Source organism: Sparus aurata, chromosome 19 (assembly GCF_900880675.1).
Source record: "Sparus aurata chromosome 19, fSpaAur1.1, whole genome shotgun sequence".
Lineage (NCBI taxonomy): Eukaryota > Metazoa > Chordata > Actinopteri > Spariformes > Sparidae > Sparus > Sparus aurata.
In genome coordinates, this window is record NC_044205.1 from 25,064,794 (window position 1) to 25,353,151 (window position 288,358).

Sequence of the window (288,358 nt, forward strand, 5' to 3'; positions counted from 1 at the left end):
TTTTTATTGCAAAATCTAAGCTCAAAAGATCCACTTCACAGCTTTTGGAGCCTTCTTTTGTTTTTTGTTTTCTGTCTTCAGGATGGAAAAGAGACTTGAGCTTCAGCCAGGCCACATATAATGGAGTCTCACCGGGATGTTCCTGGTGGTCCCTGCCCGGTCACCCGGTCAGCTGGTCTCCTTGGGGGGCACTGTGCCCCCTGGACATGCTGCACTCTCCTGTAATTTTTATGCGGTAAGTGGTGGTTCAGAGGTAAAACCGAGATATTGATTTGTAGAGTGTGTCCCCTGTACACTCCTACAGTAAGGCTCCCGTCAGCCTCCGCATGCGTGCAGGTCAGTAAAAGAGGCCGAATTTTGTGTGTTGAAGTTTGGAGAACGTGTCACCTCCGAATTAGGATGAAGCAACTCCAAGACTCCAGTGTTGGGGACGCTAATACCAAAGTATAACATGGCACACCAATACTTCACACTGGAAGAAAGCGGATGGCAGAGCTAACCCTATGGAGTAAGGAAGAAAGAGAGTAGTTCAAAGTACAACCCCTGCCTCTCCCAACTTAAGTTATTGCACAAAGGGCTATACGTACAATTACAGTTATATACACAATGACATAAAATACTCCACTATTCTTAATTCTAGACAATGAGTTCCTCAGGGTGCAGGGGCTGCATTTATAAACTTGTACTCTCCTCCTCTCTCAGATGTAAATAGCGCTGCATCATCATCATGTCAAATTCTGACACGACTGAGGCGTAAATGTTCACAGCTCGTATTCTAAAGTCGTATTCACGTTTGAATTTAGTCGCGTTCGCCAAATTCTTTCCTCAGTCAAATCAGACACACCAAATCACTGAGTGGAATTATGGATTCCTTCAGTTTGGAATATTGTTGGAAACATGTTTTGACATTTTAATCCAGTGTGTTGCATATTCTAACTTCGATTATACCATGGTCTGGGGGAATAGACGATTCTGATTGGCTGCAGGGTGGCCATTAACCCCTGATATATGGCCACCTACTAAGTAGTTCCAGTCAAATTGACTGTTCACCGCTGTAAATGAATGCGCTAGCTGGCGTATCAAATCTTAATATTTTATTTCCAGCACTGAGTGCAGTCTGACTGTCAGTCCTTCAGTGTCTTATCCTCTGAACACCACAGGGTGGCGACTGTAACACACAAGCTGCAGAAAGTTCACTTCCCCTCTAAACTTACTGCTACGCGAATACGCTGTTCAGCTCTCTGCTTCAGCCTGCGGCCACAGTAACGTTACACACGGCCGGTCATTTGTTCGTGAACATCCTGCTATTGATTTGGGGACAATGACATGACTGGTTAGTTTGCTAGCTAACACGATTAGCTAGCATACTGTCAAATTATATTTACTGTTTGTCAACCGTATGCAATGTTATTGACTTTGAATCTTGCTAGCATAGCGTTAGCTTTCTGGCTCATGGCTGAGCGGACTAGAATATCTCCCGTTGCCAAGTCGTATCTATGATCCGTCCTATTTACTGGAGGAGTGAACAACGCTTCCGTTGCATAAGAATCTGACCGGAGATTAATGACTGTTCCAGGTTCAAACCCTCAGGCGTTACCAGGGAAACTAAGTTATGGCTTGTGAAAAACTTTATGTTTTGATTGTAAAACGCATGAAAATGTAAATTAATAGTCCGAATTTCTTTTCTTTGGCAAGTGACCATGGTATAAGCAGGATAATGCCCTTCGAGGTGTCCATAAACAGAAGTTAATGGACTTCGCGGAGGCAACCGTCCGACGCGCAGCGGAGGACGGTTGCCTCCGCGTCGTCCATTAACTTCTGTTTATGGACACCTCGTCGGGCATTATCCCTTACATAAATCAAATGAGCGCCAACTACTTTCTAACTCAAACGGACTCGAGGTTCTGCAGGTGGTGTGGGAGAGGTTGTTTTAATCTGGCCCCGGTCGTGGTTGAAAGCTCCTAAAAGATAAAGTTATGTAACTTAGAGCGGAGACTTTTCACTACATGCCATCCCCAAAGGTTCGCGCTTATATTTCCATTTTGCAGCAAACCTCACTCTGTTTTAATGAATGTGGAGCCAGCCATCCAAACGCTCAGTATTCACACGGGGCCCTGGAAGTTAAAATGGTCACACTGACGCAGTTTTACTTTTGGAGAGAATATCAAAGACAATCTGGAGACTCTGGACCACCATCAATTGGCCGTGTGCAGCATTTGTCCCTTTTCTTTTTCTCGTTGTTATTGTTTCGGTTGCTAACGCTGCTATCACTGAGGGAATGCAATGCAGTGGGAATGGTAATAAAGTGTTGTGTAGCAGGGTTCCGTTTATTTGTTTATTCCTTCGCCAGCATCATATTAAATAAACTTCCCTTGGAGACTCGCCTAGTCAGCTGGGACATGATTGTGCTACGAGGCAGCCGCGGCGCCGGCGCCACATATTAGCTTTTGAGTAACTGGGACAAGATACCACGCCGCTGTATGATTTCAATATGTCATCCGCACATGTGGGACGCCGGCATTTCCCCCGAGTCTTGGGAATTGGAGTGCGGAGGAACCAATTGTGTTCCTCGCGCAACACGCGTCATAATGAAAATGATCTTCCCTGTCCTCCACAGGGAAATCTCCCAGCACTAGAAAAATACTACGGATTCATTGTATGTGTGTGTGTGTGGGTGTGTGTTTGTACAGTTTTGACAATTTTTTCCTTTCATTGTAAGTTTTTCTCCCCCCCCCAAAATTCTAAGAAATGAACGCTTGAAGTCGATGTGAAAGCACTGTTCGCGTGTTGTTCCTGTGACAGATGCCTCGGGCAAACGCAGAGAAAGCCTCGTGAAAGATTCCTCACAACTCAGCCTTGTAAACAATTTCTCAAAAGCTCAAACCGCAAATATCATTCCCGTTTCTACCCGTCTGATGTTCCTCCTTAATCTCTGCATACGTCACACTTCTCACCTTGTGAGGTTCTCGCTCATCTTTTTGAAGGCGGCGGGCGGAGACGGGCCGCGCGAGTGCTGTTGGATGCAGTGTTGCCACAGGAGCGGCGAGGATCCCCGGAGGCTCCTGTCTTTTCATCTCCGGATCAAGGATAATAAGGGATAATCACGAGACCCCCACGTGATCATACATAAACATGAGAGTGCTAACAGTGATGAACACGGGTCCCTTTGCATTACCTATGGCATGTCGCCTCTCCCAGCAGGTTGCCTGAGATCGCGCTGTGTGTCCCCCGCTACACTTCTCAACTCTACAAATAACGTCAGCGAGGTGCAAACATTGCTTCGGGGGGAAACTGTCACCCAAAGGAATTCTTACATTCTGCCGCTATGGATGTTGTCCTTTTATTAAATACTGTATTGTCGGCCCAGCCGGCGTTGCATGGAGCCTCCTGCCTAGAAACCAAGCAGCAGCGATGGGAGCCGTGCCTCGATTCTATACGGTCAAAGTGAGCTGGTTTTTGAGCTTCTATACGTACAATTAATGTGCTTTATAGTTTTCTCCTGACAGGAAATGACATCATATGTGCTCCTATTGGAAGTTGATTTAATTTTCACAATCCTAAGAAATGTATTTCACTTTTCCTGCAGTCAGAAGTGGCTCCTCTGGCATTGCTGTGCAGCTTTTAATTGTGGGACAAAGGCGTTTTTTTTTCCCCCCCAGCAGACATTTTTGACATGTAGGAAGGAAAGCTCGGGTCTAATTGATGGTTGCGTACTATTTTAGGTTTTGCAGTTCCAGTGCCCCACTGTTGTTCCTTCCTCCTCGCTGACATGTCTTACTGGGTCACTTAAAATGGAGCAGGAGCTCATTAATTTGCTCACTTACACCTTTGGTTTGCCTGCAATGTGAAATACACTTGCAACAGTAACAGTCAAATCAAGCTCCGTCGCGTGTATGTTTTTAACAGATCGCTATGTTCAAGCCACCATTGTGTACCTGTGTACTAAAGCAGACACTGTATGTATGTGTGAGGACATCCTGTCCCCTGCTAGCCTTACAAAGAGCGTGAAAAGATGATCATTTCAGTGGAGGCTGTTTGTGCTCGTGTCGTACAGGTGGTTACTTTAAACCCAGTTTGAAATCATCCTCAAAGATGTACAGGGTTTTTATTAAAACTTCATATATCAGTCAATTAGACTGAGTCCCAGTGTCCACACTCGCACGACTCAGAGTCTAAGTAGTGCTCCTGGCGAGTCTGTGAAGGTTTCAGGGCTGTCCCACTGTCAAATTGTTGGCGAGGACTCTCTCGTGGACATTTTGAGCCCTTTATGGCCACTTTCTGTAAGTGTGCTGCGGGAGGTACAGTTCATAGCCTTGTAACGTTAAAGACAGAGTTACCAGGGGAGGCAGGAAACATTTTATTTTATTTTTTTTAAAACCCATAAAAACCATAGTAATCCAGATGACTGTCCTTCTATCAGAGTTTACATTTAAATCAAGTGATTCAGTTTATTAAAAACAGCAAATTACAAAAAGGTTTGTAACGTTATGGAACATTTCTCCCTGAAAAGTCTGACTGAATATATTTGTATTTGTTTGCATGTCTAAACAAATACAATATACTGTTTTTGTTTTTTTTTACGTTTGGATTATTATAAATCTTAAAGCAATTAAAATAAAAGTGCCAAACCCAGAAGGTCATTTGAGATGTCCCAAAGCGCAGACGCGTATTCTTATTTAGATCATTTCAGTCTTTTACAGCAACTCTCACTCAAACACTTTTGGACTGGGAAGCATTTGACTAAACTGCCCGACTGTATATTAACTATTTAAAACTCAACCTCCACCAGCTACAACAGAAAATAAACAGCTTCTTTTTTCTCATTTTTGCATCAAGAATCACGATTGAAAAGAGTGAATAGTAATAATAATAATTCACCTTTAAATAAGTTTTTGAGTGCAACACCACTGTCGTAAATACAGATCCCAGGTCAGTAACAGTTTGTCAGATGTAATGTAGAAATACCAATCATTGCGTCAACCGTCTCTTGAAGTGAACGTGTTAAGCTGTGATCCTACGCTCTTCCTGAACTGAAGGATCTGAGTATTTTTTGCCACAGTTGCATAAATGTGCCAATACGTTAGAAATACACCTGTTGTGCCAAGAGACACATTGTTGTTGCTCTTATATTTAATGCTGTTTGCGATTATTTTCAATAAATATTTAACTGCTCTCAGTAACCTTGCTGATCGTTCGCGCCCCTCTCTGGCCACATTTCCTTTATTTCATTTTTTTTATGTATTTGCGATATCTGGCCTTCTCACAGCCAGATATCCCATAATGGTCTTTCCGAGGGGATTTGCTACTGCTAGCAGAAAATGAATGGCCGCCGGTGGCTCCATCGAGCTCCAAACATTGCGTTTCCGCCCTTAATGACAGTCTGCAGGGCTCGAGGGCCTGCTGGTTTATAATGGAGCTGACTGATTTGCACCAGGTGAAGGTCGTTTACTGTTAACTAGCTGTCGGGATGGAAAAAGGCAGCGCGAGGAGCAGCACCGAAAACCACTCTGCTGCTTGCCGTTTGACACCTTCCAACAATTAAAAAAAAAGCCTTTTCTGTTTGGATGTGAGAAAGCTCACATCTCAATAAATCTTCACACAAAAAAAAGGGACTCTAGATAAATCTTATTTAAAAAAACAAGGAATTATTTTCACGTTCTTTTACAAAGCCAGGTTGTTTCAAGGAGGACACATTAGTTTTGCTAAAAGAGAAACTGTTCCATTCACATACAGCATTATGCTTTTATTGTTTATAATTATCTTCACAAGCAGTGGCCTCCTTTTCTTTAACAAGCGTCGGTTTGAGGAAACTCGACGGTTTTGTCTCCTATGAAGGTAGCCAAAGAGGTTTATATATTCTGTCTCTCATTCAGCTCAATGTCACAAACACTCATCGGCGTCTCCCCGAAGACCTCATTATCCTCTTAATTTCCAATTATTTCAAAGACAAATGAGTACACCTGGCATCCGAGCAAACCTGTCAATGTTGAGCGCGGGAGGCTGTGCCATCCTCGCTCCTCTCAGCGGAGACAAATGGGCTAACGATCAAACCTTTTTACTTCTTAGCTTTACTTTTTCATATTCCAACTAGGCTGGAATTCAAGAAGGACTTTCTTCTCCTAACAGCAGCTTTCCTTTCATTCACATTGATGAGAAGGGCTTCATGCTATGTGCTGCGTCCTGACATGCTGCTGCACTGCAGCTCATTTGCGGATGACATTGAAGGAGGATTTTCTCCGTGTACGCGTGCAGATATCCCTGTGGCTCAGCTGTCTGGGGCTGCTGTATAATGTTCAGCGCCGACCGGGATCTTCTCTATTCATTATCACCCTTCAAACCTGAGTTCAACCGATGCAGTTTTGTAGCAGACTTACTTGGGGAAAAAGGATCAATAAAATGTGATTCGACCTTGCATTTGGCCTGAATGACATCTCTTTCACAGAAGGTTAAAATATGCACAGAGATTTGCTGCAGCTTTGTTTCAACTTTCTTTATCGAGACAATTTCTGCCATATTGCTTAAGACCCTGCTGGGAAAACCAGCATAGACCAGCACCAAAACACAACATGTTGTGTTTTGGTGCTGGTCTATGCAACAAAACACAACATGTTGTGTTTTGGTGCTGGTCTATGCTGGTTTTCCCAGCAGGGGATACAAAATACATACAGGGGATTTTTTTTTTGCTTCTTTAATAAACATGAAAGTCCTGCACTGCTATAGAAACAGCACAGTCCAAGCACGACGAAGCTAAACGTCTACAGGGGGTTAAATGAATAAAAAATATTGTTGCATGGTTCCATTATTGTGTGAAAGATTGTGGTAAGGTCTCCAAACTGTAAGTCGGTTTAAATAGTTTTGACTTAATTGTAATTTTATTGGATGCTACAGTAAATTAGAGGTAAATAATCCTACAAATATCATGTTTGTAGGCATTTCTAACCAGCAAGCTATGAGTTCAAAATGTCTGTTGGTAGGTCAGCTGACCGTCCTCTCCCCCCTGTTAGAAACACAGCTGCCTCTCTCTGAGCACCTGGTTCCCTCACATCTGGACTTCGTTTGAAGATCATCAGTGGAGCGTCAATCAACCTCCAGAACATCAGTGTTCTTGATAGAACCTTGATACGGCTCTGTCCAACTAGAATCTTTGTCCCTGCTTGGGTTTTGTCTTGGTAATGTGGTAACTGTTTTGTGGTTAGTTAGGGACCCAAGTGTACACAAGCTGAGTCTTTATTTTTCTGTTGGTGTGGGTTTTAGTTTATTCCATTTATTTATCTGCTTTGCTCCGCTGGTCCTCTGGTCAATATCAAACTCGGTCCAATGACTAAGTCCTTGGAACTTGGAAAATCTGCTTTTAGTCTCTGTGCTCCAAGTGCCCGGACCTCGTTACGGAGCAAAAATGAACACTTTGATACCATTTGGTGAATAAAAATCCAAGATGCCTGTCTTAACTGAGCTGTTCTTGTATTTTCTATGACCTCTGTTTACACTGATATTTATTGGTATTATTATTGTATCTCTACAAATTGTGCATCTTACATCATTTTGACTTAACATCGTAAATAAGAGCCTGAACTTTGGGGCTAATAAAGTGTCCACTCATGCCGAATTCTAGTCAAAGTTGGAGGTCAGAATTTGGTTTAAAATATCCATCTTCCGACCTCCAAGTGTTCCCAGTGCACAGTGCTAATAAACACTTGGATGACTGTAACCAAATAAGTTATATCAAGGAGATAAAGGCCTTTATACATTTTATTCTTCACGGCACTTTTATACTTGGAAATGTTTTAGCAGTCCCATTGTGTAGTTCTTGCCTTCTTTTATATCCTCTGGCTGATTGCAGTAGATTCAGATCACCTGTTGCACGGTTCAGAGTCTGGCTTCTAATTAACGAGTGAAAACATTCCCCTCCTCGCCAATCAGTCATCGTCACTTCGATTTTGTCCTCGACTCGCTGCAGACCTCATCCACACGTATTGTCAGCCAGAAACTCAGGCCCTGTTGAGATCTTTTTGCTGTTGTTGCTCTTTATAGTCGAGGGAAATCGTGTGCTTTCCGCAATCGAATCGAGTGACCATGATAAGTCACTTTCGTCATGGCTGTGTTTTTCTGTGCAAGAGCGTTGCTTGACTTTCAATAGCCTGACTGAAACTGAGCCCTTCGTTATCTATGCCCCTCCAGGCACCTTCAGGGTGGAGGTGATAAAATAAGTAATATTTCTGATCTATTATTGATTATATCTCTTGCTGTTTCAGTAAAGATCATAATCCATACTCGGTACATAATTCTGACGATAGGACGTTAATATCAGCATACATTCTTTCAGTTTAGCTGAGTTTCAGTACCTTAAGATGCAAGATGGCGAGTTCCTGGAAAGACTGCCATGACCTAAATACTTCTAAATCTTGCAACTTGTCTTTGGTAACCTACACTTAACACGTAATGCTCGTGAGATCCGATGTCTGTCACTCCTTAGATGAAGCTCGGATTTGCCTGGTTGGGATATTCATATTTAATTAAGTGTTCTTTAAAAATGTGATCGCCTGCGGGGTGAAGGAGGATGAAGCCCATCAGGCGAAGGGGGTAAAAATATTTGATCATGCCTGAACACAAATTAGTAATTCATTCCTTCGAATGAATAATTCCTGGCTGAACGCCAGGCTTCAAAACATCTCTCAGAAACCTGGGAGTGATGTCACGGATTACCTGCTGCGTGAATAATCATTTCCATCATTTTCTGCGTACATCATTAATTCAGTATGTCAAATTAAAGTTTTACCTGGCGAAGCTTTTAAGGAATTGTACGGAGTGGGATAGAAATGCTAATGGGTATGAAGTGAGAACCGGCTATCCCATATGATTAATTGAATAAAGCCGCTGAACAGTGATCGGATCTGGACACACTCGCGCTGTGCTGATGGTGCACCCACTGACGTTAAACCCACAAGAGGCCGACGTTATCGAGTTAAAAACACGCCTCATTGAAAAACAAGTGCAGTAAAGCGTGATTCTACCCACTGAGCACTGAGAATAACGGTCTAATACATTAGCGGTTTAATGTGTTATGTGTGTGTGTCTGTGTGTGTGTGTATATATGGCTTGTTTCACACTTCATTATTGAAATAGTTGTGACTTCCAGCTGTAAGAACAGTGGGGGAGGACCAGATCACCTCGACAAATTATTAATGTTTATAATGCATCCGCAGTAATCATTTGTTAAGTTCATGGGGATGTTGCCAGTGGGGAAGGTATCACCACGCTCTTATTAGTGAAGAGCTTTGAAAATTGCTTGCAGCTGCCATCACTCATGAATTAGCAGTGTTCACATCCAAGAACTCAAAGTAGCTCGAGAACAATATTTGTACTTTAACCAGTGGTTCCCACTTCAGAGCAGGGGGTCTAATTAGATTTTAAAATGCCCAAATTCACATATTAATGGAGCTAAATGTGATAAATGGTAGACTTAATCTGTAATATTTCATTATATGGGAGTATAAATTAATACTGTGCATGTGTTTTGAGAAGAGAAACACAGCCAGGACCAAAAGTCTGAGTCTACACAACCCAATCGCCAGAATAAATGTAGAAGTCATAGGCTGGGAACCATATTGACATCTCTAAAATATGTGTCATATCACGTTCAGATGAGATGTTTATGACCTGCATTTCATATCAAGAGATGGAGGGGGTGGTGGCAAGCCAGTGACCACTGTTCAAGTCTGTTTCACAATGCTTAAGTGTGACACCACTCGATATCTTAACCCACACGGAGAAATAATTGTTTGCAACGAACATTTTCGCAAACCCCTAATATGTTTCAACTTTATGTTTCTTTACATTCAGATTCTATAATCTTGTGACAACACAGTGCTTATGCTCAGGTTAGATTTAGGCACAAAAAACACTTGGTTAGGGTTAGGAAAAGATCATGGTTTGGCTTCAAATGGTGGTGTTCCAACCTCCTGACAAATTTTCTTTTTTTTTGTCTCCCCAAACAAAGCTGGTGATGTCAAAAATATTCCCCATATATACTGCCTCATGCTTATGGTCTCATGTGGTTCATCGTCAACAATATCAACTGGTGTCACACTTGCAGATGCTGAAGCGCTGTATGGATCATTTCCAGCTGTGTACGTGGCGAGAAACACCCTTGAAGGATAGTCGGGATGAAACACTGTGTTTAAGGAGACCGTGTTGACGTCTCCAGCCGTGTCTGTGGTGACCAAGCACCATAAGCAAAACATTGTGACAACATAAAACTGAAATCAACCCCAAAGAAGTTGCAAAATATCTGTGGTTTGCAGAAACATACACTGTGAACATTTATTGTTGCGATTGGGTTGTGGTGGACTTAATCTTAATGTTTCCTTATGGACTATAAATTCAATCTGTCCCTGTGTTATGAGAGTACAAACACAGCAGGGACCAAAAGTCTAAGTCTACAACAGTAAATGCATCCAAGAACCACACAAATGAACACAGGCTCTCATACTCTAGGTAATAAAAAGACATTCAAAAAAATGAATTGGCAAACTAAATCCTCAACAGGAAAGCACGTTCCAAACTCCTTTGTCAATGACAAACACCTCAAAACTTAATTGCTGAGAACCAACAGAAGATCCTTTCTTTCGTTTTGCAGATGAATTTCAGTTTGAACTTCAGATTTCAGGTGGAGCGCTTGTATAAGGAGACATCCACATCGGGGACTAATTAGCGCATTAAAGCCAAATGTTTGGTGGAAAGATGCAGGTATCCAAATGTGTTTTCCTCTTCAGTAGTTGCACATAATAAGCCTTCAATCCAAGGAGAATTTTCCTTTTATTGTGCAGTGGACTTTTATCCCCATGAGGTTGAGGTTGAGGTGAGTTGTGTGAAAGAAGATTCATTCTCCAGCAAGACCACAACCATTAAACTCTGAAGAAAAGTAAGGTTTATAGACTTGGTCCTTGCTTTTTGGACATAGGAACAAGTCAAACCAACATGAAATATTAACAGTGCTCAGGTGGGAAGTTAAAAAGACCTCCACCACAGTGACCTGGGTTCAATCCCCAGCTATGGTGCTTTAAACCTCAGGCTCCATTAAAGCAGACAACCGGTGATTTGTGGTGTGAGGATCCTTGTCGAAGCTTTATAAAATCTCCCTGGTTCGTGGAAACATGTAGAAACATTTTAGTATTTCATACCCTAATGGTGAAATTTACTCATCCCCAGGTAAGAACACTCAAAGCGATAGTTTGGATTTCCTGAAGACACACTCAGTTTGGAGGATGTATTGATAGGTACGGCAGCAAAATGTATTCAGCTGCCTAAAAGAAGAAACGGCCAACCAAAGAAAAAATAAAGAGGAGAAGAAAAATCCATCAGTTTAAGTGTACGCTATAATTAGAATATTTTCACTGTTGTACCTCATCGGGCAGCTTTTTCCAACAGGGAACTGAAGCCATTAGATCGCTTTCTTCAAAAACACCAGACTGCTTTGACAAGAACTGTAATTTTACCTTGCAGAACTCAGACGTTGCTGGAGTACTGCTGCTGTCTCAATTTGGTTTGTTTGTGTTATTGTGTGAGTAAAGTGATGTTAACTCCCTGTTTTTTTATAAACCAATACTTCCATTTACCATTTTTCAGGCATCAACGAAACACATGGCCTATTTTGGTGAGAGATGCTGTCAAATCAATGTAAACATAAAGATTTTGGTAAGATTAATGCTGTCTTTAAGGCAACATGCATCTACTTAAGCTAAACGTTCTCCAACCTTGGCAAACAAAGTCGCTCTTATTGTGAGACTTTGAATCTGATTCCTTTACATAATGGAGAAAAGAGGAGAAAGGAGTCGGAGGACAACATTTCTGGCAGGTTTTATAATCAGGCAGCAGTTAAACATTCACACAAAAGCACACCCATACTGTCACGGTCCTGGTTTCAGTTTCATTTTAGTGTTTCATGTGTTTTTCTGGGTCTGTGTGATGTCTCCCCTCTAGTGTTCTTGTGTTCCTCCGGTCTTCTTTCCCTCCACACCTGCACTGCACCTGCTTCATTAGCCCAGCCATGTTCCCAGTGTTCTTTAAAGCCTCAGCTCCCACACTGTTCCTGGTGTTTTCCCAGTCATTAACCCCCACCTGTGTTTCTCTGTCTCACTCCACCTGCGCCTCATCCTCTTCAAGTTCAGTGTTTAGTTCAGTCTTTGTTGAGTCACCTGTTGTGTTTCCCTGATGTTCCTTTGTGTTTTGCGTGGTCCTTGTGTGCCTTGATCCCGAAATAAACATCATCCATCGCACTTCCTGTCAGCCATCTCCTGGCTAGCTGGCTACATTTTTACAGTCAGTATATTGCCCATTTGGGTCAAATAAACACAAACAGCAAAAGCATGTCGTGGGACAGATCTGAATGAATAACACAAGGCGATGTTTGTTTCTTTTTTTTAGCCCCATTGCGCCTTACTTTGGAACTCCTGACTTAAAGCAACTCCAACTTTCTGCAGAAAGATGTTGATTGTTGAGTCTCTTTACTATATCCACTTATCCTCTGTAGGGTTGCGGGGCACTGGAGTCGATCCAAGCTAACATTGAGGTCGAGGTGCACCAGTCTGATGAAAATATTTTCAAATACCAAATTGAGTCTTTGGCGATATGGAATGAAACCAAACAATCAACTACCTTTCTCCAGAATTACTTCAAAAGTTACATAGTGTTGCGTGAAGCGATGTGGAAATCCCATCTGGTTATCTTTAATACTAGTAAAAATGGTGGAAACTAAGCCAGGCCACCTGTCAATAAATACAGAACGGATAAAAGAATTCCAGCCTTTCATTTAACTTGCAATTAACCAAATGCAATTAACTAAGTCCGGCTACCACACACTGACCCGAATCAGACAGAATATTCAGTTCATCCCATGTGCATTAAGCAGCACATGAATCTGTCTCATATTCATGAAGAAGTTCAATTTCATGATGTAGCTTTATATTAGTCACACGCTGGTGAAGAAACTCTGCAGAAGCCTGTCCCCGCTCCGCTCCTGCATAACTTTTCAAGGCTATGTAGGTCAGCTGTCTCACTGATGGTGCTGTTTTTGAAGCGAGATCTTTTAAAATGCTTCATTGTTTATTCTCTCATGTCATTGGGAATGATGTTAGCAGCGGTGAAGTGTTAGGGAGACAAATGCTAATCAACACATATCCAGCCTTATTTCCCCTAATTCCCTGAAAGCATTGAATGCGTGTAAAGACAGCAACAATCACAATTATGTAATTGTATTTGCTAAATGGGCTCATTTTCAGAGCCTGAATTCACAGGCATGCGGTTCCACCATTATGGCATTTCAACCGTCAGCCATCGGTGGAAGAAGATGTGACACTGATGAGTCCGTTTTGCATCTCAAAGTTGAAGTTCCAACTTTTACAAAGTGCTTCTTTTAAACAGCAAACAAACCTCCGCAGCTCCCGCAACTTTTTCGGGTAAAACAACTTTAATGATCGCGAGCTTGAATTTGAAAGGATTTTAGTCTCTTTGATCTTTTATTTCCAATTCACCTTCACATACTCCAGAGTCATGAACATTTATAATATGCAAAGCCCTCCTCCATTAAATCATACTGTGTGTGAGAGCTTCAAACCTTCTTAGAAGCCTCTGACCTCAAACGGTAGGAAAAGTAGCACCGGCTGGCTCCGCTGGCCCTGAGGTCTTAGCTTACACAACCATCTGAAAAATAAAAAATAAATAAAAAAATTGAGTTTTTAATACACCCCCTCACACACACACACGCGCACACACACACACACACACACACACACACACACACACACACACACACACACACACACACACACACGCCTCACCTCTCAGGCAGTTCGATAGAAACATAAATGCACATCCATCCCTGACCTGATATGCAAAGTGCAATTAAAGCTGATTTGGTATGCAAAAAAAGTATGTAAACAAAGTCTACTGTGTGATGCATGGCTGCTCTTCCAAGAGATATGAGGGTGTTAAGGGGTGAAGGAGGCAGTAAAACATCACGAGAACCATCGCCGCTTGCAATAGGACCAGTATTTCCTTAGATAATCCATTCTGCTTCTTTTGACAAAAGATAAAACCCCAGGAGCCATTTCCCCAACATATATACTCATACGGCTCATGAGATATTACCCTCACCCTTATCTGGGAAACATATGGCCAGAGCGTTGATAGATTGTGGCTCTGAAAGGAAGAAATCTTTATTCAGGGAGTGACGGTTTAATCCATGTAAACCTCGCTCGGTGTCTAACACTTATCTTACCGTTCATTTTCAGTACAAAAGCGTAATTTGGCACTCCGCCGGAAACTTTACACCACTTTTTAATTAATTCAAAAAACTGACTTCATTTCTCAGCGAAAAAGCTTATTCTGTAAGTGTCATGTATGCTTAATTACCTAACAAGTAACTAATTGCTTTGAGATTAGTTTTTCCAGTCATGGATGAAAAATCCGCCCCTCTTTATTTAAGGCGCTTTATTCTCCGCAAGATTTATCTCCTACACAAATTGCACGTCTATGGCTGCGATAAGAGCGAGGCGTGGACAATAGAACGGCACCGCAGCCGCATCTGTCATGTTGATTTCGTGTCATTAGTGTGACACTGAGATGCTCCAGTGGAATGCGCAGACCACAGCGCAGATTGGGGGTCGAATCCAGTGCCTCCAAATCGAATCATTACACACAGTAACACTGGATAATCGTGCAACTAAATCATTAAGAGGAGGCAAATGGTTTCCTGCTCGAGGGTTGTTTATTGACTTGAACATCATCAGCTGTGTCTAAAGTCAGTTTGTTGCGGGGCTTTAAAATTATGAGCTAAAATATTAAAAAATCTCGGTTGGATAAATGTGGCTAAATTGGTCAGAAACACACCAAATTACCCCTAAATTTCTGTTTAAACACTCTCGCTTAAATCTGTACATGTTGTAAGTGGGCATGGGATAAATGGGCCGACATAATGTTGACTCATAACATTATCATCAATTCATTAACATATGCTAAAGGACTTCACTAAAAGAGACAGGAATCTCTTTATCTTGCATTTTCTCAGGCACACATCTCTTTTTATTGGTCATCCTTTTTCGTGACAGAGCTGGATACAATTGGTAAGTTGTGCCTTCAGCAAGAGGATTTGGGAATGACTAGAAAGATGCACTATAGGACTGTAATTCTGTGCTTAAGCCTTCCTGGTCATCCCAATTTATGATTACCCCAATAATGGAAAATCGCCACAATCACTGATCCTGATTCTTTAAATTAGAATTCATCCTTAAATCTTGTATCGTCCCTTCCCTTATTGTAATGAATATATACACACTGCATATGCTAAAATGAATAATAATATGAAACATTGGTCTAAAATCTGAATAATTAGAGAGAAGTCCATAAAAAGTCTGCCAAACTGATGATTAAGCCTTCAAATGACTTGTTTTGTCCACTTAACAGTCCAAAACCGACATATTCAAATATTGATATGAAATTAACCAGAGCAACCAAGCAGCAAATCCTCCCATGTGTGAAGCTTGAACCAGAAAATATCTGGTGGTATTCTTCCTTGATAGAAAAAAAAAACCCTCAAATGATTAAGTTATGATCCAATATGTCAATTTTCACTCAGCTAATCTAAAAAACAGTAAATAATTTCTGCATGAGGAGAATTTAAAAGGGTGCTCACATGCTTCGGCATGGAGACTGATTTGAAAAAGAATTGTAAAAAAAGATGTGTGCAGCAGAGAACACAAATTCCCGCCTTTTCTGTCCTCTCAAAATGTCCAACCAGGTTTATGTCTGGTCTTCGGCTAAGTCGTTCCTAACAGTGATGCCAGTCGCACCTTTTGGGCTTAAGCCTTCTCGTCGCTAAGACCAGGTATAAATCTTACGCCCTGCAGACATTAAATCGGACACTATATTCTTACACAGAGAGAGAAATTACCTATCCCAAGATTCCCCAAACTCCACAACTCACAAAAGCAAGTCTGTTTTATTATGCAGGACTGCTTGGCTGTTTGCTTGTGGAGACTATACATTGCTCTGGTGATATTCCCGTCTCAGTGTCTATGAAATGGCCACTTCTTTTTTCTTTGTTTGCATTGTTTATTGTTGCAGCAAATTAGAAATGATCACTTACAAACCAGCTTGTTGACAATGTGTCGCTCACCTTTCCAGTAGATGTGAAACAGCCCGGAGAAGAAAACGGAAAACGGATAACACATCAGGGGAGTGTTTAAAACCTGGGCCTGTTTCAAAAAGGATCCAGAACAGACAGAGAAGACACGGCAGGAAAAACCGAACAACATTGTCATTCCTTACGTAACAACCTTAACCCTGAGGACAAAACACCCAGGCACAAGCAGAGCGAGTGGTGTACGCAGTTCAATGCTGCCAGGATTGCACAGATTTGTCCACTGGGGAAGCAAAACAAGCACAAACACAGGAGAACCAGCACCTCAGGTCGAGACTCAGCAGTCCACTCACATCTGAAGAAGTGACTCTCCTTTGAGGAAACAATGTACACATCGTGGCCAGAGAGGACCGGTGGTTTGAAAGAGGTGTTAAAGAAGCTATCAAACTCACACAAGTCCAGTTGCCTCCATATAGCACGTAATTACACACAGGGGGTTTACTTTGGTCTTGAGAAGCGAGGCTAGAAAAACATCATGGTTGACTGTTACTTCTGTAACTTCCAATACAAACTGACCTGGGTTACCTAAGTAACTGACGTTGCCTTAAGGACGTGACATATCGTATCACTGTGACATGACATTAGTAGGTTAATATAACGGGTCTCCTGTACTAAAGTCCTTTCCTCGTTTGACCCCTACACCATTCCTGGCCCCTCCTGTATGGAGTTGTCGCTCTTTATACAGAAACACCTACTTCAGCTGCTAGAGGTCACCGCCTAATAACGAACGTAAATATGGGTTGAAATGATGTGCTTGATTTTTCAACCTCTATGGCTGTTTTTCAGAGGAGGAGCAGCTCTCACATAACCTTCACTTGGATGCGCACACACTAAGATCTAGAGTGGTAAAGACTAAGCTTAAGTGTAGTTAGTATTGGCTGGGGATTCGTTTTTCTCAGACTTGACAAAGCTTCTCCAGAGGCACAGAAGAATTCATATGACCGTTTTTCATTGGTTGATTAGTACCTATAACTAATGCGCCGAATACAATGTCTAAAATAGGTGGACCGACCCGTTTTGATGCTTATTTTGTATTTAAGACCACTTTGTGAATGAGCTTTTAGTCACCTGCTTTGACTTGTTTTAACATTTGGAGCTTTCTCCTGCTGTATGGAGGCATATATCCATCCAGAGCTATGGTTCCTCTTCTCCAAAACTACCGTAAACATTTCCAGTTTTCACTTGTTTACACACATGGGCCTCCAGAGCTGCTACTACTGTATTTGTTACCTGAGGAAAGAAAATTTGACACTTTCGGAGCCTGGGAGACATCAGAAAGTTGCAGCTTTGTGGGCTATGTTTCCCTTGACAACCACACTCGTAGAATGATTTTGAAAAGAACCAGGGGGAAAAAATGATGGCTGAAAGGAAGGATAATAGATTTTGTTTGACTGACTGCTGCTGCATTCATCTATAATCAAACACAATTCATGCACATTTAAAAAATGCAAATAAACGATGCCTCAACGAGAAACTTGAGCAGAGAAATGGCTTCTAGTGGGAACTTCTACGCTTGCCTTTGGCAAAATGACCTTTGCTCCAGGCCAGGCCTGGGGCTACGCACAAATGTTGGAAGACTTGCTGTGCTTGTCTCCTTGTTTCAATCCAGTTGTAAAAAAAAGAAAAAAAACAACAGTCACTCTGTGAGCGGAGGGAGATAATGGGCGAGAAAACGAGTCGAAAGAAAGAGAAAGCGGATTGTTATGGAGAGAAGAGTTTCGTTCTTCTTAAGACCATCGTCAGCCAACACTGACAGGACAGAAGAGTCAGGGCTGGGTAAAGATCACCAATCAGCATTTGCAAAAACACTGTTCACAAGTGATACAATTTCTGTAAATTGATGTTATGGTCCAAGTGCTTTTTTGTTTCCGTCAGAAACAATTCGACAGAGCTGAAGAGTTTTGTTGCAAAATGAGATTTTTCACAATTTGTGGCAGCTATTGAACTCTCCAGACATGACCCCCGCTTTAAAAATAGGCTACTTGATGGCACAAAATGAAAGCAATCGCAGCTTTTGGAGGTGAGCTGTGTACTTTGACTCCCCGCTGAGAAAATGACACCACTTTGAAGTGTGGTTTTCTTGTCTCTAACATGGCTAACGTAATAAATGTGAGATGATTCTTTGTTCCCTGATAGATGTGAGGAAGGCTGAAGTTCCTCTGCTTTAATGTCATCTAAAGTATCCTAAAAATGTCACTGTATTGTACTTTGAATGGGACATCTCAGACGAGAAATTCTTTATAGAGAAGCCAAGACTTCACTATTACACACACTGCAAATCGTGCAAATGTGACAGCCAATGTTCTTTCTCATGTTTGATTTAAGACAGATCACTCAACGAAATTTTAAAAAGCCATAGTCAATATTTTATATTAACAATGGATCACATTAAAAGGGTCACTCATAGTGATTATACCACGGAAAATCACCCGACTCCGCAGTTTCGATCACCTCTACAGAGCGGTTATAGCATCTTTCAGCTAATTATGTTAGTTTAACGTCTCATTTCGGTCTCATCGCTCTCATTATCGGAACCAGTTAGAGTGAATAAGCTCTAAACTCCAAATGCTTGATACTTTCTCCTCACCATATGGCAGACAAAGTGTGTGTACACATAGTGGAGCATTTAGCAGCCGAAGAGCCAACCGTTTCCCCCAGGAGTCGGTGGATACCAGACCAGAGCTGAAAGGATAGCGAATATTGGACTTGCATATGCCCACATGATTGATAATGTCGCTCCATAGCTCCTGGATGTGTGGATGCTAACATGTTTGTGGTATCAGTAAGTCATGGTATTTAAGTGTTATGTTCACTGCTCGTTTGAATTTCCCCATTATCTCTTCCCATTGTACATATTAAAGTGTGTTTACAGCTCTTGCAGTAAAGTATAAATCCTTTTGTGGCTCCACAGGAAGCTGAATGTAATCTGTAGAAGTGCTTCCAATGATGAAGCCAAGTTGCATTGGGGGTAATATCAGGTTTTGAAAAGTTGGCATTTGTTTTCATAACTGGATGCCTACATTACCCACAATGCACCTTAGCATCTAAGTGAAATCACTGGAGGCCCTTTTTTCAGATTACAACAGCTTCCCAAGGAGGCTTTAAACTACTTTTGTTCACAAAGGCAGTAGTACTCCCCAAGACCCCAGAACACACTTGAAAATTGGTGTAGTTACCCTTTAACCAGCGCACACTGCTAAGAGGGAATAACCTACAGGTGATGTGACTTGTGTTAGGTATTGTATATGGATGCATACCGTCTTCCCCTTATTCATGACCCAAATTAACACAATACACGAAATGCTAATTTTGATTTATACTGTTTTTACATTTTTTATACAAGAAATCAATGGTCTGAATCGCTCTGTACTGTACTAACAAGAAAGCAATACAAAAGTGCTGCAGGATGGCAATCAAAACATTTCATAACATTGCAGCTTGTAATCTGACATCAGTTGCAGTCTTTAGCATATGCAAAAAAGTAAAAATATGCGATTTGGACACAGGTAGTTAGCTGTCACCCGTCTGTGCCGCGTAATTACCAATCCCAAAACCTGCCCTACCACTATGAACTCACACAGCTCTGGTAATATCTGTTTTTCCTGCGATTCTGATTCAGCGTTTTATGAGCTGTGATGTTACACACCGGCTCTTGCAAGCCAGAGTGGTTGCGGGCGTGGGCCGGTGACCTCGAGAAGAGCAGCAGCAGAAGACCCCCTACTGAGGCCGAAGAGGTCGGTGTGTTTACCTGCAAACAACAACTCAAAAAAAAAAAAAGATGGACTGTGTGAGTTAAAGGTTCCAGTCAGTCACATAGAATGCAACCAACAAAGTCAGCCAATCACAGGTGGAGTAGGGCGATCCTTGCAAGAACTGCGGCAGGGTCTATGACAACGCGTCTGTGCTCTCTCAGCGGCACAGTGGATGTGACATATCTCGGCACATACTGAACATTTTTTCTGGCCTGCTAAATAATAAGGTAGTGTGTGTATTAGAACGCTGCGACTAACTGTAGTGGACATCAGCACGCTTAAAAACCAGGCAAGATTAGTTTGCATGCTCTTGTAAGTATACCAACTTTAAGAGTGTGCTTACGTCTCCAGTGTCAACACTTAATGAAAAGCCTGTTCACATAAGCATGTTGGATTTAATTTCGGACACAGCATCGAGGTTCCTCTGCACCATCTCGAGAGTACATACCCCAAACTAATCAGTGAACCGATGCAGAGTCTGGCTCTTATAGAGGGGCTCGCAGACACCTAATTAATTGGAACGCTGACCATGAGCCGATGCTGGGGGAAACTTTAAGATCCCAGGGTTTCTGCTCCTGTGGCTCTAGAAATCATGTGGGGGAGCAAAATGTCAGTCACATTCATTGTTCGTTTTTTGGATTATACCATACTACATGTGCCCTCATTGTTAAAAATGTGCTAGTAGTGATAAAACCGGTTATCTTGCCTCTCTGCAGTTAACATCAAAGAAGCTTAGAAAAATTTACATATATTCCAATGTATGACTTCGTTGAGTCTTGCACAGAAAATGGCAAACATGAAATAAATGACACAAAACGTACTGTAAGCTCATTTGACTGGAGGTGTCACTATTGTGCACATGGCTGGCTCAGCATCATCCTCTGCGTGGTGAATCGAGAACACCTTCGGTAAAGCCTCCCACCACGATAATCTTAACCGCAAGCCGCATTGTATATCCATTCTCGGAGGAAGAAGACACGTACAATTCTTTCACATATCCACTCATATGGATTTCAGGACTTTATTGAGCAATAAAAAATATACACCAAGGAAAATATCATTTTCCTTTTTCCCCATATTGTTGTTCTTCCATCTCAAAATCTGATTTAATACTTCCAGATGCACGACCCATGATCCAAAGCGACAAAATGAAAAAGAAAAAGGAAAAAGTGAAAAAAAAAAAAAAGAGCAGACTTTTTAGTTCGACAGCAGAAGTTGAAAACCACTGGAACAGTTTAAAAGCATCTCTGTTTGTTCATACTGTTCACTGAAAATTTGAAAAACGGATTTCAAACAGATTTTGGTTTGAACGGGAGTGAAATCACAGACTAGGTCGTCACATCTGAATCTGCCTCTCCGTAGAGTTCTGCCAGTTTCTGGAACTCGGGCCCCCAGTCGTCCAGGTAGTTATAATCCTGCTCTGATTGCGTGCCGGGAGAGTCTAAAGGGCTGACGGTTCCTGTAGGGGAGCCCTGGCCCTCGTAAGCGTAGGTCTGGAGGGAGTCGTAAGGCGGCACGCTGGTGTCCATGTCGGCCTCTACCAGTCTCTGCTTGATGAACTCGTGCACATCCACCTCGTCCAGCTCCACCGACGGGCTCCTGCGGCTGCGGGGCAGGACGCAGTGTTGCCTCGCCTCCGGGCGAACGTCCCGGCGGAACTTGAGCTCTTCGGCGGCGGCTGGGTTGCGAAGGGCGATGATGTCAAAGGCCTCGGTGTCTTCCTCGCCTCCGCCCTCGTCGTCGTAGGTGACCACATTCTCTCGGATGTCCTCTTCGGAGATGATGAGGGGCTCTTTCTTGCTCCGCCTCAGAGTGATGAAGAGAACCACGATGGCTGCAAGACAGAAACAGAACACTGTGTCAACGCTTGGATTTTAAAAAGAAAGTAAAATGTCCCTCGACAGAGAGAGCAATAAATCTACAGTTCTGGAAATGACTTCCTACAATAACTGACATATTTAATAGTTGTAGACAAAAGTCAGACAGGAAGAAAATTGCTTTTCTCAACAATTAAAATGACAAACAGCTCAGCAGAGCCGCATCATATAATGGAACAGCTGAATATGGTTACCAGGCCCAGTCCTGTTTTTGTTTTTTATGCTAATGCCGATCCCTGTGTGTGCCCGTGTTTGTTAATTCATAGCTCATGACAGACAAACATGTTGTGGTTCGTAAACACCCAACCAAATGAACACAAGCAAATTTTATGTGCATATTTATCTGATTTTCTTTTCACGACAATAAAAACTGGCCAAGCGGTGAAGAGTTGTAAATCAATAATGGCGCTCTAGTCAACATTAGCGGCGGCTGTGGTGGCACTTTGAATGCAAGCTGTTGAGATAATGACAATATACACATTATAATCATCATTGGAGCAGATTCAACAGAGAGGCATTACATTATCTAAATATAAGGTGAGCACTCGCAAATATACGGAGTTAAGTCCAATGTTCTCGTCTTTAAGCTTTGGTGAGGCCGGCAAAATATAAGGAATAAGCCAGTTGCGCCACATTAAAGAGGAAGCTGTAAAATTTCTCTGCAGATAAGTAGCTTACAGTGTGACATATCTTTGCTCGCTATTAATGAAGTCATGAAGCCAAGTAATATTTGATGACGTGCTACAGCTCGGAACTTGTTCCTGCAGCTAATGAGAGTTCTTCTTTGGGTTAATGATGACCTCTCCGCAAGATGTTAACAGTAATGTCTATTTGATAAAATGGCGTCAGCAAGGGAAGTACATTCCTACAGCAATGCCATATCTGAAAGGAGTTCATTATGGTACATTATCAGAGCCGAGCGAGCGAGATCAGCGTTCCTGCAGAGGCATCTTTGCTTCACAATTAAATTGCACTGCATGTGTGCAGGAGTAAAAACATAAATGTTTACAGGGATAAAAAGGGAAATTCAGCTGCTGAAAACCCCTTTTTCATAAAGTAGATATGGATGTTTTATTCACATCTGGCATTATACATCAGACTGTTGCAAGATATATTTGTTTAAACAGCAACCCCAGTGTGTTTAATCAGCCTTTTGGGATTAGAAGAGGGAAGGTGTTGGCGGTAGATTAATAGGAGGAAGAGGTTTCAGCTTTCATACCGTCTAGGATGCAATGATGCATTTGGCTAATCTGCAGTCTTTACTCAAGCAATACATTTTCTATGTATACGTATCGTGGTGTTTACAGCATTCTGTAGAAGGAATGTATAAAGCACTTTCAAAGGGAAGATTTAAGACTCAGAGTAGACTTAGACGCCAAAAGGTTTGTTGACAACAAGCTCGAGCTGTTGTAGTTCAACACTGGAGCCTTTCTTTTTTTCAATTCTCCTGGGCAGGCAAGAATAATCCCACGCAGACTGTGGCAGTAATAAAAAAAAAACTGATCAATGCTGACCCGTCCCAGAGTTCTCATAACTGAGAACCTGAACTAAATGCAACAATTGAAATTGTCTTTTAATGCGACGTCTGGCAAAAGATACATCAGTATCTGCTGCTGTACCACCGGACTACAGAGCAGCCTCTTTCCTCAGGCAGAGAGATTACTCAATTCATCCTCCACACTCAACCACAAATAAGACTTTTTATGGTTTATCATTAATTCATTTTTTAATCTAATTTTACAGCATCAAGGGACTACACATAACTTATCTTTGCACATCACTAGTTAGAGCCACACACCCTGAAAATATAGGAAATTGCAACACCAGTTTTCAGGATTTAACTGTATCATCTTGTTGCATTTTTAATGCAGGGCCATTTTCAACGGGAATGCCAGAATGCAAGGCCTTGAAATCTGGTAATGAGCTTCTGCACTGTGTGTGAACAGGTGATAAATGTGTGTAATAATAAATGTGTGGCATTACGTAACATAACGGTTACATTTCCTGATGAATTTGTGTGCTATTACGTCAAACCAGGCAGCAAAGTGAGTCAGGTGGGTCTGAGACCCCCAGGGAACGCCCGCTTAATCCGACCCCAGGTACGAACCGATTATTAGAGCAGACTGTTAGAAGTATCTAATAGCTGCCAGCTATGCTTGGAGCATCAAATATTAAAATGATTTATCGTAGTCTGGATTCCTACAGCTATTTCTATGTATTTCTTGCTTTACCCTTTTAATTGCAGGACCTAGAATCTAGTCTAATCAATTACTAAAACTCAGTCTAGTAACTGAGCAATGTGTGGCCATGAGGCATTTTTTCATAAACCCTGATTGAGTTGCACTTGGATAATCTGAAACTAAAACGTATAATGAAAAACTTTTCCATTATGGACTAAAAAAGATCTGCTCGACCGTACCCTCGGACGACTTATGACTAAAGTAATTATTCACAGATTCATCTGCATATATTTCATTGTTCAGTGCAGTTTCCTGGTGGTGTTTTTAATGAAATGTCCCCCAACCTGCATGTGATTAATCTATGGGGAAAAAAAAAAAACAAAACAACAAATTCACTACACTCCACCTGGTGCAGAGGCACCCCAAGTGGGGTTACAGAGGGTGAGAAATGCAATTTGCGTGGGACAGTGCTTATCGCTGAACTTGTTTCAAGCAACCAATTACACAATGCAAGGATGTGAGAGTGTGTGAGGTGCGCTGGGTCAATCACACTGTGCACAACTCGGAAATAAAGATTTTTCTCTTTTTCATTTACTTGACCCTGCATACTTTTGAGCTGGTACATTTTTGGCCATTTTCCTTTTCTATCACACGTTTAAAAACCTTGCTGTAGTTTAGAGGTAAACAGCCTGGGTATAATGAGAAATAAAAATGTTACCCAGACACTCAGTTAATGCACCTTTCCATCATTTACCAGCATGCTCTGCGCTTTCCACAGTTCATGATCTACTTGTATTTGTAGTATATTCCTATCCACTGCACTGTACACACTATATCGTAATACACTCTTTACATTAATGCTTCCTCAATGGTCCATTCAGGTCATTTCATACGCCTAACCAAGGCCAGTTGAGGAAGAACTGTTGCTCTGCACACCACTTATGGTACCAGGGAGCATTACTCCAGTCCGCAGATATGTATTTGCAATAGTAGAGGCCATTGCAAAAGTCTCATTATGCTGCATTCACCCTGGTTATGGAAGATTACACTGGGAGGCTAGAGAGCTGCATTGTGTTTTAAAATAATGTGTCTAATCCCAACAAGAGGCCATTCCATGTTCCAAGGCTAAAGAGCAAAACTTTTACAACATAAGCAAAAACCAACTGGTAAGCTTTGGGGCTTAAAAATGAAGCCAACGAAGAAGTACCAAAAGTTGCAGTTCCTTTAAAGGCCACTTGAGGCTGGATCCAAAATCAAGTGAATCCCCATAAGACTCAATGTTTAAATGCCCTTCTCTACACCAGAAATAAACAGTTTTGTACTAGTTTGTGAATAACACACTTGTGTATATGTATGTTAGGCCTTGAAGTCATGTATAATTAAGGGCATGGCCACTTTGAGTGACAGCTGGTCGCAAGCTGTCTGCAAGGCTAATTTCGAGACACTGAACTTGACATAAGCCATCTTTGTGGACTTGGCGCCTTTAGGAGAATTTTCCATGCAATTATGGAGACAGATATATGGCTTGCTGTACTGACAGACCGGAGGGGAGGGACAGAAGCCTGCCTTTCTGATTAATGGGCGATGCTGTTGACTGGCCGACAGCGGCTGGAGCTGGCAAGCTCTGGAGGAGACAGCTGTGGACAGAGTCCGGAGCTTCTGGAGGACCGAGAGAGTCAGTGGTAAGAAGATGAAACATAATTATAAGATAGCACTTGATCAATAATCAAACGGTGCCCTTCACCTACATTCTGAACTTTGAACCATCAGTTTGAAAACAGCATTTTGCATTTGAGAAAATAGTCCTTGACCCAATCAGACTAATGTGGGTGCAGTTTTCCTACTTGAAGGAACTGCAAAGGATTATTATCATATCAAATAAGATCCTCGAATTAACAGAAATGATCTATTTTACCATGGCATTACCATAAGCATTAAGTATTTGTTCTGCATTGAGTTAATTCCACATTAAGAAGGTTATGGTTGTGTTTTTAATCCAATTCCTCTTTTCTACCCAATTAGTTCTATAATACTGTACTGTTTCACTTGAAATCAAATTACTACAATCCAAACAATGATCCACTTATGAATATTTGATGTTATTTAAGTCACGTGTAAAGGCCATTATCAACTGTGTCGGCTCAGAGATTGTTTGTAGCCCTCTCTGCTTTGCTGCAGGCTTAATTAGAGTGGCTTATTAGAGGGCACAGAGATAAAACAAGGACATTAATCGGACAGATGGAAAACAATCGGACCCAAACAAATCACACTGACAAGCAAAGACGAAAAGGAATTGAAGGAGTGAGCCACATCTATTTAAGTGATATTCAGTGGACATTAATGCGCCAGCTCCACAGCTTTTATCCGTCAATCAACTTTAGTCTACATCTCTAAAACCAGCCTGCCATTCTCTCACTACACCTTCTGTAAAAACACATCTCACTTACCTTTCTTCTTGTGTCTCGTGTGTTCATGCAATACATGCTATTTCTTTCAGTCCTGAGCAGTTTGCTCATTCGTGCCATCTAAAGGCAAACTATAGGTGTTATGGCTGCAAGGACAGTCTCACCTTAAATCTATTTTACCTTTATTTTGAGTTCTGTGCAGGCATTTAGGGAGTGAGTACACAACTGTAGGATTGAGAATTGCAAGAACCTTCCAGTGTGCCTGAGTGTCTTTTCAAAAATGTAACCAAATACCATATTATTCCAAACATTTAATCCACCAGCTGTGGTCTTGTTGTTCTTATTGTTTGTATACATCTAACAATAAAGTAAAGAATCTTTGTCTTCCTGTCTGTATCTTATTTGCATATCTTAAGAATTTTTCATCCAATCTACTTCATTCTTGGCAAATTTGTTGCTCAGGACCCACAAAAAGCTGAATTTGGTGGCTTTTGAAGAAGATACATGTTCAATATGAATACATTTTGAATAAACAGCGGGGCCATGGCTCTACAGACGAAGCTGAGCTCATATGGGATCCCATGATCTCATGGGGAAGTAGACATAAACAGAAATCGTGGTGGAGTCTGGATGAGTGGGGATTGCTTGGCAGTGCTGTTAGCTGCTCTGACATGCCTCTCTCTGTTTGGTTGCTGTGGCCCTGTTCATAAAGTTCCAATGTAATGATTCACACTTTAAATCATAAATGTCAAACATGTTTGATATCATCGGGTCTGAGTCTATGAGCAGCTCAGGAGGCTTAAGACAGGATCTGTAAACCCCTCACAATACCAGATAATCTGTGCCGAATGGCATATTTTGTCTAGTTTACATGAAATCTGCAAAACCTGAACACCTTAGACAAAAAAAGTTGAAAGTACTTGTTGAAAGATGGCCTGATTTCACCCCTTCCTGCTAGCATAAGTGAATCAGGAAAAATCAAATTAGCCACCGCTTTCCTTGACCTGAGATGCACCATCTCTGAAATCTGCCAGCATCACCTAAATAATATTGAGATCCAATCTTGAATAGAGCAGAGTCAAGATAATGAAAACCCTCATTAATACCAGGTAAGAATGCAAAGCCTGGGCCATCATACAGATAATTCATCCAGATAGAGATCACACGTTATACCAGGTTTAAATGGGGCCAAGTGTTGAGGTTCAAGAGACTTAACGTACAAAGGAACAATTAGCATAAGGCCTGCATGATATGTGCCAAAAAGCTACAGCAGTTACTTAGCATGCATCTTATACCACCATTCCTCCAGGACACACACAATTAGCTGTTTCTTAACTGTACCTGTCATTAAACCCAGACATGGTGAACTACGAGAGATGGTGCAGGCAGGGCAAACGAGTGACCGTTAATGGAGCGGAATCTGATTTATTTTGACTGCGACCCACTGACAAACTCTGAAATCTCTTGGGGTGATGGCTTTCCAGACCTCTGCATAGTAGCTGAGCTGCTGTACGTGTGAGACACTCGGCTTGTAACCGGAAAGTGTGAAGCCCAAAATGCACCAACGGTTAAAAAAAAAAAGAAAAAGAAAAAGAAAAAAGCAGGTGCGATGAGGTCCCGTCTCTCCCCGTTTCTCTTTCTCCCCTCCGTCCTAACTACCGTCTTCGTTGTGCTGGTGATTAGTGATTCAACGTGTGTCTCTCACTCAAGCGTTTGCTCTAGACAGCGGTGATGGCCTTTTGTCCGCCTCAGCCAGAGGGTTTGGCATAGAGGAGGAAGAAAGCTAGTATGAATATGCATAACCTTCACGCACTAATGTCCACAGACAATCACTGAAGAGGGGAGGGGAGAGCTGCAACGGTGAGGCAGTGTTATTAGACAGTTTTGTCTAATCATGTCCGACTGCAGTTTTGTTTTGCAGAGGAGGAAATTGCTCTGCGACATTTCTCACACCCCTAGTTTGGTTGAATTTGGTTCATTTAGTTCAGTGTTTCAGACGTTTTCCACCTCCAACAATTGCGTTCCAAATATTTGTTCTTATCTTACCCTCAAAGCTGATTGTCCACATTCCAAATCCAAAGTGAAAAGATCTTATAGTTTGCACATAATCATTTGCAGTCACTGGAAAGACGTGTTGCTATAGTGACAAGGCACACACCACTCTTTTGGGTGGTGCAATGAGCTGGTAACATGGATGCAGCCCTGTTTATTTCCACTGTATTTCCGAATGGGTTTGGCATTCATGGTGCAGAACGCATCCGTCACACATCTATGTTGGCTGTCACCGCATTCCTTCATGCTTATCCTTCGCTGTTCTGGTCGCAACATGCAATGTCAAACATGTGCCGGGCAGAGAGGGATGGGGAAGGAGATTCAGTCGCATGGTGAGAGAGCACATTTGAATTGAATTTCAAATCAGCAACAAATGTGATTTAGGTGTAATCTGATATTTCTTACTCGAGCTGCCAGTCTGTACACGAACACGGTTCATTCCTAGATGTCTTTCAGTTGTACACACCTCCTCTCTGAATCACATTGACCCTGCAATCTCCATTTGCCTCTTCTTTGTCCTCACCATCTCCTTTCAAGACACCTCTCCTCCAGCCTCCTCTGCGAGTCCTCCTTCTCCTCTGTCCTTCGCAATCCTTTTCATCTTCGTCCACCCATGCCCTCCGCAACTCTTTCTACCCTCATTCCGAATTCTACCTGTGTCCTTGCATGTCTATTCGTCCCTCTGTCCTCCTCTGCCCTTGTCAAACCCTTTCAAACCCTTCCCTGCTCCTCTATGGTTCATCTCCTCCATCCATGCCCTCAGGATGTTGCCCCCGGGCAGCTCCCCCCTGCTGAAGTCCCCACCAGGGCTGTCCCAACTTACCCAGCAAGATGACGATGCACAGCAGGATGGCAATCAGAGCCCCCGTGCTGAGACCAGCCGAGGAGAGGAATGCTTCGCCTTGGCACATCCGGACCCTGCCGTGGCGTTGGCATGGGCACACCCGCAGAGTCAAGGTGCTGGTGCCACTAAGCGACGGCTCCCCGCCGTCCCACACCACGATGGGCAGCTCGTACAGCTCCTGGGTCAGGTGGTTGAAGCGCCGCCGCCTGGCAATGATGCTGGCAGTGCTGTCTGTAATGAAAAAAGATGAAGGGAAATTAGCCCCCTTGGCTAAAAAGACTAATTGATGGTTTCCTCTTTCTTCTCAATTATGTTGCTCTTTCAGCGAAACCTGCAATTACCTATTTATACAGACACACATTTAGATTAAGGGTAGGGATCATTGGCCAAACAGAAATCCTGTCCACATTTACCATGGCAAATTGGATGTTTTTGCTTTTGAAGTATCTCAAGCTGGTATGATTTTTACTGCGTCTTACAGTCACCTCCCTGTGTTCCAAGGCTGATTTATTTCTAAAGGTGTTTACTATTTTTAATGCGCTGCAAAAGAGCAGCTCACCTTGGCCTCTGCGATAAACACTGTTAATGGAACTTGTCAGAGAACTAAACAGAAATGAAAAGGAAAACAGAAAAGGCAAACGAGAAAGAAATCAAGAGGACGATTTTACTGAAAAAAGAGGAGGAAGAAAATAAAGGCATGCATGCGATACACACGAAACAAAAGGCGGATTGAAAAGAAGCTCATTGTGTAACTTGTAGTCCCTCTCAGGTGGGCCTGGATTCATGATCTGAGGCACAACCACAACGATGGCAGCGATGAAACGACTCTAATTGGAATATTCCCTATGAAAGATGTTCTGATTTTTTCAAAATGAGCGTGCATCGGCCGCTGCAGGGTTCCTCATTCCAATGTGTTCGCCATAAAGATGAGATATGTACAGTATAACATGCACAGCAGGCTTCTTGCCAAAGTTCTCTACATCGCTGCAGCCAACTGAAGCAGCCCTGTTTGCTCCAGCCAAGTTTATTTTTACATCAGTGGATTGTGGAACTGCTGGCAGATTATATAAATTAAGAGCAATATATTATACAGAGCATGCAGTCCAACATGGAAGCACACACAGCTCCTGCATGGACAGCAAAAGGGATAGCATCGCTGATAGGACTGTCATTAGCCATCTGGTCGCATTTATGGTCCAGTTGCACACCAAATCCCAAACTGAGTCACTATGCTGCATTGAATTGGATAATGGGCTGTCTTATCCATACTGGTTTGGCATCACCAGCACAAAATTAGTGCCAGCAAAGTGGTAGAAACTTTCTGTAAGGTCGTCTAAAAACTCTACATCTGCCTTTATAGACATGGGAATGGTTGACGACATCCATAAATTCAATGTATTTGTACACCAATAGGACGTAACTTTGTTTGTATACCACAATTCAAGAGCAGTGATGTCTCAGAGTGCTTTGATCATACATGTAGACAGAAAACAATAACAGAAGGAGAAAGAAAAAATGTTGAATCATTCATTTATTCATAAAAGCATGAAACCTGGCAAATTTGTATAGTTTAAGGCCCTCAACATTTTCAGATATGGAGCCATTGCAAAGACGCCTCATGACGGCCATTTGGCTTTACGCCATTAATTCACATCCTTATTACATTCACTATTAAATGTTGAACAGAACCAGTTATGATGTTGTATATGGTGTAATTGTAATCGAGTAGAAATCATCTTTTCTGTGTTATTATTTTTGGTTCAGGAAATGTGATGCAAAATACATGATTTGGTTGACGCAGCAAGTAAAGTAAGCCAGTGCAACTGCACTGAGTTTCATGCTTTTATGAAGAAGTGAATGATCTTTTCACATTTCAACCCGACAACAAGTCTAAACAAATGGGTCTCGACCTGCTTTTTACAGAAGTTCGCAGTGTACACCGATCTAAAGTGAAATGGGAGAGTTCCAGAGGTCAGAAGCCACAACCTCAAAAGCACAATCTACTTTAGTACTAAGCCGAGATAGAAGAACTACTGTAGCAGCAAGCCCTGATCGCAGGACCTTGAAGACCTGCTGGTGACAACATGGTGCTGGCACTGCAGTAGATCTCTGATGTGATCTAAAAGTGATTGCAAGAACTTTAAATTGGATTCTGTATTTGATGGGGAGCCAGTGGGGAGCAATAAAAATCATGTGTCACATCAGACCTTTTTTAACAGCTTGAAATAAGAACATTTAAAATTGAGGAAAATGTTAGTATTGGCCAGTTAATTATGCTGGTTCATATAAGCTTTACAGGGTCGTTTGTTGTGGTTAGATGGCAAAATTGGGCTTACTTGTTAGCAGGGATGGGCACGAGTAATTGTCATTCAATGTATATAGTAATCAAATTTTTTATATACTCATTGGTGCAGTGGTTGCCTCTGGGTTGGAGACGTGGCTGTGGCAGGGCCTTTCTATGCTGAGTCTGCATGTTTTCCCATTGTCTGCATGGGTTCTCTCCAGGTGCTCCAGCGTCCTCCCACAGTTCAGAGACATGCAAGTTAGGTAGATTTGTCATTGTACAGTGCCCATATATATATATGCTAGTGAATGGTCTGCATATGTCAGCACTGTAATTAAGTGGTCAAGTGTCCAGGGTGTACCTCCCCCCCCTCCGCTCGGCCAATGTCAGTTGGGCTGGGCTCCAGCCAACTGCCACCCTGTAAAGGATAAGCGGTTACAGATAATGGATGCATGGATTTTTTTAAATGACCCCTCTGTACCTTAAAAGTTTAAATCTTTTAGATGCAAGTGCTGTCTCGAATATCTGCACAGGAAAGAGTAGATTGGCCAGCTCGTCATGAAAACGCTGACTGGAGATATGAACCATGTTAAGCCTCATAGAAGGTGGCTACCGTGAGCTAGCTGTGTTTGCTGAGCCGGAGAACAAGCTACCGGTGTGGCCGACAGCAACTAGTAGAGTGGAGGGGATGTTTGTGAAAAATGCAGTGAAATTTAGGGGCTGATCTGTGGAGTGCCAACAAGGCGCCACTGACGGTGTCTAAGATGTCTCAAGTGCTCGATGAAAATTTAATGCGACTACTTGAAAATGGAAATTACTTAAAAATGCCCATCCCTAGTTGTTAGCCAAACTTATGTGCATAATTTTACCTAAAACCCTTCGAGCTGCTCAAAAATGCTCGAAAAACTATATGTACGTTAAATTCTGTACGGAGGCAGCTCAAGCAAGTCCGGTTGCGTCTGAATAGCACCGTGCAATTAAGCAGTGGCTGTTTTTTGGGGGGAAGATTCTCAGTCATCCAGGCCACGGTTTATCCGTTTCCTCGTGCAACAGAACATGCTAAGCTCATTTCCCATTCGTCAGGGATGTTAAACACCACCGTCCAAAAGCTAAGGAGCTTACACCGACATGTAGGCCATCGCATGGCCACTTCACATGAAGGGCTGCTCTCTGGGTTCACCGTTAAGAATCTAAGACGCAACGCTTTCCGGTATCTTCGGACTGTGACGGTGAGGGGTGAGTTATCTCTGCAGTTCAGCTATTGGAGCGCATGGACCACAAAGAGCACTCACTGAACATTCGCGAAAAATTAAAGCACAACAGCCCTTTAAAAAGTTTTCTCATGAGATATAAAACACAGCTACAGCATCCCTGTTCATTCAGAGAACATGGCTGGATGAATCACGTACCTGGGTGACTAACTTGGGCCTCACACGGCTGACTAACTAGGAACTTGCGGATGACACGCCGCTGATATATACAGTACATCCGCATGGTATTTTAAGGCTTGAAAATGCTGAATCGTGCACAGGGCAACCTTTCCCTTTCCACCCAGCGAAAAAAAAAACACCTCTGCCGCGCTGTACTATCGTGCTGCTGCTCTGAGACCTCGCCTCCCACTCCAATCTCTGCTCCATCTATGAATAATTATAATGATCGACAGTTGGAATGACAACACGTACTTCAAGCTTTATTAAGTCAGACTCGCAGTATCACCGTATCAGCAAGCAGATGGGTGGGGGGTTTGAGAGAGTGCAGCGTGAGAGATGCAAATAACAAGGAAGAGAGATGGGGAGTTGGAAGATGAGAGGAGAGGGGGAGGCGGGGGGGTGAATGGAGGAGGTGTGAGAGTGTGTGTGTGTGTGCGTGCGTGCGTGTGTGTGTGTGTGTGTCTGCGTGCCAATGAGAGAGCAGAGAGAGAGGACGAAGGCTGAGGCAGAAAGGGTACAAACAAGCCGGGTGTGTACGTGGTGTTCGCTGTCACAGCCTTTACACTTTGACAACGAGAACCGCGGCGGCGCAGGTCCTCGTTCAGGCCGCAGCGAGGAAGAGCACATCAATTATGTCATGCTAATTTCACATTAAACCGCCTCCCGTCGCAGGTGGGCGGAGGGAGAGCTGCGCGCCTGCTGATTAACGCCGCAGTGAGACGTACCGTCTGCAGCCACGAGGCAGCACGAGTTAGCACAGTTGTGACACATCTCTACCCGCAGAGCGAGGCGGGTGACCACGCAGGAAACAAAAGGGAAATGCACTTTGAAGAGCACTTTGCGCTTCCCTGAAAATAATCCTGAACGTTTTGATCTGTGTTGTTTTGCAGACCCCTAGCAATCACTTTTTCCATTTTTTTTCTTTCTTTTTTTTTTTCTTTCCTGGAGTCTAGTATTCTATTACATAAAAAATGCACACAGGCTTTAATATGCATGCGAATGAGGCTTTACACAACCCTGTGGAATTCTCGCCCTGCACTGGGCTCGTTAAGTACAAGCCACTAACTGGAAAATGGCCTCATTTTTTTTTTTTTACTTTTACAAAAACATTAGCATGCTAGGTAATGTATCACTTACATAACTTTTGTATCACTTATGCATTTCTGTCTCTCCAACTATAGACATGAATTCAAGTGATATTTCGCAATGCAGACGTTGAAAATGCAGAAATTCTGGCAGTAACTTGATTTTAATGATTGCAAACATTGTATGACTCCTTTGTTTGTACACAGGTACAGTTTAAATGGCAAAATCAGTACAAATAAAGCAGATTTGAATTATCTGTAGAGAGCTGCATGGAAGACCACGACATCCCTAAATTTACAGAATCAGGAATGCACACACTCAAATCTAAAATTTGACCATATAGTGAATGCAAATATCTGTTTCTTACAGCCGGCCCACTGCAAAGTATATTAAGTTCAAGCAGACCAACAATAGACACGCGACGCAACCACATCTCTACAGACTTCACACTTGCCTACACATGCACTTAGCTGGATTCCTTGTGAACTTTGGTGGGTGTGTGTAGGTGCCGGTGATGGGATTCAGCACGAAACCTTCTCTCCAGTTGCCACTTGGTGGAACACAAATTGTAGTGGCACCACTTTGTGGGCAGAATATATATTGGGTCACGTTTTAAAGGTAGGTATAACGTTGCAAAGGTTACAGAGGCTGCAAATGTTAAGAAAATGTATGTTTTGCGTAGGAGTCCATGCCATTGTTCTTCCTGCTCACAGAGGTAACAAAGCATTTTTGTTGCAAAAGGTTAATTCGTATGGGATTATTTTATCATTCTACAAGGCTCTGCACTGGCTGGGCTGTATCGGTCAACCCATCATCATCAGCAATACTTCTCCGAGGTCCCACGAGTGAGGTTTTGCTACATCAAGTACTGATCAAATAAAGATCCCTGGTTGGAAACATTTCTTAGTAATACTCTCTAAAAACAACCTATTTTATTGTGACTGTTCAGTAGCCAGTTATTTCAAAGGCACATGCTTGTTAGAAAGTTTGCCAGTTGACTGTATATTAGGATATTCCACTCAGTACTAATATATACTTTACGAAAAGATTTCATTCTCCCTCCATTCTTTCATTTTCTCACAATGGATATTTAATTTGACTCCTCACATCAGAGGTTGAGGATATCAGCAAGTGTAATGAAAGAAAAACAACCAATATCCGCACATCTGCATAACCAAGATGAGTTCATTCTAATCAAAGAAAACTGTATGATCACAATGAGCGTGGTGGAAATCAAGATCACTTTGCTGTTTGGAGCCCTCGAAGCTGGTTGATAAGAACTTTTTTTTATTGCATTAAATGAACTGTAGAGTGCGGTTTCTCACCTCTAATGTGAAGGTCCAACAACTCAAGTTTCCTCGTGTGATAGCACCTCAACAGATTAAAAGTGTAATGGCATATTCGTGCATGTTTAATTATTAAGAAATTAAAAATATCTCAGCCCATGTGAAAGATTGATAAGGGGTTTAAAGGAAAATAAATATTTCTACTTGGATTCTGAAGCTGGACACTTTGTATTCCAGTCAGGCATTGTACTTCTCCGCAATCTGAAGAATAAACTGCTTTGAATAGACACAGATAATTTGGTTTGTCTGTGTCTCAGTGTTTGGTTGCTACAACCTGTAAGTGGTTATTTATTTAAACATATTGATGGCTGAGAATAACCACCACAACAATCTACATCCCTATATCCTGAAACATCGTTACACACCACTTTATATTTGATAGAACAATTCTGACAGGATTATTTGAAATGGGTTGAACAATTTTGACAGTTTTCCTACTATACAGCAGCAGTATAACATTAACTTGGAATCCATAGTGCCCCAAACGAGTGGTTTACAAGCTGTGATGAATCATTTGCAAGTATACAGTGCAGCCCGAGCTAGAAGGATTGGCATCTGCTCACCTGAGAAGGCTTTCTGAGTGGAAACTGCTCTGCCAAGATGTAACTGCAATAAGAATGTATTTTGTTGAACGAGATTGTAGTTATCTAATACGGAGGGTTTGATTTCAGACTTGTTTTGATTCAGCAAGCCTCTATCAACTAAGCAGCACAGGGCAGTTAAAGATAACGTAAGACATCTAGCTGTTATTAAACCCAACTGCCAGAATATATGTTAGCAAAGTATGTTTCTGTCAAACCAACTATACGTTTCTCTCTTTAAATTTAAAATCTCTCTCCTGGTAAAATGTCGTGGTTGTAGTCTTGTTCCATCCTATAAATACCACTTGGTTAGGGTTAGGAAAACATCATATTTTGGCTTAAACTAACCGTCTTCATCCACACAAATCCCGAAATCTCGAAAAAAAAAAAAAAAAACACGTTCAGAAAATTGTCCTGAGGTCTCCTAAAAAGAAATCCAGTGGTGTGACACTTACTGAAGTTACTAAAGTACACCTATATCCCCTCCACAAACATGTGAAGTGAAGGTATTATGTTTTTGTGGAAATGTCAATATATACGTAACACACACATTTGAGCTGTTGTTTGTAGAGACATCGACCGGCCACACTTTAGCCTAGCCTAGCAACTAGGCTGCAGCTTTGAATATCTCACACTTAAATCATTTTGAGTAGAAATACCAGGGCTTCCATGCCGAAAAAACAAACAGCACATCAAGAGACAAACGTTACAATCTCCTTTTTAAAGGAGGCCTCTACGTTCAATAAGGATTAGTCTGATGCAGTAAGGCTTAGTTTAACAACACATGCCTGGCAGTGACAAGAGATAGCAGCTAATGATGTGGCTGCTTGTAAAAAAAAACAAAAAAACAATATGCTTTTGCCAAATGCATTGGTTTCAGCACATATATACTTTCGCAGCATGGTGTGCTTTTCTTTCCCATACGGTTGTGTTTTTCTGTATTTGCGTTAATTATGGGTTGGCCTGTAAGCCTCTGCAGTAACAATCAAAAAGGACTGTGGAATACTATCATTATGTTCCTCTGGTACGCAGGAACAAATTGGTTCAGGGCTCCGATGTGGCACAGGTGGCTGCCAGGGCCTTGCTGCACACATATAAAGCTTCTGCAAAACAGCATTGGGTTTATTTAATTCAAACAATGTCCTTCATCTCTCTTAAATCATAAACATAAATAAATTAGGGGGAAAACACGCCTCGCTTGAGCACAGCTGAGCTAATCAAAATGCCCCGATGTGAGATTGTGACTGACAATTTTTTAGCCGCTTGTTTCGCGCGGGTTTTGTCAAAACCCGCGCGAAACAAGCAGCTCTGCCTTCCGTGCACAAATCATGCTGTTTCAGCAGATAATGATGTTTGGGAATCCAGAAGTATAACAGCCATTGCGAGGGGAGTGTGAATGACATAAAATCTAATTAAACGCCACACATATATCAATGGCTTGACAGCGCTTCTTTCAACACAGCTGATTAACTGTAATATTGTAAGGTCTTCTGTGTGCACCCTGGAAGTAGATGTCTTCAGAAATCAATTGATCTGTTTAAGTATGTGGGTTATTTAGAGATCATAGCCTCCGTTTAATTGCCTTTTTAGAGGCAAATGTCATCACAATGTGACAGATGAGGAGATCAAAGAGGCATTCAATTTCCAGTCATTGCAAAGTAGGCATAGTCAAGTTGAATGTATTTAAAGGGCTTTTAACAGAACAGGTTTGTCGCAAAGTGCTTTCCTGGAGCAGCTGAGTAGGAGCACCCCCCCCTTGTTTCACAGCTTTAATGGTGCCTAATACACTGTAGGAGTTTGACCTGCATTTATTGCGGCACATTCAGCACTTCAACTGTGCAAACACATCCGCGTGACACCTCCGTGTTTGAGGATCCCTGCCTTCATCTCCGCAAACGAGGAATCGCGAATCGAGCGAGGAGAAGGCCTTGATCTGCAAAAAAACTAAGGCTGACTCTGTGTTTTCTTTTAAGCTTAAGAATCAACACTCAACCGCCACGCTGATCTGATTTACTAAAACAGAGCTGGAGCCGTTCCAGGGTCTCCGTACGAAAAGCGCCGATTGTAACGAGATAATGGCTTTTAACAAATCTGATGCGGTTGCGAGAACGGAAAATAGCTTCCCGAAAAAGCCATTATGCTTTAGTTAATGGGTCCTTTTTGAAAGTCATTATTGTTAAATCACCTGAAATGAATGAGAAAGAACAATCAGTTGAAGGTATCATTAGTTATTTAACTAAAAAAGTAGTCATTAAGTACATCAGAGTGCCCTGCTTTTGCAAAAAAAAAACAAAAAACTGCGCACAGTTACAAAAAAACAAGTTCATGCGAATCCGTTGTGGGCAAACTGTAACTGAGGAGGAAAGGAGGTCATGAGAGAGTTAGTCGTGTGAGTGACTGAGAGGGATTTTCGTCAGTTGCACAACAACAGAGGGAGGTATTAGGCTCTGGCAGCGAGCAGCCACCAACTGTTGGTCTGCTACAACAGCAGCGAAAGAAGTTGCTTGGAGTGTGAAGAGCTTACTTTAATTATCAGACACAGGACTCGACAGTATGGCGCATTGTGCCCCTCTCTCTCTCTCTCTCACCCGGATCTTGTGTACACAGCAAATAACTTCTAATACACAGCGGCAGTAGGACGCTATATGACTCTGACACCTCTTCTGAGTGGAAGTGCAAATGCAGGCTCGGAGTGACTGGAGATGACTGAGGCGGCGTGAACTCCGAGTGCAGCGGCTTAACATTAAGAGGGAGGTTGGTGTCGTGGAAATGCAGATGAGCCAGGAGCAACGGAGAGAAATAATAATTGATGTGAATCATTCTGCGTGGACGAGGAATTATCATACAAATGAGTAAGCAAGCAAATTATGCTGCAGAACAGATCAGAAGCGGGTTGCGAGAAGGTCTTGATGCTAAACACTATGCTATTATGGTTTGTCATTCGAGTTTTTACCTAACCCCAACTCTGACGGCACTGTCCTTCATTGATAAACAGTTGAATATAATTGTTTGTCCAATAGTGGGAAGTCTAAAGCACAGTTCTTGAAACAAGGACCACTTTTCTTGTCTCAAAGCTAGCTTATGTTCACCCTTGATCAAGGCATTTAGCTGCTCCAGTGGAGCTACTCTGTGGTCAACAGAACAGTAGAAGGCTTCATTGTGCTGCTGGCTTCCTTTCATTTGGTTAACTAACCGGCCAGGTTGTTGCCCCAAATCAGAACAGGCTCTTGGACAGATTTTCTCGTTAAAGAAAGGAAACTGTGCGAGTAAAATACAAGTGTCTCTGTATGTTAGAGTGCACACTTGGATCCCACTTCTGTGCCTTCTCCACAACCGATAGTATAAATTGTAAGTATTTCAGGATCTGTTGGGGACAGTTCCACCTGAGGGGAATATTTTCTATCTTAGGTCTTGCAAGACATCCCTCCATTCTTTCAAGTTGTCCCTGGCAAATGATTGAAGTATGAGTAATTGTCTATTTCCATGTCATGACACATAATCGTCCTATCCCACATGGGATTACAGAAAAAACAAGATTCTGTGGGGCACCATCACTCAAACAGCATGAACCGAGAAAACTGCTATCAGTACTTGGAAAGAAGGGTTTCCTTGCTGAGTGGTTTGGGAATATTTTGCTGCAGATTGCTCAGTCGTGATAAATATCACAACTTTTCAGAGAACCACTTTGCAGGAGTGGGCATGTTTTCCCGAGTTGGGTATGGATTGGAAATCTAGTCTTCCAGCAGTTTAATTTGCACTATACATTTCAAGTAGATCCCTCATCTGACCCCAATGTGTCCTGGAAGGCCCCAACCGGAGCTTTTACACACAACAAAAGAGCTGTCAAGATCATACGGTCTGTAATTTAGTTGGTCAAACTCGTACAGCTGAAACCTCAGCCCTTAACCTCTTTATGCCTTTGCATAAGCTGTGATTCCACCCAAGTTCTCAGAACCTTTAGTCCCAGAAACCAATGGGTTTCTCAAGCCCGTCAAGGCATGTCAATCTGGTCTGCCTGCTGGCATAAGAAGCACGATGACCGTTTTTCAAGTCATTTTAGTGCATATCTCATGCTCAAAAGGACCTAGACCTTGCTGTCAGACAGCACTACTCCCCTGGTACCACACCTGAGGGACTTTTTGGGGGGTGAAATAGTGTCCACGAAACTAAATTTAGATCCTTGCTTTTGTGGGAGAAACACAATGAGTTCCTTCGAAGGTTCACTAGTCCCTGGGGAAAGTTACTGCAGTGCAGAAGCAGCTATACTAGTATTTGTGGCTGTGGAGGACATCATTTACATATTACTGTTAACAACTATATGATGCCTCACATTATGGCAGGCATCCAAACGTAAAAGAATGACTACATCACTGCGGCCAGCCTCACTGTGATTCCCTAACACAGCAAATCAGCAAGAGATGTTTTGCAGGCATCATTGAGGTGTACCTCTGTTTCTCTAGGGTATTTCTGGGTAATTCACAACGTGACAGGGATGGTACATATATTATCAAGGGTCTTTTCACAACATACGCAACATAGTCACGTCTCTAAAGTGATGCCAAAGTGTCACTCCTCAAACAGTTGGGATAAAAAAGGGTGTCAGCGTGGCTCCAGGGTTTATTTGTGGGAGTGACGCCTTTTAATTTCTGTTAAGGCAAACATTATCTATCAACCTATGAGGCCCTCAGTACTCGACAGTACTTGATTTGAGAAAGGAAAAACTCCAAATGATCAAGCATTGAACTTCAGTCGAAATTCTGTCCTCTCCCCTAACAAATACCATCACAATTCCACTTGGCTCACATGCGCCAAACCGAAGGACGAGTTTCGAATGAAACCATTATACCACATTTGCACTTTCACACGTGTCTTTTTCGAGTAGTCTTGCAGTCGATCCCTGCCTGGTTTGATTCATCTGCCCCTCAGAGACATCCCTCACCTGCTGCCCGCCTCCACTTCCAAGTGCCACAGCGAAACTTGCCTCTGCATCCTAATATAGTGGAAGAAGGCGAGGGGGGGGGGAAGCTCGCGGTGAGAAGCAACTGGACCGAGGGCTAAGCAGACTTATCTCCTATTATCGCATCGATTTTTTTGATCTCTCCGGCGCTCCCCTTCCTCTCTGTTTTCCTGCCTCTCTGCGGCTCAGAGATTCATCCGGAGTGCTGTGAACTCCTCCTCTCAGCGGGCAACTTTGGGATCTTCTGGCTGAGAGCTTTTAAAAAGCCCTGTGATTGCAGACCAAGGTAAGGCTAGGTATTCGCCTGAGACTGTGGTGGTTGCCGTGGCAACGCCCACTGTTGTTGGCACAAAACGAGGCACGCATGAGGGGAAAGCGAGTGGGTAATCTGTTCGACAACACAATGTGCAAACATGCCAAACCTCTATGACTCTTATGTTTCCTGAGGGCTCAACTCGGAGTGGATCTCGGTGGTATTCGGATCTTCTCGCACAAACAACACTTATTTCTACAGCACCTCAAAGGCGTGAGGAAAATCAGTTCAGCTTATTGGATCTTGGAATGTGAGCGGCGGGGATGGAGCCCTGCCCTGAAGGCAGAGTGCAAAACTCATAAGAAATGCAAATAAACATATCGATCGCCTCGATTACCTTCATTGTCTCTCAGGGTGAAGTTGGGATTAACGGGTAGCTGGCTCGGCAAAGCAAAGGAAAAGCGCTGTCCATTGGCAAAGTCATCCTTATCCACTGCTGTGACAGTCTGGATCACCTGTCGTACAGAGGAAACAGGGTAAATGACTCTCCAGAGACAACACCTGCAACATTTAATTAGCCGTTGTATTCAGAATCACTTTTCACTCTAATTGAATGCAGGACGAGGAGCTGGTTTAGTTTCTGATGCATGTCTTGTGATTTGTTCGTCATAATTGGTCAGAGCCAGAGTTCCTCTGACCTACAGCTGACTGGTCTTGTAACACTTTTCTCCTCTACCTGTGAACGCTGCCCCGAAAAAAGAGCGGCTGGTCGTGATGCGAGGATTTCATAACATTTGGCTCGGCCGAGGCGGGGGGGGCTGGCATCTAACAATGACAGGGGTGCTCTGAGGGCAACTTCACTGCCACTTGTGTCGTCTTGTTACCCTTAATTGGTGAGAGACCCAGTGAGAGCAGGGAGAGAGCCGCTGTTGAGAGAGAAACGACCTGATAGCTGCTGTCACCACAGGGAGTTCTTATCTTCACTGTGAGATTTGGGGGTGTTGTTGAGCTCATGTTGTACTTGCGCAAGCTTCTTTCTTTAACAGTGCGGTATTAGGTCGTACTTTGTGTGTGCTTGAGTTTACTTATGTGGATGTCATGGTTGACAGGATGGCCCTGGTGGGAGCTTTTTGGCTGTGGAGTGCAGGATTATCTTTCTTCTGAGTGTTAATGGCTCCAAAGTTGTAATGATTTCCCATTAATGTGAAAAAAACCCACAGCTAACTGCCACTTGATTACTCTTAAAGGATGCTCTAAGGATAGTGGGAGCTTTGCAAAGCAGAGGGGGAAGCAGTACAATTGGCTGTTAGCTTGAAAATCTCGGCCGAGTTCAGAGTGGGTGCAACATTGTTCAGTTTTGGGTTTAAAAGAGCAGATTTTCAGGTTAATAATTTCATGTTGTGCTAAATCCATTCTTGGGTGCCAAATTAGCTGCTAGATATAAATAATGTGTGACATGTGGATGCAGTGTGATGTCACTAAGTCACAGAAGGCCGGACTACTGGCGAGGCATTTCAGGAGCAGTATTTGTCGAGGAGGGAAAAGTTTCTGTTGGTGTGCACGTTGAACTTTCTATCATTCAAGACCTTTTACATGTAACAGAACAAAAAAAACAAAAAAACTGAAAGAGCATAATAGGTCTCCTTTAATGAGTCAGATATGTCTCTGCTCTTGTTTAAGCACCTTTTAGTACTTCAATTTCTTCATTAATCTGTGAGTTTGTCTAAATTTGGCTATCAGCGACATCTTTCAGTGCAACCTTCTCAGACTAATAGACGCATTAAGACACTGACAATTTCAAGTCGCTGAGCCGTACAGAGCTGTGATTGTTGAGCTGACAACAGTCTCACTCTCCCTGTTAGCACATCTAGGTGTTTTAGAAATATCACACTCCAATCGAAGAATCCGACCCAAGATCACCTCATTTCTTTTTTAACTGGCAGACACCTTTCAGCACCTTCTGTTCTCACACCATTCACAAATCTTGAACCTTGATTTCCATCTTATGGCATTGAAAATTGATTCAAAGTGTGAATGTTGTGAAACAGCATTGTGCAGCTGCCAGTAATACAAAAAAAAGGTTCCAAATTCACCAACACACTGCAAACCCAGCAGCTCCTTTATAAATGGAGACCCATTATGCTTTTCCACTTTATCCTTTCCTTTAGTGTCTTATTTTGGTTTCTGTGCATGTAAAAGCTCTTGAAAGTTAAAAAAGCCCAAAGTCAGTGCCAATGGGAGCTCCTCTCTCCCACAGAAAAACACTGTTCGTGAAGTGCCTCGTCTGTAGCCCCGCCTTAATTCCACGTCACACATTTGCATAATTGAGGCCTATATTTACCTCAGAAGTGATGCTAACTAGACGCTTGAAACATGACAGAGCCCAATTGGAGACTGGCTCAGGCCTGTGTGTGCTGACCAATCAGAGCAGACATGGTATTGGTGACCACTACTACTACAATTTTCAGATTCAGAAAAATGTTCCGTGTGAATCATATAAAAGTCGAAACTCTAAAGCTGTAATGAGCAGCTCTACCCTTTTACATATGTTGTCTCGAACAATACATTATTCTTTCCACTTCATCCCCTCAGCCAAGAACCCTGAGGCCATAAAGCAACCTTAATTTAAATTTAATGCAAACTTTAATTCAAACTTTTCTTCCACTCACTTGAAACTATTAAAAATGTATTTAGTTGTGTCTGCCCAGCCTTTACTCCATCATCCTCTACTGAAGCACTCTTTCAGCCATTTCCATGCTGCTGATTGCCCTATATCTCAAAAACCTTCTTAATTCGAATGAATCAAAGGCTACTGAGAGCAAATTGGAATGAGCTTCGATTTAGAGCTGTCATGGTTTGCTGCTAAGATACTCATTTTGAATGAGGGATGATTAAGCAGCCCTCTCTCTGGTGCCTTCAGAGTCTCGTTTTGCTCAGCTCTCAGTAAGCAGCCCAAACTGCTGAGGGAAACAATAGCTGAGTGCAGAACGAACTGTGTGTGTGTGTGTAGTCAGGGGGGCGACTGAGGTTAAAGCACAGCGCCCGTCACTTCCCTTTCCCGAGGTGTGTCTGTGATGCCAAAGATTTGCATGTGTGAGGAGACGGAGGGAGATAAAAACGTTACAGAGATAGTAGTCGCAGACTTTTCTAGGTGAATCCTAGACGCTCACCTGTCCCGGCCTTGAGCTCTCGCACACAATGACTTCCTCGTCCGTGGCTATTTCTGGCGGATTGTCGTTCACGTCCAGCACCTGGACGGTAACAGGAACATGACTGAGGAGGCTGGGGTTGTCTGGAGCAGAGAGAGAGAGAGAGAGAGAGAGAGAGAGAACGAGCAACAGAGGAGATGAAAGTCAAATGTAAGCCTTAATAACAAAGTAGAGCGTCAACAGTGTAATTTCAAACTGGGACACACTGTGCTCTTCTTGTTAGACCACTTATGGGGTTTGTCTTATAAAAGCACTGAGGGATGCAATGCTGCAGAAAGCAATTCTGCATATGAAGTCAAATCCGATCATCTTTGTGCAGCATTTACTTTCCCCAGCTGGTGTGCTCGGCTATGATGCATTATTTCCCTCCTTGTGCTGCATGAGCAACTCATAAAGAATGCAGATCATATGCTCATATTCTCATTTTAATAACACGAAATGGTCTTAGTGGCAGCCCAGAATGAAATATGCATGAAAAAAATAAATAAATATTCAACACTCCCATTTTGTCCTGTTGATTTAAGATTTCATATTTATTGCAGTGTATGCCATCTGCAACCATACAGTATTATAGTGCCATTAGAACAGCAGTGTCAAGCTCAAGTGCTCCTAGAAGTGAAATGGGACAGTAATGTGATGCCTCAGCACTAATGTGGCCTGTTTGAAGAAACAACAATACTAGGCAAAGACGATGCTGACTAATGACTAATTTGTTAATTTACGCAAATTGTACAAATATTACCCAATGGATTTCTGTTTGACATTTGAAGGTTGAACATATCACCACCTAATAACACTTGCAATGGTAAAGGTGTTTCCAGTTTGAGTTCTCAACTTGGAATGGCACAAGTAAACTTATTATTTATTGTATATATTCGTTTCATTAATAACAACACAATAGCCAAAGTAAAGGTGGGCAAAGTTTGTTTTTGCAAAAACACGGATGAGTTTAATTCAGATGTTTCTTTGTGCTGCAACTTTACATTTCTTCAGGTTCTGTTTTCAATTTTTTTTTTTCAATGTTTTGGCTTAAAATACCTATTTTGGTGCAGATGGCCTGACTTCCTGTCGAAAATGTGTTTTTTGTTCCCAGAAGACTCCTTAAAAATATCCATCAGTTTCACATTCACAAATAATAAGAGCACTGTGGTCCGTCATCAAACTTATCCAATGGTTTTGCACCTATAATACCAAAATATAGACTTGACCTGTGTTCAGTTTCACAGCAGCACTGACTCTTGTCTCTCCATCCAGGGGCGGTTCTTGGGGGGGGGGCAACAGGAGCCAGTGCCCCCGTAACTCTGTGGCCCCCCTGACAGGGAGTCTGCATTAATAATACAATGACAGATTTCTTGCAATGATTTTGTTCTGAAGGGAAGGGCAGAAATAAAGTGTCTCAGCAGTTTACTACCCAATCAAAATTGCTGAAATTGTAAACACTGCTTTGTCTGAATGAGGGATTTATCCTTTTTTCCGGATTGTATGTGCCCCCTAACAAAAAAGCCGGCCCCAACCTGGCCCCCCTATTAAAACTGGTCTTGAACCGCCACTGTCTCCATCACTTCCCCCTCTAAGCACCAACATGAAAGTCAGGTGAAAACATATAATGTGAACATATAATTTGTGAACGAATGTGTACAAATTGTAACGTTTCTGTGGTTTGCAGAAACTGCTAACATTTCAACCTGGCCACTCCCCTGTCAATAATAATCATCAGGTTTGTATCACTCAAGATTTTTCTCTCTGGTCATCCATCCTTCCCCTCCGACTGTCGCCTCCCAGGTTGAGAATCAGTCGACTACAGCAGGGCATTTAACCCTCAACCCGTGGAGCACCTCAGCCTCAAACAAATAGGACTAGTTTTACTGCGTAGCTCCCAGATGTTTTACAGTATGTCTGTGTAAAGGTCGCATGCTCACTCAGCAAAACCTTCCTTGAATAGAAAAACAACTCGCGCAGGTGCAGCAGTCCTTCTTTTAAATTAATGCATCAACATTTTTATTCATTTCATCTTGTGCATAAAAGGTCTGACAGTGCATCTATTGTATCAGAAAGCAGAGCTCTGTGCTTTAAGCCATCGCGGGCCAAGTTTATTCAAAAACATATTGAAGTTCATCCACTCACTCACTATGGTCTATCTAGTCCTGGTGGCCATTAGAAGGCGGGGTAATGTTTCTGCAGGATGGTTTGTAACTGTGATACTGCATGTCCTTGCTAATTCAGAGTGGTAAAAGCGTATCACCCTGGCTTTCGAAAGTGTCTTGGCACGTATCCTTGAATACTACGGGGAGGTGAAGAGATAAGGAAACATTAGCATGCAGCACCTCTGTCGCTTGGCGAGAGATTTGCCTAATTGTGATTACAAATTAGCCAACTTACCTGATAGCAATTCTTAAAGTTAGCCGGCGCTGATTGAATTAATTTTCAGTGTAGGGAAAGGACATTGAAACAATTGGGACTAATTTGATTTTGTAGGTAATTATCAGAAAAAAATACACTCTGAATACATTCTAATCAGTATGCAAATGATCCGCTTCGTCCTTATTTTCTCCGGACTGTAATTGTTAATTTTCATTGTTAACTCACCTGGTACTGTGCTGCGTTTAAACACCCTCAGTGATTATACTATTACCGTTAACTATGCTAGAACATCCCGCTGCGCTGATAACAGGACATGTCGAGGAATATAATAATCATGTTACTGTTACTGATCCGAATGGTCCAATACAAAAAAATGATTTTCCTCGTTCAAAGCTTTATTTCTACCATTTCATGTTGGGTGTTTGTGTGGTATAACTGAAAATAAATGAGGTGTTTCACCCAAAATATTGAATAAAACTGATTGTTGTAAATACTTGAGTCTTACTGACATTTAGTCAATGTAATAAGCAGGTTATAAGATATAGTCAGGAGGGGGCTGTATAGAGGTAATTTGTTAATAACATAAATAACATAATTAAAGGTCCATTTTGTAAGATAGTTTTTATTTACGTCTCATTCCCTACGCGGCAGCCACCCAAAAGTGTCAGCTCTTGACGAGATGGGACTATTAAAGTTTGTGGCTCCAAATACAAAACAAATGATTTTCCCTGTCGAAAGCTTTTTTTTTTTTTTTTACCATTTAAAGCGAGATATTTTCATGGCGTGACCGAAATTAAATGAACTACTTCACTCTCAAAATGGAATAATATAATGCAGTGACAACGACTTGAGTCTTTCCGAGACTTGCATTAAGGAGAATATGAGCATGGAAATAGAAGGAGTGGGCTGTGTGACAGTTTGTTCACTGGGAACCCTTAAATAAATGGTCAGGGCACTGACACTGAACTGGTTAGCTGGACAGCTGCAGGCAACAGCCACTGATAGTAGTTTTTTTTTTTTTTTTTTTAACCATAATAGCCCTTACCTCTCTTCATTCTTTCCAGATATGCAATTGGTGGAATTGGCTAAGACTGACAAGTCAGAGTCCCGGTGCTCCTGCTCAAGTGTCTTTCCTTGAGACACTCAAGTGAATATCCGAATAAAATCTGTTCAGTGCCTGCAAACTGCTGCTGATTCCACTCTGTAGGTAAAGGCAGAGCATGCGGTGCAGATTCATATAGTCATTCCTTTTAATGGAACCTTTCTTCTGTTGGTATTGATTCTGCCTCCAATTTTACACACTATGAACCTGAACCTGGACTGCTCTCTGACGATACGATGCCCTCAGGGTGTCTTGTTATCTTGTGGGAAAGGGGGAAAAAAGGGCTTAACCTTCGGGTAGAACTATAGCACCTACTTTTTTATTCTTTTATCTCTTTAAATCACGCTGTTGTGGCACCAAACTCACCAATGATTTGAATGCAGTCCTGATAACGATTTATAATGTCTCCTATTAGCTGGGGGCTAAACAAGATGAGAGTGGAAAAGAATGAGCAATCTCTTTTAAGTGCCAACTGCATAACACTATCTCATGTGTTTACTACGGTCCCTGAAGGTGTCAAACATGGGAGAAACACACCGTGGTTATTTAAATATTTATATGTCCAACAGCGAGGAGAAAGGTGTGTTCAGTATGTGCGGATATAAATGGAAAAAAACATGTGGATAATCCCAACATGAAGCGCTTGTAAACCTAATGATGTCGCAGCTCTACAACTACATCAAAAGTGCTATTTCATAATGAGCACTGAGTCAGAACTAGAACATCTTCAAGTTCCCAGGCTGTCTTTGCACTTTCCAAGATGTAAAAATTGAGAATCCGTTGGAAGTAGGAACGGTGCCAACGTGGCAAGAAATTCAGCACCCGAGAAAAACCTACATCTGCTCCCTCACATAGGAGCAAACATACCGCAGCAGGTGCGGCACATTTACTCGCCCACTTGTAAACATTCAGTTTATGGAAAGCAACCTGGGTACCTACCAACCTCCGAGGCCATCACAGTGATGTTGTGCCAGGGCATGTCTTCCCTGTCGAGAGGCTGCGTCGTCCGTATGACTCCACTGGCTTCGTCGATTCTGAAGTACCTCACGCCTTCCTCTTTGCTGTCCAGGTAATACCTACAGGAAAGGGAATTATGAATGTATGCATTTTAAAAAAACAAACGCAGCAGTGGTGCAGCCGATACTGGCTTCACGGCGCCGTTAGCTGGCGGTGCCCAGTAAGCATGACGTTTCTTTATTTAGGGGTTAAATGATTTGAAGGCTTTCAGGTTGAAACTGGTCTAAATGTGACAGAAAAATGCACTTTATGTCTGTTTTCAAAGCATTTCACTTCATTTTTCTTCTCTGTCAGAACCGCTTCACCTTGAATTACAATATTCATATTAAAGCTCGGCGTCAGTTCAATCAGGAAGACTATGTTTGTGTTACTCATCATTCACATTTCACATCGTATCCAGCTGACTATGGGTGTTTACTTTAGATTATGCCACGATCTTCTTAAGCCCATCATACAGTTGCTGCCAAGCTTTAAATCTGTTCTCCTCTCTGCTGCTCTCAGCCATCATTTTGGTGGTGGATCGTCGCAAACCCTCCTTCGCCCCATTAACCTTCAGAGCCCCAGGTCTGAGCTCGCCAGAAGCCCGCTTCTCTCCGCAGTCCATCCAGATCTCAGTCATACTCTTTATCCGATCGCCACCATCAGAGTCTAGACTGCATCATGGAGGTAATCCTATACCATGCACAGTTTCATTACCCCTTTCAAATACGATGATGACCGGGTCCAATCGCCAAAAACTATTCACTCTCACATCTTCATTGTGCAAGTGTCAATAAATACCAAGTCACTCCTGATTAATATTGGCCAAAAACGCCAGGGTGGAGAGGAACATGAGTCCCAAACCATGGAAGAAATACACATCCGTTGATAAATGAGGGCCCGGGAATTTAGTGTTGCACTTCCAAAACTCACAAAAGAAAGATTAAAAAAGGAGCGGTTAAAATCGAAGCAACAGCGGCCGAGTTACGCATCGTCTTCAAGCTCCAAACATACTCCTCTCTACGTTCCCCACATGCGACTAATAGCATCCTTTTGCAGGTCGCTCCCTGCTTGGTGAAGCCAATGTCTTTAGTTTGTAATGGATGATTTCTGTTCGCAGTTAGCAGTATCTACACCCAAAGTATATGATCTCAAACTTTGGAAAGCTCCCTTTAGAGCCACAGCAGACATTATACAACTGTTTTCACAGACTGAGCATTACGGCTCATTATGAGTAAATTGACCTTTGAGTAAAATCAGTGCCCCTTTAAGCCAAATAGTACTGCTTAGATAAATGCCGCAGAATACTACGCAGGCACTTTTTTAGCCTTGGCCTTAGCCCGACAATCCTACAAAAAGCCCTGGGAAATGCACATTCTTCGGCTTTTGTATATTTCATATTTGGTAACACAACGTATCTAGCCAGAGAAACAAACCCTTACATTAAGATAAGAGTTTCAGTCAACCACAGCCCTGAAGTGAAATGAATAAAGTGCAACATAAGCCAAAGGGGATGTTCTCATTGCTTCTGCGATTTTCAAAGACCGGTTGCACCTCTAAAGCACACGAGCAGAAAAAAATCCCCAGTGCTTGTAAAATGGACTTTGGGTCTTGAGAGAACGTTCTGAAAATACATATTTCTAAGTCAAGAGCAATTATCGTCAAAATTTAATAATGACAAAAGGCGATGTTCTGCTGCCAGTGTTTACACTGTTGTAATGGCTTTCTAGCAGTGCTGTTATCAAACCAGAAGCGGAGCAGTCCGCGGAATACAAAGCAGTATTGGGCTCAGCTGCTCCCTCTCTCGAGTTCAAGCGCGAAATGAGCATTGACTGTGTATTCCCTAATTTATCTCTTAATGACCTATTTACACCTTTAATCCAGCATTCATTCTCCTGAGTCATATGGCCTAACTCGCCAATTTCCAACCGGCATGAGAGATGGAAATGGTGTGGGGAATTTAGTGCCAGGGTTGCATTTATTTGAAATAATGAACTTTCTTTTTTTTTTTTTTTTATTGAGCTTGGATTGCTGTGTATCCTCCGTAGAAATGTTGTCATGGTTTATTAAATGCTCAGGCTCATGAGAGCATGAAGGGTTTTTAGTGAAAGCTTTTCAGTGAGAGTTTAGGTGCTAAGCATTCACTTTGTCAAAGAATAATCCAGTGGAAAAAACACTTCCATTCTGTTAATTACTGGCGCTGCTGTTAAATCCTGTTTATTTTGTTGTTTGATGTTTTATTTTCTTATTTTCCTGCGGATAACAGCCAAAAGTACTAGATGTTACGTCAAACGATGAAAACTTTCTAGAACACATAGATGGCAAAACGAGCTTGTCTTTTCACCAGTCCACCCCATGAATCATATAAAAAGAACTGCTGCATGTGTATTTTTATATGTACGGTATTATTTACCTTCCCTAGCATTTTGGTCCTCATATAAAAAAATTAAAACTAAATTTAGTAGTTGTGGGAACATCTGAAAAGTGTTTGTTCATTGCTACAAAAGCCCCGGAGTGCACTGAACATCAACAAGATCAAAAGTCTAGACTACTGCAGCCCAGCGAGGCGGTAATGCTCATTACACAACACAAAAAAAAACAACTACATTTTTGGATGGATAAACAACTGAAAGGAAACTTTGCTTATTCTTAAAGCAAAGGAGGCAACATTTTAAAGTCGGCATGATGCGGTCACAGATATATTTCCATTACTCTACTCTAAACTGCATTTTCAGCCTTGGCTTGTTCTCATTAGTCAAAAAGTATATACGTTTATAGTAAAAAAAAAAAAAATATATATGCATAATTTGATAAAAGGGTGATCACAAGCTTTCCAAATTTCACCATGCAGCCGCGTATCGAACAAGCTGATCAGGCAACATCTGTCTGGAGGAAGGTGCAAGAAATACATTCACGTTCGTACAATGCAAAGACAGCATGCATGTTTACCAATGTGTAGCCTGTAGAAGCATCTTTAAAGGGCCCAGACACACCACACAAAGACTAAAGAAGCAGCGATGAAGGCTGACTGTTGTGTCGCCTACTGTCATCTGTCACCAGCCAAAAAGATGCACTTGAACACATCGCGAAGACTGCAGCTGACGGTCAACTAGCGGTTACATTCTACCCCTGTGTGAGAGGAAGTAACTCTGCATACCACTGGGTAGTGGTAGTCTATATTCATCATACAACAGGGAAAACTGCAAGATACATAAAACTTACAGGAATATGTACACTTGCAGTGTCAGCTCTGCAAGGCCGAGGAACAAGAACGGGAAAGGTGAAGGTGAAAACTAAGATGAAACTGCATGCAATAGATAAAATCATGAATACTACAATGACTTAAGCCTCCCGTGCACTGATTTGCTCAGCTGAACAGCCAATCAGAGTCATTGCTCCTACTGACTGGCTCCGTCTGGTGCCAGCGGTGTGGGGGAACATCACAACAAATAAGTGCCACATATGCTCACAGATGGCCCGATGGACAAGCGTGTGTCTGTCTAAATCTGAAGCTGTACCTCTCTGAAGCTGCATGTTAACATGCTTTCGTTAGCATGGCTAAGTTGATATTTCAAAATATAACTGATAATGTTAGCTAAATGTTCGTAATTCAGTCATTAAGTATTACACATTTCCTGTTATGAGCTGCAGTGTTGGCTGACTGATGCATCATCTCCAAAGAAATTAGGATTTACATGAATATTTTTGCGCAAATATGAACTTTTGCTTCAAACAACCAATCTGCCTTTAAGGTAGAATATCATTTTTACATGTACATTTCTACAGTAGTGAAAACTGTGGTATAATCCGACGTCTTGTTTGGTAACATTTCACAGTATTTGATTTCTATTTTTTTTTTTTTTTTTACATCACTTCTGTCATCAGTTTATTTGATATTACAGCTATTTACACTTGAAGGGAAGCTGAACAAAGGGCTGACTTGAATCCATCAAAGTTTTCACGACTGCTCCCGCTGATTATGTTAATGTGTAGGAGCAACCTGAGGTAATGAGCCACAGACTAAGACTTTGTTTGGAAATGTAGATGTCAATTTCAGACCAGCATTTGATATGTCACATCAATAACATGTTTATTTCATCGCACGCCTGGGCAGCCTTATGATGATCAAAGAGAGCCAAATACTGATCCCTGCTGCATTCTGCATCCCAATGCAAACACGGGGAGCAGCGGCCTGCTGTTTCTCTTTTTTCTGGGTTCAAGTGGATGTCATCGGAATACCTCCCGCTGCCTTCTACTTTACGTGGTGAGCGCTGGGACCGATGTACTGTAGGAATGGACGGCGACGAGGTATCCCGCCAGGAGTGCAAAGAAGCTCTTTCATATGCAGATTACCTTCCTGTTTACTACAAATCTTTCGCAAAGTATCAAGATTCTGACATGAATCAAAGAATCATTTCTGCCGAGTGTCTTCCTCCCCATTTGAAATTGCACATCATTCATCAAAAGCTGCAGCGCTCGCCGCTCCAGAATGGGGCGGACAGTCGCGTGGCCATAAGTCTCGGCTTAATGTTGTTTCGAAAACCCCCTGGGCTCTGCAGACCATGCTGAGCCTTTAAACTATGATCCCGTAACATATACTACCAACTGAGATTGCTTCTTATTGATATATCAGCAATACTTCATCTCAAGAGGAGTTCCATATTTACAGGTACTCCATCATTTACGGCAAGGCTACGGAGGGAATTCAAATTAAACCATGCGGCGCCGAGTTGCTTGAGTGTAATGTCATGAAACGAGGCACCTGTGCACAGCGAAAAACTTAGGATTAGTCCACTGCCTGAGGGCGATATCAATCTCTTTTCAGCAGAACACAAGCATATGTTTAGAGTGCATGCAAATGTGCTAAGCAGTTGTATCGCCTCGGGTTAATTCACAGGCTTGCAGACAAAATATCAATATCAAAATACGATGATGCCAAGAAATGAGAAAGATTCACTATGCATGTTGATTTCTAGAGGAGACGGGAAAGGGGGACGTATAGTATCAGAAACAAACAAGAGGCTAACACATGCATGATATATTTTAATCTGTTTATGCCCTATATTGGTCTGAGACAAGTTTAAAACCACCTGAAAAACTACTCGGTGTCAAGACGTGGCTTCAAATGCTCGTCTATAAAAAGTACAATTATATGGGGCAGGGAGCTGAAATGCAAATTGGAGTTGTAGTTAGACAAACATTTCTTGGAGGCAGGCGTAATCTTGTTAGTTGACTTAAAACCTCAATGGGCAAATCCAAAGCCCCTCAGTCGGATCTCGCTGGTAAACCCGAATGCCAAAGAAGAAACTCAGGCAGCCATTCCCGATGAGCCGTGACCAGTGTTGCAAAAATGGTCTTTCTTTACCAACCAGGCTAATCCGGACAGACTTAGTGGCCAGCCTTGTTAGAAATTTTTAAGAAAGACCATCTGGCAAAGACTGGGATTTTCTCTAAAATCGAAAGTTTTGGCAACCAATTAGTTAGAAAAGTCCCAGAGTTACATTGGCTGCCTGTCACATATAAAAGAGTGCTCAGCCTCAAAATAAGCCTCATAATATTAGCAACCTCCTCTCTCACCCTTTGCTTTTGCAGCGGGCTTGTCTGATAATTCTTAACAAGATAAACTGCATCTACCTTCAGTTCTAGCCAGTGATGCACAACTAATGAGACAGTATACCCACAGAGCCGCTCTGCCTCTGGATATCTCTAATCATTCCTGCAGATTGTATGTGCGCTGTGCACGTGTCTTACCTGACAGGACTGTTCCTGCTGTCAGGATCTCGAGCCGTCACGCCGCCCACCTCCGTGCCACTCGGCGCGTTCTCATACACGTCCATGATAAAATGCTCCAAAGAGAAGACGGGCGCTTCGTCCACATCCCCGACGGTGATTTTAAGGGTGGCGGTGTCTTTGAAAGAACCAAGATAGGAGTAACGAGGATCCACATGTGTGTTCACCCCCTCGATGTGGAGGGTGTAGGTCTTCTTTCTCTCGTAGTTGAGAGGCTGTTGGGAAAAGAACCATAGGGAAGTGTGATTAGCACACTCACAGTACAAAGTGGCTACATTATATCTGGATGGAACCAGTGACGAGAAGTGAATGCTAATTTAAGGCTTAGTTAAATACATTGCAATGCAAGTTTTGCAGTAAGACACGTTTTAGTTTTTTTTTTTTTCTGTTTGAGGTAAGACTTTCTTTTCCATATGATTTCTTAAACTCCATGTAGACAATCAGAATCCCCTGGAGTTTTAACTAAATTTAAATTCAACAGCACTAAAAAAGACACTGTTAGTGTCTTCGACCTATATTTCCCATTTCCCAACTAAATGTGACATTCCAAAGGATGTGTCTTCATGCATGTTTTTTTTAAAAACAAAAAAACAAAAAACATCTTATCCATTCATCCAACCCTCCACTCAACCATCCATCCATCAATTCATAAACAATATCTTCCTATCCATTCATCCATCCCTCCGTTCATCCATAGAATATATTTATACATATCTCTGTCACAAGATTTTGACGATTACATTTTAGGAATAGTTGCATGAAATATGTGTCTTTGAATAACAGCGTTGGTTATTCCCTAATCTAATAATTGGCAGTATTTGGTTGGGTAGTAATAGCTAGATTTACTTCCATCTACTGTAACAAACTTGTTCAGATGGCAGAATTGTTTATGATTAAGTGTCTTTGTAATGTACGTCTTTTAGGCTGCATCTCCTTACCTTTTTAAGGCTGATGATTCCCTCTCTCGTGTCCCTGTCCGTGGATATGGAGAACATGTTGGCCCCCTCAGAGTTAATGATGCTGTACCTGATGTCTGCATTGACGCCAAGGTCCTCATCATTAGCTTTGATCTTCCCAACCGCTTTCCCTACTTGAGCTGATTCAGGGACATACAGCTGGTAATTTTCTGCGGATGAAAATTTAGAGAAGGCACGAAAAGAAAGTGTTTTAAACACAGGCCGATCTGCACCACATCATTGTCTGAGAGGGCTTAGCTAAGCACTTTGAGTCTGTCACCATTTGTTCCTGGGGGAATGTCATTAAAAACACTCTGCAGTGCTTCAATTGACATTAAATGCTAAAGTGTGGTTGATAGCACTGCAATGGAGCAGATCAAACTCTGAGGCAGATGATTATTCAGAAAATGTTGATGGTTTGGAAATGGTTTGTCACTGCAGCACAAAATGAAAAACCCAGCCTTGGGGGATTGCGCTTGATGAGGCACTTTCAAAGACAAAGAGTCACAACTTTGTCATTACTTAAACTTATCATTTAAATGGGAAAAATATCCGACTGCAAAACAGAAGCTTTTGATGAATGCCGGTCTCATTTTTGCTAATTATGGAAAAATTTAACCGCAATATTAGATGACTGAGTCACACAATAATGAAGAAAAAATACATCATAGTGAGGAATGCTGAGTAGGTCTATGAGGGGAAGCCTCAATAATTAAAATAAAATGATGCTTTGCTCTTCAGAGATTGATGTATTGCTAATCAATGCATGCATGAAAAAATCATAATGAAAAAGGATTTTCTCTGCAAACACTGAAATGTTGATGCTCCCTCTTTCCATTCAAGCATCAAAAACAGCACACAGTGCAGAGGATAATCTGCCTGTCTCTTATGGTAAAACCTATTAGCACTTTTGTTCCACAATGTGAATGATTTTAAAGAACAGCACCTTCCTGTTTCAGTTATCTTTCCACTTCTGAAAGGAAAATACAGTATGGAGCTCTTTTTAATAATGCATTTCAGGTAATTTAATGTGCCTCAGGCGTCTCTGGTGGAGGTCTTCTGCTCAAGGCCAAGAATGACTGAGAACAGCTGATTATATCCCCAGCCACAGCTTGGCCATTTCATGTAATAGAAGATAATGTATTCCGGTTAGTCGTAGTAACACATTAACATTACCATTGGTTATTTTGCTAAATCGTCCTTCTGGCTAGTTAACATGCAAAGAAGCCAAAGGGAACAATTTTATCAAGGCAAAGACAAAGACAACGTAGTGTCCCCTGGTTTACTCAACACAGTGCACCTCATTCCAACTAGAACATCTATTTGACTAGTTAGAATGATTTTGACACTGTTTCTTGTTGCATAAGAACAGAATATATTCATTAAGTGTTATGACATTTACATCATTAATATCCAGCCTGTGCTCACCCCCAACTTGTTTTTAAGTTATGTTACGTCGGAAGTTATTTCACATAAATGACGCGACTTCCCTGACGTAATGTGAGTTACATCAATTACGCAACTTAAGATGCATATATTGCGTAGAGTACAAAAGTTACAAGACTAAACATAATTATTTCAATCCAAAGTATGATCTCTTCCTAAACCTAACCGAGTAGTTTTGTTGCCTAAACCTAACCGAACCGCACCCATGACAATGCTGATAACAGTCTAAAAAGTCATAACATGTAATTAGATGTGAACTCTTTGTCAGCAGGCTTTATTTTGAAAGTCTAACCGGACTTAGTATATGATGTTTTAATGATTACTTGACTGCAGAGCCCTTTATGTGCAAAACTGATATGAGAGGGTTAGCGGAACATCACAGTTTGAAGTTCATGGCCACTGAGCAAGCTGCCATATTTAATGAGTTGGGAGTGAGAACAGGTTGTAATATTGTAATGTTCAACAACTTCCTCACTATGAATTTGAAGGACAGTATCGAAGGAGAAGTCTATAAAGCATGTGTTAAGTCTTATTCTCAGTGACCTTATTCTATGAATACTAGGCTATCAACTTAATGACAAATAAAGAGTCATTATGCGTGTTAATAAGCAACTACTTAATGAAACATGTGTTTACCAGTGATCTTGACAATGTACTTTGTTAGCTAGACTGTAAAGTTGTGTACATACTTTGTGGAAACTTGGGCGGGTTGTCGTTGATGTCCGTCAGAGTGATGTTGATGGTGGTGGAGCCAGAGAGGCCTCCGACCTGGCCTGCCATGTCTTTGGCTTGGATAACAACCGTGTAGTGTTCTCTGGCTTCCCGGTCCATGTTGGCTAAGGCAGTCCTGATGATTCCTGCACGGTCGGAGGAAAAAACAAACCATTATGAGGCAAAATGTTGGGAGGTACTGACACGTTCCCACATGGCTGCAGACATTTTTTGAAAGGAATAATGGTCATGTCATGGGTTAGAGCGACTATTACAGTAAAAAAACATATATTGGTTGTTGTCAAGATGTTACTGCCCTTTTCCTAATATTTTTCCCACCAAAACTTCTTGAAGTTATGGACTGCACATAAAGCACCGCATCACAGCCCCCCCTTAAAGACTAAACACCATAAAACTGTGCTTCTTTCATCTTTGATTCTCCTGGTCCCTCATTGCCAAGGTTAGCCTTTCCTCACTTTTCATTATATTCAAAATGACTATGCAACCTTGGATCGCGGCAGAATGCAACTTTCTATGGCACCCACTCAATCACATTTATTACTACAATAACACGGCAAACACAGCCATGAACTTTCACAATGCTAACTCTGTGATATATGACTGCACCTCTACCCACTACAGGGAAACCGTACACAGGTAATAACGCAGTAACAAGCCTAAAAACACAGGCAGAGTATTCGCCTCCCGTGTTGCTGTGCGATAGGTGATTTACTGAATGCAATAGCTGGGTGTCTTGCGCATATGTCTGTGTGTGTTTTGTCTGTGTGTTGAGTCTTAATGTGTCTGTTCCTCCATATTAGTTTTGTGTGTGTGCGTCTATATCTGCGCTGGAGGGTTAATGCGCCATCTTAGCTCCCGAAACCACATCACCACATGGAGCCGGATTTAATATGTTCTACCCGTTACATCTGTGCTCGTTGTAAATCTTGGTTTTTTCCTCAGAGCCATGACCCTCCGGCAACAATTGTACTTATGTTCTTGTGAACTTGTGAACCCGCCAATAATACACAACGGTTGACCAGGAGCAGAGAGACCTGCGAGAAAATGGGATGCTGTTGCTCATGATGGTAAATGGACTTTGCTGCTGTTGCTTCATGGCGTGAGTGAAAATCACAACGGGAGGTGATGTTGGATAAGATGGAGAATGAAACAAGGCATCGCTAATATCACTGACGCCTGGTGAAACGGCACGAGTTTCTAAAGTGGTTTATGTTTACAGCAAAAAGTGTTAAATGGTGCATAAATAATCACATTATAATATCATTTAAGCTATCTTTTTTTTTTCTTCATAAGTTAAAAATGCCAAATTCAGTTTGTGGTACCTTCCTTCTCAACTCCCAGTGCTGATTAAATTCCACTCTGGGAGGCAAAATGAATGCAATAAACTTCAATTACACTTTTTTTGAGGTGAGTGTGAGGACAGCAGTGAGTCAGAGAATATTTTAACTGAACCTAACCAAGTTGTTCTGGTGCCTTTATTTTAAAAATGTCACCAAACGTAGCATCTTTGCTATTGTTAACTTGACCATGGAAAAGACCGTACCTGTAGCGGCTAGATGCTAAACATAGTGGAGCATTTAGCAGCTCAATATCCAGATTTGTCTCTCAGAAATTGGTGGAGACCATAAAATAAAGTCCCTTTTGGACCTACATTCACCAGGTACGCAGAAACATGACTAATGCTGCCCTGTATCTGCTAGATCTTGATAACAAGATCGCCAAATGCATGTTGATGAAGGTTCAATCCAGGTCATGAAATATGAATAATAAACACCACATTGCTATTGTTGTTTTGACAATAAAATCATCTGTATGTAGGAAAATAACTAAACACCTGAATCATGGACAGTAGGACGACTGACTGAGTGAATTATCATTTATTGCAAATATTCTGTTAGCTCTAGGTTTCTAACTCAAACCCAGACAGTTTGAATTTCACAAAAAAAAAGTACTGGAATGAATTATTCCAGTTTCATGATTTCCTAATTTCACAAAAGTGGCAGCTATAGCTGTGTTATACAATAGGTCATTTTCCTCTTTCTTTCTTCTCGACTCTATAGACAGAAACTAATCCACTCGCCTCAGGCAGAATAATCATTAAAAGTGGGTCAAGGAGCAGGGCAGCCAACAGTATTAAGATCCAGGGGATCTTAGGTTACACATCATCTGTCACACTGAGTAGTAGCTGAGGTCCTATAGACTGCCAGCGAAGCCTGGCTCATCAGCAGTGAATCAACAAAAAGGGAAATTATATTTTATTAATCGCACAATGGACCAGGATGGAATGGTAATATAGAACTATCGTAGGCAACAGACATAAAAGAAGAGCGATATGAGCTGGAGGTGTCACAGAAGGAGTCGGTGTTCTGCTGAAAATTGCATTGGAGAGCCGAGTTCAAGTCAGATGATTTTGTAATCCCCACAATGTAACCTTTAAAAATATAAACTTGACAGGGTGATGAAATTTATATGAATGAGCTTTGAATAGAGTTCTCTACTGCAGCATCCGCTGTGGTATGAGCAAACCTTAACCTATTGATTTCCCCAGTTCAAATTTCTCCAGTGGCTAATGCTTCTGGACTTTTTCCATAAAAAAGGACAGAATCAGTCGACTGGTTAAAAAAAAGAGTGTTTCAATGTGAAATGTCACACGGCACACTGTGTGTCCTCAGGTGCCCCTATAGAGCTACATAGAAACACAACCTGTTGGATATAGTGAGATAAAGCCAAACTAGATTTAGACACTTTTTCTTGTACTTTAAAGCATATTGCGGGGGTGCAGTCTTTCTTTGTACCGACTCTGATGGTATCTAATACTCGTGTGGTGTCATTTTGTGTGTATTAGTTCTGCCTGTACATGAACAACCGTTAAGTGGGGCACCAGCAAGACAGACAAGATGTGTTGCAGGGCTTTATTCCAAGGATATCAAAGCAAATACGTTTACTTTGACTGCCAGGTAGATTCCTCTCTGACACAATATAAAAAAAAAAAAAAAAGACTTTATAACAGCTGCAGTCGCATTTTATTCCCAATGTCTTGTTTTTTTTTTCCCATTTAAATGTGTGTTACTAGAATTTGTTTGTGATTTAAAATAACGGTGGTTCATATATCATATAATTTTTAATTAAATGGGAGTCAGCTGACCTTTTTGTTGGCGAGTTATACGTTGGTACATCCTTCTTATCGAACGCTAAGCAGACAGTGACAGACTGTGCTGTATTGCCGTTTGAACTCTGAGTCAACAGGAGAGATTAACGTGCTGCTCTCTCTATTGGAAAATGCCAAAACTATGAGCTAAACGCGCATCAATATTAAACACCGGTGTTTATTTTTTTGTGACTCCCGGCATTTTCTGTGATCTCAATGATCAGAGCAAAAATGAAACAGTAAGGGTAATTTTTTCATAATACACGAAATACGGGTTTTAAATTGCACATTTAAATAACACAACTTTGATCGTGAGTATTTTGAAGCCTTATAGGTCATGTATGTGGAATTTAGTAGAATCTAGCGATGAGGTGGCAGATTGCAGCAAACTGTACACCCTTGGCTTCATGTTGCCTGCTAAAAACATGACCAATGTGAAAACCCCTCTCTTGAGCAAATGTTTCGTTTGTCCATTCTGGGCTACTGTAGACGTCACTTTAAATCAGCGGACACTGTGTAAAAGTCCGTTGGCGAGCTTTGTGGAAACGTTTATTTGTGGTTTGTGGCAACCATGGGACATTGGCAGTCAGGTTTTTGGTGAACATGTTTTTCTGACCCTAACCAAGATGTTATTTTGCCTAAACCCAACCAGAGCATAAGCACAACTTTGTAACAAGAAAAAAATAAACATTGAAAATTGAACCTACAGAAACTTAAGGTTGGTAAGGATAAATAAATGAAAGGTTTTAACTCATCTGTGGCTTTGCAGAACCTTACCTTGCCAACATTTATTCTGGCTATTGGCTTGACATTAATGAAGACATAAGAATGACTATTTTATTCCATTTCTGCCAATAGATCCTCCTAAATATTCACTCTGGACCTTTTAAACTCAAAGATTTTAATTTTACCCCGCAAAACTGAAGCATAAAGAATAGAAAAGCTTGATCAGACTCATGGTGGAAGCCTGTCAGAAACCTATAATGTCCGTCCTTTGTCTTCCCATTACCTCTACATATTAGACAAAACATTTTCTAGCACCACATGTGTTCTTTTCAAATGCCAGATCTCAGCATGGTTCTGCTGCTTTTCTTGGATTCAAAACTAATCAAAGCGCTTGCAGCCACTTTCTTGTAATGATGCAGGCTTTGTCTTGTGTTATTAACTGGAGTTTTAGCATTACTTAACCTGGGGTCCTTGAGACACACAGACTCTGGCAAATGGCCACACTTTCCATTAAAACAACACCAAGACAGACGAGCTGACCTTTCAAGTCTCTTATTACCCCTTTACTCATGAAGGCACATAGCTCCTGAGCAATATTTCACAGCGCCGGGTTTAAGAACTTTAAGCACAACTATGAGGTTTTTTGTCTCGGCTTTGGGAATTCCACAGTCGTCAACAAAAGTGAAGACGACCTGCTGTCAATCATTTGTCGACAAACAAACACACGAGACGCCCCTGACAATTCAGGAATGACGAAAACACTAAACAAGAAAAGAGATCTGTGCCCACCTACGAATGATGTAGCTAAATTACAAGCATACTCACTGAACTGCATTAAATCTTGAACAGAATTCTTTAACAATAAAGAAAAGGCCACAGAGGTATTCTCTGGAAAGTGCAAGTACCTGAGAGGTATGTCAGCGCTTTGACATGAAGATCGCACCCCTGAACTCCCTCTCCTGACCACTTCTGAACCACAATACCTCAGATAGTCTCCCCTAAATCTCTATGGAGCTCGTCGGTTAATTTAGAAAATAATTGAGAGAGAGCTGACTTCGTTGAACCCGGGCCCATTTGACACAGTGAGGTGGTTAGCCTTTTCCTCAACCTCCCCAGTCTATTAGAGTTGATACCATCACACTATCCACCTCTTTGTCTGGCTAGAAAACTTCTAAAGGAGGACAATCTCCTGGGTGAACAAAAAGGATTATAGGAGATTACTAAAGCGCTCTTCAATCTCCAGCTTCAGGAATCTTGGTTTTTGGTCCATCCAATACGATGTTATCCCCGTGTGTCTGCACTCTTAAAGCATTTCTGGATAAGAAAAAAAGGTAGATAACACCGACAAAGGCAGAAATATAAATCACAGAAATCATAAAAGTAGACCTTTTCTTGTGACTTTACAGGGACTTTTCTGTTTTTTTTTATATCCTATGATATCTGATTGAGAATAATTGGACTGCTACAACATGACTGATTGACAGTGACAGCTTTTTCCTTGATCTAACCAGTGGTTAGACTTAATCCATGAACCGCAAAAAAAAAAAAACGTCTTGATCTGTGTCAGCTCCTTCAATAAACTCGAACACTCCCAAATCCCAGATCAGCAGAGAAATTAGCCTATTTAGAATGCAAAAGGGACTTAGTGGCTCTGCAGTGTGGTGTGTCTTTGCGTCTGTGTGTGAGCGAGTACAGATGCGAGGCAGGGTTGGAGGGGCATTCGACTATGAGACTCAAGAGGAACAACCTTGATGTCTCTGCGGGTAAGTGACAGATGCACAGTAGTGATGGGAAAGACAGGAGTTACGACCCGACTATAAAAAGGATAAATGCAGCCGCCGTCTAAGAAGTCCTTTTGCTGAGATATAGAAAGCTCTTAATAAAAGTGCTGCCTTGCACTTTTGAAATTTGCAAACCATGTAATCAAGTAAAGCCATTTCAGCGAAAGCACAGTTAGCACATCATTTAGCAAAAAGAACTAGTACGGTGAAGTGGCAAGCCAATATTGTAATATCACTCTGGTAAAAAGCGGCAGAGAGTTTTACCTGCGCGAACCTGTCAAATGTAGAACCAGGCAACATTTCTAACTTTTATCCTGTAATTTCCATTCAGTGAGCCGAGGAAGGTAATGTCTGCCTAATACGCTGCTGTCCTTGCGTAGCCGCTCTTGTTATAGACACACAATCCCCAGACAAGTCACAACATGCGCAGCAGGTAGGGGGCTCAGGGTCCTGACACCTTGCCAGGATTCAAAGCTGTTGTTTAAAACTGACCGCAGCAATGCACTTGTTCAGTTCCATACAAGGTTAGCAGAGGAGATTGATACATGCACAATCTGATATTGCTGCGTATGTGTTGTTCCTGGGACAATCACTGCAACTGACTGATCATGTATTTGTAATGTCATCGCTAATTAACTAAAAATAGCCCTGTGGGTGATGGTGCCCTTTTAAACAGATGTTTGATATTGTGACAGGCTTTATTTGACCAAAACCATGTTCTCAACCTAACCAAGTATTTTTGTTGCCTAAACCTAACCGGGTATATTCATTATCTAAACCTAACCAAATGTGTGTGTTGCCTAATCCGAACCAAGTGTTTTTATTGCCTAAACCTTACCATTTATTCTTATTGTCTAAACCTGACCAAATATTTGTGTTGCCTACACCTAACTAAGGAGTTTTATTGCCTGAACCTTACCAAACAGCAACAGAAAACTGAAAAGAAATGGAAAATAAGTTAAGTTAGTAGATGGATAGTAAGTAAACAGTGTGACAGAGTATCTGCCTGGGATCTGAACTTCGCTCTCCTGAATAAAAGTGGTATACTTAATCAATTCATCCATGATGGCTTGCTCTAGATGCAGACCTTGTTGCTTTTTAATGATGATGATGATGATCATGGTGGAACATTAATTACGATGTTCCAGAAACAAAACCCAACTCGAGCCGCAAAGCTATGACATCTCTGGGTGATTGTTCAGTTGCAATTATGGTCCTGGAGCACCAATAATTATGAAGCAGCCACCTCGCTCAGTTAGAAACAAGGGGTAAAGAGGAAGCTGTCCAAAGGTAACAAAATATTGTTTGTAGAAAAACAAACTCCTTCAAGTCACTGCTTCAGGCCAAGAAAGTTTTTTGTACTAGACACACAAAACAAGACGAGGTAAGGAGCTGCTGAAGGGCTGAGAAACAGATTGTGTTCTTCATCTTTGGGCAGAGTCAGGGTAGCTGTTTCGAATCATTATGTTCGGTTAAACTCATCCCCTGCTGACCCTCACACTATATTTAGCCCTGTTTCCTAGTCATGAATACAGCTGCCTCCATATGCAGTATGTCTGGATAGGCAGGAGTCTGCAGGTTTTCGCTCCAGCCACATCCTGCACCAACAACATTTCACTTTCTGAAGGTGTGACAATCAGTGGCGTTCCTTGCTGTAATGTGCAGTTAGAACGGAAACCTACAGCGTCTCTTTACTTCACTGACCAACAAGTGGATAATCTATACCGTCCTCTAAATTACATTTCAATGTGCTATATATAATTCTAGTGACGCCATCCGATTTTGATTATGCGCAAATCTGCACAGGGTTTGAACAAATACGTTTAGAATTTTGTGTGGTATTTCTGATCGTAATAGTCTTTAGAATGTGGCGTACACGTGAACTAACTGATTTAAAAGATTGAAGCCATTCAACCAAACAATCATCAGTTCTCATTTGTACACTCTGGTGAACGCTGGCTGCTGGAGTGTTGGTTTCTTGGCGAATAGCCATCATATCACCCCCTAGTACACAGCTACTTCATCTTATTTGGACAATTCTTCCATAACCAGCGGCTATGATTATGAGTTTTGCTCTGAGCTAACTTTTTTTCATGAATTCATTACTTTTTCATGAATGATAATAAATAAGACTAACCATCCTCACCATCACATTTGGTTCTCTTAATAAGTAATTCCAGCTCATTTTTAGCACCATTAAGATGTCAGATCATAAATATAAAAAAATATTGGTCCATTGGACTGGTTATGATGGAAATGTAAATCTCTTTCACCTTCATATAATCTGTACGGACTCAATGGATTGTTGGAATTACACCTCATATTGCTCGGATGAGCAACAATCTTATTACGTACCAAAACGTAAATCACTCATGAGTTCTTACAGACAACTGTGTCATTATGTGTCCAACTTTAGAGACATTTTTCATGAAAAAGAATTGCGAGGCCATACAAAACATTTTGGAATATCAGATTAGCATCACGCAGTGCAGAGCAGCCACATTTGTTTTCTTCTGCCCACATATTTCCCCTCAGGTCTTCCATCATTATCTTTTGCATCAGTTATATTTCTGTCTTTACAAACTCTGTCTCATGCTCGTCTGTTTCTCCACTGAAGTAAATCTAATCCTAAATTCCCCATCCCTCCCTTATTTCTGCATGCCGCATGACACCACCATAGATGCGTCGATTACAGTTTAACATCCATGATTGAATCTTATTTACAGTGGCTTTAATCCTTAATAACTCATTAACATGTCAATCTTACAGTGTGTATAGTTTTATTTACTATTAAGGGAGGGTAACTGTGTCTTGGCCATTTGCAAACAGCATGATAACAGTAATTCACCTTTTTCAAAAAGAGGATCTATTTTCTGGGCATCACAGTGAGTCAAGGGGATCTTTGTTAAAAAAAAATAAAAATAAATAACTTTCAGGAGCTGAAACACAAGCTAATGATTGCTTTGCAAAAGCAGCCTGTTACACAAGCCCTTTAACCGGTTCAAAGGATGAAAACTGCTCTACGCTTTGACAGTGGTCAATTTAACACAATATCCAAACAGTGATTCCAGTCACTTGTGGGTTTGAGATGATCAAACCACAAAGTCAGAGCGGTAGAAACAGGTAAAACTGTTCACTTTGTTCCTTGCTGAGGATTTGGGTCAAGTCTGAGACGGTCCTTTGGGGATTCCTTCAGCACCATATGTGCAGGCCAAATGCTATCATTACCCTCTGTCCTTAGCCGATCTTCCCTTCTACCTCATGGGTCTTGTAAAATCTGTCACTGCTGCATCAGGCCACCGGATCAAGGTCAAATGGGGAGAGGTGCATTCCTCCATTTGTGTGTGCGTGCGCTTGCATGTGTGTGTTCTCTTAATCTCGCTAATAATACATGAACGGTGTCTCTAAGCGTGGTGGGAGCCAGGTACATGTGGATATGAGGAGGTGTAGGCAAGGTAATGCACTGTCAGACAGATGCAGGAACAGCTCCAGCTCCCCAGTGTGGTGCTCGACTGTGGCAGCATGCCAACACAGCCTCTTTAAGACTCGGGCTTAGCATTTTAAAGATCACATGCAAGTGCAACTCCCTCTATGTGCACATTTTCCACTGACCGCTGGAGTTCCTTGTCCTAATTTGAGGGAGGAGGGTGGTTTGCCAGCGGCGAAAACAACTGCCGACTTGTATAAATTAATATGTGTGGGCGGAATAGTGCTGTGCAGAGTGCAGCTGGCTAGGCCTTCGATCACATCCCTACTCCCGTGCACGTCCCATGCTGAATTACAATGCAGACAAGATGCCGAGTCAGCTCGCGCGAAACAAGCCATCTGATGTATCCAAAAAGGCTCTCTGCGTATAGAGAAGGAAAATCACTGTAATAATCACTTTTCTACAATCAAAACATGATCCCAAATAGATAACAATAGACTACAATAATGTGTAGCTGATAGAACAAAATACGTGGTGTTGTGTGAGAAGGGAGAGCCCGGCTTTCCTTCAAAAACTGGCGTTTGCTCCTGCCTCGCCACATCGCTGTGAAATTGCTCCATCAATCCCCACTGCCTTTCCCTCGAGGTAAAGTCAAAATATTCAGCAATTCATTTGTGTTGCTCATTCAGCAAAGAATTCATGTTTTACATGGGCGGTACGGTCTCAAAGGGGCCAATAGTTGTTCCAGACAGCAATGAATCAATTCATACAAGTGGATTGTTGTTCATGTTAACCGACAGCAGCAGCAGCAGCAGCAGCAGCAGCAGCAGCAGAGGCAAGCATGCAAAAACTGAAGACACACACGTGCACGTACACGCTCCTTTGTAAGACAAAGAGAGTTCAGAAATAAACAGACGCACACACACTCACAAGAACACGTTTTTTTCCACATTGCATAAAAGTTATATGTCTTGCACTTTGGAAGGTTTATTAACATTTAATAGATTCCAGACTCCGTTCCCTCAGACAAAAGATGGATCCTGAAAGGATGGCTTTTTATCTCCTTTCAAAAGGTAGGAAACAATGGCTTTCTGAAGGCATCTCTACATTTGTCTCCTTTGACCCAGTAGGAGTTAGTTATAGGCCACAAAGAGAGGACTGCGTGCTCAACAATACAGCAGCCGTATGAGTAGTCCATAACTCTGCTGTGGCTGCTTTAGCTTTTATGATGTCAGACGTGCTGCAATAACAGAACAGGATGTTCACTGCAAGAAGCGTATGGCGCACAGATTTCACAGCGTGATATACACATCACTTTAGAACACTTTAGGAGATCAACAAAAGAGATTATAAGAAAGTTATTACCTCCTTTTATAGTTTTTAGTTACTTGTAAGAGCTTGCTTTGCCTCAGCAATTTTTCCCCCCCCCCAAGCACGCAGTCATACCACACCTGTTTTGGGGTCGACGGAGAAATATGGCTGTCCTTGAAGAATACTGTAGACTATTCTGGCACTGTTTCCGTAGGTGGGATCGTCAGCATCCGTCGCCGTGACTTGCAACACAGACGTGCCTACAAAAAAAAACAACACAGCTGAATTATTTCCTGATAGTGACTCTGTTAAAAAGGTATACAGATGTCTATGCAAGTATATAAATGTGATTTAGTTTTCCTGTTTAATGCAACCTTAAATTTTTACTACTGTCTCTCAGAGACAAATATCGATATTTTGTGAGCCCGACCGACAATCTTTGGAGCTGATGTCGATACTGATTTACGGAGTAACAACTTCTAATTTCGGACAACAATCCTTAAAATGTAGTTATCAAACAATTACGTGAGAAAAATATGTCATAAAGACACTACTAGAGCCTGGCAGCAGTAGAAACATCTGATACTGATATATTAACAGAATATAAACATTAACATATATTTTTGAAACGAAAATATACAGTAAAAGGTTCAGTCGTCGTCGAGGACGGAGAGAGGTTCGGTTTGTGAGCATGTTACTCCATGGGCTCAGGAACACTTTGTGTAAAACCTTTGTCGGTAAAAACAGTTTGTGTAAAACGTTCATCAAAACAGAAGTGAAGTGTCCCGACTTCTTGTGAATCAGGGCTGTAAATGACATTGTTGCAAATGTATATGTACAACTATACGTTTCTTACGTAGGTCAAGCTAAAGTTGCTGTTGCTGTACATTTGTGTAGGTGAGTGGGGCAGAATTACCTCTCAGTAAAATGCAATCCAGCACAAAACCATCACTAACTATGGCCTCAGTGCTACAACATATAACTTACCATCTCAAAAACAGAATCACTCAAATCTGAACATTTTTAGGCACCGTGAAAGCAGACTTGTGGCCTCTGTGCTGGATTGCATAATCCTGTGCAGGTGTACCTAATAAAGTGATGACTGAATGCATATAAGTTGCTTATATTCATGAACAATCCCACACATGTGGTTATCAAAAATACATAACTTTATTGCCCAAAATGGCTACTTAAGTACCACTTTTACCAATATCAGTAAACGTCACAGGAAATATAATAATTATGAATCGGCCCAAGTATCTTTTTCTCTAGTACAAATTTGAGGTACATGTATACTTTACTTGAGTATTTCCATATCCCGCTACATCTCGCAGGCAAATACTCTACTTCTTACATCAATATATTCGTCTGACAGATTTAGTCACAGGTTACTTTTCAGACAGGTGTTGGTCCTTCAATTGTTGGGAAGATGTTCCTACTCAAACGCTACAACGAACATTTTAAAAACCCCCTTTGGATTATCTATAAAATGCATCATCACAAACTTTGTAGAAACGTGGTTCTCAGAAGCTACAAACACATCAAGAACATGGCGTATCCATGTATCCAGTAAAAGACAACCTGCACATTAAAAGCAGTTATATCATGGACTCGAAACTACCATACACATTAGTAAATCCTCCTTGGAATACTTCTTCCACTTCACTGGATGTAATTACGTGATGCTGGTTATGTGTCGAAAATAATCTCCTAGCAACCATGTCTGGTGAATTTAGATCCAAGGAGAAGCCGCTGCCTGCAAACTCAAATGTGTGAGCGCAAGGCTAGAAAAGAGAGAGAGATACTTAAAAATGCTGCAAACAACTTCAAGAAGAAAGATGTGTCGTAGCGTCAAGAGAAACGGCTAAATAACATACGTTCTAGCGAAATCCTCACACGATGTTCCACCACACCAAAACAGGTGTCGTGGTTTGCTTACTGGTAAACAGGCGGCATTATGTAAGCACAAATGGATGATAATTAACCGTCTATAAAATGTAATCAAGAGTAATCATATATAATCACTTGTTCACAGGCACTGTTGCACACCGGCTGACTGCAGTGTGTGCGTACGTTATTATACACAAAGGTCAATTCCTTCTTCAGCTGTTAAACCTTGTAAAACCTGCAAATGGAAAATATGAGTACAAGCCCCGGTCTTGGTTTTCATGCAATTTTCATCGCAGAAGATGACAAAAACAAAGACAAGTAATTGGAAAACTTAGCGGGATGGCTCATTATTTGCACCGTTATTTAAAAAGTCTGTGTAAAAAGCCATTGTGGTTCAATTTAACACTTGAAGCGTTGCTCAAACAGCATTACAGGCTTCATTAACCCATTATAATTGCATGATGAGTGCATTGTAATTGCATTTTGGTGCTTATACGATGCATTAGAATATGTAAGAGTCGCTGTATGATTGTGTTATGAGACACATGAGCTATATGATCCATCATAAGAGCCTCTAGACCTTTTGACATTTGCTGTTTTATTTAAAACCAAATTAAACACTTGGAACTCGCTCCATCACGTCACACCTGATATGACTTTATTTTTTTTCTTGGAAAACCTGGAGGAGTCGAAGTGAAATGCCACCTGTAATGAGCCACGCACTCCACAGTGTGCTCGGGCACTCTGAATCTCTGTCAACCTTGCTGCCAAAATTGCACTGGGAATTATTGGGACTTAATCAATTGTGGGATTGCTCTGGAAGCTGAGCTGGTTCTAAATCATCTGTCTAGCAAAACTTATTAGTTAGTACATAATTTAATTGATGAACCTGGAATTGTTCTGTGTTAATGGCGTGAGAAAATAAAATCTTCATCTGTGACCTTGTATGAATAATATTTCTGTGAGGAATATTGTGAAGAATATAGTGTATTGTGACTGATAATACGCTCTCTATGCACGCCTAAACAACTGTTCAGCTCAGGAAGCTTCAACAAATGTTCAGATAAGGTGATGAACACTAAATCAAAACAGTTCAATGCTACTTAAAAAAGGGTCAACATTCAAGTGTCAGTATGTATGTGCTGGCTGAATAGTAACTTTAAGAATCAGTAAAACCTTGCCGGGAATCTCGTCTCACGTGTTTGAAGGTCACAGTAACATTATTCATGTTAAAGGCAACCTGGAGAAAAAAAGACTTCAGAATACAACCACCATACAAGGTTTTCACGAAGGAAGCACATACCTGACAAGACTTTGGTTGTCTGTTATAAAAGGAGCGACTGAAAGCATTAACAAAAATCATTTCGATAATTCCAATTGATGAATTGTTATTTTTCACCCTTTAACACAGGTTTTACCCCGAAATACAATATAATACAATACATTATACAATGAATACAATAGGGACAATCTTTATTCCATCCGTTGGGACACTAGCCAATCCTTTTGGACATATTCTCAATTTAAAAACAGCCCAAAGATAATACATACTGTATAATCAATGTTTTACCTCATCAAAGTAATTGATTTTTGCAAATATACCGTTTCTCTGAATTTCACACCAGCAACATGTTTCAAACAAGTTGGGACAGAAGCAACAGAAAGACTGGGAAAGTCATGTCATGCTCAAAAATCACCTGTCTGTAACAGGTCAATTGGTAGCAGGTGAAAGTATCATGACTGGGTATGAAAGGGGCATCGCTAAAAGGTTCAGTCGTCGTCGAGGACGGAGAGAGGTTCGGTTTGTGAGCATGTTACTCCATGGGCTCAGGAACACTTTGTGTAAAACCTTTGTCGGTAAAAACAGTTTGTGTAAAACGTTCATCAAAACAGAAGTGAAGTGTCCCGATTTCTTGTGAATCAGGGCTGTATATGACATTGTTGCAAATGTATATATTCAATTATACGTTTCTTACGTAGGTCAAGCTAAAGTTGCTGTTGTAAATTTTTGTAGGTAAATGGGGGAAGAATTACCTCAGTAAAATGCAATCCAGCACAAAACCATCATTAACTACGGCATCAGTGCTACAACATATAACTTACCATCTTAATAACAGAACCACTATAATTTGAACATTTTTAGGCACCGCGAAAGCAGACTTGTGGCCTCTGTGCTGGATTGCATAAGCCTGTGCAGGTGTACCTAATAAAGTGATGGCTGAATGCATATAAGTTGCTTATATTCATGAAGCTTCCCAGTGTATTCTGACTCCATGAGAGTAAGAGACTCCATGAGAGAGCATCCCGTGGTAGGAACAGCAGGTGAAAAACGGTAATTTAGAAACACACTAGGCTTGAAAATGGCTTCTGATTTTCCCTTCAAAAAGGTTTTTTTTTTTTTTGCAATCTGGTTCAACATATACAGATCACCTGTTCCATTATAAACCCAGTCACATACTGTGTCCCATTTTTACATCCACTTTCATCACCTCCTTTAGGTTTCAATCCATCCATCTCTCCTGACCTCCCTGGACTTGCGGCTGCAACCGCTGCACATAATTCACTTTTTAAAGATCAAGGGTTGAGCTCTGACACTGCATTACAACCACCAACCATAACATTTGCTTCATTCCCACTTTCACTTGGAAAAACATCTCCTTGACGTGCACTGTAATGAAGCTACAATTAGTTATCAAGGATGTTGGTTGAGAGTTGACGGGTTGGAATAATTACATCGTAATGGGATAAAGGATGTCAATACGTGGCAGAGTGCTGATTTTCAGAGGGGCTCGCCAGCGGATATGGGAACCTATTGGAGATTTGAAGGCAAAATAAAATGTGCAACTACATTTCATAAAACATGGGTAGTAAACATAATTGATCCGTGTTTTAGGATGGATTGGAGCATCCGCTGGGAACATTCGATAAAGGCTTATGGGGGAAATAAATCACAAGTACGCCTTGGGTCCTTTGAATGCAACCCCGAGTCTCTATTTTGTTTTGTTTATCGAGAGTCCACATTTAACCATGTGCACTCTTCTGCTACATTAGTCCCAACAACACTCATTAAATCATAACTATTCATCTAAACAAGCTGCCTCTGCCACCGAGTTCTGAAAACAACTATTAAACCTTTTCCCATAAGTGAAATGATTGACAGGAAAGCAGAGCTATCATCTCCAGCGTGTCCATTTAGAGATAACTCAACTGGGAGACATACAGTGGTGGGAAATTGATACTCCTTTCATCTGGCACTCTGAAACATATTATTGTACCATTGAAAGGGAGGTGGGAAACGATAACGCTGGACTACCTGGCACGTGCCCAGCTAATCAATTCAGACAGGAAAAAAGAGCATCACAACCAATTAGCTGCCACACACTCCCAGACAGCCCCCTTCCTGCACTTGGGAGCTGCAGTATTGACAAATGCTGGGGGATTAACGCTGTGGAGTGTGAGGACAGTTGATTGTTACAGCCGATTTGACGGCGCAGACGCCGAACCGATGAGGAATTACTTTAATGGACATCAGCAAAAGACGGGGCGGGAGAAAAAAAGAAAAAAGGCTAATTATTTTCCCCTTCACAGTCCTTGATTTCCTCCCTTGGGTCATCAATGGTGATTGATTATGTTTTGTGTAACTGATGATGAAGTTTGCAGCGAACACTGGAACTTTAAAATGACTAGTCTTGTTAAAAACTACATGAAAGCAGACAAGTGCTGCACATGTATTTCCATTTGCCTACTATGCACTCATTCTGAGATAAAGATTACAGCAACCAATTCAATGATCAAAGATCACTAAATGCAGGATTTAAAAGGTGCAGTATATAAAAACTGCCCATCTGTCAAATTCATACACATAGGAGTTCTGTAGCCCACAGTGGCTGCCATTAGCTAGTTAGCTCAGTTAGCTCATTTAACATTACAGCTAGCGACTCATTGATTATTCATAAGCACGGATGACAGATCTCCACTTTCTGTTCCACACAAAACTGAAGCCCAAGTATCCAGAATACAGATACCGACATCTTGCGCTGGTGACGTCATTTGGAGCTACAGTCAGCACAACAGATATTCAGGATTGGAGCCACTGTCCCGCCCATATACCAGCCCAACTTAAAGGGATATTCCGGTGTAAATTTAATCCATGGTCTAACACACCGTGAAACTGTGTTAGACTCCCTCTCGAGAGATCAAGTTAGCAGACTGCTAGCTAACGTAGTTTTAGCATCCTCAGAAACGACAGCACGACAACAATACAATGCAGTAAATGGGTCCAAATATAAAACCGTCATCAAAAAGCCACAAATAATGCTCAGAACAGCACCAAACTTCAGCAACATTAGAAACAGGGTTTCAGCACATATTTCGAGGCATCAAACATTTGATATCGTTGCCGTATTTGTCCGAAAATATAAATGAAACTCACCACCCGAGAAGCCTTCCTTGTTGTGGGGAAGCCCTGTGAGTCGATTACTGAGTGCAGTAGAGTCCTGCAGCTCAATGATGATGATCATCATTACTGCGGGACTCTACTGCACTCAGTAATCGACTGCAATGTGCAATGTGATGTTGTCGTGTGGTCGTTTCTGAGGATGCTAAAACTACGTTAGCTAGCGGTCTGCAAACTTTTATCTCTCGAGAGGGAGTCTAACACAGTTTCATGGTGTGTTAGACCATGGATTAAACTTACACAAGAATATCCCTTTAACTGCGAGCAGGGTTCAACCTGTCATGTTAAACGTAGCTTAATAGAAAAAAAAAAAACTACACTTGAACATATACCAGCATGATTGCACTGAGTTAAAATGACAGAAGCCATCTTTTGAGAAAAATGATTTGCCATGTACTCAAGATATTTCAGTTTGTGGAAAGGGGAAACGGGGAATACTGGCAGGGAGAGCTGCTGGAATGGGCACCAAAAACCGGCTCAGCTGCCTATTAGCAAACATGGCCGGACAGGGACCGAACACAGCCTCAGAGACCAACAGAGGCCAGCTTGAAGACAGAATATAGAACAGTGGTGATGCTGCACCTCGTAGCTCTGTTCTGAGGGGCGTTGGGCATTCGAAAACAAGGTGGTGGGGGTAAATACTGGAAAATGGATTGGGCCTTCACCTGAAATAAAATATTCAGTGCCTGTCAATACATTATTCTTCTACATACAAAGCATTTGGACGTACAGCGTGGCCCTCTCAGATGAGATTAAGATATGTGCTTGACATATCCGACTTGGAAACAAATATACTGACTCGCAAAGTTGTATGTGTGTCAGGCACGTCTGGTCGTGAATATTCATGAACGCAACCAGGGAGATATTGACTGTTTATAAAGAGGGCGCCTACAGGTCTATCGGGGTTTGCATATTTAATCGGTTTTGCACATTTCCATCGTCTCGCTGCAAGAAACCGATGAAGCCGTTCATTTTCTCTTTGAGATATATATATATTTTTTCCTAATAAGTCTTTCTGCTTCTTTTCAGCAACTGAAGGGATTATTTTAGACGGGCAGATATAAATGCTATCTTCTCAACAAACTGCCGGCACCACAAACTCCCCATCATATAGTTTATTTGAGGCAAAATCTCCCTGACAGCAGTTTGGCCACCACTTGGACAGCCTACATATGTTCTGAAGGAGTGCTGTGAAATATTTGAGCATCATACTTCTGAGCTATTGTGCTGTGAGGCGGAATTCACTGGGCTGAGCAAAAGGGGTGGCTTTTGTTCCGCGGAGCTAAAAACAGAACAGTACAATAAAGAAATAAAAAATAGATGTTTGCCACATGATGCCGGGCATACGAGGAGCAGCTGTCTCAGAGGAGGTGGATAGAGGCTTTTCTTTCCTCTATGATGTGGAGGACTCCACAGTCTCGATGGCGGGGATTGCTGCGGAGGCATTATTGAGTGCTTTATAAAGACCTGCCCACCCGGGAAACCATCACAGCAACCAGAAAACAAAGATGAAAAAGAGGACTGGGCTGGCTTACAGAAGATCAAACATTCTGCAGAACCTTATCACATAGGGGACAAACCAGAATGCTGCGCGGGGTAGCAACATGTTTGATCACAGTTCTTCATGCTAACACCTCTTCTTAAGCCATCTTGAAGCGGGACATGTGTATGAATATATTCAAGCATACACAAGATGTAAAGCCAAAAGGGCTCGCTGTAGTATTTGTCGGGATAAAAGGGATTTTAAACACGCAGAATATTTAAAAAAAAGAAACTACATAACGCTCCAGTTCAGACAGTTTTCTCATCCTTCAAATTAATGGCGCACTGCCGCTGACAGTGGAGTGTAATTATTTAAAAAGGTCCGGTTTATTTTGTAGCACTACTCACCCACTTCAGACATCTCAGGCACCGTCGCTACAAAGGGTCCATCTGGAAATTTGGGCGCATTGTCATTGATGTCTTGTACTTTGATGATGAATTCCGACTTTGGTTCCAGCGCCTCCTCTGTGTGGCGGTCCAAGGCTTGTGCATGCAGAACATAATGCGTTTTCTTTTCCCGGTCCAGGCTCTTAGTGGCATGAATATCTCCTGTCACCTCGTCGATGATAAATATAGTCCCAGCGCCTTCCCCGTCCAGAATGTACCTGACGGATCCATCGCCTTTATCTGAGTTCGAGTGAAGCTGCGGGGAGAAGGCAGACAGAAGGTGTGTGAATACAGGGAATAGCGCGTTGCCAAAATGACTTGCTTTTGATTTACACCTTCAAAACGTGATTCATGGGCTTTAAAATGTACTTTGGCCGAGGTGCACTGATGTAGAATGGCTGCAGGAGAAATACCTGCAGAGGGACTTCAACCAACCTGATCATCAGTGCCCAAACGATCGGCTGACTAATCTTTAAGTCAACTGACACATTTAATTATAAAAACAATACCACACAATATCTAATTCAAGCTTCTCAAATGTGACGGCTTTCCAGATTTCTCAGGTTTATATCATCTCGCATGTCTCCAGACTAACGTTTCGCTCTGGGTGCTCTAACTTTTTCCTCCCTTTTCTAACTTTTTTCATCTCTCTTTTCTAACTTTTTCATTTCTTTGGTTGCGCACCACTGCAACCAAAGAAAGTCTTAAGTCGAACTTGACAGATTTTTGGAGGGATGCGTGACGAAAAAATAGTTTCGCTTAATAGCACCCTGGAATCCTGTTCTAAATGAATTAATCTTGAGTTTCTGGACCGAATGTCAGCTCGGGATCTTGGATACTGTGTTGACCATTTTTCAAGACGTTTTGATATATCCGAAACAACCAATGAATGAATCTACAGCATTATGATGATACTATAAATACTTACAGCACCAGTCGATATGAATACATGGATTTGTGTTTCATAAGAATGAATTACACAACCCATGTACTGCACTTTGATATAGCCCATTTAAAAACACATAGCAGCGAGCTTTGCAGCATTACTGCAGTGCTGAGCGGTCCTGGGCCCATGTCCCAGATCTAACGCAGACATTACATTATTCAATATTCTTCTCTCAGGCATGCGTCTACCCGGGCATTGCCGAAGAAATGCATCTTTGGAGATTAAAGTTTTGGGGGATATCCTCACAAGACTATTAAAGATGGAAGAGCGCTGCCTCTTACTCACCAGGAGAGAGAGGAATAAGAGAAAAACGAGCCACTTGTTCAGTCATAATTGACACCATGAGGATTAAGACTTTCATGCCAATTGCTCAGCTGGGTTGCAGTTTAAGACTTTATAAATATATTTTACAATGCCGCTGTATTTTCAAACCGGGGCGCAACAGTAACATCATGATTTAAACAACTTCATTCTCCGCCCATGAATAAAACATGTTAAGAAACATGGACTTTTTTAGCCTCCTTTGTCCACAGGGAACCGTCACAACGTAACAGAACAATCCATTTTTACTGTGCACGGAAAACGTTTTACATACTGGTGGCATTGGTGGTATGTTCGCATTTCGCATTTGTAGATGCACATCAGTGAACTGTGAAAATAACCCTTGGATTCCCTAGCACACGTCTGCTCGGCCTAAAACAAGATTCATGCGATGCTTTGGAGAACATAGGATAGACATACTCGCGAATAAATAATTCATGCTGTGTTTGTGAGGAGATTATATGTTACTCCTTCTCTTATTATTATTATTATATATGCATTGCCTGGATAAGCGTAGTTGTTATAAATACCTTTTTGTTTTTTTGTTTTCAGGGTAACAAACTGTAGAGTTGGTGACAGAATCTTTTGAATTTTCTGTCAAAATCCAAAGAGCACTATTTGTCAGACGTAAAATAGTCCTGTTAGGAAGCACTTTGACGTGTGAGTTTTGCACAACAAAATCAGACGACTATCAGACCCCCCTCCCCCAAGAGACCAAATCCTCCGCGCCTGAACAACAAAGACAAACTGAAAACAGTTACAAAATAGAAATAACATATTTCAACTTGAGAAGTTTAAAAAAAAAAAAAAAAAAAAAAAAAATCATCGCAAAGAAATTAGCAGGAGCAGTCACAAGTCGAGGCTAATCAACGGGAAATTCACTCCGTACCATGAGTATGTCACAACATCTGTCCCAACCTGACTTGAAATATTCGACTGAAATGCGATAATTATGTCACACAAGAGGATGTTAAAACCTCTTTACAAGTTAGCTCACTCTTCAGCAAGTGTGGGTGTTTTTTAAATATTTTTAAATGTTCAAACTTAGATGTCACAACATATGTCTCAGCGAGGTGTATCATCTCATTTCAATTTGTTATTTGTGAATAGCTGTACTGTTGATAGATCTGATGAGGGATGGGTGATAAAGACTAAATATACTTTTTGGATTTTATGTTCCAGTCAGTGTTACATTGCTTGATAATCTACCAAACCTAACATCACAAAAAAAAGAAGGCATTTATAACCAGTCATATGGCTTCCCAAAGTAGACACAGCGGTTCGGTTTCGTTATGCACCACTGCTGTAAAAGTCAGACGGTTGGATGGGAGGAGACGAGCACCGCCGGAGGGAACTTTTTCGTTTCGGCGGGGGAAAACAACAGCTCAACAGTCCACAACAACCTTAAATGTAAGGAGCTGCTGTGGATAGATGATGCAATAAGACATCAGTGGTGTGGAGACACATTGGCAGCCAAAAGCCTCCGGGGCTCCCTGCAGTCCAGCGCAACACAGATGATGATGTCTGTTGTTTACCAAAGCAAAAACATACGTACCAGCAAATACGGAAAAGACCACGAATTAGGTTTATCACTTGAAGCACCAGCAATTAGACCCATCCACCCGAATGCACGACAAGGCTCTCAGAGGAACACAGCGGCAACAAATGGTGACGTCACTGTGCCGCACCTGCTGTTGCTTTTTAATGGCTTTTTAATAGTAGAAATTTGATCTGACCCAAGGTGGAAGCTTCCCGGCTGTAAACGTTTCAGAGTTTAGACGAACACGATTTAAGATTTTTACTCACATAAATACATTCTCTGTTTGCGGCTCATGTAAACCTTGGTCAGCTGAAGGGTCTTGATCTACTCCTACGACTGAATGTTAAGGTTCAGGGAATTATGAAGCTCAACAGAGCAGTGCATAGTCACATCAACTTATGTCATATTATGTATATCATAATGAGTTGTCTGGCGCATCGCCCAGCCCGACATCTGCTTTATGTGTAAGGATTTATATAACGTTCTCCTGCCAAGCCTACAGAAATAACTGGCCGACCAACTGCCATTATTTTTTTCTGCTGTAAACACGTTTGACTGGTGCATTCCCAGAATTGGGACACCGCTTCAGTGTCTTGGAGTACTGTCGAGAGCTGACAACAAGACGGTCTACTTTCACAGTGACCCAAAATTAGAAACAATCAATCATCACGCCGCTCAATTTTATTTTCGAGCATTACAGCAACGCTGCACCCATTATTGACCAAACAGCACAACACGCCGCTGTCTTCTGTTACATAATTAATTACTACAGTGTTTCAGCTCTGCTAATCCTCCACCGGGCGTCCATCAGACATCTCTGCTGGGAGAATTCGACAAGACTGAACAGCCTGAACACCTATAGTGAGCATTATGTGGAAAAAAACCTCTCAGACCCTGAAGCTGAATTCTGGCTGAACCCAGGTGCATTTTCCAATTACTTAACAGGTACAAACAAACACAGATTCATGAATATCTAAAGGGCAGAAGACTTCACTGATCCAAGCATAAAACACACAAACATTTCCAGAGGTGAGCTATTTAACAAGTCGAGCGGCGGAAGTCCTCAGGCCACATCTAATCTAAACCTGGCCCGGCAAATAAATTAGTAATTAGAAAGACGCCGTTGATTGCAGCCCGGCTCTTGATGAGAGCCGACCGTCCTTTCCGTGGTAAATATCAAGCCTGTAATTAGATAAGGAGTCAAAGATCCTGTTGAATCAGGTAGTTAATCAGTTGCTAGATTGTACTAATATGAAACACAACCTTCAAAGCAAGAAATCAGAACATGTTTACACATCTATGGCCTTGTGGATAGGACCAATTACTCTGTTGACACCGTTTGGCGCATTTCTGCAGTCGCTGAATTTTTAATGCAGTCAAAGACATTTAGAACTGGCTGATAATCAATTCCTACACGCAAATTCGATCATTTAAATGCAGAGTACCAGAGTTATTACTTAAAGAAAGACCACTTCCATAACTAATACGAGGATATATCCACTTCTGTCCAGCCGCACTCTACAACTCCAGCTCATAAATGAAATTACGCCTCCAGTCAGAGTGCTAATTTAGCCATTGACTTCCCTTGCAGGAGCCAATAAATCATGCTCGGCAAAGTGCGGACCAGTGATGCATATGGCGCCCACTGCCTTCCAAAATCTATGGGTGATAAAAGTGTCAACAGGTTGCGGGCCATTACACAAACATCACGGGCCGGAAGCACAGAAGTGTCGGGCCAGCTGAGAGTGAAACAGCGTGAGGACACATTCAAATCAGAAAAGAGTGACTGGTAGCTAAAGACCCATGCTTGGAGTATTATCACAGGTCCTGATTGGTTCTGAAATCCCCCCCGTCTTCCATAACACCTTGTCATGGTCCATCGTGTGCTCATTATAAATAATCCGACTTCCTGTGCGATACCGTATTACCTTTTCGACCATCATTACGTTTCTAAACCCTCTAGACTCCAGTGAGGATCAGAAGATTCAAGGTCCAGACCTCTCCACATATCCCCCAGAAAACAAAAGAAGGGGAGAAATCATTGATTAATCTGCTAATAACGCTAGGAAAAGCAAAAGTAGATGTATATATCTGAGTATCAAAATGGCCGCAAAAGGGAATATGAAGTGAAAATTGAATGCAGCGATATGAAGGTCGAAAATGGGCTTCTGGCGGTATAAGTCTTGTTGACTATCAGTATTCATGATCTCCTGGCTTGTGACATTCCTACCATCAGTTTGTAAGGCTGTAAGTACCGAACAATGCTCAATGAGTACGTATTTCTAAAGTGGGCTGAAAAGGCTTTTGAAGCAAAGAAAATATATATTTTTTTCTTGTGAAAGAAGGTTGTCTTGAAGGTTGTTTCATAAATCCGTACTTGCAAAGATAGTGTGATGAAGGGCTGGATGACTTTATACCTTTTATGATGAGGATTTCTTTGTTTCAGTGGCAAAGGGGAGGAAGGAATGAGAGCAGAAGCGAAATAGACAACATGCTGCTGGTATCTGCATCGACCAACATTGTTGTTTGGACATCAGTATCACCTTTGGCCCAATGTTTTACAACTGGTGCTTCTTACACCTTCATAAACTTATGAGAGACAATCAGCTGAGGAAGTGAATCATTTCCACCTTTGTAGAGTCATCTAGTTAGTTTCATCACTCTCCCCATTGATTTAACATTTATTTGGCTTGTGTTGTGCCCCAAAAAGCTTGGTTGCTGTGCCTAAGTTTAATAATGTTAGAGAAAACCCTCCATACAACCACATCAACTGGATTTATATGATGTTAAATGTGAGGATGTTTTAGCCCCAGGTTTATCTACCAGGCTACACACAGCCCCCCCCCCCCAACCATCTGACCACCATCTGGCGAAGATGTACCTTGGAAAAAGATCTGCAAACAAAGTGATCTCTCTCACATGTTTTCCCAATGATGAAAAAAATTTCAATATTTTGATTTGAAGTGTTGTACTGTTAACAACTGGACTTGTTTCAGTGCTCGTGAAGCACGAAGTTGGGCAGTGAACAGTGACAAAGAATTTGTCTTCAAAATAAGAGCTTTACATTGCACCCCATTGGAGTTTAGAACTGGGTTCTTAGCGGGGGGCTTTTAAAAAGTAGCGACCGTTCGTAGCTTCCCGCAACAACAAGGGGACGCAACCAAACAGCTACAGAGACCGAGGAGACGCTAGCATCTCCCGGATCTCAGCGGCTGTCCAGTTGCTCATCTTGACGTCCGCAGATGAAGTGATGGACTGACTGCTGTGATCAGCTGTTTCCTGGTTTTAAAACTCCCCGGCTGTGTGTCGCACAACAGCGGACGTCATCGACACCTCCGCCCACCTCACGCAGTGGCCGGCACATTGACGCCTCAGATTTAGATAGCAGGCGAGGCGGAAATAAGTGTACCTTCCGAGGCGGCAAATTGGCGGACCAAAACAGACCCCCAGTTTGCCGCCCTCTGTCTAAATCCGCGGACCGAGCCGCCAAAAGGACGGCCGAATTGGCGGCTCGCTAGAGGGGAGGCGCAGGCTTTTAAACTCAAGTGTATTAAAACAAATTCAGACAACCCGAAGCCTTTAAGACCAGTTTAAGACATTATACCACAACCAATATTGGTAGATCTCATACTGATATACCTCCTCCTGCTGTAGGTAAACTGCACTCATCTTTCTCAGGTTTACTAACCCTCTGTGACTGCTTGATGGTATCTGAGAGACGAGAAGAGGCACATAAATTCACTTGGGGTGTCCAATTTTCTCTGGATGAGGAGCTCCATCACTAGTGTTCAGGGGACAGTTTAGATTTCATATATTTCTTAGTCAAAGCCGATTGTACAAAACTGGGCTCGGGGCACATTTCCGTCACAGGATTTCAAATACAGGGCTCCGTTTCTCTGCAGAGGGTGCTGCCACTGCATTTCGGCTTCAGGGACGGGATATTTTATTTATAGTTCATTTTGATCACACAGAAAATTTCATGACTACCCGCCTTAATGTAATTAGTGTCAGTTTTGTTTAACGGCAGAGCAAGGCCCGCTATGAGCTTAACATACATCAGCAGTACATGTGGCAATATGAAAGAGGAAGGGGAACGTGGCGATGTCCAGCTCGCGCGATAAATAATGAATGGAAAGGAATGGAAACCTCCCGTACACGGTGATCAGTCAAGCCCGGGGAGATGTCATGCGAGAGGTGAAACGATGACCTCTGCAACCTTGGTTTGTGGACATGTCTCCACAAAGACTTAGAGGAATCCTTTTCCTCCACAGGGCATCAAAACAAGGGATTGCGGTTTATCTCTCCGTCTCTATGGGCGACTTTATTAAAGACTAGTGGAATAGACGACTGGCATGTGGCTGGCGGCTGGCAGCTGGCAATGCATTTCTGAGGAGTTTAAAGAGATCAGCGGAGTCTGGGGCTCCGAAGTCGCGGGCGAAAAACACTCCAATCTCAAGGACTTATAATTTCATCATATGCCCAGAGGAGCGACCTGAGAGATAGTGTATCTTCGCTTTCCTTTCGACAACAAGCTGCGGGTTTTTTTTCTCGCTGTTCGGGCTGTGTGTGCTCATTGTCAAAAGTAGCCTTAAACGGTTTGTGTTCACAAGCTAATTGGTGCTCACAGCCAAACAATCTAGCTTCGGCTCTGTCGTACAACTTGTCAGGTGTCTAAGTCAATTACAAGGCGAGAGAAGATTTGAGGCGGAAAGAAAAATCCTCCAACCCGACAGATATTTGCCACCGCGGCATTATTTCAGAGACATTAAAATATGTTTTTTTTACTCGTTCTGGTAATGAAGGATAATATTAATGTTAATGGGTCACAAATGTGATCAAACTGGGGCTGTAACTTGCGAGTATTCAGTCACTCATTCAGTCTGTCGGAGCCACGCATTCTGAGTTCGACGGAGCGCAGAGTGAAAAATTGCACAGATGAATGAACGGGGAGGCTTTTAAAAGGAAAATGTACTTACACCTGTTTGGCCAACACCGTCAAAATGCTAAAGTCATTTAAGTGGTTTCTGATTGGCAGGTTGATCATTAACTAATCTTGCTGCTGTTGAAAGCTGACAGCTGACATCAAATGTACCAGCCTTCTTAAAAATCACTATAACTGTGATGTATTTTTAACAGTTTTACCTTATATTATTAAAAAATCATCATGGATACATATTAATACAAGTTTTTACATGTATATATATATTTCAGTATATGACATATCTTTTCCTGTGTTGGTTTATTTGTATGTTATCCCGCTTTTGGAGAGCTGAACTGCACTTTGGGATGACTGGATTGATTGGACATCTGATTAGAATGACGCTGGCTGCAGAAATCCAGATTATTTATTCATTGAAAAGAAAACCGCAGTGAGAACAAATATAAATTGGCTGGAGATTCACAACGTCTGCCATTTTATAAATTTGATTTATCATATCCCCCGGTAAGAGGTCAGGAAGTAGCCAAAAATCAGCATCAGAACATCTCTTTTGATTTTAAAAGCATGTTTGTTTGTGTTTTGCTTTTTGCCAATCAACTAATCATTTCAATTCTAATGTCGGCAATCAATTGCATTATCCAGCAGCCATTAAGTCCACCGACAGAGCTTGTAATCACTCAACAAACAACAATAATACAACAGAATATCTTATCTCTACAACAGAGTTCCCATACCTTCCTCAGACGTCACATTCAAGGACTTTCCAGGCTTAATTACCATGTAGGCATAGTTTTAGACACGGATCAAGGTTAATTACTGTTACAACACTGAGAATTCTTATAACGAGAACACGAACGAGCAGGCTATGCAGACGCTCACAGACAACAATTAAAAAGAGAGGGAGTCTTGATTGCTCCGTGTTACGGTGATGGCAGACACCACAGGAGACACACACACAAACAGTAAAATGTTAACCAACATTTAGCTAAAAAAACACATCAAAAGAACTTTTCAGAATCTGTATTCTTGCACAAGGTAAAAAAAAAAACACTTTTAATGACCCAAATCTATTTATGACTTTTTTCCAAAACTTTCAAGGGCTTGATATTCGCCCTCATTTTTCAAGGATGTTAAAAAAAAACTCATGGGAACTCTTCTTTGAATGAATGAGCTAAAAAAAAATCTGCTGATAGCAAACCAGTCTCACGTCTGAGCGTATAATAGACCTGCCGATCCCCCGTGAGGTCGCATGTATGGCGATGCAGTGCCAGCAGGGGGCGGTAATGAGCAGAACGACAGATAAATCCAATTCAAAGAACCAGACAGTCCATTTTCTCAGGATGACTGGAATAGACCTTCACCAAGGTGACCCGGTTCAAGTCCTGGTTGAGGCAAATACATCCAGGAAGTAGTCATTTTAAGCAAATAGTTTTGGGGCCTAAACCAAACCGAGGCACTTTTCTTTCATTTTCAAAATGTAACCTGACATAGCATGCTTGTCTTCAACTGTTGGACTGTGTTGGTTCTCATGAAAAGGCGCGGCCGAACAGACCGGAACGCGATGAACCGGCGGATCTGTCACACGGTTTGGTGTGAAGCATTTCAAATCTTCTGAAATCACACATAACCATCAATAAACTCGTTCACCCGTAGCGGACGAGAGAGAAGATCCAACCTCTCCAATTGTTGACCAGTAGGACAATATGCACCATCACAGCATCCAGTCTTGGTTTAGAAATAACCGGCATGCCAATTATTCCATTCCTGCCAAATCTTCCCGCGGAACAAAATGTAGAGCTGACTGACCACATGGTGCTGTGATAATCAGCCAAAATACTAAGTGGCTGCGGTTCAAACAGACATTATTCATGTCTATCTTCAGAGTCAAGAAAATGATTTAATCTCTTAAGATTCTGGCAATCATTAATGGAACATTGAAACTATCAGCTGCTTGAAAAGTGGGAGTACATGACATGTAGCGCAATCTGCACAATCACAGGCGGCGAGGGAGGATACTTTCTATTCAGCGCCATCCTGATACATGATTAGTTGCTACGCAGCTTGACCTTCATCTGTTTGACTCCCGTACTTCTTTCCTCATCTGTACTTGCTTCGTCCTCTTCATTGTACAGATCCCGATAATGTATGTGCCTGGTCGGATTGCATTATTGCCAGATGCCCTCTGTAATGGCTCGGTCGTTTTTTTTTTTCTGTTTGTTTTTTTTTTTTACAGATCCACATAATGTATGTACCCAGCTAGCCTTCATCGGCTCTGTGCCTGCATTAAAGGATGTTGCTTTGCTGCCGTTATGTCCACTCATTATGGACCGTGCAGAAAGAGAATAAGAAGGCCAGAGGAATATCTCTCTGCTGCGGGGCGGAAAAAATGAATAAGTACGGCAATAAAGCACTGCATGTGACGATCTGGAATCAGATTTTATGCCAGGCACGGCGCACGAGATATGTCAAAATAACAGCCACGCAGGCCACATTTGGGCTGATTGATCCAACGCTGATTTATAATAGATTTCTCTGCGAGTTCGACTTTCAGTGAGACATCAAGTTTATGACTCAGCTAAACGGGCCTGCGGGCTACACCAGGGCACAGCACATTTGTAGAGATGCACCGGAGCTACAAATAGCTGCACATGCTTTACTGCCGAGCTCAACGTTTTTGTTTACCCGCGTGTTCTTCGCTGGGATTTCAACAACTCTCGCAATAAAAACCTGCGCTGGACGATGCGTCGGGCCGCAGAAACGGTCATTAAAAAACCGCGTCGCTTCGGTGGCGGACGCTCAAATGGAAGCTGAAGGTGGGAGTCGGGGTTTTTTTGGAGTGTTTGTTCCATCAACAGTGTGCCCGCTGAGGGGAGCAGGGGGGGAGGAAGGAGGAGAAGGAGGAACGAGCAGGTTACGCGCACTAGCTGATGATCAGTGCCTTGGCTTCATATTTGCAATTAGTGAAGGGGGGCGGGTGGGTTCGTGTTTGATTAAATCTCAGCTCTTTTACTTCACTCAAGAGGACTTAATCACTTTCTATGTGGGCGTGCTTGATTGTCTGATTATCACCACGTTTTTGGCCACGCACCCTCCCAATCAACTCCTCCGAGCGGCCCCTTCTCTTCTCGATTGATTCGTAACAGTCACAGCAAACCCTGATGATGGAGCGCCGTCCTAATGACCATACATCAAGAGACGGCGATGAGGGGCGTGCTGGAGACGTGCCGTCGATGCACATCGCAGAGATCCGCCCCAATAGTTGTCCTCTATTTTGACATCTGCGGGGTGGGGAAGGGGGGGAGGAGGAGAATGAATCGCTGTCTTCCCAGCAGGATGGTTGACTTCTTGATGTACAGTAATGAGATTATTAGAGTCCCGGAAGCAACCCTGACACTCATTTAATGGCTCTGCCTCTAACTGCTGCTAAAATTTCACATTGGAACAAGACAGAAATGAAACCGTCAGCAGATCAGCTTTAGAAAACATGTTTCTGCCTTGTGCTCTGGCATTGAGCGAAAGGCAAATGGTTTTAGTCTCAAGTGTCTAAATGGTGCTAATATGTTTGAACGTTTGAGCCAGAGGACAGGGGAATGCACTCTGGAAATTACGCATGCCTGCGCAGACAGCTTGAAGTGTTATTTTCCGCCGCATCGATGGAAGTTTAACTGTTATTCACGTGGTTTGGCATCCTTTTATCCTCCTTTGTTTGGCGAACGTGCGACTGTATCAAGGACTCAGCAGATCAAACACATTTCTATCCCTGACAAGATCAAGATGAGCGTTTGCAAACAAAGACTGCCTAAAACCCAGGTGAAGAAAAAAAAAAAAAAAAAAATCAATGGCACTGTGCGACAGATATGCATACACGACATTTACAGAATGTACATGCTGGTGTTAAATCGATTGTTCTTTTTTTTCAGTTTTGGTTATCATTAAATGTGCAAACCTGCAGCAATCAATACTTTTGTAATAGCGATGGATTATATGACTCTGCGTATCGTGGAAGGTGTCACTCGTGGTGACAAACCCGCAGAGATGGAGCAGCAGGCAGATGCTTTCAGTGCAACAGATCAGATACAAACCTGCTGCACACTGCACACAAAGAAGGCAACAAAGAGGAGCGTTTAGCAGAAGGGAGTCACTTGCGGTTGAAAAGCGGCGAGGACGTACGTAAGGGCTCAGTGAAGGGACAATTTTCATGGTCTGCAAGTGTGATTTTAGCCAATGCAACAGGGGGTCAGTATGAAGTCAGAGGAGAAGTATCCTAAAAGGGGGATATCTATGGCTACTATAGTAGCTTAATAGCTAAATTACATGTATTCTAGCAAAGCAACTACCAAAGAACTAGCCTGTTAGTTAGCTTGCGCGCACTGGCTAGCTGGCGAAGTAACCAGCCGGATATCTAGCCCGCTAGCTGCCAGCTGCAAGGCTAGCGAACCAGCGAGCTAGCTGGCTAACTCAATAAACATGACCAAAAGCCCGCGGGCATTATGGACGTTTCACTTATTCATTTGGCAAATGGTTCAAACCAAACAGATGAACTGCATCCGTGTGTGCTTCCATGATAATGACAATATAAAGATACTACTTTAATACGTAATGCAAGACGGACAATGTGAAACCTTCAACTTGATCTGTCGGGTTGCCGCTCGGTGCTTCGTGGTGGATGGCGGGAGAAGTCGACGGGATGATGTGTTGGGTTGATGGATTTTAACCATAGACTGTATATAACCCAACTGTATTTAACCCATTGCATGGGTTGTACAAAAATAACCCAAATAATAACCCAAACCCATATAACGACTCAAAGTGGGTTACACATTTCATAACCCAGCAGTTGGTTCGATGAAATAACCCAGCATTTTTAAGTGTATAGTGGCGATAATGTGAAAATATTCAGCATATAAGGCACAATAATGGTGACCTACCAAGTAACAGTCATCCATATGCATCACTTCAACACCATGTCAACCAAACAATGCCAATATTACAGCAAATTTTGAAAGCACAGGTGCATGTCTGTCAGTCAGTTTTATTTCTTAGTTAGTATTTCTTGGTGCAAGTTCATTTTAGTAACATTTTAACACATGATGCTTTTAAACCAGTGGTGGGGACACATGTCCCAAATGCTAAATGACACGTATGGTTTAGCACCTACAGTTATAGCCACAATAAGTATGTATCAAATATTGGTCAGGCATCTTGTTCATGTGTCCCCGATTGGCCATAAACAATCAATGGAGGATGCTTTAAGTCACTATTCAAACAAAGCTGTCTGATATTTTGCTGTTTGTAGCTTCTAAAATGTGAAAATTCACTGTTTAGTCTCGGTTTTCTATCACTGTGAATAGAAAGTCTTTGGTTTTACAACGATGGTTGGACCAACAAATTCAGCCTAAAGACATCATGTTTAGCTCTGGTAAATGTCAAAGAGCTTTTTTTTTTTTTTACTATTTTGTAATATATTTGCATGAATTAAAACATGAATTAAAAGATACTCAACAAAGTCAAACGTTTGCTAATTCCGGCTGCTCTTCTTTGTCGTTCGTGACGGTGAATGAAGCGTCTTCAGGTGCTGGTCTGTCGGCTGGATTAAAAGAAGCACTTTGAAGACGTCACTTTGGACTCCGATGAATGTTTTTCTCGCAGAATTCGTGGAATATTTTTAACTGAACCATTAATTGATTATTCATGAACATAATCGGCAGATTAATCACAAATGAAATAACCGTCTGCTGCAACCCGGTAATGGAATGTTTGAATGTGTAGCGCGACCACACGTACAAATATAGATGCACTTCTCCACGTGTGCGTGTCTCGGTGTCAGAAGTCAGATGTCTCCTGCTAAGTACTATTTCTGCTGTTTCTCAGGATGTTTCTCTTTCCAACAAATGCACGGTAATAACGCAACACATGCTATTAAATTTCCCTCGTTTTTCACGAGACGCTCGACTGCATCAACACTGAAAACGTTCCACTTTGCATGCAATTGTTTCCTGAATATCAAAGTGTGGATGAAAAGCAATTTAATAGGAAAAAAAAAAAAAAAAACCTCCACTCCACTCTTCCTCCTTCCCACTGTTGAGCTATTACTGTACATACAACAAGACAGTTGCCTGATTCTGTCACAGCACGATCCATTTTTAGATGTATGAATAAAACATTTAGCCACCTTTCTCAGAGGTTGCTCTGCAAATGAACACAGGAGAAGACAAGGGGTATTCCACCCAGCCTAGGTTGAAGCTCCCATTCAGTCAAATCTGTATCATTTGCTGCATATTTTAGCAGCGCCCAATCATAGCTCGATATGAGGATTTCCGGCTGAGGATCTACTGTATTTCTCTCTTTATCAAACAGCCGCAGCTGTTCGGCAGCTCCTCCAACAAAGTTGCGGGAGGCAGTTCATCGCGGTTCATACTCATTCAGGGTTTGGGGGATTTGCATCGCCTTCTAAAAATTACCATCCCGTCTGTAACCTGCCCGACGACTTCAAAGCGCCACGCTGAGCTGATTGACATGAAGACATTCACACCTCCCATCGGGAGAGCGGGTTGTCTCCTGTCTCGCATCTGGACAAGCCCTGTCCCCCCGCCGAGCATTTGCGTCTCACTCATGCACAAAGCTGTCATTTCCCAAATGCATCAGCCCCTCAGAAAGGTGTCACTGGGGATTATGGCATACCTCAAGGGGATTAAAAATGTTCTTGACAGACTGGCCGCTTCACTTATTCCCAGAAGTCGGTCTAGTCACCGTGCTGTCCTTTATGCGAGAGCATCGGTAAAATGTACACATAACATTTTCCCCGGCTCCCGAGGCCACGTCGTTCATTGTGTCCCGGTTGATGTTTGACATTGCGGATGTTTTTCGGCACACTTCTGCTTCTTTTACACTGACCGTGCAGTCATTTTAAAAAAAAATCATTTCGGCGTGCACTATCCCGCACATCTTATCACGGAACGTCTGTTTCAGAACTTCACGGTTTTTTTTGATGATGGCAATTATCGACAAGGAAAGTGTTGGCAATTCCCCGCGGTGGAGCTGCTCATTTGCTGCTCGCTAATGTCCAGAGTTTTTAATCAAGCAAAGGGAGGAGGGGGGAAGAAAAACAATACAGAGCAGTACGTGCTGAGTGCATTAATCCTCCTCCTCCTCCTCCACTCCTGTCTTCTTCTAATTAAGGGTCATTCTGTCTCCTGGCCACATTAGGACAGTGCACATGAGTCCCAGCCCACATAATTAAATGTTTTTTTTTTGTGCGAACCATCTGGAGACCTCATCTCTTTAAACATGCATGTCAAATTGATTCCTTAATAATGTTTATGTTTCTTCTCAGCGCCTTATTATCATCCAGGATTAGCTGTTTGCGTTTGTTTTGCTTTCATCAGCGGCACCCGCCACACACACACGCACACACACACACACACACACACACACACAGAGAACAACAACACCCTTAAGGTAGGAGTAGAACTAGCACATCAGCTAACCAGCCAGCGAACCGAGCAATCGTGAACTTCAAAGCAGTGGACGAATTTAATCCGAGAGCAACTTCGTTCGTGCAGCCCGTGCATCGACCGCCTGACGCTCTGAATGCTGCAAATATCGTCGCTACTGTCTAACACTGAGGACACAGTGGCTTTGGATTGTGTTTGTCGGCGCTGTGGGATTTTATGGTTCATCCAGGCGTCAAAGAATATTAGCAAAAACATGTTTCACCAATAAATAACCTTTCTTTCCCGCTTTGTCGGCTTCGCAAGGACACCGTGATTAAATCCCCAGGTTTATATTTCAATAAGGAGCCGCTCGAGGTGGAAAGTGATATTTGCTGTTGTTTATTTTCACTTTCCCCACTCAACCCTCCCTGTTTTGTTTTGTTTTCCATGCATGTCATCCCTCCTTTTCTTTCCTTTTCCCCCCCCTCAAATGGCGCTGTTGTTGAAATACGGACATGTGTGCAGTCAGAGGAGCGTTCCTGCCTTCCCCATTCTCTGTCTCTCGGAGTGCGGTTGAGGGGATTAGTCTGTGTCTGAGTGCCTAGAATAATGATCACTGCAGCGGAGAAACACATTTCAGGAGATAAGGGCAGGCAATCTGCAAGCAGAGGACTTAACCAGCTCCCTGTGGCTTATTGTGGAGCTAAGAGAAAAGTCGCCATGCAACAACCCGGGCGACGCCGCGCCCTCTGCACGAGCAGGAAGGAGAGCCGCCGCTATCTCCTCCACTGCGAGGTAAATCCATCAGTTCGAAATGACACTGAAATTACATTCATAAAAATTTCTAACTACGAGGCACCCCGGCTTATAAGCGTCCCTGTCGCACCACTGTCCAATTTCTAACCGCGGCGGTTCATTTCCCACCAAGAGATCAGATCTGGGTTCATTTCCCACAGAGAGACCAAATCTAATACTTCACTTCAAAGATGGCTCGACGTAGAGGGCCATTCTCACTTTCCTTACCGGATCCACTCTTGCATAGCCGGCTTCCCAGAGCGACGGGCGCGCTGAGAGGCGCTCCTTAATTACAGAGAATAAAACATTTTTTTTTTTTGGAAATCATCACGAGAGGAATTTCGGTCAGGCGACGTAATGACAGGAGGGGATGAAAAACGATGCACACCCTCTCAAACGAGACCCACGAAATTTCCACTTCAGACGATAATAAAAGAGCGCACAATGCCGACGCGGCAGTCTACCTCGACAGAACAGCTTGTTCCTGCTCTAACCCATTTCTCAATAAACAAGAGGGGAGAGAAAAAAAAAAAATGCCAAGTAAGCTGTTGAAAAGCAAGTTCCCTGTGATCAAAAGATTATTATTTCTTTTTTTTTTTTTTTCACGGTTTAATGAAAACCTACCTTCCCCACATACTGCGCTTCTGTTCCAAAGTGTTCTTCTAAAACAAAGAACTGGTTCCAGATCCAGCCACGCTTGGGCCTGTGGTGCACCTCAGTCTCCCCGTTGGCCAGTTTGGTCTGGTTCCTGGAGGGCACTTTGGCGGGGACGTGGTGGCTCGCCCCGTAGCACCTCTGGATGAAGCAGAGGCAGACCAGAAAGGGACAGAGACAGGAGGCGGTGGATATCCTCATGGTGGCGTGCGCGTTTGTAAAGTTATCCCCGTCTTCCAAGGTGGTGAGGTCCTCCCACCGCCGTCGCCGCCGCCGCAGCAGCCGCCGCCGCCACTAGCCACCGCTGCAGGCTCGTGCGAAAAAAAAGACGGGATTTAAATCCAAACTGCGGAAATAAAGGTCCCGGTAGATCCTCTAAGGTTCATGGCTTCCAAAAGCCGACGGTTTCACAAAAGAAAAAGAAGAGCGGGAAACATTTACATTATGGAATTTCCCAGGCTTGTGAGATGGCGTGCAAACAGACGTGAACTTCTGGGGTAGTTCTACGAAGAGCAGAGGTTAATCCCGGAAGCCATTCTGGATTTCCTGGGAGAGAGAGAGAGGAGGGGAGACAGAAAACACAGAGTTGGAGATTAACTTGATGGATATTAGAAGCTAAATGTCCACTAATTCCCTCCAATTAAATTGCAACTCACAAATCCTCACAGATGAGGACGTGCACTTCAAACTGGCCGACCGTGATAAAGCACAAAGCAGCGGCGAGAAAACCTCGTTTCAGTATTCCAGTCGTTTTTTTTTTTTTATCGTCGTGCGGATGATATAAACAAGTTCGGACTCGAGGAGTAACAGTGCTATTAAAAGGTTGTCCGCGTCTCTGAGGTCAGGGAGCTGCTCGGTGACTGATAGCGCCCTGTGAGGTCAGAGTCATGTATCAGAGCCGAGCAGCGGCAGCCCTGCGACTCAAAGGATGAGTTGGCTTTATTGAAAAATATCCTCGAAAAAAGGTTTGATTTGGATGTTTTAACAGGAGCGGGGGCACACTCAGAAGGCTTAGTGTGTGCCTCAGCGCGGTGAATAATAAGTGTGGCAGGAAGAAATACATTTACTATGATAAGGACAGACATCAAGCCACTCAGACGTGAGGCGGAGGGTGATTTTTAGAAGGCAGTGGAATGGAAAACGCAGACGGGAACTGTTTTTCTAAATCAAAATTATATATCGAAGATGGCACTGAAGTAGTGAAAAATAACCGCAAGCATTGTTGGATTCCTGTGTCTCTGAGCATCCAGGGGTAGCGCCGTGGCAGTCGTGTGGTCTTGAAAGAGGATATGTGAGGAATCGCCTAGTCTCCGACTGTTTCTTCAAGTTCAGTGTGTTATTTAGTTGCTGCTGAAGCGTGAAATCGCTCCTCGCCGCTTGCATTTCTTTCTTTTTTGACGAAATCCGTCATTTTGACCTTGCTTCTCTGAGATGCCCTTCGGTGTGATGGCACGACTAAAGAAAATAATGATTCTGTAATCTCACCGCGGTTGCCGCGCAGGGAGACATGAATGAGGCCTTTCTCAAACGGGGTACATCGAGTTCGAACTCGTGCCAGAAGAACAGGAGGACGCAGGATGCTCAGTTTGCAAATGAGACAAAAATGTTCTTGCTGACTTTCCCACCTCTGCCATACCCTGCTGATTAGACATAACGTCAATGGCACACCTGCTTTGTGTGAGGTTCGAACTATTCAGTGCTTTCAGGTATACCTATTTGTATCTATGTATATTTGAAATTAAACACATTTAGCAGACATTGCACTGGACAATCTACTTTTCAGATCTGCATTGTTGGGGACCACCATGGCCACCAAGGCAACAGATGTAAGACTGCTGGGGATGAACATGGACACTAGAGCAACAGATAAAAGATTGTTGGGAATGACCAACAGAGGTAAGACCGTTGCGGGTAACTATGGACACTAAGGCAACAGATATAAGATGTTGGGGATGACCATGGACACCAGGGTTGCGGAGGTAATACTGTTAAGTATGACCATGGACTCTAGGGCTATAGAGGTCAGGCTGTTGGGGATTGCCATAGACAAAAGGGCTGCAACTGACCATTATTGATTAATCTGTCAAAAAACTGGGAAAAACAATGCTTATTGCAAGTTCCCATAGCCTAACCATGGTCTTCAAATTGCTTATTTTGTCCAACCAACAGTCCAAAACCCAAAGTATCTTCAGCCACCGTCATAAATGACAAAGAAAAGCTGGAACCAGCACATGTTTGATATTTTTGCTTGAAAAGGACTTAAACCATTAAATGATTGTCACAATAGTTGACGACTTATTTTCTTTTGATCACTGACAAACCATTGATGGAGACTGAGTGACTTTTCATATCTTAAAAATGTCAAAGGCGACACTTTTCAAATGGGCTTAATTAACTAAAGTTTTGGACTTAGCGACTGTTGTGGAATGGAAATTCTAACAGTTTTGCTCATATTTTCTGGCACCACTTTTCGGTTATTCAGCGTTCACAAAAGCTCCAAAAGCATCCTTTAAAAGAGGATTTGGATCATTCTTGGCTAAATCCACACTTCAAACTGTGAGTCAAATAGTCAGGCTTTTGACTGACATTTCGCGAGTCCACAAAAACACGCTTAACATGTTAAGAATGCACAAAGAGACAATCCCGTGGTGTTTTGGTATGACAGCGGGTGGGGGGCTGCATAATGCTATCTCGCAAATAAACAGGTTGTTCCCGTGGAGGCTGTGCGCGCTTCTTAGTCACACCGAGTTGTCACCAAAAAACAGCAAACTGCCGCTCCATTTATATGAAAAACAGCCCCCATGCATCAACAGAGTGAAACTTTAAGTGAATTATGCGAGAGATGAGAGTCGACGCTGAGAAACAAACACGGGAAGTAAAAAAGAAGTCTAGGCCCTTTCCCACGAAAAAGAAAAATATTGATAAGAAGTACCGAAGTCGGAGAAAAAAACGACTTCAAGCGGAAAAGTCCAACATTCAGAGTGGCGCAGCAGAATAGCAGCTTCGTGGGGGATTATCGGGAGGACAAACACATGCATTTGATATTTAATAGGATCTCGGAGCTGACAGACTTCAAAGGCTGCAGCTCTCTATTTCTTACAATGCATGTGGCAACATTAGAGGGAGACGCTTCAACCAGACATTAATGCAACTTACGACTGTCACATACTTTGAAGGATAATCACTGAATTTTTTTTTTTTTTTTTTTTTAATAAATATAAATATTTTCACATATATATGGATTAAGATGGGTTTAGAAACCCTCGCTAATCCCCATGTTTCAAGTATCTCTACATGCAAATTACGCGGCTCAAACCCGTAGTTGTTGGCGATGTCGACTAAGTGCAAGCGGTTGTGATGGGTAATACCTGCTGCGAGACCAGGCTGCGAAGAGAGGAGGCAGAGTCTGTTCCACATCGACTTGGATTAAAGCGGTGGGGGATAAATACTCGGCAACACTCTAAACATGTGTAATCTGGGGAGAGATTCTCATCTGCATAGGTAGAGCTTCGCCCAAATCCTGCTACAGCTGCTCACTTCCAGCGAATATCAAGCCGGGGAAAGAATACTGATAGGTTTTCAAAAAAAAGGGCTGTTTTAAGGCTCCTCGGTTTAGAATTAATTTTCTTATTTAATACTCTAGTTCATTTTCCCACCCAGTCGAAGCATCTTGGAGACAATAGCGTTACCTGAGTGAGTCAGACTCTGTGTCAGGATGAGAATAATCTTTTCCAGTGGTTTCACTTTCGCCTCCTGGGGCTCTCTTCAATCAGTCCCCCTAATTGTCTGATTATCATGCCGATTCGAGGCAAAATACATTTCGGAAAGCCATGAAATCAACAGCATCTGGCTCTGTCAATGGAAATAACTTCCCCCCCCCACCGATTTTTACGATGATGATATTGTTTTTGAGCAGCGTTCTGCCCACGGCGTGTTCATATATGAGCGGCGTTTAGCCAAATGGGTCGTACTCAGCGGCAGCCATAAAGAACTTGGCAGGATGCATAAGAGAAGTGGCTTTGGTGTTCGCTTTACCTTCACTTTCGACATCCTGGTTTGGTTCTCTGATTTTGAAAATCATGATTGTTTAAAGAAGAAGGCTCGACAGGTTTTTCTCGTTGCCACCACCGACGATCTGATCCGACAAAGGAACGAAGCTCTAGCAAAAGTTCCGCCCAGAAGACGATTTCTTTTTGCATTCTTATCATGTAGTTTATTTCCCATGACGTCCCGTCATTCACTCCCCTCACGCATTCTCACTCATAATCTCCTCGCTGTCATTCTCTGGGGCTGTCATTTGACATATCAGCTGTTCTCATCTGCCCATCTCTTCTATCCAGTATCACAGCCACACACTTCTTGTTGATGCCCCCCTTTTTAAATGTTTCTCTCTCTGCCTTAAGTTTAGTTCATGCTGCTCTCCTGCGCACCATCCACCTTTCCATCACCGCCCAATCCTCACAGATTCATTGGCTTCATCAGCCTCAGTGCCTGGACTGTGTGTGTGTGTGTGTGGGGGGGATTGTTGTGGCTGCTGCTAAGGGCAGCCGAAACTTCGATGTCTAAGATCCAAAGACTTTCTGTCGAGACTTATCAAATATCATCAGTCATAATAAACAGTTTTCCTAACTTCATTCACTTCGCCTCTCTTCTCCTGATTCGATTATTTTTTTTGGTAGGGGGGGGTCGGTCCAATTTCATTGGATTTGTTGACATATGTTGTCAACATATGTAAATGAATTTCACATCATTTCACTTGTTGTCCCCCAAGTCTGAAAATAACCTGATGAGGGCCTGAAATTATTAATTAACTGACTGATTAGTCAGTTGACAAGAATTAAGAAGTTAAGAATTCTTGAACAAAGAATCCAAATATTTACTGTCACCAGAATCTCCAAGAAGGGTTGTGTCAATACCTATATGATAGTATCCAATATACCTTAAATGCCCTCTAGGGACGGGCATTGGAAATTAGCTAAGGCTATAAATGCTATGATGCTTTCTGTTGGATTGTTGTACAACCCACATGATCTGTATCTGTCCCTATTAAATAAACCAAGAAATAAAAATTAAGCCTACAACGCTGGTGTTGTTGAGTCCATCGGTCGAAGAATCATCCACACCTCATTTATTTATTGGAAATCAGACACCTGACCTTTGTTTGTTTGAACTCAGTATCAGACGTCAACGTACCGGTAGGTATCACAAAGAAAGGAACAATGGCATTGGTACCACTGTAAATGTGCTGCTTTCCTCTGGTGTACATCATCATTTTCCATCCTCCCTCTGGTTATTTGGACTGCTGGTCAATCAATGAATGATCTACTGAACGCTCAAAATGAACTAATCAATGACGAAAAGGTTAAATGGGTGCAACTGTAACTCAAAACCACTTCATCGCTGTGGGATCGTTCCTTTCCTAGATAACCAACCACTCAGCAGACAAAGATAACTCTTCTTGTTTTTAATGTATTCAATTATTAAACATTTTCGGGTACACTGCATATAAAATATAGATACATTAAGTCATCGCATCTACCGTTACGGAACCATGCTGGCACAAAAATACCCAGCCCTTGTGATGTTTCCATTCCCTGTCCTCCCTGTTCCCTTCACTCCCAGTGGTACGCCCAACATCTTCATACTTTCATTTTTATTTTTGCAGGTGGACTGTTCAACCTGTGGCTAGGACACCACTGGCAGACAAACACTGCGTCTCTCCCTCCTGGGTTATTCATGGAAACAGGAAAACTCGATTGCGGGGGAATCAACCGGTCGTGTAAACAACCTAAATTGAATAAGACCTTGGCCGAGGACAGCCAACAGTTCTTGCGCGTACCCGCAGCCGCTGATGACACCGCGGTAGGTGAAGCACTTAAAACGCCAGAAAGATAAAGTCAAATCGCCCGACAGCGAGAGAGGGAAACATGTCGGGAGCGCGGGGATGCACCGCCTCTCTTCAGTCTGGCAGAGAGGGAGAACGGGCTCCTATCACCTGCCGCTAATAGCTAATGTTTTGGGCTCCTGCTGAGAGCTCACCCACTGCATTCGATTTCACAGCATCAGCTTTCTGCCGATGTCAAACACCAGATAGCAGAAGACGAGGGAGGGTCAGAACACGTGTCGCCGCGCCTCCGTGTCGCCTCTGACCAGTCGGAGAGAGGCGACCACGGCAAACGAGCCTCTTGACTTTTCACCCCTCCTCAAAGGAACAAATAGAAACATTTTCTGCCGGCGCAGGAGGCCCTGGCCGTTGCCTGTGTTTTGCCGGGCGACGTTTCCCTGAGCTGAGGTAAATAAACAAGACGGTTAAAGTCAGCGCAGCACGGCACAAAACGCAGAGGAGAAAATGAGCGAAGGCTTTGTGCTCGTGTGAAACCAGACTGCAAGAACCGCTGCGATGTGCTCCCGAGGCCCGAGCCTGAATTTACTCTTCTCCTCTCTGTTGTTTCTGCTGACTCGGAAAGAGCTCGCCACAAACCTGTTGCTGGATGCATAAATGAAAGTCAAGCTTAAGGACATATTCTGCACCAATGTTCTGCAATGTGTGTTCCAACGTCTGGTCTTTTTTTTTTATTCCTTGTAGCGTGCAGCTTTACAGCTATATGTGTTGGTTAAAATACACACTGGACCAATGGGAAAGCAGAATAAATACAGTGAGGCTATATACATGTGTTGATGTAAAAGATCAGTTCTTTTAATATACGTGTATATTTTCTTATTGCGGGGAATGTTGCAAACCAATGAGCAGGATTTATCGATGGGAACATTTGATTTTATTGGATATCTTATACAATACATACAAAACCTCAATTTAAAATAGATATATAAGTATCAACATATATGTTGTACAATATGTTCCAATATAAAAATGTATATCTATCAGCCAAAAGTCTCATATAAGCAGAATCTAGCCATGAACACAAGAATATGTACATAATGGAGGCACGCAGTTATGCAGTTTAACTACAAACCTTATTGTCCAAAATGACACCAGAGCGTTGAAACAATACACTTCACTGGGAAGTGAAACATTACAAATAATCCCGAGCATTTTATTCTGCATTATATTCTGTAAAAAGAGAAAGAAAAAAAATCCATTCTATTCAGCACAGATAGGCCGATACTGATATATCTGCAAATTATATTTGTCGAGCTGTAACTGTAATGCAGAAAATGATGCTTGGGGTCAATAATAATTATTCAACTCCAACTTAAGTTTTCTGCTTCAGTGCTCAGTTGTCATTTTAGACAAACAAGCTCATGCTAACCTGTAAAATACCCCGACGTTATCGCATATCTTCGCGACATTGTCTGATCATAACATTTGAGGAATCATGGCAAAAGATGTGTTTTATTATATTTTTATGATCCGTATCGATCTGCCATATAACCCACTCCTGTGAGGCAATTCTTTGAGATTTACAAGTTTATCTGCAGAGGCACGAGCTTGCTAAATTGGAGCTGTGTTTGTCAGACACAGTGGAGTCTCAGGGGCTGAGTTACTGTCACACACAAAACTTCATTAAACACAGATGCGTCTTTCCCTTATATTTTTCGTATCTTTCCTTTATTCCATCGTTTGAATCCAGTGAGTGGGAGATTTGTTTCCCGTGTGACGGCAGTGACGCATTGCCCTGAACATGACTTTGACATTGGGTTCGTTTTGATGAATGTATTTGGGTTCCTCGCCAGCAAAAAACATTATTTCCTGCCCCTAAGCGATGTCCTGTTGCCTCTCCTCCAGCATCCAGCGTCAATGTCAGTTTGTTTAAACTTCTTGTCGATATTTGCTTGGCATCCGATAGCACTGCAGTCCTGCTAACGTTAAGTTGAAATAAAGTTTGATATACTTTTTTTAGAAAACTCCTGCATTTTTCTTGGATTTTACATTCATAAATCACCACGTGTCCCATCTCGGTTCGGTTCTTTGAAGCATCAAGAATGATGGCGCGCAGCACTACAGGGATTTAACACTGCTCCTGTTGATCTGTGAATATAAGCTCTCCTATAACGCGTCTTCTGCAGTGACAATATGTGCTTTTGAACTAATTATCTGATGCCAGTTTTGTCAAAAGTGCAAAAAAAAACACGTTTGACTGATCTGCACTCGGTGTAAAAATAGCAGCGTTCTGCCCCGGAGTCTATTGGGTGACGTGACCCAGCTCATTGTTTGTGAAAGGAAGCAGATTAGTCTGATCAGCTTCACAGGCGGGGCAATCCTCTGAATGTGCGGCACACCCCGGAGGTTCCACGAAATTGGAGGAGATAAATAGGTTGGAGAGAGGTGCCAGCGTTTCAGGGGTTTAGCCAAGCAGACTGTAGTATTTCTACAATGCCATCTTACTCAAAAAAAAAACACACACACAGGGAATCACGGCTGAATAGATTGTTTCAGTAGTGTTTCTACAAACACTGCCTGAGCCTGTGAGCCCTTTTCCAATATCGAGCGTCATTTGGAGAGAACGTGGTTTTCTTTTCATACGATTCTGGTTCTTTTTGTTTATTTATTCAACTCTCCCGATGCGATGAAGGTCTGACCATTTGCGCAACATCAAACAGTATTCATGAATGTAAGCTGCCCTGCAAAAAAAAAAAATCAGTTTGTCTGCTCCAAGCAGGTGTTAAATGCCTTCGCTCACCTTGAGAGTAGCTATTGAGCCAGAAATGTGTATAAATAATAGAAATATGCCAGGCCAGCAACCCAGCGTGACACAGTTAAGTCGCACATTTACTTCCCTCACCTTCCGGCTCCCCCCAAAAAAATTAATTGCACTCATCTTCATAAATCTCATTCCGACTGCTCGACAGCTGCTTTTAATTTAAACATCCCACATTCGTTTCAGCGCTTTTTTTTTTTCCGGAAGCGAATGATATTTCTAGGTCTCCGAGTTGTATTCCAGCAACTGCAAGAACGCGACTTTGATCACATTACGTAACCCAAGGCCGGTCGGCAGAAAACAGCCCTCAGGTCATCTAATAATCATGACCCGGCTCGACGGTTAAAACTTCCCTCGGCTCGTCTTCTTGTCAAACCGAGATCTGAAGTTCTGGGGAATCGGCTCTCTTTCTTCTCACCTCGAAAGTGATGAGGGCGAGAGTCGTTTAGTTTCCAGGCTGCAGACAGTACATCTGTCTGAGTAACATCTCAAATGAAGGTGAACGCTGCGGGGAAAAAAAAAAAAAAAAAACTGGAAAAAAAAGACAATACATTGCTGTCAAACGCACTTTTTCACTGTAGAGCTCCATGACAGTCTGCAGCCCTCTGTGCAAACAGTCCAGGAGAGACGGAACTACACTGAAGCCACAATTAGGCACCCGGGGCTTGAAAATATGACATATTATAACAACCCCTGCATATATTTTCCTCTTCCTCTTCTGCACACGCCGATGCAAAATCACAACAAACCCTTCAACCTTGCATTTCAATCTTTTCTCCCCAACGCTTGTGGGTAATTAAAAGGAATAAGCAGCAGGTATTTAAACACAGATTAGGCCTGAAGGTAATTAGGCCCATTGCAGTAATGACTCCCACTGAGTCTTGTGGGCAGGCTGGTGTGTCAGTCACCCCCTCCCCACCATGTTTCCCAAAGTCAACAGCGACTTGTCCTTCCAGTGCGCTACCCTCGGAACGCCATCTGTCCTAACCCTCAGCTTTGATTACCCTCGAACCCAGCGCTCGCCGCTCCCCGCACGGCTCGGCGAGGCAAAGGTTGCCTGGATGAGAGCAGGAGGCCTCTGGTGGTTTTTCCATCTCCTCATGTTTACATGCCAAGTTAAACAACCTCAATTATACCCGTGAAGGAGGAGTTCTTCTTATCCTCTCCTCGCTGTCAAATTAGAAAAACATGCCTGCACTCGTCAACCCCACTATATGTTGTTTGGCTGCTTAATGAGAGCTGGGTGGAAGATGGAAAATGTCCCATCTGTTGTGTGTTTAATGGCTGGATTCTTGAGCTCTAATCATACAGCGGGAGTGCCAGGATGGAGCAGACAGCACCCATCTGCTGGCCACTGCAGGGAAAAAAACACAGTTTTTCAACTCGCATCATCATCATCTCTCTCTCCGCTCCCCGCCGCAGCCCGTCCCGCACAACACCCCCTTTGTCTGGATGGCGTGCAGCAACGGCAACTGCAGTGAGAGCCATCGGTATTACGGGCAGGAGTTGCACGAGGCTGGCAAACGGCTGGATGCCAACTCCTGATTAATCATTATTTGTTGAGTAATCTGTTGATTGTTTTTTCTTGCTGAACCAAACTTAGAGGATGGTAAAAAGGAGCTGCTGATCACAACTTTAAACAAAGCGTTCGAGTCCCAATCTTTTATCTGATGAACCATCAAAACACCAAATATGTTCCATATTTTTTACAATGAAATATGTTAAAAGCAGCAAACGTTTACATTTTAGGGACTAAAGTTAGGGATTATAGTGACATTTTTTGGGGGGAGTTCAATTACAAAAACTAGGTAGAGCGCATACCTCCGCCAAGCTACAATGGTCCCGTTTCATTCAATCAAGACTACTCCTTAATCCACCCATAACTGATTGACCGTAATTTAAGATGCACCCATTCAGAGATGACAGTCACCTACATTTGCTATGTATTTTTCATCAAGATTCATGCATCATTCCCTGCGAAAATGCCAAATCTTAAAGTAAGTAAGAAACAAATAAAGTCCTGGATCAACCCATTTGCACCAAAAGTTGACAAGAGTCTTTTCTGGGCTGAGACCGTTCATCCATCCAAGTTTTGTGAAAATACGTTCCATAGTTTTTGTGTAATCCTGCTGACAAACCAACCAACCAGCAAATGGATATTGGTGAAAACGAAGGTAGTGAGGTAAAACTATGTTTAAAGCAGCAAATTCTCTCATTTTACAGGTTGAAATAAGTTAACATACACTTCGCTAGATAAATTACTTAAACGACAGAACTAGCAAGAGTTTTCTTTCTCATATTTTCCAAGGACATCTCTGTTCTCTGTATTATTGCACAATAAAAAGAAATGTATACAAAATCAAACGTTCAAAGCATATTTATTAATTTATTTTATAACCATAAGTCCAAACTCTTCTTATCTGTATAACTGAAAAAGGGATTTACCATCTTCGGCTCATAATTCACTGCAGCTTTGTGAAGAATTATTCTGAAGGTCAATAATCTACAATGTTGAATCATTGCCCAACTTCAAATTGCTTGCTTTGTCCAGCCAACAACCCAAAACCTGAAGCTACCCAGTGCTACCACACCGATAATAGCACTAAAATAGGGTTGTGCGAGGCGCCCCAGTAGCTCAGCTGGTGGAGTATGCGCCCCGTGTACAGAAGCTGTGTCCTCACCACAGCAGCGCAAATCTGATCTGTGACCCCTGCTGCATGTCATCCCTCTCTCTCTTCCTGATTCCTGTCACTCTTCCTGCTGTTCTATCTAATACAACCATTTTAAAAGAAAACAGTTGGTGTCAGTGTCTACTGAATTGGCATATGACGATGTCTACATGGAAATCGTAGACACTGTAGATGTTGGAACCACCGGGTGGTTTCACTGCAGTCACTGTAGACATGAGACACTTTTTTTTTTTCCCGAGCAGAGAGAAAAGTCTCACAGGAAGATCAACTCTCACATCCCTGCCGGGCGAGCATCCAAAACCCATCCCCGTGCCAGGTTGAAGTGCCTTTGTCTCCAGCGCACGCCCAGAACTGGGTTGTGATCAGCCTCTGAAGCTCGGAAGCAAAGTTAGCTGACTAACTGTACCGAGGAAGCCAAGCTGAGAAAGCAACACCCCAAATGGCACGACTGAACGAGACACCGCCGCCACCACTGTAACCCGGGCATCCTGGGTTTACCTTACTGGAAGGATTTGGGACACTGAGACGTAATCGGTGACCAGCAACAACAGCTTAACTTTAATCTTCTCTCTAACAACTCCTTCCTTGCGGGGACACACTACTCTTAGTTCCTGTTTGGTTTTGAATCTCATCCACGAATCCAGACAAACTTTCAAAATCTCCGAATACAAATGGATGCCGTCTTTCGTTAAGCCTGAAGGATAAGTGAGATTTGGTGTAAAGAGAAAACCGTCTGTTCACTAAAACAACAACAACAACAACAACAACTTCACAATGCACCTTTAATCCATTGTCAGTTGACTAGTCAATGGGTTGACTCACCATTTCAGCACTACTTGCATGGGTTTTTGCAAATCTTTGGGGATTTAAGTCATTGTCTGCCAAATAGAACAAGAGGAAAAGACACAGGCTGGATTCAGGATGGAAATGTATTCATATCACCTACAGCTCTCGGTTCTCTCCATGTCTGAGGAGTCTAAATTCAGGTCGAGGCTACTCGAGTTTGGCAGGCTTCGGCGTTCCGCACATGCTAAAACACACAGAGCAGGTGGGTTTTACAACAAGGAGAGGGCCTCGGTGCTCTCATCCACAAAGTAGGGCTGAGGCTATTCACATTAGCATTTCATACACAGATAAGCTCGCCTTTCTCGCTGCCAGGTAGATTCCCTCATGAGAGGATGAAGTGCGAGAGATTTGGGGGTTTCGCAGATGCTTTTCAAGTGCCCGCAGAGACTCGCGGGGAGGGCGATAGCTGCGGCAGCAGACAAATATGCCACCTCATCGACCAAATAAAGAATAAGCTGGTGATGTCGACCGCAGAGACGGAGGTTTGGGAGGAATAGTCATCAGGAAGTGTGAGGAGAATGTGCAGTATGCTGTGTGGGCTGAGGGGACAGCAGTGTTTTCACACAGACGGTTTTCTTTTTCTTTTTTTTTCCCTCTTGCCATCATTACAAATGCATTAAAAGCTAAAAACTACTGCAGTGAAAGAGAAAGAGAATCATCAGTTAAGAGAGCACAACATCTGGGCAGAATGAGACTCACGACATTCTCACTTGAGTTGAGATTACGATTCCTTAGTTCCTCTTTTATTTATTTCCTCTTCGTTCGCGATCACCAGTGGGGTTTCCTTTATTCTGACTGCGTTTGTTCTTGGTTTTTTTTTTGTTTTTTTGTTGTTCCTCTGAGGTCCTTTCTTTTCTGTCATTGTGTTACTTTGAGAGATTTGAAAGACACGCTCCAGTTTTTTTTTTTTTTGTTTTTTTTGCTCCGCGTGCCCGTGCAGAGACAACATATGGCGTAACGCGGTTTGTCGATCCAATCAATTTAGAGCGTTACACTGAACCCACTTTTTTTATTTTAATTGGTGAATTGCCGTTAATATCGAGCCTCTTCTCACTCGATGCAGAACCTGGTCGTTTTGCTGCCTTGTAGATAAAGGCTGCGACTATCAGCTATTTTCACTTTTTGATTTATCTATAGTCGGGATGAGCGAGTACGCCGTAATGTGTCTTTTCAAGCCAAATCATTTAATCATATCAGGACTCAGTACGGGCGGGGCCCAAACCGAAAGCAGGTTGTGCTCAAACTGGAAGTTGGAAAAAATAACGCCTGAAATTAGTGAGGGTTCATCAGAAGTTGCTGTATTTATTATTTACTGGAAAACTGTTTACAGAACAGCCTCAAATTGAGCTTCTGATCAGTGTTGTTCTTTTATCAGGGGCGCAGTTTTTATAATCTTGAATGCATAAACTTCAGTCAGCCTCCCAGTGAGGACATCCCCTCATCAGCTCTTCATTTTTATGGCTGTTATAACGTTTAACTCAGATGACACTCATGCTCATAAAACGCACGCTCATTTCAGCCGAGCAGTTGCTCAACCCTGATCTACAGATTGTACTCTTGATTAATCATTTCTTTTGGTGTTTAGATTATCCTCACATGGTTTGTTTCATCAGACCAACCGTCAAAATCCATCAGATGTTCAGTGTGATATCATAAAAAAAACTGAGACACTGGAGCCAGGATGTGTTCACCATTTTTGGGGATGAAATGATGACGAAACAAAAATACAGATTATGTTCATCCACAAATAAATGTATCATTTTCAGCTTGACTGCAAACACAAAGATGATGTGAGAATCTATCCGTAAGTGTCTCAAGGATGATTGTTGGGGGCCAGAAGTGCTAAGAGCGAAACTCTCGCCAAAAAGCAACCGAGGCTTTATTTGGGATTGAATATGAATATGAGTCAAACCTGTGAAAGCATAATTACGACGAAAGAGGCACTTTTAAGATTTACCGTAGTTTGGGTTTTGGGCACGTTAATTTTGAACGGGAGTGCTCGGGGCACGACATGCTAGCATCAACATCGCTATTTTTAGAACACTAAGAAGGCTCGACACAACATGAAACTTTGCTCGTAGCATCACCAGGGTCTCTACTCATGAACAAGAGCATTGAGAACATTGTTTGTGTACACATAGTTTATGAAAAAGAAGGTTTTTGAACTACTCACGTTAGCTGCTGCGCTCCTGCGCGTTGCCGCCATGCCAGACAAAAAGTGTTGATCCCCGAATGCGACCTGGGATCGCACTCAGGGATCAACACTTTTTGTCTGGCATGACGGCGACGCGCAGGAGGTGCAGCAGCAGCTAACAAAGTGTCATGTTGTGTCGAGCCTTCTTAGTGTTCTAAAAATAGCGATTTTGATGCTAGCGTATCCTGCCCCGAGCACTCCCGTTCAAAATTAACGTGCCCAAAACCCAAAATACGGTAAATCTTAAAAGTGCCTCTTTCGTCGTAATTATGCTTTCACACGAAGGTTTGACTAATTTTTAATCCCAAATAAAGCCTCGGTTGCTTTTTGGCGAGAGTTTCGCTTTAAGACCATGACCCAAGATCATGGCCTTAAGCACTTCTGGCCCCCAACACTCATCTTCATTGACTAGCAATCTTCATCGATTACCCATCTCTAAAGTTTCATGACTGCATCTTGTGATTGTGTGACCAAAAATCTGTCCACGCCTGGCGAAATACTCAAAACTATATACACGGTAGCTCCCATTACTATATGTGTCTCCGGGACCGACTTTTCTCATGATTATACACACAAACAGACTCACAAGGTTCAACTTGGCTTCGGTTGTTTGGGCTTTAATTTGAGACGAGATTTGGATTTGAATGCTCGAGCTACATCAGGGTGCGAATGTGCTCTGTAAAAAAGGAGAACTTAGGATCGCTTGGTTTGATGCAAAAGAACGCTCTGCCGGTGGGAAAACTACAAAAGACACAGAGAGAGACTGTGCAGATGCATCGACTTAAAATAAGATACCAGCTCTGGTATAAACCGTGTGTCGTGTCAAGGTTGAAATCAGGCTCCTGGCACAGGGTGGTCGACTTGTTTAGGCACATTGAGATTCATTTCAATACACGCCGAGCTGTTTGACACGTTGGCACCGGCTTTGACAGTTTGGCAACGGCGCTCGTGGCTCACAACCGGCGCGGTCCTTGGGGCGAGGGAAGCAGGCAGATGTTGCTACAAAGTGAATGGTTCAATCACAGTTCTGGAGACGGTTCTAAGAAAATCTGCTTACACACAGCACAACCCTACATTAGCGGCAGTGGAAGCGGTGGAGTATAGCCAGTGTTGACTGACAGTATGAATTAAGCTTTTCTTTTTCTTTTTCATATCATTGCTGCAGAGATAGTGTAAATGCATCCAAATAGAAGTGAAAAAACAAAACACTTAACGTCTCGGCTGAGCTAGAAAATGGGAGAAATGGAATGCCCGTTTACGTCATTCTTGCTCCTGTGCCCACTCATATAGCCTCATGTAAAACCCAGCATTGGATTCAACCCTTTGCAGAGGAATTCAAGCAGCGTTGAAATTCCGGATGTCGCCTTAACTCTAGCGGACAGCCCCCCGCGGCTCGCCTCTCATCCACCTCAGATCTGTGAATCAGCAGGGACTCTGTCCATCTTCCCTCCTCCCCCCACCTCAACCTCATAAAGCGCTGGCATGGTCCAATTAACATCTCTCTCACATTTTCCACGTCCCGCCGCCGCATGCGAAGGGTGAGCCGGTCTGACAGGCGCGCAGCACACTAATGTTTCATCAGTGCCGTCACATCGGAGGCCCTTTCTTTGCACCGTGACACCGACAACTAGCTGACGTGACTCACCTCCCCTCTCTGTCAGGACACTACAAGACTTTTGAGTTAGTGTCCATATTACACTGAGAGCTGTATTTTCAGCCGGCGGATGTAATGTCTCTGAACACCAAAGGGGTAAAATATGATTAATAATTCCTGCAGGGTTTCACATGGAAAGGCTTTATATATTCTATTGTTTTAAACTCCATCCAGTTCCACAAAATAAGAGCATATTTTGTGGATGAGCACCTTGTTTTGATCCTGTACTTTCAATAATGCAACACTAGAGCTGCAACAGTCAATCAACTGTCAACAGTTTGGTCATTGATTATTGAGTTTGAGTGATTTCTTAAAGGAAAAACTATCGTGCTCTTTAATCGTTTTTCCTTTAGTGGGTTGTATAGGTAGTTGTGCATGAAAAAGATCCGCAGAGACAGAAGCTCCTCTCTCCCACAGTGAACACCGTTCCTGAAACGCCTCGTCAGCAGAGCTGTCTCTAATTCCGTGTCTTGTTGACATCGCGGCGTGTCGCCATGTCAGACATTTGCATAATGTATGCCTGGCGGCTAGTTTGGAAAGTAAGAATTGATTGAGCACAGCTGCTCGGTTGTTGTTGGCGGTGCTGGCTCAGGCGTGCGCGAGTTGACCAATCAGAACAGACTGTGTATTCAAGATGGGGGCCCTTAAAGAGACAGGAGCTAAAACCGAGCCTTTCAGACAGAGGGGGGGATACTGGAGAGTATGAGAAAACAGATGTGTTTTTGAGCATTTAAGCATGTAAACCTATTAAAGTAGTAACCCAAAATAAAATTATGAACCTGAAAATGAGCATGATATGACATCTTTTTTTTTTTTTTTCTGACTCCAGCTTCTTAAATGTGATATTCTCTGTTTATTTAGTCCTCTATTTCACTAAACTGAATATCTTTGTGTTGTGGACACAGTGAGATATTTGACGACATCATCTTTGGCAAACACTAATGAACTGTTTATAGACCAAATAACTAATTAACAATTAATTAAAGAATACAGCAACAAACATAATCCTTAGCTGCAACACTATGTTGCACACTGTAAGTCACTGTTCAACAATTTTGTCACATTTTTGGAGTAAAACTTTGTCTTCAACAGAAGTTTAACCTCAGCGCTGTCTTTGAACACACCTCCGATCTCCTGAACTTCCCCCCGTGTGAGACGCCGAACGTCTGCCAGTTTAGTCTGTGTATAATGTGGAGTTTGTGTGCCTAAAGCTTCGAGCGTAAATCTAGAGGGGGACAAATGTTATAAAGCACGAGCCCAGGTGAATAAAACGCACCTCCCGAATGTGACCAAAAGGCGTACCCGCCACCCCGACGCTTTCGAGCAGAGAACAAAATAAAATACTCGGAGGCAGCCCCGAGGATTCCAGGCAGAAACGCGCAGCGATTACATAATGACAGTTCATCCTTAAGAGCTATTTAAAAAAGGGAAAAGTCTCCGAGCAAACATTCACAAATGCGAGATGGAAACCAAAACCCCCCCTAATAGTACATTAACTATTCATGCGGCGTATTGGCAATCAAATGGCTCTGTTGTCATGGTTTGCTAAGACGTCCTTCACATAATACCCTGAACAAATATGCAGACAGAGAATATTTTGTGTCTACGTCCCTCTGCAGCTGCAGTTTTTCTCTCTTTTACGTCACATTTTCTTCTGATACGTCACGCTTTGAAGCCTCTGCATCTTTTTTTGTCTTGCCCACAGATAAATCAGACATCCTGCAAAAACTGATATTAGGCGTTGATTTCTAGGTTTCTGCATTATTATTTGTGAGTCATATGTATCACACTATGCAGAATCTGACTCGATTAAAAGCTTTCTCGCCATGCGGGGCAGAACAATGGTTCTATTCGATCCTGAAAACAGAGATGTGTGGCAGACTTTGTTGACATGTTGTGACATCCAGATGTTAGAGGTTGGTCTGCAAAGGCTGGGGAAATTGTGACTGCCCTCTTCTGGAGGTTGATATGAGCACAAATTGATTTTTTCCCCAGAATCCACTTAGCATGAATAACATATATTTTGAGAAATCTATACTCCCAAGTCTTCAAAAAAAAAAAAAACTACAGAAATTCAATACTATAATGAAAATGGCCACAAAAATGGTAAGCAAATGATCCATTAAAATCAGACAAAAAAACCTCAAAACTGAGGCAAACTATGTATTATTTCCTTTTCATTTTCAGTTAGCGTTAATTTGATCATTCATTTTGTTTTCCCCAGGCCCAAATCTCAATGCTCTGATGCCACAGCCTTATAAAAATGCTCCGTCACAATCTAACTTAAACTTCCTCTCGGAGTGCTGAGTGTTCTTCAAGGAAATGCTTTGCTGCCCATTTGTCACTGACAGTGCGAGCTGGAGATGAATCATTCGAATGCTGCTTTCACCCATACTAAAAGAAACCCACAGTGCAATAATGTCAGCCTGATGCAGAGTGCTGTGTGTCCTACTGTAAAGAAATGAGAGTCTAAATAAAAAGAAAGCAAACGCTTGACGACAACAAAGTCCAGAGAGACCAAATTAAAAGTATCAGACTGGATATTTTCTCTTTCTAAAAAAGGTACTGGCGAGCCAAGTTTGTTTGGTTTCAATCGAGGGAAATCTTTTTTTTTTGCTGAATGCAGGCAAATGAAAACTGCCTGCCAGTGTTGCTTGTGGGCAGTGCAGAATGCGAGGCACACAGAACTCAGCTGGCTGGTTTGAAGTCTGTTTGCAGGGTCAACCGCACACATCTTTGCTTTTGGCTGCGGCTGCGACTTCAGCAGGAAAGTTCACCAGTGTTGAACTTGCAAAGCCACAGTGCAAATTTGCTTCCCCCCAGGATGCAAATGTATTGATTGCCCCTTTTGCTGCGGGGGTGTGACCCCTCACACATGCACCCAAAAATCTGTTGAGTGCGACTTAACATCTTCGTCGGTCACATTTTCTTCTTGCATTTGATATAGATGAAGGAAAACACGGATGTCCACCTTGTAACCTGTTTACAATAATTTACATAATGTGTTAAGAAAAGTCAAAAATAATTATTGGGTACACCTAAATTAAATGGCCAGGTGCGCAACTAGGGTGAAAATAAGTCTGGAGTCATGTAGAGTGGAAGAATCGGGAGGTGATTACTCGCCACTGGTGATTTTGCAAAAGTGTGACCATGCCCTGAATTTCTTCAAATCAGGAGAAGCCAAATCCTTCCAAGGTTTTCTCAATTTCTGAATGATTACCATGTGGACCCTTTGACCACACCTACCCCGCTAATGAGCTCATGGAAGTCTCCTTCCACCTCTCGTCTCCTGATTGGTCATTGTTGCGTTTCTGGCAGCCTGGTTTAGTTTCCAGCAATTCAAGGTCTGTAAGTTGTGCTGATGATGACCTCATTTTTATTCAACAGTTTTAACAATACAACTGATTATTTTATTGCATTCATTTGGGGTCAGAACAAAGGTGTTGAGTCTGTATGATTGGCCTGAATTGCAACACTGCTAACATGGAGGTAAAATAGATAGGAGGCAAAGAGAAATGCTGAGTATTGACTCGCTCGATATTAAGCTCGGAATTTGATCCATGAAAGAAAATGTCCCCATTGAAAGACGATACTGTTGGGGGTGTTTGACAGCCGGAATATCTGTCAATAATCTCTATCTGGATTAATATGATGGAGACAAGTGCACTTTATTGATGTTTGGATAACAGACATTAGCAGTAGCAGCGGCCTGATCAATGCAGGTAGCAGACTCAAAACAATCTAACTGAAAAATCTTTACTGGAATCAGTTTAACTGGACAGCGGGTCATATTGAACCTAACAGGTGAAAGCAGGAAAATATCACACATGACGGCAGAAAATTGGACTTGAAAGTCGATAACTTTGGATCTTTAGGTCTTAAATGGCAAGGCGCGGCAGTTCATGTGCATTTTTACAGTAATATCTCCATAGAGACACTGGATGGAGAAATGCTTTTTTTTGAAGATGGTGTCAAATTCAGGGTCTTGTTTACAGCAGCAGCAACATAAGGTATGAGAGTTGCAGTCTGGGAGATTCTTGCAACAGCCTTTTTGATGCAAAACTGGTGCAAAGACTTAATTTTAAGGAACGATTTTGCCCATAAAATCAGCACGGTGTCTCTTTATTTCCTCTTCACAACCCAACTTTCACAAGGCAGCACTCCTCTCACCCTCGATCGGCCCTCTTCAGGCTACCCATCACTTTCCTCTTCAACTTATTCCAAACGAACAGCTGCTGCTGCCATAAATTTACAATACGTTTCCTGCATGTTTGATGCCCGAGCGCGATAACTCATTTCGGGGCGCGTACGTGAGTGTACATTCCCATAAGGCTTGAATGATTTGATGACACATTTCATCCATCATTTATCTTCGTAGACCATACAATAACATCGCGCCGCGGCATTAGAAGCAGGGGATTATTTTTACCCTTATCGCGTGCGCGGATTTGGAAGAAGATGGAATCACTGACACGATTGCCTTCTCAAAGCTTTAATTCTTACTTGCGGAAAGAAAACAAGTCGGTCTCGGCTGGCATACAGAAACAGTGAAGGACCTCTTTCTGTTCGCTATCTGTGGAGAGACTGTTAATGTTTGGTGGAAAGCATGATTCATCTTATGAATGGCTCTTTGAATGTGCCGTTGGAACACTAATCCACTGTTCTTTTCCCTGTCTAGTCTGCCTCAGATATGATTGAAAACACAATGGTGGCCATCACGCTGGAGCCACTTGGGGTAAACCATTCCTGTATGGGCCATTACTTCATGATGCATCTAGCTTTCTTTTTACGATTGATTTGAAATGATTTAGAGAAAGGGCTTTGGTTTCCCCTCCCCCGATCCATGAAGTTGGGTGGGCATCAGGCGCAAAGATGCCCTGACATTTTATCTCCAGTTTTGGTTGTGCTCCAAAAAAATACTCCAATTCCCATAATGCAGTAGCTCTTTGTTTGAGCCTCTCCAACTGCTAAGCGCCCATGTCTGTGAAAACACTACCCCTCTATTCTGAAGCAGACGCTCGCAGTTAGTCACCGAGCCTAAAGGGAGTTAGCTCACCGCGGAAGATATTACACAACTGTTTCACAGGCTGAGCAGTGGTCCTCTGTGGCGCGTAAACTGAACTCCATCTTTAAAACGTGTGAGATGCCCCTTAAACGCACGTTAAAGCAAACCCGTGTGTCCAATTTTGAAGTCGACGTCAAATCAGCAAACTTTATCTGATCAAAAATAGTCCAAAACTGGCCTTTCAGCACCCGAACGGCAGGGATGGGTGGCTGAAAGCTTTCACGGTTTTAAACTCTCATCTATAATTGAGCTTGGTTTGACAATTCGTTTTTTGGCGTCGCCACCAACCTGCCACCATGCTGAGAAACACGCGCCGCTTAAGATGTCTGCTCTGCAAGCGAGCGCACTGTAATGACTGATAATTGCACAGTTGTTCACACTCGAGCTGACACAACACTTCAGGGCAGGGTCTGCGTAACTGGCGTCAGATCAGGGGAATCCATTATTTAACGCGTGCACGCCTGCCATCATGGAGTTACCGTAGCAGCCGACATCACACACGATTCAAACGCTGGAGTCTGTTTGTGAGCAAAGCAGACATTTTCCAGCGTTGCCGTCTTCAGTGAGATTAATAATGGTGTATTTAGCTCGGTGCCCTTTTCAAACAAGGAAACATCCAGAGGCTGGCCAAACAGGTGTACTATTATATCAACAAACAGTGTCTAATAAGGGTGCTGAGGCCACCTTTGTCCTTTCAGAACATTTGCAGTTGGCGTTTGATTGCTCTCAGGCAGGTGTTGACCTGTGTTTAAGGGGATACTCCATTTTGTTTTTTCAAAAAGGAAAACCTGCCAGTCCCTGATGCGAGGAGGAAGCGGAAATCAAAACTTCTCATGGGATAAATGTTCATTTGTTATGGTGATTACTGGAACAGCACGTAGTCTTTTGGTGATGTTGAGTGGGGATTGACAAATAAAGCGTTACTAGGGCTGATACGGATCAAGGGTATTTGGATATTTGGAACTGTAACAATAAAAATATCTTCACTTCAGAAAATGTCAATAATCACTGATGGAATGTAACAACATAACTTAAAGGGTAACTTCACCAGTTTCACACATTCAAATGTGTTTACAGGTCATAACAAGTACTGCTGCATGTGTGAAAAAACGAGTATAAAGCCTTTTGTGGCTCGAGAGGAAGCTGCATGTCATCTGATGAAATCTCCAGTGTTATCACTCAGTGGCTACGGTGCATTGTGGGTAATGTAGGCAATAGGTCGTGAACAGGAAGCGTGGAATGAAATAAAGCCTTAACTCTGATTCTGCTGCATCTATTTTGTCAATTTGTTGCTAGACACTAGACTAGTGGACTGCTTTTTAAAAAAACCTGGTGTCTACATTACCCACAATGCAATTCTTTAGCCACAGAATGACATTACTGGGGGCATTTCATGAAATAGCATCCAGCTTACTCTGGATCCACAAAAGGTTTCATAGTATTTTTTCTGATAACCAGTCTGTCTTTTGTGTCTGATAAAACTTTTAAATGGTGCTTTTCTCTTTTGGTTGGACTGACTAAGCAATTCCAAGGCTTCTCTTTTGTCTCTGCTAGCTTGTTATTGGCTTGAGTCATACTCATCAAAATCAAAAACTACTGAAGAAAAGAATCATTACCTGCTATCCATTTGAAGCCGAAACATTTTTTTTATTCCCCCAGTGCAGCTGGCGGGCTATTATTTATTTATTTATTTATTTCCCATATGTTGTCATACAAACTCAGACTGTTCCGAGTGCTGGACAAAACTGAGCCATTTCCTGACCAGTAAATCTCAAATTCAAGAACCATCATGGCCTCCTTGAACTCCGCCAGTTGCCTCAGTGTGCTTTAACAATGTCCAAGGAAGCGATGAATCAGACTGCTTTTAGAGCTAACACACACACACACACACACACACACACACACCTTGTGTTGTGGCCTTCAACACAAAATGCCATGCCTCGGTTACTGCTTCAGTTGAAATGGTTAATTCAGAGTTTCTGTCAGTAAATATGTAGCGCCCAGCCCTGCACATGTCAGCTGTGGGGAAAAGTGAGTGATAATGGCTTGCACATGGGAACAGATTACCAACCTAAAGACAAGATTGACATGATGGATGGATGGATGTTCAGCAGGGGGTGGGTCCTCTGAGACCAATGCCTGGAGGGCACGCCACGCAAGCCCAGTGCAAACCACATATTGTATTCATGTTGGCATAATCACCCGAATCCTCAAGTGCAGTCCAGTGTTGAAGCCAGTCGGGGAGTTTCTGACGACCAGCTAATCATTCAGGCAAAAAAATCTGAACATTTGCTCGATAAAGCTTGTAAATGTGAGAATTTACACGTTTTCTACTGCTCAAGTTATTGCAAATGGATTCCAGAGCACTGTGATGGACATGTTTTACTCATTTTTGGCATCCTATAGATGGAAAGGTAACGGGAACTGCTACGGATGTCCCCTGGCAGCAATTAAAAAAAGAAAAAAAAAGGAAAAAAATCATCAAAACTTCTCCCTCAGCCCAGTTTTTTTTCCTCAACATTTGCATGTTGTCTGCATCAATGTCAGAGCCCACAGCAGCCTCCCTGTACTCCAGCCCTCCTGTGAAATCATCCACACCTTTTTTTTTTTTTTCCCCCTCCACACACTATATCCCAACAACATGCCACTGAATCACATGACACTTGCCACCTAAACATCCGCACAACACATCAGAGAGGTGATCACCTTGCAAAATAATAATAAATAATAATAAATAAATATAAAATGCAACGCTGGGGACTGGCAGCCATACAGTTTTCTCCCTGTGCTCACCAAAAGCCAGTCAATGCAACATTAACAGGGACAGCTAAGCATCTGGCACTTGGCTCAGGCGTCTTTCCACACACACACACACACACACACACACACACACACACGCGACTGTCAGACATTCACTCAAAAAGCGTCTTTGGCGTTTTTTTCTTCTTTCCCTCGCGCTACGGAGAGCTGGGATGTGGCGCGGGGAGAGAGAGGAGCTGCAGTCAGTGAGTGGACTCCTGTTTCCTGCAGTGCGCGTAAATTTCTGTCTGGCTACACTGGTGCGGCACGCGCATCGGAGGGATCGGATAGCCTCCAACTCCCACTCCGCTACAGCAAAGCACCGTCGTATCATTCAGGACTACACCGAGGCGCTGTGTGCAACAACACCCCAGGTGGAAAGACAGAAGCGCGCGTCCCCTCATTACAGCCACCATAAAATAAAAAAATATATATATTTTAAAATAATAATAATAAAAAAAACGCCTGAGACAAAGTGCGCATTCTTCTACTTCCACTTCTTCTTTTTCCTCCCTCGACCTTTTTCCCCTTCTGCCCAAGTGCCCAATTCCACGGAGGCGCAGTAGAAAATGCGCACACGGTCAGTCCGCACATGCCCCCCTCTCGCGCACAGCGCTCCTATTTATTTACCAGCTCTCTTTTTCCCAACACAGCACGCTATAGGCGGGGGCGCCACAGACAGTCACGCGCACAGGTGCAAAACGCACAAAACTTAACACTCGCGACGCAGAAAAAAAATATTTAAAAAAAAACAGCGCAAACTTCTTTTTCCTCGCTTACCTGTCCGCGTGCACTCTCCCGGACACGCGTGGCAGCTGGTTGACGGCGAGAAAGACGCACGAGTTCGAGTTTGCTCCTCATTCCTTCCTTTTTTTTCTTTTCTTTCTTTTACCTCGGTCTCCCGTTCAGCTTCCTCCCCCTACACCCGCTGTCATCCTCTCCAGGGCAGAGCTTTGACTGCACGGCTTGCGGAGAGCCGATACTCTCTCTTTCCCCCCCGTGTGAGTGTATGAGTGTGTGTGTGTGTGTGTGTGTGCGGGGAGACGGGACGAGCGAGCCGAGCCGGTGCTTGTGTGCGCATCTCTCCTCCGAAGCATCCCCTCCAATCCTGCCCGGCTACTGCGGCGGCTCGGGCCGAGGAAGGCGCCCGATTGGTCGGTTTTCAGATCAATCCCGGGGCTATCAGGCTCGGACCGGCCCTCCCCGTGCTTCCCTTCCACCTCTCTCTCTCTCTCTCTCTCTCTCTCTCCATTATCTCGCTCTCCTCATCTGCTCCTCTCTCCCTCTGTTAACACGTGATTATATAAGATAGTGATCGGGAAGATACGTGATCCCGATCTTCATTTTCTAACACACACACACAAAGTTCCAGACACAGCCTACCTTCTCTGACTGTCCCAGTAGGATGCAGAGCTCCAACAAAGAAAGAAAAAACTCTGCTTATATTCACGTTTTTTTTTCTTTTACTCACTTTAAATTAAAAATGAGGGGAATTTACCATCTAATAACCTTATGAAGTGAACCCCGAGTGTTCAGCCATTTATTTGAATATCACTGTAATATTTTTTTGCTTGTGGAAAACCGGTATAAAATACTCTTGGAGGTGGTGAGGGGAAGCGACTGTTTTTTTTTCATTTTAAAAGCATTAGAGACTCTGGCTGAGACTATAGGCAGCAAATCACGCTGACATTCAGAACTGTGGGAGCTGCGCGCAGAATATTGCACAGATTTTTTTTTTTCTTTTCTTATTTTAGCAGCCGAACTGTTCGAAACACTTTTACTCCCGTGCCAAATACTGTGTTTTTTTTTTCTTTTTTATGTCACGCTTCTGTTTAGTCTCTCTATTTGAAGTTCTTTTTTTTTTTCTTTTAGACTGACTGAATAAATAGTCGTTTCGATCAACATCCAGGATATATTGAGCTAAAATGTCAATAAATAAAGGATGGGTTTAACCTGTGTACCTGTGAGGTGTCCCAAACAAGTATTATTGGATCATTCCACAACGTTGCCAGTCTCTTGTCCCAGTGTTCTTGGTATGAAATGTACAATCAGAAAACACTGATAAAAACCCACGTAGATGAGGTCAAAACATAGAAACAGATAATGTTTTGTACCATTTTCAACAGAGTACGTGCCCAGAGAGTATTAGAAAAAAATGCCACATTCTGTTTTATCTGCCTCACACTGTGTCCCAACTTTTTACCGCCGCCAAAGAGATTACGTTTTTGACCTGTGTTGGTTTGTTTGTTGGTTTGTCAGCAGGATAACACAAAAACTGCTCAGCAGATTTCCACAAAACTTCGATGGAAGATGATTCGGGCCGCCCAGAATAGACCCAGTTAAGTTTTGGTGCGGATCCAGGATATGTTTCCTTTAACATTGTGAGAAATTGTGTCTTTTGACATTTTGTGAATTTATCTGTGGATAATGCATGGATTTTAATGAATGTAGGTGGCTGAAATCTACGAGCGAGTACAGTTCGATGCAAAATCAGGATCTGGCGGATTTACATATGTTTTCTCAGAGTCACAGTCTTCTTTCAGACGCTATACAGCAATACAAAGGGACAGAAATCAGCTAATCAGATAATGTGGATTCAGAAAAGGATGCAGATGACAATTAGGCCCGATCGAATTAAAGAGGACTGTTGGGCTTTGGCGGAGGTCTGTGCTCTACTGAGTGCCATTCTAGTTTGGAACTGAGCATGTGATACAAGCAACTAGTGAGCACTTTACAGCCTAGTGTGGTAGCTAATTTAGCTCATTAGGACCTGGGATATCAGTATAAGTATGCTGACTGACTGAGAGATTCAACAATCCATTCATGTGCAGGCCTTACTTTAGTAAGAGGAAGGGCTGCTGGGACGGAAAGGGTTATAACCGGAGTAAAACAATGAGGGCAGGCTCACCAAAACTTGGAATGCAGTACTTTTTGTTGTCTTCCTCTACTTTGAAGGGAAAATGATGTTTGTGCTTCAGAAACTTTGCTTTAAAATAAATAACGGACAGACTTGAGGAACAAAATAATTGGGCAAAGACAATTCATGTTTTTTTGGGCGGATGGTATATTTTTTTCTCCCAAATCTACACATGTGGAGTTGAAGCAGTGTCGTCTGTGGTTGATTTTTATTTATTTATTTTTTTTCAAAAGCTTTAGACATAAATAGTCTAAGAGTCAAATATCCTTTAAAAACATTGACTGTCTTTCATGAGGTTTTTTTTGAGTCATGACGAGCTGAGCGTTACTTTCATCCCCCAGAATCTTAATAGCGCCAACAGCGAAGCACGACCACCAATTACTCCGGCGAGTTCAGAAGAGTTAGGAGAATTAGGAGAGTGAGGTCAACATCTAAGCAGTGGCATTCAGGGAAAATAGGCTGTAGATTCATAGCGTTTCATTCGCTCCTATGGCCTCGCCTAACAAGCGAAAATGTTGATCTTCAATAGTTCAGATGGATTTTGCATATTATTTTCGGGCTTTTGAGAGCACAACTTTATCAGAAAAAAAGTTCTGGGCACAAAAGCTCCTCATCATATTAAAGGGATATTCCGGTGTAAATTTAATCCATGGTCTAACACACCATGAAACTGTGTTAGACTCCCTCTCGCGAGATCAAGTTAGCAGACCGCTAATTTACGGAGTTTTATCAACCTCAGAAACGACCGCACGACAACAATACACTGCAGTAAATGGATCCAAATATAAACCGCCACCAAAAAGCCACAAATAATGCTCAGAACAGCACCAAACTTCAGCAACAGTACAAATAGAGTCTCAGCACATAGTCCGGGGCATTAAAACTCCACTAGCTTAGCTGGATTTCTACTGAAAAGCTGACTAAATTTACCTCTCTTCTGCAGCAGCTTCCTGTTGACGGAAAGTCCCGATGAGTCGATTACCGAGTGCAGTAGAGTTCCGCGGCTCATGGGTGAAAATGTATGATTATGAGAGTTGAACTCTGTTTTTAGCTTCCCAATAGAAATCCAGCTAAGTTACAAGACTAAACAACAACTTTTAACCCAAAGTGGGATCTTTTTCTAAACCTAACCGAGTGTTTTTGGTGCCTAAACCAAACCACAACCGTTTGACAACGTTATCAACAGTCTAAAATCATAATGTCATGATATGTGAACTGTTTGTCGGCAAGCTTTATTTTGAAAATCTAACTGTACATTAAATTGTATGTATTACTGCTAACTTGACGCCAGAGCAGTAGGTAGAGTGCCACAGTTTGAAGCTAAAGAACACTGACCAAGCTGCTGTATTTGACGAGTTGGGAATAAGAACGTGTTGGTGACGCACATCCATCCAATAACCAGAATAAATACCGGCGATATACGTTTCTGCAAAACCCCAGATATGTTGAAACTTTCACATTTCCTTATGTTGCAAACTCGTATTTCTTTAGGTACAACATATCATGTTGTGACAACACAGTGCTTGTCATCTGGTTAGGTTAAGGCACAAAAAACACTTGGTTAGGGTAAGGAAAAGATTACATTTTGGCTTTAAATGTCCGTTTTTGTTCGCCCCGCCTACAAGGCTGGCGGTCTCCTCAAAAAAATATCCAGAGGTTTCACATTCACAGTTGCTGATATGCTTTCTCGGACCGTGTTCATAGGCTTGGCGGCCTTCTCACTGGCAATTCCATCACCACCAGCCCCTCCACCTCATGATATGATGATATGTTTGGATGTATCTTTTTTTTTATTTCTTCCAGGCATCTATTGATCAACATACATCCAACTGAAAGTCTTTGATTCTGTCTATCAACTTTCAATCCATTTCCATAAAGAATTTAAGCATCTAATAACCAATGCTTCCAACTACTCAGCCCACTCTTTTCACCTCTTTCTACAGTACAAACCTCTGTTGACAGTCAACAGGGTGCATCCGTAGTCAGCTGTTGCTTTGAGTGTGCATGAGTGATGCACTGGGGCGTTCAATAAAGAATGACATTTTGTTTTGATCCATGTTGCAAAAAATGCTTCACACTGCTCTCTGAAATTCAAAGCTGGGCCTGCGACCATGTATGCATCCTCGAAAACACTTTCCCACTCAAGCAGCTACACATGTGGTGTCACAGACAGTCTGTCGCAGGGCCTGTTCCCCCCAGGGAGCATTTCAATGATGTTCGGTGTCTGGCCATAATCTTACCAGGGACTGAATGCACAGACTCACAGTCGCAGCATGGACCCGCGATATCCAGTCGAAACCTTGTTTTTAAGCACCGCAGATGTTCCTCTGCAGGCCGACACATAAAGCTGTGATCCCCAGTAACATTTTTCATGAGGATAAAACTTGCTGGGGCAGAAGTGGCATGAAGTAATCCTAAGTATCTATTCCACACAAAGGTATGGCTGTTTTTTTTCTGACTCCTTCTCATTAAACTAGCTCAAACATACCAACTCAGAGGTAAATAACATACCGTTTAACTGCTAAATGTTGTCATCCTTGTATGTGATTCTACAGTAAAAAAGCAAAAAAAATAAATAAACAACAACAGCTGATGGAGATTTATCATGCCTGTTGAATTTGTCATGTTTTGGCTTTGGTAAGAAATATCCTCATGATATTTTTTTTGAAAATATCCATATCATCACTCTCACAAATTTCCAGATGTTGCACTCTCCCTTTAGACATACTGTATATATCCGGTGTTTTATCATTTACAAATGTTGAAACGCAGTCAGCGTTCACTGCCTTTGCAGCCCGTTTGAGACACACGACACGTTTTGTGAAAAAGTCAATAATGTTATGTATGACGCGTATAAATGTGAACGTATCAGCAGTTTGCGGAAACATAAACTGCCGACATTTCATGCGGGTGACTGGTCCGGTGGTCTGGCCCCACCATCCGTCAAACAGCCACACGCAGACCTGCAGCTCCTCATACATTTAAAGCAGACCCACAGCGGATGATCGAGATGGTAAAACAGCGATGCGACCTGGTCCCAGCCTCGTGCTGGTACGTGCTGCGGGGTGCACAGCCGCCGTGTGACGGGCGAGGCCGAGAAAATCCCAGAAAACAGCAAAATATCAAGAAATGAAGGAAATACGGAGAGCGCAACACATTTCTAGCGTGTTATAAGTGACGATTGAATGAAACTCCTGCACAGTTTACCTTTTTTTTTTTTTTTTTTACATTTTGAGATTGTGAATTAAAGGATGATGTCATTGACCTGTTGAATCCTTTAAAGAGAATGCTCCCCCAAGTCATGTTCCGTACCTGGATACCACACTTGCTTCCATTATTGTGCACCACACTTGAATGGGTGCAGATTATTTTGCAATTATACCGCGACCACAACAAATATTGTGGTTTGGCGTCTCAAGGCGTACAGAAGGACGCCTCAGAATGCATCCCCATACTCCTTGCTCGCGCGATGTCACATCGTGACTGAAACGCCATTGTTCAAACTGACTACAAGTAAACAAACAGATGATGTTTTGATGACAGGCCGGAACAAATGATGGCATCGCGGGCAATGATATTAATGTCAAGGCGGGAGATTTGCTCAGCATCGCTTGCATAATGTCTAGACTGGGTGAAAAATCAAATGACACAGTTATCCAGTCTTCCACAAAACATTAGTCTTCAAAGTCATTCATAATCTCAGTCTCTTTGTACTCACAGTCGTGCTGTACATTCTCAGCTCGGGCCACACTTTCCTTTTCTTGGGTTTCAAAATAGCCCAATTACACTGTTTTGAACTCTTTTTTTCGGTAGGTTGCTCTTATCCTTGACTTTCCCCCTCTCTCCGTCTCTCCCTCTCCTTTTGTTTCTGTCAATCAATTAGTCAGTCTGTCAGTCAGCCGCTCTCTTTCTACCTCCCGCTCCTCCACCGCTCCTCCGTCCGCGCAGGCACACGCATTCACATTGCTCGCGTACCCTTGGGCAAACTGTTGAGTCTGCCTATGAATTCAGCCATGCTTTTGCTCTCTCTGGATCCAAAGGGAAACATAATGAATAATGAAGAGAGCGGTGAGCGGGGCGGGTGGGGGAGTGGGACGAGGAGATGGGCAGCATGAGAGCGAGAGAGAGAGAGAGAGGCCCTTCAGGACCAGGACACGGTGGGGAGATGGAGGGAGGGCAACTTGTTAGTGTTCGCCCATCAATTAGGCCGCAGAGGAGACTTGGAGAGAATGGAAGGTGATGCGTCATGAACGAGGGGAGGGGAGGAGAAGGCGGCGGGGGTCTATATACTAAAGAGTGCTTGCTTAGGAGACAGATTAGGCATCAGAGACGAGGAGGCGAGCGGCGAGATGAGAGTGAGGAAGTGGACGAGGAGAGGCAGGGGTCTCGAAGACGTCAGAGGCTCCTCAGCACACTGCCTCCAGCATCATCTATCATCCAGGCCTAGTTCTCCCTGCCAACACAACTGTGTCTCTGGTCCACAGCCAGAGTTGGCACCCAGCTTCAAACACGCTCTAAAGTGGATGTGCTCAGTGTATTAAAAAAAAAAAAAAAAAGTAATGACTCTCCTTGAAGCTGCATAGGTGTTTTCCTTTCTCGAAAGAAAGGAGAACTGAATCATACTTCCTGTTACTCAGACTTTTTGTTCCTGCCAAATTTTATCATCGTTAATGTTGGCTATATATATTTCTGCAAACCACGGATGTGAGGAAACTATTGATTTCTTATATAGGTTACATTTTTCAATCATTAATCGTCGTTATGTTCTGGTTATGTGTAGGCACAAAGACCACTGGGTCAGGTTAGGAAAAGATCAGGTTTTGGCGTAAAATACTCCCAGATTTGACGACGCAAACACGGCTAGAAATGTCCCAATTTCGTGTCAGAAATATAATTTGTTTTGTCTCCAAAAACATGTCTGGAAACCGTTCCAACGTCTCGTTAAAAATATCCAGTAGTTTAACACTGACGAACGTCGAAACGCAGTCTTGAACTGTGGTCACTGGCTTGGCAGTTTTCACATTTAACTCCACCACCTCCACCTCCCGATATTATATATGTGTGTATATATATATATATATATATATATATATATATATATATATATATATGTGTATATATATATATATATATATGTGTATATATATATATATATATATATATATATATATATATATGTTTATGTACATATTGGCTTAAAATGTCTGCTTTGATTGCCACAAAAACAACTTAACGTGTCGCAAGATCTCGCCGTAAACTCCCTTTTTTGTTGCCACAAACACTGGATAGAAATTGTCCTGAGGTCTCCTTTAACATATCCAGTGATTTCACACATAAACATGTTATGCTATGTTATGTGATATGACACATATTGCATGAGTGTCAATACGGCGCAGTCCAAATGTGGGTTGCAGAAACATTTCCTGCCAACATGTCTTTCTGCCGACAGGGCCGGTGTGACACGAGTATCTGCTTTAAATGCTAATGCATGTGTCTCTTCTTCATGCCCATCATCTCGTTTGCCCCTCTCGTCAGAATGATTGCTGCTGGTGTCTGCACAAATTCAGGGGAAGCTGTTCCCTGCCGTTCACTTCAGCACTTTGTGAAAAGTCAGCCTAATCCCTGCGAGGTGGATTATTCTGCAAAATTGCCAATAAAACAATTGGTGAAGTCGCTCTCGTAGGGGTTGTTCATATCCAACCAACTGGTTTTGGAGTCGATTCATGCTGATTTGCATGCATATGCAGCTTCAGGGAACTGTTTTTGGTTGTTTGGTGCACTCATAGAACCTGATTGTGATTCAGGCCTCACAAAATGTATTTGTTGCCTTAATCCTAACCACAGACGGGACCCAGGATGCAAACTCTGGTGTCAGCTGTCAAAGTTGTGAGCACTTCAACACCTCCCACGTTGTTCTGCGCGGAGCAAGCATCTAGCACTTCCTTCGCTTGAAAAAACTGCCAGTTGCCAGGGAACATAATACAGGTGGAGATTACATTTCTTATCACGACATAATTGATTTTTGGCGAGTGTGCCTCGTGGCTCAGACCAACAATTAATGCTTGCTTTCCGAAATGATTCACATTAATGATACCTACACACAATGTGACTGGTGTGTATCCTGTCTGACCGGGACATCCCAATCAGTATTCTACCAGCCACGATGCAAGAGCTATGATTGGTTCTCATATTTGAACATTTCTTGCCAGTGGTCACCGGCACTTCAGTGATGCGGAGGCTGTTTCTTTAAATTAAATAGGGACATCCAATCACCTAGAACCTCACATCGAGGTAGAAGGCCACGGCTCCGTTCTTATTAATACTGCATGTCGGTCAAAGAAGGCTTTACAGACTGTGGACATCTTGCAGATGCACGGTGCATTAGTCAGACCATGAGGATGTGCGTGTCACGGTGGAAACATGCTATAGGTGGAAGAGAAAACTTTGCACTAAAAGCTGACATCCTTCGAGAGTGTATCACACTCAACCTCCTGTCAGTCACATCACAACCATCCGCAGTCGTTTGCATCTTTATTAGTAATTAGTAACATGACTTGGGACAAACTAGCGGTTAAATGGTAGTAAACAGGCTATGACACTGGTACACTGAGACTGTTTATTGACCTGGCCGATTATTCGGATCAATATTCAGCAAATTTTTTTTTGGTCCCATAGACTGTCTAAAAATAGGTGACTGACCCCTCTCCCATTGCCAGGAAACAAGTCATCACAAATATACTGGAAAAAAAACAACAGCAGAGCAGAGGGAAGAGGAGGATCCTTCACTTAATCAAACTGTATCCAGAAGACTTTTAAGCAAAAATATGTCGACATTGTCATTTCCGCCTGTGACTACCTGCAGTAGACGTGGGAGTAAATATTGGTTTCACACGGATGCCGATCACTCGTCGAGTCTAAAACGTAGTATGAGATTTTTTTTTTTTTTTACTTTTACTGCAAATATACATTGGTTTGATTACTAATAACCTATATCGCTGCAGCCCTGAGAGAACCCCTAATGGTCGATCCCTTGTACAAAGTGCATGGAGATCACTGATAGTTTATTCATGAGCGCCAGGAGACCTTCCTCGCACATACAGTATGCGAGTGTGAAACTCTGTAAACACAAATGCTCCCCCTTAATGACGAGCTGCATAGTGCTTTAAGGGGTTACTCAGGTATTGATCCGAAGGGCCATTTCTCTGCATGATGTCTATTTCCCTGATGGCTTTTTAATGACAGGTCAGTAAATCATTTTGCCAGGGGGGCTAATTGCTGAAGAGCCCTTTTTAACGAAACGCGGAGGTTACAGTGCGCTCTCCGGACAAGTTTGCAAGCGATTCACTTGGACATTTTTTTTTTTTTTTTTCGCGGTGTACCACATATTCAGTGTGGGTTTTCTTCTTTAAATGGTGCAAGCTGGTTTTTGTGGACCCTCCATATATAAGAGACATTTGGTCAATTAATCACAGCTAAGCAGAACTGAGGGATTATGCACTTGAGTGAATCTCATTTCAAGCTGCTGGTTCGGGTGGGTGTGTGCGCGGGCACCGCTGTGGACGCAGACAAATGGCGGAGGCAGCGGGCTCTGCTGGAGCCGGGAGACACATATCAGCGGGGTAGGACTGGGAATTTGTTTGCCTCACGCAACACAATTAATTTATATGAGGTTGACGAGCATCAAGGTTACACCGCGTCCCACCATTAAAAATCCATATACGAGTCACTCCATAGTGGAAAATACTGTGAGTACTGTTACCCCTGAGCACTTCCCCAGCCAAAACAAATTGCTGCTCAGGAATCAAACAAATAGTTGTTTTTTTTTCTTTTTCTGCTGAGTCTGAAAACATATTGTTTCCTTGTTAGAATGCATCAAACGCCTCGCTGAAGAATATGTGGCCTCTCAAAGGCCAGCCGTCTCCTACATGCACAATGGACTGCGGAGAAGTTAAAGATTTCTACAGTGTAGATACAGATTAAGATTTTTAACAGCTTCATTTTTTTTTGTAAAGGTTACCTTTAAATGGGAAAACTTAAACTTCATATTTTAGTTTTTCTTACCTCATAAAAACGGCGGATGAATGTGTTTTTCGTCTTAAGATTCACAAGGGTTTCACATTTCCCGATCCACACTTTACACTCTCATTAATTATGAATTCTCAAGATCTGCTTGACAATACAAACACACAAGCACTGCCGGGTGAGAGGGAGGGGAGAATGTCAAGAGTCAATCTGTTTTACACAGGAGGAGGGGGGGAGTTTACAAGCAGCTTATTTACATCCAGCCCTGTGCGCATGGTGGAAAGAGTCAAACCATCAGAGAGACCCAAAGAGTGTGTCACATCCGACACAAAATATTAGCCGTGTAATTGGAGAGATAACAACTTGAAGAACTGACAGGAGGACGAACAAAAAAGATCAATCCTGTGACAGAATATTCTCATTGGCTGTCAAATCCATGTTTATTTGCACTTGTGTATGGAGTGGCGCCATCCCCGTTGCTCCGAGAGACGACTAAACGCAGGAAATGGTGTGAGTGGAGAGACACCGTCGAGAGCCATAGCCCCTAATGGGCTGGGTGCACTCTGACTGAACGATGGAGCAGCTGCTAATGAAAACAAGAGGCGCAATTATGGAAGTGGGTCAGGACATTTAAATCCTTATTAAAGTAAGGACGACTTCAAAAGTAAATGTATGATTTTCCATTTGAAACATCAGCTTAGCTCATAAAATAAAGAAAAAAATTCTTAAAAAATCAAATCACTGCTAAAAAAAGTGTTTTTTAGATGTCTTTTTTTCTTAATGTAACATAATAAACTGACTTCTGACAACCATATGAGACACACTGCAAAAACTATGGCCGCAGATGCTCACCTTGGTTTTTTCGCTATTTTTAAAACAGTAAGAAGGCTCGACACAACATGAAACTTTGCTGGTGGTATCACCAGGGTCTCTACACATGAACATGAGCATTGAGAACATTGTTTGTGTACACAGAGTTTACTAAAAAGAAGGTTGTTGAACAACTCACGTTAGCAGTAGCTCGTTCCGCTCGCCGCCGTCCTGCCATCCTGCCATCCTGCCAGTCCAATCCGGCAACAATGCGACGTGATATCTCACGTGACTTTTCCTGCTTTTTATTTCAGTATTGTTTCTTATATGAGGCTCCTTTTTCATCTTCAAGGTCAATATTGTTTTTCGCTAATGACAAAACAATTATCCGTGCATTTATATGGAACTAAGCTTTAGGAGCAGGCCACCTTAACTGTCCTCCAGGTTAAGACGCATTCAGAGAATGACACTTCTCACTGGCAGGACGGCGGCGAGCGGAACAAGCTACTGCTAACTTGAGTTGTTCAAAAACCTTCTTTTTAGTAAACTCAGTGCACACAGACCATGTTCTCAATGCTCGTGTTCATGTGTAGAGACCCTGGTGATACTACAAGCAGTGGCGTGCGCAGACTTTTTGAAGGGCAGGGGCGAAAAGAAGGGCACTTAAGCGTGCTTTTTGGCTCCCAAGAGGACACTTTAGCGTGCGTTTTAGCTCCCAAGAGGGCACTTTAGCATGCGTTTTGGCTCCCAAGAGGACACTTTAGCGTGCGTTTTGGCTCCCAAGAGGGCACTTTAGCATGCGTTTTGGCTCCCAAGAGGGCACTTTAGCATGCGTTTTGGCTCCCAAGAGGGCACTTTAGCACGCGTTTTGGCTCCCAAGAGGGCAGTTTAGCACGTGTTTTGGCTCCCAAGAGGGCAGTTTAGCGCATGTTTTGGCTCCCAAGAGGGCAGTTTATCATGTTTTAACCAGCCAAGGGGGCAGTTTAGAGTGTTTTGCCAACCAAGAGGGCACTTTGGCGCACATTTTGGCTCTCAGGAGGGCACTTTAGCGCGCGTTTTTCAACAATTGGGCCCCCCCTCACCCCTTGTGCACATCACTGACTACAAGCAAAGTTTCATGTTATGTCGAGCCTTCTTAGTGTTTTAAAAATAGAGATTTTGATGCTAACATAGCATTTGCCCCTAGCACTCCCATTGAAAATTATTTTAAACAGAAAACGCATAAGCACAACTTTTCAAACAGTATATGAAGAAACGTAAAGTTGTAACATAAAGAGGCGAGTTTCAACTTATCCCTGATTTTACCGAAAAACACACATCATCAGGATTTATTCTGGGGCTCGGGTTGTAATGACACGACCAAAACCATGATTTACCTCAACCAGTGTGATTTTAGCTCAGTCTAACTTGATGAGTCCTGTGCACAGTGCAAAACAAGCATTGCCAGAGAACATAATCCATGAAGCAATTATGTTTCCCTCTAAACAGCCAAAACCGTTTAGTACCACATAAATATTTTTTTTTGGGACACATAGTTGAAAAATGTCCAGAAATGTTTTGACAAATCGGCACATTTGAGAAGCTTTAACTGGCAAATATGTGGCTTTTTTGCATCATCATTGGCTTTAATTAATAATTTATCATGAAAAATAGCTGTGTAGCTGTCTGTGGTCCTGGAACACTTTGCCGTGAGATATAAAAAATAAGTGATTCATTTTGATGCATTTGTGTATTTTTCATTTGTGAGTCATTGGGCATTTACTCACGTCTCTACACTCTCATATGAGGGCGAGATACACATGATACAGAGAGACAAAGGGGAATATTGATGGCTTACGATGACCTTGAGAACCTCTCTAATGCACAATAAAAAAGGCCGGCTCGAGCAGACTCACTCTGCCTGAAGGCTTAACCGAGGGGCTAAAGGTCTCACTGTAGGATACTCTTATTCTACCCTCAGAAATACTATGTCAACCTTGATAACAATGCCTTTGATCTGTGAAAGAACAGCAGAAATTCCCGGAAGGCTGGCCACTTTACCCCCACTCACCTCCTCTGGCGGGAGCTTGCTTCACATCTTGTTAGGCTCCAATCAGTGGTGACTTGGTCAAAAATCAACACGTGAGGACGTTTTCACATTTTCACCGACAGTCAGTGGCTTTTTCTGAAACGTGTCCACATGCAGGAAAAATAATGGATGTTATTTCTGAGGAAGAGGAAAGCTTATTCAATCCATTGTGGACACTCTGAGTGTTCTAAGAAAACGATATGTTATTTAATATTTCCACACAACTTATGTAAGTATGCTGAGCTCTATCAAAGTGCTTTTTGTGTGCTTTTATCGTCTGGAGCTGATTTCCAGAATTTGGACTTGGCAACTTTGTTCCAGTGAAGAAAAATATCTTAATTACAGAAAGCAATCACATTTTAGACAATAGTTTGGCTTCCAACTTTATGGACCTGGCTGTCTGCGTGGTTCTTGATCAGAAAGAACTTTCTGCTGAACACTTTTGGGATGAACCGGAACACCGAATGCGAGCCAGACCCAACATCAGTGGCCAACTTCTCTAATGCTCTTATGGCTGAATGGGAGCAAATCCCTGCTGCCAGGTTCCAGAATCTTGTGGAAAGACTTCCTGGCAGTGTGGAGGCTGTAGTAGAGATGATTTTTCCTATGACACATTCAACAATCACATTTATGTGTGATGTTCAGGTGCTCTTACTTTGTCTTGGTGTTTTACAGAACCTACAACACTAAAGGGCTTCTTACCAATGCCAAAGTAATAATAGGACAGTACTACAATATACAGGCGGATAATATAACACTATGTGCAACACTGCATGATGCTTAGTTTTGATATGAGAGTACATTTTGACATTATTGAATCTTTATACTACAAGCAACAATGTGCAGTCCTTTCCATTGACATATCTAAAGGATTTGATACAGTGGATCATATAATACTGTTGAAGAGACTTGTCAGTATAGGACTGTCAAAACAAACTAGATGGTGGTTTGAAAATCTGGCAGATCTCAGTGTGTGCAGGGAGGAGGTATCACTTCAAACCCGCTGCTGAGTGTATCCAAGGGTGTGATGCCCCAGGGATCGGTCCTGGGACCTCTAGCATTAATTACATATATATATATACACACATGTCAATCATGTATAATTTATACTTGTAACACTGTGATATACTGCTCAACGTCTACACAAAACCATGCTCTTTGTCAGCTGGCAACATGCATGTTGTACTCGGCATGATTTGAAACTTGTTTTGAATGCTGACAAAATAAAACTCATTATATTTCCAAATGCAACATCTAAGTCACTGACCCTTCCATCTATCACCACATCCCACAGATCCAGGATCCAGCCTGTGTATTCGTATTCTTCTCATGGAGGCCTATTGTTATATTCTTATTTACATGCTTAACAAAAGTACGGCTATTCATTGTGTTCGCTCCCAGGACTTACTTATAGTTACTGTCCCCAACGACCCAACTGAATCTGGAGAAGGGTGTTTAAGTATGCTGCTCCCTTTGCTCGGAATCAGTTACAAAATTGCCTGAATCTTTGGGAGCGGGTCACACTGGATGCATTTAAAGTGATTCTAAACGACTTGGAAGAAAGGACATCTGGCAGTAGTTGTTTTGAATGTTGATGAACGTTTTAATACTTTTGGTATCTTGGTAATTATTGTGTTTGTTATAAGTCTGCAACTACATACAATAATAAGCTAGTATTTACAATTGTGACTGTTTTAAAGTATTGTTCCACCGTGGTGCTCTGATTGGAGTAAATGTTCTAAAATGCTACTTTGACTGTTGTTATACAATCTGAATATTCAGACTTCTTAAAACACGTTTTTGCAGTCGTGGTGTTGTTTTTAAGGTTCTTACTGAAACTGAAAGGTCACGTTGTTATTTCTGGAACATGGTATCTCAAACCCTTACCCATTGATTTGTTGGAAAAACATACCTTTCCCAGCTTTTGTTTCCATCTGACAAGACTGAAATGTAGCTGTGAATGAATTATTTAACATTTCACATGCAGAGGTATACACCATTAGCTATGCACTGGTGTGTGAAGCATGTTTGTTTGACATTGCAGTTGGACCACTTTCTGTCTTGCAGTCGTGCTTACATGAGAGTGACTAATGGTACATTTGCAGCCAGGTGATAAAATTATAACAGTATGTCACAAAGTGTACACACTTTGCAGGTTAATGTGGAAAACTCTCTACCACTGTGTGCTCCTGCCTGTGGGAGCGCCCCAAGGACCTCTGTCCTCCCATGCATAGCGAACTCATTTATAGAGCCGCAGTAACCAATCAGGGCGGATTTAAAGATTTTTGTTTCCCACTGAGACAGCCAGCATGCGGAAAATGTGACAACTAAAAAATACGTTTCAGGGATGGTCATTTATATGCTTTTGGGCCCAAAACGCCCAAAATACATGGTCGAGTTTTCATACATGATTGTGCCAATTAAACGATATCATGCCATTTTTTTAAAACCTTGTCAATATATATAACACTGACATGAATAGTCAACATGGGCATATGTTTGAAATTGTAATCTTCATATGATTTGGATATATCAAATGAAACATTCTCTATATTCTGGCCATTTTCATATATCGTTAAAAATATTACCATTTATTTTTCCTGAAATGCATTATTTAGTTTATCTTAGATATTTAAAATATTTATTAAAGGTGCAATATTCATACTCAATTAATGCAAAGGGGGCAGCATATCAAAGTAACTCCTAACTCCTGCCCACTGTAGTTAACATTAGCTAGTTAGCTCAGTTAGCCGTGCAGCTAGCAATCCAGCCTGCAAGCGCTGGAGAAGCATTAGAGTTTGCTTTGCCATAATGTCAAAACTGTCAACTGTTTCATGTACCTCATACTTCCTTCATATACAGTCTCAATAATTGCTCAATAACTAACTCATTGTGTTTCAGTAATTCCTTTAAAGTCTTTCAGAGTGTCCTCGTAGTGGCATCCAAACCCAGCCGAACCTGCTGTCTATGAATAAAGATTCAACAATAACTAAATAAATAAAATTGTGGCTCCTGGAATGCAAAAATACATATACCTCAATAAAGTGTTGTATTCAAGTAGCTCTTCTCTTAATGACATGTTAATCATATAACGTATTTTGCATGTGATTTTCTCTTTGTTGAAAGACCAAAAGACAGTAATAAAAATTAGGCTGTTGTTCAAAAACAGTGGGCTAATGAGCGACCAAAAAGTATAATCAACACTCGGTGTCACAGCTTCAACACACTTAACACAATGTCATCTCTATCCTGTGAACTGCTAATTAGGTGGTATTAATAGCAGGGCTGCCATCAGCAGATTAATGGGAAACTCCTTATGTATTAAATAACCTCACAAAGGAACAATTTGGGACATTAAAAAGGTTTGAAATGCCAACCCCTTTTTTCCCGACCAATTATTTTCATTAGAGAAAACCTGAGACTAAAATAAACACACTCTCTGCCGAAGCACAGTTGTGAATTTGTGCTGGTCCGACCTGTATTCTAATGGGATTCATTACACCCAGAGTAATGACTCAGCATGAACCATGTAAGGGACCCAAACCACAGTAGTGCTGTGTGACAACCATAGAATATGAGTCCATTTTACACAACAAAGCACCCCATTGTGCAAACACTGCTGCCTCAAGATGTTCCCATTATGTTCAACATTTGTCAGCCTACAGTAAATACCTGGCTGCTTGTTAATGGTTCAGTGAACCCGTCCAACAAAAATCCCAATGATCTCAAAGGATCTATGCTGACAAATTAGCAATGACTATATAAATTCAAAGTGATGATATTTATACATTCACCAACCTGTGTTTCACTGTCTATCCAGTGGAAGGTATGACAGTTTTTTTGGGGAAATAAAATTCTGTGCAGAACAACAGACTGCTTTGAGCTCAATGACAGTTAAGGAGATGGAGCTCATTTAGCAGGATAAAGGAGCTTACACCTCCATCTCAAATAGTGTGGGTGTTTGTTTTTAGGTCAGTCGCCTTCCAGAAACACACAGAACTCACTTGAGCTACTGGAGGACTGTTGACACGGCGCGGTGGTTATTTGAGGGATGATGGGAGCGGACGAACTTCCAGTTAGTACAAAGAACTCAGACAGTCACTTCGCTGCGAAGTCACAGGCTCAGCAAACAGCACAAAGCCCCATTTGGCCTTTCAAAATAATCCACTTCACTACACTTAATTAATCTTTTTATACAAGTACGACGAAGTATAGGTGTTCTGTCACTGCTGACAGCTCCAAATACAAATAAAATGGCTCCCTAAATTTAAATACTATTAATAATAGTATGTTTGCTTATTATTGGCATTTCGTGGCTTGCTTGTAACTCACTTTGCCCTTTGAATCATTGATGTGATCAATACCGAGTCCGAGCACGGCAGCTGTGGATGAAATCCAAGTCGGAACTTTAATATCAGGGCAGGCACGGCGACCACAAGGCATTGAATCACCCATAATAATAGCTGGATGAGAGACTGCATGGCGGATGTCGGTAAGCATCTGATGCATTAGGAAGGATGCTACAGGAGAGGTTTTGGCTGGGAACACGGATTCATTTCATCTACGGGGTCAACAACCTTGTTGGACAGCCGATAATGGTGGATATCTATGATTAAGTGACTCCACATTGTTGAACCGCACATGCTGAGGAGGACACTCCACACATACATTACTTTATGTCCATAGAAAAGCTCCGTCATGGTTCATCTGTCGCTTGAATCAGAGCGTGTTGTTTACCTATTTGCAAGGTAGAAATTTCCTGACAAAACCAGCAGTCGACGCACGATCACTCACGAGCTCAAGGGGATTTGCGCACGAGGATTTAAATCAGACATCAGAATCATGTCGTACCAGTGGAAGCGATGACGGTGACAGATTTACAAAAATCTGCCAAGCCTGCATGTTTAAACTACAGTAGGAATAATTCCACCTGAGCAGCACCTGTTTTTCATGGTGCTGGCAACATCCACGAACAGGGACAGACTGGAAAATCTTATCTCCGATCACTTAATTGTGTTTCCAGTTTCCGAGTCGTGCCCACGTTTTTCCCATTCATTGCAACAATACACATTTTATTTTTGCCACTGTGGCTCATGTGAAGCTCTGGAACCAGATACACACATGATTTGAGCGCGCATGGAGCGTGACGGCAGAATGACGCCTGTGCCCTCCTAAACAAACTAACTAGCAAAGGCTCCATTTTGTTTCTTTAAGGTAGTGAGGCTGGCGATCGACAACTCTCTTGTTTTAACCGACATCACACGCATATTGATCAGCTCTGGTTAAGCCTCGCTTTCGCTTTGTTATTCAGTTTGCCGTCGGGCGTGATTTTCGCTGAAAATGAAGGTCGATGTTAGCACAAAGGAAGCACCTCTGCCATTGCCGACCATAACAGGAAGAGGCATTGTTATGAAGTACGACCTGTAAAACACTGTATTTAAATCCATCTCATTAAACAGAAAACGCGTCCATTAATAAGGGCTGCAGGTGTATAAAGATTGCTGCCTCTTAAGTACTTTCAGACGAGAGTCTGTATCATGTCATCTGTGTTTGATGACTGTGTGTCATTTCAAAGTACACCATATTCCATATCACGGATCCATATTCTACGTAGATCTTATGTCAGACGGTTAGCGCTCCGGCACAGGACATTGCCAGCTACCCTAAAAATGTCACCCTACATCTTTCAGACATTCAGTGGGGAGGAAAATAGATCTTCAGGCACCTTCATGAGGGAAAAAAAAAGGTCCAGTCATATTTATGGTTAGTCGTTGCAGAAAGTCATGGGTCAAAAGGCTTCACTCTCTGGCAGACAGTTTTCGCCACAGGCTGTCTGCGGTTCAGCTTTACTGGGCTATACCGTTATATTCACTCTTAACTGTACTTGATGGGTATGAGCTTAGTGAATGAGATGTTATATTTTTTTGCAGCCCACATCAGAGACCTTTTTTCTATTTGTCAAATATGACTTAACTGGACTGATTTTAGGCAAGGACAACAGATATCCAAAACTTACCACACTGTATTATGCTAATCGCCACGATGGAAAATAATTACACATTTCACGTGGAAGGAAATGAAAAGAATTGTACTTTCTAACAGACAGATACTATAGAGGATAGAGGATATCTCTTGCTGAAGTAGCACTTTGAAGCTTTTAGTGGGTGTTGTGTACCCATTAAAGAAATAAAGGTAACAGTTCGGGACAGTTGAGTTGCAGTTCTTTCTCAGAATTGCAGGGAAACGCTGGGATTGTAATATTCATGGGACCAATTAGAATAATGTCCTGTTACCGCTGAAGAACCAGTCAGCCTCTGTCTCAGCTTGTGTCCCACACACAGCAAAAGAAAATTGAACGCTAATGGGCCCGAGGATCATTTTCGATATCATTTAAACCCTTTCAGACGTTTAAACACAGTTAGTTCAAAGGCATCGCTGGCACGGATGCAAGTTACATCGTGGTAGTGGCTATAAGAGCTTCTCTCATTATGCTGGGTCGAGAGCATCTGATAAAACATGAAGTGACAAGTGTGTTTTCTACAGCAACACCACCTAAATGTCTGAAAGGGATTTGCCGCGGACGAGACAAGCAGAGAGGTGCCCGAAAGCCTGAGCCAAAGTGTTCGGTGGAAATCGACGCTGTCAGATGTCACTCACATGAAGAGGAGGCAATGTAGAGACACCTGCGTCACTCAAACTGTCTTAGACTCCAAGGCTAGGGGGCCACAGAAGGGAAATGGTGAGAGAAAGAGATCACGAGACCAAAAAAGCACCGATTTCCTCCAGTAGATTGAGGTTTTAGTTATGCAAACACTTGAAAAAGTTAAATACAAATCAACCGTTATACTTTAGGCTTGTTTAGGAGTTTGCTGTTTGACTCATGGCTGCTGCAGGTTGTGAAAGGGGAGATCATTTATACCCATTTAAGCTCTAATTAATATTTTCATGAAGGTTCCTGCTTTTTAAAATTTGTTGAATAACAAACTAATTAGATTATTTCCGCCGACAGAGCAGCTCTGCCTCGATGAAATGTTCATATTAATCCAACCTGCTGCAATCAAACCTGTGTATAACCTGTAATAGAACTACGTCCAGTTTGGAAACAGAGTTGGATGAATTATTCCGGTAAGTGTCTTTTGTATTTCTTTGTAAAGAATACAAAAGATACAAATACAATTGAAGGTCCAGTGTGTAGGACTGAGGGCGATTCAGGGGCAGAAATAGAAAATATATTTTATAATTATGTTTTCATTAAGTGTATACTCATCCGAAACCAAAAAAACATTGTTTTTTTCAAATAATGTCTTACACAAAGACCATGAACCGCCATGTTTCTACAGTAGCTTCTACAGTAGCCCGGAACGGTCAAACCAAACAAAAATCCTCCAACTGGACCTGTAAGTAACCTTTTTCTTACTGTTATCGTGCTCTGTATGTGAAGGTTAGAGTTCAAATAAAACTTCTGCTAACAAAGAGCAAAGACAAAGATTGGAAATGCGACAGACTTTCTTGAAAAACCCCAAGTGTAAACCTATACCGTCATATCACCCATTGGCTACTGTTGTTGGATTTTTAGGGTCTTGGGCAATGTCCTGTGCCCAAACAGTAATAGTCTGACATTTGGATGAGAGAGGTGTGCTCGGGATGATATGCATTGCTTTGCCTCTGTCCTTATTCCATCTGACTGACAACCCAAGGACATGCCGGTGTAGCGTCTTTAGTCAAAGTGGGACCATAATTTGACATAAAAACATCTTGCTGTATTGTAAAAAGTCTTGAAACAAACAAGTTTGATCATTAACTTGTTCCTAAACTGTTGATTAAGTTGATAGAACAAGTGAGAAGTACCATAATTTTCTCATAGATTGATATGCTTTTGGACTTCTTTTTGCAACCAGCGGACTTTCCCCCTGCTGGCCATGAGAGGAATTGCTGTTTTGAGACACTACCACATTGGCTTCACTGTTCAGGACCTGAAGCCCAAGTCCATATTTTTATAAGTTAAAATGGTAAGCACACACTCATTATCCAATTATGAACCCATAAAAAAGATAATGAGGTAGTGTTTCTGCTGATTATCTTTCTGAAATTAGATTCCAAAAAAACATAAAAAAATATATATATAATCCAAGATCGGATGTTATAAATAATGATGACCAGTGACAACTCTTCACTCCTCCATAAATATATCACACCGTCTTCCAAGCAACACCATTTACCATCTACCCACCGAGCCGGATGTGTGAGAGTTGGTCTTTCCCCCGAGGTTATGGCACCAGACCCAGAACCCCACAACACCTGCAGAATCAGGAGTGTTTTTTGACCTTGAGCCTCTATATATTCATCCCGATAGCGCTCTAAAACCACAAATCTATGAGTTACACACAAAATTCGTGAAGCTGGTTCTGCTGACTTGTCCGCAGAGTTGTGTATCATCACCAGTTGTATGTTAGAGCGACGGGGGCTCACAGAGAACGATCTACAAACGAGAAACTAAATTGTGTCAGCATTCAATCACAGCAACACAGCCACACTCGAGGAACGAAGCTGTCATGCATGATATATGCAAAAAAATATTGATCCCTAAACTAGATGTCTTGTTGTCTGTAGCCAGTATCCAGCTCCAACATTTGTTTTGAGAAAAAAAAAATCTGGGTCCACGAGAGGCGATTCACAAAGTAAACCAAAAAGAGAGAAAATAAAAGAATTTACTTCACTCAATATGCAACGTTTTCCGTGCAGATCAGACACGGTTTTAATCTCCAACGTACTGTATGTACAGCCGCACAAAGAATCCCTCTCTTCGTCCAGTCATGGCTGCTTTGGCACGACGCGCTATCTTTTCCTTTGAGAGTAAAGCTCCATAATCTTGGAGCAACGAGATGCTCTCCCACTGTGAAGAGAGACTGTTGACAAACGTGTCAAGCGTCTTGATCTGTATGCGGGTCCTGCTTCAGTTTCTCGGCTCCCACACAGTGTGTTCCTCAGGAGGTAGCACTCATTATGTTCTACAACACCAAAATACACTCTAAATTCATGGAGCATGTGTCACATATAGAAGCGAAGAAACAGTTGTTTGGCCAGCACCTTATATGTGACTCAGTGGTCCCTGGGAAAACATAAGTTGTTAACATTGTTATATGTAAGTACAGTGTTTTTATCTGAAGACGAATGTGTTCTTCTTCAAACGTATTAATTCATTTTTTTCATGAGGTGGAGGCTTTTCTCACTTCAGAAAAGCATTTTCTGATTGGCCACCTCTATGGTTAGGTGTCTGATTACGTTTTGGCGACTCAAAGAACATAGCTAGGAAAATATCTTGGTCACATTTAAAAGGTAATGATGTTTGTCATAACAATGGAGGAGATGGATGACGGACTTTGGTCTTCAGTGTCAAAGTCACACTCTCTGTTTGCCTTCATCACAACCCTCGTTGGCCACATTATCTATAACATGTCCAACAACAGAGTCTGTATGTGTCCAGTTAAAGCTTTCTGTCAAACTGTTTAGTTACCCATTCTTCATTGAAGTGCCGAATAAATGTGTCAAAATAATCATATACTAAATTTAGATTTCACAAAATCAGCTTGATAATTATGAGTGTTGGGCGCGACAATTGTTTAGTTACTTGTTTGTTATCTTGAGACAATGCTGTGCTTATGCTCTGGTTGGGTTAAGGCACAAAAAAACACTTGGGCTGGGGTTAGGATAGGATCATGTTTGGCTTAAAATACACATTGTAGTCGCCACAAACATGGCTTGGGATGTTATGACATAATAAAAAAAAAAATGCACATCTTTGTCACCTCAAAAACACTTGGAGGTGTCCCAACTTCCTGTCAAAAAATTTCTGTGAAATTGTCCCAATGTCTGCTTAAGAATAACCACTGGTGTCACGCTAACAAATGTCGAAACACTGCGGTCCCTTATCAACAATAAACAGTTATTTCACACTCAGAAATGTTGAAGCTGAGTTTTGAACTGTGGTTACTGGCTTGCGAGCCTTCTCATTTGTAACTTCGCCACCATTCCCTCCACCTCCTAAAAAGGACAGCCAGGTCACAAACATGTCATGTGAATATAATATGACGCATTTTATAGAAATGTCAATGTGGTACGCAACCTATGACACATACAAATGTGAGCACATCAGTGGTTTGCCAAAACATTGACTGCCAACAGTTTAGCCTGGTGACCGGACTGAATAGCATCTGAGAGACTTCAAAACAACCTGAGAAAAAGACTAGCATGTCCAAATTATTTTCGCTTCTTTGAAGTGTTTCGTAATGTCAGCCCACAGGAGCTCAGAGCTGTAAGACGGTGAAACAAAAGAAGAAATGGTGTTTTATATAATTTCAACAAAGCCGTGACCATCTGACCCCCAGGTCGGGAGTATTATATATACCGAACTGGTTTGCGTCACCCTCTGCACATGTATGCATTCTGTGCAATCCTCATTTTTTATCATCTTTGTGAGAATGCAAGTCAGTGAAAAGCAATGATTTATCAGGGCTCTGTGTGAAGTCCCCTGTGTCTCTGCAAAGTCGCTGCAGGTTTTGTGGCTCTATGACACAGTGATCATCTGTGACAAAAAAAAAGACTAAAAAACTCAAAGAGAATAAAAACGGTTTGTCTGATCTCAGCGTGACACTACACAGATGAACATTAATAAACGTAGAGTTATAAATATTAAAAGTGTCACAACAATGCCTAATGGCGATAAACATTATTTTTATTTTTTTAGTTTAGAAACTCACAGGTTTCACTTTAAAGCCATCTTTAAAGATTATAAGGGAAAACATACTTCCCGTGCATAGATGACACTGTCGCACCAAGCTGAAGCACGGATGTAAAAATGACATGTCCGTGGTGTTTTTGCTCTGATGAAACCCAACAAACAACTTCCCTCCTTTTGCGCTCGGGGGGGAAAAATTAATTATCTAATGAGAGCAATGTTTGGGGGAAGCTGGAAATAGCTCAATGAATATTTTAAAGGCACTGGCTCCACAAGCTATTTACTAAAAGCTAGTTGGAGTGCAGTTCAAGAAAGAAAATATTAACAAACAGCGGGGTGGGGGGGATGTAGGGAGGGGCAGTTAAGGCGTGTCACTTCTCAGCCTCGCATGTGGTTGATTTCCGCAGTGCTAATCTTTGCGAGACAGATCTGGGATTAGAGAATCAGGAGCATATAACCAGGTAATCCAGCTTGTGTGTCTCGCTGGCAGAGGTCAAGCATGTCAGCTTCTGCTGCTAAATAAGGCCTCCAGCCGGCGCGCTACAGAATGGCAGCGAGGATCCGGTGGGATAAGCTTCTCACCCACCTAAGCTAGCGGTATTTGTAAGTCGAGTCACTGAAACCGGCCATGTTGGTTGGTCGACGGGTATTTATAAATACCCCCGCAAATGTACAGAGCGCATTCTCCACCGCAAAAGCTTTACATTTCCATTCGTCCCTTTGGGAAATCCATAAATCTTAACATAAGTGCTTTACTCATAAGGGCTGTAAACATTTAATAACATGTAATCAATGCGAGAGTTTATGAGGCCAAACGCTGCCCTTGGTGCTCTCTGTGCACACAAAGAGAGCAGCTCTTTTTTTTCCCAAGCAAACTGTGAGGTTACTTTTTATAGTGTCAGAAAGATCAAGAGTCCACGTTTCAGCCGCTGGTGAGGAGGAGGAGGAGGAGACCCGCTACGCCCCCTTCTCTTAAGAAATTCAGATTTCAAAACACCACACTTAAAAACTAAAGCCTCTCTACAAAGAGCATCCAGATCAAAACAGAATTACAGCATCTCGATTGTGAACTCCCATACCAGTTGGCTTTACACCCCGCCCGATCAATACAACCCACCCATTACAGCCCCGCAGCCCTGTGATGCAACACAGATACTGGGCAGCATCCTGACCTGAGGAGGCAGAGGCCTTTACCTCCCAGGTTAATATAGAAGCTGAAATAAATCCTCTCCTTCAGTCTGCAGCCAGAGCTCTGGGAAGGCGTTCTCCTCTGCTCACGACACCTCTGAGCTCCACAACTGCGCCTTTTCAAAATAAAGGACAAGCGATGACGGGACCATTATGTGTAAGTGTGATGATAATAATAATTTCAGTAAGATAGGCATCTCTATTATTCTCTACTTATTCTGGAATACAAATAACAATTGCCGCTGTGCCACTTGTGGTTACTGTAGTAACACTTGGGAGTGGTTACTGTAGTAACCACGAGTGTGCCTGAATCCTACAGCCAGACCTGCTCCAGCAGTCGGAAATATATAACAAAGGAGTAGTTGTGTGTCTACAGAAAAACTGTTAAAGCTCATGTTTAAGATATGTGTAGGAGGGCGATTTGAATGTGGCGAGAAACTTTAAAGTGAGCAAAGACGATAAGCACGCTGAATGGTTATTGCAGAAAAGTAATTACCGTAAATATCATTATTATTATTTTTTTTTTTAAATCGTAAGGTTCCATTATTTTTTTATCAAAAAATGTAATGAATATTGACATTTAGTTTTAAATAAATAAAAAACCTCATTTGAAATACACATATTTAGGAGCAAAACTCTCCCAGCGCTGCTGGAAGGTTAAGTACAGATCCTTTAAAGTAGCAGCACATCATCAAAGTATAATTACATCATGCAGCAACCTCTGACTCGAATCAAATGAAAACTGTCAGGACCGACCTACGAGGCCAAAATGAAAATCTCCAAATTCCACAGCAAGAAATCACATCCAAATGATTTGCGGAGTAATCACCAGCCACTCCATCACTCTCACCCCAAACAATGGCCGCCGAGCGCACTCACTCTCAATCCAATGTGCTAACACAGCCTTTGCAATGTGAGGGCAACGTCTTAATCTCTTACCTCATTAAGCCGTATAATGTGCAATAAAATTCTCATTCCAGGCACAGGAGCGGGGAGCGTCGACTTCCGAGTTCACCGTTACTGCCAGCAGCAGTGAGGGTACAAATCCCACATGGGCGGCCCGCAGCAGGGGGAGCTTGTTGTGCGGAAAGCAGGACCGTGTGCTTTTACCAGGGCTTTATGTTAATACCTGGATAATCCCTCTTTATCAATTTAGGGATATAAACACATGAGGACGTTGCCTTTTCATGAATTATTTATGACACACCTCTTTGGTATGGACCGCCATACTCTCGTAATATTTTAACATTTGTGACACATGGCATATTTTCTCCTGCGTGTTTCAGTGCGCATGTGGGGGTTTTATTGAACACCTGCTGGTCACAGGACGGTGTCTCTGACCACTTGGCTGTGCTATTACCTCAATCGATTATTCAGGTCGTAAGTTAAACATACATACGTCGCAAAAAATAAACTTATAGAGCTCAGTGTCATTCGCTGTCAAGACAACGGGGGTTCCTCCACCGACACAACACACAATGATGTCTGCTACTAAAAAGGTGCAGACATGAAATCTAGACAATGTGAACAAGGTGTTAGCTCGTCGTTCTGTATCCCTTTTGATTGGATACATGTGTATATAGCCTTCCCCAAGTTCGAGATGAGTTATGAGAAGTATTTACACATTTGAAAGGAAGAAGAAAATGAGGGATTTGGTTTTAAAAGTAAATAAACAATCAACCCAAGGACAGAATAAGTGTATTTTTCAAGTCGTTGTGTCTTGTCAAGTATGTAGCTGTGCCGCTTCATCAACTTAAAGAGATTTATGCATCTACCCAAAGTTATAAACTGGATTCTGAGTTATTTTCACGTTTTCCCCCCTTCTTTTATTTTGCCAGCTCAGTTTGAAGGCTCCATCAGCTAAACATTACTTATTTGCCATCCGTCGTTAGTTGTTAGCTATTAGTTGTAGCCATACGGTGCCATTAGTCTTTAGGTGTCAGTCCAGTAATGGAAAATCTTTGAATAACAAAAACAAACAAGCAATCAGTGCCTTGTTTCACTTGATCTACACATTTTCTCACATGAAATGCAAACAAAGACGACGCCCACTGCTGTGGCAACTTTTAGCTTTATATCAAGAATGAAATGCCCTTTTGACTGGATGTTAAAAGATGCATTTTTTTTTTTTTTTTACAATACTTATTTTTTCAACAATTTCCATCATCCTTTATTTCACCATGTTTCTGCCCAGAGTAGCCGACATGTGCTTTGAAACAGTTAACAAACATTATAATCATAACCTCACACTGCTCCTTCAGCAGGCAACATCCATTCCGCAACCACATTTGCAATCGACAGATAAAAAAGAAAACCTCTCATGCATGTGCATCAAAGAGTTAAACTGTGGAGCCGCAGATAATTATTTCACAGAATGTCATTTTTCTTGAAGTTCTGCAATTTCAAGCTTCCCTACCTTCCTGCGTTATCACCGGAAACGTTTTTAAAACAGCTTAATGAAGTCTAAACATTTGATTTTCCTTTCATGACTTATGTGTGTTTTAGCTGCAAAACATATTTTGATGTTAAATATCTGAACGGATCGCATTAATGTAACAACTGACTCGCATGGAAAATGTGTTTCAAATATGTTAGTAATGCTGCGAGACACGGAGATCAGGAGTTTCGGGGTGTTTTCCTAACGTATGTTGGAGTCAAATAGCAACATTGGCATTATTCACCTCATAGCACGCATGTGCACAAGGGTAGATCCTGTCCTGGGTCAACTTAAGACGAGGCTTGAAAAGTAGTTACTCTGAGCGACGTGTTCATTTATCTTTTTGGACGGTTGTCTTGCGCTAACATTGACGGATCATCATCAACACACCAAATTGCATATTGAAATGCATTGTCTCGGCCGCCACGGTGTCAGAACTTATTCAAGACACTTTCTCTCTTCTGTAATGGAACGACTTTCCCATCACATCAAACTACAGCCCAGCGTCGCTCACACAATAACAATCCATCCTGAGATATGGAATCACTTGTCAAATATAATGCATTAGGACACAAACGGGCCGCCTCATCGATCCAGTCCCAAGGGTGCTTTAAATTGTTCCACTACCACTGGCAGTGAGAGCCAGAGAGAGTGTGTCCATTCACCGTCCGTATCAGGGACACATCCTCAATTTATCCCAGCGATGGTAATTATCAAGCTAGATTCTGAATCTCAGAGAGACTGTTTAGGATACTCCAGACAGCCTTTAGTCCAGATGCCTGAGATTTTCCCCGCTTGCATCGCCAACACTCCACCCCCAGGCTTTGCCTGCTCCAGAAATTTCTGTAGGAATGCCTATGCCTCTGCTCTGTCAGTCCCAGTGATCTTCAGGAGGAATGGCCCTGAAGAGATAAGGCAGCCGGACAATGAGCATGTCCACCTGGCAAGGGGAGATGCTCCATCACAGAGCCCAGGGTTACTAAGGTGTCAGTAGCTCTCCCGGTCTGCTGCACTGTAGAGGTGCCATGTCCTCAATGGTCCCTGGCAGATGCAGAAGACCTCCTGGCAAAGCAGGTCACCGACCACAATGTCTGATTTTATACTAAACTCCAAAATTAAAGCTGCACTAGGCAACAATGTTACGTAACAAGGACACACAGTGTCATGATGTGAAGCACCCGAAACGAGGCCAAAGAGAGCTGCAGTGCCAGCAATTTGAAAATACCAAGTCTGGGCCTGCAGTTCACGGCCAAACCCGGTGCTGCTATCACAGCGGCAGCAGCCGATTGGAATTACAGATGTAGACGTGTCAAAGTGCAACATCTACAGGCAAGGACTGTAATAGCCTCTTACACTGAGGAACCAAGTGTCAAGTGTGTGTGTGTGTGTGTGTGTGTGTGTGTGTGTGTGTGTGTGTAAAATCCTCAAAATATAACACCTTCTGTGATCGGTTTATGTCCTCTTACGCGCAAGATCATATCCGTCCCAAGAAAAACAATAATATGGGGTGTAGGAGCCAAAATGAAATAGTTACAAACACTTTGGTGCTTAAAGGGCCATGATGTAGTTTTGGAGAAGATAATATTTATAACATTAATGAGGTAATAATGCAAACACAGACGTATGTATCTTTTCTATAACTGAATCAACAAGCTGTAATCGGAGGAAAATAAGGTCCCAACATACTGCCGGAAGCTTTTCTGTTTATTCAGTCATGAAAAACAAAGAGAGTTTGCGTATTTAGTCTCTCATAATCTACATAGTGCACCGTTAATATTTGAACTCAACCTTGTCTTTGAAGTCATTGATATCTTCGGCGAATTAGTAGTAGTAGTATTCCATCTACAGCTGATTATATTTGTCGACATTTGGGTTTAATTTTTCTTCTACTTGAGTGCCCCAAAAAATCTACTAATCCAAGGATACAGGCAGGCACAGAGCCAAAGAAACACAATTTTAATTATACACTCTTCTACAAGTAACAGCTGGTATTTTTAAAGCAAGAGACTGAAGTGTATTTCTATTCCTTTGTGTAATATCCACTTGAGGTGAAGGCATCAGTGATAATCCATTTGGAGTGAACCAAGCCTTGGTGTCGCCAAGCTTATCACAATCAAGAAGCAGCAATATCTTTGCTGAGGTTATATTAGCACATCTGCGGCTAAACGGATTGACTCGTCCTCATCAGAAAATCAATCACATAGGTCAACTGTCCAAGCAGCTTATTACAACTCTTATTTACAATTCTTATTAGGTTTTGACCCAAGCACCCAGCAGGAGCTCCAGGCTTTAAAGCTAACTTTGGTGCTGGCCAAATTGTGAAATTACAGTTACGTGATCCGCTGGGGGTCCAAAAAGATGTTTTCTCATAAGCTTACATTGTGAAAGGAGCAGCAGGAAATTGGCTCGGTAACATTTTGGAAGTCTAAAAGAGCCGCATGATGAATCGTTTTATTCCCACTCAAGTTAGCTGGGCGCTAAAAAAACGGAAGTTAGCCGGCTCGGCCTCAAGTGCGCACGCTCCCTGGGCCCCAAAATGCAGAAGATCCGGGTGATTTTATACCCGGGAAGTCAAACTTTTGGCTTCGTGCGTCACTGAGCAGCTTTAATAGATATGAACGGGCTCCGCCTCCGACAGTGCACCCAGATTTTAATTGTTATATCCATGTTTGAATCTCTAGTGGCACGTATATGTTAGTAGTAATTAGTTATTATGACAGCTGATGGGGAGCCAGGTTATGCGGCAACAAGAGCCACAATGGCTACGTAAGGACGAGGTCAGGGTGGATGGATTGATCAGCACACAGGACTCACCCAGGTACTGTCTGCGTTATGTTGCTAAGAGATAACGTAGAGAGGTTTGTAACGGAAGTTCCAGGAGTTACGTTACAATTTTAACACAAACCAGGATGTTTTCCTAAACCTAACCCCAGATAGGTTTCTCTTTCCCTTAACTAACCTCACTGCAAGCTTACAACGAAGGTCCAGTCGTTATTTTCGGGTGATGCTAACAATCGATCAATTCACTCGTTCAGGTGTTGCTGATACTTCAGGGTTCTCCCCAGACGGTGGAACAGCGGTGCTGCGCCGCTATACCGCTAGGTCAGTGCCACTATACTCATTTTCAATGTTAGCTGCTTTATAGCGGGTGTTTGTGGGCTGCTGCGGTCTTGTCGTAAAAGAAGCGCCCACCCGCCGAGCGTCCGTCCGTCCATCCCCCGGTTGACGGCCAGGAGCCCCTGGCTGACGCCGATGAGCATCCGTCCGTCCCCGGCTCACGGAGTTGACGACCCGACCCACGGACTGACGGTGCGCCGCTACACCAAGAATTTCTGGGGAGAACCCTGTGCTTCATTTAGTTTCTGTACCTGGAGGTGGCAACCTGCTGTTACTTTGTTAGTTTGTTAATTTGTGAGTCCACAATTTAAGGAGGTGATTTGAATCTAATAAAACAGTCTCATGGCTTAACAGAGAGGAGTCTGTCACCCAGTGTATCAGACTTAATGAAATTCTTGTGTCAGTATGACCCGGAGGCATATCAAGACTCAAGAGTGAAATACAAACTCTGCTATGACTGCTGGACTGGTGAGAGACGGACTCAATAAATTAGATTCTTTTCTTTCTCTTTTTTTTTATTTTGGAAAGGTTTAGTGTTTTGAAGTTCAAGCTGACATTTAAAACTTTTTTTGATTCTCTTTTACAATATGACAGCGTTGTCACTCATCCCTCGAGTGAGTTACCGACTGGAAAATGAAGTTTCCTGCTAAAATAAAGCTATAGTGGTCCGTCCAGACAGGAGGGAGACGGAAGATTAGATGCCATTTTGTGTCGAGCCAGGATTGCAAACGGAGCCGCTGTTTTTTCTAACAAAACCCTGTTGTTTTTTGAATCCCTGTTTTTTTTTTTTTTTTTTCTCAGCACATGCATCTTAGTAAAATAACTCCACTTTAACCCAACTGATTGTCTACACCTCTCTGTTTAACTATGTAAAGTATAATACGATTCATTGTTGGTGTGTTACAGTAAATGCAACATGTAAATGTCACCTGCTCGACTCAAGGGGAAGTAAAACATCTTCTTTTACTTCACTACAGGAAAAAGACATTCTTCTGTACAATATCATCCTTACAAATATCCTTGGAGCAATATTAATGTTCCTGATTGTAATTCACAATGCAAACACCAAATAATAAATAAAACGGAGAATCCAGGTAGCATATTAACCCTCATGTTGTGTTCGTTTCATGTTAAACAATTTTGTGTTCCCGGTCCCGGAAAAATGACCGGTCCATTTAAACTCATCATAAAAACTGTATAATACATACATTATCACTACTTGTTGTGTTAGATCTTTTTATCAACTTCAGTTCATGTGAACATTACGAGTTTTTGAACTTCTATTTGTTATTTATGGCCTGTATACCTCACTGATCTGAGCGTATACATCTTGAATTCAAGTTCTAAAAAGCATCATTTCTGGATTATTTTGACTATAAGAAATAATCAGATGAAACATAGTATATTGTTTATCACAGACAACTTAGGGTCAAAGTTACCAAGGACATTTGTTTTGAAACCATTTAATTTTTTTTATACAGTCACATAAAGTAACACTAGTCGTGTTCCCGGTCAAAGGGTTAGGTGGGTCTCAGGTGGGGGTGAAGACCAGGATAAGTTCCCATTCTTTGACCTGAATGTGGCAGCAGCCTCAGCATGGCCATCCTCTTCATCACTGGATTCCTCCCCATCAGTTAATTCTTGGTCTGGATTATATTCCGTGTCGTCTTCATCTTCTGACACTTCCTCCTCTAATCCATCCTCACTGTCAGTTTCCTGGCCTCTGTCCTCCTCACCAGTGTGGTGAACACATATGTAATCACTAGCCTCACTTATGGTATATCGATGTGCCATGGTGCTGCCACACAATGAACTGTGAGCAAGGCCTCAAAAAAGTTCCAACAACTTTCTGAGAACAGGTGTTGTTCCCGCGGGAGAGAGACTCTACTGGGTTAACGTTCCCATGGTGGTTGCCTGGGAACCAAGGTGTGTGTGTGTGTGTGTGTGTGTGTGCATGTGTGTGTGTGCGTGTGTGTGTCCATGTGTGTGTGTGTCCATATGACAAATGAGGATGTACCTGAGATCAGTTTTTTACTGGTCATTTTTGACCGGGAACACCAAGAGTGTACAAAAGTTGAATAAAATACACAAAATTGTATGCAAATAAATACTATTTATTTTGTGTGTTGAAATCCTCTTCGTGGACAAAGTCATGGACTTTTAGGTCAGTCTGATCAAATTCAAGTACATTTTTCAGAGATAAAACTTTTAAATCGGACAGATTTGACTGGAACACAACATAAGGGTTAAGTCACTAATGGCATTCTGCTCAAGTCGAGGCCAAGTAATTCCTGAGCCGTTGCCATCCTTCTCTGGTCTCAGGGAGGAGCCGGTGTCAAAAAAGAACGTCGCCCGCTGCTTAAATCACACCAGATGGCTCAAGAAGCGACACAAGAAGTAGGTAATCTGGATTTATGACCTTGCACATATGCTGAGAGCAGGGGCATCTGCCGTGATGAAAATGGCAGCCATTCTAATGAAAGCGGGAACTCTGCGCTAAGATGTCACAGAGAGGGGGGCTGTAAAAATTACAGCACATTACACCAAGGTTGCTCCCGAGCCGGCCCTGCGCGCTCGGCCTTGCAATTATGGAGCGGCTTTGAAATTCGCTCAAAGAGGACGAAGCTGGCCGCGCCGCTTCCCTCCAACACCTCAAAAATGTTTTTTTTTTTTTTTTTTTTTTTTTGTGGTGAAAACTCACGTAATGATGACAACAACAATCATCACCAGCATCGTCAGCTCCATTCATACCGCAGCTCTAAAAAAAAAAATGCGCTTTGCGGCTGGTGTTGCACGCCTTACATCACCGAGTCGTGCTAAGGTATTACTCACCACCGCCGCTTCTTTGCACAGGCACGGATAAACAACTGTCAGGTGCTGTTAAAGAAGAAGGAAGGGGATGATATGGGGACAAACGACATGGTGCAACGTTTCTGCTCAGGCTGAGGGGAAAATAACGTAATTTGTTGGGAAATGAAAAAAAATAAATCCGCCTAAAAAGTCTCATCGTCTTAAAAAAAAAAAAGCATTCTCTTGCCGCTTGTTCAGCCGTCTTCTTGAAACAAGAGCTATCATAAAAGTCGGGCAAATCACCCGACTTAATTCTTTCGCATGCTTTTATGATCCTCTGATTGCTGTCGGGATCGTCTGCGCTCAGTTTCAGGTCGTGACAGATAGATCCGGCTGTTTCAGCAACATTTTTCTTGACTTCCACAAAGGCTGCCGCGGCCGCGAGAGGAGGGAGGAATACAGATTCTTCTCTCTCCGTAACCTAAGCGTCGCTCGTGCTTCTGTCTTTCTCGCTCCAAAGTTGCAATTTGGCGTGACAGCCATGGCGCGTAATCCTCGCTCAGAGATGACGAGGGAGTGTAAGTCATGTCACGTCGACTCTGAGATGGAACTCAAATCAGAGCCTCCCTGATGATGATCTTGCGCGCAGAATAACAACCTGTTCCACTGAACTGACAGCCATAATACGTATACACCACTCATAATGACCACTTTACCCACCTAAGAGGACTTGAGCCTTTTCCTACGTGATGCTAATGTTATCTGGCATCATATAAGAGCCTTAGAAGTTAGACGGCCCTTTTTTTTTTTGTGTGTGTAGCCTGGCGGCGAACGACTACCAGCTCTCATTTTGTCCGTTTGAATGGTGCTTAACGCTTAAGCTTTATGACTAATTGGTTGTTAAGCGACTCGAACACAAACAGATCCAGTTGTTTTTTTCCTGCCCCCTCATCAGGGGGAAGTGACAAACGCAAACAACATCATCCATTTGATCTGCGATTGTTTGAATCAGAATGGGGGCGCCTCAATCAGAACAAAGCGCAATCCTCATTAGTGATCTGAGCTGTCAGGCTCCACAAAGTCATTTCCCACATTAGCTTCAACAACTGTCTGTTTAGTCCCGACTGCTAAGGTAAACAGGAAACAAAATGTGCGTTATAATCCATCATGGCGGCGTTATTACCCACTCTCTGCAAAATAAATGATCCCCATGTGAACTGCCGCACATCATTAATTACTGAGTGGGTACCCTGTCAACCAGGGATGCCCAAACTTTTTTTTTTTTTTTTTTTCCCCTCGGAGAGCTAAAACAAAAAGCAAGCACCTATTGTGTTGTATTGTTGAGATGCAAATGGTCACGAGTAACTTCCCGAGCAAAGAGTCATGCTCAGATTATAAATCATATTATAATCAGTGTTATGCAAAGGGCACATTCTGCTTAATGGACGAGGAAGCGTGGAATAAAAATAATCCCTAAGAGATGTTTTTACATTACAAAGACATAAATGACAGCTAAGTGCATTTCATGCTTTGCGCAGTAACGTATGGATGGATGATGTTTCTCTTGAATTAACGAGTGACATGCTTGACTGTTTTTTTTTTTTTTCCGGGCATTCCCATGACAGCTATAGCCCATGAAAATAAAACACTTACAAAGATTGGCGAGTGCTACTGAATATTCTCCCTTTGATTATTATTCGTAACAAAAACCAATCAATATATGTTGCATTTTCCCCCTGTTTAAGATTTACTATTCCCCATTTGGAGTTTCAAATTGCTCCTTATCATTTCATCTTTCAATCTGATCATTTTCCACTTCAACTCGGCGTTTTTAATTTCGCTTCGCTTCACTTTTTCGAATGATCATTTTTACATGTTAAATTAGCTTTTTTAAATTTTCAATTTCCTTTTTCATGTTAGTTTAATTATAGCCTGATTATTATGGGAATCAGAAATATTGCGGAAATTAAAAAAAAAAGATTATTATTTCACCGCACAACTAGGTGTGGTGAAATAATAATATATATTTTTTAACATCCGCTGATCTTTTTTAATTTTCTGTTTTGCCTTTCGATTTTAACTATGACGGAAATGATCCTCCGTACCAGGACGATCTGAACGCTGGAACTCTGGACTTCTGCTCAAACATATCTGACTGAATTGACGAACACGCCTGCATTTATAGCTAAACAATCAGCGGGCTGATGGTTAGCAGAACCTGCAGTGTTTGTTCATGTTTCCGTCCTTACATTGAAAAGATTACCGAGGTGTGTTTCACCTGTGGCGATCAGCAATGTCCGCATAGACTCCAGTCAAGTCAGACCAACTTTTAAGAGGATTCTCAGCAGAGCAGGGTCTCTGTCTGACTCTGTGTCTGTATGCAGGCTGTCACACTCCTGACTTCTGCTCCAGAAAACGTCTTTCCCCCGTGTACCGCCCCACGCATTTCCATTTTCTTTCGCTTGAAACATCTGGTGAACCAAATCAAACCTTCTGGCAGGCCAGTGCCGGCCCACTGGCCTCACTTTACGCAGCCCCGCTGTAAACTAATCCCCTCTTAACTGATATACTCCGAGTGCGAGCACAGCCGACGCGGGAAATGATAAATGAATGAAAAAGGACGTTGATAAGACACCTGCAATCATTTTCCCGAGCAAAGATAAGGGTCACACCACGGGCAATAACTTTTGCCAACCTTTTCAATTTTCTTCGACGACCATTTTTCTCCTCATTGTCTTCAGATTCACACAGTTCCCGCCGGCTTAGTAAAGGCTGATGAAGATTTAAGCGCTCAACGCGTAGGTCCTCCACAGAGTGGGTCATCTTGTTTACTTCTTCAATCAGAAAAAAAAAAGTTAAGTTTTGAGTGTTTTTCGTCCTTCACGGCCCTCCGGAGAACAGGGACCACACACTTAGGGGCCCTTTCAGGATTTACAGCGCATCAGGATTACATTTCTCCCCTGCAACACGGCGCTTTGATGCAGTGTAAATTAAGGGGGCCCAGTCCGGCCCAAACTGACAACACCTTCACCCTGAAACGTGATCTTGCAGATGGCAGGTCGTGAATCTTGACGGATAAACACCCTCGGCTCTATCAATTCCGCTCAGCCTTCGTCCGGTCAGACGTGGTTTATGCGGAGCTACTGTGGGGAACAACAAACTTGGATGTAAGGGGGAAAAAAAAAAAAAAAAAAAGTGCGTTTTCTTGACACAGAAAGGACTCCGTTGTCATTCCTTCAAACCGCTAAAGTGAGTCACGAAGCTTCAGAACACAGCCATCCGTCTTCTATTTCGCAGAGCCCGAGAATGTAATTTAGACGCTTCTAATTCGCTACGTCCAAATGGTAGCCAAGTGTTTTAACATTTTGTAATTTTTTTTTCCGAAGGCTGGCTTGTTAAGATTGCTTTAACCACTTAGAGCCTGTCAGATATGCCTCTTTCTCTCCCTCGATGATGAACGCCAGTGAGTGTGAAACCAGATTTTTAGCCTCGTCTCGCATCCGCGCTGGCTCCGGTTTTATCTTTTTCTCTCTTTTTTTTTTTCCTTCCTTTCTCTCTTCATCTCGCTTCCCCCACTCCTGCGTTTTTTTTTTTTGGACACATGCCTACTACCCATGTCCTGGGCTGTCACGGCGGATCCTTCACTCTCTTGCCCTCTTTGAAGTGCAATTACTGTTGATGAAGATCCAATGCAAGCTGTGTAACTGACAATCAAACCGGAGCAAAGTCAATTTGACTTAATTGGTTGAGAATTAACTGTGGAACCGGCATCTCAAGGCGCTCCGGCTTTAATTGTGCCATTTCTTCCCTCTCGGTGGAAGCCCGCGCACTCCAATTGATCGGAGGACAGCCGCTGTCACACGCATCCGGGGTGTCCGCTATTCACTCTCGGCGTGGACTTGCATGCTAAACGCGGAAGGTAATGACACCTCTCCTAATATTTGGACGACAGGCGCGCCCGCTGAATGGCATCTGCTCGACATTTCGCCTGAAACGAGCTGGCGAACGCGCGTGACCCCCGGCGCCCCCGCCGCTGCACAAGCTGCGTCGGTTACCAGACAGCTAAATTAGAGCTTGATTCAACTCGATGTAGCCTCCCTAAAGAGCCTGACTTTGTATTGACAATTTGCTAATCAAATTAGAGGATGGATTACGAGCCGAACATCTGGTCTTCGTAATAACACTCATTATTAAGCTCCACGGCGAAGCGGCGAGCAGACTGTGGGAGCACCTGTATCGCTTTGTGTTCACACGGAACATTTCTGCGCGTCACTTTGTCTTATCTCACACCCGCAAAAATCAAATTTGTGTTGTTTTTTTACATATGCATCTGCTGTAAAAGTAATAGAATATTTTCATTTCTCTTCCTGTACTGTGTCGGGCGGGACGCGTCAGTCGCGTGGCTGCCGAGCCGGCCGGCCCCCTCTGAGAGCTTGTCATCACCAGTGTAGGAACTTGAGTGCAACTTAATGAAAGTCATTTTTTTCTTTCCTCCCCGCTGTGCCGCGCATAGCTGAAGTGCATTACCGCCGAGCCAATCTTAGAACCGCAATTTCCTAACATCCGTGTCTGAATGCGGCTTCCAGGGGAGAGGTTCATGAAGTACAGCACATGCTCTCCCTCTAAATAGCCAATAGCGTCAATGTTCTTTGCGATGATTTCTTTTAACGATCGTTGTTTACTGCCCATTAAAAACATAAAAAAATTATTTTTTTTTTTTGTTTCTGATTTAAAGAACAGAAAACCACCAAAACATACCTCGAGGCAGACGCCATTTTTTTTCCCAAAAGTCAGACTGTGATTCGATTGCCGTGCCGCAATAACAGTTCCCTTTACATTGCGAGCGCAAAATGGCTAATTAGCCGTAATTGGTGATAGTTAGCAGGCACAGCTAAGCCCTGAGATGTACAGTAAATATTAACTTCGTTCGAGATCGGCGGCGTGAAAACAAATCGTCCCAAGGTTATAATGCTACATCGCTAATTACCTCCAAACGAAATAAAGATTTAAAGTAATTAGATTTTTACCGCTCTGTTCTCTTGTTTAGCGTCGGCAGTGTGCGCTGACAGTCATAAGGGGACTTACAGCTGGGATTACCAAAGTAAATCAGAAAGCTTCTTAGCCCCGGGACCTATGACAGAGCTCGCGCGCTGAAAATTAGTGTGTGTGTGTGTGTGTGTGTGTGTGTGTGTGTGTGTGAGAGGGGGTTTTGTTTGTGCTGCAGAGGCTCATGCAGTGTCACACACACACAGGCGCACATGCTATGAACTCAGCAGGACGGCTCTAAATGAGAGCAGTTGTTCTGTGGGATTGTTCTATTAATTCGTCTCCGACTGATAGATGCCATCTCACGCCACAACACAGAAACCACACAGCCGCTGCGTTCCGATCGTCAAATCAAGAGGTCTCCTCTCGGGTTTTGCTCCACACGTCTCCGCCCGGCTCTCATCGGAAATCTTGCCTAATGGCTTCGTCGCCGCCGCCGCCGCTTCCTCCTCTCGTATTGTGTTTCGTCTCATTCTTCCTCCAATTTTAAGGGAGAGAAAAAAAAAAATCAACACCGCGCGTCTCTTCGCTCTCAGGGTAAAGAGAGAGCCCAATCAAGTGTCTGTATGGAACTCTGAAAGGGACGTTTTTGACGTCGTGCTCTTCAGACTAAACCTTTGAAGCTGCCGTTTGCCCGTTTTTAACCCGGTTTGGAAAAAGCACAATTACGGCACAGTCATACATGTCTAAGCCAGGCAGCCCTTATTATGATATTTGTCCAGTTTGACAAGCTCAGCTACTCACACAGCGTCTCAGCTCGGTATGTGAGAGGGAGTGTTTGTGTTCTGTAGAAAACAGATATCCAAAATGAGTTGTTTTGTGCCGGTATGATTTATTTTAGACGGCAACATAGAAATCACGGTGATGGTAGAGCGACGGTACTGTCAAAACAATCTATAGTGCAACATGATTTTTATTTCTGTGGGTTTTTTTTTTTTTTGTGATGATCATGTTTTTGGTGAATAATAGTCGAGTCATCCGAGGTCGTCACCTGATCCCCACTTTTGTTTCAATTTTTGGAAGAAATTAAAAGCATTTTCTGCCGAGTTTTGTTGTCAGTGTGCCTCCGTAACTTCTATTAAAGCACCGTGCGCGATTATCGAACGGTGCCCCGAAGAATAAAGGGAAAAAAAACAAAACGGGCTGACGTCTGCCCGTCAGAACAGACCGTCGTGCTGCAGAGGTAGGATTACTCCGTTTCCATAGCAGTGAGGAGCCCATGAGATCTTGAGTGAAAAATGAGAAAATGAGTGACCGGCGTGGCCTGCAGGCGCGACCCCCGCTGGAGTTGTGTGGCGCAGCAGATGATCCCCATCATCATTCTCCTGTTAGGGTAATAGGAGTCGGTGAGTAGCTCTGCATCGATTTGCTCTTTTTTTTTTTTTTTTTCCTGAGCTGTGTCTGCACCGTAAACAGGTCTGGAAGGCAAACAGACCCTCCGTCTCTCTGACTGTTGTCTAAAAACAACACTCTCCCAGCCCTTAAATCATCTGAGTGACCGCCGTTTGCTGTCAATTTTGTCGGCATGTGATGATTTAATTTTGCGGGACCACCCCGGTGCGAGCGTGCGCTCGGGAATCATCATTACCGCTCTGTTTGTGCACGCAAACCACACGACTGATGGCAGGAGCCAAACCCGAGCACATTTGCATGAGCCGCTGAGGTTTTTTTTTTTTTTTTTTTTCTCTCTGGTCCCACTGTGGTGTGATGAGACTCGCGCTCTGACAGCCTGGGGCCTTGAAACTGAGCTGTGGTCTTATTGACATGGAGCACGCAGCGTTGCTGTGACCGCCACCGCGGCGGCCGAGCTGATCCACCAACCATGCCGCAGAGACACAGATGCCAATGTTTAAGAGCACAGCGGGGGAGCAGTGGTGAGGCGGGGGAGATAAACTAGAGCCAGAGAGTGAAAGAGAGGACACACAGGGAGAGAAAACTTCTTAATACCCTCTCGTGAATTGGAATTCAGACAGAGACAGAAGCCACTTCAGATAGATAACTTAGTACGCTGTGCTCTGACAGGCTTCTGACTTTTACCGCACATTTGCAGCGAAAAGAAAAGAAGACTGCATAGAAACCAGGTCTGGACACATTTGATGTCGCCTGTTGGACCTCGAGGAGGAAACAAAGTGGAAGCGGGCCAGCAAAAGAAAAAAAGAAAATAAAATGAATAAATAAAGAGTGCTGCCTGCTTACAGGACATTATTCCAGCCCCCCTCAACCTCAAACAGCATGCCAGATGTCAGCCTTCCTCAGCGTTGACATCCACCTCGCATGACAAATGCATTCTGCGTCCTGACTGGGAAACGCCGCCATGAAAAGGCAGTCAGACTGAGCAGCGGCGACACCTATTAAAGGGATATTCCGGTGTAAGTTTAATCCACGGTCTAACACACCGTGAAACTGTGTTAGACTCCCCCTCGAGAGATAACGTTTGCAGACTGCTAGCTAGCGTAGTTTTAGCATCCTCAGAAACGACCGCACGACAACAATACATTGCAGTAAATGGGTCCAAATATAAAACCGCCATCAAAAAGCCACAAGTAATGCAGTAATGATCATCACTGAGCTGCGGGACTCTACTGCACTCACAGGGCTTCCCCACAACAAGGAAGGCATCTCAGGTGGCGAGATTTGTTTATCTATTCCGACAAATACGGCAACTATACCAAATGTTTGATGCCTCGAAATATGTGCCGGGACCCTGTTTCTAATGTTGCTGAATTTTGGTGCTGTTCTGAGTATTATTTGTGGTTTTTTGATGGTTTTATATTTGGACCCATTTACTGCAGTGCATTGTTGTCGTGCGGTCGTTTGTGAGGATGCTAAAACCACGTTAGCTAGCGGTCTGCAAACTTGATCTCTCGAGAGGGAGTCTAACACAGTTTCACCGTGTGTTAGACCATGGATTAAACTTAAGCAGGAAGGACTCGGTTGAAATACTGTGAACGATGATTTCTGATTTGTATTTAAACCCGCGCGCGAGAGTCTTGCACTTTCTGTCGCTCGTTAGCTGGACTGGCACTTTGTAGCACAAGCAAAACAGCGTGCATCTCAGGAAATAATCGATTTAGACTCCAATTCTGAATCTTTAAGTTGTGATTTTATCACAGGTGGAGGTTGTTGCCCATTTAAAGACTCAAAGCCACCTTCGTATTCCGGTGTAAGTTTAATCCATGGTCTCAACACTTTTTGGCTTTTTGATGGCGGTTTTATATTTGGACCCATTTACTGCAATGTATTGTTGTCGTGCGGTCGTTTCTGAGGATGCTAAAACTACATTAGCTAGCGGTCTCAAACTTTATCTCTCGAGAGGGAGTCTAACACAGTTTCACGGTGTGTTAGACCATGGATTAAACTTACACCAGAATATCCCTTTAAATATCTCCATTGGTATTGATGTTAGCCGTGCGGGGTGCTACACAATCGTCAGCACTCTTCTCCATTAAACGTAATATCATTACTGTACCCACAAACAATTTACTTACTTGATTAACTGCTTGATTAATTTGATTCCGCTGAATTGTTATGGTCACGGCCGCCTGTCTGCCTCTCCGGCAGGATAAAAAAACAGCATTAGTATTGACGGCGTTTCATCGCTGCAAGTGGGTCAAAGAGTCGCAATAAAAGGCAACTGCTTGTTTCGTATCTCACATTTTATACTCCGCCTTCATAATTGGGCTTCGCTGGATGTCTTCACGCCCCGCATCTCATGCTTACAGACGTTATGACGTACCGTGACTTTTTTTTTTATTTACCAGCACTTCTCACAAGCTGCTGGTATTCTTTATTGCTCTCTCCACACCACACCTGATACATGCAGCAGGAAGAAGCCAAGTGCAACAAAGTGCCGTATGCTTCCCTCCCCACCTGTGTTCGCCCCAACATGTGAGTTTCAGCTTCAAGCACGGATATAACACACTGCTGAATGTGTGGTGTCAATCCTAAGTCACAGGCCATTCTGTGAAATGTAGGAAATCACTATGGGGATGCACACAAACGCGTGATGCCTTCAGGTATCCCGGGGTAAGGTGTTTCATTCCAACGCTTGGCAACTATGATCGGCTTGTTACACAAATGACCTACAGTTAGATAACAATACTCGGCGAAAAGTAGAGCAGCGCTTCGTGTTTATCCCAGCGAGGCCTTCACATTCGCTTCTCCTCGCTATTAATTGCATAACAGGAAAGCAACAACTTCTGGAACGCGAAGAAGCAGAAGGACGGCGAGGACTCAAAGCCCCCCCCCCGCTGTGAGCAACCGTTTCGAAATCGATTTCATCTGCTTTTATATTCAAATCGGCAACAACATTTGTCCGCACGTTTAGCCGAGCGATTGAACGAGAATCCGCGGTCACACAGAAAGACTCTGTGATATGCTAAGATGATGACGGCGCCTTTCTGCCTGTCGGGAGGAGCAACATTTCCCATTAGGTTGTGCTGGTTCTGTTTCACTTGATTTGATTCAATATGCAAAGGCCCGTTGAGAAATCAGACAGCCTGTAGGGTGTGTGTGCCATGGTAATGCGGCCCTGAATGAAAAGCATGATTATGAGGAGGATAATTGAGAGCACACTGAATATGAGACTATCTATCTATCTATCTATCTATCTATCTATCTACCTACCTACCCTCCTTCTCTCCTTTCCTCCACCCTTCACCCTTTCACTTTCAGACAATTTACAGAATTCACATTAATTGCACGGCTAAATGCGGCCTTGACCTATAACAGCCACTCCTGGAGCAGCTGTGTCCACAGGGTGCCACTTTTTAACCGAAGCGCTAATAGGTCGTATGTTGGAAGTGGTGGTTATGGCTCTTGTTGTTGCTAAGCGACTATAGAGAACCCCATTTGAAGCTAGCGCGCTTTTGTTAAAAGTTGGATTTTTTATTTTTTTCCCTCCGTCACATAATTTATGGTACTTGACGCCATGTTCATTTTAAACAATCCGAGCTCTCAGGAATGACTGACACTCGTTGATTAGTTCAAACAGGCGACTCAGATGTAATCTTTGGGTTATTATATGTATTTTTAGCTCAGGTCAGGCTATTAGCCCGGAGCTGCGGCACCTTTAATGCAGAAATGAAGTCTCGAGCGATTCTTGATCTAAATGATTTGAACAAAAACTATGTTGTCTACTTTATGGTAAGGGTGCAGTATCTCTATTTGTATTTGTTATTTGTATTCACCTATTTGTTGTTCTGTAGATCCCGAGTCTGCACAGGGTGTTTTATTTTGAAATGTGAGCACATTGCCATTGTCTTGTCTGACTTCCTGGCTCGCTCTATCTGCTTCCTTGCAGCTTGACGCGGCTGGTGTCCACGCTGCATGAGGTTTTTTTTTTTCACCCAGGGGTACGTACTGAACTGGAAACTGAGTCACATTTCATGGAGATCAAAACACATGAAGAAGAGCCAGAGTGACAAGTGGCGAGACAGTGATGCGATTTGTCTTTTTTCTCTCATTTCTCTCAGCAGAATTAACAGCAGCAACAGAAAAACTCTCTCGTTTACCGCTGTTGTGCTCTCTGGCAGACGATGGGAGTCGAGCACAAAATGTGTTTGCACATTTGCATCGGCATTGTGAAGCTGACAGCAAAAAATATAGCGTTGAAACTCAAAAACCCATTCTGGTCACTTGTAAAAACACAACGTGGACAGTCATCCATAAACGCCGGATTCCGACAAAACAAATTGCATTTGCTCGCTGTCTGAGCGTCTCTCAGTAGAAACTCACAACGGTCCTCCTGCCCCATTCAAAAATAAGCAGGAAATGAAGCCGCCCCTGCAAAGTGAGGCTCCCGGCAGGCCCCTTAAACTGTAAATGTTTTCACTCCGCGCCAACTGAAGCAGCGACGCGCAGCCAAAGTGTGACATGCATTCTCACACGGTCGCGGCGCTTTACACCGCAATCAGTGATACGTGGTGGTCAGGTGAGCAGGTCCTTAACCTTCACACCGGCGGAAGACGGATGGTGTCCCGGGGAGAGGCTACGACTCAGCAAGCGATCACAGGTGCAGGTGGAAAATGGTACAAAAACTCATCCGGCGTGGCAGAAAAAAAGATTAATACGGTTGTTTTGTCTGATTGAGCACATCTCGCGATTGCTCGAAGCGCACACATGCAGTCGATCGCAGCGGTCCACATGTCCCCCTTTATTTAAAATTCAGGCTGGTTTTGTTTAACTGCCAGAGTGACTTTCTTTTGTCTTTGCAGGTAAATAGATAAATAGAGCGGGAGCAACGCCGCCATCTGTTAACGTCACTTCAGACAGCCATAGAGTTGATTTCTCAGGCGCTAAAAAGCAGACTTTGTGTGTACCTGTGGCAGAAATCAGACGCGATATTTCACACTTTGTGCGTGTGGTTTATTGCCTCTCAGCTTGCTGATTGCTACCTCGTCCTTTGCCGCCCCGCCCGTTCCGTCGCACTTAATCAGATTTATATGTTCGGTTCTTCATAAAAAACACGAATTACTCCCACCTGTATCAAAACATCGGGTCAGCATTTCCGACAGTTCTGCCGAAAATAATTACAAGTTTGAGAATATTTTAATTTACTTAGCTGATAAGCCCTTTGTCTTATTTACAAACATTTATTTAAGTTAATTATTTTCCCATTCCATTACACCGATATGGACTTCACACTCTGATCTCTCTACTATAATTATATATAATTGCAACAGCTTTACCCTCAAAAAACAACTGCCATGGCACTTTATTGTAATTTCATCCACTTGATGTGAGGCCAACACTGGCCAAAATGTACTCTATTTCCATTAACAAACTCAACTACGGAACTAAAGGCAATTCACGCAACATGCAGAATTAAATTAAAGTAAACTGGGACCGCTGCGAGCTCATTTTCTCCCTCTCCACCGACTGAAATGGTATTCACCATCTGGTCCCTCAGGCTACTTCGAGACATCACTTCAGAAATACTCGCATGTGTGTGAAATTCGGATTACTAAACTCTCTCTAATCACTCATTTAATGCCTAAAACCGTCATAGTGTGCCTGCTAATGTCTTGTAAATCTACAAAAGCCGAAGTGCCGTGGCTTTCGCCTGTGCTGACATGTTGGGTATGTCTACTTTATGAGCTGCCATTAGGTTTGCAACATGTTTTTCTCTGGTAGGGCACTTTAAATAGAGGCACTCTTTTGCTTTTTCGACGCAGTTTAGTCCTCAAAAGCAACCCCAACAGACCCTTACAAATAACGAAATATAACGAGCCAGGCGTATTGTGTAGGCGGGATTACTTTGAAGAGTGTCGGATGCAGACGCAACGTATATTTAGCTCAAACTTACTCCTGGATCTAGATTTCTTCCGACAGAAGACATTTCTGCCACAACCTCGTAGCCATCTCAAGAATAAATCGATGCTGCAGTGATTTCTCTAAAGTAAACAAGAGGGAAATATTTTCCTTTCAAAAAAGGCAATGTTTGAAGCCTTCGCGAAGCCTTTGATCACCTTTTACTCCTCTAAAGCAGACAGGAACTCACCGAAAAGGATCCCAGCCAGGTTATGAGTACTCAAGGTACAGAGTGGTATCCAGTTATTTACTCCGCTTAACAAGCATACAGCACTACAGTGCCGGTACCTTTATAAAGCCTTTGTTTACTTATTCATGACCCGTCTTGAATAATTAAGAGCGGCGCTACTTGCAGGGGAAGTATGTGTGGATTTGTTTGCGTGAATGGCCACATCACACGGGACATAATACTGTGAATCACCCCCATCTGTGTCTGAATGAGGATGCAGTCAAAACACATCACAGTGCAAATGCTTGTTCCCAGACAAGATGCACGCTCTTACACATGTCGCAAAGTCATTATCACATATGAAACATTAACATACCAGTGTAGATGTGAATATGGAGCTGCAAGCGCACAGACTACAAGGAGACGCTACATGACGATACATACTGTAAGTTCCAGCCCAGCCACCAGGATATAATGATAGCAGTTAACATATCACATTCACATTACATGCTTATTTGCTGAGATTCATTACAGCAGGTGGAGGAAGGCTGCTAAACAGGGAACATCAGTTCAAGTCTGTGGACACATTTCAAGCCACTGGCAGCCAAAACCAGCCGGGAAGTCAGACCATCGTCAGACGTTTTTGTGGCGACCAAAACCAGGTGTCTCACAAGGGAAAGGTGGACCAACTCCAGGTGTTTTATTGGAGACCAAAGCCATCTGTTTTTCATCTCAAGCCATTTTTGCGGGTGTTGGACCATGTCCAGTGGTTTTAATGGCAACCACATCTCCTAGCTGTTTTACGGAGACCAAAACCGGGTGTGTTTTCACCAGAGGATAGACCATCTCCATCCGTTTTATTGGCGACAAAAATTGGCTTTTTCATGGGAGGTTGGACCATCTCCAGGTTCCTTTTGTGGTGTCCAAAACCAGGTGTCTCACAAGGGAAAGGTGGACCAAGGTGTTTTATTGGAGACCAAAGCCGTCTGTTTTTCATTTCAGGCTGTTTTTGTGGGTATTGGACCATGTCCAGTGGTTTTAATGGCAACATATCTCCTAGCTGTTTTACGGAGACCAAAACCGGGTGTGTTTTCACTGGAGGATAGACCATCTCCATCCGTTTTACTGGCGAAAAAAAATGGCTTTTTTCATGGGAGGTTGGACCATCTCCAGGTTCCTTTTGTGACGACCAAAACCAGGTGTCTCACAAGGGAAAAGTGGACCAACTCCAGGTGTTTTATTGGAGACCAAAGCCATCTGTTTTTCATCTCAGGCCGTTTTTGTGGGTGTTGGACCATGTCCAGTGGTTTTAATGGCAAATATCTCCTAGCTGTTTTACGGAGACCAAAACCGGGTGTGTTTTCACCAGAGGATAGACCATCTCCATCCGTTTAATTGAAGACAAAAATTGGCTTTTTCCATGGGAGGTTGGACCATCTCCAGGTTCCTTCTGTGGCGACCAAACCAGGTTTTTAAGCCAAAGCCTGATTTTCTTCTAACCCTAAACAAGCAATTGTTTTGCCTCAATCTGACCTGAGTGACAGGAGAGGAATAGAAAGCTCAACCGAAACACACAATAGTTGCAACATAAATTAACATCCGGCTTTAACAGAAACACACTTAACATTTAGCTCACATTTATTGCGAATATTGGGTTGTAAAACAAAGAGATACTGCAGACACACATACTCTCACACCGTGGGTGACGTCGTATTTGCAGATTGTTAGATTCTAGTGGAAAAGCCACACAGATCTCTCCAAGGATCTGCAGACAAACAATGTGCACATTTAAGACTTTCGGCATCACAAGCCATTCGTTTTCTGCGGCCAGACAAACCTCGCTTCGCCTTGGTTTGCAGAGAACCTTCGCGCGGATCCATAAAGCTGTCAGAGGCTGGCTTTCAAGCGGGTCTGTAATGTGCCCCCACAGCAGTGAAATACAGACCGTCTCTCCCTCTGCAGTACAATATCATCATGCATCTTCGAAGTAACCAAAACAAGCAGCAGGACAAGGAGGCGGCTTCACAGCTCTGCACGCATTTAAAGCCTCGGAAAAACACATATGGAGGCAAGAGCACCTTTCTTACACACCGCTTTGATGTTGTCAGGAATATTCAACTGCAGCCAAGAGGCATCCATTTGCATCTCATCATGTTTATACAATCAGCTCCTGGCAGAATCGGTGACACGAGGGATGTTTTTTTTTCATTTTACACACGTCTTTTTCCTCGTCTGAAAAGTAGTCTTTATACCGTAATGGCATTAGTCACGAAACCCACTGGTCAAAGCACAGTCATTTGCATCATCGGTGCACACGCATTGCCAAATGCAAGAATGGGAACGCTAATAATATCGTTTGGTCTCCGAGGACCGCACTTTCCAGGAAAACAAACCTTGCCTGGAGCTCATTGATTACATGTGAATACATGTCTGATTCCAGTCGAACAAATCTCATACATTAGCACATACAGTTCAGAAATAAAGAGCATAGATTTGCAATCACGCTCTGCTCAATTGCTGATTAAACTTTCCTTTGTATAAGAACGTGGTGACTTGAATCTCCTCTCTCGCTCATCATTTTCATTATCAGCGTTTTAGGAGCATCCAAAGGAAACATTCCTTTGAAACCTGGCAGCAACCTGCCTCACCAAATATGTCAACACTGGCCTCAGCAACCAAAACATTGCTTGTTGCACGGGGATACTATCAGCTCTCAGTGATGTCTCTCTCTCTCTTTTCCTTTCTCCCTTTCGATTTGGGTAAAAATCAAGGCTAGATTCTGGACCGAGATATTAGTCAGCACGCTGACAGATGGCAAACTCGAGATTTATTTTCATGGCTGAGCTGGTGCGGCTGCTTTGTGACTGAGAATTTCAAAGGAGTGGCATTAATCTGCTCCCCCTGTCTCGCAGTGGGCCAAGGAACCAGTTCAAGGTGGAACCAATATAAGACAAAAGTCCCTTGGAATTGATGAACCAGCAGAGTGCGCATTAACATTCCTCAAAGGGGACGGCTCGGATTAGCTCCGCGAGAGGACGACCACGGTGAAAAATACAAGGTTGGACGAGAACATGCTCTCTCCATCCATTTTGGAGGATGAGTCAAAAGCTGATTGGCATTCCTTTAACAACTGCTACTCCACCTGTGAAACGAGCGAACTGCAAATCCTTTTAAAAGCTGGTTTGGGTTTTTTGGGCGATCAATAATTGAGAATGTGGTGTCTGTTTTTTCCTCAGAGTATATGAGTCAAGTGCACTCTGCAAAACATCAAAACAAGAAGTTCTTGAGGAGGGAGTGTCTGTGTGCGCGGAGGGCTAATATTCCCAGAGGTGATCAAGTGTTTTATAGTAATCATGGTGCGCTGATAAAAATCATCCCAGGAGGAGCTTCCATGCCTGTAGTTTGTAAATCAAAATGTTTTATTTTTTTTTGGAAAACACAGATGTCCCCTGATAATACTAATCCCATGCAAATCAAATGCTTGATCATTTTATCCACCTATTGTTCTGAGTTCCTTTTTTTGGGGGGTTTGGTTGGTTTTCTGGATGCAAGATTCTCTCGTTCTCCCGTTGAATGAAGGAAGAGGAGAAATATTCCAAATTGAGTTTGGATGTGGGTTTTATTTTGTCACCCTTTCAGTGTGTAGTACTTACAAGCAGAATTGGAATACAATAAAAATATTCTTCATTTTTTTATTTTTATGGAGGGTCCTCTTCCGCAGAGTCAAAGTCCAGTTGCGGGGGTGGCTGGGGTCGGTCTTTCATCCGACTTTCCCTCCCGACACCAGGGTTTGTGTCCTGTTTGTGATCAAGAGTCAATAATTATTTGTTTACAATTCATGTCACGTAATTAAGTGAACATATGTAACTGATGTGACGTACTTGCATCACTTTTAACATCAGTTTTTTTAAAGGGACAGTGTGTAACGATTTAAATAATTTATTAACTCAAATCAACGTCTTCGTTCATAAGTAAGTCCTCATTGGTGTACAATTACCTCTGCCAACAACCTGACTTATCCTCCTGAGCGAAGAGTTACCTATCTGAATATACATAGCAGCTGTCTATGGAGGCCGCCATGTCTCTCCGGTTTTAAAAAAACTATGGACTGCCAAGAGGGACACAAAGCACTACGTGGTACTACGTAGTAAGGCTAAACGCGTTTTCGCTCAGAGCTAGCTTGACTGCGGAACCGAGAGGGAGCTCAGCGAAAGCGCTCGTCACTAACAATAACAATAACTAACTACATCTTTACCTCATTACTTGAATCAGTAGAAATACTCGACGCTGTTGGGAAAGAGTCCATATTTTGAAAATGAGTTTCTTGTCCGTCAGGGCCACCGTAGCTTCCGGAACGTCTCCAACATCTTCAGAACGGGAGGGGTGAGCAAAGGAGTGTTGCAATGTAGAACCTCACAGCTAGATGGCGCTAAATACTTGATATATTACACACTGTCCCTTTAACAGAAAGTACCTTTCCCAATCATCAGAAAGTGCTTGTAAGAAAGTAATTACCGAACGCTAGCATAATAGTTTTTTTTGGCTAATCCCAACCTAGTAGTGTTTTGCCTAAACCAAACCAAAATCACGTTAATAACATTCCAAAAGTCATACTAAACAATATTACCCATACAGTTCCTCAGCGCGCTTCATTTTGAATGTCTGACAGGGCTCGCGTCCACACATCCAAAATAAGCTCCCACATTGTGTCATTATTTCGCACTGCCAACATTCAAGACGATGGCGATTGGAATACAAACAAGCTATTTCGATTTCCCTCCGTATATCAGAATGATGACAGGTGCAGACGGACCTCTGGCTACGAGAGACCAGCCGTATGGGTTGGTTGCGATATGCAGCCTCACCACCCGATGCCACTAAATCCCACCTGCTGGACCTTTACTTCAGAATGTGGCAATAATCTTGAACATGCCCTCCGTAAAATCATTTCCAAGGAATAGAGGCTAACGCGGAACTCAAATCAACGTCTTTTTAATGTTTGATCTATATTAGTAGGGACATAATGATGTCACCCACCCAAATGAACAAGAGCACACCATATATGATCTGTTAAATGGGCGGATGTGGAACAGCAACAGTGCGACGGCTTTAACAAGCTCTAATTGACTGGTTTGTGAAATTGCCAACCTCCACATGATGAAAGGCTGATAAAAAGCCTTTGATGTTCTATTTTTTTTTAAGCTAGTTTTTTTCACTTGAAGTTGGAGGTGGAGGGAGAAAGTCACAGACATCACTCAGCAGCCAGGAATCTCCTCTGAAACGTCTGATCCGGGCCTCCATCTGATCCTAATGAGCCGCGCTAATGAAATATGATAAAATAGCCTCCCACTGAATACCAGGACGCCTCGCCATTACCCAGCTTAAATGTCAACGGTAAACAAAACACAAGCAGATCTGTTTTTTTTTTTTTTGTTGTTTTGTTTTTTTTACGAGCCCGTTCACTGACGATGTCGGAATATTCAATCTTACCTCGACACCTACAGCACGTTAAATGTTCAGAGTTTTCTCGTCACACCCACGGCTTTATCCAAAACTTTAAAGTTTTCTGCCGGTCGTTATTTCGTAACCCGCGTCTGTATCACCGCTGTTCCCAGTCGGGAAGATGCTCCTTGTTCAAAATAAGCAGGGCACGGTGTTCCCTGCCACTTCCACTTAGGCTCGTCTCTCCTTCCCCACAATGATTTCAGACACCTGAGTGAGACATTCACAATTCAAGTATCCTTTGGCGAAACCTTGGGGCCCGCACTGATGCAGCCTTTGTTGACAATGATGGATGCAGCCGTCAAGGAGACTGACATGGTAGGCTAAATTACATTACATTCAAACTATTTTTTCGGCCCTCTTCAAGGCTAATGTTGCAATGAGATGAGGCATATGTCGTGGGAATAGTCGCATCTCAGAGACGGGAGGCGATAGCTGCAGCTGCGGCGGCACGCAGCTCGTCGCTTGGCACCGGGAACTGATTTATTCAGTAATTGACTCCTAATATTGTTGCTTCGGTTCATGATGGAGTTTACGCCCGGAGCTGCTGTTAGAAGACATTCTGTGTTCAATCTGTGTCTTTTCCGTGAAAGTCTGAGTATGTTTAAAATATTCAATCCCTCCCTCTTGTAATATTAAAGAAAAACAGAAAAAAAAAGGACTAGTATGACGCACTTCGATTGAAACAATCCATAATTAATTAAACTCTTTTAGCTTGGTCACCGGCTCCCTGAGGTGAAGTCAAATAGGTTTCGATGCATGTTCAAGTCACTACATCCTCCACTGCAGGCAGCATTAAAGGATGGATTTCCGGTCAGGCCAAAGGGGCCGGAGCTCAGGGACCTCTGACCGTGAGGCCTCAACCTCGGCCGACCTGAGGGCGAGGGCTCTGGTGGCCAGAAGCCCCTCGATACAGGGGTAGATATCAATTAATCTAGACTTAGAGCAAATACATGAGGGAGAATGGTGAGGAAGTATTGGCAAAGGATGCAGAGAGCAGGCTTAGTCACGCACAGGTCCTTGACTGGCTCAATTACAGACTACCTAAAGCTAGAAGTTTTAACAGCTGAATAATTTATTGAATGAATAAAGTATGAAATCTAAAATTGCTGTTTAAAATGGAGCGCGCTTGAAACAAAAAAAATATTATCACGTTTAAAATATTAAAAACATCTCAGAATAGTTTCATGTGCTCAAGTTTCAATTTGCTACATGATCTGGTTGCTTTGGTTTGTTTTTTTCTCTTTATTCGTTTGCATTTACGGATGTCCACTTGATTAACATTGATTTCTAAAGTTCATATACAGCTGCCAATATCAGACAACAAAGCCAGAATAAAGGTACAGATCAATATTTTGAGTTCATAATTACATTTAGACAGTTAGACACGAAGATGAACACTGCACACGTATCTGCTTGTCATATATTAGCCTGGAGCCGGGACACTAGCCTAGCTTAGCATAGCTAGATTGTTATACAGTCTCACGTAAGGATGACTTGTAAAGGGCAACCACTGGATTTTCATAGTCAACAGTTGAAACACAAATAAGAATGGGATGAAGGAACCTTTCACAATAGCAAAGCCGCTCCGAGGGCTAAAACATTTGACTGTTTCGGGTGGAAACGTGCCTGCACGGTAGATACCAGCAGCACCTCTAAAGCTCGAGATAACTAACACATTGAATTGAATTCTCGAATCGCGGGTCAAAAAGTGAATAAGAAACAAGTTGTGGTTTTACAGAGTGCTTGCATCTTACTTTTAAATCAAAAACTGCTCTTTTAAAGCCACTCTGTCTGCCTCCATCTGTACAAAATCAATCTTAAGTTGTTCCATTGATCCTAAATTGAATAAAAGTATAAAATGTGCTAATCAGATACTGATTTGACAGACATTGCCTTTGACTGATTTTTTTTTAAAAAAGATACTAATGATGCCTTCAAACATTAGATTTGCATCAATTTCCAGTTTGTTGCCGTCGTCCATAAGGAACCAACTGCAATGTAGAGTCAGTGTCTGACCCAGTTAGGAGCAGATTAATAGTCGGTTGTCTTATTTCTTTCACGGATTGCCTCCTCTGGTCTGGAACTGCATCAAGTCGACGCGCCTAATTCCTTCTCCCTCTCCACAGAGCCAGGTTTTGCTCGCGCTCGATGGCGGCGGCGGCGGCGGCGGCGTCTGCCCTGATGTGTGTGAAAAGGCGCAAGTAGTGTCACTCCAGTGTGAGAGCGAGTAGGGAGAGTAAGGCAGAATTCACTGTGTTATCATGTTATTATGACTCTCTTATCAGCGTTATCATGCAAGTAGCAAGCGGCAATGTTTTGGTGGCCTTTAACACCGTCAGCGTATCAGAATAGACCGGTTACTGCGGCAGAAGAATGGAAACCCCCCCCCCCCCCTTCTCTCCCGGCAGCATCACTCACACTTAGGTAATATTTCACTATCTATTATCAACGGCACATTTCCAAATCTCGTCCAATCAGCCGGGCCTGTAATTCACGGACATCATTCGTGCGGGCCGTTTCCGTGCTACGGCTCAGCATCACAGACCGGCGGGCAGGAATCACAGTCGGTATTGCTCACATGCAGGCGAGCCCACAGGCTGTTTAACAGGCTGCGGAGTTACGCATGGTCACTACATTTCATTAAACAAGACAAGGTCAGCAGCCCGGGCAGAGGGATCTGTTTTACTGGCATTCGAGGAACGCTGCGCCGCTAAACGGCAGTTGACCTTGTTGTTGTATCCTGACAGTCAGCGGCTCCCGTTCCCACCACGACCGCTCCGCTGAGGGAGGAGCTGACATGCTGCTTAGCCAGGAGAGGGGACGGGCTCCCACCGCGCATACATAATGTCACATTTTTGACGCTTGATTACAATATTATTAATTCCTCCGCTCTCTCTGTGTTTTGGTCAGAGTCGAAGATGTCCACATGGCCATGTCAAGAGGTCCGCGTCTGGACGGCTAATACGGGCAATTATGGGAGGTCATGTGTTAGGTCATTCGTTAATCATGTCGCAGAGGCGCCCAGGACACTGTCAACTCTGTGGCGGGAGACTTTGGGAGGTGCGGATTAGCTTCAGCCGAGCAGATAAAGCCAACTCAAAGAGAGGAACACTTTAAATGTTTATCTCCGCACGAGGAGGGTTTTTTTTTTTTTTTTTTTTTGACGTGTCGTGTTTGCTTATCTCTCTGCATGTGGGCAGGATATCGCAAAATCTACACTGGAGATTTGGGTGAAATGTGATGGAAAGGCCAGAGTAGCACAAAAAAAAAAATGTTTAATCGATTATACAACACCTCACGTACGGTATCACCGCTGAACTATCCTGCGGATCCCTTTTTAGTCCCGGATCGCTTCGACTATCTTATATTCACAGACGCCCGCTAGATTTTCTGCAAGGTTTATTTCTAGCAAACCGATTGTAACCATCTCCTTTCAAATTTGGTTCCCTTATTCTTGTTAGCATAAGCTGAGGTAAATTGCAGTAAGGTCTTTCGCCTGAAAATGCAACTGCAAAAAAAAAACAAAAACAACAAGGTTCATGCTTTGTGATGACTAAAAGAAAATATGTAAATGGAACAAGTGGAGATGGTCTTGAGTGCAGTCTCTGAGTTTCCTAGCGCGCTAAAATGCTACTAAGGCGGTGTAACCTCCACCAGCGAGGTTATGTTTTTGCTCATCTCTGTTTGATTCGTTGGTTAGTTGCTTTGTCGGCAGGAATACGCAAAAACTAACCCTTTTTTTTTTTGTCATTCTGTTAAAAATCCAGATCTGGTGGACTAATGGTGACTGTTGGGCCTTGGTGGAGGTATGCACTCTAAGAGCCATTCTAGCTTGTCTATGAATTAGACCACCAAGATTAAACGACACGCTTTTACAACCTCCAAACAATCCTGTAAAGCATTTGAGGCATCCTGTCCTCGAGCGCTACCGCTGCAGCACTGCATATTTAAAAAGGTCCATGGCGGAGGCTGCGAGTTCTGAATTTTTTCACAGTTGAACCTTGTAAAAGCTCTGAAACTCTCAGGATTGTGGTATTCTCCGAAAAGGATCACCACGATCGGGCCCGACGGTTTGTTCTTGACCTTGAGAACAACAGTTGACAAAACAATCTCCACTCGACGGTCCGCTTGCTCTCCAAGTCCTGAGAGTTGGAGCGTTGCACTTCCCTGACAACTGAGTAAACTTCATATGCTAACGAAGGCCGCGCGATACAACAAGAAGACATTAAGTCGAGTGGAGACTGTTTAGTCATTAGGAGGATTGGCTTTTCCCGTCCAGACTCCGAAAAAAAAAAAAATCTTTAAAACATTATCTCCCTCACAAAAGAATATGTTAGTCGGATGCTCTCTCTGACCACTTCCCATTCAACTCCGGTCTCATTTTCTCCGAACCGCAGCCTTCTCTCGTCCTCTCAGCTGCCCTCTTGTTCCGTTCCTTTTGGCTTCTCCTCTCTGCCAGTAGCGTACTTGTGGTTCACAGCCTCCTCTTCACATTTGAAATCAGAGCAACCGAGCATTCATTACCGCCGGGTCACGTGAGGGGGATTAATAACCTTATTACTCATATTGGACATGCATAAAATAGGAGGTCTGACCTTCTTTTAACCCGTCTTCAACAATAGGTGGAGGGTGTCCATTAATTGAATATAAAGGAGCGTGCATGGGAGGCGTTTGCGTCGGCCTTGCTGTAAATGTTACGAGATCCCCGGTTAGTAATAAAAACAGTCTGACTTCTTGTGTGTGTGTGTGTGTGGGCACCAATTCATTTATGCTCCCTAAGTACAAGTACAGCAATACGGGGCTTATGATGATGAAAGGCAGCCGATCCTCTCAGCCGCCAGCCGAGAGACTGTGTGCCATTAAAAAAAAAAAACCTGCACATTCGCAGCTTCCATCCGAAAAATGACGAGTCCCACTTCAATAAATGTGGGAATCTTAACCTAATTGCCGGGATGGCTATAGAACCCAGACGGTCTGATATCCGCTCACGACGTCTGATTGACTTAAACGACGAGTTGCCTCCAAATGTTTACAGCAAATAGAATCAGTCAAGACAATAAAACGATTTATATGAATATGGACTATGTTGGCGCGGAAATGTGTTTGTATGCAACCTTTTTCGAAGCATCCTTTACACACACACACACACACACACCGTAGGAATAAAAGGAAATAGTTGATTTTCTTTCTGAACTCTGTTTTCTTTTCCTCCACCCTGCCTCTAAAATGTTATGGTTACTTCTTCCTGCTCCCCTCCCCTCTTCCCTCGGAGGTTATATTTTATCCACAAGAGAGCCATTATTTAGCATCTCCGTCTCCGCTGTCCTCCTCCCCACAGCTCTCCCGACTCAGTGCCATTCTCCTTTGTCATTCTAATCTTTTCCTCTGGCGTTACCACTTTGTTTTGACCTCCAGCCTCGCCTCGTGTGTCTGCGCGGGTGCACGCGTGTTTCGGTTGGTGGAATTTTGCTTTTCATGGTCGCTGGTTAAAGGCATAGGACGAGGCAGGACAGTCAGGGGAAGCGGAATTTGTTTTAGCCCATTCACGCCGCTTCCGCTTCCCCTTATCTCTGTGAAGCACGTGGATTCGCATCCGTGAATTTACATCTGCGCGGTGGAGGGGCAACGGGCGACCGCGTGATCGATCTCCGAGGAACAATTTATTCAGCAGAGAGAGCGCACCTGGGTGTTGTAATTTGCAGGGGTCGTTCATTACCGAATATGTTCGATAAATCACTGTGTTGGAATTCATACCTGTATTTGTTAGTATTACAGGGCAAGGCCTGAGTATTACCGTAGCTATTGTAATACATACAGTACGTGTGGCACCGGTTAAAAATAGGCAATCGACACCTTACCATTGCCAGGTGACAAGACTAATCGTAACCTTAATTAGAAAAAAAAAAAACAACACATTTCCTCTCTGTAATGTCAACTTTAACGAACATTAACACACAATAATGGCGGTCACCTCTACATATCGCTGCTGCAGTCGGGTTGATAAACGGGAGTGATGAAGAAAAATCTGAAGTGGTCTCCCATAAAAAGCTCTGGATCAGAGCAGAATCTGATGCGACTCTGGCTGTTTATTCCTCCAGAGAGTCTGGGCTCTGCGTCTGACTCTCACCATCCGGAGCTAGCGAGCCCTGATCAGCTGAGCAGGAACCTTGTTGGTCCCTGCCCACCCTACACAACACTCGGCAGACGCCTGTAGTTTCGTCTGTTTCTTTCTTGTGGCTCGTCCAACTGTGAAATAGTCCGGCTTTTTTTTTTTGCTTTCAAATAATTCCCTGCACAATTTTCCCTACAATTGCGTAAGGCTGAACCGAAAGATTCGCACCTGCACAGAAGACCAACATTTCCAAAATGAAGTGAGTTTTTGCGTGACCTAAGGAGAAGAAATACACTCCTGCACACTGTCAGCCAAGAGTGTGAAATGTTCTGCTCATCTTTAAGCAAACATGTAATCCAGTGCTACTCCAGTGCTGCCAGAGGTTGAACTTTTACACAGTTCCTCAAAAGCTTCTGCAGGACATATTTCTGGAGGAGAACTGGAGATATTTTAGCCATCGAAAGGAATAACCACCAAGTCTTAAGAGACGGTGAAAACAGTGCTGCCGCCCACAGAAACTTAAAACTTCATCAAGAAAAATACAAAACAGCACCGCCCACACTCATTTTAATTGACAAGTGATTCTCTGGGAATCACCCTTCAGAGGCGCAGACAGCCAAATCAGCATAGAAAGAAATGCATAGCCACCACAAGGGTCTTGCAGATTACCACTTTAATATGGGCTACAGCACAATGTGATGTAACAAGTTGTCACCCAGATCAACTGGACACCCACGATCTCACTGTGGCCACCAGCAACAGCAGATAATTGCTATCAATATTTCAAGCAGACGGTGACAGTGGGGCATGACCTGATGCAGCTCAGGAAAAATCAAAATTTCTCGCCTCTGACAGATCATAACTCAGCTGCGACAATCCATCACGGCAAAAGGTGAGACCCAGAGGGAAAGTTCCTGACAGGGATCTGACATATCGCTGTTTGTGCGGCAGCTTGTTGAGTTTGAGCTATTAGAAAAGAGGACGCTTTTTATTCGGGGTCAAACGTGTTCTGTATTTTGGCTACATCTTCGGTGCAAAATTGCTGAAGTGTTTCTGAACTGCAGCTCCCTCGGATCAGTTTCAGTGAAATGACCCGGACAGGAAAAACACAACTTCTTTTTTGTTTTTTATTATTATCTCTGTTGATGTTGTTGTTCTGATGTTCAGCCATGGCTAACGCTGCTCATCTTAACAACCCAGCTCTACTTCTTCTGTTTCAGTCCAAACAAAAGGCTGTTGTCACCGCCGAAGGACAGATATTGTTTTTTAATATCTATATCAATATCTATATTGGCAATATAGCTGCAATATATATATATATATATATATATATATATATATATACATATATATATATATATATATATATATATATGTATATATACATATATATATATATATATATATATATATATATATATATATATATATATATATATATATAAATCTGTATGTCAAAGGTAAGTGGACAACCAATTAAAGTCAATGGTGGTTAAAAATGACCCATCTGTGGTTGTTGAATGAGTTATTCCAAACTCATGGGAAATAATATGCTGCTAGCCACAAGAAGTTGGAACCTGGTTGCCAGGAAGGTAATCAGGAAGGCTCCTTCTGCTTCTCTGCCACACTGTCGTAGGTACAATATTGTCTTAAATGTCATTATATGGTAAAGCATTAAGATTTCAGTAGAACAGAGGGGTCTGGTGACACATCCTGTCATGTGTCTCAAGGTCTTGTCTTGTCATTTATTAATTCATGTTCCTTTTCCCCTGTTTTATTTAGAAATACTCACCACTCGTCCCGTTTTAGATCGCTACCTTATTTGCCTTATATGTCCTCCCATTTGTGTGATTGCCCTGATTAGTGTCACCTGTTCCTTGTTGGTTTTCCCTCCCTATTGCTTTTTATCATTTTCCCTTCACAGCTCGCCAATTTGTCACAGTACTTTAGCGTTCCAGCCTTAGTTGTCCTTGTGTCAAGTGTTTCTGCTTTATTTCTCATTCGTTGGGATTTTTGCCTGTCTACTGACCTTGCCTTTGCCATTCTCCTATTATACTTGTTTGCCTTCACTGACTGCTCGCTGTGTACCAAACTCTCTTTTGGCAAATAAAGACTGGGCTTTTTTTTTTTCTTCTTCTTTTCATATATTCTGAGTTTAGAATGAACATTTGGACATGTTACTTGTGGCCAACATATCATAATCTCAAAGCACAGACAGGCATCCAGACATGGTGTCACTTTTGGCCAAATAGTGTAATGTATAGTGTGTCGCAATATGAATGCATAATTGCATCTAGAATAATTCACTGTTTTTGACGGATGAGTTAGACCATTAGTTTCAACATTAATGTGATCAAATGATAACAGAATGATAGGATCGTATCACTGTGTTAGAATATGAAAACATTAAACTTTCACCAAGCAGTAACTCATGTCTACAGTGGATTTTTTATCAGTTTCAGCTAAGTTATGAACATATTTCTAAAACCGAGTATTGGGGCGATTTAGACATTTATATAGGACCTGTGCTTTCCATCATGGTTTAGTTATTTTTTGGAAAAGTGATAAAACGAGTAACTCAGAAATGGCTGTAGCTCATAAACTGCAAGGACATACATCAAATGATTGGTTCAGTTGGTTACAGAACAACTTACATTTCACTAGGATGTGCTGTGATGCAGTTTAAATCTGAATTGAAATTTGATTTTGTCGTGGATACCCACATGTCTTGACAGTTTCTGTTGCTTCAATGCTTTAATCTTCTCTGAGAGGCGTTCTTGTGGGACAGCAAAGAACATACAGACCATTAAAAACACATTACACACACACACACACCACAAAACGCAACACAGTGAGCATTCCATTCAGGCTTTTGTCATGTATTGGTGGAAACTTGCGATGCAGCAAAAATAATGTGACTCAGTTTGTTTGCTGCTGGTTGGGAGATACGTTTCATACTCTCAGCTTCGACCAGTGTCCGTGCGTAGGTAGGACCTGGCTATTGTGAGCATTTTTATGAATGAACAATAAAATGCATCAAGATTGCAATGCAAATATAGTACGACCGACCCGGCTGTCAAATGTGTTATAAATATACAGTGAATCGCTGAAAACATTCCCTTCACAGAGCTTACTCACTGTTTATTATGCACATAGGGAATGAGGTGTACATCAATGCACAGTCTCTCTTCATCATACACATACAGAGCAATCTGACTTCTTCATACTCTGGTCAAACTATGGGTTGTATCTGTTTCCTTTCTGTTTTTTTTCACGCCTTTGGGAAATACACAAGTTGGCAGACTGACTGATTGTCACTCATCGCAAACTGAACTCCAATCGTCAAGAGGCTCCCGAGTGGGATGAATCACCAAACAGAACAATTCTTCATGCAGATGAATACGCTTTTGTCCCTGCTTATGCTTTCTTTTTTTTTTTCTCCGAGGAGTATATGTGTTCTCTAGTTCCTCAATCATCCACTATGTGCATAATGTATGCTATTGATTGCTGTTCCTCCCCAACAGGTTTAATTTCACGAAGCAGATGGCGAAATGGCTGCAGATGCAGCTCAAATCAGACATGTAATCATAGGTACTACTCTTACGCATGGCGTGTTTTAAAAAGAACAATCTCTGTTTTGTACAAACTGGGTCAGCTTAAGCCATCAATGCGTGCACTCTGATTAGATTCTGCATTCAGAAACAGAACTAGTTCATTCATGGGGTGGATTTTGCTGTCAGAAATGGTTTTAAAGTGGTCCTTTACTTATTACGATTGATGTGTTATTAAATATTTTGGAGGGTTTGATATTTCCAACTGCAGGGAAACAGCTTAAACCAAAGCCCGGCACAGAGGGTGTGTGGAGAGCTGTCGAAAAAAGTACATGAATTATTCTGTTAATACGATGCTCTTGTCCTGATGGCGACAGAGATTGCCTATCGAAGCAGAGGTTTGCACACAGGTGAAAATCAATGGCATCGGAGCTCACTGCGGGTGTTCACTAATGGTTGTGCTACCACGGGGCGAAGCACAATAAGACGCCGACAACAACGCACGAGAAAAGCAAGGTTGCGCAATTGAGTGTCCGAGCGGGGTACTTATTCAATGAGAGGTGGTCATGGAGATCAGCCCGGGGAGGGTTGGCACACAGCGGCCCCCTGCTGCCTCGCTCACACCTGCACTGAAACAGAATTAGCAATCTCCTTTATGATTCCCAAGCAAAGCCGTAGGAGCCTGTAGTAATCCTGAAGGAGCCCTTAGAAACAAGTTTTTTTTTTTTTTTTTTTTATGTTTTCTTTTTTTGAGTGGCTCGCACTTTGGGTTTTAGTTCTGGGTCCTTCACGTTGATGAGGCATCTTAAAGACGAGCGAATGATCAAATAAAAGTCCAATAATCCTAACAGATTAAAGGGCAAATTGCAGATCGTTATAATGCTATCAGGCAGTATTTGGCTTTTCAGTTAAAAAGGGTAAGAAATTTAGAACGGCGCTGTCCTAAGGCGAAGGGACTTCTGAGAGGCGGATTTCAAAAAGAATGGTCAAATCAAAGCGGCAGAGGCTGAGATATCCTGACTCTGAATACCTGATATGAGTCAAGCTAGAAAAAAAAAAAAAAACACACACTGGATCCACACTCCGCAACTCGATAACATCGATAATATCTTTCATTAGACGTTAGATGTGCGGTGAGTGGCCACATCTATCAGACTGCACAGGACCGGTTTGTCATGCAGGTCTGCAAAAAATGATCTGTTTTGTGATGTCACTCGTGTTGTATTCTCAGACTTTAAAGAGAAGTCATTTTACATTCTACCTCTGGAAATTCATTCGCGCTGTCAAAATACTTGTGGGTCAGTCCGGAACAACTCAACAGAACAAAACTTAAATTGGAGTTTGTCCCTTGAGCCTCATGTCCTAATTTTAGTTTAATTTGTTTAGCTTTTTCGTAAGTGTATTCCAAACCTCATGTATGTGTTTTCTGGGTTTTGGTGGTGTCTTTTGCTCCGTTCTCTTCGTCAGCCCAGCCCTGATCCTAGTGTTTTTCCACTCATTACCCTCACCTGTGCGTCTCCACCTCCCTCCACCCGCACCTCATCCCCTCGTTAAATCCAGTCTGAAAAGGTCTGCAATTGATCTAGCTGCCTTTAGTCTCCTGCATTTGGGTCCAACTTACTCTAATCGTGAGACCTCACCAAGGGCTTAATTTTCCCTATATTGGATTGAATTTGTCCTGAACATCCTATAAACCCTCACGATAATTTGCATCATGTTTGTATTCATATAGGCACTTGTTTAAAACATAAACTCCGAGGAAACGTTACAAAAATCAATGTAGTTATTCAACGTTTTTAGGATGTGTCAAGAAGGTCGAGTTAATTATCATTGGTTTACATTCGGTTTTACACACATCAGGGTTGGCATATACGAGCAGTTAACCCTTGTTATTTAAAACTACTCTGTGATTGATTTTGAAGCAGATTGAATCCATAGAAGATATAATGCACTGTGAAATTACCTCTATGTACATTCTGAAGAAGAGAAAAAGATTTATAATGGACTGTCCTTCCTCATCCAGTGTAAAATAAAAAGCTCTGTTTAATTTGAATCGTCAATTATTTGCGAAACAGTCATAACAGTGACGACCGGGCGAGCTGAGAGGGAGCTGAAAAGAAAAGCCTTATTTTCTGAATTGCCTCTGAAAGGGAACCTAAGACAGATTGAGTGTTTACTACCCCTACAGTTTCAGTAGCTGCGAGGTCTGTATTTTCCACAAACACAAAAGACATTTACCTCCTCAGATTTGTGGAGTCAGACATCTTTTTTGTTTTTCATTTTTGTTTTCATTTCCTGTGGAAGCCAGGAGTGAGATGACGATCAGTAAACTCGACTCCTGTGTGGCCACTAAATGTGAATCAAAATAAAATACATCTGAACAAAGTGGAATGATAAAGGACTGTTTCTGCCTCAGAGTGCAGGAAATTATGTATTGTGTTACTGTTTCCACATCAGGGATGTTTAAGTGATGCATGAATCACGGGAACAGAAAAAAAAAACACACAACATACCGCGTTTATTCATGGTGATTGCATTCCCGGAAGGAATATAAATGACTGTAACCTCAAGAGATTGCAATTATACTGTATAAAACATGTAAGTTGAAATTGAGGATCTACAGTATTATAATTATTCGGTGCTGATGTTTTGAATTAATCAATTCAGAGTTTTAATTGCTGCCATCTTGCGGAGGTAATCATTTACCACTTGTTCGGGAACAAGTTTAATCACATGTAAACAACATGATATCATCTGATTTGTCACCGATTTCTTTCATTAAGGTGAATAATTATAGACACTTGCAACAATAATTTAACCCTATGAAGCACTTTTACTATCATCTGATCCACACATAGCATTGGGTTCACATAACGGCTCATTTAAGATCTTGGAAACACTTTACAGTAAGGTATAAAAAATACTTTACTTTACTTAGTAGTAACGTAAGATTAATTACTGAGTAATTAATGATTCTACTTTTGAATTGGTACACACAAGGAGCAACTCATGATTTGGTGATTAGTTATTAATAAGGTGATTTGTTAATCTCTCAGTTTTATGTTTCACTTTACTTCAACATGCACACAAAGAGTAACTTATGCTTGAATGACCAACAATTAATGATTCAACCTAATACGACTTAGTATTAGGTTTTTACTTTACTAGTAATGACTCATTAAATACAAACAGTGGCGTGCACAGACTTTTTGAAGGGCAGGGCGAAAAGAAGGGCATTTTAGGGCGTGTTTTGGCTCCCAATAGGACTATTCAGCGCGCATTTTGGCTCTCAAGAGGGCACTTTAGCCCGCGGTTTGGCTCCCAAGATGGCACTTTAGCGCGTTTTGGCTCCCAAGAGGGCACTTTAGCCCGCGCTTTTGCCACCAAAGAGGGCAGTTTATCATGTTTTAACCAGCTAAGGGGGCAATTTAGTGTGTTTTGGCTCTCAAGAGGGCACTTTAGCGCATGTTTTGGCTCCCAGGATGGCACTTTAGCGTGTTTTGGCTTCCAAAAGGGCACTTTAGCCCGCGTTTTTGCCACCTAAGAGGGCAGTTTATCATGTTTTAACCAGCTAAGGGGGCAATTTAGTGTGTTTTGGCAACCAAGAGGGCACTTTAGCGCACATTTTGGCTCCCAAGAGGGCACTTTAGCCCGCGTTTTTGCCACCTAAGAGGGCAGTTTCTCATATATTAACCAGCTAAGGGGGCAATTTAGTGTGTTTTGGCTCTCAAGAGGGCACTTTAGCGCACGTTTTGGCTCCCAAGATGGCACTTTAGCGCGTTTTGGCTCCCACGAGGGCACTTTAGCCCGCGTTTTTGCCACCTAAGAGGGCAGTTTATCATGTTTTAACCAGCTAAGGGGGCAATTTAGTGTGTTTTGGCAACCAAGAGGGCACTTTAGCGCACGTTTTGGCTCCCAAGAGGGCACTTTAGCCTGCGTTTTTGCCACCTAAGAGGGCAGTTTATCATGTTTTAACCAGCTAAGGGGGCAATTTAGTGTGTTTTGGCAACCAAGCGGGCACTTTAGCACACATGTTTTGGCTCCCAGGAGGACACTTTAACACCCGTTTTTTCAACAATTGGGCCCCGTGCACACCACTGTTTACTAACTAATGAGTCGTTACTAGTTTGTGTCACTTAGCGGCTGGTAGTTGATCAGGAACACTCAGAAATGTGTCAGTGTGGATATATAAGATAATTATGACCTAATTATTACCTTATGACTCATTGATATAGCATCTCCCAAACGGTTCAATAGTAACTCATCATTGCAATATATCCCCTGAAACAAAAGTTATTCAGAGATCACACATTAACGATTAATTAATCATGACTTCTAGTAACTACTCACATTTATGTGTCTCTTTATTGTAAAGTGTTACTAAGAGATGCGCATGTTTAACTGAACCGTTGAAGAAATAGTCAAATCAGGCACTTGTTCAGTATGAAATGTTTTTTTTATTAGGTCAAATGAAATAAAAATCTCAATGTAATTCAAGTTTTCCTGGGCACCGTCTCCTTTTTTCCATTCAAGGTTGAGTCACGATGAACAGCAGTATGTTTGGAAATTCAAAGCGAGACAGTGGACGTGGTAGCAATGTTTCAATGTCAGCGTCACGGCATGGATAATAATAATTTATGACCATTATTATAGTCTATATTATGTTAGCTGTAATGAGAGAGAATTGTTCTGTAAAAGTGAGCTATTATGCTAATTGGAATTTATTACATATTTATCAGACGCAGCTGGAAACTATACCACCGAGCCAGTTTTCACTGCTTTTTGAAACATTTAGTGGTATTTAGATGATTAAATAATTCATTCAAATGGGGGATTTTTTTTTTTATTTCCCTCAATAATTATACAGTAAGTACAGTCATCAGTGTGTGGTGGTCTTAAATTTGAGATTAAGCGAGTGGTGGAGGGTGTTTTCATGTCATTCACTGAACCTCACTTCATTAGAGGACCGACACATTGCCACCGGGGCTTCACTTTGTTTTGACCACAGCTAGCTTCATGGTCCAAGTCTCAACTTTGAGCTTTGATCAAAGAACAATGAAGCTATTTCTCTCAAAAATGTCCTTTTAGAGAGTCTGAAATCTAAACATATGCCACTGGCTTTTAAAGCAAAGTGCTCCTAATGTGGATTCCACACATGGTTGCACACATGCAGACAGGCGTTTTACGATCACAAGGCCGTTTCAAGCCACCGTACCATGAGGACTGACTGTTCAACACAGTAAATTAAAGCCTTCAGAAAGCTTTCATTTACTGTTCTAACCACCCACTGTCTGCTGTGTCTTACAGGGGAAGAAATCCTCTGGCGCACAGGAAATGAACAGTTTTATGCTTCTAGCGGTGGCTGGGATTTATTTTCTTTTTCTTATTTTTTTTTGGAGTCACTGAAAGAAGAATTGGATTGTCACGAACTGCCAAATCTGAGAAACGGAACGATCGCTACTCGGCTATCATCATCGCAAAATCAAAAGGCGAAAGATGCTGCAGCTCTGACCTAGCTGTGTGATTAACAAGTGGCCTTTTTCTGAAAGCGCAATGAGTGCCGCAACAGCAACTGTCGGTAATAAGGGGACTGTGGAGACACACACTGCAACCCCTTTCTGGTCCAAAACACACAGCTTCTGCTTCACAAAGCAAACAAAAAAAACTGCTCATTCAGAAATCCCAAAGCATCGCCAGATTTAACATGAGCTCAACAAACCGGTGGGCTGGTTGATGTTGAACTTTAAATGTCACATCAAAATCTGCCCTTGTGACTGAGCACTGTGCAATCCATACGTTCCGATAACTCCACACAACCCGAGTCACTTCAAACTCCAGCCGAGCAGCTGAACTTTGTCCAAATCTACGAGACTTTAGTCTAAATTTGGCCGGATAACCCATGATTTTGAAAAAAATAAATAAAGAGGAGATAAGCGATAAAGAACATATATGGGATGCAAATTATAAAATAATACATGATGGCATACTTTGTGAGCATCGTTTTAGATCACTCCACCTCTGTGTGCATTGCGCTGTGGCCGTATAAACTTCACTGGAGACTCGACTGACATCCGGCCGAGCGGATAATGACAGCATTTCAATTCTCGGGCCAACAGTTCCTTAAAACAACTGTGAAACGTCTGCCAGGGCTGGATGAATAAGAACGCATCGATTCGTTGGGGGAAAATCAATCAGCCAGTCGTTCTGGTTTAAGGTGACACAAGGTGATATCATTGGACAGCTGGAAAATACAGCTACAGCGTCCTTTCAGGCCTTGACAACAGGTAGCACGGAGGTAAGGACAATGTGCTGTCAGATATTAGCGGCGGAATGAACCCAACTGCAGACAGTTAATCAGTTAGGCTGTTAAAATTTACAGGGAAATCATTCCGCTGCTATAGAGCCATACCAAAGTCTGCTGGGGTTGGATGATCAAATACGGGGCTTATTTGTTCAGCCAATCAGTGACATTAATCATTATCGTGCGAGGAAACGGGATGTGTCATTATATGCTCAAGAAAATATATGTGTGTTAAGTGGTGCATTTCATGCCCCGTTGGCTATTTAAAGGTGCAGTTTGTAGGATTTCTGGGCTCTAATGGCAGAAATGGAAGATACTAAGGGCTTATCCCAATACACAACTTGTCCCTACCACTTAGCACGTACCCCGTCCTGATTCTTTTTGGTATAGAGGGTTAGGGTGAAGTGTTAAGACTACATGGAGGTTTTTTCAGAGGAGCACTTTGAAACAATGGTTATGAGAACTCTGTTGCTCAATGAATTATGGTCCTTGTTTCTTTTATAACACGTATAAAACAACTGCTACAAATGTTTCTTTGCTGATGTCTCTGTAGCTAACTAGCTAGAATTTTGATGCACCACCGTGTTTCTACAGGAGCCCAGAATGGTCAAACCAAACACTAGCTCCGGAGAGGGTCTACTGTGTTTTTTGCAGCTGGTTAAATGTTGTGAAAGGGACTATTTTAAGTAGTTTTGTGGCCGAAACTCAACCAAACTTTGACAAGAAGTTGCAGTCTCCCTGGCGAACGTTGTGTATTGGACCAATTTGGCCACCACACTTTCCCTTTGTGGTCTTGCAGCGATATCAGATAAACCATCTGCAACTGCACTGCCAGATGCCACCAATTCCTCCACATTTTGACCTTGAAACCTGTTTAAAATCATTCCTCCCGAGACATTTGGCAGTCTCTAGCTCTAGTAATGCTTGTTGACGTTTACCCCCGCCGCATGAATAACTCCCGTCCAAATGCTGCGTGTGTGTGTGTGTGTGTAGCTCGTGTTGAATCCTTACATATGGTTATGCTGTTGACAGAGATTTCTTCCTTCCGAGCCTCCTCATCACAGTTTTTTTTGTTTTTTTTTATTATTTATTTTATGTCACTGAGTACATCTTCTGGCATACAGTGATGTTTGCGCTTCTGTTCCAGCATCCAGCTGAGGCAGGACTTACCTTAAGCCAGCCAAGGCTCTACAGTTATGTGACCGCGGAAAACGAGCGCGGGACGGCGTGAGAGCGAATGAGGCTCGCTGACAGTTTCTAAAATGCCAACTATCTGCCTGGCAGTGACGACAAGTTTCTATCCTGAGGGACATCTTGCATGGCAGGCTTTCAGCCATCTGTGAATAGGCGATCCACTTATTTATTTATTTATTTATTTTAATTAGGGCCCCTCTCCCTGTTCCCAGCCAGCACTTTTTCAACCCTCCCAACTGAACAAACTGCCCTGTCTTCTATTATATCGCCCATGCAACCGCTACATGTCGATTGCAAAATGTTTGATGTTTGCATAGCTTCCAGACGGCATGAAATACTTCAGCTGCACATTTAACGTGACTACTTAAAGGGATGCGTTCGATATGTTTGTTTGTTTGTCTTTTTCCAGTTTTCTGAGCAGGCACGTTCCTTTACAGCAAAACCCGTTTTATGATCCATGCAGCTGCAGACATTAAAACTTAACAAATAGCCCGACAGAAGCGTTCTTATGGAGGGGAGAGAGTTACATGTGACCACTTTCCGCCCCTGGCTGTTGTCGCATATGTACCTTTGAAAGAATTGCTCGATTTCCTTTTCTTCTTTCAGGAATTTCATGCCTTTTCTTTGATAAGCAGCAGCAGGAAGGAGACGCCAGAGAAATAACGATAAGAGAGATGGGGACTGACAGGCAACGAAAGGTTCGCAGCCAGAAGCAAACTGGGAGCATTACAGTTCACGGTCCTGCGCCTTTGCCCCCCCCCCAGGGGCCTCCGGGGCGCCCCTCGCAGCACATTTCCACTGAAGGGGGAAATGGTTTTTTTGGAGATTTGAAATGTTTAAGCTGGATCATGTTTGGAATTATTGTTCAAATGTTGAACGTTTATCACAAAAGCCTGTAAAAGATGGCAAAGTGGATTACTTAATGAGTGTTTATGGCGATGTGTCCAGTGTTGTAGGCTACTGTACATGTCATATGTCAGTGACTTCTGCATGTATTTGTTGTCCTGCTCTGTGGTGTCATAAGTCGATGTGAGGGCTGCGCATAGTTACGAGTATGACGCAATGCAAACAATGTCAACTCTGTCGATGCACCTATAGTGCATTACAGTATGTAACCTTGTCACCTTATGTTGCATTGTGGGTAACGTAAGCAGCAGGTTTTGAAAAAGAAGAACGATGAGTGGAATAAAAAAAGGTGACATGTTGCTTCTGCTGAATCGTTTTTGGTGTTGTTATAAAGTATTTTGAATGCATTGTAATGAACTATGAGTGTATTTGTACTGTACTGTATATAATGTGTGATTTACTCCAAGTTCACCGTGTCTGTATATGCTTCCACTTAGCACTGGTACTGCAGTATGTCACTATGCACACAAAGTGGTGCTTCGGAGACTGAAAACAGTTTGACGCACCAGCAAGAAGCAGGTTCCGAAATGCTCATTTGAAAAAAGAGAGAGAAAAAAAAAGAAGGATGCAGTTAATGGAAGACATTTTCAGACTACCACCCTCACGCTTGTGAACAATACATAAGTGGATGGTCAATTATGATGCTTGATGTGTGAATACACAAGGTCCCGGGGAGAATAATTCATCGCCGACCACAAATGACTTTCAGGTACGCCGTTTGTCTCCCCAACTAGGAATGTAGATCCTCCACTTTAAAAAAAGAAGGGTCAAAAAGTCATTACTATGCTAATGCAATGCAAAGGCCAGAGGCAAGGAGGCAACAATTGATCTTGAAATTGACATGCTGTCACCATGACCGGTCCCTACTCCATTGAGATAAACAAATGCGCTGCCTAAAAAAAGAATAATCAATTCTGCATTCTCGGGCTCCGAAGTTGGAAAAATGATTATTTTCCATGAAGTTATCAGATTGAATTGAAGTACACTGGAAGAAAAACGCTGCGACTGCCCGGGCTACGGTGAGGTTTCACATTTTCGAGCGCGGAGAGAGAGAGAGAGAGAGCCGAGGAAAAGACAGTGAATCACCCTGACAAGTTTAAAACACGCTACATTAACCGTCCTTTAGTTAATTTCTTCGAGGTCGCTCGTAGCGTCGGATATCACAGGATACAGTGGTCGGAAGGAGAGCAGGACGTAACCCTCCTGACGTTATTAGAATGCATCTTTATTTTGTCTCCTGCTAATCACAGATATTGTCCTCTCATTTGTTTTTGGCTTCAAGCTGTTTCAAGGTCAGGAAAGACGGAGCTGCAATCTCCGGAGATGAAATTGAGAATTAAATATGGATAAAGTCATTCTTGCATAAGAATAAAAAAAAAGCGCCACCGTGCTTTTCCCCTCGCTGTTAAAATCAAAACACATTACCAGCACACATCCATCAAACATAATTTATTTACACTATATTGAATATAAACATGGACGTATCTGTGGTCACGGTTCTTTGGCTTTGACAGCAGTGGTACAGAAAAGCGTATTTGTTCGACTGTTGACAGGAGCTTTAACAAATTGTCAGGAAATGTAGAAAAAGCTTGTGACATCAGCCGTCCGACAGTGGCATATTTTGGGAACCGTGAGATTTACCAACAGGATTTGATATTGCAATCCTTTGTGCAATCGTGCAGGCTGAGCATCCAAACAGAAGTCGAATTCACGTGTCAAAAGAATGATGTACTCGCTCACAGATGTTGACTATGGAGGAGGTCAAGGACCCACGCTGCACCTATATGATTCGGAGATTTTGGCCTGCAACTCAAGCATCGTGCATTTACTGAAGCCCGTCCAATTAAGACGTAACCGAAGTGTGCAGCGTTGGAGGTCAGCGGCGAAGCGGCTATTGATGGCTCACGCAGTGCTGACTTAATCCCTGCGTCAGACGTGCCGAATTTCGACTCCGATTGCAACCAAGTTGCATCACGTTGAAGAAGAATAATGTCAGGTCACCGCTGTCTATTTGATTAGATTTCAGTTCCGGTACTCCTACATTTGCATTTTTCACTTCAAAAAAAAAAAGAAATCAACGCTTTTAACCGGAGCGACTGAATCTAACGGGCGTGAATTTCCTCATCAACAGAATGCAACTTGCAAAAACAAGACACGGAAGGGTCAGAGCCACCATGTGTGACAAACACGCCTCTTCTCTGAGCCCGCATTATAGAAACCTGTTTGATAATGAATGATGGCTATTGGGGAAATTCCTCTAGCAATCTGCCAGCTTTGTACCAGACATAAATATTGCATGATTAAAAAAATACGTGGTGCAAAGCAAACGGCCGTTTTTGTTAGAGGACGGCGTGAAATGAGCACGGTCTGAAAATGCAAATAAGTGAGAGGAATAAGTAAGTAAGGGGAATAAATTTGCCCACAATGAAAGGATTATGTGGTGGATACACAAGAAGGAATCTACTGACGGGGGGGTGGACGAGTTGGCCTTCGAGTCCGACAACACAAGTTAATACAGATGAGTTTCCTTCTGCGGGCGAGGCTTTCATTTTTAAAGCGAAAATGCGCTTCAAACGCAGATAGAAACCCTCGCAAAAACTTGTGACATTAACTGAAGTTTTCCAAAATAAGCCAGATTGTCCTCAGATCACGACAAAGACCGAGTTTAGAAAAAAAAACATGCACTAAATAAGTAAAAGGGGGCAGATGGCTGTGTCTCTCCAAAACAAGCAGCACATAATGATGCATTTTAGCATTAAACACCAGACTCTGTATATGTACTTTGGTGCACACTGTAGTACACATCTCTGTGCTGCCACTGTGATTCACTTACTAAATAAATTGAATCTGATCTTGCACTTCTTGGCCTTATTAAATGTGTAACAAAAAAAAAAAGAAGAAAAAAAGAAAAAGAAGATCAGAACTTCCTTTCAAGTCTTTAGCGATGCACTGAGTCACTTCTTAAAATATTTAAATTTCTTTTGGCAATTTGTTAGATTAAAGACTTCGCCCTGATGGAACTTAATCAGACATTACTGACTCTGGTCAAAACCTGCCACCTTTAGTCATTTGAGATGTCTGGGCTTTTGACTCATTCATTGCCCGTGGCATGTCAAATTAAGACACCTCACAGCGAGGGTTTTGGTAAAAATGGAGATTCATTAAAGTTCCTTCTGTGGCCTCGGGGGAAATCAACAGTGATAGAGTCAAAGGGCTCTACCATAATCCAATCTGCCCAGATATGAGTAATACAATCGGTGGGGCTTTATGAGTAATAAAGTGGGAAATATTTAGGCTGCTCAGAGACTTGAGGGGGCAATCATTGAACTGGGAAATGATTTAAATCGACAAAGACCCTCTGTCTTGGAGTCGTCACGTACATCCCGAGTCCCTGAAGTCTAGAAGACGACTGTGCCTCGAGTAAGAAAAGGATTAGGATGATGTCAGACAGGGACCGTCATTGAAATGCTTATATTTATCAACAAAAGTCAACGAATCATATTCTTTTATTTGAATCAGTCTGGATTTGTTAAACATCATTAATGTAAAAGTCAAACAACATTAACCGACTCTTCTGCTCAAAAGCAGCAGACCATTGTGCCGCAGACCGGCTGTTAATCATAACTAACGTAACCTTGACTTCCACGTTCGCATGCCTGTCACAGACATTCGTCTGAGAAACAGACCGCTGGTAATGACTCCGTTTTATGTCCAAATAATTAAAGTGTGGGTCATCACTTTCATTTTCCACCCCAGGTCCCCCAAACCTCAGAAGAATGGTTTCAGAGATGGAAAACGCATTATCAGCGCTGTTAGGGCGATGCTCCTGATTTATAATGTTTTGTCAAGATATCAGCTGGAAAGAATCCGTAATGATTAATTTCGGCTTTCATTTTCTCCGTCTGTACGGCGCTCGGTGCTTATTAAAGATTTTCCGAGACTCTTTTTTTTTTTTTTTTGCATTGTGATCATGCCCTTTTGTGTTTAAATGTACCAAAGTCATGCTCACAAAGGTTTGAATAAGCGTTTCAAAGATGATTATTAATTTCTGAGAATGGAGAGCTTCGTCTGGTGTGTTATCGTACCCGTCGAGAGGTTTTAATGCTTCATTAAGGCAGAGCTAACACTACCACTTAAATAAAAACAGACAAACAAAGGCGGCGGCGTCTACTTGAAAGCTCTTTAAGAGTGGATTTGCCTTCAAAGCGTGTCTTTTGAAGTATTAGTAATTTGTGTATGTGTTGTTTAAATGATATGAGAGAGGCTTAATTCAAAAGAAAAAAGCTGACTCATGTATTCTTTTTATATATGTGCCACATACTGCACAGTACTAGAGGTGGGATATGTTTCATAAAATATTTTTCATTCATCCTTCATGAAATTGAGACTTTCCCCTCAAACTTAAAATCCATCACTGCTGAATGTGGACAAACACACAGGTTCCCCACCGTAACCCTGACAACAAAGCTCGCTGTCATACATGAGTAGTTTGAGTGACTCTCTGTTGGGAAAAAAAAAAGAAAAAAAGCCTGTTAACACGGGCTATTTATTGTTCAAAGAAGTGCACAGGCTGCCAAGCACATTTTCTTTTCTACCACCGGTTTCCTGGAGGCGTGTGGAACTCGAACATTTTCTTTAAATTCCCATAGGCTCCACATGCCCTGTGCACCCCACAACGTTTTTTTTTTTTTTCAAAGGAGGAAGAATTATGAGTCTTGTACCAGACTCTGAAAGGCCTCCGATTCCTTGTTTGTTTCACGTCCTTCGATGTCTGCCTCAGACTATATTAAACTTTAACAACTAAATATAGCCTCTTTGTAGTTTGGTAATTCCTAATTGCTGTGATAGGACTGCGTTCGATTTATACTGGAAGGTCTGCTTTTGTGTAACAGAGAGAAAGGAGATGCACAGAGAGACTGGGTTTAAAAGGTTCAGGACCACGTGCAGGATTTGTAGAGGTTCAGGACCACGGACAGAGACACACAGACGGGCAGGGTTTGTAAAGGTTCAGGACCACGGACAGAGACACACAGACGGGCAGGGTCTATAAAGGTTCAGGACCACGGACAGAGACACACAGACGGGCAGGGTTTGTAAGGGTTCAGGACCACGGACAGGGACACACAGACGGGCAGGGTTTGTAAAGGTTCAGGATCATGGACAGAGACACACAGACGGGCAGGGTTTGTAAAGGTTCAGGACCACGGACAGAGACACACAGACGGGCAGGGTCTGTAAGGGTTCAGGACCACGGACAGAGACACACAGACAGGCAGGGTTTGTAAAGGTTCAGGACCACAGACAGAGACACACAGACAGGCAGGGTTTGTAAAGGTTCAGGACCACGGACAGAGACACTGAGACGGGCAGGGTCTGTAAGGGTTCAGGACCACGGACAGAGACACACAGACGGGCAGGTTTTGTAAAGGTTCAGGACCACGGACAGAGACACTGAGACGGGCAGGGTCTGTAAGGGTTCAGGACCACGGACAGAGACACACAGACGGGCAGGGTTTGTAAAGGTTCAGGACCACGGACAGAGACACATTGAGAGACTGGACCTGAATGTTTCAGACACAGAGAAACTGGGTTTGAACATTTCAGCACTACTGATAGAGACAGAGGTCTGAGGGTATGAGCACAGTGGAGAGAGACAGAGGAGGCACGCAACACTGTGTGACTTTTTAAGTTATTCTGGAGGAAGACAGTTTACTCTTGTGACATGCGTTGATTACATGCCAGGGCACCCACACTGACAGTATTTGACAACTTGGAACTCAAGAAAGTTACGCATTGTTGTTTTATGTTGTGTCCCAATCAAATATTACATTCTCATCCTAGCTGGGATTTGAGAGGGCGGAAGTTCGGCCCGAAAAAATAGGTTGCAACAGCAAAACGGAGAGAAATTGTAAAACAAATTTCAGAAGCTTAGATGGAAAGCAAGAATCATTTTATATATATATATATATATATAAAATATAACAGCAGAAGAAGCAATTGCACGGCACGTGAACTTGTAATATGTCAAGATCACATGTCCCGTTTGGTCTTAGAGGGTTTCCTTGTTGTCGTTCCTCCCACACACCAAAGTCATGCATGCTAGGTCAACTGGAAATGTCCAAACTCAGGATGCACCACACACCCAACCAAGTTATGGACAGTGTTGGGGAAGCGTAGCTTGTAAAACTGCATGTAGTTCAGCCTAGCTATAGTTTGAACAAACTACATTTCTACCCCTGGAGAAATGTAGTTTGTAAAACTACTATCATACTGAACAGAGGGGGAACAGTATATGACAGTATTATTTCAAGCTGTCAGGATGCGTTTCCCCTGTTTAAATGGTCAAATTTAATGATATCAGCCTGAAAATCACAGGACTTACCTGTTGTTGGGAAAGAAGTCAGGTGTGTGAATTTGAAAGATGTGTGAGCCTCCTTTCATACTGAACAGAGGGGGAACAGTATCTGACAGTAATATTCCAAGCCGTCAGGATGCGTTCCCCATGTTTAAATGGTCAAATTTAATGATATCAGCCTGAAAATCACAGGACTTACCTGTTGTTGGGAAAGAAGTCAGGAGTGTGAATTTGAAAGATGTGTGAGCCTCCTTTCATACTGAACAGAGGGGGAACAGTATCTGACAGTAATATTCCAAGCCGTCAGGATGCGTTTCCCCTGTTTAAATGGTCAAATTTAATGATATCAGCCTGAAAATCACAGGACTTACCTGTTGTTGGGAAAGAAGTCAGGAGTGTGAATTTGAAAGATGTGTGAGCCTCCTTTCATACTGAATAGAGGGGGAACAGTATCTGACAGTAATATTCCAAGCTGTCAGGATGCGTTCCCCATGTTTAAATGGTCAAATTTAATGATATCAGCCTGAAAATCACAGGACTTACCTGTTGTTGGGAAAGAAGTCAGGAGTGTGAATTTGAAAGATGTGTGAGCCTCCTTTCATACTGAACAGAGGGGGAACAGTATCTGACAGTAATATTCCAAGCTGTCAGGATGCGTTCCCCATGTTTAAATGGTCAAATTTAATGATATCAGCCTGAAAATCACAGGACTTACCTGTTGTTGGGAAAGAAGTCAGGAGTGTGAATTTGAAAGATGTGTGAGCCTCCTTTCATACTGAACAGAGGGGGAACAGTATCTGACAGTAATATTCCAAGCCGTCAGGATGCGTTCCCCATGTTTAAATGGTCAAATTTAATGATATCAGCCTGAAAATCACAGGACTTACCTGTTGTTGGGAAAGAAGTCAGGAGTGTGAATTTGAAAGATGTGTGAGCCTCGTTTCATACTGAACAGAGGGGGAACAGTATCTGACAGTAATATTCCAAGCTGTCAGGATGCGTTCCCCATGTTTAAATGGTCAAATTTAATGATATCAGCCTGAAAATCACAGGACTTATCTTTTGTCGGGAAAGAAGTCAGGAGTTTGAATTTGAAGGATGTGTGAGCCTCCTTTGATACTGAACAGAGGGGGAACAGTATATGACAGTATTATTCCAAGCTGTCAGGATGTGCTTTACCTGCTATAATGGAACTGGATTTAAGACAAATATGATAAAATAGCGATTTATATTTGCCTATAAACGAATGAGCACATTTTGTTCCAAAAGTTCATAATATTCTAAATGAAAAGTCTCTCACAAATATAATATTTTTCATTAATAGAAATAACAGTAGTTGGTTGTGTTAATAAAGACATAAAAAACACAAACATATGTGCTGTTGTCCCAGTTTAGAAATATAAGTGACAGTCATGAAATTTGGATTTCACGTCTACAGTACAACATCCTCAGATAAAACTTGCAAAAAAAAAGTCAGTTTTGAACCTTAGCTCTCTCCACAGTGCCTCTGTGGTACGAGCACAACAGCTCGGGGGCGAGCTTTTTGTGAACGCGCGCTTCCTTCGCCCTTCTGGGTTATTTCGGATGGGGGCGGGACCGGGGGAAACAAACCTCGACGAGGAAACTGAGCTCGATACAACACCTGTTGCAAATAAATGCCGAGTCTAATTTATTTTGAAAAAAACATCAAGGAAGAAGACGTGACCACTGACACTGCACGTTTTTTTTCTTCGCCTTCTTCACCTGTTGTGCCCAGAAGGATGCCAGAGAATTCACAGAGACGCTGGCGAAGTTTGTGACATTTTCATCCCGGATTTTTGTGAGGAGGGAATTAAACGCCTGTCCCAAATAAACGCCCGGTCTGTTAAGTGATTGAAACAAATGAATGTTATTTTACGGTATTTCTCGCATCATTAGCACGAGCTGAACAATAAAACTAACACAGCAAGAGAGGTGGGACTTAAGGCAGAACAGCCAATCATGTTAAATCGTGTTAAAACACCCACATCCCCCACGGATGCGACGCCCCTGTACGGAACAAGCATAGCAAGACTCTAGGGGATGACAGGTGTAGGCAATGAATGGACTGAAAGATGATCACTCATTAAATACGAGTCCCGTCTCCTGTCATCCTCAGTGACCTGCTCAGATTCTTCCAGACGCGTGTTCTCTTAACAAATGGATTCACTGCAGTGCATGATCGTTCTGACAGCAGGTCGTAACATACATTCAGTGTTCTTTATGGCGCAGTAAAACACTCTTACCTTCATATCTGCTACATAATCGGGTGAACCCTGCCGCCTCAGCCATGATCACACTCTATGATGGGATTAAAGACATAACAGTGAAGCCGTAACAGCAGACTCTCTCTTCACGGTCCATGAAGAGCAGGCACACCGCGTGGGACAGATGTGGACCACACGTTCCCGTACATTAAAGCAACATGTGCGTGCATTTTCTTTTTGCCCCACATCACCATGCTCGCCACTACACAACCACTCCACATGTACCTACAAGTAAAAGTCAATGACGTGTGTAGGACTGGAGAGTGGGTCATAAATCAGATGATGATTATTGTGTAATCCCGTTGTTACACATCAGCACCAAATGCAAAGGAGCGAGCCAGTTGGGCAAAGACTCATTGTATATTTTACATGTGTGTCGCCGCAATGCATGTATCTGCTCTGCACATTTCAGATGAATGTGGTTTATGTTTTTGGTTGGATCAGAGATGATATTAAATGTCCGAAAAAGTGCAGCCAAGCAGAGGCTAAAAGGTCAGTTTTTGCATGTTATCGTGGCATTTATATTTTGAATTTTTAAGTTTTAAAAGTATCTACTCTGTGAAAATTGGAGTTACACCCAGGCTATCTGTAATCTAGTTTTATAATGGAGTTTCTAAAATAACAGTAACATAGAAAGGTCTGCAAAGCAATGAAAGATTTTGAACTCTGTGTAATGACAATAACCTCGGTGATGAATATAATTTTCTGTTTGGGTGTGAAAACACAGGCACCGTTGAGTATTTTCATCATGATAAAAAATGAGAAACCAAAGAGAGTGGATTGCTGGATGGATTTCTAAGTAATGATCCGCCTTTCTTCTAAAAACACGGCTTGGGCTGAGGATCCGTTCTGTTTGTTCACCACAGTACTGTGGTTGTGTTTTATGTCTGTACTCAATACCGCGTTGTGTGGTTTAGAATTAGTCAAATGTGAGTCTGAATCGGAGAATCCGGTGGGTGTGCAGAATATCTTAAAGGGGTTTTCAGAAGCTGTATCAGTAAATGAAGCGTCTTGTATTCCTTGTTGCAGTATGAACTGATGATTCAATGCAGAAAAAAAAAAATCTGTTGCATCCTATCAGAGACGTACAAGAGAGGAGACAAATGACTTAAAGCGTTATGAATAGAAAACGTTGTAACACCAGAGATGGTGGTTGTACGACACGCATCCCGCCACTTCCTCTCTTAAAAGTCTGTTGTGTGCTTTATCACAGCTGAACTGGGAAACATACCATCGTTTGCACTGATGTGAGAGCACAGCTGGAACTCACAACAGCCTCAAACCCATTAGATGCGCCTGCAGACAGACTTCTAACAGGCTCTGAAGGGGAGGATATCGCACTAATGCAAGGGCTTTCCTAGAAAGGTGAGGTTATTCAAACAGTAGACATTAAGTACTCGTACTTGTTCGAGTGCAAACGGTTGGATGAGCTGATGGTGTCACGTCGCAGCGCCCCGGACTGGAGAACTTGATGTCACTTTAAACCTTATTTTTAGCGTAAATTCACTAAATGTTTTAATGTATTTCTATCAGATTTGAGTGGTAATTCTACACATGCGCTAAAGTTACGGCTCTCTCCCCATTCATTTAGATAGGGGCTTGTTGTTTACAGCCTGAAATAACTGCGGGGGCAGTGCCAAGATGGCTGCCAGGTGGCGAGACTCGCCTATAAGGAATTTGGCTTTAGCCTTCAATCAAGAAAATAGCTGCTGTGCAATCCATTTACATAAAAAGGTACAAACTGTTTTACTATTTAAACTGAATCGAACTAAAATGTGTCGACGCAGCCGTTTCTCCCGCGGCGTGTATTATTACCCAACATAGATCAAATACAGACCTGTACGAGTTCAAAATGATCAAACAGTGCTCAATTAAGTGGGATCAGTAATGGCTTTGATTTGACCTACGCCGTTGTGCTGAGTGGTTTTAATCCGCTGCATGAAAAACAAACACTTTCCCAGACCATCAATTTAAACACCAGTGTGGCTCAGAGGAAGGCCGACTGCATGGAGCAGCACGGGCTCAGGAATTAAACACCCCGACACAATGATATGTATTAATCTGGGGAAGGCTTGCTGAGTATGCACTCTTGTTTCCCAGCGTTGCCCTGCTTTGCAATCACACACACACGCCGTACTCGCGAGCTCGCCGACAAAACCGCAGCCTCACGCGCCACAGCCGACGGTGCTCGGGGTCACTGAGCAGCTCCACCACAGCACTTTGGAGGCATGTGCCTTGACACAAGAGCATATGATTCGCTTCTCACAGTGCATGGATGTAAGCCAGAAATGCCTTGTCTCTAATCTTTAGTCTAAACATCCCGCTGTCTGGGCCATTCTGCTGAGTGGCACTATTGGAATATTTCTGCTTTGCTCAAAGGAGTGAGAAATTGAAAACAAACAGCAGGCCACAATGAATCTCTGGCACAGGAAGGGGTGAGACCACAACATGGCCGGTGGGGGTACACACCACATGCACCGTGGCAACAAACTCTGTGGCCCCAGCGGCTCCGCGGCACACAAAGCCGAAGCTGAGCTGCCGCAGTCAGCCTCCTGGCAGCGACACAGGAGCTGCCTGTCAGTGGAGAAACGGCTGAGCCTACACAGACATGACTGGTTCATTCAGTCCAAGAGGAGGGAGTCCGATGCCCACTGAGGACGGCTTCTCTGAGCGTGCACCGGTCTCATCAGCGAGAGAAAAAAAATAAAAAAATGCCGCCAACAGTGCCACTATGCATGTGGCAGTGTTTAATGTAGATGAGACAGATGCCATTCTATACCCCCGCAACTCCATAGGACTGGTGAGTCAAGCTTAGATTGCGGCTCTGCCATATGGAGCGCACTGTAGCACATGAGCCAGACGACGCTTTCCTCTCAAGAGACCAGGGGCTTGTCTGCTCTCTCAGAGTCGGGCCAAAGAAAGGTTTGCTTGGTTTTTAGCGGCTTCTGATTGGTCCCATTTTTTCAAACCGATCGGCGGGTTTCTTTCGGTTCATCTTGCAATTGTATCTTGTGACAACGTTTATGCTCTGGTTAGGTTAAAGGACAAATAACACTTCAAACAATATCATGTTTTGGCTTAAAGCACCACAGACATGCCTATGGAAAAAATGTGTTTAATAGGCTTACACAAGGTTTTTATGCACACCCATATTTTCTGCATCCGAACCCCTGGTTTTGGAATTCAGCATCTAGCTAATGCTAAGCTACCGAAGACATGTTTGTCTGTCTGATGCATGCTAAGCTTCCCTCCAGAAACATCCACGTTCCCGTACAGTGATGTGCACAAGGGGGGGGCAGGGGCAGTCACCCCCCCTCGTGGCCCAGTTGTTGAAAAACGCACGCTAAAGTGCCCTCCTGAGAGCCAAAATGCACGCTAAAGTGCCCTCCTGAGAGCCAAAACGCACGCTAAAGTGCCCTACTGAGAGCCAAAATGCACGCTAAAGTGCCCTCCTGAGAGCCAAAACGCACGCTAAAGTGCCCTACTGAGAGCCAAAAAAGCATGCTAAAGTGCCCTCTTGGTTGGCAAAACACACTAAACTGCCCCCTTGGCTGGTTAAAACATGATAAACTGCCCTCTTGGGAGCCAAAACGCGTGCTAAAGTGTCCTCTTGGGAGCCAAAACGCGTGCTAAAGTGTCCTCTTGGGAGCCAAAACGCGTGCTTAAGTGCCCTTCTTTTCGTCCCTGCCCTTCAAAAAGTCTGCGCACGCCACTGTTCCCGTATGATCTATGATGGGCCAAGTTGTGTGAGCGGCCATCCTGCGAGTCGGTGTTGAGCTACAAATGATTTGTTTGGTGTCATTTCTTAACATTTGTATTGCTTAATCAAACATATTCAATCTAGTAGTAATTTCACATTCTTTAAGGAAGTTGTTGGCTTTTGTAATAATATTATAACTGTGGTATTTAGCATGTTTTGGGGCTGATTTGGTTGGTTCTTTAATGTAAAGTTGGAGAACTCCTTGCTAAATTGAGCCTTACAACAGCCTGGCCACAATTTCAACCTACTGCCAGCTCCTGTGCCAGGTCCTGTATCTCTGCTCTTTAAGATCGGATTACTGTTTGTCAAGGAGAATTTGCAGCTGCATTTTATGCGCATAAGCATCAGCTGGCAGATGTAATAGGGGGGGTACTGACATATCCGAAGGTGTTAAAGGTGCAATAAGTAAGATTTTAAGGTCCTGTAGCACAGAAATGACCATGATATATCTGCAGGGTTTGATGGGGTTGTTGATCATTACCAGTGAGTCAGCTGCTGCCGAGCCAGGACCTGAGATTTCTCACTTTCAAAACTCCCTGCCTGTACTGTTGGAACAAGCTCAGCGGCTTTCATATTTTCAGCTGCTCAGTGATGGATGATGGTGCGAGTGCCACAAGAAAATGTTGCTCCCCAGCCAAAAAAAGTCAAACGGACGATTATTAGACTACTTAGCATTTGATATATCTCCTCTCCACTTGATGTTTCCGTTATCTGCCCTAATTAATTTGACTTTAATGTTTATGTCAGTTGCAGTTGTCCATAAACAACGCTGTATGCTGCTGGGGTCGGACGCGTCAATAGCTGGTGCTGTCGCTGAAATTCTGTCGTCTCTGACGGAGGTCGACAAACGTCGCGCGTCGCCTCGCGTCCCTGTCAGGAAGCCTGCTCACTTACACCGCCGATGAATCACGGGACTCCTTTCCTCGTTAACAATTTGCAAGCCAGGACAAATTTCTCTTATAGCTTAATGAGTAAGTGATTCCGAGTGGCAACAACACACGGGCTGATATTTATCACAAACAAAGGGCCAAATAAGTCATCAAGGGAAATGTCACAGGGAGCTGTAACCTTTTAGAGGGGCTAACCTTTGAGTCGCAGTCGCGAGATACAGAGTCATTCGGTGCAGGTGGAGTAGCACTGAGTCTAATGAGGGCCGCTGTGGTGTTTGTGACAGACATTAACTTTAGGTTAATGATCAGGGAGTGTCTTCTCAGAGCTCCTCAGCAAAAAGCAAGCACAGACTGACACGCAGACGCACAAGCTCTAACATATGCACATGAAAACACACAGACACAGTGTGGCATTTGGCAAATGCATGGTATCAATCTTATGGAGTTCGTCAATTACACCCTCAAGGCTTCCTTTGGTCAGCAGCCTCTCCATGATACGGAGCAGCCACTCTAGATTCAGATCAGGTGTAGGAGGAGATTTTAGAAGCATTTTAAACTCGGAGCGCTCCCCGGCTCTAGTTGATTTGCTCAGTGCGATCTGTAATACAATTAGTCTGTTTTGTTCTCGTACACATCGACAAGCACACCGCAGGACTGGAATTTAGCAGCAGTCCCGCGCCGGCTTCAAACTCCTGAGGCAAATATTGATGTTAAACCTAACCAGAGATGTCCACATAACAATCCACGCAGGGCTTTTAGCTTATCCAAACAGCTGACGGTAAACACTTTAACAGCGATGTGTTTTGCCATCACAACGGAACTGTCTGGGAGGTCTGAATGCAGCTTTCCCTGCATGATGAAGCGTCTCGCCCCAGGTTTAAGTCATAAAAGTGAAGCTGCTGGGCCAGAAAACCACATTTTCTGAGTAGGTAATCATGACCATTAATCATGCTGGCACACTTCTCTTTCCCATTGGCTAAGAAGAATAGGTCATGGCTGAAGACTGTACCTCCACACCGGCGCTGAATATGCATCTCCCTCCACCTACTCAAGGCCATTTGGGCTGATTTGTAGCAGCAGTCCTGTGAAATTACCTGAGTTGTGGTTGTCGAAAATAAAAAATAATGATAAATTGGCCTTGCAGGAGTCAGTGCTCTCCTAACTCTCTAACACTGTTATGACACTTTCAGTAGCAGCTCTTCTAATGGTCTAATTTAGGATATTCTCGGGATACAAGGTAGATGCAGCAGTTACATTGATATTATGGTTTTTGAGTAGAGCACATTTGGATCTAATTTACAACATGTTACATTGTATTGATAGAACATGCATAGAAACATGTAACCTGTCAGATTAAAGGTGCAATATACAGGGGGCAGCAAATCCCGAGAATTACTAGTAACTGCTGTTAATTTTAACCTTGTTAGCCAGTTAGCTCAATTAGCCATGCAGCTATCACTCTGACTCTGACCGGACTGCGAGCTCTGAGTATCAGGGGAGTCTTCGTGTTGTTACGATCAGAACAATGGGCTTGGGGCTAACTGGTTAGCGTGCTAACTTTAGCACATATCTCTGTAAAACATCTTGTACACGTCTTTGACATGACGTCAACTGTTATTTCTTTACATTTTGTTGATGATTTTAGTTCATTTGCAGTTACATTTTGCCCATTTTATCATGAAATGCTATCAAGTTTACAGCTACTAGCTGGAGATGCATTCAGCTCGGTTCTGATACTTCTGGTGCCTTAGATTAAGTCATATAATATTGTGTTTTCTGTGATGTTATGTCACATTAAATATGATTTCACTTGTTAAGAAATAGTATCAGCATCTCGAGCCAAGGGAAATCAAAGGAAATCATTCTCCTCCGCTAAAATAAGTGTTATTCAGTGGAAAATAGGCATTTTCTTTTTTTACGACGCAGGCCACTCCACCTGTTTCAATGCTCCAATCGATCCACGAGAACTCTTTGCACAAGTTAAATTGCCTTGGATACAAGTGACACTCGTGTTGTGAAGAGTAACGTTTATAAAGAGACAAAATAACTTGTTAAGATGAGTAGTTTCTGCATTTACCTCCGATGTGGCAGCCTTTCAATTTCCATGTTCACAAATGCAGTAATTCCATGGCGCCTGTTGGGAACTGGCTCAGTGCAGGGCAGATTATGATAAAATTAGGTCACACACACACTGTTACTGCTGCCGTTTGTTGTTTGCTGCACTCTGCCACATTTTGGGGCCAGAATGAGTTCTGAAAATGCCCCTGTGGGTCCTTTTTAATCTTTAAAAGAGGAGACTGATAGCTGACAAGCCCAGATGCCGTCAAAAACTCCCTGACCTCATACCGAACTGCGGCATTGCTACTGCTGGCAGGATTGCTGACATACTGTGCTGATACTGGATAATGACTTTTCTCATGTGGAGAAAAGAAATCATGCAAGTAGTTATTAGATTCAGAGCTAATTTGGAATTGGAGGCAATTTAAACGGAGACTTTATCTCGCCAGTGCAGCATTTGAGATGTCAGTGGTGTATGGAAAATCACCTTATGCTGTTGGGGCCTATCATGACAGCTTTTATGTCTGTTAGACAGGGTAAGTAGCAAACGCTCACAGTCTTCTTCTTTCTAGGTGTTTAAAAATAACTGTAGTACATGCATTCACTATTCAGCAAGTGGCTTTACCTAGAGATTTTTTATTTTTTTTTGCTAGTGTAGATTCATTTCAGAATCTTAAAGGAGACGTGCTAAGCTAATTTTCAGGATCCTGATTGTAACACACACACACACACACACACACACACACACACACACACACACACACTCCTCTGATTGGTCAGTATACACATGCCTGACCCCATAAACAAAGTAGGCATAGATTATGCAAATGTGTGACATGGTGACAGGGTATGATGTCACAAAGGCACATCATTCAATAAAAGGTGTCCTTTAAATTTCCAGGCAATTTTTCTCAGATTGCTCAAATGGTGGTTTAGCATATATCTAATATTACATAACCTCCTTTTTCACTTTCTCGTCTTCTTCCCTCAAAGACGTGACTGAAACTGCACTATTGTCACGCAGCTGCATTAATTAAAAAATGACATTGCGGTGTTAAAATGGATAAATGATTTATGGGATAATGTGTGTAACAGTGTAAAGCTTTACCCTTATCAAATCCCTAATGAGCCGGATTATTAGAGTATTACGTCAAGCGGTGACACCGAAGTTTGTATTAAACTTGTCTGAGTTTGAGTGGAATCCCCGCAGTGGTCCTCTGTAGTCACTTCCATAATGTGAAAAAAAAAAAACAAAAAAACAAAACCCAACGCAGCTTTGTGGCGCATGTGTTTGTGGATGAGCCCAATCTGTCAATGTTTGAAAGGTTTTTGTGAAATGTTAATGAAATGAACAGGCGGAGATCAAAATATTTGCATCCTGTTATGTCAACACTCTTGAGACGACAACATTCCCCTCCCTCCCTCCCTCCCTCCCTCTCTCTCTCCCCCCCTCTCTGTTTATATATAGATATATTACTCTCTACCTCGCCTTGTGTCTTTACCCAAACAGATATGTGGGAGATGAGGAGAATCTCTTTTATGGAAAAACAGTGCCACCACAGGGCTGTTTGGAACCAGCACTCACATCTCTGCCCTCATTAGTGTACTGCAGCCAGTAGTGTGAAAAATCTGTAAAAAAATGTGTAAGAAAATCACCTACTTGTGGCCACTTTCATACAAACACATGAGCCGGACAGAGACAGAAAAAGCGGCTATAAAGGAGGAGGGAAGAAAGAGAAAGGAAGAAACCTCCAGATCTGAGCAATTAGATTTTTTAAAGCAATATCTTCAGACCACACAAGGAGATTAGTATGGACCGGTTGAAGCGAGAGGAAGATAGCAGAAATTTGTATTTACCCATTAAACCCATTGATCAAAGTAAACACACTCTGAGAGACGCCCCGTGCGGAACGAATCAATGGGGATCAATGAAATTAGACCAAAGAGGCCACAGCCTGTAAATATCAAAAGGTCGATTTGCCCGGCTAGAAGTGTAACAGCAGAATAATAAGCAAGCAGGAATTCATCAAAAATGGGGGAAAAAGGTGCTTCAAAAGTCACTGCTACATTTGGATTATCAACTGAATTATATAACTCGGTGTTCATGAGCAGTCAGATGACGATCACCCTTCGGAAACAGCGTCAAACGGGCGTCTGCATCACCGAGGCTCAGCTGGTGAGGGCGCTTACAAAGTGAAAGGCAGCGTTGTCGCTTTGTTTCCCCTCCTCTCACACATCATGGCCGTCTTTTCACTTCTAGCTGACTAATGATTAAAAAAAAAAAAAAAAAAAAAACTTCCATCAAAGTAATCTTTTAAAGGGCACTTCCCCAAACGCACTCGGATGATTGAGAGCCACGGTGATCCTCGGGGGATCTTGTTTTTGATTTTCTAAAAATCCACTCTTAAAGCAAGCAAAACCTCAAATGTGGAAAACAAATGGAACCTTTTAAAGCGTTTTTATTTTGCTTTGCATTGTTTAATCTTTCATACATTCCCTTATTTACTGCGTCACATGTGTTTTCTCTGTCTCATTACTTTAAATACACATTATTCTAAATACATAGATTTGCATTTAACACTTGAATTAGAAGGTAGAGGGGCGTTTTGGAGAACAGTTTTATTTATGGTTTTGGCGCGTTGCTCTTCACTATGTCTGAAAGAGACCCACGGGCATCATTTTGTAAAAAAAAAAAAAAAAAAAAAAAAAATCGAGGTGAGTCAAGCACCTGTCAGCAGGGGCTCAGAATTTGTCAAGTCAGGTTTGCGATTCTTCTGAATGCGGTTTGACATGTCAGACGTGAGACATGTTGGCAGCTTTTCCATCTGGAGGAAATCTATTGTGCGCAGACTGACGAGGCAGATGGGAAAAAGAGTCTTATTTTATGGGGAAGACGAAATCATTCACAGACATTTATTCAAAAGTTGTCACGTCACATTCAAACGATGTTTATGATCCAACTTTTGTTCATCGAGAGTTGGAGGGGGCAGCGGTGGACGAGGAGGCTGCCAAACCAGCGACCGCAGTTCAAGACTGCGCTTCAACAATCGGCAGAATGAATGTTCGCCAAGTATTTTTTCTGCAAAACAACAGAAAAGTTCAACAGGACCCCTCTTTATGTTGCATCCTTCCATTTGTTTAGATCGAGTTGTCTTTTTTTTTGTTACAAGGCTGTTCGGCTGTAGCTCAGGGGGGAGTGTGGGTCGTCTAGTGATCGTAAGGTCACCAGTTCGAATCCCAAATCAGCTGAGCTGCCTGTCGACGTGTCCTTGAGCAAGACACTGAACCCCAAATAGCTCCTGATGTGTAGTTGGCACCTTGCATGGCAGCCTCCGCCCTTTGGTGTGTGGATGTGTTTGCTTTGAGTGGTCATTAGACTGGAAAAGCGCAATATAAATACGTTTGTTTACCATTTTACAATGTTGTGCTTATTGTCTGGTTAGGTTTAGGCTCAAACACCACTAGGTCAGGGTAAGGAAAAAAAATCATGGTTTGGCTCAAAATGCCGCCCTCATGGATGGAGATGGTCCGACTTCCCCCGTGAAAAACAGCCGGTTTTGCTACAAAACTGCTGCAGATTTCTCCAGCTCTTCTTAAAAAAGTATCCAGTGTTGTGACTCCAACTCGGCAGATTGGCAGCATTGATGGATTGTAAAAGGGTCATTTTGAGGACAATTTCCAGCAGTTTTTGTTTTATGCCAAAACATGGTTTTTTCCTAACCCTAACCAACTACAACTACAGTGTTGCCACAATATGAAATTGAATATTGAACCTAAAGAAACCTACAGTTGCTGCATCATGGAAAGGTTTAACACATGGTCTGCAGAGTCGTACATTGCTGACATCTACTCCCCTAATAGGGTTTGAGTTTTCATAATGTGCTAAGCGTCTCATTTTAGTCTCATTCAAACTTCAATGTCAGTTTGTGACGAGAACAAAAGGAAAAGAAAAAAAAAACAATCAAAGTAATCCGACCACACGCCGCCATTATGCTTATTGTGTTCCGCTGTCAGGTAGCAGCTGGGTAATCACACATGTCTGCTGGAGGCATTTTTAATCAACAGCTATATGGAAAGTGCACCAATGAAATCCTGTTAACTCTGAAACCCAGATGCGAGGCCATCCCGTTGCTAATAGCCCCATTCGAACGAGAGCAGCGTTACGTTTATTATTAATGAATTACGCCTCAGCCTCTGTGTTTCACGATTTCATTCAGATAATGAAATTTCCTGAACCTCTTGTTGCCCGGATACAATTGCGCAAGGTCAAGATATAACAATTTGTCAATGTCTGGTTAAGCGGAGCACAACAATGTTTTCTTAGAAAAGTGCATGTTGGACCTCCGATTTGTTTTCACAGCCGGTACAGCACATAAATATACATTCCAATGCAGCGGCGTACAAATAAAAACAATACATATAATCCTCATTTCCGCCAATCATACTTCCCAGCTCACGGCAGTATCAGTGAGGCAGTTTGATCAGAAAGACATCATTATTTTAGAGTTTTAGAGTTGTGTATCTCTGCCGAGATGAAGTTAAGTGACACGTTGATTGAAGGCTTATTGATTTATGCGTATCAGTTGCTATAGTTAGAGCTGGGCGTGCGGTGGCTCTGTGATTAATATCTGAGAGACTGGGAGTTGAAAGGTAGGGTGATTTTTCACACTTACATTTCTTTCTCGAATTGCAAAATAAAAGTTTCTGCTCGGCATGGCAACGGCACAGCGGAGAGTGGATTTCTGCGGTATTTTCAATTCAAACCCAGTGCCGATAAGAAATATTAATGGAGGGATGACGTTGGAGGCGTGCAGGCAGGCTGCATCAGCAGGTCTTCGTCATCATAAACAGCTCCCCCCCTCGTTTCATTACTCCCACAGACTGCGCCAAACTACTTCCTGACATATTTCAAACTGATCCGCTGTCAACAAACGCCCAACATGGCCGTTGTCTCATTTGGTGAATGTATTTGAAGGGGATGTCTTGTGACACATCTTTGATGAGCAATAGTGGTCGCTGCTACAAATACATTGCATTTCCGGGAGCAACTCTATTATAAACAGAAGCAGATGGGATTTAAAATAAAACTGAAAAAGTTCCTGCTTGGCTGAAATAATTAGCTTACATCCTGTCTGGTACACAAGCTCGACAGGACATTGAGGGGGCTTTGAAATCAATTTGGGATCTTGGGTTTCCTGTATGAATCATTTTATGTTTTGTTTTTTGTTTCTTTTTTTTACATTTTAAAACAAGTGCTCATCTTCTTCAGTTGTTTCGGAGAATCCTGCAGCCCCGTTTTTTGCTGTGAAGCTCCAGATTACATCTTGTGGACTTTCTGAAACTTTCTTTCTGAGGCGTATCTTTTAAGGATAAAAATCCTGTGTTTACCAAAACTGAGTTCACTGTCTGTAATGAGTCCTGAGACATTTAAAGCCCTTTAGCAGTCTTGCCATGGGTGGAGGAGGAGTTGAGCACAGTGTGGGGTGTGTGTTTGATGTGCTGATGACTGCAGCTGCAGGTAGTTAAAGGTGCACTGCTGTAAAAAAAAAAGTGAGAAAAATATAGCGAGTTTGATCGGCTGTAACAGGGTCTTGATAATAACTGTCTCACTCTTACTGCTCCAAGTATTGAAATATATGGTGATTGGAGAGGGGCCGGTATATATTGATTTGTGTAGCGGGTGTAAAGGAAGAGACTAAGGTTACAGCAGTGAGGGGCTCTGGTGTCAGGCGCTGACGTTTTATTATGACACTGTATCTCTTCTTTTGGTCTGTGGTCGATTGCTGAGGAAGATGCAAACCCCCTGAATGAGATCTGGTTAAGCTGAGACACCTCAAACTGCACAGTTAAGGTTCAGGATCGAGGTCGTACACAGTAATTAAAAAAAGGAACCGGTGTTGGTGGGAGACGGCGCGCACGCTACAATCTCCGATCCTGATATTATGATAGCCTTGAGCTGGAGTTATGCTCCCACAAAGACAGGCGTTATAAGTTACAGACGCCCGCAGAGAAGGCGACACGCACACCTCCCTGATGTCAACAACGCATTGCTCATCCATGCACGTCAGTCAGGCTGAGCTGTTGACACATTTCCTGCCAGGTTTTTGTGATGTTACACCCAAAGTTTGTACCTGAAAACACCCACATGTGCTGTACTACACAAGTGCACATTCGCTCAAATGCACACGGACAACAGCCTTTAGAATTTCTGCAGCGGGGCAACAACATCAAACTGCTTCTTTCCACTTTTGCTGCTGAGGGGAGAAGTAATTATTCATGAGTGCAAGACGTGACGTGTCAGAAAGCTGTAAACAAAGCTTATTTTAGGAATTTGAACACATGAGAATGCTTTTTTTTTTTTCTTTTTTTTTTTTTTTCCCCAGTGTTGTTGCTGATGAAAAGTAACTGCTAGCAACGGCAGTTTGCCGCTCATCAAAATAAGAACCGGATCTCTGTTAGGGCTGCAGCTAATAATCGTCTCCATTGTCAATTAATCTGCCAATTATTTTCCTGATTAATCAAAATTGTTTGGTCCAACAAAATGGAAATAGAAAATGGTCAAAAGTGTTTATCAGTGTTTCTCAAAGGCCAAGATGACGTCCTCAATTGTCCCGGTTTGTCCACAAGCCAAATATATTCAGTCTGCTGTCACAAAGGAGTAAAAAAAAAAACAACTATTAAAAAATATATATATACACAGATTTTTTGGGGGGGTTGATCATTGTGTCATCACTCAAATGTTTCACATTTCACATTTATTATCATTATTCCCATTATAATCATTTTTAAAGGGGCACTTTGTAGTTTTGGAGAAGAAACACAAACTCAGAAATATTTATCTTTTCCATAGCTGAATAAACAAGCTGTTCTCAGAGGAAAACAAGGTCCCCAGAACACTGTTCTGGAGAGGTGGCGGGGTCTGCCACATATAAACAAAGTACAACAGTATGAAACTGTGCTGTCCTTTAAGGGAAGTTTGTTTATTCAGTCACGAAAATGTTAAGTTTGTTCACATCCAGGCTACATTCGTGTACGGTGTCTGATATAACAGAAAATAATAATGTTCAAACTGGCAACCGACCCAATTGCAGAAAAAACAACAAAAAACAGAAGCCAGAAACAAAAATCCACTCCCACTGATTGATTGACAGCTGATCTCTCAGTAGTGAGGTGCTAAAACACCTTTGCGAAGACAGAATAGCAGCTTAGCTGTGACAACTTAGCACTGATATTGATGCCAGAATAGAAAAAAGTCAAAGCCAAAAAAAAAAAAGAAAACTCGACCAAAATCCTTTTAATGTTTTCTTTTTTCCCCCTTCCAAGAGCTCATTGATTTCAGCTTAACGACAACACTACCATCTTCATTCCAAGGCGCCCTTTCTTCTAAAAGCCCATGAGCCGAGGCAACATTTTTCCCACTGTGCTACTCGTGTCACATTCATAACATGTATCAACAAGCATGAGAACCTCTGCCTTCAACAAAGCAGATCACCAGTGGTGGAGTGGGAAGGCTCGAACGTCGCATTTAGCAAGAAAACGCGTTTGATCGCGTTAAACTAACGTAAGAACGAGTCCAAAACAATTACAGCACGAGTCTGGATAAATGTGCTGCCTCATGGGCTGTTTTACCCAGCACGCATCTCTGCTCGAGTTACTTCTTCCCTGTCTCGCTCAATTGCAAAAATCTCGACAGTATCCCACTCCGAGGCTGCCTCTTTGAAATCCAGCTGTGTTGACAATCTTGCGTCAGACTTCAGCTTCAGTGCACCTCAACACTCTCTCATGTAGCGGCACATCAACAGCCAGCCTCGCCGAGATGTTACATACTCTTTGTCTCCCTCTCCCTCTTCCTGTCTGCTCTCTCTGGCAGCCTGTTTGACACCTGCTGCATTATGAAGCAGAAAGTCAACACAAAAATAACACAGAAGTGTGCCACAGCATATCAAATCAATTCACTTCCCCCAGGCAGGGGCTGCATATCAATCTCCGGCCACATACCGCTCTGTGTGAACATCTGAATGAGACATCCCGAACAGGAATTCCTTCTGAAATAAAAGACGTTTTTAGAGCTCGAACGCGTCTTTCTGACGTCAAGTCGAACGAGACAAATGTGCGATTCAGCAGCCGGAATCTTCTTCAGATATGTCAAATTGGAAGTTTCTTTAACAGATCTTGTTTTTAGAGTTATCTTCCCCCGAACACATTTTGCAGGAAAGCCGGGAAAAAAAACCAAACCTGTCACTAAGTAGCTTATATATTTCATTTGGATTTACATTTATAAACATGCTGCATAGCAAAAAAAAAAAAAAAAAAAGCGATCCAAGATGCATTTTTCAAAATACAAAAACGCACATATATCCAATGTATTTCAAAAAGGTAAACCACACTATAGAAATCTTAGACTGCAACAGGAAACATGAATGCATCATATCACATTAAGTAAGGGGGGGGGGGGGTTCATCCTGTTAGTGTGCCTCTGCTTGGCTAAGCAGCACACTCCGGCTTCCCTCGAGCTCCACCAGGAGTCCAGTGATTGAACTCACATGATTCCTCTGAATGAGCGGGCGAAGGTAAAGCAGCCTTGCAGAATTGGGTGAATGGTGCGAGTGTGTGTGGCGGGTGCGTCTGCAATGTGGAGGGAATGGTGGGATGGGGGTGAGTCGTGCGGGGAACACTAAACTTTATTGCGTGGCAACGACCGATGCTCCGACAGTTTCTAATGTACCCCCTGATGTGTTAAGCTCACCCCAGACCTTTTTTACATTTTTTTTATTTTTTTTTTTTTTTTTTTTGGGGGGGGGCTGCCTCACTGAGCTGCCATAGCAACAGTTTCAAGCCCTTCCTCCAAATCTCATCTAGTTCCCCAAAAAAAAGGGGGTAAATTATGCAGTAAGTTAGGAAGCAAATCAGCCAAAAAAGACTTTAGAAGATGCATGCAGCCGGCATACATTTCACACACCACAAACTCTGAATCCCATGAAGGCAAAGTAGCGCTTTGTTTTGCTCTTGCCTTACCTGTGTAGCTTTGACGTAGAGTTCCAGATGGCTGGATTATAGACGACTGATACCTCAGGTTGTGGATGCTGTGCTGGAGTGCACACGGCAGTGAGTAGCAAGAAGCAAAAAGCGGTGGGAGGAAGGAGACAGGAGGAGGGGGGGGGGGAGAAAAAAAAAAAGGGAGGAGGAGGACGAAGGCGCAGATGCTGAATTATGGATGTGAAGGGGGAGAGAGAGAGAGAGAGAGAGAGAGAGGGATTCCTCTGCCGCCCTTACTCCCTAGATCGCAGAGAGTGAATCATCTTCTGCACGGATCAAATGGCACAGTCCACTGAAGGGCTGGGTCGGCGCGATGAACAGAGCAGAGGGTATCTGCCGGTGCTAGGATGGGATGTCGTGGGGGGGAGGCAGCGGCGGGAGGGGTCTAATCAGTTTATACTCTGGCTGTAGCTAACAGTCCTCCGTTTAACCAGGTAATCAATACCTGGGATTCTTTATAGGTCTCGGTATCCAACCTCACCTTCTTCAACGATTTATCCTCCCCTCGTCCAGACTCCCTGAATACATCTTTTCTCCCCCCCCCCCGACATAGTTTCACACATATCAGGTGCTTCTTCAGGTGATATGATTGTAGCTACATTCCTTGAAATATTTAACAGCTCTCTAAAGTCTGGTTACCTATTTGGTGAAATAAGCACACGCCAATTTAATTAGCCTCGTTCTTATCCAATTGTATGTGTTTCTTCAGTGACCCCCCCACATCGGTGTGTTTTTTTTGGGTCGGCAATTTCTAACACATACTGCGCTGAACTGTGGGTAATCAAATCAATGAAGTCAGGAGTCTGCACCTCAAGCAGACTCTCAGACTCTCTGGAAGCCTGCACAAGGTCTTCTTCAGGGTCCTTGTGGACAGGATGAATTGTGGGTTTGGAAAGCCTTCGGCAAAGTCTGCGACCCTGCAATAGTGGTGAAATCCAGACTTTTGGATTCACCCTGAAAGAGATCTGTGGTGCGGTGGATGATCATGTCATGGTGTATGACTTGTTTACACTCGTGCTTTAAATATTTATTGATAGATTTTTGGAGGGGCGCTTGAAGGCGCCGTAAACATTATTTAAATGAGCTGGCCAGTTGCCAGGATAAAAAGTTAGTAGTGAACATTTCACTGTTCTTGTCAGAGATCACAAATTGTGTCATTTCACACTCACAGTGGTGGAGGGGATGGTCAGTGGAGTTAAAGGGAACAAGGCTGCCGAGCCAGTGACGACGGTTTGAGTCTGTGTTTTGGCATTTGTGTAAAGCCACTGGACAGTTTTGAAGAGATCCGCTGCGACACAACCGGGTGTTTTTAATGAGACCTCAGGACGGCAATAGTCGTGTTTGTGGGGACCAAAATAGGCATTTTTAATCCAAAAAAATGATGTTTTCCCAATCCTAACCAGATTATTTGCACAGCGTTGTCACATCTAACTGATCTGAAAGAAATATGAACTCCTAATATAAAGAAATGTTAAGTTTTTACTTATCTGTAGTATTGCAGAAATCTACATCGCCAACATTTATTCTGGTGACTTTGTTGCATATAGTGCAGCAATCGAGGAGTAAAATTAGCTTACATTCATTTTCATTGTCCATTATCATAGCTCCGTTGCTCATGGGGGACAATTCTGTCCGTCTGCTGTCAAGTGCTGGGCAGTTGGTAAGGGGAAACCAAAATGGACGTGGCAGCGTGTAAACCAAAAACTAGAGCTGAAAGAAGATGAAATGCTTTGCAGAGCTGAAGGGACATTGCAGAGTTAAGGGGATCATCCCTTGTGGGTTTCTCATTACAAGCCACCTCTTCTACAGTCCACATAGTCATTTGACCACAAAAATTGATAAGTGCAGCTTTAAGTTAGCAGGCTAGCATATTTACCGAACAGCTTGTGACGCTGTCTATATTTGCACAAACAATGCACAAAGGATTGTAGCTGTGCCAGTTTCTGTCGTTGTGCTTATTCCTCATCCCATCCCCCCCCCTCTACTCCCTATCTGATTAATATAAGTCCCTCAACAACCCTGGGTAAACTCCTATCAAAACCTCCTCAAACATCATCTAGCGCTGTCTGGATCTACAGTCTTGAAAACTCAGCCGAGCTCCTCTCTTAGGATCTGGTCATGTTTGAGACAAATTCCCCTTTGTTTAGCAGCATCCACCACAACTCAAACCTCCATCAGCGCAAAATCCAAGACAAATGAATCTCCGGTGCGGCCCAGCCCAGACAAAAGCCCATGTGGTGTTGCAACTCGAAACCACTCTCTTCTTCCATTGCAGTGCTCATTGCATCACACTGCATTATCATACAGCTTCGCTGCCTCCATTGTGCTCAGTGTGAAAGCTATAATATACAGCTGGATAAAATAAACTGGTTCAAGCGATCATTTCCTGCATTGATTGAGTGTTTCAACAAACTCAACGCTGCATTATAGCAGTGCATTGTGAGGGCTACAGCTCTCAGTCTTCCATCTCACAGCAATATTCAGCTCTGAGAGCACAATATTTTACGGGTGATGGACAAGTGATCGCTGGGAAGTGCAGTACAAGGACACCGGAGCAATGACTACTGAGGAGCGAGGAAGGAGAAGAAATGAACAATCTCGACGCCGGAAGACCGTCTGAATTCCATTTTTAGTTCAAGCTAGTGTCAGGTGTGCAAGTGAAGGTCTCCACCGATGTCGAAGTGGCAATAATACAGCATGTACGTACGGCAAAACATACGACAAAAATGCAAGATGAGGAAAGGAAGACAGTAACAAAAACAAAAAACAAGCTTTAAAAAAAAAAGGTGTTATTTGTAAGAAATATTGTTTTTTGAGTCTCATTCCCAACTCAGGGACGGCAGCCAACCGGTTGTACAATCCCAAAGCGTTATTTGTTTTCTTGAGTTGGGAATGAGATTCAAAAATCTACTTTTCTCACAAGTAGCACCTTGAATGATAAGAAGCTGTACTCAAAACAGACAAAAACAGACTGGGGCAAATCCAATCCAAAGAACTAGCTTACTAGCTAACTAGTTAACATGCACAAGGGATAATAAACAAGACACAGAAAAAAGGGTGGAAAAAGGACAAAGACAGGAAGTGGAAAGTCAGGAAAAGACACACAAGAATGAGCCGTACAAATTAATACAGGAAACATCTGAATTGAAAACTAATACCATGACAATGTCCAGTTGGACTTTCAAAATAAAGCTTGCTGACAAACAGTTGATATATGACGACTTTTGGATAGTTGTTAATGGTAATAAAACTGCCACGTCTCATCTTTCTTGTTTTATTTTCTATTTTTTTTGTTGGTTCTTGTGTCCAAATGTAGAGCTATACCGACTATACCAAGATACAGCCGACTACCTACCACGTACCTGTAGTCTTTGCCAAATCCAAGTCACATTTTCTCACACTCTTGTTTTCTGTTATTTACCGTGAAAGGCGGGCGATCGAGCTGATCGACAGTTTAAGAAATGGCTGCACACGCCCCGTTCAAATACCAATAAGTGCAAACAGTCGTGAGTGCATGCTCCATTCCTGCAGATGGCTGGCATTGATGCCGACTGTTCCATCTTTATCTCAATCTATACGATCAGCCGCGATGCCCCTTCAAGTGTACATCATTATATTGACGGCGCTGAGGAGCATTTGTCTCCCTCTGAGCGTGCCCTCGGCTTTGTGATTGAGCTTTACACCTGTGTTTTCATCCCTGTTAGGTTTCTGCCTTGTTGAACCGATCCTCGGCTTTCTCCCGTGCTCCCCGCCACAGCTCCTTCGCCTATCAATGTCAGGCTGTCAGAGGAGGTGGGAGTCGGCGGCGGCTCCTCCGCTGCTCAGCCCAGCCATGCGTCTGTAATCATTCTGGCTGCTGCGGTGCTGATTGGTGCTCCTGTGTCGGGCCCTGCTGTAGGTGAGTGATCAGTTCTCCGGGATACACAAGTCTGCCGTTGATCAATTGCCCCATTAATCCAGCCGCAGAATGGATAATGCACAGCTAGCAGGGATACACGCTCCAGCGCTGTGACACAGGCACGTGTTCTCGTTTTGCAGCCCTTGTAAAACAACCCCTGAGGTTGTTTCAGGAGAAAAAAAAAAAAAAACAAGTCTTACACTGATGATGTCCTCTCGTACCATTTGCATAATGTAGTACCTATGCTAGAGCTGAACATTACCCTGTGAGAAGCACAGCTCTCACTCTGATGATCTACCGGCTTATAATGGAGGGTTAAGGGTTGATAACACAATCGTTAAATCCATCTGGGAAATGATCAACCTGGAGCCAAATTAATTTCGCAAAAGGTCTCGGAAATGCCGTCAAAACACAGACCACAATTACCAACAGCCACTTAAGCTTGCTGCCTGTGTAAACAATGGTGACATAAAGAGGCGTGCATGATCATATACAATGTCAGACTGAAAAAGCAGTCCTTCCCTTTGCAGTGAGAGGGAAGGTGACCTGGTTTTTCGGTCCAGACTAGACTGCCACTGTAACGCCACATTCACACACACGGAAGTGGCAGAGCGCCTCGCGCCTCAAGTCTGTAGCTTTCGGGCACGTTCCGCGTTGAGCACACAGTTCCCATACTGTCCTCCAACCAAATCGGGTGAATGAGTGAGTAAATCACTTCCCGATCCAGTCGTTTACTTGTATTGACTGGGTAAATCATTTCCCAATCTTGAAGTTGAACGAAGCTAGAGACTGTTATGATCATCATTTCCTGCTTTTCATTCGACCTCATTCGTGGAGTAAAAAGTGAAGCGGAGGAGAAAAACAGCTTCTGTGTGCGTCTGTTTCCCCTGGGCATAAAAGTAACACTATTGGTCTCCCCTGCCATAAATCATAGACCATTTGCATGAAAATGTTACATTTGCTACTATCCCATCGTGTACTGCTAGGTGACTTTTAATCTGGAGTCTCTGCAGCTGGCTGATATAAGTATGTGTTTTGGAGTTCCATTCATTGTGGCTGTCTATTCCCGGTCTTTTTGCCGTCTCTGTGTATTAATGGGGGGGTAAGAAGTCCCAACTCGGTTGCTGGAGTAACTGCTGGCAATGTGCGTTTATGAAAAAAAACAAACAAAAAGGACATGTAGACATTCTACGTTTCTTCCAGTTTTATATTTGTATTTTTCTTTGATTGCAGAAACATCAAGTGTCGACATTTTACCCCGGCCGCTGGGCTGGAGGAACGCGCGCCTGTGATGTCGCAAATACACAAATTCTCCTTGCATTCAGGAAAAAACAAACATGGTGTGATGTGCTGTGACATGTGTTTGCCTTTTCCCGTGAGTTGTCCCGAAAAACCTCGAAAGACCGGCAGGCTGCAAAGCGAAGATGAAACTTTTCAGAAAGTTTCATCTGAAAGCATTTATAGTTCGATAAAGAGCAGTTAATGTTCATCCATCCTCACAGCATTTTAACGATCAATCAATCCCCCCCCCCCCCCCCTCCCTCAATTTCAACATTGATTCCGAATAATGCAATCACGTGAAATAACATTAAGCTGATGACTTGTTTTGAAATGATTTTTTTCCACTCCGCACGGTCTCGCCTCGTTTATTCCGCAACTAAATAAAGACGACGTATCTGACAGTCGTCAGTGCAGGTCGTGAGCTGACTGACATCTGCTTCGTGAGAAAGTCTCGCCGCCAACTCTACACGACTTTCCGAGTGGGTAATATTTTTTCCTCTGGTAACACTGACGCACTGTAACTGCAAATCCGTGGGAACCTGTTAGAGTCTGTGGGAAGTGAAATATTTAGCTTATCTGAATAAAAGTGGAATCTATTCGCTTTGCAGCTCCTTGTTAACTGTGTGAAAATACGCCGTCCCTCTCGTCGCCTCCATAGAACATCCAGTGTTCGAGTCGCGCATGCATTTTTGTGCCCGGTGCAATAAACAACCATACACAAACATTATAATACATTTCAAAATGTATTGTTAAGAGGACACGGGACAGCTTGCTCTTTACAGGTTTAGAGGAAATCGTCAGCTCAGCAGCTACATTTAAGATAAAAGAACATTTGTGAGACAAGCAACTCCCTCACTTGGTTTGTTGGCTCTTTTTCCCTTATTCACCGTTTCTCACTGAATCTCTCGCTCTTGTTTATTTTGGAGCCTCAGCGATCTAAAATTAAGGACTGCAATTCAGCACTTATTTCCCCCTCGCAGACGCACTGTTTTGTATTTAATTCTGTTTTCACATTGTTTCTATTTACGACCCGCTCTCGCTCCCGGAGACTGTCTCTTTTCATACCCAATAACAGCGCCGCGTAGGATATTAGAAAACGTGGTACAATATGAAATTTGACTGTTGATTGGTTTCCAAGAAGTGAGCGCGCGTTATCATTCGGTACTAACAGAGGGTGACAGGACACTGACGGTGGAAACCGAAAAACAAGAAGCTTCATTTATGATTTTTTTTTTTTTCTTTTACAGTCGCTACAGAATACGACATTTTGTATTCCCTAGCATCTTGATTTGAGTAAGGAAGAACTCCTTCAAAGCCATGAATGGGGGGGAAATGGAAGAAACATTGACTGTACATTGCATGTGTGAAGAAAAGAGAAAAACATAGTTTGAGAAACGGCCAAAGTCCTCTCTGAAATTGGACTATTTAAAAGGATAATCAGACTGTTAACATGCTATACATTTGAGCTAATACTGCCTTTGTTCTTCAAAGATGTTTCTAAAGTTCTGACAGTCCGGCTCCTGAATTGTGCATTATATTAAGATATGGAGTGTCCAAATCCTGTGTACTGTTTGGGTGTTTCATTTCATTTCATGTTTTTTTTTTTCATTTTCAAGGACTCAGAACTCCGCCAGATTCACTTTGTGGTATAGAACTGGAAAATAAGATTCTCTACTTTAAAAAGTGAGCAGTCAGAGGCGCTGACATTGAACTTCCTCAGTTGAGTGGAAGCGACCTTAAGTGCTGAAGCAGACACAAGTGTGGCGGTATTGCTTGGCACACAGTACAGGAAGTCTGGCCCGCATCCACGCAGCGTCTGATGAGTTGCTCCGACGGCAACAGGTCAGGAGAACGGCGCACCTAACTTTCTTTTCTCCAGAACACGAACACAACAACAGTTCTAAATCCTTATCATTAGTAAACAATTAGACCTGGTGATGCTCTGCCTCCCCTGGCTGCTCAAACCTCATTCCACAATGAAAAGTTGTTAATAAATCAAGATCCTTGTGACTTTTGTTTACGAGCACCGCTTCCATTTTTAATTGGGATACGTACGTGAACCTTAATGAACCGAACACAGAGATGCAAATTTTGCAGCAACGCACAAAAGAAAAACCCCCAACACAATCAAATCACAAATTTACACTTCAATGGGGGAAAACGTGTTTACTTTTTTTTTTTTTGTTTTTTTCATTTTCCACACTTCACATCCCGATAACCTGGCAACTCACCTGATAATTGCTTTTTGATTCCAAATTGTAGTCCCATGCGAGTCGCCGCAGTCGCGGCCCCGGCAGAGCTGACGCGCGCACACCCAGGAGGAACTGGAGCAGTCACGTCTCAATCATTAATTAGGAAGATAAAGCTGAGCGGTGCACTCGCTCATTAGCTGCAGAGCGACTGGGTGTGTTGTGCATTCTGCTCGCCCGCCGCTCACTCTCTCCCCGGACAGTATCAAGGTCACTGTCTGCACTAGTTGTGCTCTGTTAGCAGCATTTTCGCGCGGTGCTCGTACTCCATCAGGCGTTCGACCACCTTGCTCTACGAAATTAGCCGATCATTACGGAACAGTTCAGACGTAATGACTGAAATGCGGCGCTTATTGAGGTTGCCTGCGCGCAGTGCATTCCCCCCTCTCTCGTCTGCTTTATTGCTCCTCTCGGTATTGACAGGACAGTACATTTGTACCACGGCGCGCTAATACTACAAAAGGCGACCTAAATTGCTTTTCGTATGCCCGCGTCTATACATCTGCTCACTCCACTCGGCCCCACTAAATGTCCCCGGCTCAAATAAATGAACCCATACGAGTTGGAGCAATGATGAGTGAGGCGGGAGCGGGACCCTCCATCATCCTGTCTCCCAATCACCCACGATGATTGAAGCCAATCAGTGGCATCAGGGCCCACCTCTTTGCTCTCCCCTCGCCTCCATTTGTGACCCAGTGTAAAAAAAAGCGCTGGCCTTCCCACTCCGAATGCAATCCGCACTGCACCCGCACCTAATTGAGGTTTTCTAAATCCTCCCCTCCTTACGTATGGCTCAATCATGCCCAGATTGTATCATCCATAAACATTGTGCTTTTGTTTTGTTGTCGTTTTTTTTTTTTTATGTGTGCATGTGTTTGTATGTGTGCATGTGTTTGTACATGTGCACGTGTGTCTGGCTTTATCTGAGCTGGTGAATCCCTGCAACAATGCGCGCCTTTGCCGGGAGGAAATCTCTTTCCTGCAGCGTTGAGATCACGGCTAGATTCGAACAGGGCATGCAGAACCTGAACTTTAAAGCTTCATAGTTAATTGATTTTCATGACATTTTCATACGAATACATTTCATTATTGCATTTTTTCCACTCTTAACATATTCATAAAAATACAACAGGGAGGCAAACTGAGCCCGTTCTGGGAATCCTTTTAAGTTTCCTGTTCTTATCGCCGTGTCGGCTCCTAGAAAAGGTCACTGCGGCATCTGTTGCTGCGTGACCTTGTTGGTCATGTAATGTTGCATGTTTTGCCAATAGATGACAAGTAAACTGAGGAAATTGTCTCTTGAAGTCTTCTTCTGCAGAGGATGGGTGGGTGTACGTGTTAATCTGTCTACTTCATGAAGACAGTCAGACAGTCCAGTGATGAAGATGGAAACATCTGACGGAGATATCGCTCTCTGGTGAGTGCTGAGTTTAGTGAGAATTGACCTGCTAGCTTACAGGTAATGCAAAGCAAAGCAGCTAATGTGGCTGTTTGGGTCAAATAAATGTGTGTATCACAAATAATCACAGATCATTCAGCGGCAATTTGGTCGTGAACACATCTGTAGTGACTCAGGCACACAATAAGTAATGCTTTTCTTTATTATATAAAAATATATGTGTTTCTTTTTCGACGACTTCCCCGTCCCGAAAATAGTTATACGCGACCAAATGAAATACACTGTTACCTTGAGTATTCTTGTGGATTTCTCCGGGTTTGAACATTGTTGGAGACATTAGGGATCAAGTCAGTACACTGCTCAACAAAATATATATAACAAAAGTTTAGTCAGTCATTCTTAGACTTTTTTATGCAGAACTCTCACATATTATATCTTAAACTCGGAACCAAAAATGTCAGTTCCTTGGTGCCACTTAAAGAAGTCAGAGGACAGTGATGTGCACAAGGGGGGGCAGGGGGGGCAGTCGCCCCCCCTCGTGGCCCAATTGTTGAATTTAATTGAATTGTTGCATGCTAAAGTGCCCTCCTGAGAGCCAAAATGTATGCTAAAGTGCCCTCCTGAGAGCCAAAACGCATGCCAAAGTGCCCTCTTGGTTGGCAAAACACACTAAACTGCCCCCTTGGCTGGTTAAAACATGATAAACTGCCCTCTTGGGAGCCAAAGCACGTGCTAAAGTGCCCTCTTGGGAGCCAAAACACACGCTAAAGTGCCCTCTTTGGAGCCAAAATGCGCGCTTAAGTGCCCTTCTTTTCGCCCCTGCCCTCCAAAAAGTCTGTGCACGCCACTGTCAGAGGATATTAGGATTAATCCTCTCGAGACCATTATTGCTTGTTTTTCCTTTATTAAAAATTCTTTAGCAATGGATCCAGTAGACATCAACATTTCACTCTGAACCATGGTAGTCCTCCCTAAAACCAGGCTGCAAGCAGAGCTAAATATAACAGGAATTTGCGGATAAGAATTAGTATTCAGGCTTTGCCACTCGAGTGTCCCAAATGTTACTCACTTTCCTTTACTCCCCTTTGTCTTCGACTCCCATTTTGGTGTTCTACTTTTGGATAGGAGTGATTGGGGAAGGGAATTATGCATTTTTACCTTCAGCCACATCGGTGAATTGGGTTGTTAACATTAGCAATGAAAAGCACTGTGGTATAACAGACAAAAACAGTCCCGCAAAAAAAAGCATCCAACATTTGGAAACGCAGCTCAGCGAGAGGACTAGTTATATAAGACAGGCTCCTGTATTTGGTTGATTTTTGAATTACAAATAGACTTAAATTATTAAAAGCTTATCTACACGGTTGCCAAAGGCAAATGTGGGATTTACTTTATTTTCATAATGTACCGAACAATGTGGGGTAACATATGCCATGGGCGCCTCCAGCTCGCGCACCCAGAGGTCTTTTGAAATGGGTGACACACTTCTGCCCAGGAGATAGAGAGCAACACTGCAACCATTAGTCACCACAGGGAAGGGTCAGAGCTCTGTCTCAGCCGTTGGCCTCATATCGGCCCACTGAGACTGATCTGGCTCTAATGATAGCAAGCGGTGAGCTCTTGGACGTTTCCTGCCTCACCTGTGACCCTCGTCTCACTTCAGGAACGGGCAACTGGTGGCTCGTGAACTGCACCTGCTCCCCGCTCCCTGCTCCCCTTCAGGAAAAGTCCACATTTTTACCGTCCATTCGCCGACGCGGCTGTAACGTGAGCGATGGGGGAATATTTATCGGGGTTGCTGACCTGCAGCACCCCACCTCTGTGATTCAAACTGAACAAAAAGGGAAAGAGGAAGTCATTTTGTTCTCACGCTAAAGAAAAAAACAAAAACGCTCGCAGCAATACAGCACAAGGAGAATCATTATTTTGATCTCTATCAGCTTGTTTTTTTGAATAAGCAAATGAGATTTCTCGACTCACCGTCCAACGCAAACGGCCACAGGTGCACGCGCCACTGCGCACGCAAACATACGATGCAATTAAAGATGTGCTTTCCTCGAGTGCGCTTCAACATGTGGAGCCGGAGATTAAACCACCAACCCTGTGATTGATTTCATGACTGACTCTACCACCAGCTGCCCTACACGAGCTAGTATCTATTTATAGCACCCATGTGATCAAAAATTCATCACAAGTACCTGGAAAACCATCATCAGCAGTGATATCTGAATGATGTTATTATGAACACATCAAAAACGAAATTCATGACTCACCGTAGAGCTGACTGAGGTTGTAAAAGGTTAATGTATCTGAAGTAAAAAACCAAAACTAGGTGTGATAAAACACTTTTGGTTAAAGTGGAAACACTCATGGTTTTCTTCACGCTAGCGACTACCGACAACACTGACTTCATTCATTCATTTAGCCCATAATAGAGACGTGACAGCAGATAGTGTGCATGTAGACACACCAGCTCCGGAGTGGAGAGTCGGATGCAGAGCATGAACTTCTGGAGGAATAAACACCCGGAGTCATGGCAGATTCTGCTCTGATCCGGAGCCGCTTACGGAGAGAGGAGAGCTCAGAGATTACTTCATAACTTTCGGGGATCAAAAAGGTGGATTTATATTTGCTTTTATCAGCCTGACTGCAGCAGCGGTCCACAGAGGTGAGCTCCACTGTCGAGCGTTTATGTTCTGTAATGTCGACACTCACCCTCTGAGTGTCATCGCTTGCTGTCTTACAGCTAACACGGGGTCAAGAGATCTGGCTGTTTCGGGGCAAACACAAATAAACAAGCACCGTCCAGCAGTCAGACTCGCTTTGCTGGTTTGCGAAGTAATTTAAGTTTTAGTCACGTCACATTTAGTTGCAATTTTGGACATCTTACCTCTCCAAAAAGGTAAGCTGCCTGGAGTAAACGTGTGGATTTCTGTGGGTTTGCACAATCTCGGAAACATTTGGGATAATGTAGGCTCATAACCCAATTAAATATTTGATTAACTTTTTATTTTGTAAGATTTCAATTCATCAAATAAAGCTCAGGTGCCATCAGCCACCTCAGAATGACAGAGCATTTCACACACGATGTCAACAATCTTTAAAATAAAATAATAAAAAAACTCCGAACATAAATTACAGTATGCATTCTTACTTTATTTTCATTTAGAAGTTTGGAACTTGTCACCCTGCGTTATGGATATTAGATACCCATAAATAATTTGTTTGATTAAATTGTGTCTGAATCATGTGTGTTCCAAATAAGAGAGGCTCAAAACAGGCTTGGAAATGATCACGCCAAATGTTGCTGCGTAAAGCTAATTTTGCATCCTACCAGGTAGCTGATTATAGATAATTGCATTCACCTTACACCCCTGGTGTAAATCAGTCGCTGATTAGACGGAATGTAAACCAGCAGGCTCCTGGATCCGTGTGGACTCAGAATTGCACGCTCTTGACTCATTAGCTTACCTGTTAAGTGTGTTTGTCTGAAATATCACCTGGAAAGTGTGTGTGTGTGTGTGTGTGTGTGTGCGCTGCCTTGTGTTGTGTAATCCCTCTCGGTAGTTGTTTTTGTGCTTTCAGCCTCTCTCCTTTTAATAAAATGTGTGGATTTGTGGTGCGATGACGAAGCCATCGCAGTTTTAAAGTTTATAATGAGTGTTTTCTCACCGAGCTGTTAACAAGTTGGAAAAACAGTGTGTCTTGAGAAAAAAACTAAATACAGCCTTTGGCAACCACATGCTAAACTACTGCTGTGAGAAGGAGACTTGATACTTCAACAATCACATAAATGAGAGACATTTATTTTCCTCCTGCAAAAATCTTTGACTTCTGCTCCGTCTGAATTATATCAGTAAAATGGAGAAATGACCACGTGTTGTTTTCGGCCCCTCTCTTTTTGATATCGACTAATTCTGCCTTGCTTATGTTGAATAAATTGAAATCATTGTTTCCGGAAGAGGAATGTAGTTTGCAAAGTACTCGCTGAAAACTGAATACATCACATGCAACAGTGGGCCAGATCCATTCACTTGTTAACCAAGGTAATTGAACTTTTCTCTTCACATGTTCGACCTGTCATGTCTGCAGGACTAATGGCTTCTTTATTCATACTGGCAGGGTTCCATTTGCATCCCGCTGGATGACTTGTATTATATCTGACAGCAGAAATGGGCAAAATTAGACTTGTTAGCCACAAAAAAACACTCATTGTCGCAGCTGTGTTTCTCTGAGAGTTTTGTTGATTCGGTGCGTCGTGACTGAGAACTGTACATGTCACAGTCACGCATGAGAATGACATTTAAAACAGAGAGTTCAAACAGAATTACATGCAGCTAAATCAAGTTTTTTAAAACATGTTAGCATGTCTTCTAAAAGTAGCCACTATCAGGCAACTGCTAAGTCTCAAGTCTCATCATTCTTTTATAATAAACCTAGTTGTTTTTGATATTTGATTTGACGGGATTGCCTCCCACAGATTGGACTGGCTGACCACTGCGTCCATTTAAACCCCAGCTGACAGCTTCAGGTGCCTCTTCTGGCACTTCCGACAGATGACACCAGCATTTAGTTCCAGACGATTCTCACTTCTAAAGTAAAAATAAAGAAAAGGTAGTATCTTGGTCAATGGCCCAATGCTTCACACTTTAGGTCAGGGTCATTTCTCGAGATGCCCCTCGAGTATAACAATATAAAGATGTTACCATTGCCCCTAAAAACTAAATCTGACGAACAGGGGTCGCAGAGTGGGGAACTTACAAAGCACTGCACAAATCACAATAAGGGTCTGAGTAAACTGGTCCCTCGGTGTCTAAAAAAGGTGGCCACCAACCGATTCTCTCAAAATGATAGACTAACAAACAAAATGATTTGGACCCAAAAAACCAAAGGTGAAGTGGGAGTCACTGAACTGGGGGGGGGGGGAACTAAATGTATTGTAAATGGCCAAAAGAAAAAAATCTCAAACGCACTCAACCTATATTTTCACAGAAAGCCAACCGATGGCGTCGATTCCCTGAAGACCCACAACTATCTGAGCAGGGGAGCTGCAGCCGCCACACATAGTCTCCAGGGAACATCACACGTACACCCATTAGCTTCTGATGACCTGCGACCTAGATCTTGAGAACTCTCCATTCACATCAGGACCTTGGGAAATCTCTGGTCTCTGTCCATAACAAAGCAGAGGAGGAGAAGGTTCGGGTGGCTCGGTGGACTTTCCCCTCAAAAGTCCCAAGTCTGAGTCCCCCGTCCAAGCAAGAAGTTAAAGCTGACTTGTTTTCAAGTTCTGTTACATAACACAAGTGACATAACTGAACTTATTTTTATCCACAAAAAAGGTTTGCAACATCAACAAGCTGTTGTTTTTTTCTAACTGAAGTCATCCCATCTGAGAGAAGCACATTTGCCCTGCACACATTTTGGTGAGACTGTGAGCTGAAATGCTGTTGTAAATATGAGGACTGATTGTTTTTGAACATTTTGTATTTGTTAGGGGTGAACTTTGGTTTGTATTGGGCAATGGTCACATCTGGGATTTTATAATATAGCGCTACTTTAAACTTTGATTCATAACGCGCAGCCGGCATCAAAGAGCCACACAACATGTTATTTCTAGGTTCCCACTAGACTGGGTACACAACAACGTGACGCATCAGCAATTGTTTCTCCACACTAAAGCAGTAATTTACAGTGTTTCCTTTCCCCCCCTTTTTCTGTTCTTGTCACCCGTTTCACGGCAAAGAAACCGCACATGCACAGACAATTTTTCAGAAAAACTGCCGCAGCTTAGCAGGGGTGGTTTGCTTTTAACGCGAGAGTGCTCCCAGGCAGCATGATATTGAGCAAGAAGAATTCGGCAGGCCAGATTTGATGAGGATGACTGTAATTGAAAGTGGCATGGAAAGCGCCGCACTAAGCCTGTTGTTCCACCGAGGCGCTGTGAGGCTTCGAGGGAGAGGCTGCAGGAAACCGACTGACATCTGCTGTGGCTGCTTCCCAGACAGACATCTTATTTAGAAGTCTGCACACAAAACACGGAGTCCACTCTCGGTGTCACGAAACTTTCAAAAGTCAATACTTAGCGGAGGAGTAGGCGAAAGACGTCGTTCAAAATTGGGCGTACGTTTTGTAAAAGAACTCCTGAAATGCAGTGTGCACCAGGCGCAAACCTCTCGTCAGAACAGTCCCAATCCGAGGGAGCCAGCTGACTGAATTGCACTTTTGTAATTACTTCCATAATGGATATTATGCTTTACCCATTTACATGCTGCCGTGTTTGCTTTTATTTCATTACGCGAGGAGCCAGCATTGAGAGATGGCACTCTTTTTACTCTCGCAGCTCGCACCAATTAGCTCGCGGGATTTGGTTCTGCAAGCCTGACAACTGTAATGAGCTCCACTTCATTCATCGAGCATTCAGTGAAGCTGTTGAATTTCAGGTTTAATACTACGTTACCTCTCTGCACTATGTGCTATATTCATCTGCTGGTTCGTTTCAGTGACATAACATTGAGTTGTTCAAAACCACTGGCCTGTGTCTCCTTCTCTTCTTTTATATGCAGAATAAATGCATGTCTAAATCCCAACTCTGCCAGAATTAGTGTCGGCAATGTACGTTTCTGCAAGCCACGGATGTGTTGAAACTTTACAGGTCTTTATGTTGCAACTGTATCTTTCTTTACTACCAATTTTCTATTTTATGTTGAGACAACACCGTGCATATGGTCTGGCTAGGTTCAGGCACAACATCTACTTAGAAAGGGTTAGGAGAAGATCATGTTTTGGTTCAAACTGCCTGGTTTGTCTTGGAGATGGGCCAAACTCTCTTCTAAAATACTGTATCAGTTTTCTCAAACAGCTGGGAATGTTCCTAAGGTCTCCGTGCAAGATATCCAGTGGTGTGATGCTCACAAACATTGAAACGCCACAGTCCCTCATTGAAAATATCCAGTGGTTTCACACACATTTTGAACTTTGGCCACTGGATTGGCAGCCTTTTCACTCTGTAACCATCTGTACCACCGTCCCCTCCAATCTCCTCATAAGACATGTCATAAACATGTAATATGAATGTGATGTGAAAGTTATTGCAGAAATGTATGACAAGTACAAATGTGTGAATATCCGCAGTTTGCAAAAACGTTAACTGGCAAAATTTCATTCAGGCGACTGAATTGCTAAATCCTCCAACTAGGTACTCACTGTTATTCTTCATACCAAGCATGTACTGCGAAAAACAATGTGAATAAAAAAGCGGTATCCTTGCAGATCCCCTCAAAACTCGAGAGAACAGAACTCAAGTTTTTTATTTGACTTTAAAAGTTTTATTTTTAAAGAATTTCTTTGGTAGAGTTTTTGGGAGCAGGTGTTCAGTTTGGGAATAACCTAAATGAGAACAACTTCCTTAACTTTTAAAACACTAACTGATGCCAATTTAATGTTTTAGGAAATTAAATGAATCATTACTTTGAATATTTTGTGGGGATGCAATGGGACTGGAAGATTAGATTTACAAAGTCCATGGTTGTGTTTTCTTATGAGTTGTTCACCGGGGGAAATTAAAAGTCGATTTAGCCACAAGAAGGCGTGCTGAAGTTGTGCAGCGTCTCGCATTTACTTTTTTCCAGACATTTAGCTTCTTCCTCTGTTCCGAAATGATGAATACAACAGTAACAGCCAGCAATCGGAGGGATGTCACGGCCTTGGAAAGTTGGAGAAATAATCAAATGGATGAAATACAACAAAACGCAATCTGCCAGTGAAATTAAACATCATGACAACTGAGTTTGAATACAGCAGTGACTCCAACACCATGCAAATAAAAGTTTGCGCCGTTATTGTTTTTATTAATTCAAGCAACTCCACAGCTGAAAAAACTACCTTGAGCTGAATGTCTGAGGCTTGCATTGAACTGGGGCTTTGTAATGCAAAATTGCTCCCGTCAGAGTCATTGTGTCATTGAATCATGATTGCGTGCCAATCTCTCCTATACTCCTATAATAAAGCGCAGGTGTCTGTAGAGGCTCGGTAAATACCCAAGTTTGAGTGTGGTATAAAAGCTCACATTTCCTCCGGTCAAAAAAACAGGAGAAAGTCAAAACCAGGCAGGCAGATCAAAACAGGCAAACATACCCAGAAAGGGGTTAGGCAGAAGGGCAGAAGCATGATGGCCAGGGAGGCAGAACAAAAGGCCGGACCGCTAAGGCGTAAGCAGGACAGACTATCTGGCCAAAAGTGAGTGGAAAGAGGGCTGGGATTAATACTTCAGGGCTGATGGGGGAGAGCGGAAACAGGTGAGGGAGGGAATGGCAGGAAAGGGGCTATTGCTGGGCAGTAAGAGTGGCTGATCTACAGTGACAGGAGAGTGGGCATGAGGCAGGAAAGAGCAGACAGGAGAATGGATGAAAAAAAAAAAAAAAAAAAAAAATCACCCTAACCTTTTCCAAAGTAATTCAAATTGCCCAAGCTATTCCTTTTGCTCAACTTATTCGTAATGGTTTGGATCCAATTAATTCTTCTTTCAAAAAGGAAAAGTTGCAGAATAGGAAGTGGGGAAAAGAGAATTTAATGAGCAGACGTAAACTCCACATTCGTTTCTGTGAAGTTGAATTCACCCGACTCACTTCTTTTATAGAAAAAACACCTATTTCCTATTGTCACCGGGCAGGTGCGTAAACAAGCCCAGTCCCCGGGATATAATGTTATCAGCGCAAACCACAGATAGGTCCAAGGTTGACATTCGTACCAAACGTGGCATATCACACCCGCATTATGCGCTTATTAGCCACCTGCCGCAGCAGAAGGTGGCTGGGGGTCTAACAAAAAAAATAAATAAATAAAAAAAAAGCTGCCAGACAGAAAACAGGAGTTTAAGTCGCAGGATATTTTTTTTAAAACACATGCCGACATTTCCATCTGTTGTTGTGGCCTCGCACCCAGATGATTTCTTAAGCGGAGCTGTGGACGTTTCCAGCAGTGTTTCTGGTGACTGTGTGGATTCCCATCTGTTTTTTTAAATGGCGATTAAAACCGGCTATTTTTCACGGGATGCTGGACGGTCTCCATCTGCGAGCGTGGCGGTCACAACCATGATCTTTTCCGACCCCTAACAGAGTGATATTTGTGCCTAAACCTAACCAGAGCGTGAGCACTGTGTTGACGAAAGAGAAATAGAACATTAAAAGTTGCAAGAAACGTCCAGTTTTAACTCCTGTGTGTTTTTGCAGACATTTTCTTGGCTAACTCGGAGTCTCAGGTTTTTTGTCTTTGCCGAAGTTTGCTCATATTCTGATGTGACATTTACAGGCTAAGAGCAGGTGGTTGTCCTCCCACTCTCCCTGACGGATGTAAGAGGTGAAACTTGCATCCTTCCGTATAATTCTTCGGTGTTTACATTGTGGTTTTGGCTGCTTCCCATTTTATCTCGCAGTGCCGATTCATGACAGCCTTGTTTGAGCCGAGCATCAAAGACTCAAGAGACGAACAGGCTTTGACTTTCGAGCGGGCTGTCATTTCTAGAGCTCCGCCGCGGAAATCCACATCCACCTTTAAAGCAGCAATTCTTCTGCACAGCGGGCGACTTTTCACAGAAGAAAATTAGGTGTGACTCTGTGAGCCAGTTCTTTATGACTTATTAGTGATGACAAAGACGGAACCGAACGGGTGGAATAATTGGAAACGTAATTGTTCACAGTCTCGCAGACAATGTGCCAGCCTGAAAGAACAATTTGATATCACGATCCAGTCCCAATCCTCTGAGATCAAAGCTCACTCGTTTCTGATGCACTGAAATCGCTCTCGATTCACAGATTAGGAAAGTATTTTTATCCATCTTGTGCTTGTAGAAGAAGTAGGTGTTTTTTTTTTTAAAAAACTCTGAACCAATGACCCTGAAAGTGGCATTAGAGGGAAATTCAGGGGTCGTCTGAATCATTAATCCTCCTCTGGGCGCCATTAAAAGTGATACCAAAATTCATAACCGTGGCTCGTGGTTTAACTTGGCTGTATCCGAATGTTTACCCTTGCAGACTTGGCCCACATGCATCCGCTGTGACAGCCAGTTCTCACTCCCAGTGTGTCAAATACAGCAGCCTGGCCAGTCGCACCGCACTTTGACACTGTAGTTACCCCTCTCACCTCTCATTTCTGGAAGCACCCCTTCAGCGCGGTAGTAAAGAGTGACAAAAGGCCCGTGTGTTACAAAGGGGGAAGACCGACGTGTTTTTCAAAGATGAGTGACATGATTGAACAGTTATTAGAGCCCAACATATGATCTTTTCCTAAACCTAACCAAGTGCTTTTTTTGGCCTAAACCCCCAAAAAACATGGGACTGTTTCTCAATGTTAATAACAGTCCAAAAGTTCTAATATGTGGTACGTGAAATGTTTGTCTCTAAGCTTTATTTTTAAGTCTGACCTGACGTTGCATATGTTACTGCTCAGCCCTTCTCTATAAAACGAAGGATGCTGGAGGGGTAGAGCGTCATGGTTTGAAGCTAGAGGCCGCTGACCAAGCCGCTGTATTCCAGGAGTTAAGAGTAAGAACGTTTTGACTGTGTAATGCTCACCATCATCACATCAATTGCGCATATTACCCCTGACGACAGGGCCTGCACCTCAGGGGATGTTTATGATGCCCCATTTTTTATGTTTTATTAATGTTTAGCATTATTTCTTTGGGGGGGTGGCATTAAGATGTTTTACGTTTTCCTTGAGTCTGTGATTAAACACAAAATACAGCATTTGCATCTGTATTGCAATGATTTGTGGGTAATTCGGTCAATGAAGTCTTAACTCTGCGTCGCCTCACGCGCCACCTTGCAGACTTAATGATTCGTGGATTTGGACACAGGCACTCGGGGACTTCCTCGGTCTGCAACTGCATTAAAGCGTCGGCATTATGGTAATCTGTGTTAATTCGTCCGTAAACCTCCAACCGCGTTGCCGTGTGAAAGAATCAGACCGTTTTCCACAGCACCTCGAGCCAGAATTTGACTGAGAGGCAAAGATAAATAAACAGCAGCCGCAGCATCTTTGCAAGTCACCACAAGCAGAGTTTTGGTAACTACCAGAAAAGAAAATAAGGTTCCGTACCGAGCCCGAATCGAGTTGTCAGAATGCCTGGAAAAGCAGCATCACCAGCAGAAAAACTGGGGGAAAAAAAAACAAAAAAAAAACTTGCTGCACCTGTAGACATTCGTAGCAAAAACTCTTTTCACACCATCCTGTCATCAAGAATTACCCACATTTGTGTTGCCCTACTGTTGAACCGAAGCCGGTGACGCTGCCTAAGCTGCTTTTTTTGAGTCACTACCGCCACAGTTTGGAAAGAAGTAAAAAGAGGTTCCATACCGACCCCTAATGAGTAGTTGTCAGAATGCCTGGATGAAGAGTCCAGCCATCACTCACCCAAGTTGCTACTCGCTACTACACGTATAATAAGTTGTAATTATATAACCATGACTCAGGGCAGGTGTGAGCGCTATGTACACGCTTTCATTTACAGCTCATTCTCTTCTAAAACGTCCTTGCCTGATATAAAACCTTTTTTTTTTTCTTTTTTTTTTTCTTTAGATTTGGCCTTGAAGCAGTAGAATCCCTCTGCAAGTGCAACAAATCTATTAGAACCTGACCGGATCCCTTCTCAACAAGCAGGTATTTCAAGCCACAGGTCGATCTCGCACAACACAAGCTCACTGTCGTCCCTTGAGCTGATTATGTTTTTTTTTGCCGGATGTGAAAATGTTCAGGGCCAAGCGAAAAATTTCACAAAGTGTGGCAATCGGTGCTTAAATTCTCCCGTGCCTTTTTCAAAAGCGTTCTGCCGAAGAGAAACAGCCATTCCGGTGAGCGATGAACGTGATTTCAATAACAGAGTTTATCCTTTTGTGCTATTATCCTTCAATGAACTGTTTTCACTCTAAATGGCTGAGCTTAACGCAGCCCGGGGAGCTACATATCCAGCAGTCGAGTCAAATTAGGTCAAATCAATTCCCGGAGCACTTTGAGAAGATTTGTCATGAGGTGATTTAAAAGGAAACAAAAAGACAAGAATGCTTGAGAGAAAGAAAAAAGAAAAGAAAAGAAAGGTAAATAATTAACAGATATTAAAACGAGGGATATAAAGAAGAAACAGAATGAATACATCGAAAACTTCTCAGAGATTGTGAGCGTGTTTGATGTGAACGAGAGTGCAGCGGGTACAGATGAGCAACCGTGAACTCGGCATGCTCTGCACTGTGTCTATCATATTGTCCCCCCCAAAAAAAAGAAAGCTGGCAGGTTAAGTTGACCTTGACTTTACTCGTACGCATTAATACCACAGAGCAGAACGCAGGCTACCCACCATTACCCATCCAAAGCATAATGGAAGCCAGCTTTTAATACATAAGCCGTATAAATTAACTGTCACATCAGTTCCTCGCAGTGCAAGCCCTGCACTTAGCCATACAGTTTCAGCAGCTTGATGTTTCAATAAATTTAAAAGGGATTTTTCTCCTGCAGCACTGTAGCTAATGTATCCCTCGCAGCACTGAAAAAAAAAAATTAAAAAATGGACATTCTGGTGATGAATCATCCTGCACGTTTTTTGGTGCTGGTTTCAATTTTCTCTTTATTGTAAAATCAAGAAGGGATAATTAATTTAGCAGTGTGCAAAGTTGGCTTGATCATGCTGTACATAAATCACTCTGCTGTTATCCTAAAGTGGTCAGATCAGCATATTTTTTTTAGATGTAATTCATATTGTGATAAATCAAATTGACCATACCGGCTTTAAAGCTGCAGAAGGCAGATTTTCTTATGTAAAATAATACTACATCAGTAATGCGTATATAGCGGTCCTGTGCATCATGTGCTGCTTGATACATTATTTTGCTATTCGCTGTTTTTTTTCCTGAGCTACAGGGGATCCAAAGGCACCCCGTCTCTTCTAAATGAGGCCATGTAAGTGTCCCCTGTTTGCCCAGATGAAGAGTTTTTATTGAGTACAGTCACTCCATTTGTTCCGGGTCTGTTTCTTAGCCATACAGTTTCAGCAGCTTGATGTTTCAATAAATTTAAAAGGGATTTTTCTCCTGCAGCACTGTAGCTAATGTATCCCTCGCAGCACTGAAAAAAAAAAATAAAAAAATGGACATTCTGGTGATGAATCATCCTGCACGTTTTTTGGTGCTGGTTTCAATTTTCTCTTTATTGTAAAATCAAGAAGGGATAATTAATTTAGCAGTGTGCAAAGTTGGCTTGATCATGCTGTACATAAATCACTCTGCTGTTATCCTAAAGTGGTCAGATCAGCATATTTTTTTTAGATGTAATTCATATTGTGATAAATCAAATTGACCATACCGGCTTTAAAGCTGCAGAAGGCAGATTTTCTTATGTAAAATAATACTACATCAGTAATGCGTATATAGCGGTCCTGTGCATCATGTGCTGCTTGATACATTATTTTGCTATTCGCTGTTTTTTTTCCTGAGCTACAGGGGATCCAAAGGCACCCCGTCTCTTCTAAATGAGGCCATGTAAGTGTCCCCTGTTTGCCCAGATGAAGAGTTTTTATTGAGTACAGTCACTCCATTTGTTCCGGGTCTGTTTCTTAGCCATACAGTTTCAGCAGCTTGATGTTTCAATAAATTTAAAAGGGATTTTTCTCCTGCAGCACTGTAGCTAATGTATCCCTCGCAGCACTGAAAAAAAAAAATTAAAAAATGGACATTCTGGTGATGAATCATCCTGCACGTTTTTTGGTGCTGGTTTCAATTTTCTCTTTATTGTAAAATCAAGAAGGGATAATTAATTTAGCAGTGTGCAAAGTTGGCTTGATCATGCTGTACATAAATCACTCTGCTGTTATCCTAAAGTGGTCAGATCAGCATATTTTTTTTAGATGTAATTCATATTGTGATAAATCAAATTGACCATACCGGCTTTAAAGCTGCAGAAGGCAGATTTTCTTATGTAAAATAATACTACATCAGTAATGCGTATATAGCGGTCCTGTGCATCATGTGCTGCTTAATACATTATTTTGCTATTCGCTGTTTTTTTTCGTGAGCTACAGGGGATCCAAAGGCACCCCGTCTCTTCTAAATGAGGCCATGTAAGTGTCCCCTGTTTGCCCAGATGAAGAGTTTTTATTGAGTACAGTCACTCCATTTGTTCCGGGTCTGTTTCTTAGCAATACAGTTTCAGCAGCTTGATGTTTCAATAAATTTAAAAGGGATTTTTCTCCTGCAGCACTGTAGCTAATGTATCCCTCGCAGCACTGAAAAAAAAAAATTAAAAAATGGACATTCTGGTGATGAATCATCCTGCACGTTTTTTGGTGCTGGTTTCAATTTTCTCTTTATTGTAAAATCAAGAAGGGATAATTAATTTAGCAGTGTGCAAAGTTGGCTTGATCATGCTGTACATAAATCACTCTGCTGTTATCCTAAAGTGGTCAGATCAGCATATTTTTTTTAGATGTAATTCATATTGTGATAAATCAAATTGACCATACCGGCTTTAAAGCTGCAGAAGGCAGATTTTCTTATGTAAAATAATACTACATCAGTAATGCGTATATAGCGGTCCTGTGCATCATGTGCTGCTTAATACATTATTTTGCTATTCGCTGTTTTTTTTCGTGAGCTACAGGGGATCCAAAGGCACCCCGTCTCTTCTAAATGAGGCCATGTAAGTGTCCCCTGTTTGCCCAGATGAAGAGTTTTTATTGAGTACAGTCACTCCATTTGTTCCGGGTCTGTTTCTTCTGTCTGCTATAAAAGTGATCAAAGGAGCGAACGCGAGTGCGCTGTCTGCAGTTTGCCGACATCAAATGACATGACTTCTGTGAAGCGAGGTTACACTTTCAAACAATTACCACTGGATGCATTTTTAAAGCTGCCAGCATGGGAAGTCGCCCGCTGTAAGTCACAAAGACGTGGCTTTTACGAGAGACACACACTATGTTGCCAAAACTATTTGCTCACCTGAACTTAAGTGATATTCCATTCTTGATCCATCGTCGGTCCACCATTTGCAGCTATAACAGCTTCAACTCTTCTGGGAATGCTTATGGGAATTTTTGACCATTCTTCCAGAAGCACATTTGTGAGGTCACACACTGATGTTGGACAGGAAGGCCTGGCTCTCAGTCTGCGCTCTAAGTAATCCCAAAGGTGTTCTATCGGGTTAAGGTCAGGACTCTGTAAAGGCCAGTCAAGTTCATCCACACCAAACTCCCTCATCCATGTCTTTATGGACCTTGCTTTGTGCACTGGTGCACAGTCATGTTGGAACAGAAAGGGGCCATCACCAAACTGTTCCCACAAAGTTGGTAGCATGAAATTGTCCAACATCTCTTGGTTTGCTGAGGCATTCAGAGTTCCTTTCACTGGAACTAAGGGGCCAAGCCTAGCTCCTGAAAAACAACCCCACACCATAATCCCCCCTCCACCAAACTTTACACTTGGGACAATGCAGTCAGACAAGTACAGTTCTCCTGGCAACCGCCAAATCCAAACGCGTCCATCAGATTGCCAGATGCAGAAGTGCGATTTGTCACTCCCGAGAACGTGTCTCCACTGCTCTAGAGTCCAGTGACGGCGTGCTTTACACCACTGCATCCGGCGCTTTGCATTGCACTTGCTGATATATGGCTTGGATGCAGATGCTCGGCCATGGAAACCCATTCCATGAAGCTCTCTATGCACTGTTCTTGAGCTAATCTGAAGCCCACATGAAGTTTGGAGGTCTGTGGCGATTGACTCTGCAGAAAGTTGCCGACCTCTGCGCACTATGCGCCTCAGCATCCGCTGACCCCGCCCCGTCATTTCACGTGGCCTGCCACTTTGTGGCTGAGTTGCTGTCGTTCCCAATCACTTCCACTTTGTTATAATACCACTGACAGTTGACTGTGGAATATAGAGAAGCAAGGAAATTTCACGACTGGACTTGTTGCACAGGTGGCATCCTATCACAGTACCACGCTGGAATTCACTGATCTCCTGAGAGTGACCCATTCTTTTGCAAATGTTTGTAGAAACAGTCTGCATGCCTAGGTGCTTGCTTGTATACACCTGCAGCCATGGAAGTGATTGGAAGACCTGATTTCAATTATTTGGCTGGTCGAGTGAATACTTTTGGCAATATAGTGTACTTATGTAATGTGATGTTATGGGTAGTTAGACAGTGGTATTATTCAAAATTAGCCCAAAAAGTTAAACTATAAGTCTTTATCTTTTTATAAATGTGGGAATGTTATTATGGAACCATCTAATGTGGCAGAATGAGCAAGGTTCACCACATGCCTCAGGTGAGGAATAAATAAATATTAACAGCTTATTAGCTGATTTCTACAAGCTAGATGCTGCTAACAGTAGCTGTGTATAGATCTGAATTATTTACTTTTTGGCTTTCCTGCCTCATCTGTGGGCTCCCTGTCCTGTTTCTTTATCACAGTGAGATTGATTCCTATTTTTCCCACCCAGCAATATAAAGTGAGACTTTCCTTGTAACTCACTAACCAAATAATTAGCATATACACCGTCACTGTCATGATCCAAAACACAAATGTGTACTTGCTTACTTGCTGGTGTTGTGTGTCCGTGCAGAACCTCATGACTTATACTGGTAACGGCCAAAAATGCTAGCTCTGCTAGAAAACACAGACGCCGATTCAGGTGTACTTGTGTTAAGCTAAAGTTAAATTGTGACTAATGTAGCAGATATAAAGCATAATTTTGAGTTTTTTAAAATAGTAAATCAAATGTTTATGAGTGGGTTGAATATTGATTAAATGTGTGAGTTTTCATAAAAAAATGCATAATGAAACCCAACTAAAAGCCGCACTCATCTGCAATTGTAAGCCTGAGTATTTATAGTATACTTTTTCACCCATATTAAAGGTATTAAAGGCGCATTTTTTTATATGTCTTCATATTCTTCATTAAACATTAAAAAGGCCGAAACATGAACACTGACTGAATCAACATGAATATTATATTAATGCTAATAACTGACAAATGATGTGTTTTTATGAGATCTACTATGATTTCTTTTGGCGCGTACTGCTGCCACAATTGCTACAGGTTTCCTTTTTTTTTACAGCACACAACAATATGGAAATCGACCAAACCAGGGGCACCGTGATCTTTAAAATGTGGAAACGAAAACACACAAAAAACCCAGACTTTTTAGTTTCAGTCTAGAGTTTCCTTTTTTTACCAGATTTTCACACAAAATATAAAAAACATAATTTACCTGACTGCATGAAATTATAATTGAAGACAGAGTAAGCTTCACACAGTGGGCAGCACAGCTGTTAACGGCAGCTAATGAGAGCCGGTGGATGCGAGCCTTGAGACGCCACTTTGGCCCGTTCGTGTGCGCCCATTGATTCGCCCTCGCTGCCTTAAGGTATGGATTTTGCTCGGCCAAATTTCTATGGGTAGGCTGCCAAAAAACAGGTGGGAGAGGAAATGGCATGGGCAAGGTTGTATGCATAAACAGCAGCCGCTACAGCATGGCTTGCGGGCTGATAACAGATGTCCACAAATTATACAGCTTCTGCGCTCGCTGCAGCCGAGCAGGCCTGCAATATTTATTGTTTCTTGATTTTTTGATTTTTGCCTCTGCACCTAAATGGCTAGACACTGAGCATATTGCTATTTCACACGTCAGAGCAGGTTGAACTCTGTGTGACATGAACAAGGCGGGGTCAGTTCAGGACCAGAAAACAGAATTGATTTGCCCCAGTGCTTACTCAAATGAATGGGAAGCGTAATCCTTTGTTGCTGCACTTTTACACATCACAAGCAGGCAGGGCTTTCAAGCCGGAGCATCGGGGACCCGACGCTCCCTAACCAGTATAGAAGCTGCCACATCATCAGTCTCCTTTAAGAGGCTCTCACCATGCAGTGCATCCGGATCTTTATGTCTGCTGCTTTCACTGTTTTCCACGATTCTCGATTTGTATTCATGTGAATACGTTTCTGATTCACGTGTGCGCAGCATCCAGACCGCCCTGTTCCCAGATTTAAAAGCGAAACTCTCGCCAAAAAGCAACCGAGGCTTTATTTGGGATTGAATATGAGTCAAACCTTCGTGTAAAAGCATAATTATGACGAAAGAGGCACTTTTAAGATTTACCGTAGTTTTGGTTTTGGGCACGTTTGGAGCTAGTGGCAGGATATGCTAGCATCAAAATTGCTATTTTTAAAACACTAAGAAGGCTCAACACAACATGAAACTTTGATGCAGCAGCTAACGTGAGAAGTTCAAAAACCTTCTTTTTCATAAACTCCGTGTACACAAACAATGTTCTCAATGCTCGTGTTCATGAGTAGAGACCCTGGGGATGCTACGAGCAAAGTTTCATGTTGTGTCGAGACTTCTTAGTGTTTTAAAAATAGCTAGCATGTCTTGCCCCATGCACAAAATTAACGTGCCCAAAACCGAAACTACAGTAAATCTTAAAAGTGCCTCTTTCGTCGTAATTATGCTTTTACACGAAGGTTTGACTCATATTCAATCCCAAATATAAAGCCTCGGTTGCTTTTTGGCGAGAGTTTCCCTTTAAAACCAAGCAAATTGAAGCAGCTTTTAGTTTTTAGTATTTTTTTTTTTGGCTCCCAACATGAGGAACACGATTCTGATTAGGACTGTGAAGTCATTTAAATCAGGGCTTAATACATTAAAGTGTACCATTTACTGTCATTAGTTAATGTTAGCAGACTCCATTTGTAGGCTTACTTTAGCTACTGTTCCTCTCTGTTAGCAGAGCAGCGAGAGGCACTGAGACGAGGCGCTGGGATGCATATAAAGTCACTCCGTCCTTTTGACTGTCGTGGAAAATCAGAGGCGAGTGCTTCACAAAGAAATCCACAGTCCAGCATCATTAGAGCAACTTAAACAAACGGTCTACAGGCTTTTATAGGCAACCGAGAGAGACGGGGAAGGTCTCATTTTCCAGCTTGTGTTACAATCTGCTCGCATTTAAAAATATATGGTCCATTTACATGCAATTTTCCAATTTCATAATGTCTTATTTTTATTATTATGTATTTTTTCAGTGACCCATGTAAAGCAGTGCTGTCTGAATGCTGTATGTTTTTTGTTTTTTTTGCCCCTCCCATCACCCATTTACCACAATTTGCACAACACCGCTTTAATTGTAACAAGTCTTCCTCAAAGTTAACCGCCTTAAATGACTATTTCCACAACACACATGCAACACTAAGACCCTTTTCTGAGAGAAGAACATTTAAATGGTGAATTATGTTTTTAAAAAGATGTTGCTTGTAGATCGAGCGCTGAAAGTGGCTACGTTCAGGGTAAACTCGACAGTCTTGGGTTTCACTGCAATGCAAACACATCGCTGGCAGTGGATGTTAAATGTTTCCTGCAGAATCTCCCAATCAGGAACACCATACTCCTATAAATAGCATATAAAAGAGCAGAACACAGAACACAGGTTTTAGTCAGGTGATGCTGAGAGAATTAGAATGTGACGCTCCATATAAGGTGTCTGTTTCCAGGGCCGTTCAGATGCTTGTTGTGGCAGAGTGACCCACTTACCTACAAGACTGATCCATATTTTAAGTATCCTTCAACAACCACGTTTCCTTTCAGAGGGACACCGACTCTTGATTAATAATTCCATAGTTTCTCTACAAGCAGTGAGCCAAACGGCTGAAATATAAATGCAAAGAGATTCTCTTCTATCCACATTTTTATAAAGCTCCAAAAAAAAAAACTAATGTCAGAATCCTGACTTTTGAGATCCACTGCTGGCTCTGTGTGTGTGTGAGCATGTGTGTGTTTATTTATTTATTTATTTATTCATTCATTTATTTATTTGACCTCTACGTGTGTTTGCACCATCATAAATCTGGCTACCGGGACAGACACGCTCTGAATACACTGCCTGCCATGTAAATCAATCATTCCTGTAGGGCGTAGAAACCAGCGCATCATCAGTGCTGCTGCCGAACGCTGAGCCGTAGTGCGGTTGAATATTTCAAAAGTTGGGATGTTCATAATCAAGCTATTTTGAGACTACATTCGAGTAGGGAGGTCGGCAACTCGGCTCGAATTATTCACAAGAATATTTGCCAGCAATCTAATTGAAAAGTGACATGTTTTTGCACCTGCATCCTTTTAATCTACCCTTTTTAGTTTTGAAATATTTTTGTGCAAGTGACATTCACACATTGTTTTTTATTTTTTATCTTTTTTTCATATTTTTTTTTTAATTGCACCCAGTGTCTCTGTCTCTCTCTCGAGGACAGTGCATATTAATAAACACGATTGGAAACGTGCCAGAATTACACAAAAAGGCTAGTTTTCATCTGCAGTCCCTGTTCAGGTGCGAGGTTGGCCTCCCAAAGAGAGCCGCAAATCAAGAAACACATTTTAAAAAAAAAAAAAAAACGACAATCGAAAGTAAGGCATGGACAAAAGACGGGAACAGATTGAAGCTGAGCACAAGACATGGGCTGAGCAAGTGGCGGCGCGTCGAAGTGGAAACCAAGTTACACAACAGCAAGCAAACAGAAGCAAACGCAGACCTTCCATGTAAATTAGATAACAACTAAGCAAGCGCAGATAGAAGCAAAGACAAGCCATTTGCAGAGACGGATAAGAGAAACAAGACAACGGAGACAGCAACAGGGCAGTTTAACAGCATTATATGCTGACTAATGCTAACAAATGATGTTCCTAACCGTCTATGAAGTGTTTGTAAGCGTTCCCTGATGTGTCCATGCTCTGAAAAAGGAATGCTTTTATGGTATTTTGCAGGCTAAGCCATATTCACATGGGACTAGTTCTACCAGACGACCTCACGAGGAGTGAATTACCCCCCCGTGTGTTTCGCACGCCACGCTCGCAGGGGATAACAGACTCGCTATTTCATGTCAAGGCTCTGCGTAGCATCGGCATGTCAGGGCGTCTGTTCTTCAGCAGCCAAATCAATAAAAATGGATTTGGGTTGTTTTACCCACTTTCTGCATGTATCAAAAGCATAAATATATATTTGCAGATCATTTAGATCAAGTATGGAAAAAAAAGGACAACTGTTTGTTTCTCTTCACTCTCAAGCATCAACAATCAAATTCCATACTTGTTTAGTTGTCGTACCAGGGAATAAAGTTGGATCTTTAAAAAGATTTAAATATAATATCCCATATTATCGGCATGACGACTCGCACAAGGCTAGTATTATCACATCGGTGTTTGGTGAAATATGGGAAGACGATTTTTAGAAAATCTCTGTGTTTGCATTGTTACAAGTGACTGGAGGTCCCCCATGTAATATTAATCCGGTGTGAAATTGGCTTTACACTGTCAACGTGGGTGGGATGTTAGGTGTTCATCACTTTAACTAAGCCAAACAAGCACGCACGATGTCTAAAGTGGCTCAAGCTGCTGCAAAACGTTCAAATACGTATACAGGATCTAATGTTATTGACAAAAATGTGCGTTGTTGCTGTTGCTGTTAAGTCGAATGTAATTGAATACATTTCTTTCAGTGACTAAAATGACTGAATTTTGCTCTATTCACTCGCCTCTAATGGTCTGTGAATTAACAGGTGTAAGCTGTTGATTTATTAAACAATTACTGTATTCTCTTTTTTGCAGAAATTAAGTGCGGAAGGGTGTTTTATTCCTGAATGGCTCTATTTAACAGCTAATGTGAGCTTGTGTTTGGCGGCGTGGTTAATGCGTTTTTTTTGGCACCAATAATTGTCAGGGTGCAAATATTAAGCTACTCTGGCAGATGCAACTTTTTTGTTGCACATTTTTTTTTTTTTAATGGAAATCAGGCTTTAGATTGGTCTACAAACCGCAGCATCGTCGCATCAGAAATGTCGTTCTCTGGCTCGGAAAACATGCTATTCTTGTATTATTATTTCGTGACAGTTTAAAACTGTAACTGAATATCACCTGTAAATTATACATTAGATGTTTGAAACGGGAATAAATCAGAACCAAAATGGAGAGGGAGAAACAGGAGTAGCTGTAGACAATGTGAATGTTTAAGGAGTTTCCCGTGGGAATTAATTTTGGCTGTGTGCAGCAACTGCATGAAGACTCACCCCGGCCGTTGGAATGAGAGGACTATATCCGGGGGGGGGGGGGGGGAGAAAACTCAAGGGCACCCATGATTTTCTCCCGACTTTTCCAAGTTGGATCACCGCAATGCACAGAGGCTGCATGTACCATCTGTGTACGTCCGACTTCCAGCTGTCAGTGCGATGCAACACAAGCCTGCGTCGTTGAGATACCAGCCCTGAGCCGGCGTGTACGAGAAAGGAGGGTTGTGGTTGTTTGCAGTGTTCAACATTTCAACATTTTTCATTATCAATGTTTACAATGCAGCCATTCATTCCATTATAAATACATTGTATGTGCAACTTAATACCTGGTGGTTTTGTCTGATAGCTTCAAATCACTTCCTCCACAAGAAAAAAGACTTGGTGGGATTTTGGTAAAGACGTAGAGACTCCAGTGGGCCTCCGCTGGAGAGTTTTGATCTTCGGTTCATTTCACAAGCGTTCTTCTTCTGGGGACACATTTCGACAGTGTGCCTTTGCAGCGTGTTTCCATGTAGTGGTCCACCCGTGTCTCATCCTCCTCCTCGTTGGTGGATTGCAACAGATTCTCGGAAAATTGCGCAATGCATGGTTCCACTCATTTTTCCTTCAATAATTTAAGTTCTGCAGGTGCCATGGGAAGAGAAACAGCCACACACCATGACGCATTTCCCTCCTGACTATATTGTAAGTGTAGTTCTTTCACGGTCACAGGCAGAGACAGTTCTTTTCTCAAAACGCAGTGTATTTTATAGTTTACGCCGCCTGTCTGACCACATTACACTCTCACAGTAATATACAGGCTTCTCCAAACAAGCCATTTCTTCAGTGATGGATTCTTCGGGGGTGATCGTGCGTGGACCATATTCAAACACTGGCCATCACACTCAAGCTCAACAGCTAAAAGGATAAAGCCATGTGTTTGTGAGTCGTATAAACAAATAGAATCCGACAGACCTTTATAATTTTACTGCTTCTTGATTGATCAACATCTGAAAAGACAATGAATAGCAATACAAGAGGTAAAACAACATGTTTGAGAACCCGTTAGCCACTTCCTAGCCTACATTACCACTTGATAGTGTTGCACTTTACAACCGGAAAGGTAGTGGAAGGAGCGTAACATCAGAGGGAAGTGGCTACCATGTGGATACGGTTAATGGTGGACAGTAGTGCGTATTGTACCCGCTTCGTGCGGGTCTTTCTAGAGCTTATCTCGAGTCGTCCTTGGCTCTTGGGCTCCCCCTCCGGCTCAACTTCTGACTGCTTGGAGGAAGTCTTTCTGTGTGTTGTTGGCCGACAGCCCCAGTAGGTGCTTATCTGACCCTTTGGGGACTTTTAGGAATTGAGAAATCCATTGGTAACATTTGCTATGATGTTCAATAAATGTGTTTCCACGGTCTTGAGAGAGCTCTCCACCTCTAACCATTGTGACATGTTTCCTGTGTGACAGCTCGGTAATTTGTTTCCTTGTATTCATAAGCAGGTTAAACCCTTTTCCGAGACTGGAAGCGCTAATCTACCAACATGCTCTTACCCAGCAGAGTCTAATTAGAACCGGTATAAGAACTAATTAGTACAATCGGCTTGTGTAGAGAGCAAACACGCCACAGTACATTCCTTCTTCATAACAATAAGAGCCCTGTGATTCCTTCTGGATGGAGCCTCTAACTGTGAGTGACAGAGATGACAGCGGGTCATCCCTTCAGTTGAAACATGTTTTTTTTTTTTTCAACCGAATGACAGAATGACAATGAAATGGCCAGGTAGCGTTTTCCCACGTCGATACAGCACATGAACGATTTTCACCCCCACAAGACAAAACAAGCGTTTAAAAAGATGCGGTGACACCTACTGTGGGAGAAAACAAGATTGATGGCTGGGAAGTCTGCAGGGGGCGGACAAAATAACAGAACATTGCACTACAGACAATAGCCTGAACTGAAATTCCTTCTTTTTTGCGCAGCTCATAATCAAATTTTTTGTTGTTGCCATCGAATCAGAAAGTGTCATTGTGTTGTCATACTGCATTGTGAAATAGTTTGATCGGAAAGCATAGAGGATATCAACAAAACAAAGCAGCAGAATTACAGCTTTAAACTTTCAAATGTGATTCACATTGTGACGCCCCGAGGGGGAAATTAACCTTTTTGAAAAAGGTCAATTTTCGTCTGGGAGAAGAGACCCTGCAGAACCAAACTCATTGATTGCTCCTCAAAGGGATTTAGTGTCCTGCTCAAGGACACTCCAGCAGGGACTTTGCTGTCACGGGTGCTTGAATCTGGGCCGTCTGGGTGAAGGATGGTCGTTCTAATTTTCGAGTAGTATTCTTTTTTTGCTCTTCAGTGCCTCGTATTTGTGTCACTAGGTATAAAGACATAGTTTGGGTTTTGGAAGGGCTCATTAAAGAAACATCTGCTGTAAGGCTTGACCCCGCATGCAGAATAAGAGAAGAAGCTGCTTCTTTCAGAGTTATTCACCACCTTTTTTTTTTTGTCCTTGTGGTACAACTAGAAATCACATCAGAATACAGAATAACAGACTCAAAGTAACAACCTTGTTTGATGAGTATTATTCAAAATACCACGACCTTAAGAGAACAAAAAAAACACAGTTCTTTCATGGCAAATTCATGAAAACCATGAAACTACACAGCTAAACATCAGTATAATAGTACATTTAAGATGATGTGCCTATGATGGACTTTTTGCTTAATTGTATGTTTTGTTCCCCTTTAATTACATAAAAAGATAAGAGCGTAGGTCTAATAACAGATACATAAGGGGAAGTAACCCATATATAGTCTATAAACTGCAATCTGTCTTTACTTGAATGGACTCAGGGTCGTATATACATGGGCCAACAAATGAGGCATGTGCACTATACATACATAAAACATATGCATGTACAAATAGCTTGCCCAATTTCCTCAAACTGTGATTCATTAGATTTGCACGTTTATGTCTCTGAAAGTTGGCAATAATACATGCAATGTCCAGTCAGACTTTTCAAAATAAAGCTTGCTGACAAACTTTATTTCACATACAATAACATAGTATGACTTTTGGACTGTTATAAAAACTGTAAAACAGTCACGATGTAGTTAGGTTTAGGAAAACATCTTATTTTGGGTTTTAATAACGACATTTAATCTCCTGATGTAAGTTGCCTACCTCTGTGTAAGAGTAATATATGTTAACGTACTTACGTAATATCATTCAAAAACAAATTATTATTGATTCTTGGTCACTAAAGAAGGGAAATTCATGTGTATGACACATCCAACCACCCAAACCCACATCCATCTTGGCCTATTTATCACCCTTACTGGACGAGAGGGGCAGTTCAAAACTGACGCTACAGGTTTACCTACAGCGTCAAACTTGTGAGCCGACCGGCGACCAGGCTGCTCTATCCGGCACGTTGGGAGTGGGGACGGGCTGAACATACCGGTTACTATAACAGCGATACATAAAGTCAAACTGCACTTGAGACATTTTACACACCACATGAGTCCCATTTCTCATGTCTGTCGAAAGTCGTGCTGGCAGCAAGAAAAATGCAAGTAATGAACTCCTCTTGGCAAAATGAAACTTTCATGTAATTATTCAGTTGTGAATCTTTAATAACAGTATTTCTTAAAGTTTAATTAAAACGCACTTATTATTGATAAAATGTTAATTGTAAAACTTAAAGTTTGAACTAGCACATATAGTTTGAATGTCCCCGAAATTTGTGGCTAATAAGTCGCCAACTTGAGATCTCCAGCTCAAAATGTATGACTAGACATTATAATACAACTGGTGCATTTTGCGCTCAAGCTTTTATGGATTTGGTTCTTTGACAGTACCTTACAGGTTATATTTAACCTTGAGCTCAGTCTCTCGAAGATGTTAAGCCAGCAAGCTAAAATTCTACCAAGGCAGCAACTGTGTGTCGTGACTTATCAATTATTTATCTTCACACTTACTGCCTAAATATTCTAAAACCTTTCAAAATGTCTGCATCATCTCTGGGATTGTTTCCTGGCGCTCGACAATGTCGAGACAACACGGATGCGCATTCATATTACATACATTTACAATATTAATACAACACACACCATTTGTGTTCTTGGTAACTTACCCTCATGATCTTTGAAAGTTTCAGACTCTCCAAACATATTTTATCACATGGTCACGCGGATGATGACTAACCCGTTCTGGATGTCCGGCTCAGCTTCAGAGCCCCCTTTCTTCTCTATTCCAGCTCAGCTTCATCAAATAAACATAAACCTGTCAAGGTGTCTCTGGAGAACAAAGGACCTGTAGTTCCTTTTGGTCCACCTCATTTTATTCCACCATCAAAACCACCATTAACATTTTAAATCCCCCCCCCAACCCCTCCCTTTTTACCAAAAGTAAAAACCATTCAAGCGTGATGAGTTTTCAGATAAGGTGCACAATCACCATGAAAAGAGCTCACCTGCGTCACTGCGGTGCAAACAAATAAAACTAAGAACCAAAAAAAAAACAATGACTGAAACCTGTATTTATTTTTCCATACCAACACATGAGGAGGCCGTTCAGATGTGTGACTCAGGATTTTGGGCGACATCGTACAGACTGCTGAGGCTGTGTGTTAATCTTTGTGCTCAAGCCAGAACTGTGAGTCTTTGTGAAGCCGGTCTGTATCTTTATCTCCTTTATCGCAGCAGAACAGGCCACGAGCTGAGCCTCCACTGCCAGACGCAGATGCAACATCTGTATACGGCATGCCTGCATCCATTCTGCCGCCACTTTATTATGCTTGCGAATATCGTACGGCGTTTGCGGCATTTGACGGTTCGGCCCTGTGATGATGAACAGCAGATTGGAAATGAAGGAGGGGAAGGGTGGACGATGAACGGCGCATTCCATGCTTCACCGCCGAAACCGGAAAGCCTAAACGGTCACGTTTTCTCTTGGACGTTTGTGAAAGCCGTGGACGCACTTTCTATTCCGACCATTTTTATGTTAGTCAGTTATTTGTTTTTTCTTTACTGGGATTGAAACATTTCATGCACAGCTGGGCTTCCTTGCTGAAAAAAACATGAATAAAAAATCTTGGATCTTGGTTTGTGTCTAGTTTGCTCTCAAAATTGGAGAAAAAAAAAAAAAGTTTTTTTATTAGCAGACAGTAGTACATGCAAAACAAATGTACTGCACTGGTGCTTTCTCCATTTTGTAGACCTATTCTTAAATCAAGCTAATAGCATAAAGCATATAGCCACTGACGCACCAATTCTTTCACAATAACAAATTCTTAGTGAACGAGGAAAGCTTTTTTCTGGCTGCAGCCTCAATACAATCCAGCACAGCTGTGTGATATGAACTCTACACTGCTTATTGCCAACGTTTTCCTCCTTTCCACCTGCAAACAATGGCTGCATACAACCATCCGAGCGGGGTGAGGTTCTCAGAAGGAGTCCGAGACGGCGACGGTGAAAATGGATCCAATGAACTGATAAATTACACTTTAAAGCAAAATTATGAAACTTTAAAAAAAATAAAATAAACAGCTTTAAAATCTCTTGTTTCTCACTGTGCAACCTCAGTGAGAGGGTACGTTGCACCTCTCATGTTATCACCGGTTGTAATTACGACTTATCCAGTTCTGATGAGTCGTGTTATTTAAACTGTTTGTCATTGCAAAGTCTCAGCCTGAGAGAAGAAGCTTGTATTTTGTCTGGCGGCGCGGCTCTTACACAAAGTTTACGTTGCTCACCACCATCATCTATTGTCCCAAAATTCAAAGACAGACCCACTTTGTGATTTAATCTGTACAGACAGATTTGTTTTCAGACGGACGCCTTGTCAAGCAAACATTTAGCACGTGTTTCTTTCACTGAGAGGATGTGAGAGGTGAGCTTCAGTTGCAATCTTTTATTTCACTGTAACTGCAGTTTTTCTTTTATTGCCTCGAGCCCATGATACCCTTTTTGAAAAGACCCCTTTTTTTTATCGCTTTTCTGAAGAAAGAAAATAGTCCAGGTTAAGATTCATGGCAGTGCCTATGTTGCTGTGGGTCGATTCATCTATTATGCACTGCAGCTTCTTAGCGGGCAGGTGGCGGCTTCAGCTGGGAATTTCCAACATGGATGAGATCATGAAGCAGGTGGTAGCGGAGCCCCCGGAAAGCGACGGTTGACTGGTCCGCTGGATATTCACCTTCGCCGCAGCCAGGATCCGAGCAGACATCCATCTGCACCTCGAGCCATCAATGACCTAAAACCAATCCATGGTCCCGTCCCTCGATTCTGCTTATTCCTTCGCCAAACCTCACAGGATATTTTAATTTAGGCTCTCCCGCTTCTTGTCTATGTCTTGTACTAGCTCTACTGAGACCACTTGCTGGTCTGGACCAAAGTGTGGCACTGGGTCATTTTGTGACAACTGCTAATTAATGAAAGTTGCCTCCGGGTAAGTTCTCCTTATACAGCGGGGACGTGCCAGAAACAGTGTGTGCTAAAGGTTCAAACGAGGATCTGTTGTACCGCGGATGCTCTCAGTCTCACAAACAGCATTTGAACGAAAGAGTAAAAACGCGGCCTGCTCCTAACTTCTGCTCGTTTTTGTCGGCCTGCCTGTCCTGAGCTTAGGACGTTAATGACAAAATGCATGTGTGCTGCGTTGACAGGCAGGATGGTGATTTGTTGTGACGCTCTGTCGTCCAAGATTGATGGAGAGGAACAGGTTAAGATGCAGGTGCACCTCTCCCAGGGGGTGGGGGGGAGGTTTGGTTCTGGCAGCAGTCTCACGATGACATATCATAAAGGATGACTGGTACTTGGTTTTTTGTTTCTTAGAAAAAGAAAAAGGAAGAAAAAAAGAAAAAGAAAAGATCCAATTGGCATATGGAATAAATCCGAACACATAAACTAGTTACATGAGACATGTAACTAAATTACTAACACAATTGTAATTTAATGTCTACCGTAAATTCCGGACTATTGAGCGCACCTGAATATAAGCCGCACCAACTAATTTAAAAAGAAAAAAAAAATGTGTACATATATAGGCCGCGGTCCACGTCTGCTCTCTGTGTGTTCACCCAGTCTTCAAGAACGTTTTCAAGTTCGGGCCATCTGCTTTTATAACCTCTGAAAGCTTTTGTCGTCCTTTTGCATTGAGTCAGTTCTTCGCGCTGCCGTCTCCAACGTCTCTCACCATCGATTCATTGATGCCAAGCTTACGTGCAGCAGCTCTATTTCCTTCTTCGACAGCCAGATGGATTGCCTTCAACTTAAAAGCTGCATCAAATGCGTTTCTTCGTGTGTTTTCCACGATGAGGGTGTGTGCATGATGCGCAAAATGACTGCTCAAAACACAATCAAACTAGCGTCTTCCTCTTCCACCTGTCTGTCTCGCTCTTGCACTTCCCGCTAGAGCGCCCCCTGGAGGCCGTTAGCCCGTAAAAATCTATAGAATAGCCGCATCATTGTATAGGCTGCATGGTTCAAAGTGTGGGAAAAAAGTAGCGGCTTATAGTCCGGAAATTACGGTAATTGAATTTCAGTGTAATATGTAACCTACAGTATTCAGTTTCATCACATCCTCATACCCAAGAGACTCAATAGGATGATTGCTAGTGAGTCCCAAAATGACATACCGACCATTCCCCAAAACAACATGGCTGCTGCAGGGTTACCTGCGACAGGTGTACTGGCAGTTTGGTAAGGTTTAGGAAAAGTCTGATTTGTTTGGTTTTCCGATGTTCATTCTAACAGTATCCTTCCCAACATTGCTGGTATTTCAGTATTTCCTGCCCGTATTTTCCTTGGCAACTCACTACCAGGCTTAGACTCCCAAAAGTGAATTACCATCCCATCTTCAGCTGATACCACCTTTAACAGAATTAGCATGGAACACATGAGACTCCGGCGTGGGGATATTGCTTTGTGCTGGTCACGGCTGATTATGCAACATACTATATCCTGTAGAAATGCTGCTGGATGTCTGCCACAAGCTGTTGCTCGGCAACTGTTTCATATCATCCTCCAGGTCAAAATCCCAAATGAGAGTCTAGCTGACCAAGATTCATTGCAAATACTTCGGGGACTGTATTAAATATTGTAAGACTTGCAATGCTCGCGGCGTTGCTCGAGGGATGAAAGTGTCGGCCCACCATGCTGTCGGCAGAGTGAAAAGTCTCAACAAATGCGGTTGGGTTGCCACTAAACTTGGTAAATTGGAGCAGTTAGCAGTTCATTAAGTAGGTGCCTTATGTTCCAGGCCCAACTCCAAAAAAATGGATGATGCAGCGATAGTCTGTGTTAAGTGTTTTATACCAGTCGGGTGAAAGCTGACCCCTGACTGACCGTATTTGAAAAGATACTTCCTCATATTTCTTAATTTTCCTTTGTCATCTCGACCATTTAATCAAACAAAGGACTGCGGGCTGTTTTGCTCCAGAGGATCACTTTTCAAGAGATCAATATGCTTTGGCCGGATGAGATCGTTCTTGACTGTCTGTCCTGCTCAAAGGATGTTGAAATGTCAGCCCTTGGCTGCACTGTACCTAGTTTTTTTTAAAATCAACTTTGTGGGATAATTAAACATTCATCAGTCAATTTTTTATCATTCTCTATTTGTACATCTAACCATCCATTGAGGTGTGTCTTTGCACTGGAAAGTCAGTTTAAGGCAGACCTTTTATTTTCCAAAATAGCCCACGGGCTGTACATCAATTACTGCTCATGTTGCTGAATTCATGTGACGGAAATGAAAGTTAATTATGCCCATTAAGTCAAACATGGGGGGGAACAGGTTGTTTAATGTGTTCCTTTGTACAAATACTTGTATGGCCCTTGTTGAAAAATAATATTCTGAGATTGTACTTTTAGAAATTACAGCATTTTAAAAAAAAAAGGTGCAAACAGGACAGATGCTTCTCTATCACCTATTTAAACGTGTTAATACACAGAGAAAAACTCGCTGTTCACAGCTTCATATTCAAATGAGTCATGCAGCCTCCCAACGGGAAGAGTCACACCAGCAGTGTGGCTGCGTGTCGTGGTGTTTAAGAGCAGCAACGAGACACTGTGAACCCCGAATCAGTTCCAGAACTGTTAAAAACACTGAGCTGACATTTGTTTTCTTTATGTAAATCTTTCAAAAAGCTGCCACAAACGTAAATCTAACACTTCCTCTAACATTATATTCATATTCCGGCGTTCAAGTAGTGGATAACTTACCTTAAATAACACAACATACGCTCATGGACCCTTTTATTTGGCCTGCTACTCTGTTCGGACAAAAAGCAGGAATTGCAACAAAAAAACAACAACATATATATATATCATTTTCACAAATCTCCTGCACAGCCCCTCTACTGCAACCACGTCCCTTAGCATGATTGATCTGAAAATTGCGCATAGTAATGGTGCATTTTCATAACAGAGGGGACACAGTGAATTGAGTAAAGAGGCAATACATCATTAAAAACAATAAAGCTGCTTTGTAATTTCCCCCACTGCCTAGAGAATAAAATCCTCTTTGATACTGAAGCACTCACAGCACCCTTCACTGCGAAGCCGTTGCCGGAAGGTGAAGACTGGGATTTACTTGAAGTGGCTGTTCGTGGCAAAGTTTGCGAGAACTGGAAACGAAACTAAAATGTTACAACCAGTGACTGTTTGGACCCAGAAGCGCAACACAGACCGTGGTTGAGCGAGTTGAGGAGGATTTATTGTACAGGTAATGAGGGCTGTTGAGCTGTCGGCGGGCGAAGCGAGGCTGCGAGGTGTTGAGCAGCGGGCAGGTAAGCAAGGCGAGGTTTGGACCTGGAGCGCAGGAAATATTCAGTCAAGAAAACCAGGCAGAGGTGATCACAAGCTTTTCTTTTTTAGTTTGGAATAGTCACGACCTGAGATCACGGATCCTTTTTCATGCTGCTGAGACAACTGTCAGATTCTGACCTATGGTTTGACAACTAGTCAAACGAACAAAGGCAAGTGTCACGGTTTGGGTAATTGGTTTAATTAAGTCCTGTTTTATTTTGCAGTTATACCCTCATCTGTCGAGTTGCGACTCTCCACTTCCTGTCTTTGTCTTTTTCAATACCTTTGTCCGTGTAGACCTGTGTGTCCTTTGTAAATCATTCCTGTGTATTTAAGCCCGTGTCTCCCCCCTCAATCTTTGTCAGTTCCTCTGTTTTCATTCTGTCTCCTGCTCCTCCTGTGCCTGACTCAGAGTCTTCTAGTGTCCTCTGTGTTCCCATTTGGTTCCCTGTGGCTTCTGGTTTGTCAACAGTTTTGTAATTCTCTTTATTTATCATTTATTTTTCCTTGGACTTTGCCTGCCTCTTGTTGCTTGCTTTTTTTTTGGAATTTTGACATTTTTGGACTTTGGATTTCAGCTTTTAGTTAAAGCTTGTTGTTATTTTAGCCACCCATGTCTCTGCAATTGAGTGCTCACCAGTGGCGTGCGCAGACTTTTTGAAGGGCAGGGGCGAAAAGAAGGGCACTTTAGCGCGTGTTTTGGCTCCCAAGAGGGCAGTTTATCATGTTTTAACCAGCCAAGGGGGCAGTTTAGTCTGTTTTGCCAACCAAGAGGGCACTTCAGCATGCTTTTTGGGCTCTCAGGAGGGCACTTTAGCGCGTGTTTTGGCTCTCAGGAGGGCACTTTAGTGCGCGTTTTTCAACAATTGGGCCACGAGGGGGGAAGACTGCCCCCCCTGCCCCCCCCCTTGTGCACATCACTGGTGCTCACCAATTTCTGCCAAAATGAACAATAAGTAGTCCAGTTTTGGGTCATTATGGACCTAAAAATGCCTTAATCAGCTCAAATCATGCCCATCATATATGCGTTTTTAACTGTAACATCTCAAATGCACAGCTGGTTGCTAAAACCGTAGACACAAAAAGACCTCCAAATGCAATAAAATTAACTGTGGCCGCTTCAATCAAAGATCCAGCAAGAGCTTTGAGAATTACACTCGTTTATTTACATTTTTTTTGCCAACAACTGTCCTGGTTTGTGCACAACAAAACCCCCTCAGTGAGAAATGCACTTCCTCACGAGCACACACGGTGCATATTTATTCATCAGGGCTATCGGATACAGCTGGAAAGTCACAGATACGTCCCCCGGCTCCTTCCTTCAAATCCACATTCTGCTTGGATGATATTCCCTGGGATCCCTCTTCAGATTGCTGTGTGACAGGGATGTCCTCTGAAGCAGCCCCAGTCACGCTGCAAATCCGCGCTCTGCACCGCCCGTCCACCGCGTGAGATAACGCCCGGAGTGAATACTGCACCTCTGCTAAGGAGCGCCTACTCTATTTATTCATCACCGGTATCTGATATAGTTCTGTTCAGGGTTTTCGTGTGATATCTGATGCAGGGGTTTTCGCGAAGAGCAATTCTAAACCTGTTTTTCTCCGGAAAATCCAGGTACTCGCAAGGGTGTGCGCTCTACAAGTAAATCGCGATGAGCTAAGGGGGGATGTGCTTCTCCAGTGAGCTTCCCCCGGCAGGTGTTAAAGGTCAGGTGTGAGTGGAAGTCCATGGTAGGGCTTCTGCTCGCCTGCCACGCACATTTCGACCCACCTCCCTTTCACCTTTCTCCCTTCTCCTCAACGCCCTTGCCCTCTCATTTAGCAGCTGACCCCTGCAGGAACCGCGGGAGCACCTTTCCATTTTCATGCCAAGACTGAACATGGTAGGGAGAAAACTGCTTATTCAGAACATGCAGCTGTATGTAAATGTATTCAGTTTTGGTGGGGAGGGGGGGGATATTGTTTTCTCCAAGATATTGAAATTCATCCAAGAATTTATGTTTACTTTTTTTTTGGCACTTTCTCATTCTGCCTCACGTAAATCGAATGTTTAACGTGCAGGTTAAACTAATTACACAGTTTTCATTAGGTTGTTTTTTAAGCTTTGCAAACACCGCTGTATCCTTCCTTTTGATAAACTATCCATTTTCCACTCAGAAATAACTCAATCAGCGACTGCGTTTTGGCTGTTTTCTCCTCTTTATTCTCTTCCAGGAGCACAGAGATGTGGAAAGCCACCTGGATAAATGGCTTTTTTATTCCGCTCCCCTGCACCTATTCTGTAAACTACACAGGTTTTGGAGAAAATTGTTTTCCCAATCACTGAAAGTCGACAACACGACTGCGGTTCCCTTCCAAAAAAAAAAAAAAAAAAAAAAAAAAAGGCTGGGGGGGAAATGATAATCTGCTCACTTTTTTGTGGACTCACTCCTCTCTATCATCTGCCATTCAAGCCCACGCACTGTATCTGCGCATCTCCTTTTACGTAAATAAGTAAGCAAAGAAAATGACAAAAATAGCTCGAGGCTATTCATCAATGTGTATGCGTGTGTGTGTGTGTGTGTGTGTGTGTGCTCAAACTGTGCCAGTAGTGAGTGATGGGGAAAATTTCCCGACATAATTGAAGACAGCAAAGAGAAACAAAAGGCTCAGCCTCCAGACGTGCTGACAGGTGTCATGTGTAGTTGTTTGGGGTTTTTTTTTTTTTTTGTCATGCTTTTTTTTCCCACACCTAACCAGCTGCAATAAATGAAATCATCAGGAGTGTTCCTCCCGCTAATTCTTCAGGTTAATTGAGCGGCAGTCGCTCAGCACTGAGTGTTTATTTTCAAAATCCTGTCTCTCCAACACGGCAGCTATTCTTTCCTCGGCGAAACGAGGCCCCGGGAACTCTGCTGTGGGTACATGGAACAGACGGGATGTCACACTGTGATTTACACTTGAAATATATGTTTTTTTCTTCTCCCTGTGAATTGAAAAATCTGCACCTCTGACTTGCTCTGCAATTCTAGACTGCACAGGGAGACAAGCACACGGCATCAGCTTGACACTCAGTGTGAGATGAGATCAGGCTCGTGTGAAGGACAACGCCTCTGTTGCCACTTTCCCCCCCCTCGGTGAAATAAAGTAACACGGGGAATATACCTCGACGAGGGGTGTAAGGGTTAACCCTCTGAAGTCACACTGTAGAGCTTTTTTTTATTTTTACTTTTACACGTCATGTTAAGTTATACAATCACATTCGGAAAAGTGCAGTTTGAATGAACAACACACACAGAGAGTGACTGCAGCATCCCTGGAAGTTTATACCGTTTTTTTTTTTATAGCGCAGCTGTTCATCCCACAGTTATTTATAGTCCATTAGAATAACCTTGTAAGTTACACTGGAAGGATTTGTGTCGTTTCGCTTTCGCTAATATTTGTGAAGTCGTTCAGACTCGTTAACATGTTGTGTTGTTGGTAATAAAAAGCTATATCGACAATCGAGGATGCCCAGTGTTGTCTTTCAGGGTCCTTGAGGCTATAGCAGCAGGGGAGGTGGTGGTTTGGTTTTTTTGGGGGGAGCAATGAGGCATAGTTCTCCAAAAACAGCCCTGAGATGAAGCCTTTAATTTATGTACCACACCAGGAAGGTTGGCTGATGCATGGTTACCAATTCCACCGCCACAGATTTGATTCATGTCACACTTTGAGTTTGAATAGGGTAGTTTTCCAAACGAATAAATAACAAAAAAAATACTTTTTGAACGATCCAATGAATAAATTTGTTATGTGTCTATACATCTGACTGTATAAGGGTAATGGAGGAGCTTCTGGGTTGATAAAGCGAAGCCAGTGCGGTCCTGCATACTTTCTGACGGCTCCACTGGTTTCATAAGGTGTCCGATTGTATGTAAGCTTATGAGAAAAAACAGCCCTGCTTCTCAATTTACAACTCCAGCAAACAGGTTCCTAATGCGTGTCTGGTCTCAATCAAACATTCCAAGTCTTCTTCAATACAGCATGATGGTCCAGTTTACCGTAAATCATGTAATAAAGAGGGGCATCATTTAGGGAGCAGCTAGTTGCGTTTGCAAACTGATAAAGTTACGTTGCGGTAGGTTCACACTCCGTCTACGTCTCTTAGAGCTGAATTTCATACATGGCAGTAGACTGCAAAGGTCTCAAACATGTTTGAATTCTGGGGGAAATTATAATGAATGCACAGTTTTGTCCACATTTCAAAGAGATGGCAGCGGGAACATTCATCGCCTCTGGGTGAATGCTCTCGTGTAAATACAAGAGCACAGGTCAACACCTGTTCACACTTTGAAATACAGTTTATTGATCCCTTCTACGAGGAGCGGAGAGCGCTCTCCTCGTCAGCGCACTGAAATTAGTCCGAACCTTAATGCTGCCGGCCAATTAAACCCCTTTCTCATGAATGTACAAAAACGTAGCCGTGTTCGTTATTTTTTACCTTTTTTTTTTTTTTATTTATTTAATGGGAGCAGGAAAGCACACCGGAGCCTGCTTTGATTTCACAAACTGAGGAACATGAAAAGTTCTTTTGAGGGAGAGTAATTTGTTTTGTTTAGACACCATGCTGCTGCTGCTGCAGGAAAAAATGAATCATATGAAAAATTTATGGACCTTAGGTCCCTTAGAATTACCTGCCAAAATGTTTCATGACTCATAATATGCAAACAGCTGAAGGGTAGGTATATTCAGCGCTGGGTTGCTTCTTTGCATACGGTGGCTCAAATAATGCCAGAAAACAAATGTGTGTTGATCCGTCAGTCCGTCAGTCAGGAGGCACGTGTCTTCAGCGTTGTTTTTTGTTTTTTGTTTTTCTCGCAGGAAGTCTCTGAACATCCTTCAGCCTCTTATCTCCCACCCCTGCCTCATCAGCATGCTCTTGTGCTCCCGCCGTGGCGCCATCCAGTTTGGGAGTTTTTCGGATCCTCAGCACAAGCGCACGTGCCGTCGCGTCTTCACACGTGGACTGTCCGCGAAGCGCTCCGGCCACGTGACTCGACATATTCTGCGGTTATTACCGCTTTCTCCAGAGTAAGCCCCTCTCTACCAGGCAGGAGAAATGAGATTTAAACAGCGGAGAGCTCCAGGGTCACAGCGGCGCGCTAAACTCCTCCATCAGACTCTGTCAAAGGGAACGCAACTGCAGAACCAAAGGAAATCGGTTTCCGGCTGAATTCAGAGAAACCACACACAGTGGCTGAAAGCTTACGGTGCGTGAACACATCTCAGAATGCTAAAAAAAAAAAAGATGTATATTCTTTATTGTTTATCATCAATGCAGATTTCCACATCATAAGCCCTGCAATCATTTCAGATTATTGCATCCATGGTGGGCACAGAGGAGGGAGGGAATAACAGTATGAAGTATAAATACCTAATCATCGAGGGAGAGATCTCTTCATAGTCATTTGGAAGACTAATCGATATCTAATCTCATGGAGAGTGATCAGGTTTAAATTAACCGCGTGCGTTCTGTTTCTTTCTTTCTTTTTTTTGCAATCGTCGAGCGAGCTTTCGCCAACTTTCTTTTCACTCCGACAGGCAGGAGGAACATCTTGCGGCCTTTCAGGTAAAAGGAGAAAAAAAAAAACATCTGAGGGGATGATTCCACTTTGATGTCAAGTTGCCAGCTCTGACATTCTTTCTTTCTTTAAGCTGATTCTCGGGGTTATGCGGCTCGAGACCGATCTGATCTGCTCCCGGAGATCCCTCTTATTTCCCCACCACCACAGCACATCAACCCTCGCCTGAGTTTTCTGATATCTCGCCGCAACACCTTGATGTTGCTGAACTCCGCCGCCTTCCCTGCAGTTGTCCGCAAAATTGTTTTGCCGCATCCCTCGCCGGGTCAACGGGAAGGGGGCAGTGAACAGACGAGTGGCTACAAGTGCAGAAGAGATTGCGAACAAAACCTCGCCACGGTTCACTATTCGGGATGACAGTGATTAAAGCGTGACGGGAGTGAACCCGAGTGAATTCCAATTATAAATGGGCAGTTAGGATGTGAGACTCTGTTTAGGAACACACGGGGAAACCGTTTGAAACGCAGAAACAAAAGCAGCGCTGTTTCTAAGCAATTATGCAGATGATAATCCCCTTACATTAATGAAGTAGCTGAATAAATTCAAGCTTCAAATGCACACTGTACTGTTGGCGGGGCATCTTTAGCTACGGGCAAGCTTGAGGAGATTTCCATTAGCCTGTGCCTCGGCGCTAAGGTCCTACTAAACAAGAATAATAACAGACACACAGAACAAATCGAAAGACAATTACCTGCTACGTCCCGCTGTAAATGCTAAGCAAGCAGCCTCTGCTTCTCTGTATGCTACCTTCAGCTCACGTCGAGGATTCGATTGTCCCATCGCGCTGTTTCGAGTTTGATCCGACCGCCAGTCGCTTCGAGCGAGTTCGGTCGGTTGTAAATTTCCCCGCGGTGGTTAACAGGAATCATTGCATGAGCAGCAATCTCACATTTTAACCCGGCGAGCGCAGGACGTATCATTCCCACTGTCACCTTTACTTCCTCGAGGGAAGCACAGTGTGAATATCCCCCTTAGCTGTTCTGTGGGGGATTACAAAAGTAAACTGCAGCTTTACAGGGACAGGAGAGGTCACCCCGGCAACCCCCAACCCTCCCTCGCTCCCTCCGTTCCGCTACCTCCCTCAGTTCCTTCAGACTTTTCCCTCCCTCTCGCCTCATCACTCTATTGCACAAATGCATCCCGCCACCGATGGTCTCACCTGGGAGTTGTGTGCGACCTCCCCCAGTACATGTACAAAAAAAATATTCATATGGTAACCTTAACCTTTACTTTTCTCTACAGTGAGCCATTGGAACGTGAGTGAATGTAAAGATATTGTATTAGAATTAGGGCTGTCAAACGATTTTTTTTTAAAATCGCGATTAATCGCGAATTAATCGCAATTTTTTTGGTACATTTCTTTCTGTTCTAAATGTACCTTAATGTATTTTTTTCATGTTCTTAATACTTTTAACAACATAAGAAAGGGCAAATATGCTTGCTTTATGAAAATGTTTATTCAACACTTCAAATCATGCAAGATAAAAAAGGCGAGGGTGGGGGGGGCGGTGGGCTCTCTGCATCTGCCGTGTGTTTGGCTTGCAAATGATATCTGAGACTCGACGTACTTCAGTGGTAACTCATTTCATGTCGACAGTACGTGCAGATAACTTTTGTCCTATCGACCGAACCATCTGGCAGTGTTTTGAAAGTGAATTTGCCGTTCATAAGTCCTTTCTCCATTTACTTTCACTTTCGCTTTTCAGTCCACCGTGTTTTTCCCGAACGCCAACCCTGCTTCTTCTTCTTCTGATTCCCTTTCTTATTCTTCTGCCGCCCTCTCGATCAAAACTACAGGTGCCACCGACAGCCGTAAATCAAACAATGCGCGTTTCTTTTTTTTTTTATATACCGCGGCGTTAAGAGGATGTTGCGTTAATGAGTTATTAACGCGTTAACTTTGGCAGCCCTAATTAGAATATTACTTTAGTCAAAGTGAAAGTCATCCAAATAAATACTACTTAAGCAAAAGTCTGGTAAACATATCTGGGCTATTAAAAGTAATTTTACATCAGGAAATGTACTTAAGTGTCCCATGTAGGCCTGTAAATGTACATGTATGTACTGTATACTGTATTTATGGGTCAAGTGAGTACCAGATCTGACATGCTGGTAATGCATTCAAAATGAAAGCATTGCACCACTTTGTTAGCTTCTGGAAATATCATGCTTCACCTTTAAACTGCTACTTCCTTAAAACAATCATTATTACTTGGTAAGGTTTCTTCACAATCGCTGCGTTCTTGGCCTCTCTGAGTGACTGTGAGCCCTGACCTCCTCCTGATACAGACTCTCTGGCTCTTTACACTACGATCGTCCTATGTTCTCTTTAATATCAGCCGCTGGAACTCCACCTTCATACAGGTGTTTAATCTTCATGCCTCGCCAAGACAATGCAGTCTGGCCCTCCAGGGTCTATTACAGGTTTTCACATGAGGCTGGGCTGAATCCTACATAGTGACATTACTTATGTTTCCCTATTATCATTAAGTCCTTGGTAGACTTGTTTACCAGCTGTTAAAATACTCCATAAATCCAAACAGATTCATGACGCCTGATGCTTTGTCCTGTCAACTCCAACATTTAGTTTTTACAGTTATATATATTGTTTTACAGCAGTCGTTGCCATTAAATGAAAAGCATACGTGTGATAAAACAGTGTGAAGTTTGTTATTGAGCTGTTAAAAAGAGTCTCCAGGATGCAGAACGATAAAAGATAAATGTTTAGTTGGGGTCCTGGTCTGAACATACGACATGTAATGAATGTCATGTTTAAAGATGTGATCAACACTTCATTTCTCACTTCTTCTTTGGGTTCTGGCGACACGTCGACGCGTGACTGCCTCGACGCATGGCTTCATGTGTCTTCACGCCATTAGCTGCCCGCGTTTGAGGATCTTCTTTCCATCTCAGTGATTATCTGACAAAAAAAACAAGCTGGTGCATCATAAAACTCTGGAGGAGCCACCCCGCTACGCCATCTCAATAAGGTGGCCACGTTATTAATAAAAAGAACACTTTCACCAGCCTCTTGTTGAATGAAATTGATTCCTCCGCTGAAACAAATCTGCTCGAGGCAATGAAAATAATCTTTTTTCACTACTTATTAGGAGTTGTCAAGGGGGTGACATTTGCAAAGTAATAGTAAAGATACGTTGCTGAAATATAAATACCTTGTTTCTAAGAGAACACCTCTGCTTCATCAGAATCTGTGCCAGCTCTACTCGGGATTAAGAACATCTTTTCTGTGCCGAGATAGGAATCAGAAAATTAATGAAATAATAACAACAAAAAAAACAGAATCTGTTTGGGGAAACGCTCCCACGTGTACAAATAAGAATCGGCAGAGTTTCCTTGAAGCTCCCGGGGATCTAAACATCTTCAGGCAAATGAGGATGCTCACGGATGATGTCACGCCAAGGTAAAGGTTCAGCCTGAGGCCGTTGTCTTTCCCTTCTCTATTCTTTATTCAAGAGATGTGCTTTTAATGAGCGATGACTGAGCCTCGATTTTAGAATGTCTTAAGACCGTTTCTGGCAAGTCTGGCAGCTTCTGGGCATCAGATACAGTCGATACACATCTTTCATGCCCCTTTTTATTTTTAATGAAATTCGCTCGGAGTCATAAAAATAGGCACCTGATTCACTTGAGTGATTCACTAATCAATTATTGAACCCCGCTTGCACACTTTAAAAGGCTCAGGCTATTGTCTTTGAACATACGCATATCATTTTCTTTGATTCTGATCAAAATACGAAGCATTCAAAGCACAGCATAAAAAACAAAGTCTTTGTGCGTGTTACATGCATGTATGGAGAAGACGCGTGTTTTTTTTACAGCACACGTCCATACATTTGATCTACACTGCGTAGCACATTCGTGCTTTGCCAAAAGAGGCTTTGCACTTGCATTGCAAAAAATCTCCTAGCAACCGCTCTATATATACACAGTACACGCACTATAGGAACCAGAAAAGGAAAAAGGAAAGTGAGACAGAAATATGTGGTGTGGGCGGAGGTCAGCTTAGTTTGAATTAGATGAAGTAAGTGAATGGTGTGATGAGATATTTCAAAAATGCTGCTTTCAGGAGACTTTCTCTTTCAAAAAGTACACTTTTAATCCGTATCATATAGGCATCGCTGCAGCTCCTTGAAGTTGTCAATAAATATGCTGGATTTGCGCACAAGGCCACTCATTTGAAATCTTTTTTTTCTCCACGACACTCAGCACGACTATCACTCGTGACTGCACCGTGTTTCTATGACTTCTTGAAACAAGTGCTGCAGTCACTAGTAGGCGGGTGGTGAGTGTAGAAAGTCCAGGAATGTGGTTGCGATTAGGTTTAGGCAACAAAAGCGCTTTCCTTTAAGGTTATGAAAAGATCAACACATCCTCAAACCTGAACGACTGAATTGTCAGCACCTCCCAACAACACATATATCAGTCTTACCGAAACAAAACAACCATTGCACTGTAACAGAGACACACATACTGGACAGAATAGATCGTTGTTTGGTAAGGACTGGGCGTTGGTTAGGTTTAGGAAATCGTAATGGTTGAAACTTGATTTAGAAAGATGTACCCATGTTACCCAAGTATATTTCTGTTTTCAGTTTTACGTGAATGTAATCTGTTTGTGAAATGACGACAAAGCTGGATCTGGTTTTGTGGACATGGACGCATTTTTTAAAATTATTTTATACTCGTGCTCAGCGTAGAGAATGTTTGAGAATTTGTCCCAACGCACGCAAATCCTATGGATTACATGTCGCCTGCATTGCAATAACAGCCGTGATATTGGGTTGGACACTAATGCTGACATTAGCCACAGTTCTAGACAGCATTAGTGTAGTGTGTGTGTCCTGTGGAAATGCAACATTGTGACCTTGACAGTCTTCAAAATGCTGAAGTTGTATCGGTCACCAGTGGACACTGTGTTCACCATGGCGTGACCAACAACCCTCCTTTTCTCTTGCCATTTCAGAGTGTCATAACTCGGGCGGAAGCTGTAAAACAGTGACAGTTATACTTCCCCAAAACCTTTCAAAAAATGAACTACAGCCTCTCACTTTGAAAGAAGAGATCACAGTTTTCATCCTGTGTCTTTCAACGGCGACGACAATCACTCCTTTCCTAAATAAAGCCGATTTGCACCGACAAACACTTGCGATCAATGTCATCTAAACCTGCTGCACCACTTGCGATCAATGTCATCTTAACCTGCTGGATGAGAAGACGCTCGTGCTAACATTCATTTTGCAAAATGTGCTCCCTCAGAAATGTTTTAGAACATTTGGCACGGCAGTCGGCACACTCGCAGTCGCTGCTGCACATGGCGGAGGTCTTTCACTTTGGCTGTACGGACGGCTTTTACACGCTCCGTTAACGTTCGCTTAAGACAAACTTTGATCTCTAATCATCTGCTGGTCCGACAGAGTAATGACCCCTGGAGCCCTCGAGTCAATCATTAAAAATGAAAATGGGCTGCTTGTTAACACTTTCTTTTTAAGGTTCTTCAACTGAAGGCCTAATTGTGTCTCATCTATGCAGCATCTACCCAAAAAAACAAACCAAACAGAGACTCTGCCAAGGCGTAATGTTGATGGCGTTGGGGGATAGGAGGTTACGGGCAGGGCTGTGGCTGTGAATTAAAGATCCATTAAAACAGATGCATTTCCCCGCAACTTTCCAGGGACCAGGCAGGCAGTTCGTTAGGCAGACAGCTCGGAGAGTACGGAGTCTCGGCTCGTGACTGACTGCAGTAGATCCCCGCTCGCTGTGCATCGCTCTGTTTGATGATGAGACCAGTGCTTTAGCTCCATTCAGGAGTTTGCTGAATAATTAAAAGTGCATTTCATTCCTCAGCCTACCCTTTCTTCTTCATTACACACTCTGGCATTTTTGATTTTTGCCCACATAGTAGGTAGGAGTGGCCGCAGTCGTTACGGGAACATACGCAAAGTAGAACATTGTGAAAGTTGTATTGGGACGGGCATTGGAAATTAGCTAAGGCTATAAATGCTATGATGCTTTCTGTTGGATTGTTGTACAACCCACATGATCTGTATCTGTCCCTATCAAATAAACCATATAAAAAAAAAAAATAAAAAAAAAATTGTGTTTATTTCGTAAGAAATGTTGTAAGGAAGACAAAAAAAATCAAGCAAAAGCTTTGGAGAGCATTATAACTTACTACTGTGGTCGAAGCACAAGCATTTGTCCCCTTCAAAAATGCACTTTTGAATCAGTTCAATCAGCAGCTCGGCCATCTATCACTGCAGCAGTAAACTGACGTAGCCACAACACCGGCTCATTCCAAGAGGTCTGGAGAAAATCAAGTTAGAGACCCCTGAATAGGTGGGCTGCACGACGCACAAGGTTGCAATTGGATTGGTCGCAAGTTGGAGGGAAAGTTTCTCCCACCAGCTGAAGAGGCTCCTTTGGTTTGTTTATTGGAGTAGACATGGCGAGCTCTCAATTATTGAATGCAATCGATAGGACTGAACACAGGCCACCGATTCAAGCTCAGTTCAAACTTTGAATCGAGTCGGCTTGTAGTTTGCTTGTTACAGCAGATGCAACGCAGCGCCTATCGCCTTACGACACTCAGGTGCAAACAAGCAGGAAAAAGTTTGGTTTACCAAGAAATCTGTTGTGATATTCTGTCGTCTTGTCTAAAGGAATCTGTTATTATTACATCGCCAGAGCCATTCATCCAATCTATGTCACAGTCTAATTCAAACTTTTATACGGTGAACGCCGCTTTGTTCCGCAGCGCTCTGGCTTCATGGCTCTGCAGAATGAAGCTGGCCTCTCATGTAATCCCTTTCATGTGATCTCTTGGGTAAGCAGACTTAAACAAAATGGAGATTATAGTGGTGCAACAACTTGCTGTAGCAACACACACGACACAATAACAAAAGCAGAAGCTTAAAAGAGCCTGAATGAGGTGGGAGTTCGTTTTAAACACAGGTTTTTTTTTCCTATTGTTCTGAACTGGAGGTGAGATTGTAAGTGTTTGTCAACAGTAGTATGCTTGCTAACGTTATCCTCAAGGCCTTAAAATGTTTCCCGTTGCTCGGCTCATCCGGAATTTAAATCAGCGAGTCTGTGAGCAGTTCAGAAGGCTTAAAAAAACCGGATGTGTAAACACCTCACAGCACTAGATTACCTGAGTTGAACAGCATGTTTTAAACCAGCGCTGGGCCAGTGTCAATAATGGCGGATCAGTGTGTGGGAAAAAAAGGAGTCAGACGACGAAATGCGGAGAGAAAAACTCTCTCTGCACGATCACAGCTCAGGGAGATTATAATTAGCAGAGGTTGCAACAGTTGTGGTTGAGTTAAAACAGAAAATGTTTGCAGAGGAACATGCAATAAAAAGCCAATAAGAAGGCTCTGTGATATTATAATGACCAACTCAAAGAGTGAAAATTAATTCAGGTTCATTTCTCTGCACGCTGAGCTATTCTGAGGAATCGTCCTGAAGCTAAAACAATAACACCTAACAAACACTGGCATCATGAGACATATAATTATACATTATTAAGTGTGATTTGTCTACATAATCATCTGGAGTTTTCTCTAATTTTGATGGACATACATCAAACGTTGGCCTTTTGAGCGAAGAATGAAACGCTCAAGAACAAAAACAGGACGGAACTCGATGGAAAAACCCGGCCCGTCACACGCCGCACATACAGATCGCATAATGCACCGGGGTAATCGTGTTTAGATGAAGTGTAAAAACTGACAACCATGAGAGCAACTAGAATGGTGACGCTCTCATCAAAGCGGCCGCTGAATTATTCAGTCAAATTAATGAAAGTTCATAAAAAATGGAAGTCTTTGACATAGTGCCGCCTCCCCGACAGACGCATCTCAGCCAGATTAACCGTGAAAAGCCCCTTTGAAATCGCGAGAAGTTCCTTCATTATTAAAGATCTCTAGGGTTTGCTCTTTGAAATGAAGAATTACCAAGTCTAAATGAGGGACACATGAAGTCATGTCCTGGTCTGCTCTAACAAAAATCTAATTTGTTGTAGCATTTTTTATTATTTTTTTTTTTTCTCGTGACATTTAAAAAACAAGTCCCAACAAGACATGGAATGTTTTTTCTGTCTACGTGGTGCGTTTGAAATATCATTCAGATTTGTCCTCAAATAACCGTTTGTTTCACAGTGAGCAATGCTAGTTTGTTGTATCCAAGTCCAAAGAAAAAAAACTTCCTCTTAGGCCTCCTCTAATGTCTGTCCTTTTTTCCTCCGAGCCCTTTTATGATGCCCATCAGCTCTCTGGTCGACAGACTGAGAGTATCTGTCGACTCTGAATAACTCGATGTTTTGAGTATTGTGTGTGATTTAAAGTGTTTCTAACATTTAAAAAGACCAAACTCATGAATAGATAACCTGGGCTGATGATGACGAGTTTGACTTGTTAACGTTTAACAAAGTCTGTTGCATCCAGATTGTTGGGGTACTGGGAGCAAAATTACGTACTAGCGAGCCCAACCTACGTAAAACAAAGAACATGTAAATCTAAAGGGGACGCCCAATGTCAGCTTCCCTGCGAACAGGTGATCTGAATCCCCTACTGCAATTAGTCCAGAACAGAACGAAACAAAGAAGGATAGCAAGTCTTAAACAATGGGACTGCCACAAGGTTTAATCTAAAGTTGATGCAATGTTCACAAGCTGCAAAATTAACAATCAAGCTAAAGGAGAACGACTGAGCAAAGGAGTGGAGAAACACGATCGACACAGAGCTTTATCATGTTCATAGATGTGTAAAGATGCTGAGCAGGCCGAGGTGACTTAGATCTTATCCTCTTACCATCTTGAACCGGAAAGCTAAGCGACTTTGAGGTGGGTTTACTCTCACACAGGGCACAGATGGAGGGAGCGTCAGTGAAAAACTTTCATCCCTCTGATATTTCAATAGGAACCTTTGACATCCATATTTAGATGCGTGGGAGAGACTTCAGTGTCACAGTGATCTTTGAGACACTCGTGTTGTCTCTCAATTCAGGGTCTGCATCCTTCGGAGGAGCATTTGAAGGCTAATTACGTCACTATGCCGTGCGAAGGCTGTCCCAAATTGAAGGCTCTTCAAATGTGGCCTTCTTTTCCCTGTTTTTGGAGGATGCATGACTACTATCCTTCGTTGCCTCGCATATCCCAAGATTCTTTGCGCGCCCAAAAAAGAATAAAGAAAGAGAGAAAATGGCGACATCGCGTGGCGTAGATCGTCACTTTCGAGGGCCTGGGCGGCAGAAATCGTGACGTAAGGGTAAATCATCTGGTGACGCAACCAGGAAATACTCCAATTTAACAACGGCTGACGAGGTTAACAAGGTCTCTCCGAAGGACTCGCCTTCAAAGGCCGGGTCCTTCTAAGGATGCAGACCCTGAATTGATGCAACTCGCTGCCATATGGTGCGCAGGAATATACTGAGGGGAAAACCAGCAATGCTGTGTGCCAAGTTGAGGTTATGAGACCGAAGAGGTGCAGCTAGTAAAAAAAAAACTAAAAAAAAACGTGCTTATGGTCTTATTAGGTTGAGGCACAAAATCCACTCGGTTAGGGTTAGGAAAACATCATGGTTTGGTTTACAATATCTGTCTTTTGGCATCTGGAAATTGTCTCCAAGGTCTCCAAATGTTGAACAACAGTCGTTGGCTTACCAGCCTTCTAGCCTGTGACTCCACCACCATCCCCTCCTCCAGGCGTGAAGTCCTGTCATACATATATAAGGTGAATGTGATACGACTCGTATGGTAGAGATGTCAATATGGTATATATAAGTAACCTATGACACACACTAATGTCATCAGTGCTTTCCATTTAACTAGGCTGAAAAGCATTAGCCTCATGCTAAAGACAACCAAACCTCCAATCTCAGAACCAGTCAGGGGTTTCAGAGCTTTGCTTTCCAATCTTCATTCCAGCTCTTCTCCATTAGCAGATATCTGCACGCAAATATGGATGAATTACAGAAGATAAACATGTCAGATGTCTGATGGGTTCAGAGATTGCATTTCCACCGACACGATCAACCTCTTTTTACCTCCGCGTGAAATGTTTACCTCCATCCCAACCAACACTCCTCAGCTGCAAACAGAGAGAGCAGAAAGGCTTCAACACCCAAATCTTTTCCCTTGCCTGCAGATTCTGCATTCATAAACAGGTCTGATTATAGAAATTACCTAAACAGCAATTGAGGCAGACGCTCATCTACAGCAGAGCGGTGCCTATCCAGGATTTTATGTTTGTTTTCCCCATAATTTATAAGCCATCTCTGTGATCTATGTGATGTGTTTATGTTTTCAAATCCGACTCGCTACACTGAGTGCACTAAGTTATGAGTATTTTGCGATTCACTTCCAGAGCAAAAAAAAAAAAAACATGATTTATGGAGTTAATTTGAATCTGCTGCTGGACCTCGTGGATCCCTCCTGCAACATGCTGCAGCTCCAATTAAAAAATCCTAATTACGATGACCAACATATGGGTTCAATAGAGTGCATATTCACATGTGGCGTGTCAGCGTGTCTGCGCGCACACGCATAATTCAGAGGGTAGCGGGGAGTCTCGCGGAGCTGCAAGCCCTCCGGCAGCGCAGGTAAGATCTCATTAGTTGTGCGCGCGCTCTTCCCCAGGCCCCAGTTCCCACGCGAGCAAAATCCCTGCGACTAAATACACATCAACCAATATCCTTCACTTAAGCATACTATGAAATAATCACTTCCCAATGAAATTAATGCTTTCACGAATTCCAATTTTCTCCCCTTAATTTTACTGAAAATTAATTGATTGTTGCTGCCCAGCCAAAACTCATATGCGTAAACATTCATAACTGCAAAATGGAGAAAAAAATATTATATTCTTGTATTGCTTTCTGGTAAGGTAGTTTTACTCAGACATTTGCAGTGTGAATATGCGGGGGATTATGTTGCTGGAGAACCTGAGCAGAGGGCCTTGAACCCGCGTCCTCCTGGTCACAGCTCAGCCTCTCCAGCAACTGAACTGTGCCGATGATACTGATCATCCTGAATCACATCTCAAGACTGTTTCTTTTTTTCTTATATATAGATTGAAAGGTTGACGCCTCACAGCTTGTCTAACACTTCATTGTGTCGCATGTCTTCTGATGTGTTAGATCTAAAACGAGGTTGCGTGGTCTAATCGTGGGTCAAGAAGGTGCACAAACATTCAGCTTTCTTTTTTTTTTTTTTTTAACAGAGATGTCAGTTTTAGTGCCACTCACAATTTGCAAGTTCCTCAGAGATCTACTGTTCGTTAGGCTCATGAAGTGGCCATGTGTTGGCACCTTCTGCGCACGATTCTGCAGGACCCATATGCTCGAGCGCAGGCTATTATGTCTGACTGACAATTAAGCTTCCTGACATGCGGATGAAGAGGTTGCTGGAAACCCCGCTCTGCTATGACGCGGTCAAAGGCTGCATCTCTTTATTAAGTTTTTCAGTTTTTTTGCCATTTTTGTCCACGGGGGGAAAAAAAAGAACAAATAATGGGATTTACTGTACGATTTAACGCTTACGTGTCTGACGATTGGACCAGTTTCCGGTGCTCACGTCAGGGGAATTTACAAATCCAGTCCAGATATGTTTTGTGGATCTTAAAAAAAAAAAAAAAAAACAACAGCGGCCGCGTTCCCTGAGGTATTCAGTGGGAGTCGTGCAGGACTGGAGATCGGCAGCCATGTCCACCTACAGAGCATGGACAGCATAACAGGAAGTTGCAATATAATGCAATCCAATGCAGCCCAATCTATAGCCACAGAAAATTATCATATCTTTATGGCATGGTGACACTTGTACATGCTACTATTTACACCCCCTATGTTGCTTTATTGTGCTTGAATATATTAAAACTAAGCTTTATACTAAATGTTAAGCCTGTTTTCCAGTTTACAGTAAGCTGTACTATTGTATATATGTCACAGATGTTCTAGGGCACATTCACATAAACACAGCATGTTGGTTTCATTTGGGTATTTCATTTGATTTGACTTGAATTCAGGCCGCATATGCAGTGAATAAGCCCCTCAGTGAACAATTATTGTCCTTAGTGAGGCGAATTTTAATTTTGTTCGCTTTGCGAAAAACAGCTCTGCAGAGAGTTTCACTGCTCAATTAGATATTTCACACATCTCGAATAAAAGGAAAGGTTTGGGTAACGAGGGAACTGACTTGTAAAAGAAACACTCCAGAATTATGGTGTGCCTTCTGCTGCGGATGAATGTAAAGACAGAAAAGATAGAAAAACATGTTGTAGACCGTCGGGCTCTCCAGCGCAGTGATCAGCTCCTCGTTGTTTTCCTGGCCTACTTCTACATCAGTCGCGTTGCTGCTATACTCATGATGGATTTGACATTCATGTCACAGCTGTCATGTTTTCTGTGTCTTTTCGTTTTTTGTTTTTTTTTTGTTATCCAGTCATGTGATCCAGGACTTTGAACTGCTCTCGAATAAGCGAGAGAATTCCTCATTAAAGTGTAAAGAAATCTAAAAACTGCTACCCATAGGCAACACAACAAAACCTTTATATTTGAATGAGGATTATTTCTGCCTTTTGTGACTAATTAGACATCCAATCAAACGATATCTGATGATTAAAAGGTAGCAGATCGACTCAAGTCTAAACAGAATTTCACACGTGGTGGTTTGTGGGTTTTTTTGTTCAAGATATAAATTCCAAAAGTATCTGTTTTTGTAAATAAGGATTGACAGGTGTTACAGACACGCACTATATTCGGTACTCCCACAACAATCTCTATAATGTGAGAGTGATGCATGATAAAAGGACATGAAACATCACTTTGAGCTTAAACACTCCTAAAAACGCCTTCCTGTTCTTGACATCCAGACACCAAAATAGAAGATGCTCTGTCTGCGCAGCACACGAACGGAGTGACAAGCGCCGCATCGCCGCAACATGCAACGATCATCCAGGAGATCGTAAAGGTGCTGCACATCCTTTGAAGAAATCAAAGCTCATCAGGGTAAAAGGCTCAGAGCAAAGCAATTTCCTGGCTCCACCAAAACTGTTGAAGACACAGCTTTTACTGCACCTGCGGGACAATTGAGCCCATTACCGAAATCTCATTAGCTACTAGCACCGCGAGTTGGCATGACACTGAAATGATGCGCGCTATCCAAAGTTTCATTTTAATTATTCATTGTTTGCAATAAACTCCTCTAGCACGTCCAGCGAGGTAGACGATTGAGCTTAACTGAGCTTTTTCTTCTCTCGCATCTTCCCCCAGAACGAGGATTGAAAGGAGAGCACGGCGCCTCGGAGGCTGCTGCTGCTATTCCGTTTTTTATGTAAAAATTGCAACATGGTTGCCTTATGATCAGTCGGACGTGGATATATGTGGTTTTTCCCGAAGAACTCGACTGGCCTGGGCTTTTTAATCCGTGCTGGGAGTAAATTTGACCACGCTCTCTTTAAATTCTCTGTTTACATTGTTTAAATGTTTACCCACTCAAGTGGTAAGGCACTCTGGATAAGGGATGCACGGTATTATATGACATTATCTAATGTGACAATATTTGCAAACCCATTTCCGCCGATGGTGTAGTGATATGCACAGATTTTTTTTCCTCACATAATTGTGGTGAACATTAAGTCCCTCCTGTAGTGGAGTTAATATTCCTGCTATTACGGTGATGGCCCACTGGCAGATGCTTGATTGCAGATGATCCACTTTGGGCTGATGGGGATATTTCATTTAAAAGCCTTTATCAGACAATAACGATGGCATGTCTTATTGTGCGTCTCCACTATGGATCGCAATCTATGTTTGCAGATAAGGTCGCTGGGTCACCAATGGTCTACCATTTTGGTCCAGGATGGAAATATTTCCACAACTATTAGACAGTTTGGGTAGTTTACATGGAACATTAATGGCCAACTTGATTATTAATCAATTTATGGTTCCGGATGAAATGTCTTGACAACTATCGGATGTGTTTCTGCAAAAAAACGATCCATATATTCCAAGTCCCCACAGGATGAATCTTTACAAACAGTGATCTCTTGGCCTTTCCTTTCGTGCCATCAAGTTTTTACTAACAATCGGATAGATTTCTATGTTGTTATGAGTGTGAGCTGTCAGAACTTCAGGGATCGGCAGGTCGGAGGTTAACCTTTGGTTTACTGGCATTGCCTTTAGCCTTAGCTTTGCTTGGCGTTTTGTCCCGATGTGCAAATTGACGTTCATGCGAACTAAGATGCCTGTTAACTCTGCAAAAGCACTGTCACTGTGTGCACGCTGATGGTAGCATTCCTTTTTTGTGGGTTCTTGGGTTTTTGTTTGTTTTCTGCTTTATTCAGTTTTCCTTGTGTGTTAGTTGGACACACATCCAACGCAAAGATAGTCAGAGGTATGCTGTAAATGTTCTCCAGGAAATAACATATAGGGTCACAGGAGCAGCCCGCCGGTAAGTCGATACGTGCTGTAAAATGTACTCAACCTTGTGATACATTGTGACATATACAGGTTTATATATATTTCCTTCCTGGAATGGCTGCTATGGTATTCAGAAATCCGTGACATATCTCGGCGCAGTGTGCAACATATAATTGGCACATTTTCAAGAGAGCTTTAAAAGCTTGAAGTCTGCGCAGCTGGGAAAGCGTGAGGTGATTACACAGATCAACAGCCTCATCCACTGACAAACATTATACACTGTTACATGATTATCTTCTGCTTTTGAGACAGCAAACGTCTAATGATTTGCTACTAATATCATGTTCGGGCTGACATTTACTTATGCACATGCGATGGTTTATGATCCGAGCCGGTAAAACTCCTTCTTCATTCCAGTTCATGAATTGCTTTACAAATGTGGCAACTTCTTCCCTGGAATATCAGAAGCATGGAAAGTAAATGTAATTTAGCCAAATTGAATTGAGAAGAAGTTTTTTTGGGGGGGGGTCTTGTCTGCATAATTTAGTTATGCTGGCTGCATTCGTGTCATTTATTTGTTTAACGAAATCGCAGGCTCCCGAAGTAATGACGTGAAAAGCTTAGATATTTCAGAATATGAGTGGAAATGATTTGATTTTGTGGAATAGAAAAGAATTTACCACCTCATACAAAGGAGATAAACATGTTCATTGAATATAAATGTTCCTCGAAGGAGCCCGGCTAGCTCTACCCCCTGCTTACAGTCTTTGTGCGAAGCTAAAGGCGGCCGGTCGCTGGCTCCTGCTACATTTTGAATATCACACGTGAAATAGTATCAACCTTACCTAACTCTCCGCTAGAAAGAAAACAAGTTTATCAAAATGCTAAACAATTGGTGTTTCAACAATCAAAAAGTGTTTCTGAAATAATGTCAGGTAAAAACAAAATATTATACCATGTTGCAGTACCGGACTCTGTTTCCCGACAGCATTTAACAACTAATTACATCAGTCTGACTCTGTCAGGGTTAGTAAAAGCCAACTTGGTGTTTGGAAAGTAAAATACATCTTTTCTTATTATTTGATTTTTCTCAGTTGGTCTCAGATCTTTTCAAATCCTAGTAAACACCTCGGATCTGACATTCAGCAATTTGCTGGTTAAACGCCAATTAATTTTAATGACACACCAAATCCTGACTGACTCCACACCAGGAAAACTTAACTGAAGTCAGTTTTTTTTTTTTATTATTTATTTTTTTTGGTAAGACTTTATTACGGCATTATTGCTTTCGGTGTGTTGCTTGACATTTTAATTGCGCACCAACACCTCGGAAGAACACAATCTAATTTGAAACTATTCTAGTGTGTGATATTTTGTGATACAAACAAATGAATTTGATTGATAATTTGGAAAGGCTTAAGGCTTTCTTCCTTCGGCTTTGAGAGTTTGTATTTGCGTTACTGCACATTTAACTGCATCTTTGATTAGGTCATCTCTCATCAACACATTTTCGGCAGAAGCATGTCGAAAAGATCAGATAAACACGCTGCACGCTATCTGCTTTATATCAATTAGACACTTTGCACCAAGTTCCTGAAGAAATTCTCGCCCAGTCGCCAGAATAACGTGTGAACCCTTAATTTAACGTGATCTTCTTTCTCACCCTAAACACGTGGTATTTGCGCCTAAACCTAAACTTAACCACGAGCACAGTGTTCTCGAGGAAACATGCAGCTGCAACACACACCGCTATCTTTTATTCTGACGACTGGCTTGAGCAAAACTCAAGTTTTTGAGGCGATAACGTGCCAGTTGGTGGGGGGGCAGGGAAAGTTCCCCAGTCCCCGAGCTGCCCAAGAGCTTAAAAAAAGCACAAAGCGAGCGCTTCAAAATGAAAAATTACAGTCTTCAGGGGCTCTGTGTCTCTCATTAAATTATGAAGCAGAGACCACTGCAGCACATCGCCTCTCTTTTCTTTTTTTTTTGCATTTTGTTGCATAAGAGGGACCCGGCGAGGTCACCATGCTTTGTACTGCAGCCTGAGCAGACTTCACAGAGAGAGCCCGCTGCCCTTGGCTCGCACCTCCATCAATAATTACTTGGCTTTAAAACTTCCTTTTGGAAAGCAAAGTGAGCGGACTGGCGTTAATTTTATCCCGCATGAGGAGAGTGTCAGTGGGTGGCCTGTGGTGAGTTTCACTGCGATAAGGTGATTTTCAGACAAGACTAATATGGGGTTGAGCGGGGTGAAGGTCTTGGAGAGAGGACAGTGATGACACATCAGAAAGTGGCTTTGCAGGCGGCTATGTCGGCTCTGCTTGCTTTCAGATACCTTCCGAGAGCCTTTTTCTTGTGTTTCCAGCACCGTGTGTGAATGTCTGGCAGAGACTGACTCGATGGTATTGCCGTTTAAGTAGCCACCGTTGGAGAAGGATGAGAACCGCGCTTTCAAAGATTGTCAGCCGAGCCTCGACGTCTAAACTTTATTGAGGCTCGGCTTTGTAGCGGCGGGTGTGAATCCACTCTCGCGCACTCGCAACCCGCCAAAAGACAGCATTGAGAGTATCTCCACAGCGGATCGTTGTTTTTGAGAAGAATACCGCTCCCTTGCCAGTCTTGTCACTGAAATAGGGCAGCATCAGCCTGAGTTGCTTTGAACACACTGACATGATTTCAGGAGGCATCTTAAGGGAACAGAAATATAAGAAACGATCTCTCAAAGGTGTTGGAACAAAAGCAAAAAAAGTTGAGGGGCTGTTAAAGTTTATTGCTCCGGAGCCATCCTAGCTATTTTCAGCTGCACGGCGGTTGACAGTTGTCAATAGTTAACTGAGATGTGCTGACCTGCCCACAGGCGTGAAACATAACCTGATGTCATTACAGACAGATGCTGCGTGTCATCTTAAAAGTGATCACGAGATCTTATCAGCGTCCGACTGTGACGGGTTCTTAAGCAGCTTCCCTGACCTTCATGCTTTCCAAATGTAGTTATGAATCATCATATCCTCTATTTTACAATTTATTTTACGAATCATTCACTATATACTGGATTTGACATTTTGTAGGGTTGTGTTGAGAATTATTAAACCCGATATGTATATTGTGCATTTAAATGACATAAAAAGTCATTTACAATCAGTGGTCTCTATATAAAATACGAATACCATCATGTTAATGCAAACAGGAAAATTAACAATCTTAGTTGACCCTGAAGCATATTTTTATTTTAACTTCTAATGGACTGCTTAAAACAAGGAAAATGCAATGTATAGTTTGTCCTTTCTGAGCAACTGTAGAAACATGTTCTCACTCCTTGTCAAATTCGGCAGCTTCTTTGGTGGCGTTGAGCCTCAGAGGATGATGCTGTTTTGAGTCTAGTTAGTTTTGCGCGTGCAGGTCAATTTAGCAAGAATACATCCACCCAAACATCCAGTTAGACTTTCAAAATAAAGCTGCGTGATAAATATTATACGTGACTTTTTGGATTGATGTTAATGTTGTGAAACGGTCGGTGTTTGGTTAAGTTAGGGCAGAAAAGATGAGGCTTCGGATTTAAAATAACTACATTGCTTAGGTATGTTCAGCCACTTCACTTACACGACTTACATAACATGACTAAAGTAGGTAACCATTAACAAAATCAACCTTGATATTTCTGACGCTGGAGTCAAACCCTGCTGTCCTGGGGGAGAAGCTGATGTATGACCCATTCAAGCACCCCGTCCACCCCAAACGTAGACATATCTCGCTTTTTTCACTACACAACTGGGCGCTATGAGAAGCATTGCTAAACGTGTGATTACAGTGTCGCACTGTGAAGCACAGGGCAACTAACTAGGCGTTTGAAGCGTTGGGATACATTTCAAGTTTGTGTCCAACCTGTGTCTTAAAGAAGTGTACTGTGTACGATCGACCCGTCAAAGAAATCATGAAAATATATGTTTGAAAAGAAAAACCTGTTCCTGGTCAGCAACCGAGTCCTTTTGAACTCCATGCATATGCAAGCACATGACACAGACTTTACAATCTGGGAATCAACTATTGAGTAAAAAACACTGTCTGTAATTTCCTACATTGTGAAATGCAAGAAGCCAGCTGTCACTGGTCTGTTTTCACCCCCTGAACAGAATGGTAATACAGAATTCCGTATTATTCCTGGTGCCATATGCACGAGGTGGACCTTAATTTATTGGCAGCAGGGGTCTAAAGTCGTTGGTCGTTATGATCTTCCCCTAGTCTGTCTGACTCACCAGACTCCTACTGCAATATGACTAATATGAAGTCATAATAATTCTAGGGCAGACAGGTCTTTAATAAACTTCCTTATGAGCTTCTTGGTGAAAGTGACATTCTCTCTGGGACTTAAACCATGATTATAACCCTGAACGAGTCCCTGTTTATTAGGCAAATAAGCATCTGCGTATGAATAAAATGCCACTTAGCAATAGTGGAGATAAATTTGGAAATGTGGGAGTGCTTTGTGGGGGAACGCGGCGCGGCCTATCTTTGATTGGAAAATGGAGGAGAGAAAAAAAAGGTGGTGTTTAAAGTCAGAGACTGGCGGTCATGGATGACCACGCTGATCTCCATATCTTCCAAACACAGCCTTGTTCTCTGGGGTCACCTTGTCTGACTGCTTTGCTGCAAGGGGGCTTCGTGCATAATCCGCCGTTTGCTCCCGTGCTCTAAAAACACACAGGCTTTACAGGCGCACAAGGCTTGTGTTACGCCAGGCAACGCTTGTGCTCTCGGGCTGATCCGCACCTATAACACCCAGGTGGCAAAGCTAAGCAAGTTTGGGGGGGGGGGAGCGCGCGCAGATAAAGCCGGAAACCGCTTGTTGTCTCACAATGAAATGATTTGCATGAGGCCTCGGAGAAGAGAGAATCGAACAATATGGATTATAATTGAGCAGCGTTCTTATTTATTGGTTTACAAAGTGGTTTAGCATAAGCCCACACAAACGTTACCAGAATGAGCTCTGCGAATGGGAACTTGTTTTACAGGTAAACACTCGAAAGCCGAAAGCCTCGAAAACACAAGCGCTGTTGACGGCGTGTACTCGGGAGGAGATTAGGTTAGCCTGTGAACCTCCGGCACACAAGCGATTTAATTCCAATTAAAGCACATTACAGGGAATCATTTTTACTGAGTATGAGGTGCTTCATTAAGCAGCTGCAAAAGCATGCGGCGGAATGAAGATTGGCCTTTTTTTTAGTAGAAATCTTGATGTTCAACAAACGACCGCAAACTTTTTTTAATCTTTGACAAAAACCGGATATTTTCTGTCAAAGAGGCTCACGCCAGAAGGCACATGTACTGCCGAGGGAGGATCCGTTGGTTCGCAAATATTCTCTCAGGACCCTCTGAAACCTGTTTCTATGAGGAACAAACGGGGATTGTTTTCCTTCTGAATCTCTGATGGAAGTGTAGCATCAAGCATCAATACGGTCATTTAGACGGTGGTTGATGAATACACTCCCCGTCCGTTCCACCTGTTCTGAAAGCATGTGTTGTGCCTATTCTCCATAGTATCTCCTTTTTTGGAAGATGATTGTTGATGGCTATTTTTAGGCGTGATAGCTATAAAGGCTGTACAGATTGCGATGTTGGCTGTTCTGCAACTAAAAGTTTCCTCTGGACATTCAGGATCCCCTTGAGGATGGTTCAGAATGACTTTGATGGTCTCTTTATTCCTGCACAAAGTTTTCCCGTATCCGATTGAAAATTTGCTTCAAACATTTATGGTTCCTTGACTTTTTTAAACACGTCTCAATGGTTCTTAGAATGAATGCCATTGCGATTTGTCCACACATTCCAGAAGGATGGATTACAATAACTTTGGTGAGTCGTGATCAGTCCACCGCTTTGGTCCAGAGTGAAATATCACACAACTGAATATGATCCCGTCGTCAAACTCACTTTGCCAGTGGTGAATACAACATTTACCAGCCACTATTGTTTCTGACGTGACTCAAATGTTAACAGAACGAGGTCATGTTTAAAGTTTCATGTGAAGTTCCCGGTGCCGGAAGTAGCGACGGATGAAGCACACCATTACCGACATGTTTCTGAGAAACATTTGGGATAATGTAGGTACACAACTCAACAAAACACATTAGAAAGGTCTGTCATTTTTAGACATTGTAATGCGGAACCCTTACATATTTTATGTTTAAGGATCACTGGAGATTTTAACTTTCTCCCCCACGCCTGTTCACTTGACTCAGCCGGTCTACCGCTGTACGTTCGCCTTATGAAAGGGAATTTACCAAAGTAAACCTGGCAGACGGAAGAATGGTGAACTCAAGAGATAAAGAATTTATAGCCCCCCACACACACAGTACGCACAAGTGTATTGAGTCAGACAGCCGGTCTAATATACAGGTTCAAAAAAACATCAGATATTTATTTTTTAGTTTCTCCTGTCAGTGTGGGTTGACTCAAAAATGTGCCCGCTACTCAAGCAGCAGAAGAAGAAAAAAAAAAACTCTGGAAAACACCAGTCACATTTTCTGATGTGCTGCTTCGTCAATGATTGAGTTTATTGACTGGGGCTTCTCTCTGTCAGGCTGTTTCTATTAAGTTTGCCACAATCGTCAAATATTTCCAGCTGTAAGATGTCCTCGACTGATGCAGATGCACAGTCTCCGAGCAATTCTTCCTCAACCCTGAAAGAATTTCATTCATCGAGAAATTAACAACAGGAATATTTTATTTTTTTTCGTTAAACTACTTAAATGTTAAATAATCCACCTCGACCTTTTAGTCTACTTCTAGAAATTAGCACATTACTACAGGTACCAGCGGTTGTACCTTGACCTGAAAAGACTGCTTTTTTTTTGCAAAGCTACTGATAAGGGACCACAGTATTTTTTACAACATTTGTGAGCATGATACCGTTGGGAGGTTTTAAAGAGACCTCAGGACATTTCCAGCTGTTTCCTGCAACCAAAACAGGTATTTTGAGCCTAACCAAGTTTTTGTGCCTAAACCTTCGCATAAGCATAAGCATAAGCGTTGTGACAGAAAAAAAAAAGTTTTGATTATCTATAGTTTTTTTGCAGGAACATACTTTCTCTGGTAGTTTGGGTTGGTTCCCAGTGGCTAATGTAGCCTTGAGCTGCTAGCCTCGGGCAGAGCTGAGGAGCAGGCTGCAGAGGACTTCCTACTTCTGATTTCACACCTCCACATTTTCAAACTTGCTACCTAAGTTACATCACTCGAGGCAAGGGACGCATCTCCTCTGGAACATATTTTTTTTTCTCCACAGGTTTTCGGCAATAACACCAGCGGTTCCAAGTGCCCAAACTTCATGAGACCTTTAGCAAAGTTGTGGGAAAAAACATCCACTTATGAGTTGATTTTGGATCAATAATATAAGTCATTTTTGAGGATAGTCTTTTGGGTGTACAGACAGAAGAATAAGACACGATTCTCAGATGTTTTACCAGAGTCCAGAGCATCGAGCCTTGTTTGCATGTCTTTGGAGAGTTAAGTGACGTAAACAACGGGACGGTGGAGCCTCTTACCTCATTCATAGCTGTTAAATCTCTCTTTACTGGCCTAAATATCATCAAACCACGTTCACACACTCGTGATCGGTGCATATTAGATAATAACTGGTGTCTATTCCGAAGAAAAATAAAGAAAAAAGATATTTTACATCTCTTAAAGTGCATCTCCAGGGTAGAGGCAAGTTGCACATCCTTTATATTTTGTCTTTCGACATCCAAGGACGGAGAATGAGTGTCTTTATTCAGTCTTTTCTGAGATTGGTGTGTGTGTGTGCAGGTGTGTGTGTGTGTGTGTGTGTGTGCTTTCACTCTGTATGTCACTTCGATGACATTCCGTCAGTCTTGTGTTTCCTTGGCGCTGATCAAATCAACTTTCTCACAGCCGTGTTCCTGCAGGGAATAAGAGCACTTTGCATTTCGTACTTGTTTTTTTTTCACTTTCGGCGCGTATGTGTTTAACTTTAAGAGTTTAATTGGATTGAAGGAAGCTGAGACGCACATCACTCATCTCGCAAAATCGTCATATACAGCCATGCAGAATACACGAGTTTGTATTGTACAGAAGGAACGATGTAATACAATGTTCAATAAAGCTTTAGACGCACATTTCCTGTGTTTAAATATGGCTGCATGACATCATTACCACAATTAGATCACTTGATGTATCACAAGTTCACATTTTGCCCCCACCCCCCCACCCCACCCAGCTTGTTACCACCTTTCTCCACAGATTCAGAATCAGCGATCCAGGGAGTCATTTCATTTATGTTGCCTAGAAACAGGGAACGGACGATCTCACCCGCAAACTAGACTCGCCGCGCTCTCCCTGACCCGCCTCGGCCACATCAAAGAGGGGATTCGATTTTTGAAGTCGACGTTCAGGAGCAGCCAACGAACCACTAAATGCAAGAAGGTGTACGCGTCGCTGATCCTCGTCTGAGCGTCTTCACATTAGGAAGGTGTTCTGTGCTTATTTCCTCCGGGTCCTTCATTAACTGCAGAGGAGTCAGAGAGGCGCGGCGCATCAGCTGCCAGTCGTGAGCGTGATGTTTTTATTCTCCTCTTTTGAAAATCAAACTTCGTTAAAACTTTTAGATGAGTTTATTTTTCATGGCAGTCTTGTTTTTTCACATAGAACTGAGGGTTAAAGTGAACTTTAACAGATTATATTCTGGTCTGGCAGAGAGAGACAGACTTCACTTACTTGCTGTTTGGGATGTTTCAGGTGAACTGTGTGGTCATATCAGAGGCTTCTGAGCAGACCTCGTGTCCAGAGGAGTGCCACTTTTTTGTATTATTAATATGCAGATTATATGTAACGCCCCCTCATACCTCTCCTGTCCACGCCAAAACAGTGGACATAAAGAACAATCTGAATACTGGCATTGAAAAACAACAACAAAAAAAAAACATGTCAAATAAAAAGATTAATCATTATTTTAAGTCTGTGTTTTATTTTTCAGGTGAAACTTTTTCTATGCCAACACTCGCCTCAGTGCCCATTGGACGTGGAAAAAAATCATTTTATTTTCAATGCCAAATTGTATTTTTTGAAGCCAAAAGCTCAAAAAGTCTCTGTAGAGCTTTGTCTTTTGAAACATGAATATAAAAAATTCCACTTTTTAAAAAAGTTTTGTGGTCCATCAATCGAACAAATGGGACGTATGACATTTCAGTCTGCCGGAATAATTTCAATTCTCTATTCTCTGGTCTGAACTTACTCATATTAATGTGCGCTGTCGGTTTGATTTCACACATGGATAACACATTCAGTAGGAAAAGAACGGACAGTGTTATTATTTTCCTCATCATAAACACCAAGTCTGGAGATATTTTGAAGATGCTCAAATTTGTGCCTGCATGCGTGCTCCATATATACTGTGCAATGTCTATATCCTGTCAGGATATGACACATATAAGCATTAATTAGAGCCGATTAAGAACAAATTAATCATAGAATCGCCGCTTCCCTAATGATGACAATCAACATGTGTTAATTCGTGCCGACAGACAGAAAATGAAGAAGGAGAAAACACAGCAAGTCGACGACGGTCACTTCATGAGAGCCTCACCGAGCTTTGTCAGGATAATTAAGGCGCAAACGGTGGCAAAAAATAACAAAACGACTGCACTTACTGTGGCGCTTTTTCAAGAATCAAGCACCTTTTTCACAGCGGTTGTTTTCATATTGGTTGGAATGTCATTTAAGGGGCTGCTTGGGGTTTTGATAGTCTTAAAAAAAAACAGCTCTGCAATGAAACCACAATCACCGCATTAACATTTGCTTTTTTTTTCCCCCGATCTGGCATCCGGAGCTGGGTGGTTAGCAGGGCACGCACTGTTTGCTGGGTTTTGATTACCATCTTGTTAAGGCGTCGAGAATTAGCGTCTTTCTTTTCAGCCGGGGCGATGATGAGAGTTTCATCATGCGGAACGGAATCGCGCTGTAGACGCCTGCACTTACACCTGAATGAAGTGGCCAATTTTCGGAAGGGTACTATGTTCTTTCTCTTCTATTCCCTCTTCCTCTCCCCCTCGGCAGTGTTTTGAGTTAGAGTCGTGTGCTTCTCATCAGTGAACAAAACTGACATGGGTAATGAGTTTCCTCATTTTCTCTTGGCAAGTTTCTATTTCAGCAACGTAGGTGCTTTTGGCAAAGTCATTAGGGGCTGAACTCGCGCCACCGTCTGCTGGTATTTTCTGCAGCAGCTTTTTGTGAAGTCTCCGAGGAGTTCGCTCAGACACATTTCCGACTTCGACACTAATTTTGAAATACTTAAATGATGAAACCTGATGAATTTCTTTACCTGATATCATCATCTGCGTGTTTTATTATATTCCTACTCGCTACAATCGATATAAAAGCATTTCCTCGCATGCGGTTAACACCTTCTCCCTCGTGAGACACTTATACACTTTCATTTCGAGCGTTACCCCAATAACACTGCAAAGTCCTACTCTCCAGAAAACAAAACACTCTTGAGGCACCCGTGGCGTCTGCGAGGAGCTACAGTAATTATTCAAGTATTAGCGGAGCAGTGATGCCAGCGACAAAGAAAAACTGTTATCTCTCCTGGCAGAGGTGGTGAACTGCCTTGTCATTAAAAGGTAGCGCGGATTTCCGCCGGTGGAAGTCTGAAGTCGCAGGTGTTGCGAGAGGTTTTCCGAAGTGTAATGGCTCCCAAGTGTGTATTTATGTTCGACAAAGATGTAAATAGTAGAGGTGTTGAAAAAATAAAACAAGGGGGGGGGGGATTAAACTGGGGTGATAAGCAAGAAAATCATGATAAAGAGACAAAGTAGGACGATTAAGCGACACGCCGAGGGAACAAAACACCATTAAGACCCGTAACAGATGCATAAGAGTGAAACACAGATTAAATGAATAACACTCGGCTGACGTCGCCTCCCTTAAAGACATCCCTCTTTTGGCGAAACAGGATTAAGAGAGCAGCGCGGGTGAATCTTGTTACGCCGAGAGAAAAAAACAGACCGAGGCAACGCGGATCCCAAAGCGCCAATCTTTAAGACTTTCATGGCGCCCAACCTTTTTTGAAGGTCAAACAGGTATTACAGCGGCGCGGCGCGGAGACGGAGCCATGCAGATCAAAATCAGCAGCACCCTCACCTCGGGACTGGCTCATCTCTGAGAGAACAGGCCGAAGTGAATAAATGTGTGAGGTTTCTTTTTTTTCTTTTTTTTTTTTTTTTTTAGAGAGAGAGCATTTCACATGAATAGTAAAGATACTGAAAATCTGTTGCAATCTCCTCGGAGGCCATTAAAATCAAATTGAGGAAAAGTGCAAAATCAATGAAAAAATAAAGTTTCACTATAAAAGAAATGTGATTGTAAGTCAATATTAATTCATTTTGGATATGTCTAAACTCAAATATCAGCCTCACGATCTCACCTTTCTGACTTATTTAGAAAGAGTGGATCGATGATATTTACGAAATGGTAAAAAAATCTAACACTCTCGATGTGACGGGGCGAAGGAAAAAGAAATCTGTTCATTACACACGCAGATGCATTGAATGATGAAGGCATAATTACTATCATCAAACTGTCTGAATAACATGGACATCTTATGTCACTTCGGCAAGTTAAGCAGCCGCCGCATAAAAGCGAATCTGTCACGTCTTTGTGTGCATGCTGGGAAAAAGGCAGCCATTAGCGACATAATGCAACAGGGTGAATTGGCATCACTTAGTTTCTTTTCATTAGCATTTTTCATTGTTTCTTTCAATATGGCTTGTAAAAGAAATGTAGACGTGGTCTGTGCTGATGAGGTGCAACCAATGCCGGTCGTAGTGAAGGGCACCGAGAGAAATGTAGAAGCGTTTTTACATTAAACTGAGAAAAACATATAATGGGTCCATTCAGCTCCAGACTCCATCTTTTATATATCTATATTTTTCTTTTTTAGTAGTCGCCATCTACTTCAGTTGTGTAGGAGGGTTTTCATGTTTGCCTAACATTATGTTACGTACGTTATGTAGACATTAATTCACCAATTCTTCTAATCAGGTATCATACATGTTAATTAATAATGATAACTTTGGAAAATATATATCTTGATGCTACCAAAATGGCCACAGACTACCTCCTCCCCCTCCTTGCAGTTCCAAGTGGTATTATTGTTGCTGGCTCCTTTTGCAACTGGATCCTTTCCATTGTTCCTCAGAGTCAGAAACAACAACAGCGGCACCGGACAACATGTGAGTTCATTCAATCATTTTGACTATAACAGCAATGGATCGCCAATTAAACCTTCTTGTCCCGGGTGACTGTGAGCCCAGTGGCAGATAAAAACTGTAAAGTGAAAACGAGGCGTATAGGGAACCAACATAACCTGCTGATGGTTCCATTACTCTATATCCATTACATTGTACAGTCAACTTTAACTCCATGATAACCTGTTGAAGCAGAAAGCATGTATATGACCAGTTTGATATGAGTTTCAATGCGGGCTTTTGCTTGAAATTGAGCATGTTAACACTGTAGCATTGTTACTTTTAGTTCAGTAAAGTAGAATCCGAACACTTCTTCCTGCACCAAGGACAGGTGCCTCAAAACTGTCCCTAGATGCAAAAAAATGAAGACAGAAGACACTTCTGCAAACCACACATATGCTGAGACTTCGCATTTCTTAATGTATTTTCAATCTTATCCTATAGACAACACTGTGTTTATGCCTCGGTTAGGTTTAGGCACAAAAAAATACCTTTTCAGGATCATGTTTTGTCTTAAAATATCCACATTTGTCACCCAAAATGCTGCTGAATATCTCATAAACTTCCTGTCAAAAGTATCAGCTGGAAACTCTAATGAGGACACGTTTTGTAGAAACATCCGATATGCTATGTACGACACGTAAAAATGTAAACATACCAGTGGTTTTTACGCAGATTCCCAACATTTAATCTGACTGAGCTTTGAATAAATATATATCACACCATCACTGGTGACCAGCCAAACACATCAAGAAGATTATTTGATATACACTTGCGAAATGTGAATAAATGTATTGTGTAGCACTAGCACAAGAGTTGTAGTTTACAACCTACTCCTGCTGTATTTCTTTTTTCCCTTTTCTCCCACAGAAACCCATCATCAGCAGCCATCCCTGCTTGTTTATATTCGCAGGCTGAGCTGTAAAAATACATTAGCTCGGAGCTTTGGACCGAACGCCTCTGTTTCACCCCAGAGTTGAATAGAAGTGGCAAAGGTGCCATTTTCACAGAGCACAGGGATAATCACAGGCGCTGTTTGCTCTGCATTATATGGTCCAGATATTATTTTGGTGGGTTTTCAATAGGTTGCGGCGCTTTTGCATTTCCGCGCATCGGCCCCAGCGGACGAAGCTTGGGATTAGCAAATCGGCGGTAGGTTGTTACAGGCAACATTTGCTCTGTTTCCCTGATTATCACCTCGATAATTACAGTCAGCATACTTTCAATTTGTCAAGCCTTTAAATAGGCCGCTCACCATGGAAGGCAGCCGCACCTACACGTACCGGCGTGTTGAATTTAATGAAGGTGTTGTTACTTTGAATCCTCCGGAGAGATTCGGTTTGAGTATTTGCTCGGCTCAACGTCAGATTCAAGTTCGCTTGTATCAAGTGATGATGTTAAAAAAAAAAAAACTGTCAGACAACGTGAACGCTAATCAACACAAAGAAAACTGTCGAGCGTGTAAGAAAGCAGGTTTGTCTAATAAAAAGCAGGATAACAGTATCAACAACGACAATTTTTTAACACATTAGACAGGCTTGTTTTCTCATGATGATGCAGAGCTGATTAGGGAGAAGCCTTTGAGAATAAGTGCCTTAACACTCCGCTGCAGGTCTACCAGACACGAGTGTCACAAGGTAACATGCTCTAAGTGTAAAGCTCCATGATCATTTATTTTTCATTTTAAAGGAAGAACATCTTAGGTGAGTGAGTGGTCTGAGGGGAGGTATGATAGATCTTCAATCAAGTTTCGGAGACAGACGGAGACGCCGCTGACAGAAATCCAGTTTGGTAACAACCCCGGCGAGCTCACAGGAGAGTTCGGAGCGAGACTTCCTGCCTTTCAGTGACAGCAGTGCCAGTCAGGAGCAATACTTGTATAAATTATACATCATGTTATTGCACACTCCAAAACATCTTCGACTCTTAATGAAGTTATAATGGCTGCTTCTGGGAATTATTTCATTATCTATTGATGTTTTTGTTCATAATAACTTCCCGATTGTTTACCTTCACGTCATCGCCACTCGTGACACAGGCGTTGTTCGCCTCGGTTACTCTCCGGGCGGCGGTCGGCACAGAGTCATTGCCCTCAAGCGGCGAGCGGCCACAGAGACGAAGTCTTAAGATTTAAAGTGTTTATTTAAAGTATGCTTCACTTACAGAGCTAGCATATATATATATATATTGTACATTTTGATAATTTATAATTTATTAATACATAATAAATAAATATATTGCCATTTCATTATCAAAATGTACAATTATTCTATATATACATACATACACACATATATCTATCTATATATATATATATATACATATATAGGATATATATATATATATATATATATATATATATATATATATATATATATATATATATATATATATATATAGGATATATATATATATATATATATATATATATATATATATATATATATATATATATATACATACATAGGATATATATATATATATATATATATATATATATATATATATATATATATATATATATATATATATACATATATAGGATATATATATATATATATATATATATATATATAGGATATATATATATATATATATAGAATAATTGTACATTTTGATAATAAGATGGCCATATATATAATATGTCTTTGAACATATACAACATACACATTTTGAATATAGTCATAGTTAATATTTATGGGAAAATATATGGTAATATTTTTAACAATATATGAAAATAGCAATAACCGATGTTATTGTCAATATATAGAGAATATGTGATTTTATATATTCAACACTACATTGCAAGTACATAATTAAATAAATAGTTTCAGTGTATATGAATCCTGTTTTAGCTTATCACGAGTAACATGTTAATAAAGGGTAAACAATATTGTTATGACACGCGTGTAATTGTTATATAAGAAAAAGGAAGAAGATATTTGACTTCCCTCACTACAAATAGGAGAAAACAAGTGTCAGCAGATTCAGCAGCTCCTGGAGGACAGCCTGGCAGAGAGCCAACCGACTGATGCACAGATTTGCACAGAAACAAGTGTGTCTAGTTGGAACGAGAGGGAGATTAGGTTTTCTCCCCGCACAGCGCCACCGCCGCCGCCGCCACCACCACCATCTTGGCTCCTTATTATATAGTGGGACGTCATCCAGTGGGGAAAGCCAATCGGTGACGCGAGCCGTGGGGCTGCTGCACCAATCATCTCCTCCTCCCTGCCCGTACTGTACCTGCTCACACCTGACACACATCCTGCATGCTTTTACACAGAATCGCATGTGCAGCACCAACAACAACAGAATCCACTGGCTGCGCTCTCCCTCCAGAACGAAACATTCAGGTTTCATCTGCTCTTACTGTTGCAAAACACAAACAAGAGTCTCTGCTCATCATTATGTTAAAGGTTTGGTAAGGTTTACTCACAACAATAACTAGGTGAGGGAATAATAATAGCTTTATATGTTCATTATGCTTCAGGAATAATTGTGGTCATAATTAAAAGGAACCAACTGTTAGTAGAAAACAAGAAGTACTCAGCGGTGTCAGACGTCCAAATCCTAATGTTCCCTGACAGATTTATAAAAATAACCCGGTTTATTGCGCCGCCCATGTGTCACACACGCTCTCGGAGAGCTTTCTGGTGTTAATCAGTCATTTGTTCAGTTTCACAGATCGGCGGTCAAATCTCTTCAAGGAATCAGGGTGGACTTCCACGCCGGATCATTTACTGTACCAGCCAGTGCGCGG

The 288,358-nt window shown here is 42.5% G+C and overlaps 1 protein-coding gene across 3 annotated transcripts; it reads right to left on the reverse strand.

The window, feature by feature from the left end:
* Positions 1-20,935: 20,935 nt before the first annotated feature.
* Positions 20,936-211,673, reverse strand: LOC115570403 (cadherin-18). 3 transcript variants are annotated; one of them, XM_030398967.1, is made up of 12 exons: positions 211,581-211,673; positions 93,101-93,676; positions 76,464-76,758; positions 68,368-68,487; positions 57,792-57,959; positions 55,639-55,826; positions 54,662-54,915; positions 48,854-48,990; positions 44,413-44,534; positions 41,640-41,757; positions 29,285-29,536; positions 20,936-21,781 (listed from the first exon to the last, which is right to left on the reverse strand). In XM_030398967.1, the coding sequence occupies exons 2-12, from the start codon at positions 93,329-93,331 to the stop codon at positions 21,276-21,278; spliced, it is 2,391 nt and encodes a 796-aa protein (XP_030254827.1). In that variant the 5' UTR covers positions 93,332-93,676; positions 211,581-211,673; the 3' UTR covers positions 20,936-21,275. The 3 variants fall into 3 exon arrangements, with proteins under 3 accessions (XP_030254827.1, XP_030254826.1, XP_030254825.1); XM_030398966.1 differs by lacking the exon at positions 211,581-211,673 and adding an exon at positions 117,931-118,184; XM_030398965.1 differs by lacking the exon at positions 211,581-211,673 and adding an exon at positions 117,819-118,184.
* Positions 211,674-288,358: the final 76,685 nt, after the last annotated feature.

Coding starts and splice junctions, on each gene's coding strand:
- LOC115570403 (XM_030398967.1), bottom strand. CDS start 93,331: ATGAGGATATCCACCGCCTCCTGTCTCTGTCCCTTTCTGGTCTGCCTC. Junction 76,759..93,100: donor AAGCGCAGTATGTGGGGAAG/GTAGGTTTTCAT, acceptor TTCTCCCCGCAG/CTTCACTCGAACTCAGATAA. Junction 54,916..55,638: donor GAATCATCAGCCTTAAAAAG/GTAAGGAGATGC, acceptor TTTTCCCAACAG/CCTCTCAACTACGAGAGAAA.